Raw genomic sequence first — 288,358 nt, forward strand, 5'->3', positions numbered from 1 at the left:
CCTATCTAGCTAGAGATGGAGGGCAGGTGGAATGACCTGTTTATCACAGAGAAAGGGAATTAGGAATTTCAGGTGATGGGACAGTTCCCTCTCTGCACAGTACTTCTGGTCTTCCTTGTCCTTCCAAACTGAAATTCTGAAACCTTTTTTTCTTTTGAACACATTTTATTTAATGCATAATGGGGCCAGAGATGCCAGGCAGAGTTTATCCAAGATTTCTTCGGTGTACTTTTTTTTTTTTTTTTTTGCTACTTTTCTGTTTTTAAACCTTTCTTGCTAATTGTAGCTTATTTGGTAAATTTTTGCCTTCTTTCTTTCAGAACTGCATGATCTATCCTTTGTATGCTGTGTATCTATATAACCCTGTTTCTCTCTTTAATTATGTTTTTAGCGTTCAGAGTGATTAACAATGGCAAAGTAAGTAGGAGAGTATTTATTGAATTGTTGCATTTTCTCCTAGATTCAAACTATTTCGTTTTGCTAGCACTATGCTACTATTTTCTATGGCTCTCTCCAAGGCTATATAAGCTACTTGTTTAAAAAATCCTTTTATCCTTGAAGGGTCTCTCATTTATCTATGCTATGCTAAGTCACTTCAGTCGTGTCCGACTCTGTGTGACCCCATAGATGGCAGCCCACCAGGCTCCCCCGTCCTTGGGATTCTCCAGGCAAGAACACTGGAGTGGGTTGCCATTTCCTTCTCCAATGCATGAAAGTGAAAAGTGAAAGTGAAGTTGCTCAGTCGTGTCTGACTCTGAGCGACCCCATGGACTGCAGCCTACCAGGCTCCTCCGTCCATGGGATTTTCCAGGCAAGAGTACTGGAGTTGGGTGCCATTGCCTTCTCCTAACAGGGATCAAATGACTCAACATGTTGTGCGGGACTGTTGTTTCCCACGGTATTAAACTGGTCTCCAGAGACTCATGTAAGCCTGCTCAGTTGCTAAGTCATGTCCAATTCTTTGTGACCCCATGGACTGTCGCCATCTAGCCTCCCCTGTCCATGGGATTCTCCCGGCAAGAATACTGGAGTGGGTTGCCATTTTCTACTCCAGGGATCTTCCTGACCCAGGGATCAAACCTGCATCTCCTGCATTGGCAGGCGGATTCTTTACCACTGAGCAACCTGGAAAGCCCCCTGGGACTCATAATGGTCTCTAAATTGTACTGAGATTTTTATTTGATCCTAATAATCAGCTTCTGTAGGCATACTAAATAGTTTATAGAGCAAGGGCTGAAAATTGAATCCTTTCCTACAAAGACCTGAATAGACACAGTGGGCTTCTTGGAATGCTGATGTTTAACAAATCCAAAAGAACTATGTAATTTATCTAATAAGTGATCAGGTTTCCTATTTGAAGTAAATAAGTTTGATGTTAGCTTATTAGGATCAAAGACAAAAATATCTCAAGTACCTTAAGTTACAAGATATACACCAATACAATTAAATGGTAAAAGCAATTGCTAAATAATTAAAATAATGAAGATGGTCGATTTGAATGAAGTCTGTTGACTGTTATTTACATTCTAGTTTAAATGGACTTAGGAGTTAAAACCTTAGAATCTATCTCTGATGCTTTTGGTAAGTTTTCAAACAATCACTTGAGGGAGGATTTGTCTTTGACTTACATTTCCCCCTACTTTTTAAATCTTAAAGTTTGAGTATGAGGGGAGTTTGTTATGACTTTGTCATAAACTTTGTTGTGAGTCTTTAAAATTCAGGTTGTGTTCCTTTCTCAAGTCATAATATTGAAATGGAAGGTGTCAGTCTGTAGTTTCCAACTTGATGCATTCTCTGTGCATGTTTCTAGTTATAAAAAGTGTTCTGAAAGCCTCAAACTGAATTAACTCGATTGCTTTTATTTTAAAAGTAAGTTTATAGGCCATATAGTACATCTGGAAAGGAAAACGTAGTAGAATCATGAGAGCACACCTTTTAAGAAGTTGTTACAGATGAACTAGATCCTAGTGTCGGTAGAGCTGGCTAAGGCTTTGTGTTTGCTGAATGCTGATATCTACTGCAGCTACTAAATTAAATTCTGATGCAGGAGAGAAGTCAGCCAGACAGGGGCACTGTTGCCTAAAAAGTTAACTGCAGAAAGGGCTACAGCCTTCTTTTACCATGAACTGTTTCACCTTAAGGCTTTTTATTGAAGGCACACTTTAAACAAATAAATTCTTTTCCAAAACTGATCTTGAGTTGCTCCAATTTGTCAGTCTATACAAAAACTTGATGACTAAGCTGTACATTAAGGCCGAGTTAAAGCCAAAAACAATTATTCAGCCTGAACTCAATTATGTGTATAGTTAAACAGTTTTCGAGTGTTTGTCAGATTCTTAGGTGATATGAGTGTGGACCATCACCCAGGAAGGTTAAGTGCCACTTTTTGGATATTAGTTTTAAACAGCTTTACATATTTTGTGATGTTTGTCTTCATGGCTTCCCTAGGTCGCAGATATCAAGAAAGTCAACAACTTCATCAGAGAACAAGACTTATATGCTTTAAAATCTATTAAGATTCCAGTGAAAAACCACGGCATCCTAACAGAGACCCACAAAGAACTTAGACCCCTCCTGAACTCATCCTCAGAGACCAGAGTGACCTTCGAGGAGCAGCCAGACCCAGACAGAGCAGCTGTCAATGCTAGTGCCTCATCTAGCTCACTGACGGATTTCTTTAAGGGCATTGATCAGAATATTGAACATGCAGTTCAGTCAGAAATCTTTTTGAGTGAAAGTTACTCCATAGAGACCTCCAGTCAGCCACTGCTTCCTGCTCCTCCGAAGATACCAACAAATGGTGCAGACTGTGGAATTCAGTGGTGGAATGCTGTTTTTATCATGCTTCTAATTGGAGTTGTTTTACCAGTGTTTTATTTGGTCTATTTTAAAATACAAGCTACTAGTGAGACCCCTAGTATCTTGAATACAACTGCTATCCCTAATGGCTCCATGGCAGGGAATGCAGTTCCAGGGCAAGCCCCCAGATTAGCAATTCCAATGCCAACCATCCCCTCTTCAGACAGCCAGTTCAGTCAGACCACCCACGGGGGGATCTAGCTCTTGTTTCTAAGGAATCAGGCCAGCTATAGCACTTGGGCTTCTGCTAATGTTGGCCATATCTTAGCATGCTGCTTTTTTTTTTTTTTTCTGTGACATATGGACAGATTTCAGAAGTCACCATCACGTTCTCAGTCACATTCATCATGGGGAGTGGACTCATCCAAGCCTGTGGGAGCCAAAACATCAGCATTCTCAGCCTCTTTTACATCCAGAGAAGAGCGACAGGAGAGACGTTTGCACATGGCAAATGCTGCTCCTTGAAGGCATTTAGTGGACTGGACTCGTGTGTCTTCACAATAGCACTGTAGGCCCTCAAGTTGGACATGCTTGGAGGGAGATGAATGGCCTTGGCAGACGGACCTGCGTATGGGAGACCCTGGTGTCAGCTTTGTTTGTCTGTGTGTTGCTTTGTCCCCTGCCTATTGTGGAGGGATGACTGGCTCTGAAAAATGATGTTTTGTATATCTCCCCAGCAAAAACGGTATGCAATAATGAGATGTCACCCTGTTTCAGGGCGTGATACATTAGAGTTGTAACAAGCCCTGCTTCACATTTACACCCAGATAGCTTTTTTATGTCATATCTAGAATTTTGAAAGCCCTAAATCTAAACTGCTGTAGTATTGAGTAAGTAGCAGTTCTGTTCCTCATAATTTTAGAGCTCCTTAATCTGACACACAGGCACATTTTAAGCTCTTCCTGCGCAGCCGGCACTTCCTGGCCGGAACATTTGAAGGCCGTGGCCCAGTTTCACCTGAGGACCTTTTCCATAGTGATTGCTAACTGGATTCCCCAAGTGGGCATCCTTGGAAGGAGCTCTTTCTGATCTGTGTCGAGTGGAGTAGGTAAGGGAGAAACATGAGTGCCTTATCACCCAGGTCCCAACATGTGACATGTGCTCAAAAGAAAAAAAGGTTTCAGAATTTCAGTTTGGAAGGACAAGGAAGACCAGAAGTACTGTGCAGAGAGGGAACTGTCCCATCACCTGAAATTCCTAATTCCCTTTCTCTGTGATGAACAGGTCATTCCACCTGCCCTCCATCTCTAGCTAGATAGGAGTGTCCTTTACTCTAGAACAGGCTTCTGCCAACCACTTCTGGGGGTCAGGAAGAGGTAGGAAGGGTCCCCACCCTTCAGTGAGTGCCTCTGTTCCTCTTAACACAGGGCCAAGGGGCAGGTGGCGCCTTCTCCTGTGGGGTTTCTTACTTTGTGCAGATACCTCTTTGACGTAGTGTTTTTATTTTCTTCAGATATATTCCCAGAAGTGGAATTGCTGGATCATGTTGTAGTTCCATTTTTTAATTTTTGAGGAACGTCTGTTTGTTTTCCATAGTGGCTATACCAATCTGTAATCTCACCAATATCTCTCTTCATTGGAGAAATGTCTATTCAGGTTCTTTGCCATTATAAATTAATTTTTTTTTTTTTTTTTTTTTTTTGCTGTTGAGTTACAAGTTCTTTATACATTTTAGATATTAACCCCTTATCAGATACATGGTTTACAAATATTTTTCTCCCATTCCATAGGTTATCTTTTTATTTTTTTAATGCTTTCTTTTGCTGTGCAGAAGCTTTTTACTTTGATGTAGTCCCATTTATTTATTTTTTTATCTTGTTTGTGCTTTAAGTGTCATATCCAAAAAAAATTGCAAACACTGATGTCATGGAGCTTACTGACTGTTATTTTCTAGTAGTTTTATGGTTTCTAGTCTTTGAGTCAAGTCTTTAATTGATTTCAAGTTAATTTTTGTGAGTGGTGTAAGATAGGCATCTACTTTCATTCTTTGCATGTGAATATTCAATTTCCCCAGCCCTGCTGTCAAAAAGACTGTTTTTTCCTCCATTGATTATTCTTGGCTCCCTTGTGAAATATTGCTTGACTCTATATGAATGGGTTTATTTCTGGGCTCTTGATTCTGTTCCATTGGTGTGTGGTTTTAATGTCATTACCATACTGTTTTGATAACTATTGCTACATAGCTTGTAATCAGAAAATGTGATGCTGCCTACTTTGTACTTCTTTCTCAGGATTGCTTTGGTTCTTCAGAGTCTTTTGTGGCTCTGTATAATTTTTGGTACTGTATAGTTTTTCTCTAATTCTGTGAAAAGTGCCATTGAAATCTTGATAAGAGACCGTTGAATCTATAGATAGCTTTAAATAATGTTAAATCTTCAATCCATGAGCACAGGATAGTTTTTCCTTTATTTGTATCTCCTTCATTTTCTTTCATCTATATCTTGTAGTTTTCAGTGTAGAGATATTTCATGTCTTTGGTTAAATTTATTCATAAGTATTTCATTGTTTTTGATGCTTTTAAGTGGCATCATTTTATTTCTTTTTCAGATAACTCATTGTTAGCATATAGAAACACTATTGTTTCTTTTGTATCCTGGAACTTCACTGAATTTGTTAATTAAATCTAACTTTTTTTTGGTAGAGGCTTTAGGATTTGGAATATGTAATATGTCAACTGCAAATGTTGACATTTTTATTTCTTCTTTTTTACTTCTGGTACTTTTTTTTTTTTTCTTGATTCCACTTCTGATTGCTCTGGGTAGGACTTCCAGAACTATATTGAATAGAAGTTTTGAGAGTGGACACCCTTGTCTTGTTCCTGATCTTATGGGAAAAACTTTCAGCCTTTCACCATTGATCATGATATTAGCTGTGGACTTGTCATATTTATGGTCTTTGTTATGTTGAGATATGTTGTTTCTATACCTAATTTGTTAAGAGTTATTTTTTTTAAATCAGGAACAGATATTTTATTTTGTCAGATTCTTTTTCAGCATCTTTTGAGATGATCATGATTTTTATCCATTTTGTTAATGAGGTGTATCACACTGATTTATTTGCAAATGTTGGAACATCTCTGCATCTGTGGAATAAATCACAGTTAATCATAGTAAATGATCCTTTTAATGTACTATTGAATTTAGAATGCTGATATTTTATTGAGAATTTTTGCATCAGGAATACTGACATATAAGTTTTTTTTCTTATAGTAACTTTTTTAGAATAGATAATGCTGGCCATGTAAAATAAATTTGGGAGTTTTCCCGCTTTGATTTTTGAGAATACTATCAGTAGGATTGGCATTAATTCTCCTTTAACTGTTTGGTAAAATTCACCAGTGAAGCCGTCTGGCTGTGGCCTTTTCTCTGTTGGAAGATTTTTTATTACTAATTCAGTCTCCTCACTTGTAGTTGGTCTGCAGATTTTCTATTTCTTTCTGATTCAGCCTTTATAGGTTGTATGTTTCTAAGAATTTTTCCATTTCTTCTAGATTGTCCAGTTTGTTAGCATATAGTTGTTCATAGTAGCTCCATGGAGTCTTTGTAAATCTTTGAATCAGTTGTAATGTATTTTTTCATTTGTAATTTTTTTGATTTGGGTCCTTTCTTTTTTCCTTGGTTAGTCTAGCCAAAGATTTGTCTAATTTTGTTTATCTTTTCGAAGATCCAGTTTTTAGTTTCTTATCTTTTTAGTCTCTATTTCATTTTATCTCCTCTAATCTTTCTTTCCTTTCTTCAACTAACTTTGAACTTAATTTATTCTTCTTTCTGTAGTTCTTTGAGGTGTAAAGTTAGGTGGTTTATTTGAATTATTTCTTAATGTAGGTGTCTATTGCTGTGTGTTTTCCTCTTAGATCTGCTTTCTCTGCAACACATACATTTTGATACATTGTGTTTTCATTTTGGTTTGTGTCAAGAAACTTATCTGTCTCTCTTTAAAAAGATCATATACCATGATCAAGTCAGATTTGTTCCAGGAATGCAATAATTCTTCCATATATGCAAATCAATCAATGTGATACACCATGTTAACAAATTTAAAGCTAACCATATGATAATCTCAATAGATGCAGAAAAAGCTTTTGACACAATTCAACCCCATTTATGATTAAAAAAACTCCTCAAAAAATGGGTACAGAAGGAACCTACCTTAACATAATAAAGGTCATATACAACAAACACAGCAAACCTTATTCTAAATAGTGAAAACCTGAAAGCATTCCCTCTGAAATCAGGAACAAGACAAGGGTGCCCACTCTCACCATTATTACTCAACATAATTTTGGAAATCCTAACTATGGCAGTCTGAGAAGAAAAAGAATAAATGGAATCCAGATTGGAAAGAAAGAAGTAAAACTCTCACTATTTGCAGATGACAGATTCAAATAGATGACTGTTTACAGATACTGTACATAGAAAACCCTAAAGATACTGTCAGAAAATTATAGAGCTAATCGGTGAATTTAGTAGCATTGCAGGATACAAAATCAATACACAGAAATCACTTGCATTCCTATACACTAAAAATGAAAAATCAGAGAAATTAAGGAATCAATCCTACTTACTATTGCAACAAAAAGAATAGAATATCTAGGGATAAACTTATCTAAGGAGACATGTAAAGATGCTGTAAAGAACAATATCGCATAGGAACCTGGAATGTTAGGTCCATCAATCAAGGTAAATTGGAAGTGGTCAAACAGGAGATGGCAAACGTGAAAATGGACATTTTAGGAATCAGTGAATTAAAATGGACTGGAATGGGCAAATTAACTCAGTTGACCATTATATCTACTACTGTGGGCAAGAATCCCTTTGAAGAAATGGGGTAGCCCTCATAGTCAAAAAGAGTCTGAAATGCAGTTCTTGTTTGCAGTCTCAAAAACGACAGGATGATCTCTGTTCATTTCCAAGGCAAACCATTCAATATCATAGTAATCCAAGTCTATGCCCAAGCAGTAATGCTGAAGAGCAAGTTGAACAGTTTTATGAAGACATGCAAAACCTAGGACTAACACCCTAAAACGATGTCCTTTTCATCATAGGGGACTGGAATGCAAAAGTAGGAAGTCAAGAGATACTGGAGTAACAGGCAAATTTGGCCTTGGAATACAAAATGAAGCAGGGCAAAGAGTTTTGCCAAGCGAATGCACTGGTCATAGTAAACACCCTCTTCCAACAACACCAGAGACGACTCTACACATGGACATCACCAGATGGTCAATACTGAAATCAGATTGATTATATTCTTCACAGCCAAAGATGGAGAAGCTCTGTACAGTCAGCAAAAACAAGACCAGGAGCTGACTGTGTCTCAGATCATGAACTCCTTATTGCCAAATTCAGACTTAAATTGAAGAAGTAGGGAAAACCACTAGTCCATTCAGGTATGACCTATATCAATCCCTTATGGTTATACAGTGGAAGTGACAAATAGATAAGGGATTAGATCTGATAGAGCACCTGAAGAACTATGGACAGAGGTTCGTGACATTGTACAGGAGGCAGGGATCAAGACCATCCTCAAGAAGAACTGCAAAAAGGCAAAATGGTTATCTGAGGAGGCCTTACAAATAGCTGAGAAAAGAAGAGAAGTGAAAGGCAAAGGAGAAAAGGAAAGATATACCCATTTGAATGCAGAGTTCCAAAGAATAGCAAGGAGAAATCAGAAAGCCTTCCTCAGTGATCAATGCAAGGAAATAGAGGGAAACAATAGAATGGGAAAGACTAGAGATCTTTTCAAGAAAATTAGAGATACCAAGGGAATATTTCATGCAAAGATGGGCACAATAAAGGACAGAAATGGTATGGACCTAACAGAAGCAGAAGATATTAAGAAGAGGTGGCAAGAATACAAAGAAGAACTATACAAAAAAGATCTTCATGACCCAGATAATCACGATGGTGTGATCAGTCACCTAGAGCCAGACACCCTGGAGTCTGAAGTCAAGTGGACCTTAGGAAACACCACCACAAACAAAGCTAGTGGAGGTGATGGAATTCCAGTTGAGCTATTTCAAACCCTAAAAGATGATGCTGTTAAAGTGCTGCACTCAATATGCCAGCATATCTGGAAAACTCAGCAGTGGCCACAGGACCAGAAAAGGTCAGTTTTCATTCCAATCCCAAAGAATGTTCAAACTACCACACAGTTGCACTCATCTCATATGCTAGCAAAGTAATGCGCAAAATTCTCCAAGTCAGTCTTCAACAGTATGTAAACTGTGAACTTCCAGATGTTCAAGCTGGATTTAGAATAGGCAGAGAAACCAGAAATAAAATTGCCAACATCTGTTGGGTCATTGAAACAGCAAGAGCATTCCAGAAAAATATCTATTTCTGCTTTATTAACTACGCCAAAGCCTTTGACTGTGTAGATCACAACAAACTGGAAAATTCTGTAAGAGATGGTAACCAGATCACCTGACCTGCCTCCTGAGAAACCTATATGTGGGTTAGGAAGCAACAGTTAGAACTGGGCATAGAACAACAGACTGGTTCCAAATCGGGAAAGGAGTACATCAAGGCTGTATATTGTCACCCTGCTTATTTAACTTATGCAAAATGCTGGGCTGGATGAAGCACAAGCTGGAATCAAGATTGCCAGGAGAAATATCAACCTCAGATACACAGATGACACCACCCTTATGGCAGAAAGTGAAGAAGAACTAAAGAGTCTCGAGGATAGTGAAAGAGGAGAGTGAAAAAGTTGGCTTAAAACTCAACATTCAGAAAACTAAGATGGCATCTTGTCCCATCACTTCATGGCAAATAGATGGGGAAACAATGTAAACAGTGACAGACTTTATTTGGGGGGGCTCCAAAATCACTGCAGATGGTGACTGCAGCCATGAAATTAAAAGATGTCTGCTCTTTGGAAGAAAAGCTATGACCAACCTAGACAGCATGTTAAAAAACAGAGACGTTACTTTGCTGACCAAAGTCCATCTAGTCAAAGCTATGGTTTTACCAGTAGTCATGTATGAATGTGAGAGTTGGACTATAAAGAAAGCTGAGCACCAAAGAATTGATGCTTTTGAACTGTGGTGTTGGAGAAGACTCTTGAGAGTCCCTTGGACCTCAAGGAGATCAAACCAGTCAATCCTAAAGGAAATCAGTCCTGAATAGTCATTGGAAGGACTGATGCTGAAGCTGAAACTCCAATAGTTTGGCCACCTGATTTGAAGAACTGACTCATTAGAAAAGACTCTGATGCTGGGAAAGACTGAAAGCAGGAGGAGAAGCAGATGACAGAGGATGAGATGGTTGGATGGCATCACTGATTCGATGGACATGAGTTTAGCTTGGGAGTTGGTGATGGACAGGGAGGCCTGGCGTGCTGCAGTCCATGGGGTCACTAATGAACTGAAGGAGACAAAAAGAGCTGTGTACAGAAAACTATAAGACACTGATGAAAGAAATCAAAGATGACATAAATAGATATTACATGACTCTGGGTTGTAAGAATCAATATTGTGAAAATGAGTATACTACCACATGCAGTCTATAGATTTAATGCAGTCCCTATCACTTTTCACTTTCATGCATTGGAGAAGGAAATGGCAACCCATTCCAGTGTTCTTGCCTGGAGAATCCCAGGGACAGGGGAGCCTGGTAGGCTGCCATCTATGGGGTCACACAGAGTCGGACATGACTGAAGCAACTTAGCAGCAGCAGCAGCATCACATTAAATGGCATTTTTCAAAGAACTAGAACAAAAAATTTCACAATTCATATGGAAACACAAAAGACCCCAAATAGCCAAAGCAATCTTGAGAAAGAAGAATGGAGCTGGAGGAATCAACTTACCTGGTTTCAGACTATACTACAAAGCTCCAGTAATCAAGACAGTATGGTACTGGCACAAAAGCAGAAATACAGATGAATGGAACAATACAGAAAGCCTAGTGATAACCCCATCTATGGGCAGCTTATCTTTGACAAAGAAGGCAAGAATATATAATGGGGAAAAGATCTCTTCAATAAATGTCTCTTCAATAAATGTTGCTGAGAGAACTGTGTAAAAGAATGATATTAGAACACTTCCTAACACTATACACAAAGATGAAATAAAAATGGATTAAATACCTAATTATAAGGTCACAAGTCGTAGAATTCTTAGAAGAAAACATAGGCAGAACACGGTATGACATAATCATAGAAAGATCCTCTATGACCCACCTCCTAGAATAATGGAAATAAAAACAAAAAAAGTAGGATCTAGTTAAACTTATCTTTTGCAAAGCAAAGGAAACTATAAACAAGGTGAAAAGACATCACTCAAAATAGGAGAAAATAATAGCAAATGAAACAACTGACAAAAGTTCAATTTCCAAAATATACAAAGAACTCATACAATCCAATACCAGAAAAACAACCCAATCAAAAAATGGGGAAAAGACCTAAAAAGACATTTCTGCAAAGAAGACATTAAGATGGCTAATAAAAACATAAAAAGATGCTCAACATCACTCATTATTAGAGAAATGGAAATCAAAACTACAATGAGATACCGCCTCACACTGGTCAGAATGACCGTCATCAAAAGACCCACAAACAACAAGTGCTGGAGAGAGTGTGGAGAGAAAGAAATCTTTCACTTCTTGTGGGAATGTGAATTGATACAGCCACTATGGAAGACAGTATGGAGATTCCTTTAAAAACTAAGAATAAAACTACCATATGACCCAGCATTACCAGTTCTAGGGATATACCCTGAGGAAACCAAAACTGAAAAAGATACAGGTACCCCAATGTTCATTGCAGCACTGTTTATAATACCTAGGACATGGAAGCAACCTAGATATTCATTGACAGATTAATGGATAAAGAACCTGTGGTACATATATACAATGGAATATTACTCAGCCATAAAAAGGAACACATTTGAGTCAGTGCTAATGAGGTGGATGAACCTAGAGCCTATTATACAGAGTGAAGTAAGTTAGAAAGAAACATATATTAACACACACACATACACATATATATGGAATCTAGAAAGATGGTATAGATGAACCTATTTGCAGAGCAGCAGTGGAGATGCAGACATAGGGAACAGAAATTTATGGACATGGGTGGGGAGGGAGGAAGGAGAGGGTGAGATAAATGGAGAGAGTAGCATGAAAGAATATACACTACCTTATGTAAAATAGCCAATGGAGGTTTGTAGTATGAGTAAGAGTTGGACTGTGAAGAAAGCTGAGCGCTGAGGAATTGATGCTTTTGAACTGTGGTGTTGAAGAAGACTCTTGAGAGTCCCTTGGACTGCAAGGAGATCCAACCAGTCCATTCTAAAGGAGATCAGTCCTGGGTGTTCATTGGAAGGACTGATGCTGAAGCTGAAATTCCAATATTTTGGCCACCTCATGCAAAGAGTTGACTCATTGGAAAAGACCCTGATGCTGGGAGGGATTGGGGGCAGGAGGAGAAGGGGACGACAGAGGATGAGATGGCTGGATGGCATCACCGACTCGATGGACATGAGTTTGAGTGAACTCTGGGAGTTGGTGATGGACAGGGAGACTTGGCGTGTTGCAATTCATGGGTTCGCAAAGAGTCGGACACGACTGAGCGACTAAACTGAACTGAACTGAATAATTTCATAAATTATTTTCAGACTGTCTTGTACACCTATTTTTCCTTGCTTCTTATCCTGCTTTCTGTCTTTTGTATGTGTGTGTGTTTTGATGTCTTTTGGTATCATTTGCTTTGACTTATGTATCATGTTCTTTTGTGACTGTGTGTGTGTGTGTGTGTGCGTGCGTGCGTGCGCATGCTCAGTTACTCAGTCATGTCTGACTCTTTGCAACCCCCTGGACTGCAACCCACCAGGCTCCTCTGTCCATGGAATTTTCCAGGCAAGAATACTAGAATGGGTTGCCAGTTCCTACTCCGGGGGCTCTTCCTGACCCAGGGATCGATCCTGCATCTTTGGTGTCTTCTGGATGGGCAGGTGTGTTCCTTCCACTGCACCATCTGGGAAGCACCTTTTGTGTGACTACTATAGATTTTTCCCTCGTGATTTTCATGAGGCTTGCATGAAATATCTTAAAATTATAACACTTTTAAACTGATATGGTTTTTGAAATTTACTCTTTTACTTCTGCCTCTGACATTTTAGGTTATTGATGTTAAAGTTACTTTTTCATATTATGTAAACCAATAGTGGATTATTGTAATATGGTTATTTCTACATTTATTTTTTCACTTTTAAACTAGAGGTGTAAGTGAATTACATGTATATTATAGAATCTAATTTTGACTATATATTTACTATTACCAGTGAGTTTTATGCTACTTTCCTGTTTTTATGGTGATAATTTGTGTCCTTTTATTTCCACTCAGAGAACTCCTTTAGCATTTCTTGTAAGATAAGTCTGCTGCTGCTGCTGCTAAGTCACTTCAGTCATGTCTGACTCTGTGCGACCTCATAGACAGCAGTCCACCAGGCTCCCCTGTCCCTGGGATTCTCCAGGCAAGAACACTGGAGTGGGTTGCCATTTCCTTTTCCAATGCATGGAAGTGAAAAGTGAAAATAAAGTCGCTCAGTCATGTCTGACTCTTCACAACCCCCTGGACTGCAGCCTACCAGGCTTCTCTGCCCATGGGATTTTCCAGGCAAGAGTACTGGAGTGGGTTGCCATTTCCTTCTCCGAAGATAAGTCTAGTGGTCATGAACTCCCTCAGCTTTTGTTTGGGAGAGTCTTGTCTCTCCTTTATTTCTGGAGAACAGCTTAGCTGGGTATAGAATTCTTGGCTGAAAGGTTTTTCTTTTGCTATTCTGACTGTATCATTCCTGGCCTGACAAGTTTTTATTGAGAAATTCACTTATGGGGGTGTCCTTGTCTGTAAATTCTCTCTTTTCTCTTGATAATTTCAAATTTCTTTCTTTGCTTTTAACTTTTGTCATTTAATTACATGTCTTGATGTAACCATATTTGAGTTCTTGGGATCCTTTGGGCCCATTGATCTGGATGTCCATTTCTCTCTTGAAATTTCTGACACTTTTAGTCATGTTTATTTAAATATACTTTCTGTACCTTTCTCTTCTTCTCCTGGAATTCCCAGCTGATGGGAATTCCAGGTATAGATACACGCACACTCTCACACACACACATACACACTGGTTGTGTCTCATAAGTCCTATAGACTTTCTTCCCCCTTCTTCACTCTTTTTTGTTTGTTTTTGCTTCTCTGATAGATAATTTCAAATGTCTTGTCTCCTAGATCATTTATTCTTTCCTCTGCATAGTTGAGCTTGCTTTTGAAGCTCTCTTGAATTCTTCAATTCAGTCATTGTATTTTTCAACTCCAGTATTTCTATTTAAGTTCGGGTTTTTGGTTTCTTTTTCTTTGTGGAACTTCTTGTATTGTTCATGCATTGTTTTTTCTAATTTTGTTTATTTGTCTGTCTTTGTGTTCTTCTGATTTACTAACCTTCCTTAAGAGAATTATTCTGAATATATTGACAGTGCATAAATCTTTATTTCTTTAGGGTCAGTTATTGAGCTTGAGCTTTATTAGTTTCCTTTGGTGGTGTCACCTTTACCTGGTTTGTGTGTGTGTGTGTGTGTGTGTGTGTGTGTGTGTGAACTTAAATTCCTTACCTGGGTGTCTGAACATTTGAATAACTGGTCTTCTATTCCATACTTTATATGTATCATTTGGCAGAGATAGTTCTCCATCAGTCAGCTCAGTTTGGGTTTCTGGGCTTGTCTGCCCCTAACATTTTGGGGCAGGTAAGGCTTACTATTAAGGTCTATTTTGGGATAAGGACACTGCCTGGTGGGGCATGTGGAGCTTCTGGCTGAGAACAGTTGGGTTGCAATGGTACCTTGGTTCCCTGCAAGACTATAAAATAGGCTTCATGGTTGCCTAAATTCTCTAGTCAGGCTTACTAGACAGTTGATAGAGGGGCCTATGAATTAGCTTACTTATTTGGAGAGTAGCTCCAAATAACCTTGCAGGTGTTCCTGGCCAGGCTTTCTGCAGGAAGGGGCCAGGAGCTGTACTCAGCAGTGGATGGGGCTATGAAGTAGCTCCATGACTGGGTAGAGCTGGGGAGCTCTCCAGACCCAAAAAGGCTTTTGTTTGTGATCTCTCCCGGTTGAACCAGTTTAAAATGGTGCCACTGGCTTTGCTCTGGCTACTTTTACTCTCTGCTCAAACAATTGGGCTATGCAGCCTCCAGGAGTTCTTTCCAGCCTTTCTGGACAGGTGGGACGGCAGCTACCCTGAGTATTGGACTGGGCTGTGACTCACCAGGCTCCAGTGATGACAAGGCTCTTCTTTTAAGGATCTGAATCGGGCAGACCTGACCATGCTGATGGTTAGCCTGTGCCATTTTCCAGGCTCTTTAGACGAGCAAAGTTGCTGGTTGGGACTATTACTTGAGCACTGCAGGTGGCAGCTTGGTCTGCCAAGATCTGAGTGCTGGTTGTAGCAGGACTTTCCCCACTTCTCTGTCACAATCAGATTCCAAGAGGTCAAGCCCTGCAGAATTCCCACAACCCCCATGGGACGAGAATGGCGTAGGGGCTCCCAAAGGGAAACCCACAATGCTGATGGGACTGGATGTCCACCCTTGGCTCTTTTTTCCCGCTAGAGGAGCAATAGGCTCAGAGAAGACATCTTGGCTTCATACTGTGCCTGTCTGTGGGCCAGTCGTGCAGACAGCATGTAGCTATTCCTCTTACCCTTCTAATGCAGTCTGTCTTGGTCTCTACAGAGCTTCAGTCTCACCCCTCTGTTCTTGAATTCTCTCAGTAGGTGTCTCATCCATGAATTATTAGTTGTTCTTCTTGTGAGGGTGAAGTGAAGTCAGGAATGACTTATGCTGCCCTCTTAGTGATATCAGGTCTTTAACACTTTTCATCAAGTCTAAGTTCTTAGTTGGGTTGCCCATCACAGTTTTTTTTTTATTATGGTAAAATATATATAACATAAAGTTTACCATTTTAACTGTTTTAAGTGTGCAATTCCATGCTATTAAGTACACTCATAGTGTTGTGCAATCATCACCACAACTCTGATTTTCCTAAACAGAAACTCCATTAAAGAAAACTCCTTCTCCCCTTTCCTTAGCCCCTGGTTGACTTTCCATATCTATAAATTTGACTACTGTAGTAGTACCCAATTCCATGTAAGTGAAGTCATACAATATTTGCCTTTTTGTGTCTGGCTCACTTAGCATATTGCTTGCAAATTTCATGTTTTAGCATGTGGAGTAATATTCCATTGTATGTATGCACCACATTTTTTTTATCCATTCATTCACCACTTGGCTTGCTTCCATGAACATAGTTTTAAAGGGATCCTTTTAAGTAAATTTGCAATGTTTCTTATGCTGTTGATCAGAAGAAAGTCATAAACCTTACATTTGATTATTATTTTTGGTAGAAAAAATTTATAATTTCCAACAAATGTTGTCTTTTTCTTCTCTTCCTTTTTACTAAAACAAACTTCCTCACTGATTCATAAAATCTAACTGTTAATACATGCCTAGCTCTGTTGGGGATACAGCTGTGGGTAGTGTCCCTCCCCTGGTAAAGTTTATCTTCCCAATAGACAGTAAACAAGCACAGTCATTTCAGGTATGAAAAGTGCTGTGCAGGTGCCATAAAGGAATGTGCTGGGGCATACCTGTATGGGGACAAAGTCACTTTTGATCTGAACTGCATCCATGTGCAGGATCCTGAAAAGTGAAGTTGCTCAGTCGTGTCCTACTCTTTGCAACCTACAGATTGTAGCCCACCAAGCTCTTTCTGTCCATGGGATTCTCCAGGCAAGAATACTGGAGTGGGTTGCCATTTGCAGGCAGATGCTGTAACCTCTGTGCCACCAGGGAAGCCCCAGGATCCTGAAAGATCCCACCAAATAGTCCTTACTCACTTTATTTGCACTCTGAAGCCTTTGGGAGAAAAAATGTGTTTAAAGTTTCAATGGACAGGGATACACACACACACACACACACACACACACACACACACACACACGGAATACTTAGGAGGCATAAGAGGGGAAAGCCAGTCAGATATACATAGTCCATATTTACCTCAAGAAAGAGAAAAAAGGAAGAAAACCCTCAGTGTTACTGTTTAAAATGTAGCCTGGCACAGAGGAGCTTTGTCCAGACTTCCAACTGTGGACTTCCTATTTAAGCCTGGTCTCTCTAGGTGGTTTGGTGGCCGGAGTATCATCTGGTCCAGAGAACAAATAATCAGCACTGGAGACAGTTGTTGTGGTTTTTGGTTTCTTTTGACTTTATTTATCTAGCTGCATCAGGTCTTATTTGAGCACACAGGATCCTCGTTGGATCATGTGGGATCTGTCATTGGGGCACACGGAATCTCTAGTGCTGATGCCTGGGCTTAGTTGCTCCATGGCATGCATGCATGCATGCAGTTGTGTCTGACTCTTTGACCCCATGGACTGTAGCCTGCCAGGCTCCTCTGTCCGTGGGATTCTTCAGGCAAGAATATTGGAGTGGGTAGCCATTACCTTTTCCAGGGGATCTTCCTGACCCAGGAATCGAACCTGGGTCTCCTGTATTGCAGGTAGATTCTTTACCATCTGAGCCATGGGAGCCTAATTCTCTGATCATGGATCTAACACACATCCCCTGCATTGCCAGGTGGATTCTTAACTGCTGGACCACGAGGGAAGTCCCTGGAGACAGTTTTTAAGAGAACAGGTAAAGCGGCAGATTTCTGGATAAGCTTAGTTTTTGGAGTTGGATGGTGTTAGAATTTCAGTTTCCCTGTCACTTGGCTGCTGTTAAAATGCTGTCATTTCAGGGCAGCGTTTGCAACCCTGCCAACATGAAGCTTCTATCAGAGGGTTTGCTACTTACTTGTAGCTATTGTTCAGGAGCAGTGCTGGCCTGTTCCTTCTGGGTTTTTCTCCAGCTACAACTCATGCTTTGATACCAGTTTTCTAATGAGCAAAGAGTAGCTGCCACTTCTTTCTCCAGGCTTTTTTTACCCCCATGATTACTTGGAAGTGTTCTTCTGATGCAAGCCAGGAGCTCCTTCATTATGGACATCTTTGACTAAATAGTTGAAACTGTGTGTAAGATGGAGTTTAAAAATGTTCACTGTCCCTGTCAGGAGCATGAAGGATATTGATTCCTGTGGTCTGGCAGGTTCACCAACACCCCCATGTCTGGTGCCCTAGAGGGAATGTCAGAGAAGGCAGTGGAATGGACTAATTTATCTATTTAAGTGACACACAGAGCACTACCTCTGTGCAAGGTCCTGGCTGGGGTGACTCACAGAGGTGAGGGAGGTGTGGCCTGGGAGTTATCACCTGGGAACAGTCAAGGCTCTGTGCAAGGCCTGGACTGCAGTGGGAGGGAGAGGTGGCAGGAGACGTCTAAACCCACTGAACTGAGAGAATAGCCACTCGGGTTGACAGGGGAAGGAGACTGAGCCCACTGTAGGAAGTACCCAAGCAGATGTGAAGATTTCGTTTTGGGAAAATACTAAGATGCAGCCCTAAGAGTGAAAACAATCATTAATCCATTACACTCATCAGATGCCAGATAATGCTCTAGGAGCTTTATACACACTCATTTCATCCTCACAATGTCCTTGTGAGGTTGGCACTTACTATTCCTATTTTACAGATGGAAAAACTAAGCCAAGAGTACATAGCTAGTAAATGGGGGTGCCAGGAGTCCAGCCCAGGCTGACGGGCTTAGGAGCTGCTGCTCTTAATCGCTTTACTCAGGACCTTGCTGCTCTGCTACCTGGGTGCCTGTCCACTGTGGGGCTGGGGAAGGGCACTGACCACATGACCAGGGCTCACAGACCATGGTGGGCACTTGAACCTTAACTGCCCTTGGATTGTGGCTTCACAAAGTGGGGTTTGGGGAGAGGGCAGCAGAGAGTGAAGAATTAAGAAAATTTACTGGTTCACATGGGGCACTGGCCATGCAGTGACAAGAAAAGTCAGGTCTACTGCCTGAACCGTAGGAGAAATGTAGACTCTGCATTTTACCTCCCTGTTTTCTTGGTAGTGTCCCTGAGCAAATGAGCCAGACTCCTTGGCTGAGAAAGAAACCTCATTTGTGTCAGTAAAGTAGTTTCCCTTAGCCATTTCCCTGCCAAGACCCAACGCCTGGTGACAGGACTCCTCCAAGCTTATTTCCAGAGAGGATGTCTGGCTGTCTTCCTCAAGCTGAGCAGGGACACAAGGGACAGAATCCATTTTTGTCCATTCTCCAGGAACTGAGTACAGACTCTTTGCCTTCCTACGCAGCCAATTAGGCCCCATGGCCCCAGGAAGGACTGGCATGGTGGCCACGTGCAGCTCCAACCTGTGACCTCTGCCCTCTCCCATCTGTACTCAAAGCTGTGCAGGGGCCTTGAGGGATTGCCACAGCAGTGCTTTTTCACACACTCAGGGAGACTTTCTCAGATCTTCAGAAAACACTATTATTTTTAAAGCCCATTCACTGCCCCTGAATAAGGAACACATGCTGTCATATCCATTGGTTCATTCATAAATCTTCCAAAGCATGAGTTATATGTCAGATCACCAGATATATGTGATAACAAGATATGATTTCTGCCTCTAAGGTATGTGTAAATCTAATGGGAAAGATAAAACCTGTGTAAAAGTGGTGATATGTCAGAGCATGCTTGGGTCCAGGAGAGGGAAAAGGGTTTGATGACACTCAGTTGGTAAAGTAAGAAAGATTTTCTAGAGAAGTTGGTATTTCCTTAGTTGGCACCTGAAGGGTGGGTGGAATTTTGTAAGATGATAATGGATGGCTCTCCCAATGTTCTAGTGATGGACAAAGACCTAGAGGCTGGAAACCAAGAAGATCATGTGAACAGGGAACTGTGAGCGGCCTAGTGGTCTGGAGTGAAGGAAGTGTGAATGAAATTGTGGAAAATGCTGCAATAATAGTTTGGGGCCAGCTTATAGACAACCTTGAATTCTATACATAAATGATTTGGACATTATTTGATGGACATTGGCAAGGTATGGAAAGTCTTTGAACAGTAGAGAATGTTGGTGAGCACTGACTTTAAGAATAGTAATCCCACAGTTTTGGAGGGGAGAAACCTTAAAAAGGTGATGTAGGTCAGTATTGGCAATTTGTGGGTGTTTTTTGGGTTTTTGTTTTTGCAGGTGGTAACTGGAGATACTTTATTTTTCTTTTACTTGTTAAAAATTGAGGTATAGGGACTTCCCTGGTGGTACAGTGGATAAGAATCCACCTGTCAATGCAGGGAACACAGGTTTGATCCCTGGTCCAGGAAGCTTCTAAGCCCCTGCACCACAACTGTTGAGCCCACTCTCTTCTACAAGCCACAGCCACTGGGCCTGAGCACCCTATAGAGCCCGTGAGCTGCAAATACTGAAGCCTGTGCACCTCGAACCCGTGCTCCGCAACAAGAGAAGACACTGCGACTAGAGACAGCAGTCCTTGTTCTCCGCAACTAGAGAAAGCCTGCGCAGCAACGAAGACCCAGCGCAATCAGAAATAAAATAAACAAATGAACTTTTAAAAATAAATTTTAAAAATTGAGATACAGCTGATATACAATATTATATATGTTTCAAGTGGCCAATATCATGATTTACACTTTTTAAAAGTTATACTGCATTCATAGTTATTTTAAATGATTGGCTATATTCCCTGTGTTGTCTGAGAAATCTTTGTAGCTTATTTATTTTATGCATAGTAGTTTGTGCCTCTTAATTCTCTACCCCTATTATGCCTCTCCCCATTTCTGTCTCCACATTGGTAACTGCTAGTTTGTTCTGTGAATCTGTTTCTGTTTTGTTATATGCATTCTTTTTCTTTTTTTTTTTTATAGATTCCACATGTAAGTGATGACATGTAGTGTTTGTCTTTTCCTATCTGACTTATTTCACAAGCATAATACCCTCCAGGTCCATCCATGTTGTTACAAATGGCAAAATTTCATTCTTTTTTATGGCCAAGTTGTGTGTATATACACACACACACACACACACACACACACACATATATATACACACACATATATATACATATATATACACATATATATATCACATTTTTATACATGTCCATCAGTTGATGGACACTTCCATATCTTGGCAATTGTAGACAATGCTGCTATGAACATTGGTGTGCATGTATCTTTTCCAATTAGTGTTTCTTTTTTTTTTTTTTTTCCAGATACCCAAGTAGTGGAATTTCTGAGTCATATTGTAGTTTTATTTTGAGACACCTCCATAATGTTTTCCTCAATGGCTGCACCAGTTTACTTCATACCAACACTGTACTAAAGTTCTCTTTTCTTCACATCCTCACCAGTTGTTCTTTTTGATAATAGCCATTCTAACAGATGTGAGGGGAAAACTGTGGTTTTTAATTTGTATTTTTCTTTTTTTCCCCCAAGACTTATTTTATGTTTTTTAAATTTTTTTAATTGGAGGAAAGTTGCTTTACAATGATGCGTTGGTTTCTGCCATACAACAATGCAAATCAGTCATAATTATACATATATCAGCTCCCTCCTGAGTCTCCCTCCCCTCCCTTATCCCACCTTACCCCTCTAGGTCATTACAGAATGCCAGGCTGGGCTCCCTGTGTTATATATAGACTTCTAACTAGTTATCTATTTTATACATGTATATATGTCAATGCTACTTTCTCTGTTCATCCCACTCTTACCTTTCCTCACCGTGTCCACAAGTCCATTCTCTATATCTGTGTCTCCATTCCTTCCCTGCAAATAGGTTCATCAATACCGTATTTCTAGATTCCATATACACGCATTAATATACTGTATTTGTTTTTCTCTTTCTGACGTCACTCTGTATAAAAGGCTCTAGGCTCACCTGCATTTTTCTCATGATTCACAGTGTTGCTCATCGTTTCATAGGCTTATTTGCTATCTGTGTGTCCTCTTTGGAAAAGAGGTTTTCAAGTCTATTCAAATCTTCTCTCATTTTTTAAATTGGGTTATTAGCATTCTTGATGCCAAGTTGTATGAGCTGTTTATATATTTTGGATATTAATCCCTTACTGGTCATATAATTTGCAAATATTTTCTCCCATTCAGTAGTTTTTTTCATTTTGTTGCTAGTTTCCTTTGCTGTGCAAAATTTTAATTAGGTCCCACTTGGTTATTTTTGCTTTTATTTGTTTTAGAGACAGATTTGAAAAAAAATATTGCTGTGATTTATGTCAGAATGTTTGGCCTGTTTTCTTCTAGCAGTTTATGATTTCCAGTCTTACATTTAAGCCTTTAATCCATTTTGAATTTATTTTTGTATATGGTATTAAGACATGTTCCAATTTCATTCTTTCACATGTAGCTGTGAGTTTTCCTGTACCACTTATTGAAGAGACTGTCTTTTCTCCATTATACATTCCTGCCTCCTTTGTCATAGCTTAATTGACCCTAAGTGTGTGGATTTGTTTCTGGTCTCTTGGTTTTGTTCCACTGATCAACATGTCTGCTTTTGTGCCAGTATCATACTGTTTTGATACTGTAGCTGAAATCAGGGGTGAGTGATTCATCCAGCTCTGTTCTTTCTCAAGATTATTTTGGCTATCCCAGGACCTTTTGTGTTTCCATACAAATTTTAAAATTATTTATTCTAGTTCTGTGAAAAATGCCTTTGGTATTTTGATAGAGATTACATTGAATCTGTATATTTCTTGGATAATATGGTCATTTTAGCAATAATAATTCTTCCAGTCCATGAACATTGTATATATTTCCATTTGTTTGTGTTTTCTTCAGTTTCTTTCATCAGTGTCTTATAGTTTTCCAAATATAGGTCGTTTACCTTCTTAGGTAGGTTTCAGTTCAGTTCAGTTGCTCAGTCGTGTCTGACTCCTTGCGACCCCATGAATTGCAGCACGCCGAGCCTCCCTGTCCATCACCATCTCCCAGAGTTCACTCAGACTCATGTCCATTGAGTCAGTGATGCCATCCTGCCATCTCATCCTCTGTCGTCCCCTTCTCCTCCTGCCCCCAATCCCTCCCAGTATCAGAGTCTTTTCCAATGAGTCAACTCTTCTCATGAGGTGGCCAAAGTACTGGAGTTTCAGCTTTAGCATCATTCCTTCCAAAGAACACCCAGGGCTGATCTCCTTTAGAATGGACTGGTTGGATCTCCTTGCAGTCCAAGGGACTCTCAAGAATCTTCTCCAACACCACAGTTCAAAAGCATCAATTCTTTGGCGCTCAGCTTTCTTCACAGTCCAACTCTCACATCCATACATGACCACGGGAAAAACCATAGCCTTGACTAGATGGACCTTTGTTGGCAAAGTAATGTCTCTGCTTTTGAATATGCTGTCTAGGTTGGTCATAACTTTCCTTCCAAGGAGTAAGTGTCTTTTAATTTTATGGCTGCAGTCACCATCTGCAGTGATTTTGGAGCCCCAAAAATAAAGTCTGACACTGTTTCCCCATCTATTTCTCATGAAGTGATGGGACCAGATGCCATGATCTTCGTTTTCTGAATGTTGAGCTTTAAGCCAACTTTTTCACTCTCCTCTTTTACTTTTATCAAGAGGATTTTTAGTTCCTCTTCACTTTCTGCCATAAGGGTGGTGTCATCTGCATATCTGAGGTTATTGATATTTCTCCCGGAAATCTTGATTCCAGCTTGTGCTTCTTCCAGCCCAGCGTTTCTCATGATGTACTCTGCATAGAAGTTAAATAAGCAGGGTGACAATATGCAGCCTTGTCGTACTCCTTTTCCTATTTGGAACCAGTCTGTTGTTCCATGTCCAGTTCTAACTGTTGCTTCCTGACCTGCATACAGGTTTCTCAAGAGGCAGGTCAGGTGGTCTGATATTCCCATCTCTTTCAGAATTTTCCACAGTTTATTGTGATCCACACAGTGAAAGGCTTTGGCATAGTCAATGAAGCAGAAATAGATGTTTTTCTGGAACTCTCTTGCTTTTTCCACGATTGATGTGATTGTAAATGGGATTGTTTCCTTAATTTCTCTTTCTGATATTCATTGCTAGTGTATAGAAATGCAACACATTTCTGTATATTAATCTTGCAGCTTGCAGCTTTGCCAAATGCATTGATGAGCTCTAGTGTTTCTCTGGTGGCATCTTTAGGATTTTCTATGTAGAATATCACGTTGTTTGCAACTAGTGATGGTTTCACGTCTTCCTTTCCAGTTTGGATTCCTTTTATTTCCTTTTCTTATCTGATGGCTGTGGCTAGACCTTCCAATTCTATATTGAATAAAAATGGCAAAAATGAGCCTCCTTGGCTTCTGATTTTAGAGGAAATGCTTTCAGCTTTTCACCATTGAGTATGATGTTAGCTGTGGGCTTGGCATATATGTGATCATTTTAAGTTGCTGATCTCTTAATTTAAAGTGCATTTTAACAACCCTGCATTTGTAATCTCCTCACTTCAGTTTACTATGTTTGATATCATGTTTACATCTAATTGTTTTGTGTATTCCTTAACTGATTATCGTGGGTATAGATAATTTTACTACTTTTGCCTTTCATTTCATTCCTCTTATGTGTCTACTTCTAGACTTCCTGGGTTTGAGTGTGGTATCTCACTTGAATCATTGGAAAGGAAGGACAGCCCATGTGCTAGTAGTCCGGGCTATGGCAGTGTTTTCTATATTCCTTTTTGCTGCTTTGAGATAACTGTTCCACCCTGTTCTCTAAATCCTATTGCTACGTCTAAATATATGTTACCAGTACATGCATTATCTATAGATCTTCAGGTCTATCACTCTCATCCACTGAAGACCTTTAGCACCTGCTCTTATTCTTGGTATCCAAGTAGATCAGTGACTCTCCATCTTTTTCAGGTCATACCACATATAGAAAATATATACAGAATCTTGAAGGAAACAGGAGTGGATTTGATTTTGTATGAGCTGTAGTGTTACAGATATCCAGAGGAGGTAGGAAGTTAAAGTTTGTTCCTTCTGTCCGATTTTTTACATGGGTGATCAAAAGGCATGCTTTTATGCCAGTAGGAAAGATCTAGAAGAGGAGAAATTAATGCTACCAGAGAGGGGATAGTTGCAGGAGTCAAGACCTTAAGAAGCAGAGAGGTGATGAGCTCCAGTATAAATACAACATGGAAAGTTTGACCTAAAATAAGAGCAGAGACCTCTATAGCTCCTGGAGGGAAGGCAGAGCCTTTCAGGTGGAGAAAGATGCCTGGATTTTATGGTGGGACTACTAGGTGTATGTCATTTGATTACATCTGTTTTATCAGTGGAAAATATAAGAGAGAATGATCATCTGAGAAGAAGAAGTGGTCTTAGAGGTTGGACAAGAGATGAGAAAGTAAAATAGTGATGACCAAAAGTGAAGAAGTCTACATTCTAGAGAACTGTAGTCACATTTCTGGGCAGTGTTAAGAGTCTTTTAAAATTTGTGGTCATCAGATCAGATCAGATCAGTCACTCAGTCGTGTCTGACTCTTTGTGACCCCATGAATCACAGCACGCCAGGCCTCCCTGTCCATCACCAACTCCCGGAGTTCACTCAGACTCATGTCCATCGAGTCAGTGATGCCATCCAGCCATCTCATCCTCTGTCGTCCCCTTCTCCTCCTGCCCCCAATCCCTCCCAGTATCAGAGTCTTTTCCAATGAGTCAACTCTTCTCATGAGGTGGCCAAAGTACTGGAGTTTCAGCTTTAGCATCATTCCTTCCAAAGAAATCCCAGGGCTGATCTCCTTTAGAATGGACTGGCTGGATGTCCTTGCAGTCCAAGGGACTCTCAAGAGTCTTCTCCAACACCACAGTTCAAAAGCATCAATTCTTCGGTGCTCAGCCCTCTTCGCAGTCCAACTCTCACATCCATACAACACCACTGGAAAAACCATAGCCTTGACTAGACGAACCTTTGTTGGCAAAGTAATGTCTCTGCTTTTGAATATGCTATCTAGCTTAGTCATAACTTTCCTTCCAAGGAGTAAGTGTCTTTTAATTTCATGGCTGCAGTCACCATCTGTAGTGATTTTGGAGCCCAGAAAAATAAAGTCTGACACTGTTTCCACTGTTTCCCCATCTATTTCCCATGAAGTGGTGGGACTGGATGCCATGATCTTCGTTTTCTGAATGATGAGCTTTAAGCCAACTTTTTCACTCTCCACTTTCACTTTCATCAAGAGGCTTTTGAGTTCCTCTTCACTTTCTGCCATAAGGGTGGTGTCATCTGCATATCTGAGGTTATTGATATTTCTCCCGGAAATCTTGATTCCAGCTTCTGTTTCTTCCAGTCCAGCGTTTCTCATGATATACTCTGCATAGAAGTTAAATAAAAAGGTTGACAATATACAGCCTTGAGGTACTACTTTTCCTATTTGGAACCAGTCTGTTGTTCCATGTCCAGTTCTAACTGTTGCTTCCTGACCTGCATGCAAATTTCTCAAGAGGCTGGTCAGGTGGTCTAACCATCTCTTTCAGAATTTTCCACAGTTTATTGTGATCCACACAGTCCAAGGCTTTGGCATAGTCAACAAAGCAGAAATAGATGCTTTTCTGGAACTCTCTTGCTTTTTCTATGATCCAGCGGATGTTGGCAATTTGATCTCTGGTTCCTCTGCCTTTTCTAAAACCAGCTTGAACATCAGGAAGTTCACGGTTCACATATTGCTGAAGCCTGGCTTGGAGAATTTTGAGCATTACTTTACTAGTGTGTGAGATGAATGCAATTGTACGGTAGTTTGAGCATTCTTTGGCATTGCCTCTCTTTGGGATTGGAATGAAAACTGACCTTTTCTAGTCCTGTCGCCACTGCTGAGTTTTCCAAATTTGCTGGCATATTGAGTGCAGCACTTTCACAGCATCATCTTTCAGGATTTGGAATAGCTCAGCTGGAATTCCATCACCTCCACTAGCTTTGTTCGTAGTTCTAAGGCCCACTTGACTTCACATTCCAGGATGTCTGGCTCTAGGTGAATGATCACACCACCGTGATTATCTGGGTCATGAAGATCTTTTTTGTACAGTTCTTCTGTGTATTCTTGCCATCTCTTCTTAATATCTTCTGCTTCTGTTAGGTCCATACCATTTCTGTCCTTTATCGAGCCCATCTTTGCATGAAATGTTCCTTTGGTATCTCTGATTTTCTTGAAGCGATCCCTAGTCTTTCCCATTCTGTTGTTTTCCTCTATTTCTTTGCAGTGATCGCCAAAAAAGGCTTTCTTATCTCTTCTTGCTATTCTTTGGAACTCTGCATTCAGATGTTTATATCTTTCCTTTTCTCCTTTGCTTTTTTTTTTTTTAATTTTATTTTATTTTTAAACTTTACATAATTGTCTTAGTTTTGCCAAATATCAAAATGAATCCGCCACAGGTATACATGTGTTCCCCATCCTGAACCTTCCTACCCTCCTCCCTCCTCCCTCCCCATATCATCCCTCTGGGTCGTCCCAGTGCACCAGCCCCAAGCATCCAGTATCGTGTATCGAACCTGGACTGGCAACTCGTTTCTTACATGATATTTTACATGTTTCAATGTCATTCTCTCAAATCTTCCCACCCTCTCCCTCTCCCACAGAGTCCATAAGACTGTTCTATACATCAGTGTCTCTTTTGCTGTCTTGTAACAAAAATAAACTCAAAATGGATTAAAGATCTAAACGTAAGACCAGAAACTATAAAACTCCTAGAGGAGAACATAGGCAAAACACTCTCTGACATATATCACAGCAGGATCCTCTATGACCCACCTCCCAGAATATTGGAAATAAAATAAAAAATAAACAAATGGGACCTAATTAACCTTAAAAGCTTCTGCACATCAAAGGAAACTATTAGCAAGGTGAAAAGACAGCCTTCAGAATGGGAGAAAATAATAGCAAATGAAGCAACGGACAAACAACTAATCTCAAAAATATACAAGCAACTCCTACAGCTCAACTCCAGAAAAATAAACGACCCAATCAAAAAATGGGCCAAAGAACTAAATAGACATTTCTCCAAAGAAGACATAAAGATGGCTAACAAACACATGAAAAGATGCTCAACATCACTCATTATCAGAGAAATGCAAATCAAAACCACTATGAGGTACCATTTCACACCAGTCAGAATGGCTGCGATCCAAAAGTCTACAAATAATAAATGCTGGAGAGGGTGTGGAGAAAAGGGAGCCCTCTTACACTGTTGGTGGGAATGCAAACTAGTACAGCCACTATGGAGAACAGTGTGGAGATTCCTTAAAAAACTGGAAATAGAACTGCCTTATGATCCAGCAATCCCACTGCTGGGCATACACACTGAGGAAACCAGAAGGGAAAGAGACACGTGTACCCCAATGTTCATCGCAGCACTGTTTATAATAGCCAGGACATGGAAGCAACCTAGATGTCCATCAGCAGATGAATGGATAAGAAAGCTGTGGTACATATACACAATGGAGTATTACTCAGCCATTAAAAAGAATACATTTGAATGAGTTCTAATGAGGTGGATGAAACTGGAGCCTATTATACAGAGTGAAGTAAGCCAGAAGGAAAAACATAAATACAGTATACTAACGCATATATATGGAATTTAGAAAGATGGTAACAATAACCTGGTCTCCTTTGCTTTTTGATTCTCTTCTTTTCACAGCTATTTGTAAGGCCTCCCCAAACAGCCATTTTGCTTTTTTGCATTTCTTTCCTATGGGAATGGTCTTGATCCCTGTCTCCTGTACAATGTCACGAACCTCATTCCATAGTTCATCAGGCACTCTATCTATCAGATCTAGGTCCTTAAATCTATTTCTCATTTCCACTGTATAATCATAAGGGATTTGATTTAGGTCATACCTGAATGGTCTAGTGGTTTTCCCTACTTTCTTCAATTTAAGTCTGAATTTGGCAATAAAGAGTTCATGGTCTGAGCCACAGTCAGCTCCTGCTCTTGTTTTTGCTGACTGTATAGAGCTTCTCCATCTTTGGCTGCAAAGAATATAATCAATCTGATTTCGGTGTTGACCATCTGGTGATGTCCATGTATAGTGTTAGTTCTTTAATATATTTTGGTTATTAACCCCTTATTAGATATATGGTTTGCAAATATTTTCTCCTATTCTGTAGGCTGTCTTTTCATTTTGTTGATTGCTTCATTTTCTCTGCAGAAACTCTTTAGTTTGATATTGTCCAAATTGTTTAATTTTTATTTTGCTTGTGCTTTTGGTGTCATATCCAAAATATCCTTGCTATGACCAATGTCAAGGAATTTTACCCTGTGTTTTCTTCTAGTTTTATGGTTTCTGGTCTTATATTTAAGTCTTTAATCCATTTTGAGTTATTTTTTGTGACTGGTGTAAGACAGGGTTCTGCTTTTATTCTTTTACATATGAATATTCAGTTTTTTCAGCACCATTGACTGGAAAGAGACTATAAAATTTTCTCAGCACCATTTAAAGGAAAGAAACTATCATTTCCCTATTGAGCATTCTTCACTCCGTTGTCAATATTGGTTGACTATATATCCAAGGGTTATATTTGGGGTCTTGCTTCTGTTCCATTGACTTGTGTGTCTATTTTATTTTGTCTGCACAGGGTGGGTTGCAGGATCTTAGTTCCATGACCAGGGATTGAACTATTGCCACCACAGTGAAAGTACCAAGCCCTAGCCCTGGACCACCAGGGAATTCCCTGTATGTCTATTTTAATATTAATACAACATTTTGATTACTGTAGCTTTGTAGCATTGTTTGAAATCAGAAAGTATGATACGTCTTTCTTTGTTCTTCTTTCTAATAGTTTTGGCCATTTAGAGTCTTTTATGGCTCCATACATATTTAAGGATTTTTCTTCTATTTTTCTGAAAAATGTCTTTGGAATTTTGATATGGGTTGCAGTGAATCCACAGATGGCTTTGGAGATGATGGACATTTTAACAATATTAATTTTTCCAATCCATGAATACTAGTTATCATTTTGCTTGTGTCATCTTCAGTTTCTTACATCACATTTGTAGTTTTCAGGTAAAATAAATTTTACCTCTTTACCTATATGTATCCCTAAGTATTTTATTCTTTTATTTGGTATTATGAATAGGATTGTTTTGTTTCTTTTTCAGATGTTTCATTGTTAGTGTATAGAAACACAACTATTTTCTGTATGTTGATTTTGTGTCCTGCAACTTTACTGAATTTATTAATTAGTTCTAGCAATTTTAGAATTATGTCTTTAGGATTTCATATATAGATATAAGATCATATCATCTGGAAGCAAAGTCAGTCTTACTTCTTACTTTCTTATTTGGAGGTGTCTGTTTTTTTCTTGCCTAATTTCTGTGGCTGATATTTCCAGTATTATGAATTGCAGTGGTGAGTGTGCACCTTTGTCATGCTCCTGGTATAGGGTAGAAGGTTTCAGCCTTTCAGCAGTTGAACATAACATTTGCTATAGAGTTGTCATGTATGACATACATTGAGGTAATTCCTTCTATACCTCCTTTCTTGAGCATTTTTATCATGAAAGGATATATTCTGTCAAATGCTTTTTCTACATATGTTGAATTGATCATATGATTTTTCTTTCATTCTATTAAAGTGGTGTAGCATGTTGACTGATTTGCATAGGTTGAACCACCTTGTGTCCAAGGATAAATCTCTCTTGATCATGGTAAATTATCTTTTCACTCAGCTAAATTTAGTTTGCTAATATGTTTTTGAAACTCTTTGCATCTATCTTCATTAGGGATAATGGCCTGTAGTTCTCTTTTCTTGAAGTATCCTTTTTTGCTTTGGTATCAGGGTAATGGTACCTTGTAAATGAGTTTGGGTATATCCCCTCCTCTTCAACTTTTTTTTGGCAATAGTTTGAGAAGGATTTTCATTAATTCTTCTTTAGATGGTGGAATTCATCAGCAAAACCATATGGGTTTTCTGTGTTGGGAAGTTTTTGATTACTGATTCAATATTCTTACTCAATATTGGCCTGCTTAAATTTTTCTATATCTTCAGTAAGGTAGATTCTGTGTTCCTCAGAATTTTCATTTTTTTCCCTAGGGTATACAGTTTGTTGGCGTGTAGTCATTGCTCATGATCCTTTGTATTTCTATCATTTGTAATATTTTTTAATTTCATTTTCTGATTCAGTCTAGCTGAAGGTTTCTCAATCTTATTTTCTTTTTAAAAAACCCAGTTCTTGGTTTCACTGATTTTTTTCCCTATTATTTTTCTGGTCTCTATTTCATTTATTTCTGCTCTGATCTTTTTATTTCCTTCTTTTTACTAAATCTAGGCTTTGTATGTTCTTTTTTCCCTAGTCCCTTGAGTTGCAAAGTGAAGTTGTTTGCTTGAGTTTTTTCTTTGTTAAAATAGGCAGACATTTATCACTACAAACTTCTCTCTTAAGACTGCTTTTGTGGCATCTCATAGGTTATGATATGTTGTTCTTCCATTTTCATTGGGTTTCAAGCTAACTCTTAATTTCCCTATTTCTTTTCTGACCCATTGATTATTCAGGAACATGTTGTCTAGTCTCCATATATTTGGGGTTTTTCCAGCTTCCCTCCTGCTATTGATTTCTGGTTTCATACCACTGTGGTTAGAAAAGATACTTAGTATGAGTTCATTCTTAAATAAGCTAAGACTTTTTGTGATCTCACACTTTAGCTTCCTGATCTATAACAGTTTAGTCTGATGGCATATAAAAGTTTTATCCATCTATTCCTCCCCCCCCCTTTTAGGTTTTTGATACCATTTACATATTTTATTGTGTGTTCATTAACAAATTGTTGCTACTTAAGCTATGCTTCATACTTTTGCCATTTAGTCTTTATCTAGAGTTAACTAGTTTGCACATCACCATATTACTGTATTTGAAATCTTATTATATCCTTTACCAGTGTGTTCTATATTTTCAAATGTTTTCAGTCTGTTAACTAGTGTTTTTTTCTTTTTTAAGCTTGAAGAATTCCTCTCAGCATTTCTTATAATATAGGTTCAGTGGTAATGAGTCCCCTCAGATTTTATTAGGGAAAGACTTTATTTCACCTCTATTTCTGAAGGACTTTACTGGGTAAGGTAGTCTTAGATGGCAGTTTCTCTTAGCACTTTAAATATATCATGTCATTTTATCCTTGCCTAGTATCTGGTGAGAAATCTGCTAATAGCTTTATGGAGTCTCCCTTGTATAAGAGAATTTTTTCTCTTGCCATCAATCTTATCACTGTGTTTTGGAAAATAATGTTTTGGATTGGTGACCTGTTAGCTTTATGAACTTGAATGTCCAATTCTCAGGTCGGGAAATTCTGAGCCATTATTTCCTTAAATAAGCTTCTACACCTTTCCCCCTCTCTACTCATTCTGGGACTCCAGTAATATGTACTTTATTTCTTTTGATTATGTATTAACTCCTGTAGGCTTTCTTTGTTCTTTTCATTATTTTTTCTTCTTGCTTTTTGAACTGCACAATTTTAATCAATGTCTTCTTGCCCACTGATTCTTCCCTCTATTTGTTCAAATATGCTGTTGAAGGTCTTTGTTGAAGACTTCAGTTCAGTCATTGTATTCTTTGGCTTCAAAAAAAAATTTTTTTTAATGTTTTCTGTCTTCATCGAGCTTCTCATTTTGTTCTTATATTATTTTCCTTGTAGTATCAAATTGTTTATCTGTGTTCTTTTATTGTCCTCTGAGCCTGTAGAGCAATTATTTTTAATTATTTGTTGGGAAATTCCTGAATCTCCATTTGTTTGGTCTGGATATGAGGCTTACTGTATTCCTTTGGTGGAGACATGCTTTCCTGGCTCTTTGTGATCCCTGTAGACTTCTGTAGGCATCTGAGAATTTGAAGAGGCAGTCACCTCCACCAAATGTTATGGGGACTGATTCTGGTAAGAGAAGCCTGTCACCTGTGGAAAGGGGAACACCAGATTGTGTGGTGACCCCTGGTCTAGTGGCACAGGCTACATGGTAGCACTGGATCCAATGGAGATGTGATGTCTGTCTCAAACCAGTCAGATCTGCAGTACTGACAACTGTATTCCTAGGTGAGCACTCAGGGGTCTGAAATAGCTGCAGGAGATATGGGCCTTCTAAGCTGTGCCTCCTGGATCAAGTAGCTAGGGATTAGGGCAGACAGTAGTGGTGGCTGGAGCCAGTGGTGTGTCCATACTGTGCTGCAGGGGCCATGGCTGGTGCTTATGTAGAGGCAGAGGTTATTTTCAGGCACACTTGAAGTGATGGGGGTCAAGCCTGGCAGTAAGACGTGGGTCAGTGGTATTTGTGAAGGACCTGGGTGTCCTGTGGCTTCACACTCTCCCCCCAGGTATGCATTCTGCAGTGGAGGATAGTGACGGGGTTATGCCCTGGGGCATGCAGATCCTCAGCTGGAGGAACTAGCTACACAGGAGCCTGGTGGTGCTGGCCAGCAACAGAAGACACGGTCTCATCTGGACTCAGAAACAGCTGCTGGGGGCCCTGGACACTGGTGCCCTCTCCTATATCTGTTTTCTCTCCTCCTGGCTAGGCACACTGCAGTGAAGACCAGGGGTGGGGCTCAGGCTGGAGACATGTAGGGGCACTGTTGGAGGGGCTAGTTACAGGTAGGTGTAGTGGTACTGGCCAGGGACAGAAGGCAGGGTCTGATCCAGGCCTGCAAGCAGCTGCAGGTGCCCTGGATGTCCATGTGCTACACTCTCCCTGGGGCGTGTGTGCACTATAGTGAGGGCTGGTGATGGGAGTTGAGCTGTTGGCATGCTGGGGCAAAGCTGGAAGGGGGTCTTGATAGGTAGGCATCTTGTTGCTGCCAGTAAGGGAAGGCAGGGCCTGATCCTTGCCCCAAAGTAGCCTCTGGGGATTTTGGCTGTCAGGATGTCTATCTGTGGCTGTACCCCCTCATCTCTCTGTTTATGTGCTACAGTGGAGGCCAGTGACCAGCGTTAGGCTTGTGGCCAGTGTCAGGCTTGTATATACATGTGGGCATTTGGAGGGTCTAGTCCCTCGCACAGAGCCAGTGGTGAGGGTCAGGTGAGGGCACAGAGGCTTGTGTCTTACATTCATGGAGCTCCTGAAGCCAGAGTTTGCTCCAGGTGTAGTTCCCAGGTTCTGGTGGAGGTGAGGAGGGACTCAGGTGTCTGACCCCTTTGTGCAGCCACGGGGACCTTGGTGCACTACCAGATGCAGGTCCAGGCTCTGACGGAAGGCAGGAGAGGGAGGGGAGGTTGGGGAAGCAGGGACTGGAGCAAAGTGCAGCTGGCTGGTGTTCAGAATGTAAATGGTGTGGCTGGCAAATAGAGCAGCTGGCTGGTGACTTCAGTGGTAGAAGCTGCTGAGTTTTCCTGTAGGGCAAGTCTCCCACTCAGGGGACTCTTCATAGCTAGGAAGTGCCTTCTTGCCGCTGAATATTGTCTTGGATGATGGGATAATGCAGAGGCAAAATGTAGTATTTGTCTTCTCTTCTTGTTCAGTCATTCTCAGTGTTTCATTTTTTGTTCCATGGTGTTGCTAAAATTTCGAGAGATCTGGAGTGGTTTTTGTCAATAGCTGCCTAATCATTGATCTTTGTTTGGGGTCTGGGAAGCTGGTATGTCCTACATAGCCATTTTCCCCCCAGAATCTATTTTATTATCTTGCCCAATTGCTCTGGCTAGGACTGCAAGTACGTTGACCAAGAGTGGAGAGTGGGTGTCCTTGTCTTGTTCCTGATCTTGAAAAGCTTTCAACCTTTCACTGTTGCATGACTATGGGTTGGATGGTTGTGGGTTTGTCATGTTGAGGTTTGCCCTTTCTATACTCACTTCATTGAGCATTTTTATCATGAAAGGATGTTTTGTCAAATCCTTTTTCTGCATCTATTGAAATGATATGATTTTCATCTTTTATTTATTAATGTGATTTATCACATGGTTTTATTTGTATATGTTGAGCCACCCTTATATCCTAGGGATAAACCTCACTTGATCATAGTATCTTATCCTTTTAATGTGTTTTGCTAATATTTTGCTGAGAATTTTTGCATTTCTGTTCAGGGATACTGGCTTGTAATTTTCCTTACATTGTCCTTATTTGGCTTTGGTATCAGTAAGTCCTGGCCTCATTAAATGAGTTTGGCAGTGTTCCCTCCCATTCAATTTTTTGGGAATAGTTTGAGGACTGGCAATTCTTTAACCAGTAGGATTCACCAGCAAAACAACTGACCCTGGGCTTTTTTTGTGTTGGGAGGTTTTTGATTACTGATTTAATCTGTTATTGGTTTAGTCAGATTTTCTGTTTCTTCCAGATTCAGTCCTGGTAGGTTGTACGTTTCTAGGAATTTATCCATTTCTTCTATATTGTTCAATTTGCTGGTATGTTAAGTGTTCACAGAAAGTCTTATGATCCTATATATTTCTGTATTATCAGTTGTAATATCACCTTTTTCATTTCTCATTGCATTCTCTTCTATTCTTAATTAATCCAGCTAAAAGTTTGCCAATTTTTTAATCAGCTTTGTTTTGAATCTTTTACATTTTTTTCTATGATCTTTTTTTTTTTTTTAATGATCTCTATTTCATTTCCCCTCTGATCTGTTGTTCCCTTCTCTCTGCTTACCTTGGCTTAGTTAGTTCTTTTCTAAGTTCCTTGAGATGTAGTTAGGTTTTTTTATCTGGGATCTTTCTTTTTTGTTTATATATGCATTTCTGGGCTTCCCTCATAGCTTAGTTGGTAAAGAATCCACTACAATGCAGGAGACCTGAGTTCGATCCCTAGGTTGGGAATTATCCCCTGGAGAAGGGAATAGCTATCCACTCTAGTATTCTGGCCTGGAGAATTCCATGGACTATATAGTCCATGGGGTCACAAAGAGTCAGACATGACTGAGCGACTTTCACTTCACTTTATATATGCATTTATCACTATAAATTTCTCTTTATGAATCACTTTTGTGGCATCCCATTAGTTTTGGTATGTTTTGTCTCCATCTGCATGTTTCAAGATATTTCTTGATTTCTCTTTTTTGACCCATTAGTTGTTCAGGAGTGTGTAGTTTATATTCTGTTTATACCAGATACACTGGAATGATTAAACCAGAAGCTAGAGATTAGTTATCAGTAGAGGGCTGGCAGAATTCAGGGAAGGGGTGGGGTAGCAGGGGTGAGAAAAGAGTGACAATACTCGAGTATCTTTTGATAGTTCTGATTCTTACAACATATTGAAGGCAATGGGAACCTATTCCAATACTCTTGCCTGGAAAATCCCATGGATGGAGGAGCCTGGTAGGCTGCAGTCCATGGGGTCGCTAAGAGTCAGACACAACTGAGCGACTTCACTTTCACTTTTCATTTTCATGCACTGGAGAAGGAAATGGCAACCCACTCCAGTACTCTTGCCTGGAGAATCCCAGGGATGGAGGAGCCTGGTAGGCTGCTGTCTATGGGGTTGCACAGAGCCTGACATGACTGAAGTGACTTAGCTGCAGCAATGCTTCAGATACCATTCATTCATCTCCCCTCCAATAAAAAACAACCAGCATGAGACAGAGTGCATGTATGCTCAGTTGTCTAACTCTGCAAACCCATGCAAAACCTGCCAGACTCTTCTTTCCATGGGATTATCCTGGCAAGAATACTGGAATGGGTTGCCATTCCCTCCTCCAGGGGATGTACCTGAACCAGGGATTGAACCTGCATCTCCAGCATTGGCAAGTGGATTCTTTACCACTGAGCTAGCCACCTGGGAAGCCCATGAGGGGAGGGTACCTGAAGTAAAAACATCAACAGATGGTCCTAACTATATATTATATTGAATAACAACATGGAAGGTGGTTGGGAACTAAAACTACGGAAAACACTGCCCTCAACGGATAAATGTAAGGCCAGATGGAAAAGGAACTATACAAACGCTCTAATCTGGTCAATAAATGTTTCTCACTTAGGTGTGGACTGGCAATTTTTTTTGGCTTCGAGTCATGCAGGATCTTAGTTCCTAGACCAGGGATCAAACCTGTGCTCCCTGCAGTGGAAACACAGAGTCCTAACACTGGACCAACTAAGTCCCTGGACTGGCAGTTCTAAAACTAATGTGTACACTAAAATTGACGAAGTAAGTAAAAAAGATTGCAGATAGTAAAGTCAGGTTCTTACCTGAGGAGAAAGAATTTACAAATAAGGAAAAGAGAGGCTAAAAGGAATCCTGTGAAGTTGAACTGAAATCTAAAAGTATTACTATAAAACTCATGTTTTTCCACATACATGTTTAGATAACTAGCTGCAAAATATGGATTTGTCTGTTTTCAAGAGCATACATGAGTGCTCAGTCGTGTCCACCTCTGTGCAACCCCATGGACTGTAGCCTGTGAGGCTCCTCTGTCCATGGGATTATCCTGGCAAGAATACTGGACTGGGTTGCCATTTCCTCTTCCAGGGGATCTTCCCCACCCAGGGATGCAACCCACAACTCCTGCATTCACAGGCAGATTATTTACCACTGAGCCACCTGGGAAGCCAGTGAGTGAACATACCTACATTTATCTCCTAGCTTTGGCTGCAGAGAGGGCCAAAGAGCAGTGATACTCTAGTATCAATGAGCAAATAAAGTGCACTTACCTTGGTTTCTATATGGCATTCTCCAATACATGGATCTAGGAATCTTAGAGAGGTGGTTGTTCCAGTACCTGGAATGAGTATCAGTGTTTAACATCTTGCCAGAAAGTAAAGAAATGCTTAAAAAGTGGGAAGGAGCTTTTCCAAGAAACATCGGCATCTACCTGAAGGAGCTCTTAATGACCAAAGCTGGAATAACTTCAGAAACAGAATGATAGTACTAGATTATAACCCAAAGGAAAAAAAAAAAATCATGAATCCATTATAATAAAATAAATTAGTGGGGAGAGGGACAGCTCTTCCTTACAGAAGTCCAATTAATAAATGTAGAAGAAATCAGGCAAATACTTCAGAAATAATTATTGTAACCAAGCAGCTAAAATTATTAGGTATGTTTGAGAAATCTATATAGTTTCAAAGTATCTCCCCAAGATACTTATCAACAAGGAAAAGATAGTAACTCTACAGTGGAGAAACCCAAAAGAAACCACTTAACCAAGTGGTCATGGTCAACATCACCTTGCAAACATACAACATCATGAAATGCATGATGCATTACGGACACACCTCTGTGGTATTCCTGCCAAAATGCATGCTCATTATAATCATAAGAAAACATCAGACAAATCCACATCAAGGGAATACTATTCAGGATAATTGATCAGTATTCTTCAAAAGCACCTTGTCTTTTTAAAGACAAGAAAAGACTGGGGAACTATTACAGAGACATAACAACTAAATACAATGTGGGATCCTGGGTTGGATCCTAGATTAGAAATAGTGGATAAAGTGGTGAAATTCAAATAAGGTGTTCAGTTACTAGTGTTATATCGGTATTAAGTTCTTGCTTCTGATAATGGTACTGTGCTGTGCTTAGTCGCTCAGTGGTGTCCGACTCTTCGAGACAGTGGTACTGCTGCTGCTGCTGCTAAGTTGCTTCAGTCGTGTCCAACTCTGTGCAGCCCACCAGGCTCCCCCGTCCCTGGGATTCTCCAGGCAAGAACACTGGAGTGGGTTGCCATTTCCTTCTCCAATGCATGAAAGTGAAAAGTGAAAGTGAAGTCGCTCAGTCGTGTCCGACTCTTCGCAACCCCATGGACTGCAGCCTACCAGGCTCCTCCATCCATGGGATTTTCTAGGCAAGAGTACTGGAGTGGGGTGCCATTGCCTTCTCTGAGTGGTACTACGGTTATGTAAATATTAACATTAGGGAAAGCTGAGAAAGGGACATATGAACCTACTATTTTTTCAACTTTTCTGTAAGTTAAAAATTAGTTCAAAACTAAAGTCTAAGAAGAAAGGTAGGAGAGGATAATATGGTGAAACCAGTTAGTGTAACTGACTTTTTTCTTTCCCTAGCTACGTTTGGACACTTTGGTATTCACAGAGCAGCCTGCCTGTGGAGTCTAGGACACGTTCTCAAAGCTGGTTCCTCTGGAAGCAGACACTGAAGTGGAGGTGGGAATTCACCCTGGCAATGTGCAGTCCTGGGCTGGGACCCAGCTCTCACACTGTCTGGGGGCACATGTCCACTCAGCCCCTGCCAGCCCCTCCCTGGAGTGCTTCAGGTACCCGTTTGGAACCTTCCAACCCTTGTGTCAGCTGGCAGGAATACAGCTGTCTCCTCAGTTCTACAACCAAGTGGTACTTTGACTCCTTGTGAGAGACTGGACAGGCAGATGGGAGGTGGCAGGAGCCATCCTGCTGGCAGAATGCCATCACTGTAAAACCATTTTCTTGGCTGGTACCAGTCAGACACAGAATCAACTTAAAAACAAGACAGAGCCTAGAGGAAGACAGGATGCATGGGAGCTAACTAGGAAGTCACAGTGAATTGATTTCAAGTAGCTGCAGCTGTGATTATTTTTAGCCACAGGCTTCAACCAGCTTTCAAAACCGGCTAATCAGAGTTTCACAGTAGCTAGCAAGTAAAGCCAGCACAAAAATTTAGCTTTTAATTTAATTGACAGCAAGAATCTGCTTAGCTGGGAGATGGCTCGGAAGGCAAATCAGAGGAAAAAAACTTTTCACCGCAAGTTTAAGATAATTTTTCACATCTGCCACTTTTGAAAATAAAGACTTATTTAGTAAATCTGTTTCTGCCACCCCAGCTCAGTATTATGTATGCATTTTGGGTAAAACAAATCATTTCGCCACCTAAACTTGAAAGAAAAATAAACTGATGACAGTTAAGTTCTAACAGATGCCCCACATCCACCCCTGCACTCTAGTAGCGTATCCTGCAGGAAGCTGTTATCACAGCCTGAATGGGTTTAATGTATCCACACCAACAGGCACAGAATAGCCAGGCTGGCCGATGCTGGGACCAGATTGCTGGCTGCTTCCTGAAGGGTCCAGGGCCGCCCAGGAGGAGAGGCCTCAGGAGCCAATACAGGGGGGTGGGTGGGGCGCTGTAACAATTTCCTCGACCACATCTCAAAGGAAGTAAAAGGGACCTGCAGGCGGAAGAGGTTTGGGAAAGGGAAGGGAAGGGAAAAGAGGGCGACTGGTGGCAAACATGACAGAGTCTGGAGTACACAGGAAAAGCCAGTCCGTCTTTACTGTAGTGAGTGCAGGATACAAATAGTTTACAACAACCTCTAACATTTTCTTAACCATTTGATAAAAAGTTCACTATAATATTTATTGTATAATGAAGGAAAAAAACAACACATTCAGGGAAAAATTGAGATTAACTTATTTTTTCTTAAAAGGTTCATCTCAAGGATGGCAACAAAGTCCAGCTTGTGCCGCCAAACGGTTTTACATGTTCAAACCGTGTACAGCTTCTTGTGTGAACTGTTGACTACAAACATTTACCAAATACATAAATCTCTTTTAAAAAAGCCATTTTAAATATAGCAAAGCAGTGTCTTCTTGCACAGCAAAGTGAAGAAAGTTTCTACAGAGAAATAAAAGTTTTACATTTGTAAAATCTTTTTCACATTCTAATCATCTAGCTTCTTATGATCCGATGCCAGGAGTTTTCTGGTTCCTTATTTACTATGTATTTCTTGTGCGCATGATGGTTAATACAGAAAATATGTTAATGCTTTATTAGCTGTCCTTACAGTAAAAGGAAATGGTAAAACATATATTGTTCTTTTAGAACAAACCCCTGATTTAGTCTCTTAACACAATGGACATAATTAGGGCTCAAAAGATGGAGTTTTGATTGGGACCATCTGTAGACATACAATGGTGACTTTCCCTTTCAATGTAGTACCAGGTAGACTGCTGAAGGAAGTACAGCTGCTGGAAACCGTACTTGAACCAGTGCAATTTACTCTAGCTTTTTTTGTTTTTGTCTTTTAGTAATAAAATACTTCATCTGCAGGGATAAAATTTCTTGCGATGGTGTCATACAAAACACAGGAGTCCAAAAAGGGTAAGAAAAGTAGGTTCTAAAGTAACGTGGTTCGTGTCTTCCCCACTCTGAGCTGGTTCCCACCAGGAGATGCGTGTGTGTAATGTGTTCGTACATGGGGCGAGAGTGCCTCTGTCAAGTCCATATGCTCTAAGTCACACTGGGCATATGAGAAAAGGGTTAACAGTCAAATACTCAGTTCCTGAAAATGGAATACATTGTTACTTGGTCAGTGTAATTGAAATACAAACTCCGAGCCTTGGTAATATTATTTTAGAAAACAGTAGTTGTACTGATTATAAACCTGCATAGAAAGAAAGACTATTGAGATACAGTCAGAAAAGCCATCTCGTAAGGCACACAAGAAAATAGACAGTAAATGTGAATGTGTTAACTCCTATCCCATGTACAGCAGAAGTTCATGAACATGCATAAATAACAACCAAAGAAGCACTGAACACTTCAAAGCTATAAATGGTTTACAAAGTGGTAAGGATTATCTTGGAAATTCAGTGTTGGGAAACTGCGTTGTTTCAATTAGGTGTGATCTCATGAAGAAATGTGCCTGTAAGTTGTTCAGTAAAATAAGTATATTTAAAACAAAACAAAACAAATCCATTCTGAACAAAAACCAAATGTCTAAACCGATGAGAGGGGAGAGTGTATCACCCTCCCTTTTTTGGCCTCTATCAAAATTTACTACCCAAAATGTCATTAAAAACAGAATTCCACTTTGCAGCTGTGAATGCCACAAGTTTATCCTGTACCTAACTACCTATGTGTCAGCCAGGAAATCTGGCTGATGATTTGTCACAAACAGCATATGAGGAAAATGTCACAAGGAACGCAATTTAGGGGGAAAAGGCAAAAACGTAAGTAAAAATTGTAGGTAGCTGCTTAATATTAAGTTTAAAATATAAAATAGCAGTAATTTTCAACCCTTATTTTGAGTTTCTCAAGAAAACGAGTATTTAAAAATCGACGATGAAAGATATACAGGACTTTGAATTTTGTCATGGCACAAGCCCAGGGAACTGCCGAACTTGCTGTCACCACTTAGCTGTCTTCCTGAGAGAGTAAGGCCTTGGTCAGCATCTCAGTTGAGGGCATCAGGATGGCAAGAGTCATGCCAAGGATCTGCACCATGAGAGGACTTCTCCCCACACTGAAGTGTCATTCAATGCACAGAGTGTCCAGAATGATAGTTATCTTGTAACCAGCTGCATCCATCTATTTTAGAGGGTCAAGAAACAAAGATCCCTTCCCCCACAAATATTCTTCCCTAATCATTTACCACTTATAAAACCTTTGTGCTCATCTACTATTTTGCCATTTTCTCTAATATTAATTAAATTAGGTCAGTTTTTCTACTATATTTTTTTTCCTCACAAAAGGCAAGTTTTAAATAATGCCTTATAAAATCTGTTACAACACATTTTACATTTATGCAGGATGAACTTAACATCAATTTTTTTTGCCACTTTGCTATTTATATACACATATAAAATATATAATAATGCTTAACCCATACGGCACAAAGATTACAATGTAACATCACACATTCACCACCAGTGAGGGGAGAAACCCCTTTATACAATCCTCTGAAAAGACTGGGCCAATAATTAAAATCCAAAGTACAGTATATTTAACAAAATAGTAAATATTAAACAGTGAATACTCTACTTAATAAGGATCTCGCCTTTTCCCCCTAAATTGGCGGCAATCCACAAAAATATACTTTTTAATCTGGTGACCATACAATACATAGGTACTTACATCAAAGGTGATAATATATTTAAGATGCTATATACACAAAGAGTTTGGCTCAACTTTTAATTTACATATAGAATAATAAGTGTTCATGGCTTTTTTTTTCCAAGGTTCTGCTTGCAAGATATTTTTGTTTGTTTTTTTCCCCCTCTCAAAATAAAAACTAAAAAGTTAAAACAAGATAAAGCTATTCTCTAAAAAAAAAAAAAAGTTACAACATACAGCTTTGGCTTATATAAATAATTCATAGCAGAATGTGTTCAAAAGTAGTGAATATAATTTTATATATAGTCATCAATTTATAAGGGTGTTTTCTTTTATATAAAATATACATGAGCTAAAATCAGTTTCTTTAATTTTATGATATGAATGTAAAAAGAAACTTCTGACATATTCCAATTATAACTTAATATATTAATTTACTGTTAATGCTCTATATCTCTAGGCTAATATTTTCTGAATATCTCATGCGTGTTTTCTATTCTCTCTCTTTTTTATTAGCTAAAGATCACTTCTTTGACCCAAATACATTTTTGCACGTGCAAAACAGTTATGTGTGGGGCTTTTTTGTTATGTTTTTTAATATCAACAGCCCTTTCCCATGCACCTCTTTGCAATAGAGACCCATGCCAGGTTGGGTAATTAATATAAATGACATTTTATGTACAGTATTGCTTTCTTGGTTCCTGCTTTTCTACTGCTCTGTTCTACAAAGCATTTTTCTTAAGTAACTACAGTCACCGCACAGTTAAATAAAACAAGTAGGGGCCCTCTAGGTTTCTGCAAGCTAGTGTGGGAGAATTATATATAGGGTACATGTTTCTCTGCAAAAACTGGTTATCTTATGAAACAAGTAGTCCAAGGAAGTGCCAGACTAGACTCTGCCTACAGGGTGCTGTTTGCCGTGGTACGCACACCTGCAGATCTACAAGAGTTAGCAGGTAAGTGCCTGATTCTGTGTACGCAACACACACCCACACATACACACACTCACACCCACATACATATATATGTAAAGGGATATATATGTATGTATGTACATATAAATATATTTAACTCATGTCCTTATTTACCAGTTTAGATATGTAGAGCAGTTCACTGCAGTAACACAAAGTACAAACACCTGCCTGGAAGCCTTAGGTCACCCACGCATCCATCCGCATCCGCTTTACGGAAGGGCTTTCTCTGTCCTCAGAGTTTGGGGGCCGGCCGAGCACAACAGGAGAGTGGAAGTCGCCCCGCGGATCCTCCCGGTCACTGCCGTCGTAGGAGCTGCTGGAGCTGCTCAGACTGTCCACAGGGGAGCGGCCCACTTCCTGCCGGGGCTGCGGCTGTGGGGCCTGTGGCGGCGGTGGTGGCGGCTGTGGCTGCTGCTGCTGCTGGAAGCCTGATGGGGTCATTCGATCCCGGGGAGGTGAAATTGGTTCTGACTTAATGTTGATGTTTTGGTTGGTATTAATGGATAAATTTGAACCCTGAGATAACTGCCCTCCAGCACTGAAGGAAAAAAACAAAGATCTGTTAGACAGCTGGTTTGTGACTGCATCTGCACGAATGGGATACTACAGATACCACCTGACTGACAGAGAGCCCAGGGTCTGAAACACTGCCATAACTCCCCAAGACTAGTTTTGGTGTTTCCTGCAGTGCTTCACACAGAAAAAATAACATATCCCTGGTAAAAACAGAAATGATTAGTCAAGATTTCTAGTGGCTGGTTCTGTTACCTTAATCTTGGTACTTCTGTGGCTGAAGTTTCCAAAACAGTGTCAGTGACTGACGCGCGGGGACCAAAGTGGCAGAGGGACAGTGGCACCCTGACCCCAACTCCCTCTCCGCTCTGCTCTGCCTCTGTGATGGCACCCGCCACCTACGCTCACAGCAGCTCTCAGAAGGCAGCCACGTCACCCCACTCTCCAGACGAGTCTCAGAAAGGCTAAAAGAGTGGCTCAGAGGAGGACACAGTAAAGTGTGCACACGCCTCTTCCTCAGCCTGAGCACCAAGCCTTTTCTGCCTGCCTTTGCATGGCTATTTTTAGTATGCTCATTTAGGATGCTCTGCACACGCCCGAGGGCCAAACACCTGTGTAAGCAAAGAGATTTCCCTCAGATACCCTGGCCATTTCTCTATGACATAGTTCCCAAGTTGATGACCAACAACAGTGTGTACTGTGGAGCTACCAGGATGCAGGGAGCCTCTCTGGGGACTTTTAGGCCAAGAGGCTGGGAGGCTGGGTGTCCCTCGTGTCCTGAGCAGGAGCGACACAGCTAACCTGTTACGCTGTCCCCTCTTCTGGACTGTTCTCCTCCAGCTTCTCCTTGGGCTGACTATTCTAGTTTTACCAAAACACCATTCCTTCTCTTCCTGCTAGTGATGCCTGTCCTACCTGAGCACCACTGTAATCCCTTTTCACACAGTCTGTAAGGAACATTCTCTTGCGAACCCTTCCTGGAGAGGTACAATGTGTGCAGTGGACTGGGGTCAACCACATGAATCCCCCGTAGCCTGACCCATACGTAAGAAACCCAGCCCCTACCACCCTTCCCTACGATCTAGGGATAAAGCAACGGGCACAGCTCATTTTCTTATTCTGTCTGTTGATGTTAACCAAAGCAAGGAAAGAGAAGGGTGGCAGGTAGGCCTGAATACCTTCAGGTTACCTTTCTTCTAACAGTGGAATGAGACACAGGTTGGGAAGCGTAGGTAGAGGTTTGGTGAAAACATCTAGTCAGTTACTCACACGAGAGAGTTGAGGGCTGCTTGTCCTAAATGGTGCTGCTGCCAGGCAGACACCTGTCCCAGAGACAGCATTCCTGGCGAGTTGAAGCCCTGCAGTGCTGACAGGTCTGCACTAGTCAGCGAGTAGTCTAAAAAAGAAGGAAATGTTGCTTGTGTGTGTAATAAAAGGACCATACAACACCTGCTTTTCAAATAGTTGTGCCCATAATTTTCTTAGTCTGAAAGAAGCCAGGTACTTCATAGCATCAAAAAACTCCCTTTGTGCTTAGTCGCTCAGTCGTGTCCAACGAGCCCCCGAGGCTCCTCTGTCCATGGGGACTCTCCAGCAAGAATACTGGAGTGGGTTGCAATGTCCTCCCCTCCAGGGGATCTTCCCAACCCAGGAATAGAACCCAGGTCTCCTACATTGCAGGCGGATTCTCTACTGACTGAGCCACCAGGGAAGCCAAAAACAAGCTTATGGTCTACAACTGACAAAAAATTTTCTTTCGGGAGGTTTCTAGGACCTAGCTATATTCAGTTGTCTGGGATTATTTCAGTAAAAAAGGTTTCAATTTTGTACTAAATATTTATAGCTTAATTTTTCACAAAAAGTTGAGATACTTATTCCAGGATTGTAAACAGAAATAATAAAAATGCTGTCACTAAAAGATGTTCCTATACAATTGCTATTTAAAATATATATGCCCACCACTACCCTCATGAACAAAAGAGAAAACACTCCAGTTCATCCTGACTACAACTAGTTCAGCATGTCTCATATTTTTGAAGTACAGGGGAAAACAGAAAAGATTCAGGACCCCTTTTCATGGGCTGTCAAGCTTAGTGACATAGACAGTATATTCACTATCATACAATTAACTAATTGCATTTTTTCGAAGTACAGGAACTGTCAAAGATCCCTGATTGCATGCAAAATCAAAGTTCATGAAAAACTTTGTATTATAAGACATAAATGCTTCAGTCATAATCATTTTGGCCAAGACATAGCATGTTAGTTATCACTCACATATAGAGTTATTTCAGTTCAACATTAACATTTGTTTTTTTCCATTTAGTTCTAAAGAGAGGTGGCAAAAGCTCTTCTACTTTTAACTTCTTTTTCATGTCTTGAGAGAAGTATTTAAAGAAATTAGTCTCCCTGGTGAATTAGCATTTTAAAAAAGAACCTGAGTTTAAACAGCATAGCTGTGCTTGGGATCTTTTTTCAGTCACTGCTCTCTAACATTGCCTTGCCCTCCCCACAGAAGCTGGGTCGGGGGGGTCCATCACACTGCGCCTTCCACAGTGCCTCCAAGTCCTTCCAACTACCCACTTGACATGTCTACTTGTCATGATGTTTCTCCAGACACATCAAGTCTGACATGATCCCACTGGACTCATCATTTCCTCCAAACCTGCCTCTCTCTAGTAAATGGCACCAACTCTCCTATAACTGTTCATGCCAAATCTGTGGGTGTTACCCTTGATACTTACTTCCACCACCAACAATCAAGTCTAGTCAATTCTAGCCACTGTCTCTCAAGCCTGCCCACATCTCACCGTCTCTATTGCCACCAGCCTAGTTCACACCTTTAGCACTCATTAGTTGGACTATCATAGTAGCCTCTTGTGTGGTCGCGCCATGAGTGCTGTAGTTAAGTGATCATACAAAACAAATATAGTCATGATACCGCTCTGCTTAAAACCTTTTTATGGCTTCCCAATGTCTCAAGATCATGTCCAAAAGTCCTCAGCAAGGCTTATGCATCCCAACCTCCCTCTGTGGTTTCAGCCATGCTCCTGCTGCCTCTGCACACAGTGCTCCCCGTTCCTCGGGCACTCTCCCTACTCTGCCTGGCTGAGGCAGGTCGAAGCCTCTTCAGGTCAAAGCTTCAGTATGGCCCTTAACAGGATGGTGATAAATTACTCCTAGAGCTATTTGTCTTGTGTCTTTCTCCTCTGATAGACCCTACGTTCCATTGTTAACTGTGCGCTCCTGTATATTGCCAGTGCCTGGCACAGTGCTTGTCACACAGAACACACTCAATCAATGTGTGCTGAATGGATCCATGAATAAGGTAAGAAGCTGGGAGTGATCTTACAGATGGGCATGAGGAAGTGTCTATATGGTTCCTCCACACAGAATTACTGTACTTTTTGAAATGTTGCTCATTTATTTATCCCTGTACTGACTGACTGGCACGTGTTTGATTCTTAACTATGTACAGAAAGGTAGTTGATATACTAATGAAAGACAAAATATAGATGCATGTTTTAAAAAGATAAATACATTAAAGATAATGTGGTAACATTAAACAGAACAGGTGCTCTGAGAGAGAAGTAAGTAGTTACAGGAGTGAGACTGATAAGGGATGGTTTCAAGAGAATGTGACTCCATTTTTGTGTTTTGGTAATTCCTTCTGGACTTTGGAAAAAATATTCTTTAAAGCCAATGGCATTTCTAAAAACAAATATAGTGGGGTATCTAAGTTTTCTATTGGAAAAACCTGTCATGAAATGCTCAGTAAACTGTAATGTAATGGTGACACCCAGCTCAAGAACCATCTCCTCGGCCAAAGCTCCTCTGAACATTCTAGCTCACAAATTTTCTACTTTCCTCACCTTTTCAAGATCAGAGTATAAACTGGTAACCTCAACAACTCAGGACTTCCCCTCCATAGGTTACCAACTTGGGTATGTCTCCTTTTCCAGAATAAACCTGGGAGAAAATGTATGTCCCTAGACTAGTGTTGCTCATATAGCTGGTGACCAGGACAATGAAACAGAATTTCTATGAACGTATAATCCCTGGCTTTACTCTAGATTTAGTTGATGGATTTGGACATTTTTTTTTTTTATATTGATTGTTGGAAAAGGTAGTAGACATTTCCTAAGAAGCTTTCTTTTCAACAAAACCATTTAAAGTCATTTTTGTTTTAAAAGAACTACTTGGAATTAAAGCAGCAATCAAATATATTAATGGCTCTGCACCCCTCAGGGAGCTCCACAGAGCAGGGTGAAAGACTGTGCTACAGCATTTACCCTGAAGTCTGAAATTAGATGATCTTTATTAATCTATCAGAATCACAAAAATGCCCTGCCCTGTGGTCTCTGAAAAACTGGCAAGGTATTTTTAACTCTTTCTCTCGCTCCTCCTCCTTTTGAAGCATCAGGTGTTTGGCTCAGCTAGTGAGAAAGGGAAGCTCCCCCATGTGTCCTCTGCCAATCCCTAAATGGCACATCTAGAGAAACCTTCATACATCGGGCTCTCCACACAGCACTCCTCCAATCACTGCAGTATTTTTAAACTTATCTAATATACTCCCTAAATAGGGTATTTGTGGATGAAAAGTCTAAATACCATGAATGAGTGAAAAGCTCACCTCAGAGGTGAGGAGTGACTGGCTTTGAAGAGAAATAAGAAAGCTCCTGGTCTTGCTCCCGAGGCACAAACAGTAGAAACCAAACGGGCTATCACAGGGAAGAAAATGTGACCTGCTGACACAGCCACCTAGATCTACCTCCCTGAGTTCCGAGGTCCCAAGGGATGCTGTCTTTCCCAAGGTAGGTTGACACAGCATACAGAAAAACATCTTATTTTAAAAGCTTGGAAGAGTGAGATGCTATGTAACAAGAACTACATAGAAAACACCAAGTGTTTTGCTCCGTTTGCTGTGCGTCATAATTTGATAAGAGCTAGTTGTTTCTCAGGGGTAAGCAGAAGTTCATGCTGGGGAATCTTTCTATAATCAATGTGTGTTGTATAATTTTTTCAAGACTAGCATGTGTTTCATTAACATATCCAACTGTGAATCTAAGAAACTTGAAATAATTTCAATAAATATATTTTTTAAAAAATCACAAAAGTACACACTGAAACAAAACAAATAAAAAAACCCCACAAAAGGCAACAGGGCAGGCTCACCTGTGTTGTAGGCGGTCGGCATTGCTGAGTACACCAGGCCCTGCGGAGGCAGGCTTGGAGTTGTCACAGACACCACTGGGGTAGCTAGGGGTTGAGTGGCTTGAGAACTGCTTATCCTTTGGGTATTCTGTGAGAGAGTAGAAAAAAGTGTTATTCTATGAGTATTTATATTTAAGCTTAATATTTAAAATAGAACATTCAATTTAAAAGTGACATTTTTCACAGTTTTATGATGTGAACATCATTCCCTGAAGCAAGTGATTATGTGAAAACTTTAAAAATACTAATGAGAATAACTATTTAATTTTAAGGGATGTATTTTACATTAATCATTCATTTTCTCCTAGTGCCTTTTTCAGAGAGTTTATTGATGTCAGAGATACATCCTTAAAATAGAAAACTTGCATTAGGGCTGATAACACTTATATGTTAACATAAATGAGGATTTGATGCCCCTTATAAAGACTGCCAGGCTACCCTACCTAAGTAAGATATGTGTAGATTTTAAATACCTGAGGATAGCAAGGTTATCTGTGTATATATAGATTATAAGTCCATGAGAGTCCAAAAGAGTTCAAAACTACTTCTATTTGCTGGATTTACTAAACTGCAGCTTGTATTCATATTTCCTTCCCTGAGATCCTGCAGTTAATACACACACAAATATGTATATGTGTATGTATTTAGATATAAATTTTTATTAAGATTTTTCTAAAGAGCAGTTTTAGGTTCACAGAAAAATTGATGAAAAGGTACAGAGATTTACCATATACTCCCTGACACTATACATGCAGAGCCTCTCCCATCATCCAACATTGACCTGTTTTTTAATGGCAGACTCAGCCATGTATCCCTTCTTCAGACGCTTATGAATGGAGAAGCTTTGAGTATAGAACTTTTAAATAAAATATAATACTTCTCATAGGGCTGCAGATGACCAATGGTAAATGCTTGCTGACCAACAGCATCTACATAGCATCCTATCTACAGTGGGAGTGAAACAAAATGAACTAAAGAATAATCAAGTCAGTTTAAGACAGTCACCATTCTCTAAGGGTATGGGTATGAAAGAGCAGTTTCTCACAACGCGCTGCCTCAAGCGAACACGTTCTAAAACTGAGAATCAGTGAAAGAGAGACTCCAAGTTTCATGTGGCTAGAACACAAGAAGGCTAAAGCATAACTCCAGGGTTTTTTCCTAAATGAAGAAATTACAGCCTGGTAACTGACATTTAGGGGGCCTAAGCCATATCAAAGTATAACTCAGTGCCCTTGAGATTACAGAGAGTCAGGATGTCATTCAGTTTTCTCTATCACTATTTCAAATGGTAATCAGATTGAAGACCTTTGGTTAGATCTAGATATTTCATATCTCATTTTATTTTTTTTTAGTTTGTATTTTCTATCCAATCTTAAGTTAGAGGATATTAGAAAGACCACTCAGGCTATACTGGCCTGATTCTTGTCCCAGATTCACTAATTCCTGAGCACTGGAAAAATCCTTCACCCTCTCCAAATCTCTTTGGTTGTAAAGCAGAGAAGATGGTGATCGCTGCACTGCTGCTTTGCAGTACTACTGTGAGAATCTAGTAAGGCAACAGTAAGAAGTGCTTTGATAAATTAAGTACTTCGGAAATGTAAGATATATCCTTAAATTGTTCTAAGATACTCTCTGGCCCAAGATTTCTACATAACGGGCTTTTTTTTGTTTGTTTTTTTTTTTTGAAGGTAAATATCCACAGCTATTCCCTTGGAGCTGTCAGAAAGGAGAGTTGTTCTAGAATTGCAAAACTTCTAAAGGCATCTCTATAGCCTGGCTCTAAATGGGCCTTTAGTGTAGGTTCCAGGGCACTCACTTTGGGTCAGACCCACTCATGATTCTATTCTAGAGCTCAAGCCAATTTGAACAACTTTCTAGATTCTAACAGATTGTGTCTCTGGTTGTGATTTGGTTCTGACACACAGAGCTCTGCATTTTAATTAAGTTTTAGAATTTGAATTAACTTAAGTTTTAGAGAATATCAATGACTATTTACAGTTTCTGGTTAAATGTTTGTTTCTTAATCAAAAGTATTTTTATGTGCTAGATTTTAGTCTTCAAATACTTAGAAATTTACCTTTGAGATTTTGTAATTGAGGGTATACTTTAAGGAATGTAAAAGTCAACATATAACAACTAGGTATACATTTTTGTCTCAGCATCAAGTTAAAAATTTTAGTGCATTTTTGAGACAGAGATCTACTTTGAGAGAACAGAGATCTGTTCTCACAAATTTTGTCACTGAAACTTCAAGAGTCAAATACTAGGTGAAAAACACAGTATGACATGGTCTAGCCTGGCTCTATCCATGCCCTACCTTTACCTCCACGGAAGTCTCCTAATGTGACCTCAAGATGGGGTGGTGGTGGTGGTGTGTGTGTCTGTAAAACAGTGACACTCCAATACATTGGTTCTACCCATCAAGGCTCATAATCTCAACGGCACTGATTTCCACAGCCACTAGAGGGCAACATACTGCTAGATAATTCATAAATTCACAAGGAAGCATTCATGATTAACTTCTTAAGGGTATAAATAGTGAGATTTAATCTAAGACACATTATTTAATCTTAAACTATCATTTGCTAATCATTATTGTATCAGTAAGTAAAGTATTTGCCTAAAAGATACTTAAAATCTGCACATGATATAATCCAACACCACAAGAATTCCATGGCCAAGAGATTTCCATGGATTGTATAGTCCTTGGGGTCCCAAAGAGTCAGACACGACTTTCACTTTCATCACTTTCGGTGTATTTTAGTTATCCAATGTGAAACCACATCCAAAACTGTGAGAGTGATCACAAAGTTAAAGAAGAATCTTTAATTTTAAGGACAGAGCACAACCTTATTTGAAAAGAAACAAATTGCGCAAAACACACCAGCATGCAAATATATGTAATAATAAAATGTAAAACGAACAGATGCCTTTCCCCCATGCTTTCATGCAATCTAAACCCCTGCCCATGCTAAAAACTAAACATTTTCAAGTCTTTAGTTCCCTTAAAGTCACCTAATTAGCAGCTGACTTCGAAATCAGAAGATCAGTTCTGTGAGATTTGAGTTTTAGTTCCCAAAGAAAGAGCAACTGAAAGTTATTTTTAGTCAAATTTATTTTCTAGAAGAAAAGCCAATAGAAATCATTTGTTTTTGAAAAAAAGTAACAGCTACTATTAAGGACAGAATATCTTCTGATAGAAAAAAAGGAAGTTTGTGTATGTTCAATTAAAGACATTCGTTTTAATAAACAGGGAACCCCCTTGTGGTTCAGATTGTCTCATGCAGGATGAAATAATTCTAACTCTGTGAAAAAGGTGACCTCACCAAAAATGATGTAATCTTTTTGAAAGAAAGAGAAACAACACAAGACAGTGTGTTACAATCTGAGGAACTGTGAGGGTGAAGTCATTTTCTAAAAATATATTAATAATTTGGGGAACTATGTAAGGTATTTTATATCTTTCCTTAAAAAATTCTTTAACATGTCTTGTGATCACGGGCAGCTATTGTTTATAAAGGCTCTATTCCAAAGTTTCCAGAACAAATAAAACAGGTCAAGATATATAATTGTGAGTAGAAAAACCACATTCTGCAGTACCAGTGCTTGGTTCAGTTATTCAGAATGTTTGGACAGTATTTAACAGCAAGGAAAAAAAAAAAAATCTGTGTAACAAAGGGAACATTACTCAGATAAAAACATTGAAAAGAATTAGTACTTTCCATATCTTTTTCAATTCCATTCAAGTAGAAACCCACACTCACCAACTCCAATTCCTCTTCCTCCGACTGCACTCAGCACATAAGAGGAATAAGAGAGTTACTAAGACTGTTGGTACTTGAATATAAAATACTTCTTTAGAAAAACATGTTATCTGAACACTATGAGTTGTCTGGAAATCTAAAGAGATGATTATATAGGCAGTGAGTACAAATATACATTATTTATTGTCTCTGTACCTGTAGCTGACTTCAAAAGACAGGAAAGATTCTTTTAAGTTCTCTAGGGCCAGGATTTAAAGATCCTCCTACCCCAGTTTGTTCTGTTCTTATGCCATGCTGTGATAACATATAAAAGGACTTCCTAATCGTGAAACTAGTTTCTGTTTGGAATCTGGAGAACGCTAACACTATTTTTTTGTTTTTGTTTGTTCAGACACTAAGTTGTGCCCAACTCTTTGTGACCCCATGAACTGCAGCACGTCAGCCTTCCCTGTCCTTCACCATCTCCTGGAATTTGCCCAATACTTACATCTAAATCTCCCATCCCTACCCTACCTGGTTACACATGTACATTTATCTTAATTAAATTCTGTGGTGGGCAGAATTTATTTTGTCTTCTTTTTTCCCACAGTAACTAACACAGTATTATGAAACAATAAGAACTCAAATATTTGTTAATAAGTATAACAGTTTTACAAATTTATATATTTATCATTTGCAAATATAATTTTCAAATGAGTATAATAATTTCAATGGAGAAAAGCCACATAAAGAAAATGGGAGGAGAAACGAATTGATAAATCATACAGAAAAGAGATGAATGAAACATATTGCTCCTTTTCTTTATACACATATAAAAATATTAATATACTAGAATAATCCAACTAGTTTTTAAAAATTATTTTACTTGAGTAAGTCAAGCTTCTCTGTCAATCTGCGAAAGGTATCTTTATAAGCATCAGTGATCCATGAAGTCCCAATCTGAAAGCAGGTTTATCTGCAGACAACAGTGTGAAAGAGGAGTGAGGCTCATCACTGACTCTGAAAAATAACTACCTGGCCTATAAACTGCTGTTTCAAACGTGGCAAAATCCTCTTCAACTGTTTTGTTATACATATCTTCACCCATCTCCAACTGTTAAGACACAACAAAATACTATAGGTGTGTGTGTATTCATTTTTCACTTTAACCTACAGGGATAACAGTGTAAATACTGATAGTTTCTGGGGCAGATTTTAGAATTCCACAGAGATGCTTCATGAACTCTTAAAAAAGACCAAGATAACTGACAAGTTGCTAAATGTCAAACTTGTAGTTTGTCCATCAGTTTTGCAGTTTATTACAATTCTTATAAACATACTTCTATGCCTTAAATGAAACGTCCTATAGTTTTTATTTCTGAAGGATAGTGGCAGTATTCCACATCCAGTTCCTGAAAGACGAACCAAATGACTAGGATTCTCCGCTATAAACATCACTATTTTTCTTTTTATAATCAACAATTATTTGGGGAGTGATATTCTGAGATTTTTTAAATATCTTGTTTCTCCTTAAATTTTTGCTAACTTTAGTACTCATCCATTGACCTTGCCTTCAAGGTCTGCACTGTTTTATTATAATGGTGATTTGCCATTTCGCTCATTCTTTCTACAGGCATTGATTAGAAGTCTTCTCTAACGAAGAGCTGTCCCTTCTACATTTATTCAATCACTAAGTAACAGTCTCATTATTTTTTAATTCTTTGTGTTATAATGCAATAATATTATTTTTTTTTCTTTAAACCTTTCTTTTTTGAGCAGTTCAGGAAAACTGAGGGGCATACAGATTTTCCATAAACTCACATATACATAGCTTTCCCCATTACCAAAGTGGTACATTTGTTACCATTATCACCCAACATCCCTAGTTTACATTTAGGGTTCATTCTTGGTGTTGCATAATTCTATGGGTTTGTTCAAATGTATCAATAATTATAATATCAGAGTGTTTCACTGCACTAAAATGCTCCATGCTTTGCCTATTCATCCCTCCCTTTCTCCAACTCCTGATCTTTTTACTAAAAAAAAGAAAAGTTTTGCCTTTTCCAGAATGTCATATATAGTTGGAATCATGCAGTATGAAGCCTTTTCAGATTAGCTTCTTTAACTTAGTAATCTGTATTTAATTTTCCTCCATTTCTTTTTATGGCTCAATCACTTATTTCTTTTAGCACTGAAAAGTACTCCATTGTCTGGATGTACCAGTTTATCCAGTTACCCACTGAAGGACATCTTGGTTGCTTTCAAGTTTTGACAATTATGAATAAAACTGCTATAAACATCCATGTGCAAGTTTTTATGCAGGTAAATACCAAGGAGTGTGATTGCTGGATCATATGGTAAAAGTATGCTTAGTTTTGTAAGTGGAGAAGGAAATGGCAACCTACTCCAATATTCTTGCCTAAAGAATCCCGTGGACAGAGGAGCCTGGTGGGCTGCTGCAGAGTCAGTCATGACTGAAGCGACTTAGCATGCATGCATGCATTGGAGAAGGAAGTAGCAACCGATTCCAGTATTCTTGCCTGGAGAATCCCAGGTACGGAGGAGCCTGGTGGGCTACCGTCTGTGGGGTCGCACAGGGCTGGACACAACTGAAGCGATTTAGCAGCAGCAGTTTTGTAAGACGTCACCTGTCTTCCAAAGTGGCTTACCATTTGGCATTCCCACCAGCAATTTGTGACAGTTCCTATTGTTCCACAAACTCACCAGCATTTAGTGTTCTCAGTGTTCCAGATTTTGGCCATTCTAACATGCATGTAGGAGTATATCGTTGTTTATTTTGTGGATCATGCCTATAGTGTTATATCCAAAAATGCATCACCATACCCAAGGTCATTTAGGTTTTCTCATTTATTATTGTCTAAGAATATTAGAGTTTTGCATTTAAAAATTTTGGTCTGCAATCCATTTTGAGTTAATTTTTGTGAAGAGTCTGAAACCGAGTAGGGCCCTGTGGGGCTCCCAGGCACAGAGGCCTTTCTGTCCCCCATTTCTTGTAAGCAAGACTTTCTACATGCATTGATTACAATTCCTAAGGAAGAGCTGTCCCTTCTCCATTTATTTATTCAGTCACTAAGTAACAGTCTATTTTTTATTCTTTGTGTTATAATCCAATAATATTATTGTTTATTTTGTTGTTTAAATTATTCTAGATCTGGCCATTGGGAGCTCCTCTGAAAGGTTGGTTCCTCTGACTTGACATGTATTTCCTTATCTGCTGGCCCCTCTGGATCAATGTGTATTTTCCTGGCCCTAGCTCTACAATGATCACTTCTGCAAGGAGGCTTGATTCCTGTCACTGGAGAATGGTGTTTAGAAACTAGGACCTGAGGGCTAGGTGTGCTCGGTTTCCAGGTGTCACTCATTTAAGACTCAGCAGTCAGAGCGAGGAAATATCAGATGTATTCGAATTCATGTGTACACACATCTATACTTTTGTATCTATCTGTATATATGTTTAAAAAAATACATTTATACTGAAACCTCCAACTATAAATCCAGAAAAATAGGGTTCATTATAACCTTCCCATTCACCTTGCTTAACTGAAACTTTCTCAAAAAACCTGGCTTTATCTACAATGTATAGTATTCACTTATTTAAGGGTGTGTGTGTCTGTGTGTGTTTAACAAATTTACCATCTTGAGCAATAGTTTCCAAAGTTATTTAGACCAGTTCATCCCCTTCCATACCATATCACTCATTTTTAATAATTATTCATGTATTTCATCTTGGGTTCCCCTGGAATCCTGGTTGATTTTTTTAACTGCATATAGTTAAAAAAAAAAATCACTCTGTATTGTATAGTTTTGTAGGTTTTATCAAAAGCATAGATTCATGTATCCAACAATACAGTATCACATCCCCTCAAACATTCCCTATACTACTCCTTTTGTAGTCAACTTCTCTCCCTACCCCTGGGAACTACTTATCTGTTCTCCATTTTCCAGTCTGAAATATAAATGTAATCATATCTTTTGGATTTGGCTTCTTTCAATTAGCAAAATTCATTTAAGTTCATTTATACTGTCATGAATTAAATTCATCCTTTTTTTTTTTTTTTAAATTGCTGAGCAATATTCCTTTCTGCAGATGTACCAGAGTGTGTATATGCATTCAGCTGCTGGAAGGTTATTTCTGTTGTTTTCTTTGGGGGAAATTAGTGAAAAATACAGTTTCTGTGTAAGCATGGTTTTCAATTCACTTGAGTAAATTCTCTAGAAGCAAGACTGTTCAGTTGTATGACAAATACATATTTAACTTTATAAGAAGTTGCCAAACTGCTTTCTGAAGCGGCCCTACTATTTTGCATTCTAAGTAGGAATACATGAGAATTCCTTTTGCTCTGCATCCTTGCCAGAACTTGGCACTTATAGTTTTTTTGGTTTTGTTTTTGTAATTTTAGCCACTCTTAACAGGTATGCAGTTGTATCATTCTGGATACAAGTCTTCTACTAGATCGCTGATTTTGTAAATATTCTCTCCTAATCTGTAGACTGATTTTTTATTCTCTGAACAGGGCCTTTTCATGGAGTGAATCTTAAACTTTGATAAATAGCTATATATCCATTTTTTATGGACTATGCTTTTGGTGTAATTCTCTAATGTTTTCTTCTGAAGTGTCACAGTTTTGTGTTTTACATTTGGATCTATAATACATTTTGAGTTAACTTTTGTACAAGGTATGAATTACACTTTGAGGTTCTGTTTTTGCATACTGACACTAAACTGCTGCAGCACCATTAGTTGTACTGACTGTCCTTACTCCACTGAACCGCCTTACTACCTTTGTAAAAAACCAACTGAATATATTTTCTGGGCTCTCTTTGACCTATGGTGCTCATCTTTTTGCCAGTACCACACAGTCTTTTAAAAAATATTTATTTATTTGGCTATGCCAGGTCTTAGTTGCAGCATATGGGATCTAGTTCCCTGACCAGGAATTGAACCCAGGCTCCCTGCATTGGAAACATAGAGTCTTAGCCACCAGACCACCAGAGAAGTCCCCCACACATTCACTACTGTAGCTTTACACTATGTCTTGAAACCAGGAAGTGTTAGTTTATCTTGTTCTCTTCAAAACTGTACCGGCTATTGTAGTTCCTTTGCCTTTCCACACGTACTTTAGAATCTGCTTGCTGATACCTACAAAAATCTGTGCTGTGATGTAAACCAGGGTTGTGTTTAATCTTCCAACCAATTTAGGAAGGAATAACATCTTGACATAGGTTTCCCTGGTGGCTCAGTGGTAAGGAATCTGCCTTCAATGCAGAAGATGTGGGTTTGATCCTTTTAGGTTGGGAAAATCCCCTGGATAGGAAATGGCTACCAACCTCAGTATTCTTGCCTAGAAAATTACATGGACAGAGGAGCCTGGCTGGCGATAGTCCATGGGGTCACAAAAGAGCTGGACACAACTTAGCAACTGAAAACAACGTATTTGGCTCTTTGGTTTCTTTCAACAATCTTTCATAGTTTTAGCATGAAAATCATATGGTTAGATTTGTAGGTATTTTTTGAGTAATGTTTAAATGATATTTTAAAATTTCATACTCCAACATGAAACTTCCACTTGAAGATTTTTTGGTAGGTTCTTTATGCTTTTCTACATATTATATCTTCTATGAATAATGTTTAATTTCTTCCTTCCAAGTATGTATGCTATGCATTTAATTTTTTTGCCTTACTGCCTCATCTAGGACTTCCAGTATAATGTTGAATATGAGTGATGAGAATAAAACATCACTGTCTAGTTTCGAATATTATTTTACTACAAGACTGAAGTTTCCCCTTATTAAGTGTATTAGTTGCAGAATTTCTGAAAACAGTCTTCATTAGGTTAAAAAAATTCCTTTCTTCTCCTAGTTTGGTGAAACTTATTTTTATTATGAATAAAAGTGGAATTCTTTTAACATGGTAAATTATAGTGATAAACTTAGAATCAGCCTTTGGTCTGACTCTTTTTCTCTACTGTCTGTTTTAAGTTTCATTAATTTCTGCTCATATTTTCCTTTTCTTCTGGTTCCTTTCAGTTGTTTGCTCTTTTTTCTCTCCTAAAGTAAAAGCTTACTGATTTGGGACCTTCCTCTTTTCTAATATAAATGCCATCAATTTCCCCTCTCAAAACTCCTCCTAGTTGGTCTCCAAAATTCTGATATGCTATAGATTTCAAAATTTCATGTTCTTTAATATCTATATGTGGCGGTTTTCCTGTTGTCTTTCTGTTATTGATTTTATTATGGTCAAGACTGTAATCCATATGATTTCTATTCTTTGAAATTTGCTGAGGTTTTATGACACTGGATACCCTGCTGCATGTTGCAAGTGCACTAAAGAAGAAATTGATGTTCTCCTATGCAAAGTGAAGGGTTCTATAAATGTCTCTTACATCAGGCTGGTTAAATATTTCTCAGTCACCCAGATCCTTAACTGAATTTTCTGCCTACTTGTTGTATCAACTACTGAGAGAAGAGTGTTGAATATTCCAACTATAATTATGGATTTTTCTCTTCTACTTTTTAGTTGTATCATCTTTGTTTTCTGTATTTTGAATGTTTACTGTTAGTTGCATACACATTAAAGATATTTCTTGGAATATGTAATATTCTTCTTTCAGTTCAGTTCAGTCCAGTCGCTCAGGCATGTCCAACTCTTTGTGACCCCAGACTGCAGCACGCCAGGCTTCCCTGTCCATCACAAACTCCCGGAGCTTGCTCAAACTCATATCCATCAAGTCGGTGATGCCATCCAACCATCTCAACTTCTGTCATCTTCTTCTCCTCCTGCCTTCAGTTTTTCCCAGCATCAAGGTCTTTTCCAATGAGTCAGTTCTTTGCATCAGATGGCCAAAGTACAAAGGAGTTTCAGCTTCAGCATTAGTCCTTCCAATGAATAATTCAGGACTGATTTCCTTTAGGATTGACTGGTTTGATCTCTTTGCAGTCCAATATGAGTCCAAGGGACTCTCAAAGTCTTCTCCAACACCACAGTTTAAAAGCATCAATTCTTTGGTGCTCAGCTTTCTTTATGGCCCAACTTGCACATCAATACATGACTACTGAAAAAACCATAGCTTTGGTAGACAGACCTTTGTTGGCAAACATTTGTCAGCAAATATTCTTTATCCTTTTTTATTTATTTTTTAACTTTACAATATTGTATTGGTTTTGTCATATATCAAAATTCTTTATCCTTGATAATATTTATTGTGAAGTCTACATTGTTTGAACTTAATATGGCTGTACTAGCTTTCTTTTGGCTAATGTTTGCATAGTATATTTTCCTCCATCTTTTTACCTATGTCTTTATATTTAAAGTGGAGCCCTTATAGACATTGCATAGTACGACCTTTTTATTTTTTTTAAAAAACCAATCTGACATTTTGTCTTTTAACTGATGTTTATTACCATGTTTATTTGTATAGTTGTATTAAAATCTACAATCTTGCTAGCTATATTTCATTTGTTCCATCTGTTCTTTATTTTTTGCCCTTTCTCCCATTTCTTGGGATATTGGAGCATATTTTGTATTTCCATTTTATCTCTATTGCCTTATCATTTATACCTCTTTTTATTTCCTACAGTTTTACTTGGGTTTACAATATCTGCTTTCAGTTAATTTGAGTTAAACTTCAAATGTATACCTCATCATGTGTAAAGACCTATAAAAGTATATTTCTAATTCTCTGCTCTGTCATCATGTTAGGTTGGTACAAAAGTAATTGTGGTTTCGCACTGTTGAACTTTGCTGTTTGATATTGGAATACATTCTTAAATAAATGTGGTTATGTCATACATCATTTTAATGTACAATTCTCACTTTATTTTTTTGCTAATGACTTACTTTGTGTGTATGTTAATCGCAGTCGTGTTTGACTCTTTGTGACCTCTTGGAGCCTGCCAGGCTCCTCTGTCCATGGAATTCTCCAGGCAAGAATACTGGAGTGGGTTGCCATTTCCTCCTCCATAATAACTTACTACTTGCTGTTTATATTTATTTTAGACTAGAGAAATGATGTTAGACAAAAAGCAAATTCGAGCAATTTTCTTATTCAAGTTTAAAATGGATTGTAAAGCAGCAGAGACAACTTGCAGTATCAACAACACATCTGGCCCAGGAACTGTTAACAAACGTACAGGGCAGTGGTAGTTGAACAAGTTTTGCAAAGGAGAGAAAGCCTTGAAGATGAGGAGCACACTGGCCAGCCATCAGAAACTGACAATGACCAAGGAGAGGATCATCAAAGCTGAACCTCTTACAACTACAGCAGAAGTTGCCAAAGAATTGAACACTGACCATTCTACAGTCGGTTGGCATTTAAAGCAAACTGGAAAGGTGTAAAAGCTCGATAAGTGGGTGCCACAGGAGCTGACTGAAAAATAAAACTGTCGTTTTGAAGTGTCATCTTCTTTTATTCTATGCAAAAATGATGAATCATTGCTTGATGGGATTGTGATGTATGACAAAAAGTGGATTTTATATGACAACCAGCAATGACCAGTTCAGTGGTTAGACTGAGAAGAAGCTCCAAAGCACTTCCCAAAGCCAAACTTGTACCAAAAAAAGATCACAGTCACTGTTTGGTGGTTTGCTGCCTGTCTTATCCACTATGGTTTTCTGAATCCTGATGAAACCATTACATGTGAGAAGTATGTTCAGCAAATCAATGAGATGCATCAAAAACTGCAATGCCTACAGCTGAAATTGGTCAACAGAATGGGCCCAATTCTTTTCCATGACAACATCTGACCACACATTGCACAATTAATACTTCAAAAGTTGAATGAATAGGGCTACAAAGTTTTGCCTCATCCACCATATTCACCTGACCTCTTGCCAACCAACTACCACTTCTTCAAGCATCCTGACAACTTCTTGCAGAGAAAATGCTTCCACAACCAGCAGGAGGCAGAAAATGCTTTCTAAGAGTTCTCTGAATTCCAAAGCATGGGTTTTTATGCTATAGGAATAAATAAACTTATTTCTTGTTGGGAAAAATGTGTTGATTATAATGATTCCTCCTTTGATTAATAAAGGTATGTTTGAGCCTAGTTATAATGATATAAAATTCATGATCCAAAACCACAATTACTTTTTCACCAACTTAATATATTTTATTTCTACATGTGCTGTAAACACAAAAGTCACTGCCACTACTTTTGCTTTAGAGAGTCAACTATCTTTTGAAGCAAGTAAGAAGAGGGAAAACAGCCAGATCTTGGTTTCTAATAACATTCTCCAAAAACAGGCCAAGGTTCCTCAGAGAAATGCCTGATTGTAGAACTGGAGCAGAAAATACACAAGATGATCCTGAAGCATTCCAAAGTAACCAGAAAATAAAACAGTAACTCCTCTACCTTTACCCCCGCTAAAAAAACCCCAAAACAACAAGGGTATATAAAAGGGGACAGGAACCAAGTGAATAGTCCTCAATAGCTAAAGCTGGAACAATTTGAGCAACAGAATAAACCAGCACTGGTAAAATCATATATTAACAAAATTTAGTACTACTACAACCCAAAGTATAAAATCAATGTACATGAGTTCATATTAATATAAATAAATGATTAAATGAGAGAGAACAATAAGTGACCTGTGCAGAAGAACTCCAAATAATGTATAACCTGTCCTAAAAGAGGTGGAATATAACCTCCATTCCTTATATGTGGGCCTCACACAGTAAGTTCCTTCCAAAGTGGGCAGTATGGGAAGGGGTAGCAAGTGAAATACTACACCAGCAAGGTTATCAAAGTGATCAACAGTCATGGAAATAGTATGTACCCTTGATATAATGTGATGAAGAGGGCACATTAGTTCCATGACCTTCCTCCCTCAAATGTGTAACACCAGCCTAACCATGAGGAAAACATCAGAAACACTCCAACTGAGGAACATTCTACAGCATATCTGACCAGTACTCCTCAGAATTGTCAAGGTCACTAAAGTAAGTAAAGTCTCAGATAAATTTCAAAGACAAGAAGAGCCTAAAAAGACATGACTACTATGTCTACTACTACTAGACATACTACTATTCAATATGGTATCCTGGATTAGATTCCAGAACAGAAAAAGACATAAGGTTAAAAACTAAGAGTATGTGAATACTCTTAGTTTAAAACAATGTATAAATGGACTTTATAACAATTTATCAACATTGACTCATTAGTTGTAATATTAATCTGTTAGTAACAGGAGAAACTGAGTGTGAAGCATATGGGAACTTTCTGTACTATCTTTGCAATCTTTATATAAATTTAAAACTGTTCTAAAATTGAAATTTATAAAATGGAAGACAAAATTAACTTTATTTTTAATCTTCATTTATTCCATTTCCATTCTTTTATTTTTATTTATTGTACAGACCCAAAAATTTTCTGGTAGCATATTCCTTCTTCCAGAGGACATCCTTTAATATTTTTTGTAGAGTATGTATGTCTCTTGGCAATAAATTCCCACATTTTTGTTGAGAAAGTTTTTATTTCTTTTTCATATCTTGAAAGATATTTTTGCTGGGTACAGAATTCTAGGTTGAGAGGAGGTATTGCTTTGTTTTTTGTTTTCTTTTGACTCTTCTCTTTACATTTCAGTTTGGGTAATTCTGTGGATGGATTTTTATAACACTGTACAGGAGGCAGTGACTAAAACCATCCCCAAGAAAAAGAAATAAAACAAAGCAAAATGGTTGTCTGAAGAGGCCTTACATATAGCTGAGGAAAGAAGAGAAGCGAAAGGCAAAGGAGAAAAGGAAAGATACACCCATCTAAATGCAGAGTTCCAAAGAATAGCAAGGAGAGATAAGAAAGCCTTAAGTGAACAATGCAAAGAAATAGAGGAAAACAACAGAATGGGAAAGACTAGAGATCTCTTCAAGAAAACTAAAAGATACCAAGGAATACTTCATGCAAGATGGGTACATTAAAGGACAGAAACAGTACGGCCCTAACAGAAGCAGAAGAGATTAAAAAGAGGTGGCAAGAATACACAGAAGAACTGTACAAAAAGAAGATTCACGGCTTCAACAGTACATGAATCGAGAAAACCCTCAGATGTACAAACTGGATTTAGAAAAGGCAGAGGAACCAGAGATCAAACTGCCAACATCCGTTGGATCATAGAGAAAGCAAAGGAATTCCAGAAAAACATCTACTTCTGCTTCCTTGACTACGCTAAAGCCTTTGACTCTGTGGATCAAAACAAACTAGAAAATTCTTAAAGAGATGCAAATGCCCCACCACCTTATCTGCCTCCTGAGAAATCTGTATGCAGGTCAGGAAGCAACAGTTAGAACTGGACATGGTACAACAGACTGGTTCCAAATTGGGAAAGGAGTACGTCAAGGCTGTATATTGTCACCCTGCTTATTTAATTTACACACAGAGTACATCATGTGAAATGACAGGCTGGATGAAGCTCAAGTTGGAATCAAGATTGCTGGGAGAAAATAAATATCCTCAGATATGTAGATGATACAACCCTAATGGCAGAAGTGAAGAGGAACTAAACAGCTTCTCAATGAAGGTGAAAGAGGAGAGTGAAAAAGTTGGCTTAAAACTCAACATTCAAAAAATGAAGATCATGGCATCCAGTCCCATCACTTCATAGCAAATAGATGGGGGAAAATGCAAACAGCGACAGATTTTATTTTCTTGGTCTCCAAAATCACTGTGGACAGTGACTGCAGCCATGAAATTAAAACATGCTTATTCCTTGAAGAAAAGCCATGACAAACCTAGACAGCATATTAAAAAGCAGAGATATCACTTTGCTGACAAAGGTTCGTCTAGTCAAAGCTATGGTTTTTCCAGTAGTCATGCGTGGGGGTGAGAGTTGGACCATAAAGAAGGCTGAGCACCAAGGAATTGATGCTTTTGACCTGTGCTGCTAGAATAGACTCTTGAGAGTCCCCTGGACAGCAAACAGATCAAACCAGTCAATCCTAAAGGAAATGAACCCTGAATATTCACTGGAAGGACTGATGCTGAAGCTCCAATACTTTGGCCACCTGATGCGAAGACCCAACTCATTAGAAAAAACCCTGATGGTGGGAAAGATTGAGGGCAGGAAGAAAAGTGGGAGACAGAGGATGAGATGGCTGGATGGCATCACCAGCTCAATGGACATGAGTTTGTGCAAATTCCATGAGATGGTGAAGGACAGGAAACCCTGGTGTGCTGCAGTCCATGGGGTGGAAAAGAGTCAGACATGACTGAGAACAGCAACAACTTCTGTTTATATTTCAGTTTGGGTGATTTTTACTTACAGTAGACCTACAGGTCTTCCTCCTGCCAGGCCTTTAGTGCAGAGTCTGAGTTAATTTAATTAAGAACTAGGCTGAGTTTGTGTTTCGTTGCTGGTATTGTTACCCTCAATATAGTTACCACAGGCCTCAAATGCCTCTGGAGGCAGTGGGAGACTGGTTTGCTAGAGGTTTTTTTGCTTGTTTTTTCCCCAAAGAAAACTGCTACATTCTCAGTTTTAAGCCTTCTCCTTTGTGTTATGCATCAGGCTGCAGCCTTCTCAGAAATTCTGCCATGATATGGCACTGTTCCTTCTTCTTCACCACAGGCTGAGAGAGTTTCCCTTTCCCATTGCCCCAGTACAGTGGGAATTCACCAGTCCCCTAAGGGTGACCATTTGTGTTGTTCATCTCTTCATACATTAAGACTCCTACTCCATAGGAGTGAAATAGAAGTACCCAGAGAAAACTTTTTGCCCATACTGTAATGGTGGCTCTTCCCCTATCCCAGCTGTATACCACAAAGGAGATTTTTTTCAGAACATTCCCAATTTTTTCTGCAAGAGAGAATAAGACTTGCCCTGTATCGCTATCCCAGAGGTTTTACAGAGCTCTGCCAGTGAACACTTGGTCTCCAGAAATTCACCAATCACCCTAGCTTAATTTATTATCTGTGTCTTGCCCAGATAAGTTCGTGCTCCAATGTTCTCTCCCTGCAGTATCTGTCCCTCCCCAGAGTCTGGGCCAGCTGAGTGCCCTGAAATCTCAATACTACAACGTGTTCAAGAAAAACTATGAACTTGCTTATCCAACATTTTTTAGTGTAAGGCTGGGAACAAATTTTCAGTTTTCTATATCTCTGAATGAAAAAGCACTTTGCTTTTTGACTTAATGAGTTTCAGTTTTGGCTCTCTTTTGTACTATGTTGGACCAGTACTGACCTTTCCCTTGGTCTCCTTATCTTACCTAGCGAAGATCACAGTTGGAGCTTCAAATGATACAATGCACATAAAGAAGTCTGGGAATCCATAAAGTATTATACAGTGTAGAATAATTATCTAAACCTTGGTAGCACTGCTTTTACTTAAAAATCTATCAAATGGCAAGTTCAGCAGCTGCATAGTAGAAAGACCACCTGGTACATCACATTGATTATTTGAAGTCAGACAGATAAAACTTGCATATATAACTTTTTCTGTAGAAAGCTAAGGTGATAAACATTCTCCCCTTCTTCACAGACCCAGGATACAAAAGCAAACGAGGCTGGAACATTGTTAAAGAATAGAGTGGGAAGACCTATATTCTTTATAGAATTAAATGGGAAGGTTATTTGAGAAGGAGTAAACAAAAAAACTTATTAGCAGAAGTTTTTACACATTCTTTCCTATTCTATAATAGTTCTCTTTGTATGTAGAACTTTCTAATAGAGTTTTTATTACAGAAAAGAATATGCTAAAGATACTGAAACTACGCAAAAGCACAGAGAAGTACTTAAGTCAAGTTTAATTTATCAAATTGAGGATGAGATCTCTAAGTAAAGATTTCAGTCCAGTAAATGAAAATTAACATAATAACTTCTCCATATTTAGCTTTAATTTAAAAACCATTAAGTAGGTTTATCTCCGTTTTTTTCATAATCTGTTTCTGTATATTTAAAATAGACTTGTCTCTTCAAATGCTAATTTCCAATAGAAATACTCATTAGGAAAAGGTCTAGATCCCATGGAAGTATAGAAAATTCCAAAGGAAAACATATACTCTGTATAAAATCCATGTTTTAAAGAATGAAAGGTTTTAACGTACCAGTGGAGGCATCATGCCCTTGCTGGAAGGGGGGATGACAACTCGAAGATCTGGTTTTCGACTGTTCATTCCAAGACTGCCACCACCTGGAGGAGGGGGAGACTTCGTAGGCATAACTTTGCCTAAACTATTTGCACCAGTAGTTCCGATCAAATTTGGAGAAGCTCTTGAGTTTACAAATCCATTCCCTGGAAAAAAGAGAATTCATTCTTTACATGAAACGAGTCATTAAAATACTTTGGTACAAATGTATTTTCCTCAGCCCCAGGTTTCAAGTGAATCTTATAATACTACTCATAACCATCTTATCTTGGAATAAGCAAAAAAAAAAAAAAAAAGTCAACCTAGTCTGAAATACATTAAGACTTAACACCACTTGTTTCCAGCCTTACTACTTGGACCTGCTCAGAGAAACTTGAAACACAAGATGTTCCTAAAAGGGTCTCTCTGACTGAGGGACCAAGATGATGGGAGATATAAGAAGATGCCTGAGACCAACCTGTTCATTCATTCTCACAAGAAAACAAGGGCATTCCTACTAAGTTCAGAGCATCTCCTTAACTGAAGCTTATTTAGCACTCAGCTCTAAAGCCTTATTTTCACCAAGTAGTTCTTCTTTACAGCTCTACCTAGTGCTGTTCTATTTCTTTAGCTGCCACTCAGGTCTTCATTAAGTATTTGTGATTACTATAAATTTAATCATCTAATTCCTACTTTTTAGCTTTCCTTAAGAATTAGAAAAATAGAGGAAAACAACAGGATGGGAAAGACTAGAGATCTCTTCAAGAAAATCAGAGATCAAGGGAACATTTCATGCAAAGATTGGCTCGATAAAGGACAGAAACAGTATGGACCTAACAGAAGCAGAAGATATTAAGAAGAGGTGGCAAGAATACACAGAACTGTACACAAAAGATCTTCATGACCCAAATAACCATGACAGTGTGATCACTTACCTAGAGCCAGACATCCTGGAATGTGAAGTCAAGCGGGCCTTAGGAAGCATCACTATGAACAAAGCTAGCAGTGGTGATGGAATTCCAGTTGAGCTATTTCAAATACTAAAATATGATGCTGTTAAAGTCCGACACTCAATATGCCAGCAAATTTGGAAAACTCAGCAGTGGCCACAGGACTGGAAGAGGTCAGTTTTCATTCCAATCCCAAAGAAAGGCAATGCCCAAGAATGTTCAAACTACTGCACAATTGCACTCCTCTCACATGCTAGCAAAGTAATGCTCAAAATTCTCCAAGTAGACTTCAACAGTACATTAACTGTGAACTTCGAGATGTTTAACCTGGATTTAGAAAGGGCAGAGGAACCAGAGATCAAATTGACAACATCTGCTGGATAAATGAAAAAGCAAGAGAGTTCCAGAAAAACATTTCCTTCTGCTTTACTGACTATGCAAAAGCCTTTGACTGTGTGGATCATGACAAACTGTGGAAAATTCTTTAAGAGATGGGAATGCCACATCACCTTACCTGCCTCCTGAGAAATCTGTACGCAGATTAAGAAGCAACAGTTAGAACTGGACATGGAATAACAGACTGGTTCCAAATCAGGAAAGGAGTACAACAAAGCTATATATTGTCACACTGCTTATTTAACTTATATGCCAAGTATATCATGCGAAATGCCAGGCTGGATGAATTCAGCACAAGCTGAAGTCAAGATTTCTGGGAGAAATATCAACAACCTCAGATACGTATATGACAGCACCCTTATGGTAAAAGTGAAGAAGAATTAAAGAGCCTCTTGATGAAAGTGAAAGAGGAGAGTGAAAAAGCTGGCTTAAAACTCAACATTCAGAAAACTAAGATCATGGCATCTGGTCCCATCACTTCATGGTAAACAGATGGGGAAACAATGGAAACAGTGAGAGACTTCAAAATCACTGCAGATGGTTACTGCAGCCATGAAATTAAGACACTTGCTCCTTGGAAGAAAAGCTATGACCAAACTAGACAGCATATTAAAAAGCAGAGACGTTATTTTGCCTACAAAGGTCCATCTAGTCAAAGCTATGGTTTTTCTATTAGTCATGTATGGATGAATGTGAGAGTTGGACCATTAAGGAAGCTAAGCACTAAAGAATTGACACTTTTGAACTGTGGGGTTGGAGAAGACCCTTGAGAGTCCCTTGGACTGAAAGGAGATCAATCCTAAAGGAAATCAGTCCTGAATATTTATTGGAAGGACAGATGCTGAAGTTGAAACTCCAATACTTTGGCCACCTGATGTGAAGAACTGACTCATTGGAAAAGACCCTGATGCTGGGAAAAACTGAAGGCAGGAAGAGAAGGGGACGACAGAGGATAAGATGGTTGGATGGCATCAATGACTTGATGGACATGAGTTTGAGCAAGCTCTGGGAGTTGGTGATGGACAGGGAACTTTGGCGTGCTGCAGTCCATGGGGTCACAAAGAGTCGGACACAGCTGACTGACTGAACTGAACTGCTAAGCAAGTCAACTGGATATAAAATGTTCATCAAATAATAATTTTATGCAAAAGCAGGAAGGTTTAATAGAAACCAACAGAATGGAAGACTGACATTAATAAGTACAGATTAAAAATATTTCTCTTAAAAACAAACATGAATGTGTGTTCTTAATTTCTCTGATAATATATAGAAGATTCTTATTTACTTGATTTGCACTCAAACCTGAAGGATAAAGCAGTATTTCCTCTCAAATACATTATAAAATGATGCAAAGGTATAATTTAGAAAAATGCATTATCAAGAAATATTAACTTTTTCCCTGAGGAATCTATGATGTTTTTCAGTTAGATATGGTACCAGAGCAACCCATGAGAATTAAATTACAAGAACGAAAGGGGACCTAAAAGCACAGTATTTCTGAGTGTGAAGTCGGAGTCTATAGCGGATGATTACAAGATGATGTAAAAAGCATTTGGTAACTTGCCAGACTGAAACAGATGTACCATTTGTTATTTTGTGGAGTATAGTGATATACTACCTAACGTATGCCACCTTACTTCCAATTCATTTTTTATGACCAAAAAGAAGATATTGTTGGGACAGACTTTTGAAGTATATACTTTTAAGTATATAACTCATCTTGTCACAGCTTAAAAATTTAGGAATAAAGTACTGACTCTAAATGAATAAACCCAATATAATGTGACTTTTATTAAAATGTGTTTTCAGGCTTTATGATAGCTTATGCCTTGATACCACTGTGACAAAAATGCTTAGCACTGAATACTATACCTCTAGAAAGTTGACAAAGTTAATCTTAATTATGGTCCTATAGCTCTAAAGCAAGTCATTCAATTATATCAATCTGGCTCCTATTTCAGAATAGCTTATCAGCTCAAATACTGCACTGAAGTGGCTAGAAAGCACTCCCATGTTCTTAATTCTACTCTTCTAGGGCTTATTACTATGAATCTATCTGAGAAGTTGAACTGACATGGAAAGGATTTTGAAAATCTCAAAGGATTCTGAAAAATTCATCCAAAGCAAGGTTAATAATTAACTCTGTCATAGTTGACAAGTTTTTCATAAAATTAAACTTTCAGCAGATTACTCAATAAAAAAGTAAATAAATGAAAATATATTTACATCTATAAAATTATGTCATTTGTATAAAGAAATTAAGTTTCTAAAATTTAAAAAGACCATGGGTTTTAAAATCACTGATGACTTATTTACTTGATTCAATGAAAATTCCTATATGATGAAGAACATGGATTCTGTCCATTAAACACTTAGGATCTAAAACAGAAAATCATGAGATTCAGGTTCTTCTGTATTTCCTCTAAACCTCTTCTGAGTGCACAGTCCCTGAAAGGCTACATTCTCCTTCTCTTTTAGAGACTTCATGCATCCCCATGGGTTCAACTTCTGCCTCAAAATGACTCTTAAATCTGTATTTCTGCTTTGTGTCTCCTAATTTCCAGGCTACACACAACCATGTGGTGGGAAGTTTCCCCCAGATATGCTGCTGTCATTTCAAACTCAACCTGTTTTAAATGACTGTTCTACTGTTTCCTCCATCCTGCCCATCCTCACTTTCATAGAGCTATCAAGCTTTGCTAGTCTTTCTTTATAATCCCTTTCTCCTTACCTATCTCTTCTTTTTAAGTGTCACTGACTCTGTTGTAATGCAAATCCTTATTACCTTCACTCAACCCTATCAATTCCAAGATCTCACTGAGCTCATTCTACTCCTGTATATTTTTTTCTCTTTCTCTACATGTTTTAGAAAAGTGAAATTGCTGGATTTTGGTGATTTTACTTTGATTGATCTTTGAACATAGGCCCAAAGTTAAAGAGTTCCCCAAATCATCTGAATTACAGCATTACCTGAGTATTAAATGAAAATTCTCTCTAGAGAAATTTACTTAGTAAACCATACTCAATAAGCAGATTGCCTCCATGATAAATGTATACAATTTATAATACGTGCAAAACCAGCAGGTTTTATTTGGACAACAACATATATAATATACTCACAAAATCATTTTATAAGAAAAAAAACAAATGAATGCTCTAATTTACTATAATAATTTTATGACTGAAGAGGTACCATATTGTCAAGGCTGCATTTTGTCACCCTGCTTATTTAACTTATATGCAGAGTACATCATGTGAAATGCCACCAGATGGAAGACTCACAAGCTGGAATCAAGATTGCTGGGAGAAATATCAACAACCTCAGATAGGCAGATACCACTTTAAAGGCACAAACTGAAGAGGAACTAAAGAGCCTAGTGAAAAAGTTGGCTTAAAACTCAACATTCAAAAAACTAAGATGGCATCCAGTCCCATCACTTCATGGCAAATAGATATGACAAGATTTTATTTTCTTGGGCTCCAAAATCACTGTGGATGGTAACTGCAGTCATGAAATTAAAAGACACTTGTTTCTTTGAAGAAAAGCTATGATAAACCTAGACAACAGCATATTGAAACGCAGAGACATCACTTTGCTGACAAAGGTCCACACAGTTAAAGCTATGGTTTTTCCAGTAGTCATGTACAGGTGGACCATAAAGAAGGCTGAGTGCCAAGGAATTGATGCTTTTGAATTGTGGTGTTGGAGAAGACTCTTGCGAGTCTGCCCTTGGACTGCAAGGAGATCAAACCAGTCAATCCTAAAGGAAATCAACACTGAACATTGACTGGAAGGACTGGCGGTGATACTGAAACTCCAATACTTTGGTACCTGATGCAAAGAGCTGACTCATTGGAAAGATCCTGATGCTAGGAAAGACTGAGGACAATAGGAGAAGAGGAAACAGATGATGAGATGGTTGGATGGCATCACTGACTCAATGGACATGACTTTTGGCAAACTCTGGTAGATAGTGAAAGACAAGGAAGGGTGGTGTGCTGCAGTTCATGGGGTTGCAAAGAGTTGGACAGGACTCAGCGACTCAACAAGAACAACAAAGTTCAAAAACTAGAAAAAAGGAGGGAAAACACATTCCCACTATTCTAACTATTATAATCATTTTAGGTTTCTTCTCCTTTCCATGTATATATTTTTGGCATAGTTTTAAATCACAACTAAAACGGAATTAAGTTGAAAATTTTAATTTACTTAATTTTCATATGTTGAATATGTTTATATTTTCTTGTTATTCCCTACTAGAAATAAAGTTGCAAGGAACCTTTGCATAATCTGATTTATTTCTTTAGGATAGATTCTTAGAAATGTAATAACTTACACATTTCTTACACATCTTAGAGGAAAACAGGTGTTTTTATGACTACTGAAATATATTGTCAATAACTTTCCAAAATGACTGCTACTAATTTGCAATACTACAAACACATAACAGATCATCAGCTTTACCCATCTTCATCAGCTTTTCATGTCACAATAAAAAGTGGCAATAGTTGGCAATTACTAGGTGGGGATTTTTTGTTTCATTTTTATTTGAATTTATGATTATTATCAACAATGAACATTCTTTTCAATTTTAAAAATACTAGTTGGGTTTCTTTTCTGCATTGCACATTTAAGTACATTAAATGTTTATCCATTTATCAAATATTAGATGTGGCTTGTACTTTATCTTCTTCTCTTTTACATTTTTATTGGACTTTAGTTGCTTTACAATGTGTTAGTTTCTACTGTAGAGCAAAATGAATCAGCTATACATATAATTCCCTCCTTTTTAGATTTCCTTCCCCTTCAGGTCACCACGGAACATTAAGTACAGTTCCTGTGCTGTAGAGTATGTTCTCATTAGTGTTCCATTTTATAAACAGTATCAACAGCGTATATGTGTTAATCCCAAGTCAAACCTCTTCTCCCTTGGCATCCACATATTTGTTCTCTATGCCTGTGTCTCTATTTCCTATTTCCTTTTTCTCTTAAGAATGAAAAAAATCTATTCTCTCACATAAGATGGCTTGGGGCTGCAGGCTCAGTGCCTTCAGAGCTCAACATGGAGGGGCCACAGTCTTTACAGCTTTCCACTTTGCCGACCTTGGCTGTTGTTGGCTTGTCTTTATTCTGACTCACTTCATGATTTTAAGATTAACCTGCCTATCAGCTGCCACATGCAGACAGTAACGCCCAGTCTCAAAAGGCCGCCAAATCTTTGAGTGTGAATGTGTGAACTGTTTTTCTCTCTAAATTTCAGAATTAACAGTATAACTATTATACAATACAATTAATAGTATATAATACAATACAATTAATAGTATACTACTATACAATTACATTCTCTTATAGTTTTAAGTATCTCAACATACGTGATTATAATTATTTTTAACAGCAAAGTATATTTCTAAAACTTTTAATACATATACAGAAAATTTTATGAAACAAAAACTTAGAGGAGCAAGGATTTATCATATGAACCATGAAACCATTAGCAGACCAAGAAAGAGAACATTGTTAGAACCCCAAAGAATACTGCTAGTTTGATTACTGCTACAGTTCCTTCATATTCACTGAAGTATAGCGTTACTTCATGTAAAGATACTATCATATACTCATCTACTCTACTGTGGACAGAAATCTGGATTCTTTCTAGATGCTGGCTGTAATGAATAATGACATGCATATTCTTTTACATATCTCTTGGTGCTCATGATGCAAATATGCACTTCTCTAGTATTTAAGGATGAGTGAAAATGCTGGGTCATGGAATAAACATATTTGCCTTAGTAGATAATGTCAAAATGATCACACCAATTAGCACTACCATCATCAGTGTATAAGAGTTTGGGCTTTTCCATACTCTTGTTAACACTTGGTATTATCTAGTTTGCTTTAGCTGCTTTGGTAGGTACCCAATGCTATCCTGTGGTTTTAATTTTGCATTTCCTTGATTACTGAATCACAAGCTTCTTTTCACATGTTTATTAGACACTTGGATAGTTTTTTTCTTTTTTGAAATGTCTGTTTTCATGCACATTTTTAAAACTAAATTTTCCTTTTCTTTATAATTTGTAAGTATTCTTCATAAAAAGTTCTGTTTTATATGTACGCCACATATATTCTCTGACTCTATATTGCCTTTTCATTCTCTTTATGGTATCTTGATGAACAAAGGTTCCAAATTTTAACACAGGCAAGCTGATCAATCTTTTCTTTACGGTTAGGCTTTCTCTGGTTTCCTATTTAGCAAGTCTCTCCTTATCCTGAGTTTTGTTGTTCAGTCGCTAAGTGATATCCCACTCTTAGTGACCCCATGGACTGCAGCACGCCAGGCTTTCCTGTCCTTCACTATCTCCTCGACCTCGAGTTTGCTCAAACTCATGTCCATTGAGTCCGTGATGCCATCCGACCATCTCATTCCTCTGCCACCTGCTTCTCCTCTTGCCCTCAATCTTTTCCTGCATCAGGGTCTTTTTCAATGAATTGGCTCTTCACCATCAGATGGCCAAAGTATCAGAGCTTCAGCTTCAGCATCAGTCCTTTCAATGAATATTTAGAGTTTATTCAACACTTAAAAAGTTCAAGGATGCTTCTGCTTTCAATAGGACATGGGCCTGAAGCCTTCCAGCTTTTAGAAACAGACAGAAGACTCCAAAAAAGTTAAAATAAGATTAAGGCAAATGGGGGGTTCACCTGAAAATGTATTATGCATTTGAAAATGACAGGATCAGTAAAACTGATGGCAGTTTAAAGATAAAGTGAAACTACCTGGAACTGGTCTATCAAAGTCTCTAAATGTGGACGAATACAATAAGTTATCGTATTTAAGTATAAAACATTTGGTTAAAACAAGTAGAATGTACAATCTCTGCTTACAGTATAGAATATTCTTTTCAATGTTTACATTCTTTTTGTATAAAAACAAAAAATGTCATTTTGTGTGCAAAGAACCAAATGTGACCACATGCTGAGCCACACACACAAGTATACAAATTTCAGAGAATTTAATCATATGGAGTTAAGTACTCTGGTAATAAAACAGTTGAGCTAGAAAACGATACCCGAAGATAACTACAAAACACCATGCATTTGGAATTAGGAAATTGACTTCTAAATAACTATAGATCAAAAAAGAAGTTATAATGGAAATCAGAAAATAGAAATTAGAATATATTTTGAATTGAACATTGATACAAATATAACATTTCAATAACTTCTGCTCTTATCTTTATAACTTACTTCTAATTTTCTTTAACTTGTTTATTCCTACAGAGATACAGGCTTATTTAGCTCAGGGTTTTCCAGCCTTCTGTTTTAAAAGACAGATTTCTCTTAAAGCACAACTTTACCTGCATCCCACATGGGTTTTATAAGCCTTCTGGAATCTGTGGCTCGATGTGTTTGTCAGGTTTGGAAAACTCTCAGTGATTATCTGTTCAAATACTGCTTCTGGCCAATTTTCTCTCTTTTTGCCTACTGAGACTCCAATTTTAACTATGTTATAACTTCTCGCTGTACCCTGTAGGTCTTAATCTTCTTTTGAATTATCCATCCTTTAATCTCAAAAATTCTGAATACTGTTCCTGTCTTATCTTTTAATTCACCAATTCTCCCTTTTGCTTTGACTAAATCTCTTACAAAACCCACTTAATAAGTTTTAAACACTATTATATTTTTAGTTATAAATGTTCATTTTTAAAGATGCCAGTTCTCTGGACAAAATTCTTAATCTTTTTATTTCTTTTACACAATAAACACTGCTACGTTAAAGTCAAAGTTTGTGCCTAATAATCCCAAACCCTGGAGTTTCTAAGAAGTTGGTTCTATTGTCCATTTTTAATGCAGGCTTTCATTTATCTTGTATTGCTCCTAACTGTGCTTTTAGTTAGTAATTTGCTTGTATGTCAAGCAGAAATAATAAGGTCTGGGAGGGTGTTTTATTCTTTTTATTATTATTCTACAGGTACCCAAAATGACATAATGATCTCAGTTCGTTTCCAAGGCAAACCACTCAATATCACAGTAATCCAAGTCTGTGCTCCAATCACTAATGTGGAAGATGAAGTTGAACAATTCTATAAAGACCCACAAGACCTCCTAGAATTAACAACAAACACAACAAAAATGTCCTTTTCTTCATAGGGGACCTCGATACCTGGAGGAACAGGCAAATTTGGCCTTGGAGTACAAAATGAAGCCGAGCAAAACCTAACAGAATTTTGCCGAGAGAACACACTGGTCATAACAAACACCCTCTTCCAAAACACAAGAGATGACTCTACACATGGACATTACCAGATGGTCAATATAAAAATCAGATTGATTATATTCTTTACAGAAGATGGAGAAGCTCTAGACAGTCAGCAAAAAACAAAACCTGGAGCTGACTCTGGCTCAGATCATCAGCTCCTTATTGGAAAATTCAGGCTCAAGCTGAAGAAAGTAGGAAAAACAACTAGTCCACTCAGGTATGACTTAAATCAAATCGTTATACAGTGGAGGTGATGAACAGATTCAAGGGACTAGATTTGGTACACAGAGTGCCTGAAGAACTATTGACAGAGGTTTGTAACACTGTACAGGAGGTCATGACCAAAACCATCCCCAAGAAAAAGAAATACAAGATGGCAAAGTGGTTGTCTGGGAGCTAAGAAAAGAAGAGAAAGAAAAGAAGAGCAGCAAAAGACAATGGAGAAAGGGAAAGATATACCCAACTGAATGCAGAGTTCCAGAGAATAGCAAGAAGAGATAAGAAAGTCTTCTTAAGTGAACAATGCAAAGAAATAGAGGAAAACAGTAGAATTGTCTAAAAGACTAGATCTCTTTTAAGAAAATCAGAGATACCAAGGAATATTTCATGCAAGATAGGCACAATAAAGGACAAAAACGACAAGGACCTAACAGAAGGGATTAACAAGAGGTAGCAAAAGTACACAGAATGATACAAAAAAGCTCTTAATGACTAAGGTAACCACAATGACATGATCACTCACCTAGAGCCGGACATCCTGGAGTGTGAAGTCAAGTGGGCCTTAAGAAGGATTACTACAAACAAAGCTGGTGGAGGTGATGGAATTCCAGCTGAGTTATTTCAAACCCTAAAAGACGATGCTGTTAAAGTGCTGCACTCAGTATGCCAGCAAATGTGGAAAACTCAGCAGTTCCACAGGACTGAAAAACGTCAGCTTTCATTCCAATCCCAAAGAAAGGCAAAGAATGCTCAAATTACCGTATAATTGCACTCATTTCAAATGCCAGCGAGATTATGCTCAAAATTCAAGCTAGGCTTCAACAGTACATGAACAGAGAACTTCTAGATGTGTAAGCTGAGTTTAGAAAAAGTAGAGGAACCAGAGATCAAATTGCTAACATCCTCTGGATCATAGAAAAAGCAAGGAAACTCCAAACAAAAAAATCTACTTCTGCTTCATTGACTACACAAAAGACTTTGACTGTGTAGATGACAACAGTGATATTCCTGAAGAGATGGGAATACCAGACCACCTGACCTGCCTCTGGAGGAATCTGTATGCAGGTCAAGAAGCAACAGTTAGAACTGGACATGGAACAACAGACTGGTTCCAAATAGGAAAAGAAGTATGTCAAGGCTGTATTGGAGAAGGCAATGGCAAGCCACTCCAGTACTCTTGCCTAGAAAATCCCATGGATGGAGGCGCCTAGTAGATGGCAGCCCACCAGGCTGCCCTGTCCCTGGGATTCTCCAGACAAGAACACTGGAGTGGGTTGCCATTTCCTTCTCCAAGGCATGAAAGTGAAAAGTGAAAGTGAAGTCGCTCAGTCATGTCCGACTCTTCACGACCGCATGGAGTGTAGCCTACCAGGCTCCTCCGTCCATGGGATTTGCCAGGCAAGAGCACTGGAGTGGGTTGCCATTGCCTTCTCTGAGTTTAAACTATTTTTCCAAACTACTAAACGAAAACGGCATCATTGCTGAAATAGGCTAAAATACATTTTCTGACTCTTCTTCACAAAAACTAACAATACTTCTACAATACCTATGAGAGACCATTTATTGGGGTGGGGGGTGATTTACAGCAAGAAATATGTATGCTATAAGTACTGCACAAAAATAATAACTTCCATTTGGTATCTGAATTAAGTGATGCAATGTGTCTACTTAGTTGAATATGAATTCTAAGGTGGTACATATTAAAAAGCAGTTACAACAAAAACATCATTTAGGATATAAAGCAAACAAGTAGAAAAAGTAGAAATACACCTAGCACAGGTAAAATAGGTATATAATGTACGAACCAGCGAGGAATCAAGACATTCAATCTTGATGTGTCATAAGACTGAGGTTATACTGTATTATTGTGTAGTAACAAATGGACTTTCAAGTAACTCACTAAGCAGTTAAAATATCTTAATACTTAAATTTTAAATTAAAAAAAAATTCATGTTCACTAATCATGATCATTAACATGATTAATTAACACTATTAGCACTAAACATATTAAAACAGTTGCCTATGACTGGGGACTGGGGGTGGGGGAGGAGAAAGGGAACAGGAGTGGAATAGAAGTATAAAGGGGTAAGTGAATAGCATACTGAGAGATGCTGAGATGATGTGCCATGATTTGAACAGTGTGACTAATGTGACCCTCCAAACCTGAGGGTCTAGAAACAAGCGGAGGAAGCTTACAAAAGAAACATGAATGTAAAAAAGAAATAAAAGTAACAGGATTAGATAATATGTAAAAGGTCAAATTAAGATGATGACAAAATCTGAGTCTGAACTCATCAAATGGAACACAGAAAACTGAGCAGCAAAGTCTAGATTTATAGTTGCGCGGCAGATAAGAAAGAAAAGAGAAAAAGCTTTAGGGAAGTATGGACAGTACAAAAACCAAAAATAAAGCAAGAAAAGAATTAAAAGACTTGTTTGGTAGGAAGGAGAACAATGTTTATCCAGCCAGAAGGATGAGAGGAAAAAACAAAGGCAAAGGGAAAACACATTAGAAATCTTCAAATAGTTATGAAATAAAAGTAATTTGGGAATTAAAACTGAGAACTAGTCAAAATTAATATTAAACAAAATAGAAATTATTGATTCTAGCCTTAAGCAGGCTGGAAAGTAGAGAGGAGAGAAAGATGCATAGTGTTGGGAGACTAAAAGCATATAGGAAAATGCAACATAAAAAGAGTATGCTGCTGCTAAGTCACTTCAGTCGTGTCCGACTCTGTGCGACCCCAGAGACGGCAGCCCACCAGGCTCCCCCGTCCCTGGGATTCTCCAGGCAAGAACACTGGAGTGGGTTGCCATTTCCTTCTCCAATGCAGGAAAAGTGAAAAGTGAAAGTGAAGTCACTCAGTCCTGTCGGACTCTTAGCGACCCCATGGACTGCAGCCTACCAGGCTCCTCCGTCCACGGGATTTGCCAGGCAAGAGTACTGGAGTGGGGTGCCATTGCCTTCTCCAATAAAAAGAGTATATGGGCATATAAGCAACTAAAATAGAGTTGAAAAGAAATAAACTATAAATATTAGGAAATACAGTTACAAGGATAGCAGTCCTAATGTATAATTGGTAAGACCTTTATGAATTTCTCCACATTTAATTATCTGTTAAAAAAGATCATACAACAGGTCCTATCTGAGTCCATTAAAACAGAGATTAATACAGAGGCAGAAACAATTAGGCATTTATTCCTACTTTAGGTCACTATATGTTTTTTAACTCTCATTAAATACTGTTTTTCTTTCTTTCTAATCATTTTAAATTAAGTTATTCAATCATCAAAATTTTCTTAAGGCAGATAAGTAGAAGCTGCTCAGTCATGTCCGACTCTTTGCGACCCCATGGACTATACAGTCCATGGAATTCTCCAGGCCAGAATACTGGAGTGGGTAGCCTTTCTGTTCTCTAGGGGATCTTCCCGACCCAGGGATGGAACCTGGGTCTCCCACATTGCAGGCGGATTCTTTACCAGCTGAGTCACAAGGGAAGCAGCTCCTCACATTTTTGGTATAAGTGGGTTGAACATATGTAATAGGGAATTTTTCTATAAGTGATCTGTTTTCAGATGTCTCTTTGATCACGCAATAGCAATCCCACTGCTGGGCATACACACTGAGGAAACCAGAAGGGAAAGAGACACGTGTACCCTAATGTTCATTGCAGCACTACTTATAATAGCCAGGACATGGAAGCAACCTAGATGCCCATCAGCAGATGAATGGATAAGAAAGCTGTGGTACATATACACAATGGAGTATTACTCAGCCATTAAAAAGAATACATTTGAATCAGTTCGAATGAGATGGATGAAACTGGAACCTATTATAGAGTGAAGTAAGCCAGAAAGAAAAACACCAATACAGTATACTAACGCATATATATGGAATTTAGAAAGATGCTAACAATAACCCTGTGTACGAGACAGCAAAAGAGACACTGATGTATAGATCAGTCTTATGGACTCTGTGGGAGAGGGAGAGGGTGGGGAGATTTGGGAGAATGGCATTGAAACATGTATAATATCATGTATGAAACGAGTCGCCAGTCCAGGTTCGATGCACGATGCTGGATGCTTGGGGCTGGTGCACTGGGACGACCCAGAGGGAGGGTATGGGGAGGGAGGAGGGAGGAGGGTTCAGGATAGGGAACACAGGTATACCTGTGGCGGATTCATTTCAATATTTGGCAAAACTAATACAATATTGTAAAGTTTAAAAATAAAATAAAATTTAAAAAAAATAAAATAAAAAGTATACATTCATAATACTCTATTATTCTTATAGTCAAAGTAAGAGCATATATGGCTGTTAAGAGTAATCAATAAGGTAGTTAAAAAAATAAAATAAAATAAAAACAGAAGGGAATTCCTTCCCTTGCTTTCAGATAAAAATGAAGGTAACTGGGATTATCATACATGAAGAGACCAATACAACTAAATCTGATGGTAACCAAAAATAATACAGTTATTCCTGTGACTCTATGACATATATGCCATGTTTCTGTAATGTTAAGATCATAATCTATCTTTACCAGGATTTCACAGCTGGGCAGACACATTTACGAAATTTTTAAACTGAGAGTAATCTTGGGAGGGGTTCCAAAGCAAAAGAGCCAATCTGGCAGCAACCACGACAAAACGTCAATGCTCCACATGTGACCATCAAAACTGATCCCGTGGAGACAGACCCACTATTAGGGGTCTATCTATTAGGCCCACTATTTCTTCCTATGGCAATCTCCCTGAAAACATTTCATATAATTGTAAAATACAGCAGTCTGCTAACAGTCTGACTTTGGTAGGGACAGATGACACGGAAAGCTTCTCTTTAAGAAATTGTCTTAATGTAAAAATTGTATTAAGGCAATTTAGTCTTTAGAAAAGAACAATGTCTGCTATGAAGGAGGCATTCAATAAATATTTATTGAATGAATAAGTGAATGTAAGGCCAAGGTATGAGGAATAACACAGGGGTATCAAAAACTCTTAGTGAAAGCAATAACTAAACAAATCATAAAGTGACATGGTCTACTCTAGTCATTTATCCCCATATTTTCCTCTCTACTTGGTAGAAACCCTTGTTTGAGGGACAGTATTCCTTTTCTCTCAGATAAGACAGATGCCAACAAAGTGAGGCAGAAGGAATTCACTCACCCACTGGGCTGCTTCCAGCTCCATTTGGCACTGTGAGGTCTGAAGTGCTCAACATCCCACCTAACAACATTACAGAGAGAGGAGAGAGGGCAAGGAGTGAATGTGAATTGATTCTCCTTATCTGAATGAGAATGAATTGACCAGAGGTAACCCTCACTTCATTCCTAAAAAACATGAAAATAAAAACTAGTCCAGTCTGAACTAGGCATTACGATGTAGTCAAACATATAGGCACTCATCTATCAAGCTCTGGACATGTCTGCCGTCTTGTGACTCAATACCAAATAAGTACATGTTGACAAGAATTAGGGGCAGTGCTAATGGAGTGCCATAAAATCTAGGAATAATGGGACAGGAGATAATTGCATTATACACAGAGATGCAGTAAATGCACCTCAAATTTCTGAGTTAATGAACAAATCAGGCTGAGGGGGATGCAGAGAATGCTCTAATTCTAAGTGACTCTACCTCTCCATTTATTTTTTAACACAACTGGCTCACAATCAATTTTTAATCTTTATGATATCCTAAATAAATTTTCTGCCTGTCTAGGTATAGCATCCCCATGATATGGAAAGCTTATTTTCCAAAATAGGAAGGTTCTCTATTTGTTCCACAATACCTGTACAATGCTAGAGCCACAGACTTTCAAAAAAAAAAAACACTTTAAAATGGGGGCAATTATGTAGTAGTGACTCTTGCTCATCAAAGCAAGAACATTATGAGTAGCAGAATAAGAAACTGTTCATATTAGCAATTAATTTTTTCATTCTTTTAGTTAAAGAATCAGAAGAATAAGTATCAGTACATACCTGCACTGCCAGTACTGGGTGGTCTCTGAGGAGCTCCAGGGGATACATTTCTATGTAATGTGGCTTGAGGTGGAGAGAGCATGCTTGTATCTGCTAATGCTGAGCTGGCTGCCAAAGATGGGGACACAAGTGAACTCCCTGGGTTAGTGTAAGACAAAGCACTGGGGCTGGTCACAGGGACTGTGACAGACATTGAGAAATTCTGAGGTGGCAAACCGGGCTGTAAATAAAGAACAAGGAAGAGAAAACTGTTAGTTTCATTTTCATCTAATTAAATTTAATAACTTATGCACTTTAATTTGGTAAGGTAACACTAGTTACTAAAAGCAGAAGATGGAGGTAAGTTCTTAAAATAAATTTGCAGGTTTAAGTTACTTTCTTTACAATTATATGAGAATATTTACCATGAACATTTTCAATTTCAATTTTTATACAGTAATACATATATGCTAGTATAATATGTACATTATATATTTCAAATATTCATAGAGATGAACATGAAAGGCCAGAACCTGATATTAAAGATGTGCTGTCCAACTTAAAACATTATAAATACATCACTGTTACCAAGAAAGCATAAATTAGCACTTATATACATGCAAATAAGTTTAGTAACATGACACTTCAGTTGGGAGATTCCAAATATAACAAAAGAGAGAAAGGATGTACACGTATCATAAACTTCATACATCAAATCTGCCCTTGTCTGATTTAATTCACTACACTTCTTAATGGACAAAACTGGAAAAAAAAAAAAAAAGCCAAATTTTTCTATGTATATAAAACACAATGTAACGAGTGTAATAAAAATGCAAAAAAAAAACTTAAGCAAAATTAACTACTGACAAGTTATCTTTAAATGTATAAAGATTAAATTACAAAGTTATGTTATTTTATTTCCCTCCAAAATATACCATGGTCCCTTAAAAACACTATTTTCTATTTTCCTCTTTCATTTCCTCCATAGGCCACTTATACTTGTTAACCATGATAAATATAACAATCCTCTTTATAATCTGAGAGAAAATAAAAACTTTCCTCTCCTTACATTTTAAAACAGTGATTTCCCAATTAAGGTAATACTGCTAATTCAAAGTTGAAAGAGTATAAATAATTAAGTACTTTATTCAATAGTTTATTTCAAGGAGAAAATTATAACTCATTAAAAGATATAAAACAACAGATATATGATAAAAATTTTTTAAAGGTAAAGCAATTTTATTTATACAAAGTTTTTGCAGGTTAATGTTATCTGCAAGGTCACCAACATCCATATGAGGTCAAAACGAATTTTGCTGTATTTTTTCTGTTGTTATGTTTATTAAGAAGGGTATTACCACAAAAATATCTCCTTAAATCTGTTGTCCATGGGCTTCTTCTTATAGCATCAGACTATTTTGAAGAAATAATCCATAATACATACATTAGGGCATAGTTTTAAGAGAATTAACTCTGGTAGTGAAATAAATAGCAGTGGCACCAATTTATTCATGAAGACTACAACACATATATAGTGTTAGAAAAATTAGATCAAGAATAATGTCTTAAGCAACTCTTGCCAATGGAGCTTCAGTGAGAACTCTTTGAACTATCAAAAGAGCACTTTTTTAGCATTAGATGTGTGAGCATGGAAAATTTTTTAAGTAACTTTGTTTTGCAACCAGTTTAAGAACACTGTTTCCTTAAGTTAAAATCAAGTCAAGGTGCTCTTCCTTAACACTGACAGGGCAAGAAAAGAATAGGAATTTGGAGGTACTCTCGCCAAGTTGTTTTGGGACACTTACAAAGAGTCAAAAAGTAAGCTACTATTATAGCAACTATATAAAATAATTAAAAATAATTTTGAAGCACCAAATTATATAATAAAATCTAGCCATATTTTATAGTCTCAAAATCTAAAGTCTATGTAATATTTTAAAAGTCATGAGAGGTAGAGGGAAGTCTCAAATGCATCCTTATATTTAAAATCATGGGAATTTAAAGCTGGAAGGGACCTTAAAAAATTATGTGAGCCAATTCATTCACTTTACAGATGAGGAAATTGGAATCTAGGATGTTTAGATGCCCTATTCAAAAGTAAGGAGATAGTAGTAGAGCCCAGATTAGGATGTTTTCTCTTCACTTCTACATTTAAGACACTGAAGATGTACTACTGTTAAGATTTCTGCAATTTTATCTTGAGGTTCTATAAATTCAAAACAAATTAATACCTCCCCCCTCCCTCCTTCTACTTACTGCTGTCATCACCCACTGTGAAACAAACAACAAGAGGTGTGGTCAGTCTCTTCATGCACAAGATAAAAGCACAAACCATACTTTAGTACTCACTGCGATTTTATGATTCCGCATCATATTATCAAATTCCTCATTAATTTTTTTATATTTTTCTTCTGTATGTGGAGTTAGCACATAGGAAGTATCAGGGTCTGGGCTGTCGCACCCTCTGTGTTCCTTCTTGTTCAGAGCCTAAATAATGAAGTTAACAAAAAGGATCAACAAATAAAAAGTAGAGGTAAAGTAAAAGTACTTACAGGGCCTCGTTTGAAAATAAAATCACTATCTTCATTTAGTTTGCTGAATCTGTCCTCCGAGAGTGGACTGTGCTCAAAGTAATCGTCAGCATCAGGACTCTCACAACCATTAAGGCCTTTTTTTCTTAAAGTCTGAAATACAATTGGAAAATTCACACACAAATGATACTAACTTGCCATGAGTCTTTTTTGTAAAAATTAAGTAAGAGAGCACAGACTGAATGAACTGAGTAATACAAGAGCCACTGAAATGGTTTTAAATGATCACAAGTGTACTGTAATTCTTCAAATAAGGTAATCCTTATACATAAGCAAAATTATGTTCCCATTGTACATTAAGAGAAAAGGAGTATTTCCATATTTGGATTCTTCCTTTCCCAACTTCCTAAAGAATATGAAATTACTCACTGCTCTGATAGTTACAATCTAAATCTGATTACAGCCTGATCAACTTGTCTAACAGGATCAACGAGTATGAGATCCCAAAATATATCAAGATGATACTTTGAGAAGTTATTGCAGCATTTTTATGAAATGAACATTTCAGCAACTTCATCTACTGACATTCCTTTTTGCCTGAGAGTTTATCCCTTTCACCAGAAATAATACGCACGCTATCCCAGTAATTTCATCCCTAATTTGTTCTTAAATGCTATAATTTTCCTGCCAATGCAGGAGATGTAAGAGATGTGGGTTCAATCCCTGGGTTAGGAAGACTCCCCTGGATGAGGAAATAGCAACACACTCCAGTATTCTCAGGGCTTCCCTTATAGCTCCGTTGGTAAAGAATCTGCCTGCAATGCGGGAGACCTGGATTCGCTCCCTGGGTTGGGAAGATCCCCTGGAGAAGGGAAAGGCTACCCACTTCAGTACTCTGGCCTGGAGAATTCCATGGACTATATAGTCCATGGGGTCGCAGAGTCAAAGAGGACTGAGCGACTTCACTTTCAAGTATTCTTCCCTGGAGGATCCATGGACAGAGGAACCTGGAGTTCTAGAGTCCATGTGGTCACAAAGAGTTGGACACAACTGAAGCAACTTAGCATGCACGCACACGGATTTTCCTACGTAATTCTCAAGTATAAAAACTCAAATACTTATTTATGTATGACAGCAATGACTCTTTCCTACATAGAATGTACATATTACTGACTTCACAAATCTTTAAATTTTGTGATTAAAAACTAATTCAGCAAGATTTTTCCCACCCTCTGCCAGCTGTTTCTATAGAGCTCCTTCATGGATTAATTTAATCCACTGAATTGACTTTCTGGAGAATTTTCTTGAATGTCCTGGACGTTACTGATTATTTTTCTGTTTTCTTACTTTAGGATAAAAATAAAGTTGTTTTTTTTTTTCATATTGCATTTTTCTAATTAAAATCACCACAAAATGACTTGTTTAGTTAAAAGAGTAGGGCTTAATATTCTATACAGTATTACTTCCAGAATGTTTAAATTAAAAAAAAAAAAAAATCCTCATGGGTCTTATTATAGAGTAGAATTTTTTTTAAAGTAGATTTTTAAGCTCAACAACTTGGATAGCTTTTAGATTTGCTGATTTTCAAGCCAACCATAGAGAAATTTTCAGATGTTAAAATTTTCCAAGTAGGCATACCAACTTAGCCTAAGAAATGTTTGAACAATAGACTAACACTAGATGAATGCATTTGTACTGCAAATGATTATGTTAACTTAAGGTATATTTTAAATTAATTCATAATAATGGATCTTGGTATCCTTTCAAATATGATTTATAATAACTATGAATACTATTTTAATTCTTCTTTTCTTGAAAGTAGTAAAATATAAACACACAATACATTAAGATATGAGAATTTTTTAAAAATTTATCTGGTCTATTTTAAAATTTCACTTTATTCAATTTGATGCTTACAGAATTAGAAGTAATCATTGGGACATCTATGTTAGCTGCTCAAATTTCTTGGCATGCACTGGGAATCCCGCCCATAATGCCTCAAACTTCTACCACAACACATCACTAAATATGAGCAGACAGCATCAGTTCAGTTCAGTCACTCAGTCGTGTCCGACTCTTTGCGACCCCATGAATCGCAGCACACAAGGCCTCCCTGTCCATCACCAACTCCTGGAGTTCACTCAGACTCACGTCCATCGAGTCAGTGATGCCATACAGCCATCTCATCCTCTGTCGTCCCCTTCTCCTCCTGCCCCCAATCCTTCCCAGCATCAGACTCTTTTCCAATGAGTCAACTCTCTGCATGAGGTGGCCAAAGGACTGGAGTTTCAGCTTTAGCATCAGTCCTTCCAATGAACACCCAGGACTGATCTCCTTTAGAATGGACTGGTTGGATCTCCTTGCAGTCCAAGGGACTCTCAAGAGTTTTCTCCAACACCACAGTTCAAAAGCATCAATTCTTTGGTGCTCAGCTTTCTTCACAGTCCAACTATCACATCCATACATGACCACTGGAAAAACCATAGCCTTGACTAGAAGGACCTTTGTTAGCAAAGTAATGTCTCTGCTTTTGAATATGCTATCTAGGTTGGAAATAGCTATCTAGGTTGGAATGCTATCTAGGTTGGAAACACATACTCCTTCCTTCCAAGGAGTATGTGTCTTTTAATTTCATGGCTGCAATCACCATCTGCAGTGATTTTGGAGCCCCAAAAAATAAAGTCTGACACTGTTCCTACTGTTTCCCCATCTATGTGCCATGAAGCGATGGGACCAGATGCCATGACCTTCGTTTTCTGAATGTTGGGCTTTAAGCCAACTTTTTCACTCTCCTCTTTCACTTTCATCAAGAGGCTTTCTACTTCCTCTTCACTTTCTGCCATAAGGGTGGTGTCATCTGCATATCTGAGGTTATTGATATTTCTCCTGGCAATCTTGATTCCAGCTTGTGCTTCTTCCAGCCCAGTGTTTTTCATGATGTACTCTGCATAGAAGTTAAAGAAGCAGGGTGACAATATACAGCCTTGACGTATTCCTTTTCCTATTTGGAACCAGTCTGTTGTTCCATGTCCAGTTCTGTTGCTTCCTGACCTGCATACAGGTTTCTCAAAAGGCAGGTCAGGTGGTCTGGTATTCCCATCTCTTTCAGAATTTTCCACAGTTTATTGTGATCCACACAGTCAAAGGCTTTGGCATAGTCAATGAAGCAGAAATAGATGTTTTTCTGGAACTCTCTTGCTTTTTGTATGATCCAGCGGATGTTGGCAATTTGGTCTCTGGTTCCTCTGCCTTTTCTAAAACCAGCTTTGTACATCAGGAAGTTCATGGTTCACGTATTGCTGAAGCCTGGCTTGGAGAATTTTGAGCATTGCTTTACTAGAGTGTGAGGCAGCATACACCACACCTATTTCTCCAAAATTGGCCTCAAGGCTCTAAGTAATATATGTGGGTCTAAGTAATCATTGAACTTTTATGTATACTTGGTCATAAAAAGTCCTATTGTTTATAACTAAAAGGTGAAGATAAATTCTGCCCCATTCATGGTAGCAAGTTCTGCCTGCCAAAGCTCCGCAACTTGCTATCAGCAATGAAGATGTTAACACTCAGAATACTGGAACACAATCAACTCTTATAACCAACACAGCTATAGAAACAGAACAAATACAGTAGATGCCTATATACAGATTTTATCACAAAGTTGATTTATTCTACCCTGAAATCTCCAGATATTTTCCCCTCATATTCCTATACCTTAAGGCTAGGTAATTCACAGTCTTGCTCTTCTACTAACAACAATCACCTGAGTGTGTCTCTCTGAACATTTTCAAATTACAGAAGAAAAAGAATATGGTCTTTGTTTAATAATCACACACTTTTATCCTAGAAGAATAGGGTTAACCCTACTTGTACTAATGAGGAAGAAAAGCGTTCTGGTATCTCCAGTTCTGCAAGCCTTCACTTTAGATGGGGTTCCTGTCATGGTGAGAGAATTCAAGAGGTTGTATCAGCTCTACAGATAAGCTCATGTACCTCTGCTGGATATCCAACTTGGGTTTTATCACTAGAACATGAAGAGTTGTTTTGAGGATCCAACTACCATAAAAAGACTTTTTCTGTCTTCTTTATCAATACCCCATAGCATAATATTAAGAGTTTCTCCTGTGTCACTGGTACTAACAAGTGGAATGCTGGTATCTATTAACAAGGCCAGGCGAGGCATCTAAGAAACAGGCTAGCTTCAGCTTTCTTAAATGCTGCAAGCCAGCCGCAATAAAAACACTTGGAAAACACAACCTGAAAGGTCACCATTAAGGGGGCAGTCTGCTTTTAAGTGTGAACATTCAAGAATATTAGCACTGTGTACTCTCTATAGTTATTACTGATGATAATAATGTTCCACATTCTTAAGTAAGCAAGATTTTAAAGTGTTTTATTCTTGTACATGTGATGGACATTTTTTGAGGCCATTATGGCAAAACTTAAGGGGAAGACTCTATTGTGCCAGAATAATTTGATATTTCAGGGGCATACATCACTTAACTTAATGTATCCTATTTGCTTTTCTTAAATGACTGTATTCTGAAATATAGATTATGAATTGCTAAAGGGATCAATGGGTGATGAAAAATTAAATTATTAATCAATTTAAGCTGTCTTGATACAATCTGTTCTGTGTCTTTATATCAGTGTTCCAAATATATCTAAAGGGTCTAACTAGAAACATTATTTACATGAAATTGTAAAATTAGTGTACCTACAAATTTTATCAGTCCATTTCTACAGAAGACATTTTATTTTTGGAGTGTCAGTTAAACACCTTTACAAAAACAAACTTTCTACTTGTCACAACAAAGTTAAATTCTATTATGATTTTAATAGCTTTTCTTTTTGTGATGTTGGGGAATTTTACGTAGATTTAAAATAATACCCTTAGATAACATTTACCTTCAATACTCGTTACATAAAGACAGATTGTAAAAATTTCTTAAATGGATGAAAAATAACTGCTAAGTGTCCTTAATTTAAAGCAATGCATTCATTAGGACACATCCTTCCAGGTTATCTGATTCACTGTGGTTTGTGCCGGTCTTCAAGCTCTTTTACAACTCTGCAGAAACAAGTTTATTTGTAGAAAGCTGAGACTAATACAAATAATTACTGTTTATAGACATACAAATAGATTCTGTCTGCAGGAGGTCTCAACTGATCTCTTTTCTCACTGAAGAAGAGGTCAGTTTTGCATCTATGAAGAAAATTCATTTTGCCTTCTTGATGAGTTAGAGTGTTATTCACTCAGTCACATTCAACTCTGCGACCCCATGGACTCTGGTGGAGGAGCCCGCCAGACTCCTCTCTCCCCTGGCATTCTCCAGGCAAGAATACTGGAGTGGGTAGCCATTCCCTTCTCCAGGGATCTTCCCAGCCCAGGGACTGAATCTGGGTCCCCTGCATTGCAGGCAGATTCTTCACTGTCTGAACCACCTGAAAAGCTTCTAGATGGGCTTATGCACTTGTCTTTGGCTTTACCTTTAACCAGTTGCAACATTTTTTGTGCTCCCTCAGAAATCAGTAAGTTAAACTCTTGACATGTTCATTATATAGCTGAGAGTCATGATTTTACCTTTTGCTGGAGAAAAAAAAAAAAAACCTGTTTAACAGTTTTAAGAGTGAAATCACCCTTGACTCATGATTCACAGCAGATCCAAATGCAGGGGAAAGAGTCTGTTCTTTTTAGAACTTAGTACTGGACTGAGTATTGATTTTTAAAAGAAAAAACAATGTGCTGTTAAAATTTTTGAAAATATTTGATTATCTAATTAATGACCTGTATTAATTATGGTATCAACTAAGATAATTATGATCAGAGAAGGATTATCAGATTTCAGTTATCTTATTCAAGAAATTAAGAATAATCCTTAATTTTTGTGACAATTCATAAATGAAATTATTATTCATACAACAGTATTAAGAGCATAATCATCTAAAAGATAATTATGCAAACCACAGACTCTCTCGAAACAGGGTTCCTTCTCCATCTGAAGCTTATGAGGGCCAAAGTAAAATTCAAGCTATTGGGGAAAGAGTAGGTAGTGTTTTGCCTATAAGCATTTCCAGGGAGAAGGAATCCCTATAATGTATCTAAACTTTCCACACAGGATATGCCCAAATTAAACTTACAAGTAAGAGGATGTTTTCTTCTCAGTTTTGGTATTAATTAAATCAGTTTTGTTGAAATGAAGAGTAACTTGAAGCTCACTTTATAGTTGGGTGAGAGTAATGATTTTGTACCTTCTTCCAAATCTATTCTGAAACTTTGAAGAACTATACACCCAAGTGGCGAATGCACATTTTCATTTGGATATTTGGCTAATATCACTATTTCAATTTAATCAAGATGGAATTTATTACCTTTTATCAAGTATCAATACATCTCCTCTTTGGACTTAGCTATTTCTAGTCAACACAGCAAGCAATCTTGCTGTTCACTTTGCTCTCTCCCCACATTAACGTGGAATTCCAAATTTTGTAGATACATTATTCCATTTCTACTGCCACCATACTCATGCAGGCCTGTGCTGCTTTATACCTGGCCTCTTATTATACCTCCCTTTACTTCTTTGTCCCATAAATTGTTACAGACTCAGTTCTCTTCCATATCACTTTGTCTGTCACCCTTGTTTTAAACATTTGATGGCTCTCGGTGATCTAAAAGCAGTACTCTCTCAACTTTTTAGATTATCCCACCCCACCTGTAAACATATTTCATGCACAACCCCCAATATATGCATACATTGAAAAAATTATAAGCATGAATGACTGTCAATCTTTTAAAACAGTAACAAACATATCTTGGGATAAAATATAATTTCTATTATTTTCTCCCTGAACCCCAGTAGTTTTATACATCTTACATCCCTCCTGAAATAACAAATGTGGAGTACAAAATCAAAATTCCTTATCCTAACTGCGAGTTACCTAAAAGCCTTTTTTTCCTTTCCCATTTTTATGCTCCCTGAAACTTCTGACCCAGCCAGAGTAGTCAAAATTATTGTCCTCCTTACAGTCATAAAAATCCCTCACTGATGTCACCCCACTTGCTTGAAACCCTATCTTCTCTCTTATCTGTATGACTATCTTATAAGCTCACTGTGGCCTAGTTTAAACTGCATTTTTCCATGAAACCTTCTTTCCCCACTGCTTCATATACTGAAATTGTAAGAGCACTTACTCTTTAGAGCATTCATGTAACATATGCAACATTGTATTTACTTATCTTCTGCATATTTTCTGTATTCTTCAACTAATGTATGAACTTTCAAAGACTGAAGTCTAGACTGCTTTACATTTTCAGAGTCTAGACAAACAAGGTGTCACACACACATGAAATATGTGTTTATTAATACCTGCACAATAAAAAAAACTACATAGCAAAGAAGAGACCAGGATGATGTGATGTTACTTCAGATGTTTTCTAAAACATAAAGTTATGAATTTGCTATATTTTAGCAATAATATAAGGCAATTCACAGACATTAATTTGTACTAGGTTGATCCACAGAAATTATTGACAGCTGACTGCATTTGAATCACAAAAATACAATTTTATAACTATAATTTCATATGCAAGTTCAACTAATAACAATCTAGACTCTGAAAGCTTCTGGGATACTCTCCAGTGGGCTTTTGGATAGGAAAGATTAGAACTGGTAGTGCAAGAAGACCTCTCATTTTAAGTGTACATTTAGCTATAATCAACTAACAGCCAAAAGTTCTTATTTTGGATCTATGTTGAATAAAGAACACTGAAGAATAAACTAAGAGGTCTAAAAATAAAAAGTCATACTTTTCTTAAATAAGAGAAACTCCATGTCATCTATAGAGGATCAACCCTGTTAAAAAAATTATGTTAGCACTGAGACAAAGGTCCATAGTTCACTAAATCTTTTATACTACTGAGAAAGCATCAGCAAGACAGTATCATAACTTAAGTTTCTTTAAAATTTGGGAATTATGTTCTGGTTACAAAAATGGCTAATTGTGTAAGAACCTAGAACATCAATTAGTTTCACATGAAGACCATCAGTTGTGCCTTCAGGAGAGTCTTTTTGCACACTAGCCATGGTGGCAGAGATGAGGGACTATGGAAACTTTGAGACAGAGTTCCTCTTCAGGCCTTAAAGAAGCCAGGTATTCCTTTCAGACTTGGGTGCCATCTGCCTATATTTTTCCAATAAATTCTTCTTTAGTTAGAGTCACTTCAAATGAATTCCTATTCTTTATAATCAAAGAACCTTAATGAAAAAACCTGTCACAATTCTTTGAGTCATTAGTTAATAGTCTCCTTACCTAAGTCATCTAAGTCTCCTAAGCAAGTCTGGCTAATGCCTCCACAACTGAGACCAGAAAAGATCCCAAGCTTGGAAAAACTTACTCAAATAATGGTATATACACCAACAAAGATCTTTAAAGTCACATGTTCTATTGTTCTACTTATAAAGTATTCACAACCTTGATCTTTCAAGTTCAAAGAAACACTTTTAGAATTCTGGGTATATAAAACACTGTTTGGCTGGCCCTGAACATTTGCTTGTCACTTTCTGGTTTACATTACTAAATCTGTTGGTGAAACTGAATACAGCAAGAATAAGGGAAGAATAAAAAGGAGATAGAAACCAGGAAAAAGAAACCCGAGGAGGCAAGAACAATGCTGTTTTAGACTTTTTTCTGGATATCTCAGGTTTTTTTTTTAAAACAGAAACATATTTCAAAAAGAATTATAAATTAGGCAGAGGCAGCTAACTTTAAATAGATTTCCTTTTGCTTATATTTTTTCATCAGCAAAAAATAACATTTAAACTTTCAGATATAATAAAAATAACATTTATTCTCCATGGAAATCATATACACGATGCAGATATATATAAAATATATATGCCCTAATACATATATACACACTGTAACCTTTGGTGTTTGTTCACAGAATGAAGAAATCTAGGACTCAGGATATTGTTCATTGTAAATATACTTAAATAAACATTTGAATCATGTGGAGTCTGAAACAAAAACTGATAAAAATCCCAGAGGACTGGTATTTTCTGGAATTTTTAGATGATAATGAATTTTGGATTCAGGAGTCTGTACTGCCTGTTTAACAGAGCCCTTGTCAGATAAGACTGTATTTTTAACTACCGTCAACCAAGAATTAAAAATATTCTTTGACACACTCAATTTCATAATGATAACTGTCAAATTCCATTCCAAAGTAGTAATAATCATAGCACCTAGAAGTGAAACTAGGGAATTAAAAGTACTCAAAAGGTATATACACAGAGTTTTAAAATGTACGATGAGCTCATCAATTATACCAATCCACAATATTATCACCCACCTTAAATCACATTTCAGTGAAACAACTAAGCAACTCCATAAACACTGGCTGAAGGGATAATTTGTCACCTCTAGCATAAAGAATATATGAGTGCTTAAAATTATGGAATGATGTCTTAAATCCCAAGGAACTTAAACTAGATTTTAGAACTGTTTTTAAATGTGAAAAGTTCTCCTTTTTTCCATTTTTAATAATTGTTTCCAATTCTGAAAGATACTTATTCTTCCTAGACACTTTGAAAACAAAAACGTTTTTTAAAAACTGGACATAATACATAAAAGGGCTTCCATCGTAGCTCAGTCGGTAAAAGAATCTGCCTACAGTGCAGGAGACCTGGGTTTGATTCCTGGGTCAGGAAGATCCCCTGCAGAAGGGAATGGCAACCCACTCCAGTATTCTTGCCTGGAGAATCCCATGGACAGAAGAGGCTGGCAGGCTATAGAACATGGAATCACCAAGAGTTGGACACGACTTAGTGAATAAACCACTACCAATAGAAGGTGCATCAAAATTTATATAAAATTCAACAATTACAAAGTGAACAACAGTAATTCTAATCAGGTCAAAAAATACACTAGAACCAGAACCGTGTGTATCTCCTTCAATCACATAACCCTCCCCTCTCTCCTCCATAGTAATACCATCCTAAGTCTGTGGTGTCGACTTCCTGTACTTTTATCTTCCTGTACTTTTACTTCAACCTATTAGCTATTATGAAAATGGAGCTATGCACATTTTTGAAGACATAGTTTACTGTTTATCTGCACACACTTCTCCAGGGTATATTCTTAAGAGCAGAATTGTTAATTCATAAAATGATATCATCACACTAGATAATGCTGAACAATTTTTTAAAGTAGTTGTATCAACGTATTCTACCTGCAATGAAGATTTAACTTGCTTTCCCTTCATTACCAAGAAAATGAAACACATTTCAAAATTACTGGCCATTTGCATTTTCTCTTTTGTGAGGTGCCAAGTGTTCCAGGACTTTGCCAATTTTCTATTGAGTTGTCTTTTTCTTATCGCTTTACAGTCATTCTTTTACTTGTAATCAACATAAGTTCTTTGTCACTTTTATGTACTGTTGAAAAAAAATCCTTTCCTATTCTGTGACATGTTTAACACTTGCCTCTGGATGAAAACAGGTTCTTAATAAAATCAAATTTATTCATTTTTCCTTTACAATTATCCTTTATGGTAGTAACATTTATGTCTTGTACAAGAATTCCTTCCCTACCTAAAAATCATGAAGATATTCTCCTACATTATATCCCAGAAGTGTTACAATTTTGCCTTTCACATTTAGGTTGATAATATTTCAGGATATCAATTTTGTATAAGATACAAGGTAGGTTCAATCTCACAGTTCCCCCGTATATATGTATCCAATTATCCCAGCATCACTGCTTAAAGAGTTGGTTCTTTCCCCCTTTGACGTGCAATACCACATTATGTGCATGGTTCTTTTTTTGAGCTATTACTTCACTCATATATTTAGTATTTGTCCCAATGCCACATTACTATAGCTATAACATTAGTCTCAATATATTGTAATACAAAGCTTCTCATCTTGCTATTCTTCAGAGTATCTTCTTATCCCCTTGAATTTCCCTATATATTTAAGGATCAGTTTTTGAATTCTTGAAAAAATTAATTCCTTGGGATCTTGACTGGCATTTCCTTGACTCTATATGGATTATTTATGTAGCATGGACATATTAAAACTTTCAGTCCATAATAATAGGATACTCTGCTAAGTCAACCCTGATTCCTGGGATAAATCCAACTTATAATGCGTGAATTAGAACATAGCCTAAATCCCCAATTTAATCCTACTTCCCTATTCAAACCAAGTGGAATAGCATCATATAAATCTCAACATAGCTAAAAATCTATCATAATTAACAGATGAGGTAACAGTCTATTTCTATAAACTTTTATCTGTTTCCAGCTTATCATTCTTACAATTATTTGACCACTTAGACTTTTAAATACCTTTAACAGCTGTCCAATGACCACAGGACAAATGTCAAATGTCACAGCCTGGAATACAAGACATTCCATCAACTATACCCAATTTGTTTTCCAATCTGTTTTTCCTTTATTACTCCTCTACACAAACTCTCTATTCAACAGAAATTCTGTGTATGATGTGAAACAGATATTGATTTTTTTCTATGTGCATACCCCAAATCATTCAGTAGCTAATATATCCAAGAAATGCTAGTTATAATACTAATTATATCTGAATTGTTATTAAGAAAAATATCAAATGATAGTATTTGAGAATTGTAATAACACATCTCACAAAACAGCTAAATATCTACCTAAACTCTTAACTTTCTACTGTCCTGTGGAACGTAACTGGTAGGTTTCACTCTTCAAAGTAACAGAGCAATTTTTAAAAACTTAATGAGCTATACAAATGTGGAAAACAGCACTAACAATATTCTACTTAATACTATGAGATAATTCTGTATGAACACTGGTGGCATACAGAAGCAAGCAAAAATTTTAAATTCCTATACAAATACTAGTTGATATTTCCAAGTTTTGTTCGTAGAACATAAATATTTTTGAAGTTAAGACAGATTCTAGAAATAAGTCAAGTCCAGAAATTGCCACAAAATAACTAACCAGTTATATGCAAAGAAAATTTGTACAGAAGCAAAATCTTTCAGAAAAAGATTCTCTGTTAAAGTATAAGAGGTAACTTCCAATATGAATAATCAAGCATTCATACATTCAAGAAGACTCAAGCATATAGCTTATTTACCAAAATTATTCACTAACATTTTCAAAACAGTATTAAAAGTTTACTTTCTGGTACTTTAGTGCTAATGAACTAAAATAAGAACTACTAGAAATATTATTTGAATAAATAAATATAATCACATACCAGTTTGCTAGAACAGCCTTAGGATACATAAGGATTAAAGCATACATTAAAGGTATGAATCAATCCCTCAAACAAAAACCTAGATAATTATAATGTATGTGCATACTATCATTCAAAACTGTTTATATAAGCAGTTTACACTACCACTGGAATTGTTTATAGGTACAACACTGATTGCACAATTGTAAATTAAAAAGTACAGTTATGACTATCTATTCCAAGAAAATATCTCGTTTTCTTCAGACTCTATAGATTCCAAAACTGAGTTCCTCTCAGGACTGAGCTACAAAAATAACTTCAAAATATTAGGTTGGTGCAAACGTAATTGTGGTTTGAAGTGTGAATTTCAAATCATTATAACTAGCCTCAAATACACCTTTATTAATCAAAATAGGTACCATTATAATCAACACATTTTTGCCAATGAGAAGTAAGTTTGCTTATTCCTGTAACATAAAAATCTGTGCTTTGGGATTCAAGGAACTCTTGGAAAGCAACTTCTGCCTCCTGCTGGTTGTGAAAGTGTTTTCCCTACAAAAAGTTGTTGAGATGCTTGAAGAAGTGGTAGTCAGTTGGCAAGAAGTCAGGTGAATATGGTGGATGAGGTAAAACTTCATAGTCCTATTCATTCAACTTCTGAAGTGTTGGTTGTGCGATGTGTGACGAGCGCTGTTGAGGAGAATTGGGCCCATTCTGTTAACCAATGCCAGCTGCAGGTGTTGCAGTTTTCTATGGATCCCGCTGATTTGCTGAGCATACTTCTCAGATGTAATGGTTTTGCTGGGATTCAGAAAGGTGTAGTGGATCAGATGCACGCAGACCACCAAATAGTGACCATGACCTTTTCTGGTGCAACTTTGGCTTTGGGAAGTGTTTTGGAGCTTCTTCTCAGTCCAACCACTGAACTAGTCATCACTGGTTGTCTTTTAAAATACACTTTCCATTGCACCTCACAGTCCGATTGAGAAATGGTTCACTGTTGCTGCACAGAATAAGATGACATTTCAAAACGACCATTTTTAAAATTTTCAGTCAGCTCATGAGGTACCCACTTATTGAGCTTTTTCGCCTTTCCAATTTGTTTCAAATGCCAAACGACAGTAAAATGGTCGACACTGAGTTCTTAGGTAACTTCTCCTATGATCATCTCAAGTGGTCATTGGCAACTTTCAATGGCTGGCCACTATGCTCCTCATCTTCAAAGCTACTGTCTCTTTTGCAAAACTTCTTGAACCACCACTGCACTGTATGTTCGTTAGCAGTTCCTGGGTCAAATGCATTGTTGATGTTGTGAATGGTCTCCACTGCTTTATGACCCATTTTGAACTCAAATAAGAAAATTCCTTGAATTTGCTTTTTTTCTAACATCATTTCCCTAATCTAAAATACACAGGAAATAAGAAATCATTAGTAAAAAAAAAAAAAAGAGTAAGAAATGTGTATTAAAATGATATATAACAAAACCAAATTTAAGAATGTATTCCAATATCAAAGGCAAATTTCAACACGACAAAACCACAATTACTTGTGCACCAATAAATATAATATATAGTTATCCTCTTAATTTTAAATGAATGGCCAGTTTTTTTTTTAACTGAATGTCTGTATTAGCTATCTTTATATAAAATAACTGAAATATCACTTAAGACTATAGATATATGCCGACTGAGCTATCCTCATTCTATTACTCTTTACATCTTTGATGAATATTTAAATAAATAGGTCGCCGATGCCATCTCTCCTTCGAATACCCTGGATCAGCCGGGGCTGGACCCCGGCAGATATATCTTGCTTTTCAGGCATACCCATATCATTGTTGAATATGGTAAGCACTCTACATCTTTTGCTCTAAATAGGCTTCTAGCTTTAATAGTGATATAATGTTTATATGCTGAATGGTTAATATTTGGTGGTAAACATCAGTATCTTAGAATTCTAAGTGCCTTGAATCCATACTGACATGTATCCAACAAAGGGACTTCTGAGGTAAGATAAGAATATAGCCACACATAATCCTATTAGGGAAACAGAGAAATATGTCCAGTTATCACCATATTCCTAGTGTCCAGTACAATGTCTCATATACAGTATGATAAACATCAGTTGATAAATTAAAAAATGAAGAAATAATGCATTACATCCAATACTTGTACCCTTTTCTCTTCACTTCTCTTCAACCCCTTTCAAAAAAATTATAAGGCAATTCTAAAAATTTACAGCTTGGGAAGTGCAAGACTCAGTAAAACTCAGGTAGCTTTATTAGGCTCTTTCAACAGGTACCCAGATCTTCAGAAGGGAGTCAAGGGTATTATACATCTGTTTGGGATCTGGTTTACTTCTCACGTTTTAGCTGTCTCCACTCTTCACACTACACTACAGCTATTCTTAGCTGATTTTTAACTGTGTAAAATAAGCATGCTATGCTTCATTTCCTACTTTTCACATAAGCTGTCCCACCCAGCCTACCTTTCTTCTGATTCTAACCCCCTTTCTCTCTCCAACCCTACCCTTTAAAGGACTCAGGTGATGGTGTCACCTCTAGAGGGAGTTTTTTCTGACCACTCTTCTCCCAGTTCTCTGTACCTTCCTTCCCTCCTCGGTCAGAAATTCGGTCAATGTATCGAAGAACTTCCCGAGAAAACAGAACAATTTATCTCATCATAAGCACTGAAACACTCAACCCATGACACACAGGGATATAAAAAGGATACAAAGATATTTATCAATAATCACAAGAAATACATTACAGAAATGTGATTTGTATTATGAAGTGATATATATGTATATATATATCACAACCCTTTCCACCCATGACATGAACTCCTGTTTATTTTTCAGTAACATCAATCTCTAATGGAGAAAAACCTGACTTCAAGAAAATAAAATCACACGCAGAGATGCACAATTCCTTATAAAAAGCACATAAATGAAAACCAATAATTGTATGATAAATAATAATATTCAAATACATAGCAAAATGAAAATAGTAAAACCAAAACTGCAGGAGCTACGGTGACTGCTGCGTGAGGTGATGGCGCAGGACATGTGGGTGGAAGAGGAGGGCCGTGAGGATTGGGGGCCTCACCCTGTGCATCACCGTCCTGCTGCTTCAGGCTCTGTTAGAATAAAAGAGCAGGGCAGGGGGCTGGAGGTGGAGGAAAGCTTTGTCTTGTCTTCAGATGTTTCATTATTTTTTCCCTTTCCCTGCCGCTCCACTGCAGCCCTGTAAAACATTAGGCAAGCCTCTTAAACACTCCCTGTCTGTTCCATTCCTCATCTGTAATATGGGGAGAAAAAACTGATGGGCTCAAAGAGACTTTTTGAGGATGTAATAATACTGTCAGAAATCCTAAACATAATCGCACCTCCAGTTCTGTAGCTAGGTAATCTCAGGAGAAAAAGTCATCTATCTTTTTTGCTCAACTGAGGAACTGGAGTCCATCTCCCCACACATCCCCACCAGATCCCCTAAATACATTCAAAGAAGCACTTGATAATCATATAGAATTAAATCAAAATGTCACCCATTAAAAACAGTTTGCAATTCACACCAATATCAGCATACTATCTTGAACTACTCTTTAGAAGGTCTTAAAAATTATGACTTATGCTTGCTCACGACTGAAATTATTTCAGAGAAGTCTTAGGGATAAAAATATTTTAAAAGCTGGATAACCACTGCCGAGAGACTGCATGTTAACTTGAAGTTTTAGTCTCACTGCACTTAGGACAAGTTGATTCAAGTTAATACCAGGATGCTCAGGTCTCATTTCAAAAGTTTCTATTGCAATAGGTCTGAGTTGGAACCTCAAAACTTTTTAACAAGTTCTCTGGTAATCTTGATGCTTCTGGTCAAGGCATCACACTTTAAGAACCACTGATTTTAAATAGCATGAATCACTGGTATGATTACTTTTGCTACTAGCTGTTTATATTTAATAATTCATAAACGCATCTTATATTGATGCCCTATCCTCCTTTCTATATTATTTGCAAATTCTGTTGTAATTTTAAAGCAGGGAAGAACTATTAAGACTCAAAAAGTAGATTTTCTCTTCCTTCAGAATGCAAATTATCATCATTTTACTTAATTCATCACTGTGCCTCAATTTCCTCAACTGTGAAATGGGGACAATTAGAGGGATTCAATAAAATAATTTTGTCATTGTTGTTAAGTCACTAAGTTGTGTCTGACTCTTTGTGACCCCATGGACTGCAGTGTTCCAGCTCCTTTGTCCTCCACTATTTCCCAGAGTTTGCTCAAATTTATGTCCCTTGAGTTGGTGATGCTATCTAACCATCTCATCAATAAGATAATAATATCAATAAAAGCCCTTGGAAGAGTACCAGGTCATAATGAGTACATTGAGAAATGCAATTACCTCACTAATTTTCTGTTCATTATTGAGGAAAACTTACTCATGTTTGTCATATGTTAATACATTACTGGTATATGTATAAAATCTTATCTGTTTATGGTGAAATGTTGCAGAGCTCCGATGGATCTGGTAAACTGGGGAACAAAGGGAGGAGTTAATGTTAAAGACCCAGGTTCTAATCCCACTTTTCCCATTAAACTGCTACACAACTCTAGGCAAGTCATTTAACTCTGGTCTCAATTTCTGCTTCTGAAAAAGCTTACCTTGGATATGAAGATCAAATAATATATAATGCAAGTGAAAAGAAATTTTTTAAATACTATAGTATTCTGTGATGAATAAAGTACCTCTATTTGGGAACAGTTCACAAGATATTAATAAGAAAGACAAATGGTCATGGCTTCTGTATTTACATGCTTAAATGGCAGCATAATGATCTGAATCACCACATTAACTATTTACTGAATGTTCAATGCCACCAAGTCATTATTTTAAATATATTACATGGAGAAATACCTAATATTTCAAATATTATTGCAAATACTGCAAAGTGAAAGCTATGTCATTACAAAGTAATCTTGGGCATTTATTGTGTAGCAGCTGCTACTTCACTTCATTCCTTTAGCATAATTTTTATTTTGATGCAGAACCATTCTATGGTCTAGGCTTTTATTGAGTTTAAATTCAATTTATACACACATGTGAATGAATAATGGCAACTAATTACCCTGGTGATTTTCATTTCTAGTTTCTAATACTCTAGGATATATCTAATATTCTTATAAAATTGCATAATAAAGTTCACAAATTTTTAAATCAATATCCTGAAAAGAAGATTTAGGGGTCATAACATTTCCTTTGTACCTTCGGTTAAATTACTATCTTTGATAGGACCAAACAAAATCTGCCATCTTTTTTTGTGTACTTAAATAAAAAGATATAATGTATATCTTTGATGTTTTTTAATCAACTATACGTAATAAAGTAGTAAAACTCATTTTTTAATAAAGAATGTACCACATCATAGGTGATATATATATCCAACACTGCAAACCTTAATTTAAAAATACCTAAATGCAACTTAAAATACATAAATGCTGTTGATTTTTAATAAGCTATAAAGAAAAAAATTCTTATCAACTATGATTAAAATGTTAAAACTGATTAAAATTTTAAGAGACTAGTTTTAAAATGTAATTAATATGAAATAAGAAAAGCAAAGATACAAACACCATTCTGTATATGTGTTCTTAATACCTGTGGTTAAAACCTGGAAGGTAGATGAATGTATCATGTCCTCCTATGTTTATCATCACAATATTCAAATACCAACTACTTCTACTTTATTGTATTTATTCTACAGCACTCCCAGAAAACATATTAGATTTAATTTCATGTGTGTCCTTATTTCGTAGACTATGTAGATGTGCTCAACAGTACAGGGCACGCATCCCTCTCTTCTACACAGTACATGCCAAAAGGGCCTGTGTGTTAGATCCAATAGAATAGAAATGCATCCACACAAGACTCCATTTTAACATATTCCAGATTCTGTCAAAGAATATTTTAGTAATATGGGGGAAAGTAAAATCCTGCTAGTTTTAAAAACTATCATATGCAACAGGAAATGGGTGACTTCAGAGGCCATATGAAAGTTGTTCATGAAGTTTTCAGTTAGTCTCACTGTTGTTTATACTACATAAGGAAACAGTCTAAAGTAGATCACTTGAAGCTGTTCATGACTCTATTTACTGCTGATGTACTCAGCCACATGAGATAGCCAAAGAGTCCAAAACCAACTTGTCATAAGTTTAATATAAAATCTTCAGTTGGTAAAAGTATATTTCAGTGGTTTACAGAACTATAGGTAGGAAAAAAAACAGTATTGTGGCTTGATTTTGAAATCTAAAAATCACTTTGTGGAGTCCCTGGCACACAGGAGTCCCTCAAAAATGTTTGTTAAATAAACAAACACAAGTCTAAATGTTTGCTTCCAATTACTATAACTGTTTGAAACAAAACTATATGTAAAAGGAAAATATACTTAAAATGATACTCTAAAAATATACTTAAGATATTCATAAAGCACTTAGAAAGTGGCCCATAGGAAGCTGTGTATAAGTATTTGTCATTACTCTTATCCTATTAACTTAGTCTGGTTCACAACAATCTTGGTAGCTCCATTAGTATAAAGCCATCACTACAACCAATAAAAAGAACTCAAGTATGTTTGCACTACTAGTGAGGATGTAGTTGTGTTATCACCTTTACATGTGGAAGAAAGACTGTCTTACAATGGTAATCATCCAGTTTTATGAAGATTAACTCAGTAAGACACTGACATACAAGAAAGGTGCCTTAAGTTTTATAATTTTATCCTATCGCAACAAATTAAATCCCTTATAATTCAATGCATCTTTTATTCATATGTGTCTTATATTTATACAATTCAGAGCTTCAAAAAGAGCTACTGGTAAAATCCATGTTTGCTTATGTCTAAGAAATTCAATTAAAAAATAAATCATCAAAATGCCAATTGATAATTGAGCTGCAAATATTTTCTTTCATACTGAAGCAAACTAACATAGGAGGAGTGCTAAAAAATGATTGGGATTTACTCTCTTACACTCATTGCTGACCACAACAGAGATGAAGACTCAGGTAATTTGAAAATTCTGTGAGGATTAAATCACCCTATATTCTTCATATTCTCTAAGAAAGTAAGCTTTAGGCTGTGTGAAGTACCCTCAACTTCCAGGACCCAAGAACAAAAACTGCTGGAATGAAAGAGCAGAGTAGTTAGGGTCAAGGAGGTGGCTGCCTTCCATAACGAAACTAGTCTGAATACCTATTTGTTTATTAAGGTCAACTCTTTTTCTTTGACTTAAGGTAGTGGAACTTTTGGTAAGACAGAGACTTTTTTAAAATAAGATGTCATTTTAAACTAAACACCAGGGATACCTTCTGTTTCAAAGAAATCCAGTTACAAAGTCTCTTATGAAGTTTACTCAAATCAAGATCCCCTAATTTATAAAATTACGATTCAAAATGCATTCTGATATGTAATGAGGAAAGAGTCTACTAGTTTATATTGCACATAAGTAATAAGATTTACCATAAAAGCTAAATGATATAAAATAATTTACAACTGATAAAAACATAACTGTGCTAAGGAGTTTAGTTAAAGATGTAACCATGTAGTTTAAGTGATCAGCAAAAGCAAGATCAAAAGCTTCACAGACCCTGAAGGGAGTGAGACACAAATAAAGCAGTGGGCACAGCAAGCAACAGACTAACTGTAACTGTAATCAGACTATTACTTTCCATTTTAAGCAATTGATTATTTAAAAAATAAGGATTTTTCTCATAAAAGTAGCAGATTTTTTTTGGCAGTTAGAATCAATTACTGTCCAAAAGGAATGGTTAAGGCAGAAAAACATGGGAGATATTTTAAATGCATTTTCAGAACTATAACAATGTGTTGAGACAAATAAATTAGATCCCTACACAATAAAGTATCTTAATTTCAATTTCTGAAATAAAACCTAAATTGAGACTACATTTCTTCTCTTATGGTTATTTTTGCTTCATTTCCCATGATTTCAGTATTTTAACCAAGGAAATCTCTAATGTATTGAAATAGTTTTCTAATATTACAAAATTAAAGACGTCTTTTTAAGCAGTGGGGGAAAAAACCTGTTTTGAACAAAAATAAAACAAAACTTCTAAGTATAAACAAAAAAAATAAAAGTAAATACGAAACTAGTATAAAATGCTATAGACATACACACAGAAAGTTATCTTTTATAAGAAGATTTTTATAACAGGAAAGAATTAAAGGGAAAAGCATATTGATTCTCCTTTTTAAGGTTTTGTCCTAAAATACTTTCTGAATGGACTAAAATGATTCTAAACAACTCTTTTTCTTTATTTTCACTAAATAGGTTGGTAGAACTATGAGATATCGAAGGAAAAGAAATTAAAAAAAAAAAAAGGGACCATCCTCCTCCCACAACTAAAGGACTATAAACAAAACAGAATAAATTCTTCCATTTCATTAGTGTTTAAAATTGTGGGTAGTCACTGAGGTAATGAAATAATTAAGACATAAAAAAAACTAAAACTTCATACTGTCCAAAGTGATACAGTTTCTTACAAGATTAATTCTAAAACTCATATAAAAAGTAATCACAGATGAAATGTTACATTATATTGATGCACATACTGTATCAGCCTTGTTTATTTTTTCTTGGTGATTAAGATATGCTTATAAATGGGTCATCACATAGTAATAATTAGATCCTTTTAAGAAACAATTCAGAGAAAAAATATGTTTTTATGTATGTTTTGGCTATAAAAAGCAATCTAATTTAATTACTATCTGCAATTCAGGCATCACTAGATGTATTTGTTACCTCAACAATATCCGAGTTGGTTCTGCTTTCGTGAGGTTCATTATATTCCGTATACTTGAGAAGAACCTTGTCCATATCAGTGCTGGCATACTGAAACAGTTTGTTAGAGCTGTTGAAAATGATGAGTGCTATTTCACAGTCACAGAGCACACTAAGTTCATAGGCTTTCTTCATTAATCCAAACTTTCTCTTTGTAAAAGTGACCTAGAAAATTTAAAAAAGTATATTTTTATTAAAAGTTATTAGTAGTACTGGAATATAGGCTACCTGAAGATGAGTTCTCTTTTAATAATGAGTCTGATTTCAAAGGTGAAAAAACTTCCTAGCTTCATACTCCACATGAGTCTCCTTTCCCAGCATGCCAAAGGACTACAATTCTACATATATTTTGTACCCCCAAGGGCTTGACAGAGTAGTCTCCTGAGGAGGCTTCCTTTATCCTTGGCTGCGACTCTGGGCAAATAACCAGAGAAGGAAACAGCTAACTAGTGGCCTCTTACCATCCAGCTTCAGAAGGCATTAGAAGGTCCAAGTCCTGCCTCAAGTAATCCATCGTGTGTGTGTGCTTAGTTGCTCATGTCTAACTGTTAGTGACCCCATGGACTGTAGCCTGCCAGGCACCTCTGTCTAGGGATTTTTTAGGCAAGAATACTGGAGTGGCTCCATTCCCTTTCTCCAGAGGATCTTCCCAATCCAGGAACTGAATCCGCATCTCCTGTATCTCCTGCACTGCACTGGATTATTTACCCGCTGAGCCATCAGGGAATCCATCAATCCCTAAACAACAAAATACGTCCACTCACTAATCTAAATTATCCTTCCTCTCCTTTCCAATCCCTTCTATTTCACCCATGAAAATTCACAGTCTAGATCAGCAAATTCCTCAATGTCCTCAAAGTCTCCTTTGAATATTTCTCTAACTGAAACCTGTCACCCGAAGCCCTCTCAAATAGAGACTACTTTGTTTCTTTTCAAATACATCTCCTGTACTCAAGGGTCTAGAAGATATGTCCTTTTTTGCTTCCCATTCTCTCCTCAATTTTCCTTTCTTCTCTAAAAACCCCCAATGTTTTGAAGCTCAAGCTATTTGCAATGAGGGAGACCTGGGTTTAATCCCTGGGTTGGGAAGATTCCCGGAAAAGGGAGAGGCTACCCACTCCAGTATTCTGGCCTAGAGAATTTCATGGACCGTATAGCCCATGGGGTCGCAAAAGTCGGACATGACTGACTCATTTTCACTTTTCAAACTCTCCTTGTGGGGACCTCGAAATCATTTGTCCCCATGCACTGATACGTGTCATATAAGTATCTCTTTCTGAGTGAGTGAGTGAAAGTCTCTCAGTGGTGTCCAACTCTTTGCCCATTTATTCCTTTATCTTTACATAGTGAAAGTGAAAGTGAAGTCGCTCATAGCCCACCAAGCTCCTCCGTCCATGAATCTCCAGGCAAGAATACTGGGGTGGGCTGCCATTTCCTTCTCCATTATCTTTATCTTTATATAAGTGGCTGACAATTACTGGGAACATAAATGTGCATGCACACTAACATCCACATCCCCCTTGTTTTTCTAAACTGATGACCATACATCTTAACTAACACTTAAGGTTGCCTGACATTATAACTTAGCTTATTTATCCTATCATCCCATTCTGATAGATAAGGATAAGAGGCTTGTGGAAGCTTCCTGATGGGAGGTACTGGCTACTGTGCAAACTGGATCTTGCTCTGATGGGCGGGGCCATGTTCAGTAAATCTTTAATCCAATTTTCTGCTGATGGGTGGGGCTGTGTTCCCTCCCTGTAGTTTGGCCTCAGGCCAAACTATGGTAGGGATAATGGCATAATGGCCACCTCCGTCAAAAGGACTTATGCCAGCATGTCACTGGCAACCAGGACTGTTATATAGAGTGCACTTGACCCCGCAGCAGATAGAATGAAAACCACAATCACAGAAAACTAACCAAACTGATCACATGGATCACAGTCTTGTCTAACTCAATGAAAGTATGAGCCATGCAGTATAGGGCCACCCAAGACGCATGGGTAAGAGTGAAGAGCTCTGACAAAAAGTGGTCCACTGGAGAAGGGGATGGCAAACCACTACAACATTCTTGCCTTGAGAACCCCAAGAACAGTATGAAAAGGCAAAAGGATATGACACTAAAAGATGAACTCCACACATTGACAAAGTGACCAAAATGCTACTGGAGAAGAGCAGAGAAATAGTTCCAGAAGGAATAAAGAGTCTGACTCAAAGTGGAGACAACACCCAGTTGTGGATGTGTCTGGTGGTAAAAGCAAAGTCCAATGTTGTAAAGCACATTGCATAGGAACCTGGAATATTAGGTCCACAAATCAAGGTAAATTGGAAGTGGTCAAACAGGAGATGGTAAAAGTGAATATCAACATTTTAGGAATCAGTGAACTTCATGGACCAGAATGGGTGAATTTAATTCAGATGATCATTATATCTACTACTGTAGGCAAGAATCCCTTAGAAGAAATGGAATAGCCATCATAGTCAACAAAAGAGTCAAAATGCAGTACTTGGATGCGATCTCAGAAACGACAGAATGATCTGTGTTTTCAAGGCAAACCATTCAATATCACAGCAATCCAAGTGTATGCCCCAACCACTAATACTGAAGAAGCTGAAGTTGAACGTTTCTATGATGATCTACAAGACCTTCTAGAACTAACACCCAAAAAAGATGTCCTTTTCATTTTAGGGGACTGGAATGCAAACGTAGAAAGTCAAGAGAAACCTGGAGTAACAGGCAAATTTGGGGTTGCAGTACAAAACGAAGCAGGGCAAGGCTAACAATTTATCAAGAGAACGCACTGGTCATAGTGAACACCCTCATCCAACAACACAAGAGAAGACTCTACACATGGACATCACCAGATGGTCAATACAGAAATCAGACTGATTATATTCTTTGCAGCCAAAGATGGAGAAGCTCTATACCGTTAGCAAAAACAAGACTGGGAGCTGACGGGGGCTCAGATCATGAACTCCTTATTCCCGACAATCTTGATTCCGACTTGTGCTTCATCCAGCCCAGCACTGTGCATGATATACTCTACATATGGAGAAATATCAATAACCTCAGATATGCAGATGACAGCTCCCTTACAGAAAGCAAACAGGAACAAAAGAGCCTCTTGATGAAAGTGAAAGAGGAGAGTGAAAAAGTTGGCTTAAAACTCAACATTCAGAAAACTAAGATCATGGCATCCAGTTCCATTACTTCATGGCAAATAGATGGGAAAATAATGGAAACAGTGGCAGTCTTTATTTTCTTAGGCTCCAAAATTACTGCAGATGGTGACTGCAGCCATGAAATTAAAAGATGCATGCTCCTTGGAAGAAAAGCTATGACCAACCTAGACAGCATATTAAAAAACAGAGAAATTACTTTACCAACAAAGGTCCATCTAGTCAAAGCTATGGTTTTTCCAGTGGTCATGTATGGATGTGAGAGTTGGACCATAAGGAAAGCTGAGTGCTGAAGAATTGATGCCTTTGAACTATGGTGCTGGAGAAGACTCTTGCGAGTCTCTTGGACTGTAAGGAGATCCAATCAGTCCATCCTAAAGGAAATCAGTCCCAAGTGTTCATTGGAAGGACTGATGCTGAAGCTGAAACTACAATACTTTGGCCACCTGATGCGAAAATCTGACTCATTAGAAAAGACCCTGATGCTGGGAAAGAGTGAGGGCAGGAGGAGAAGGGGCAACAGAGGATGAGATAATTGGATGGCATCACCCACTCAATGGACATGACTTTGAGCAAGTTCTGGGAGATGGTGAAGGACAAGGAAGCCTGGTGTGTTGCAGACCATGGAGTCAGGAAGAGTGGGACAAGACTGAGCGACTGAATGACAACAAAGCCCATTCTCCAGGTAGAGATACTTCCTATCTTCTCTCCCTCAAATCCACTCTCCACTGATAAGTGGAGTGAAGTCACTCAGTCATATCCGACTCTTTGCAACCCCATGGACTGTAGCCCACCAGGCTCCTCCATCCATGGGATTCTCTAGGCAAGAGTACTGGAGTGGGGTGCCATTGCATTCTCCAGGGGATCTTCCCGACCCAGGGATCGAACCCGGGTCTCCCACATTGTAGGCAGATGCTTTACTATCTGAGCCACCCTGCTTCAAACCACTGGGAAAACAGAAGCAAGCAGCAACTGTCTCACTTTCTATCACCAAATCTATCTGTCCAACCGTTTTGTCTGTACGTTTCCACACTCTTCCTTCTCTGCTGGTATTACCGACATCTGTTTTTAGTCTTTTCCAGATGCTGCCCTCTCCTCCTTCATCATGGTTTCCTTCCTCTCTGTCAGATCAAAGGCCATAAACTTATGCTCAAGCATCTTCTTTGACTTCATGCTGCCTTTCCAGTCACCACCCCTTCTTCTTGCCCTTCTTTATGCTCTACTTCACAGTAAAAATATTTGAAAGAAATGTCTATAGTTACTGCCTCTAATTTCTCACCACCTATTCTCTCCCCATCCTACTGCAATCAGACTTCCAGTCCTCATATTCTGTCTGCTAAGACTTGCCAATATCATCACACTGACCTTCAATTTATGTGATTGAAGTAAATGATCACTTTTTTTTCTTATCTTACCATATAGCTCATTTGACAAAGTTGGCCATGTTCTCAATCTTCAAACATTATCTTCTCAAATTGTTTATGGCACCACACTGTCCTAGTTTTCCTTACTTGAATGACTTCTTCCTCTCAGCCTTTAGAGCTATACCGTCTTCCTCTGCTCAACCTTTATACATTGAAGTGCCTGTGAGCTTTAGATCAAGGATCCCTTCTCTTTACCCTCACAGTCCTTCCAGGTAATTGCATCCAGCTATCCAGCTTCATAATTTTAAAAGTAACAAATATGCTCTTTCTACAGTCTCCTCCAGTTCAGCAAATGGCACTGTCATCCATTCAAACAAAAGCAAATATCTAAGAGTTATCCTTCATCTCTCCAATCACAATAATCTACTCTATCTAGTCCTTCAGTAAATTGTGTTAGCTCCACCTCTAAAACATATCCCAAATCAATCCACTTCTATCTACACCACTATACCACCCTAGGTTAAGTAACATGGTATCTCATGTGAATTATTTATAGAATCACCTTATTAGATTTCCTGCTTCACCTATTGCACCCTACAGTTTATTGGCCACATACCTGACAGACTGATATATTTGAATCGTAAATCAAAATGTATAGATAGGAGTTTATAGAGTTTTTCACTGCACTGAAAGTAATAGTCAAACTCATTAAGGAAACAAAATAAACAATCTGGCTTCAAAATGAAATATCATCTCTCTCTCACACACAAACATTATGCTGCACTGGTGTGTACAGTGTGTGGGTTTTTCTTAACCACCAGCTACTACTCCCTGTCTTAGGAACTTGGCTATTTCCCCTCTCTGTGGAACACTCTTCACATCACATCTTTCTATTTCCTTCTCTTTGCTTTAAAAAAAAAAGAAAAATCTCTTATCATTATTTAATCTTTTTAAAAAGTCCTTAAAATACAAATACACAAATATATGACTTTAACCCATGTTTTCAACTTGGTATTTTTCATCTCACATTTTTGTACAAGATCATATAATCATATATACATTTAGATGTATACATATAAAGGATCTTGTCAGCATTTTATGAATCTGCTGCTGCTGCTAAGTCGCTTCAGTCATGTCCGACTCTGCGACCCCATAGACTGCAGCCCACCAGGCTCCCCTGTCCCTGGGATTCTCCAGGCAAGAACACTGGAGTGGGTTGCCATTTCCTTCTACAATGCAGGAAAGTGAAAAGTGAAAGTGAAGTCGCTCAGTTGTGTCCGACTCTTAGCGACCCCATGGACTGCAGCCTACCAGGCTCCTCTGTCCGTGGGATTTTCCAGGCAAGAGTACTGGAGTGGGGTGCCATCGCCTTCTCCTTATGCAACTGGGACTCTTATCAATACTCTTTGACATTGTTTTGAACTGTGGTGTTGGAGAAGACTCTTGAGAGTCCCTTGGACGGCAAGGAGATCCAACCAGTCCATCCTAAAAGAAATCAGTCCTGAGTATTTATTTGAAGGACTAATGCTGAAGCTGAAGCTCCAATACTTTGGCCACCTGATGTGAAGAACTGACTCCTTAGAAAAGACCCTGATGCTGGGAAAGACTGAAGGCAGGAGGAGAAGGGGATGACAGAGGATGAGATGGTTGGATGGTATCACTGACTCGATGGAGATAAGTCTGAGCAAGCTCCGGGAATTGGTGATAGACAGGGAAGCCCAGCGTGCTGCAGTCCACGGGGTTGCAAAGAATCAGACACAACTGAGTGACTGAACTGAACTGATCCAATACTTTTTGTTTTCCTCATCAAGCCACACCTCATGAATGTGTAAGTCAAATAGTATTGTTCTTAGGTACTCTTCTCAATAATTTCATAATTTTTTCATATAAATGTTACTACTCTTACAACGTGCAAAATAAAAATCTTATTTTTCTGCACACCACAACTGTAGCTCCCACTCACTGCAACTACAGAAAGCCCATGCTCAGAAATAAAGACCCAGCACAGAACAGCAACAACAAAAAAGCCAACAACACAATTTTTAGGTTTACTACCTGGTAATCAGTATATGTTTTTAATATTCTCCTTTATTGAATTTACTATTGTTTCTCTGTTTGGGTAGGTAATTCTTAACCAATTTGGTGAATGCTCTAGATATACTTGTATACACTATTTTCTCAGTGTAGTGTTCAATATATCACTTAGTGTCAATTTTATTCATTATGCCAGTTAGATCTGGTTTACCATCAATTATTTTTTGTCCATTTGATCTATTTCATACTAAGACTAATGTGTTTAAGTTATTTCTAATTATTAGTTTCCACTTATGTTGCTCTTTTAGTTTTTGCTTGGTAAAAGGTGGTATTTAGTCTATCAATATTCCTAATTCTTACATCTTCAGGATGAATTACAGCCTTCAGCATTGAAAAGTATCTTTCTTTGTCCCATTTAACGCTTTCTGTCTTCAACCCTACATTGTTTAATATCAGGATTATATCTGTTTTCTCATTGCTTTCATTTGTCTGGTATACCTTTTCTCATCTCTTTCTTTCTGATATTTGGGGTGGATGAAACTTGAGCCTATTATACAGAGTGAAGTAAGCCAGAAAGAAAAACACCAATACAGTGTAATAATGCATATATATGGAATTTAGAAAGATGGTAACAATAACCCTGTATGCGAGACAGTAAAAGAGACACAGATGTATAGAACAGTCTTTTGGACTCTGTAGGAGAAGTCGAGTGTGGGATGGTTTGGGAGAATGGCATTGAAACATATATATTATCATATGCGAAACGAATCACCAGTCCAGGTTCAATGCAGGATACAGGATGCCCGGGGCTGGTGTGCTGGGACGACCCAGAGGGATGCGATGGGGAGAGGTGGGAGGGGGGTTCAGGATGGGGAACACATGTACACCCATGGCGGATTCATGTCAATGTATGGCAAAACCAGTACAATATTGTAAAGTAATGTTGGGTAGTTAAGAATAGAGAAAAGGATTTCAAAATGGCAGTAGCTAAAAGACAAGGATGGGAAAAGGCCGCGAAAATAGAATAAAGGAAGGACCGAGGACCTGAGTGAAGACCTCAGGTAGAACAAACAGCACTCCTGGCTAAGCCCAATTTGCATAGGGCAGGTCCAAGGGAGGAAAAAACATATAAAAGGAGGAGCCAAAGTGCTCTCTCTCTCTCTCTGCTCCATGTGCATGCGCGCGCACTCTCTCTCTCCCCTCCACGTGTGTGTGCTCTTTCTCCCTACCTCCGACAACCCCGCCTCCCACGCACTGGCACGCTCCTCCACTCTTTTTGCGTCTTTGTGTTGGCATGCCCTGACGCTTCCAGGATGGATTCTCCTGCTATCTTCTAAATAAAATAGAGCTGTAACACTGATTTGTCTAAGAACTATAACATGGTTTGTCCAAGACCCGAGAGCTGTGACATGCCGACAGCTTTAATGTCCGTCGCTCCAAATCTTTGTTGCGGCCGAGACAGAACGTAGGAGCATACACTTGCCCGACAGTAATTAGCCTCCAATTAAAATAAATAAATTTATATTTTTAAAAGGGGGATACCAATAAAAAAAAAAGTTAAAACATTTTAAAATCAATTTAAATAAAGAATATTTATCAAAAAAAAAAAAAAGATTCCATTGTGTCTCCTTCTGCCTATATTTGGACCTTGTGAACTAAATGGAAATGTTTTTCCTTTAAATAAACAGGCTCATTCACATTTATTGATATGATTGATAATAGAGATTTCATTGATATTTTAGTACTTTAATATTAATATTTATATGTATTATGTATATTTCCTGTTATTTTTCTCTAAATGATGTGTTTTGTTTGCTTCTCTGAGTAAAATTTAATGAAGATTAGCATTTTTGTTCTACTGGTTATCTTTGTAGTTACAACTTTTGTAAATGCCCTTAGTCTCTGTTTTCATGTTTCATGCCCTCACTATTTGGTGTGTCAAATCTTAGTGATTTTTTTTAACTCCCACCTACTGAGTAAATAATTACCAGTACGTTTGTTCTACTTTCCTGATTCCCTTTTCTTTCTTACCATGTCTCAGCTGCATTATTTGTTTTTTTCAAACCAAAGTAATATATAATAAATAATATATAATACATTATTGTTCCACCCTTGCCCCCATTGTCGCTTTAGGCTTATATCTATAGTTAAGTATATTAAATATTGGTCAAGGATCTTTTTCCTTATTTCCTCAGGCATCTCTCAGCTGTATGGAGCTTATCTTCTACTAGACTGCATAAAATACCTCTTGAGTACAGAATTACCTGAGCTCTAGTAGGTTTAACTTGAAACATCTTTGTATTTGAATACAGCTTAACTGCAAATGAAATCCTACCTTCAGATATTTTCCCCTGCATTTATTGAAAATGCTGCTCTGTTGTCTTCCTTTGTATCTTGATTTTGCAAAATTTGATGTCAGTTTAATTCTCTGTACTTACAAATTGGCTTTTGTTTTATACCAGAAGCTCTGATGATTTTTTTCTTTATCTTAAAATCTATGGAGATGTAGAGAAGAGAATGGATATGTAGGGAAGGGAGGGATGGATGGGGAGAATAGCACTGACATATATACACTACCATCTGTAAAACAGGTAAGTAGTTGGAAGTTGCTGTATAGAAGAGGGCGCACAGCTTGGTGCTTTGTGATGACCCAGAGGGGTGGGATGGGGCAGGGTTGGGAGGGAGTTTCAAGAGGGAGTGGATCTATGTAAACATATAGCTAATTCACTTTGTTATACAAGGGATATTAACACAACATTTGAAAGCAATTAGACTCCAATAAAAAAAAAAAGAGAAAAAAAGAAAGGAAAGGAAATGTAAACAAACTAGAAGAAAACAAAATTGTCTTTATTCATAGATAACATGATCGTCCATGTGAAAAATCGCTACAAACAAATTAATTCCTAGAACTAAATAAAAGAAAGCTAATGAATCTTTCGTAATCAGATCCAGTTTTACAAAGATAAAGTCAGTAGCAGAATGAAAAATAAAGTTCATTCAACTACCAAAAAAACACCCTATTATAATACTTTCAGTAGGACATGTATCAAAGTTGACCTCCGCAGGTCAACCTAATCCTTGCTGCTACTGCTAAGTCAATTCAGTCGTGTCTGACTCTGTGCAACCCCACAGACGGCCACCCACCAGGCTCCCCCATCCCTGGGATTTTCCAGGCAAGAACACTGGAGTGGGTTGCCATTTCCTTCTCCAATGTATGAAACTGAAAAGTGAAAGTGAAGTCACTCAGTCGTATCCGAATCTTAGCGACCCCATGGACTGCAGCCTACCAGGCTCCTCCATCCATGGGATTTTCCAGGCAAGAGTACTGAAGTGGGGTGCCATTGCCTTCTCTGACCTAATCCTTGGAATCTTATTTATGAAAACTTTATATATCAGTTCTATGGTTTCATTTTTTTTCTTTTATACGTAAGTTGGATCTTCTTTGTCTCTCTTTCAACCATTTTCTCTCAAACCCTTTGGCATTACTTATTTTCATTCATTTAGCTGTTCCTGCCTGCCTTCAATTAATATTAAAGATTCATTTGAGTATATATTCCTTGGCCACTTTGTAATTTAGCCTTTGTTTTAATATTATTTTACCTTTTTTTCTTTCTTTCAATTGACTTAATCAGCTTAATCACTTTGTTTCACCCATGCTTTCTTATAAAAATCCATTTCCATTCTTAGTATTCAAAATTCTGAATCTTGATTTTTGTCTGTAACATTCCTAAATACTTGTTTAAGGAAATTCATTTCAGCGTGGATAGTCAGCATTTTTTTTCCCCCACTGCCTCATTGTATGGGGAACAATCTTGTCACATGAACAGCTGTAAATATCATTTTGTTTTCTTTGTAACAGTTTATATAGGAGATGAAAGTAAAAGATGAGAGTGAAAAAGCTGGTTTAAAACTCAACATTCAGAAAACAGATCACGGCATCTGGTCCCATCACTTCACAGCAAATAGATGGGGAACCACTGGAAACAGTGAGAGACTTTATTTTGGGGGGCTCCAAAATCACTGCAGATGATGACTGCAGCCATGAAATTAGAAGACGCTTGCTCTTTGGAAAAAAAGCTATGACCAACCTAGACCGCATATTAAAAAGCAGATACATGACTTTACCAACAAAGGTCCACCTAGTCAAAGCTATGGTTTTTCCAATAGTCATGTATGGATGTGAGAACTGGACTATAAAGAAGGCTGAGTGCTGAAGAAATGATGCTTTTGAACTGTGGTGTTGGAGAAGACTCTTGAGAGTCCTTTGGACTGCAAGGAGATCCAACCAGTCCATTCTGAAGCAGATCAGTCCTGAATATTCATTGGAAGGACTGATGCTGAAACTCCAATACTTTGGCCACCTGATCCGAAGAACTGACTCACTGGAAAAGACCCTGATGCTGGGAAAGATTGAAGGTGGGAGGAGAAGGGGATGACAGAGGATGAGATAGTTGGATGGCATCACCAACTAGTTGGACATGAATTTGAGAAGGCTCCAGGAGTTGGTGATGGACAGGGAAGCCTGGCGTGCTGCAGTCTAAGGGGTCACAAAGAGTTGGACACGACTCAGCGACTGAAATGAACTGAACTGATATAGAAGAAGATTGCCTGCATCATTGAATTTCTACAGAAAGAATTAGCACTGGTTAATGGGCAGCGATTGAAAATATTCTTAGTTCAAGAGCACCTCTCCTTTTAAAGAAGTTAAGTATGGTCTCTTTAATGAAAGGCTTTTGGGGGGAGTACTGGCAGTGGGGAAAAGAGTTTTGTGTCCTTTAGTTAAAATACCTTTGCATATTCTTTTGTCTTGAAGGATGTGTGTGTGTGTGTGTGTGTGTATCTTCTTTTCATTTCCATTTACCTAACATTTTTAAAAAGTACCTCTGCCTTCCTTCTTGCCCTCTTTTTCCTGAAATGGCTGCTTTTTCAAGACTATAGACTTGCTTGGGCATATACTTTTAGTCCTTTCTTTACCTGTGGTCAATTCAGATCTACAAGGCATATTTTCCATAATTTTTTAACTTAGTTAGAATTCCTCTTTTTGGTAGTGATTTCAAATCAGTCTTAAGACAGCTACAAGGTCTCCTCTTCTCTTTTCCCAATACATTTACCTGATGTATGCTTTAGTTCAGTTCAGTCGCTCAGTCGTCTCCGACTCTTAGCGACCCCGTGAACAGTAGCATGTCAGGCCTCTCTGTCCATCACCAACTCCCAGAGTTCACCCAAATCCATGTCCATCAAGTCGATGATGCCATCCAGCCATCTCATCCTCTGGTGTCCCCTTCTCCTCCTGCCCTCAATTTTCCCCAGCATCAGGGTCTTTTCTAATGAGTCAGATCTTCACATCAGGTGGCCAAAGTTTGGAGTCTCAGCTTCAACATCAGTCCTTCTAATGAACACCCAGGACTGATCTCCTTTACGATAGACTGGATGGATCTCCTTGGAGTCCAAGGGACTCTCAAGAGTCTTCTACAACACCACAGTTCAAAAGCATCAATTCTTCAGTGCTCAGCTTTCTTTATAGTCCAACTCTCACATCCATACATGACACCACTGGAAAAACCATAGCCTTTACTGGACAGACCTTTGTTGACAAAGTAATGTCTCTGCTATTTAATATTCTGTCTAGGTTGGTCATAACTTTCTGTCCAAGGAGTAGGCGTCTTTTAATTTCATGGCTGCAATCACCGTCTGCAGCGATTTTGAAGCACAGAAAAATAAAGTTTGACACTGTTTCCCCATCTATCTGCCATGAAGTGATGGGACCAGATGCCATGATCTTAATTTTCTGAATGCTGACCTTTAAGTCAACTTTTTCACTGTCCTCTTTCACTTTCATCAAGAGGCTCTTTATTGTTCTTCCCTTTCTGCCATAAGGGTGGTGTCATCTGCATATCTGAGGTTATTGATATTTCTCCTGGCAATCTTGATTCCAGCTTGTGCTTCCTCCAGCCCAGATTTCTCATGATGTACTCTGCATATAAATTAAATAAGCAGGATGACAATATACAGCCTTGATGTACTCCTTTTCATATTTGGAACCAGTCTGTTCCATGTCCAGTTCTAACTGCTGCTTCTTGACCTACATACAGGTTTCTCAAGGGCAGGTCAGGTGGTCTGGTATTCACATCTCTTTCAGAATTTTCCACAGTTTATTGTGATCCACACAGTCAAAGGCTTTGGCATAGTCAATGAAGCAAAAGATGATTTTCTGGAACTCTTTTGCCTTTTCCATGATCCAGAGGATATTGGCAATTTGATCTCCGGTTCCTCTGCCCTTTCTAAAACCAGCTTGAACATCTGGAAGTTCACGGTTCACGTATTGCTGAAGCCTGGCTTGGAGAATTTTGAGCATTACTAGCATGTGAGATGAGTGCAGTTGTGTGGTAGTTTGAGCATTCTTTGGCATTGCCTTTCTTCAGGATTGGAATCAAAGCTGACCTTTTCCAGTCCTGTGGCCACTGCTGAGTTTTCCAAATTTGCTGGCATATTGAGTGAGTGCAGCACTTTCACAGCGTCATCTTTCAGGATTTGAAAGAGCTCAACTGGGATTCCATCACCTCCACTAGCTTTGTTCGTAGTGATACTTCCTAAGACTCACTTGACTTCACATTCCAGGACGTTTGGCTCTAGGTAAACGATCACACCATCATGATTATCTGGGTCGTGAAGATCTTTTTTGTACAGTTCTTCTGTGTATTCTTGCCACCTCTTCTTAATATCTTCTGTTTCTGTTAGGTCCATACCATTTCTGTCCTTTTTGTACCCATCTTTGCATGAAATATCTAACTCAATGAAACTAAGCCATGTGGTGTGGGGTCACCCAAGATGGCTGGGTCATGGTTGAGAGGTCTGACAGAATGTGGTCCACTGGAGAAAGGAATGGCAAACCACTTTTCTTGTCTTGAGAACCCCATGAACAGTATGAAAAGGTAAAAAGATAGGACACTGAAAGATGAACTCCCCAGGTTGGTAGGTGCCCAATATGCTACTGGAGATCAGTGGAGAAATAACTCCAGAAAGAATGAAGGGATGGAGCCAAAGCAAAAACAAGACCCAGTTGTGGATGGGACTGATGACAGAAGCAAGGTTTGATGCTGTAAAGAGCAATATTGCATAGGAACCTGGAATGTTACATCCATGAATCAAAGCAAATTGGAAGTGGTCAAACAGGAGATGACAAGAGTGAACATTGACATTCTAGGAATCAGTGAACTTAGATGGAATGGAATGGGTGAATTTAACTCAGATGACCATTTTATCTACTACTGTGGGCAGAAATCCCTTACAAGAAATGGACTAGCCATCATAGTCAACAAAAGAGTCAAAATGCAGTACTTGGATGCAATCTCAAAAACGACAGAATGATCTCTGTTCGTTTCCAAGGCAAGCCATTCAATATCACAGTAACCCAAGTCTATGCTCCAACCAGTAACTATGAAGAAGCAGAAGCTGAACAGTTCTATGAAGACCTATACGACCTTCTAGAACTAACATCCCCCAAAGATGTCCTTTTCATTATAGCAGACTGCAGTGCAAAAGTAGAAAGTAAAGAAACACCTAGAATAACAGGCAAATTTGGCCTTGGAATATGGAATGAAGCAGGGCAAAGGCTAATAGTGTTTGCCAAGAGAACGCACTGGTCATAGCAAACACCCTCTTCCAACAACACAAGAGAAGACTCTACACATGGACATCACCAGATGGTCAACACCGAAATCAGACTGATTGTATTCTTTGCAGCCAAAGATGGAGAAGCTCTATACAGTCAGCAAAAACAAGACCGGGAGCTAACTGTGGCTCAGATCATGAACTCCTTATTGCCAAATTCAGACTGAAATTGAAGAAAGTGGAGAAAACCACTAGACCATTTGGGTATGACCTAAATCAAATCCCTTATGATTATACAGTGGAAGTGAGAGACAGATTTAAGGGACTAGATCTGATAGACAGAGTGCCTGATGAACTATGGTTGAAGGTTTGTGACACTGTACAGGAGACAGGAATCAAGACTATCCCCAAGAAAAAGAAATGCAAAAAAGCAAAATGGCTGTCTGAGGAGGCCTTACAAATAGCTGTGAAAAGAAGGAAAGCGAAAAGCAAAGGAGAAAAGGAAAGATATATCCATGTAATGTAGACTTCCAAAGAATAGCAAGGAGAGTTAAGAAAGCCTTCCTCAGCAATCAATGCAAAGAAAGAGAGGAAAGCAATAGAATGGGAAAGACTAAAGATGTATGCTTGGGTCACCACAAAGACTTGCAATAGATGTCAAGAAACAGCACACAGTGACTTGGAAATAATTTTCTACCTGGAGGTAATGTGAATTTAGACATTCTTTGCCTTCTAGTTGTGCAAAGGTTGTAGGTTTTATGTTCCTGTTTTTCTACATTTATTTTTGGAGAAATTATGTTGGAAGAGTCAGCATTTATTCAGCCACATTACTCTGATTTCCAAGAATTCCACCTATAAATCTGAATCTTTATTTTGCAACAGGTTTATACATTTTTCTACTTGAGACGTACTTAGCATTTTGTTTTAAATGTTATAAAATTTAAATGTAAGAAATCAATATTAATAAAGCCATTTCAGTATTAGTCAAAATAAACTAATTTTATTTTTACATTTTAATTTTATTCCAGTATTACAGTCACTGTAAAGAAAAAGAACAGGACTAAAGGCTAGCCTACAAAATTCAGTGCCACTATAAACTGAGGTAGATTTTATTTTAATCTAAACCAGCTTTCCTGATTTTGTGTCAAATCTAGAGTAATACAATTCTTTGAATTCAAGAAGGTTAGATTATACCATCTCCAAAAGATCTTTTATATTTTAAATCCCAAGGACCTGAAAAAATTTTACACCATATACATTTAGACATATCTTTATTTCATTGTTGAATTTAAAAGTCCAGGAGAGACTGCAAGTGTTTGTTCTAGCACTTCCAACTCCAGTGGAAGTTGCCACTCAAGTAATAAAACAGAACAAAATGAAAATTAACAACTCTTCTTAGATTCCTCAGGGAGCTGAGGTCCCAGGGCAACTTCTGCCCCACCTGCCAAACTGGAAACAGACAGACAGATACTGTGAACCATAAATCACCAGAGCCATAAACAGAAACCACCACAAGAATCAGTACAAGGGTAGGAAAATCTGAACTCTAATTAGTGAATTGCTGGAGGCTAATTTTGGACAAGTATAAAGATTAACAACTCTAGGGAGACCCAGTTTTGGAGGGCACACCTACACTTACATGAGTTTTACCCATAGGACCTCTATCAGATTCTCATAGTAAATCAAAATAATCAACTAAGATGATATAAAACAGTCCAAATATATATACAAAGCATGATAAAGAGTAAGGTCCAAGAAAACTGGGGAGTCAAGATATATTATTAGAATAGATTTTAAAAAATCCAGCCATATACTATTTACAGAAATATACCTAAAGTATAAAGATATAGATAGGTTGAATGTAAATGTAGAGAACTAGACCTATCAAGAAAATATTAGCCAAAAGAGAGATGTAGTAGCTATTGTAATGTGAGACAGTAGATTTAAGTAGTTTAAAACAGCATGCCTTACCGAGGAAAGAAAAAGTCAGTACGTATTTTAAAAATTCACCAAGAACATGTAACAATTCTAAATACGTATGAGCCTAATGAAATATTCCCCAATATCTAAAACAGTATGTGTTAAACTAGTAAAATATATACAGAAAATGACAAATCCATTATTGTGGTAAGTGTAATTATTGACAGGTCTCACTGAGCCAAAACCAAATATGTAAATAAAATACAAATAATACAGATAATGAGAACACAAAATAAGACTGAACTAATAGACATGTAGAATCCTGTATGTAACAATTAAAAGAATACACATTTATCTAAAGTTCAATTGGAACATTTACAAGCTGATTATGATTTAGAAAATGAAGCAAGCCTTAAATCACTTTAAAGTGTTCATAATCTACTGGTAAAGGCAAAATAAACTACTGAGAAACACTGAAATAAGTCCTGTCATAAAAGAGTTTACAAAGTGTTTTGGTAAAGACTGAAATATACTATCTGAAACAGATTAAGTACACACAGAATTAATATCTGGAATATATGAAGAACTTCTAAGAAAAAAATCAACAACCCAGCAAAACCACAAAACCACAAACAGGTAATATTTTACCTTCATTAGGCCAAAAAACATGCAAAATAAAATGAAAAAACGTAAAGTGAGAAAGAAAGGAAGAAGAAAGGTAAAGTGTACAGGAAGAAGAAATTTTCATAAATTACTACAGTATATCTGGTACAACCACTTGGCGGAGCAACTTGAAAAGCTCACAGTAAAATTATGATGGATATATTCAACCCAGCAACTCCTCTAGAATCACAGAGACATGCCCACAGATGTAGCCTGGGCATCATTTCTAACATAACATGCAGCAAAATTTCTAAAAAATTGGAAACAACCTAAATGTTCTCTGATAGAAGTATTGAGAAATGAATTGAGGCACATTCATTCCTACAAACTACTTGTACTACATGAATGAGTAACACAGACAAATGTCTGAAATACTACACTGAGTGAAACAGCAAGTGCAGATGAGAATGCTATTATGTAAGATTCTTAAATTGTGCTGAAATAATAATAGTATGCTTAAATAATAAAGAAAATAGAAATTAAATCCATTATGCAAGGTTCCTTTGGGGAAGGAAAGAAGAATGAGACTTGCAAAAATTAAAAAGGAAGTACATTTCTAATTTTCTTCTTTTACAAGGAAAGGTATCTGCAGCAAATATGTCAGAATCGACCTACACTGCTTCTGGAAAAGTAACAGTGTTTGAGGTATTGTTCTCTGTATTCTGCCTTAAAATAATTTTTCAACTCATTTTTTTTTTTTAAAGTATAAGAGGATGTCTGCCTCTAAATGGAGTGACTGGTGGAAGAACAAAGAACCCACTGAGATCAACTATAAAAAACAGTGAAATACACCAAATACCTGTTCTAAGACATCAGAAAGCTGCTGAAGCAAGAAGGACTGAAGATGCCAAAACTCTAGAGGGATGACAGACTTCACTTCCAGTTAGAAGCTCCTGGTGAAACTGTGTTTGTCCTTCTTGTCCTTCTAATACTTCTTTTAAAAAAGTAAACTTCATATTAAAATATAATATAAATGAAAACCCACAAACCCGAAGTGTGTGGCTCACTGAATTTTTTTTGGGAAAAAAAAAAAGAACATGGCCTTATATTTAGCATAACCCAGAAACCCTCTTTGTCCTGTCTCCCAGTCATTATTACCTTGTCTCAAGTAAGGTCAGAAACCCAGCCTCTAGCACCACAGATTAACTATGCCTATTGTTGAATTTTTTTATGAATAGCTTGTGTGTTTTTTTGTGCTTTCCTGGGATGATTTTTGCAATAAAACGGACAGGGCCAACAGAGTATCCATCTGAAAAGTGGCAAATTTTGACCCCTACACCTCAAACCACATAAAAACCAAGTTCCAAACAAAGAATAGATCTAAAACCCAAAAGCCTATTTACAAGAGAAAAATGTGTATATATATACATATATACACACACAGACTGTGTTCTTTCCACACAATGGAATATTATACATCAACGAAAATTTACTAAGTATCTCCATGCAACAATAACAGTGAAGAATTTCACAAACATAATGCTGCACAAAGAACGCATGCTGTTCCAATGATATGAAGTATGATATTTATCTTATGAGCTCAAAAACTCTAGTAACTCAAAACTCTATTTGCTATTACTGCTTGATCTGTGGAAGAAAAGCAGTAACAAACCTAGACACTATTAAAAAGCAGAGACATTACTTTGCCTACAAAGTTCCATATAGTCAAAGTCATGGTTTTTCCAGCAGTCACATAAGGATGTGACTACTGTATGTAGAACAGAATCAAAGGGCAAAAAGATATACTGAAAAATGAACTCCCTGGGTCAATAGGTGTCCAATATGCTACTGCAGAAGAGGGGAGAAATAACTCCAGAAAGAATGAAGAGACTAAGCCAAAGCAAAAACAATGCCCAGCTGTGGATGTGACTGGTGATGGAGGTAAAGTCTGATGCTGTTAAGAACAATACTGCATAGGAACCTGGAATGTTAGGTCCACAAATCAAGATAAATTGGAAATGGTGAAACAGGAGATGGTAAGAGTGACCATCGACATTTTAGGAATCAGTGAACTAAAATGGACCAGAAAGGGTGAATTTAACTCAGATGACCATTTTATCTACTACTGTGGACAAGAATCCCTTAGAAGAAATAGAGTAGCCTTAATAGTCAACAAAAGAGTCCAAAATGCAGTACTTGGGTGCAATCTCAAAAACAACAGAATGATCTCTGTTCATTTCCAGGACAGGGAAGCCTAGTGTACTGCAGTCCATGGGGCTTCAAAGAGTTGTACACAAATAAGCAACTGAACTGAAACCTACACAATGGATGGTACCAGTAGAACTGCAGTGATTTTACTTTGCTATGTTGCTTATCTGTGTTTCTATAATTAACAAAACGATTTCTATAATAATAATAAAAAAGTTACTTTAAAGCATATGATGGAAAGTCAGAAATTTTGGTAACTAAATTTTTTAACGTAGTCTAGAAATAAAAATATTTAGACTTAATTAAATTAAAACACCATTCTATTCTACGCCTTTTTTAAAAAATTTACATCTATTAAAATAGATAAGTTAAAATTTTCATTTACCTGTCGGTTCCTTTCATCCATTATGCGTGTGATTTGTATTTTCTTCCGCCCCATTTTCAGTCACCTTTCCTTCCTTGTAGTCCAAATATTTAAATCAAAAATTAATTTTCTTTAATACCCTAATGCATGGTACACTGCTTCTATTACTTCAGCTTCTAGTTGGAGGGCTACAGCCAAAATTTTCTGTAAGATCTGAAAGAAAACACAAATTAGAAAATTTACATTCTGTAGCACATCGTGCAAATGTTATACAAATTTTAAACCTGCCTTTGACTATATTATTAGTTGAAATTTTTCACTACATAAAATCAGTAAACAAGTTGAAACCTTGTTAATTTTACCACTAAAATATCTCCTGAACTTTTTCATGCCCCTAATTCTGGCTAAAACAATGTAATTATAACAATTATAACCTTTAAGTTTTTCCTTAATGCATATAATAACAGCAAATATTCTTAATGGCTTTTGATGGCTCCCATGTCAAAGGATGAACTCATAAATCTACATGTGTAGTCCCAATCTGCTTTTACAAATTCTTCCTGCAAACTGCCCTAGCTACTAACAAAATTACTATTTGTCAATCCACAAAGACATTATATGCTTTCATAATAATACATACCTAAATGAAACTATTCCTTTAGCCATTTAATTAACTCTTCCTCATCAATCAAGATTCAGTTCAAATGTCATCACTCTGGATGAATAAAAGGCCAATAGCCCTTCGTAGAATAAACCACAGCATCTTATTTTGTGCGTAAGTTCCAAAATCATTTACCTCTCAGACTGTGAATCTTTCAAGAATAACGATTTTTTTCCCCCATTTATCTCTACAGTAGAATGACTGGCAATGATATAATTTGTTATGCTCTGAACGATAGTTTCATCAAAAACACAATGCTATTAAAACTTAAGTAATAAAATATTTACAGAGGGATGGGAGACAAATCTTAAAACACAGTAATGTTTTTAAGTAATGTTTTAAACAAAACTTAAAACAAGTAAGTAATGTTTTAAACAAAACTTAAAACACAGTAAAGATTCAGGGGAATCTTTTGAAGTATTTTTTAACACTGTACATGTAACTCTACAGAACTTTAACTGTACCGTGCAAATCCAGGGTTTGATTAAATTTGGCTTTTGCTCAAAAGCGGTGAGCTTTCAATTTTTATTATTATCTCAGCATTTCTTCCATTTCTTCCTTTATTCATCCTGTTATTTCATTTATACATGTATTAATTGATAATCTATTAATAACTAATAACCTATGCAAAACAGGCACTTTGAAATACTGAACGAGGTACCTATGATAAAATAGTCAAGGAAAAAAGGCAAAATTTCTAACCTCACAGTTCAGAGTCTAGTAGGGGCAGACATTAGTCAAACCATCATAAAAATGGGTACGTATAAAAACTCATTTATCTGACCTAAATTCATGGTCAGGGCAGGCTTCACTGAGAACTGCTTCATACTCAAACCTGAGTATGCAGGTGTTTATACCGGACAGAGAATAGTATGTGCAAAAACTCTGTGCCAAGAAAGAGCAAGAAATATGAGAGGAACTGAAGGATGGCTAGTAACTTGTATGAATCAATCAAACAAGTAGCTGTGCTGTAGAATGTCTGCTTCTTTACAGACTATAATATAAACCATAGAAGTTGGCTTATTCCAAATCATGTTCCCTAACAGATGACAGGGCACCCAATTCCCATTATGAAAACTTGCACTGTAGCAAGCAAGACAAATATTCACACATTTCACCACTGAGATAATACGTTAAATTCTATAAGGTATATGCACTGTATTATCTTGTATGATCTGTAAAATTCTAAACATATCTGAGCATTTTGCTTTTGACAATGGTAGAGTAGGTTGCTTTAAACCAGTATGTCCCTGAGTATCACTAGAAAAGCAGAGCAAAAAGTAACCTGTTTAAAACCGAAGAACTTTCAAGACAGTGAGAATTTGCACAGAAATTCTTCTGAGACCTAGATGAAACAGGTGGGACCAGACTTAAGACTCACTGATTCTTAAAACATCAGCTGAGAGTCTGAGAAGCTAAGCAGAGCTTTCAACAGTTCTTTGCATAGGGGTACAAAAATTCAATTCAGGGTCTAGTCAGGAGGAATAGCTTCAGTAAACACATCGGGAAGCTGGAGAGAATCCAGAGGACTATACCCTATTGTATAAAGGTAAACCAGAAAGAGGCCATGCAAGGAAAGAATCGCTTCAAATCATTTCAATCTGACCATATTAAGGTAATGTAGGCTAAACCCAGAATCATTAGCCTAGCTGCATACCAACAAAATCTTTCCAAAAGGTTCTGGCAAAAGTAAATCTTATCAGCAAAAAGACCCCAAATTTAAGTTATCTTACCATTTTTCACATAAAAGTCTGCAGAAAAAAACCCAATGAAGATCTGACTGAAAACCAAGATTTTAAAATAGCACTAGAAATAGACCCATAGTAGATCCAGATAATGGTGCTAGCAGAAAACAGTTTTAATGCACTATTGACCAGAGTCACATTAACACATCTTTTGTTACCTGGAAGTTATTGATCGGAGATGTTTCAATATTCATATATAACAAATCATCAACCACAGGAGTTAGTTTCTGCAAAAATCCGGCAGCATCATGTCATAAAATAAGCTACTTTAATGTGTTAAAAGGAGTTTGTTTGTTTTTTAAGAATTTTAAACAATGCTGCTGCTGCTAAGTCACTTCAGTCGTGTCCGACTGTGTGTGACCCCATAGACGGCAGCCCACCAGGCTCCTCCGTCCCTGGGATTCTCCAAGCAAGGACACTGGAGTGGGTTGCCATTTTCTTCTCCAATGCATGAAAGTGAAAAGTGAAAGTGATGTTGCTCAGTCATGTCCGACTCTTAGCAACCCCATGGACTGCAGCCTACCAGGCTCCTCCGTCCATGGGATTTTCCAGGCAAGAGTACTGGAGTGGGGTGCCATTGCCTTCTCCGAAACAATGCTAAAAACATGGAAAACAAAAAATTGAAAAATACAATTTTAAAAACAGAAATTAAGAAACTGATGGATGACTTTAACATTAGGTTAGATACAACTGGAGAATGATCCAGAAGACAGAAAAGAAAAACATACTTACCCTGAGGCCCAAAAAGACACAAAAATGGGAAATACATGAAAAAATATGACACATGAAGAAAAGGTCCAAAATACACATAACTAGAATCCAGAAAGAAGGTAACCACACAGGAGGGAGAAAAAAATACTTAAGGGCCTGATAGTTTAAAACTTAAAAACACAAAGGAAAACTGAACAATAACATCAAGCCAGATTCAAGATCTAAACTCCCAAGCATAACAAATACACAGAAAACCACACTTAGGCAAATCAAAGTAAAGGGGGAAGGTGGAGGAATGGACAGAAAAAAAAGAGACAGAAACAGCCGCAACAGATCTAAAAAGCAGCCAGAATAAATTAAAGAATATTACCTCTAAGAGTAACAGTAAGATATAGCTGGCTTTGAATAAATAATGGAAGCCAGAGGAAAACAAAATGATGTCCTCAAAGTGCTGGAAACAGGGGAAATGTCAAAACAGAATCCTATATGTGAAAAAATACCCTTCAGAAATGAAGACAAAATAGAGACATTTTTAGTCAAACAGAATCAGAGAATCTATCACCAGGAAGCACTAAAGAGACTTCTTCACGTAGAAGGAGAAGAGGGCTTCCAGATGCAGCTTGGATATACACCAAGAAATGAAATACATTGAACAGGGTAAATCTGTAACTCTAAATGAATACTGACTAAACAGAATAATGACAATATTTTGTCGAATTTAAAATATTACAATGCACAACAATAACAGTACATAATTTCTGGAGGGGTAATATTAATAAGCTAAAGCGTTCTAAAACCTTTCAATGACTAGGAAATGGAAAAAGTTCTCATTTACTTCAAATTTCAGTACATGAAAGATGTATGTGGTAATCTCTGGGATAACCACAGGGAGGTCAATTAGAGTATATATAGTTGTTCCTCGGTATTTATTCCAGGAACCTCAGTTCAGTTCAGTCGCTCAGTCATGTCCAACTCTTTACGACCCCATGAATCGCAGCACACAAGGCCTCCCTGTCTATCACCAACTCCTGGAGTTCACTCAAACTCCTGTCCATAGAGTCGGTGATGCCATCCAGCCATCTCATCCTCTGTCATCCCCTTCTCCTCCTGCCCCCAATCCCTCCCAGCATCAGGGTCTTTTCCAATGAGTCAACCCTTTGCATGAGGTGGCCAAACAAAGGAGTTTCAGCTTTACCATCAGTCCTTCCAATGAACACCCAGGACTGATCTCCTTTAGAATGGACTGGTTGGATCTCCTTGCAGTCCAAGGGACTCTCAAGAGTCTTCTCCAACACCACAGTTCAAAAGCATCAATTCTTCGGTGCTCAGCTTTCTTCACAGTCCAACTCTCGCATCCATACATGACCACTGGAAAAACCATAGCCTTGACTAGACGGACCTTTGTTGGCAAAGTAATGTCTCTGCTTTTGAATATGCTGTCTAGGTTAGTCATAACTTTCCTTCCAAGGAGTAAGTGTCTTTTAATTTCATGGCTGCAATCACCATCTGCAGTGATTTTGGAGCCCCCCAAAATAAAGTCTGACACTGTTTCCACTGTTTCCCCATCTATTTCCCATGAAGTGATGGGACCAGATGCCACGATCTTAGTTTTCTGAATGTTGAGCTTTAAGCCAACTTTTTCACTCTCCTCTTTCACTTTCATCATGAGGCTTTTTAGTTCCTTTTCACTTTCTGCCATAAGGGTGGTGTCATCTGCGTATCTGAGGTTATTGATATTTCTCCCAGTAATCTTGATTCCAGCTTGTACTTCTTCCAGCCCCGCGTTTCTCATGATGTACTCTGCATAGAAGTTAAATAAGCAGGGTGACAATATACCACCTTGACGTATTCCTTTTCCTATTTGGAACCAGTCTGTTGTTCCATGGCCAGTTCTAACTGTTGCTTCCTGACCTGCATATAGGTTTCTCAAGAGGCAGGTCAGGTGGTCTGGTATTTCCATCTCTTTCAGAATTTTCCACAGTTTATTGTGATCCACACAGTCAAAGGCTTTGGCATAGTCAATAAAGCAGAAATAGATGTTTTTCTGGAACTCTCTTGCTTTTTTGATGATCCAGTGGATGTTGGCAATTTGGTCTCTGGTTCCTCTGCCTTTTCTAAAATCAGCTTGAACATCTGGAAGTTCATGGTTCACGTATTGCTGAAGCCTGGCTTGGAGAATTTTGAGCATTACTTTACTAGTTTGGGAGATGAGTGCAATTGTGTGGTAGTTTGAGCATTCTTCGGCATTGTCTTTCTTTGGGACTGGAATGACAACTGACCTTTTCCAGTCCTGTGGCCACTGCTGAGTTTTCCAAATTTGCTGGCATATTGTGTGCAGCACTTTCAAAGCATCATCTTTCAGGATTTGAAATAGCTCAACTGAAATTCCATCACCTCCACTAGCTTTGTTCATAGTGATGCTTTCTAAGGCCGACTTGACTTCACACTCCAGGATGTTTGGCTCTAGGTGAGTGATCCACACCATCATGATTATCTGGATCGTGAAGACCTTTTTTACAGTTCTTCTGTTTATTCTTGCCGCCTCGTCTTAATATCTTCTGCTTCTGTTAGGTCCATATCATTTCTGTCCTTTATCGAGCCCATCTTTGCATGAAATGTTCCCTTGGTATCTCTAATATTCTTGAAGAGATCTCTAGTCTCTCCCATTCTGTTGTTTTCCTCTATTTCTTTGCATTGATCGCTGAGGAAGGCTTTCTTATCTCTCCTTCCTATTCTTTGGAACTCTGCATTCAGATGCTTTTATCATTCCTTTCTCCTTTGTTTTTTTTTTTTGTTTTTTAGCAATATTTTTATTTTTTATTTTTTTTAATTTACATTTTATTTTATTTTTAAACTCTCCTTTGCTTTTTCTTCTCTTCTTTTCACAGCTATTTGTAAGGCCTCCCCAGACAGCCATTTTGCTTGTTTGCATTTCTTTTCCATGGGGATGGTCTTTGTCCCTGTCTCCTGTATAATGTTGAGAACCTCAGTCCATAGTTCATCAGGCACTCTATCTATCAGATCTAGGCCCTTAAATCTATTTCTCACTTCCACTGTATAATCATAAGGGATTTGATTTAGGTCATACCTGAATGGTCTAGTGGTTTTCCCTACTTTCTTCAATTTCAGTCTGAATTTGGCAATAAGGAGTTGATGGTCTGAGCCACAGTCAGCTCCCGGTCTTGGTTTTTGCTGACTGTATAGAGCTTCTCCATCTTTGGCTGCAAAGAATATAATCAGTCTGATTTCAGTGTTGACCATCTGGTGATGTCCATGTGTAGAGTCTTCTCTTGTGTTGCTGGAAGAGGGTGTTTGTTATGACCAGTGCATTCTTTTGGCAAACTCTATTAGTCTTTGCCCTGCTTCATTCCGTATTCCAAGGCCAAATTTGCCTGTTACCCCAGGTGCTTCTTGGCTTCCTACTTTTGCATTCCAGTCCCCTACAATGAAAAGGACATCTTTTATGGGTGTTAGTTCTAAAAGGTCTTGTAGGTCTTCATAGAACCGTTCAATTTCAGCTTCTTCAGCGTTACTGGTTGGGGCATAGGCTTGGATTACCGTGATACTGAATGGTTTGCCTTGGAAACAAACAGAGGTCAGTCTGTCGTTTTTGAGACTGCATCCAAGTACTGCATTTTGGACTCTTTTGTCAACCATGATGGCTACTCCATTTCTTCTAAGGGATTTCTGCCCAGAGTAGTAGATATAATGGTTATCTGAGTTAAATTCACCCATTCCAGTCTATTTTATTTGAGGTTGCTAAAGTCTCTTATCCTGGGTTTGATCCCTGGGTAGGGAAGATCCCCTGGAGAAGGAAATGGCAACCCACTCCAGTATTCTTGCCTGGAAAATCCCATGGACTGAGGAGCCTGGTAGGGTACAGTCCATGGGATTGCAAAGAGTCTGACAGGACTGAGTGACTTCAATGGCATAGCATATGCATAAAAACCACACATCCTCTCATATACTTTAAGTCATTCTTATTTTACTTATAATACCTATTAAATGTAAATGCTATTAGTTTCTGGCATGGGGTAAATTCAAGTTTTGCTCTGAGGATTTTTCTGGAATTTTTTCTGGGATATCTTCAATCCATAGTTGATTGGATCCACAGGTACAAAGTCTGTGGATATGAAGGGCTAACTGTATAGCTAACAAAGCTATTAATAACAGAGGGGGGGAAAGGATCAATAAATAATCCAGATTAGATTTTTTTAAAACCTAAATATAAAGTGATTATAGAGAATACATCTAAAATATGGGATTATGGAAAGAATAAGCATAAATAAAGATATATTTTGTAAGACACAAACCACAAGAAAGGTTGTGGGGCTATACTCTATCACAGAAAACTTTAATGCATGAGGAAGATATATATAGATACATGGGTATAAATATAGTGGAATACTTCATTATAATAATTGTTCAATTTACCAGGAAGGCACCACAATTCCAAATTTGAATGTACCTAATAACACCAGAAGTCAGGTATCTTTTCCTGAAGAGCAGATATTCTTTGCAAAATCCTAATCAGAAGCTTGTTTTTTCCTACTTTTAACATGAAAAATCATATAACGTATCAACTAAAACTCCCCAATCACTTCTCATTTAAACTTTAACTACATCTTTTGGGCTTCCCTAGTAGCTCAGATGGTAAAGCATATGCCTGCAATGCAGGAGACCTGGGTTCGATCCCAAGGTCAGGCAGATCCCCTAGTGAAGGAAATGGCAACCCACTCTAGTATTCTTGCCTGGAGAATCCCATGCACAGAAGAGCCTGGTGGGCTACAATCCATGGGGTCACATAAAGTTGGACACGAGTGAGTGCCTAACACACACAAATATATAAAATATCCATTTATCATAGTAAATTATCATGGTTATGATGTAAAATGCACATTATATGACATCACATGCAGTAAGTTTGCTTTCCTTCTACACAATTTAACATTTTCTCAACACGTTTGGTGCATTATACAAATCTATGCAAAATCAAGGGCCAAATATGCAAGGCAACTAGAAATTTATTCAAGATAAACACACACAGCAGATAACAGCTCAAAGACTCACCATCCTGAGCCTGACTTAATTCTGCCATACTATCTTTCTTACTGCCAGCAACATTAGAGATGCACAATCCTTTTGTTTTGTTGTTGTTCAGCTGCTAAGTCGTGTCTGACTCTGTGACCCCATGGACCGCAACACACCAGGCTTCCCTATCCTTCACTATCTCCCAGAGTTGGCTCAAATTCATGTCCACTGAGTTGGTGATGCTATCCAACCATCTCATCTCTGTCATCCCCTTCTCCTTTTGGAGACACTCAGCAGATGCTTCAAAATGTCTACAAGTGCTTCTAATATTTTAGAAATTTCATTTGGAGGGTAATTTGTGTCCTTCCTCATAGACTAATTTGTTAAAATATTGCATTAAATTTTATAGATGTAAAAACCATTTTTTCCTAAATAAACTAATAAACAAGGATATGTTATATAAAGCCAACATGAATAGAACTACGTGAAGTCCACAATTCTAACAAGTGCATTTTAACACAGCTTTCTCAGTAATTTAAGGAACAAACATACCAAAACAAGAACAAGCAGACCAGAAGACACAGGAAAAAATTTGCACTTTATAATGAACAACCTGACATATAGAAACTATACCTAACAAATGCAGAAAATAACATTCTTGGTAAATGCATAAAAAGCATTTACCAAAAGTGACCACAAACTGGAGCAAAACTAGGTGTTAACAAATTTCAAAGGACAGGCATGTCTGTAATCTCAGACAAATTAAGCCATGAATTGATAACAATATAAGAAAATCCTTATATATATGAACATTAAATAATAAAACTCTAAACAGCCCATGAGTAAAAGGAGAAATCATAGGGAGAGCTAAAACAAATTTTTAATGGAATGTTTTTAAAATACTTCCTATCAAAATGTATAGGACATAGCTGAAACTGTTCTTAAGAAGAAAATTTTTAGCTTTAAAATATATATTCAGTAGAAAGGCCAAAAACTACTGTTCTAAGTAACCATCTGAAAGAGGTACAAAAAAAAAAAAAAAACTGAACTCCAAAACAGAATAAATGATAAAGTAAAGGTAAGAGCTGGATCATCAAAAAAAGCAAGAGAGTTCCAGAAAAACATCTATTTCTGCTTTATTGACTATGCCAAAGCCTTTGACTGTGTGGAAAATTCTGAAAGAGCTGGAAATACCAGACCACCTGACCTGCCTCTTGAGAAACCTATATGCAGGTCAGGAAGCAACAGTTAGAACTGGACATAGAACAACAGACTGGTTCCAAATAGGAAAAGGAGTACGTCAAGGCTGTACACTGTCACCCTGCTTCTTTAACTTCTATGCAGAGTACATCATGAGAAACGCTGGGCTGGAAGAAGTACAAGCTGGAATCAAGATTGCTGGGAGAAATACCAATAACCTCAGATACGCAGATGACACCACCCTTATGGCAGAAAGTAAAGAGGAACTAAAGAGCCTCTTGAAAGTGAAAGAGGAGAGTGAAAAAGTTGGCTTAAAGCTCAACATTCAGAAAACTAAGATCGTGGCATCTGGTTCCATCACTTCATGGGAAATAGATGGGGAAACAGTGGAAACAGTGTCAGACTTTATTTGGGGATGGGGGGGGGGCGCTCCAAAATCACTGCAGATGGTGATTGCAGCCATGAAATTAAAAGACACTTACTCCTTGGAAGGAAAGTTATGACTAACCTAGACAGCATATTCAAAAGCAGAGACATTCCTTTGCCAACAAAGGTCCGTCTAGTTAAGGCTATGGTTTTTCCAGTGGTCATGTATGGATGCGAGAGTTGGACTGTGAAGAAAGCTGAGTGCCGAAGAATTGATGCTTTTGAACTGTGGTGTTGGAGAAGACTCCTGAGAGTCCCTTGGACAGCAAGGAGATCCAACCAGTCCATTCTAAAGGAGATCAGTCCTGGGTGTTCATTGGAAGGACTGATGCTGAAGCTGAAACTCCAATACTTTGACCACCTCGTGCAAAGAGTTGACTCATTAGAAAAGACCCTGATGCTGGGAGGGATTGGGGGCAGGAGGAGAAGGGGATGACAGAGACTGAGATGGCTGGATGGCATCACTGACTCGATGGACGTGAGTTTGAGTGAACTCAGGGAGTTGGTGATTGACAGGGAGGCCTGACGTGCTGCAATTCATGGGGTCGCAATGAGTCGGACATGACTGAGCGACTGAACTGAACTGAACTGAAAGGTAAGAGCAAAAAGTAACGAAACAGAAAATAAACATACAACAGAGAGCGACAAAGCGAAAAGTTAGTTATTTAAAAAACTGGTATTAATTGATAAACTTCTGAAAAGAGTAATAGAGGAATAAAGTAAGCAATACAAAACCTATCTGGTCCCAAAAGTGTTACATAAAGAAACTAGACTGTCCTATAACATACACTTATCACATGAAAATTCATACAAACAATAAAAAATGTGACAGTACAGTAAATTATGTATTAGCATGAAATTAAATTAGCATGTATAACTCTAACCACTACCTGCTGTTATGTCCAGCTCACACACTCGAATAACCTAATTCCAACAATCTTTTGATCCCAGTAGGTCCTACAATTTATTAAGCTTGTCACATTTTACTGTCCCTCATCCACTTTATGTGGATATAGCTCCTTACCCAGTTTAATTTTCATACATTCTTACTCCTTTGGCTCAGGCTATCCCTCCTATGCCCATATTTCCTGGGGAAAAACTCACCCCTGGCAAGGACAGCTTACTCCCATGTAGCTGAATATGGCTGAAAAACAAACAACCATGCTAATTATAATTACTCTGACTAAACTCATGAAGATCATGAACCTCAAACCTTAAATATTCCCTTCATACTGCCTAGCAATCTTCTATCTCCCAATTTCCTAGCTGATTATTTAATACCATATTATATGTCCTCACATCTACAACACTCATCCTTAACCTTCACACAGGTGATGACTTTGCTACCTACTCTATTGACAGGAACAACAACAAAAAGCGCAATCAGAACAGAAACTCTTCAAATCCCTGCTATCACAACTATCAACCCACCAGAATCTATCTCATATACTCTGCCTTCCTTCTTTTTAAAATCTTGGCTCAAACAATTCTTCTTTTCTTTCCTTCAACGTCAATTTTTTCTTCTATACTGAAGAGTTCCCAGTGGCAAAAAAATAAAAGATGCTATTATTTCACTTACCTAAAACAAAACACAGAAAACAAACAAAACATTTTGGTCTTGAGAAACATTTAAAATACATTAAATGATAAATTAATGTTTGCTGATTGTCAGAAGTTCCAATTCTGTAAAGATGTCAATTCTCCCCAAATTAAGACTCCACGCAATCCCAGTCAAAACACCAGCAGGTTTTCTTTTACCATACGCAGAAACTGACAATATTAATCTAAAATTCACTTGGAAATACAAAGTTATAAGAATAGTGAAGGCTACCTTGAAGGATAAAGCTTAAAGACTCACATATCATCATTTACCACAGTGGTCCCCAACCCCCGGGTCACAGACTGCTACTAGTCTGTGGCCTGTTAAGAACTGGGCCGCACAACAGGAGGTGAGTGGAGAGGAAGCCAGTGAAGCTTCATCTGTATTCACGGCCACTCTTCACTGCTCGCATTACCACCTGAGCTCTACCTCCTGTCAGATCGGAAGCAGCATTAGCTTCTCATAGGAGAGCAAACCCTACTGTGAACTGTGCATACAAGGGACTTAGGCTGTGCACTCCTTATGAGAATCTAAAGCCTGATGATCTGAGGTGGAGCTGAGGCACTGCGGAGGGACTGCAAACGCAGATTATTAGCAGAGAGGTTTGACTGCAGAGTCATAATAAATCAACTTCTTGCAGATTCATATCAAAACCCAATCAGTGAGTGGCAAGTGACAGTCAAGCTGCACCTGGTGGCAGGCTATATAGTGGCAAGTGAGTTGATGTACTTCCTTGTACAGCTGCATCTGGGGCCAGGCTTTAAGGCAGAATCCAATATTATTTTACTCTGTGCATGGCCTGCCCATTATTTTATCTACCTCTTCCATCTGCATCTCTTTCCTGCACTGCACACTTGTCTCAGTCATAGTTTTGGTAAGCCCACTAGCTAATCCTAGCCAAAATGAGTAAAAAAGAAAAAAATCACTGGAAGGCCTCTTTGCAAAGGGGGAAAGATCTAGTGATGAGACAGCAGAAGATTCTAAGACTGTTAACAAAATGAAAACTGCATTTAAAAGGAAATACCAAGAGTCCTATTTAAATTACGGTTTCATTGCAACAGGTGATTCACATTCTCCAAGCCTGCTTTGCATAGTATGTGGCAACTGGCTACACAACAAAGCCATGAAACATTCCAAACTGCTCTGCCTCCTGGAGACCAAGCACCCTGCATTAAGACAAGTCTTTAGAATTTTTCAAAAAAAAAACTGTGAACACAAAGAACAGGAACAATCATTGAAGGCCACCACTTCTTCAAATGTGTCTGCACTAAGAGCATCATTCTTAATGGTTTATCTCATTGCTAAAGCTAAGAAGCCCCTTACTAATGGTGAAGAGTTGATCGTGCCTGCTGATGAGGACATTCATTGTGAATTTTCAGCAGAGGCTGCAGTTTAAAAAGGTAAAACGTGTTCTTTTTTTTTTTGACTAGCACCAAAACTAGACAAACTGATGAAACAGCAAAGAATACTGAGGCACAGTTGTCAGGGATGGTTAATGAGTCACGTGGTACTCAACTGAGGTTGACAAGTCTACTAGTGTTGACAGCAAGACAATAATGCTTGTTTTCATGCAATACATTTTTCAGGAGGATATGCAAGAGGATATATTATGTGCACTTTTGTTGCCAACCAACACCACAGATGCAAGTCTTCAAATGACTACATATCAGGGAAACAAAACTGGCCATTTTTTGTCAGTATTTATATGGATGGAGCAGCTGCCATGAATGGACGGCTTTATGGTTTCACTAGTCAGGTCAAAGAGGTTGCTTTCAAATGTGAGTCTACACACTATGTCATCCATAGAGAAATGCTGGCTAGCCAAAAAATGCCACCTGAACTTAACAGTGTTTTGTAGGATGTGATTAAAATTATCAACCACATTAAAGTACATGGCCTTAACTCACCTCTGTTCACGTAACTGTGTGAGGAGATGAATACAGAGCACATATGTCTTCTCTTATACTCAGATAGCTTTCTAAAGGTAGATTACTGGCTAGAGTTCTCGAGTTACAAGAGCTGCTCTAGAGATTTCTTTTGGAAAAATAGTCACCACTAGCAACACATTTCAGTGACACAGAATGGGTCGCAAACCTTGCTTACTCGTGTGACATATTAAACCTGCTCAGTGAACTCAATCTGTCACTTCAGGGGAGAAAGACGACTGTTCAAGTCAGCAGAAAAAATGGCTGTGTTCAAAGTCAAACTGGAATTATGGGTCAATGAGTGAACATTGGGGTTTCTGACATATTTCAAATATTAGCAGAGATTTTGAAAGAGACTGAGTCAGGGTCTTCTTTCTGCCAGCTGGTGCATGATCACCTGTGTCAGCTTTCAAAAGAGTCAGCATTACTTCCCAACCACAAAAGACCTCTGAACTGGGAAGGAACGGATCCAAGACCCATTTGTGAATAAGCCAGGTGAATCGACTTTGTGCTAGAAGAGCATCAACTGCTTGATGCTGCAAATAACAGCGGCCTTTAAAGTATGTTTGAGACAACTTCAGATCGCCATACATTCAGGATTAAAGTCAAGGCAGCATATCCTGAGATTGCCACAAAAGTACTGAAAAGCCTGCTTTCATTTCCAACATCCTCTCTTTGTAAAGCGGGGTTTTCTGCAGTGACAGCTATCAAAATGAGATTATAGAAACTGAATATACCATCACCCCAAGAAGGGACTGTCTAGTTGCAAGAAACCAAGCTCAGGGCTCCCACTGCTTCTGCATTATGATGATCTATATAATTACTTCATTACATGTTATAATGTAATAATGAAATAAAGTACACAGTAAATGCAATGAAACGGAATAATCCCCAAACCAACTCCCACCCCCTGGTCTGTGGAAAAACTGTCTTCCACAAAACCAGTCTGTGGTGTCAAGAAGGTCAGGGACCACTGATTCACCAGGCTTATTATAAAGCTAAAGTAATTAAGGCAGTGTGCCCCCAAATTGGTCTGAAAAGAAAACTCAAGGCTAATAGAAGAAAAGAAATTGTAAACATCAGAACAGAGAAAGTGAATAGAAAAAGAAGAGTAAAAAAAAACTCAACAAAACCAAAAATTGGTTTTGAAAAAAGGTTACAAAAAGGGACAAACCTTTAGCTAGATGGGTTTTGAAAGAAGACTCAATAAAATATCAGAAATGAAAGTGGAGACAATATTACCAGAAATAAATATGACAGTAGCAGACTACTGTAACAAAAGTATACCAACAAATGGAATAAACCAGATAAAATCCACAAATTCCTAGAAACACAAAACCTAAATAGAAGAAAGAAAGAAAAGCTGAATAGACCTACAACTAGTAAGAAGGCCAAATAAGTAATCAAAAATCTCCTAATAAAGAAAAGTACTCAACCTGATGGCTTCACTGGTGGGCTCTACCAAAGATTTAAAGAAGAACCAACACCAATCCTTCTCAGACTCTTCCTGAAAACTGAAGAGGAAGAAACATTTCCTAAGGTCAGCTCTGCCTGATAATAAACCAAAGACACTATAAGGAAAGTATAGATCCATATCCCTATGAACACTGATGCAAAAACCCTGAACAAAATGCCAGGAAACTAAATTCAGCAGCATAGTAAAAGGATTGAACACCAAGATGAAGTGGGATCTATTGCTTGAATTCAAGAATAGTTCAACATACTACAATTAATCAATGTGATATGCCACATTAAAAAAATTAAGGAGAAAAATCACATAATCATCTCAATTGATGCAGAAAAAGGATTTGACAAAACACACTATCATTTTATGATAAAAAAAAAATCCTACTAGGAATAGAAAGAAACTACCTCAACATAATAAAAATATATAAGAGAAAGCTCCAACAGCTTACACCATACTCAATGGTGTAGGGCTGAAAGTTTTTCCTCTAAGTTCAGGAAGAGGACAAGGATAACGAATTTTGCTACTTCTATTCAATAATGTAGTAGAAGTTCCAGCCAGAGCAAAACATCAAGAAAAACAAATAAAAAGCATCCAAACTGGAAAGAAAAAAGCCTAATTATCTGTTTGAAGATGACATGATCATATATGTAGAGTTCCCAAAAGATTACACAAAAAACCTTGCTCAATAAATTCATCAAAAAAGTACAATACGAATCAAGACACAAAAATCAGCTGCATTTCTATACACTAACACTAAACAGTTTGAAATAAAAATCATTCCATGCACAATAGCATCAAAAAGAATAAAATATTCAGGAATAAACTTAGTCAAGGAAGTACACACTGAAAACTAAAAAAGACTGATAAAACAAAGAAAACAGACACAACAAAAAAAAATCCCACATTCACAGATTGAAAGACTTAATTTTGTTAACATACCAATAATACCCAAAGTGATCTACAAATTCAACGCAACCCCTATCAAAACCCCAATGATTTTTTTTGCAGAAATAGGAAAAACATTCCAAAAATTCATATGTAATATCAAGAAACAGCCAAAACAATATTGAAAAGGAAGAAATTGGAAGTCATACTGGCTAACATCAAATTTTCCACAAAGCTACAATAATCAAGACTATAGTACTGGCATAAGGACATACAGACCAAAGGAACAGAACAAAAAGCTCATAAATAAATCCATGCATGCATGGTCAAATGTCAAAAGGTGTCAGTGGATGCTATCAACAGAATAAAAACAGCAACCCACAGAATGGGAGGAAATAATTTTATATTACATATCTGATATGAGATTAATATCTAGAATACATAAAGAATCCTTAAAACTCCACACAAAAAAAGAGCCCATTTTAAAAACAGGCAAAGGACTTGAGTAGACAGTTCTTTAAAAAAGATACACAAAAGGCCAATAAGCACATGAAAAGATGTTCAACATCACTGATCTTTTGGCAAATGCATATCATGAGATAACACTTCGCACCCATTTGGATAGCTATTTTATCACACAAACAAAAAATAAAAAACAGAGGACCAGTGTTAAGGTAGATGTGGAAAAATTGGAACCCTTATGCATTGTTTTGGGGAATCTGAAATGGTACAGTTGCTGTGAAAAACTGTATGGCTCTTACTAAAAAATGTAATATAGAATCACTACTGATCCAACAATCCTACTTTGAGGTATACACACAACAGAATTGAAAGCAAGGACTTGAATAACATATCTGCACACCAATGTTCTCAGGAGCATTATTCACAATAGTCAAAAGATAGAAACAACCGAAATGTCTACTGGAAGATGAACAAAGCAGCTTAATGTGGTGTCTGTATACACACACACACACACACACACACACACACCGGAATCCTTTTCAGCCTTAAAAAAGGAAATCCTATCACATACTATAACAAGGATGAACCTTGAAAATATTACGCTAAGTGAAATAAGCCAGCTGCAGACAGACAAATACTGTTTAATTCCACTTATATGATATTCCCAGAGTAGTCAAATTCAGAGACAGAAGGGATAAGGAACAGAAGAACGAATGAGGTGTTAGTGTTTAATAGATACAGTGTCAGTACCGGATGATGAAAGGGTTCTGGAGATGGACTGTGGTGATCACTGCTTAGCAATGCCACTGGACTGAAAACTTATGAATAGTTAAAATGGTAAATACTGTGTTACGTTCACTCTTGCCATCTCCTGTTTGACCACTTCCAATTTAACTTGAGCCACAAATCTAACATTACAGGTTCCTATGCAATACTGTTCTTTACAGCTCTGGAATTTACTTTCACCATCAGTCACATCCACAACTGGGCACTGTTTTTGCTTTGGCTCAGCCTCTTCATTCCTTTAGGAGCTACTTCTCCAGTACCATATTGGACCCCTACCGACAGGGGGGGTTCATCATTCAATATAGTCGTATCTTTTTGGCTTTTTATACTGCTCATGGGGTTCTCAAGGCAAGAATGCTGAAGTGGTTGCCATTCCATCCTCCAGTACACCACATTTGGTCAGAACTCTTTGCCATGACCTGACCATCTTCGGTTGACCCTACACGGTATGGCTCATATTTCATTGAGTTACACAAAGCTGTGATCCATGTAATCAATTTGGTTAGTTTTCTGTGATTGTGGTTTTCATTTTGTCTGCCCTCTGATGGATGAGGGTAAGAGGCTTGTGGAAACTTCTTGATGGGAGGGACTGGCTGTGGGGGAAACTGGGACTTGCTCTGCTGGGCAGGGCCATGCTCAGTAAATCTTTAATCCAATTTTCTGCTGATGGGTGGAGCTGTGCTACCTCCCTGTAAAAGTAATGGTGACCTCCTCCAAAAGGATTTACACCAACCTAAGTCATTTTTGTTAAAATCAGAACTACATTCTTAAAAAGATTCCCCATAGGTAACTTCGAATATAATCTTTAAAAACTGTGAATCATTGTACTATACACATGAAAATTATATAATACTTTAAATCAAATAAACCTCAGTAACAATTTTTTTAAAGATTTTTTAAAAAATTCCCAGCATGGGCTCTGCCGTCCTAATTTAAGAGATATCACGGACTCTGGCACTCAGATTCAGACCAATTCATACTAACACTGATTAAACATGTTCAGTCTTTTAAAATCAATTTACTATTTTAAAGAAATTTGTTGCTTAAGTAAATAAATATTTTAAGAGTGTGGACTTGAAACAGAAGGTAATCTTTACTTTCTAAACCTGGCCTTTCTTGATACCAACTTTTGACTTCATCATAACATCCCATTTTGGTGATTCTGGTAAATCAATTATTTATTAATTTTTTCCAGAAGTTACTAAAATAAACTTTGTAATAAAAGTAACTATGTACAATCAACAACTGAATGTTTTTAATAAATAAACAGGTATCTATCAAGAGAAAATCTCTAATGACTCATTTCTTTGTTAAAAGAAGGGAATGTAAAAATTCAATTTTGGATATAATAAACTTGAGACATTCATGTATCATATATTGAAAATGTCAAAAAGGAAGCTAGATATAAGACCCAGACCTTAGAGCAAAAAATACACTTTGGGGAGTCATGTGGGAAACAATGTGCTCACCTAAGGATAAAATGTAAAGTGAACAGGGAGAGTGAAAGCCCCAAGGAAGATTTATTATTATTGTTGCAAATGAATAGTCCAAAATGATCCTCAAGACATAAGGCTTTAAACAAGTTGGCCAATATTAAAAAAAAATTTTCAAAAAGAAATCAGATTTTCAGCCTCGCTTGAAAAAACCATTCTACTTTTAAGAATTTATTCTAAGGAAATAGTAAGACAAAGACAAAAAATATATACATATATGGATGTTCATCCCAATGCAACCAAAGTAGTGAAAATGTGGAGGGAAGATATATGCAAGCATATAGGAATGACCTGTTTATATAATAAAATACCACAGCCATTAAAAAGGTTGAACATTTTACAGCAAATGTCCACAATATATTGTTGTGGGCAGAAAATATATAATTCTAGTATCATTTTTTAAATTCTGTAGGTATAGTATAAAAGAGGTACTGCATACTCATGTTAAGGAAACTAATAAATAACCTGTTGACATTTTTTAAAGATTATTTTCATTTTTTATAAAATAAACATTATTGTGATAAAGAAAAAAATTACAACAAAAACTAATGGCTGCTTTTAAAATTAAAAGAAAATTAAAAGTCTGAAAGATAGCAAGCATGAACTTTAAACATTACTGAAATGTTCCTTCTACATGAGCATCTTGTGCAATTTCCAGTTGTTCTTTGTTCATAACTTGCTTGGAATTTTGAGGCCTTATTTGACTGAGAAGGTCTATTACAAGTGAAGTGAGAAAACGCGGGCCCTAGACCCAAACAATGTCACTAAACTAGCTATGCAACCTTTGGTACATGACAATTTCTAAGTAAAAGTAACTTTTTATAACCAAAAATTGAAATTATATATGCTATATGTACCACACAAGGCTAGAATACTGTATTTGCAAATATTTGAGGGAAATGACTTATTATTACTTCTGACAAATATATCTCTAAGCATGGTATAACATGTTATACATAATATTTATGATTAGAAATGAGTAACTTACTGTGTCTGCTATTTCACATATTTACGTCCCCTGAAACGTATTTATACTTTTACTGCATATACAGCAGAAATCAAGAGAAAAAATTAGATGAAAAACAGTATTAATAATTTTCAATAACTGAATGTCAAATTGGTATCTAAGGTTATACCTTATAAAAAGCAAATAAACATGAAATATATACTAGTAACATGTTACAATATATAGTAATATAGTGCCTAATATTATATAGGGTGTATACACACACACATATACATTTATGTATATATAGCTTGAAATTTTCTCCTTAGGTTCAGTAGTAGATACTCTCACTTGATTTCTTACTTTTTCTATAAATATATTATCAATGAACAGATGCCTGAGAGTGGTGCACATGCAGAGGTGGGGCCAAAACCAAAGCTAAGTCCCAAAGACCGCAAGACTAATGAAAACGAAAGGAAATCTCTCCATGCAGCTACACAAGCTGCAAATTAAATCCTTGTGATCCTGCTTGCTATATCCTGCCTCTGTGAAACACCTGAATAGACGAGTGTTCCCACAACTCAGACCAGTCTAACTTTGGTGGCAGTAAACTTGGGAGCAAGTACATGTGGGAGTTAAACAAGATCACAGTGAGCACCCACAGCAGGTCCAGAGACCTACATAGAGTTATTGGATGGCCTCCAGTGTACTGTGGTTCACTGCTGGAGCAAATACACTGATAGCAGAGGCCCCAGGAAAAAGATTCTAATTGCTATTATTTATTATTGTTCAGCTGTTGTTTTTATTATTTCTTCTAGTATATTTTTTCTTTTATATTTTTAATTTTTTCTCATTTTGTGCTTTCCTTTTCTCTTTTTTTATTCTCTCTGCTGTTTTCTTCACTTTTAGCTTACTTCTGTTTCTGTGTTATTTTTTATTCTTTATTTTTGTTAGGTTAGTATATATTGACTAGTCTCATTTTTAAGTTATTTTGTTTGTTAGGGGCTTTTTATTTTTTGTCTGTTTCCTTGTTTCTGTTTTTTTTTTTTTTTTCCATCATTTCTGTTGGGTTTGGTCTGTTTGTTTTCTTTTTTAGTGTTGTTCTTATTTGTTTCTGTTTGCTTTGTTATCAGTCTTGGGTTTTCCTTGTCTGTGTTCTTTTCCTTCATTTTCTTTTTTCTCTGGCTGTGCTGCACGGCTTGTGGGTTCTTAATTCCCAAGTCAGGGGTTGGGCCTGGACCTCCAGAGTGGGAGCACCACCAAGTCCAGGATAGTGGACTGCCAGAGAATTCCCAGGTACATAAAATATTAATCAGCATGAGCTCTCCCATAGGTATCCATCTCGACTCCAAGACATGTCTCCACCTAACTGCCTAGAGGTGACAGTGCCTGACACCTCATGCCAAACAACCAGCAAGACAGGAACAAAGCCCCATCCATTAGCAGGAAGGCTGCTTCAAGTGGTACTAAACCCAGAGACACCCCAAAACACACACCCCAAAACTTGACACAGCTCTGTTCATCAGAGGGGAAAGACACAGCTCCATCCACCAGTCCCTTTCACAAGGAAGCCTCCACAAGCCCCTGGACAAACCTCACTGACCAGGGAGCAAAACAACAGAAGCAGGAGGAACTATGGCCCTGAAGCCCCTGTGAAAAGGACAGACCACAAGTTAGACAAAATGAGACAACAGAGAAGGAGGTTGCAGACAAAGGAGCAAGGTAAAAACACACAAAATCAAATAAATTAAGAGAAGTTAGGCAATCTACCCAAAAAAGAATTAAGTGTAAAGAGAGTAAAGATGATCAAAGATCTCAATAGCAGAATGAAGGCATGGATAGAAAAGATACAAGAAATCTTTAACAAGGACTTAGAAGAAGTAGAGAACAACCAACCAATGATGAACAACAAAATAAATGACGTGAAAAACACTGGAAGGAACCAATAGCAGAATAAACGAAGCAGAAGAACAGATAAGGGAGCTGAAAGACAGAATGGCAGCGATAACTGCCATGGAGCAGAGTAAAGAATGAAGAGAAATGAGGATATTCTCACAGACCTCTGGGACAACATTAAATGCACCAACATTAAAGAGAAAGAGAAACAGCCTGAGAAAATATTTGAAGAGACTATAGTCGAAAACTTCCCTAATATGGGAAAGGAAAATGTCACCTAAATCTAGGAAGCTCAGAGTCCCATACAGGATAAACCCAAGGAGAAACACACCAAGACACCTATTAATCAAACTAACAAGAACAACATACAAAGAAAAAAAAACTGAAAGCAGCAACAGAAAAGCAATAAATAACATACAAGGGAATTCCCATAAGGTTATTAGCTGATTTTTCAGTGGAAACTCTGCAGGCCATAAGGGAGTGGAAGGATACATTTAAACTGATGAAAATGAAAGAGCTACCACCAATATTATTCTATCCAGCAAGGATCTCATTCAAGTTCAGTGAAGAAATCAAAACCTTTACAGACAAGAAAAAGCTAAAAGAACTCATTACCACCAAACCAGATTTACAACAAATGTAAAAGGAACTACTCTAAAAAAGAAACACAAAGCTAGAAAAAGACCTACCAAAACAAACCCAAAACATTTAGAAAATGGTAATAAGAACACACATATTGATACTTACCTTAAATGTAATGCAGTAATTGCTTCAACCAAAAGATACAGACTGGCTGAATGGATACAAAAACAAGACCTTATATACATGCCATCTACAAGAGACCCACTTCAGACCTAGGGACACATACAAACTGAAAGTGAGGGGATGGAAACAGATTATGCAAATGGTAATAAAAAAAAGACTAAAGTAGCAATATTCATATTAGACAAAATAGACTTTAAATAAAGAGTATTACAAGAGACACGTAAGGACAGTATATAATGATCAAGGGATAAATTCACGAAGACATACTGTAAATATTTATGCATCCAACACAAGAGCCACCTCAATACAACAGACAAATGCTAACAGCTATAAAAGGTGAAACTGACTGTAACACAAAAATTGTGGGGGACGTTAACACTCCACTTACACCAAAGGACAGATCATACAGACAGAAAATTAATAAGGAAATACAAGCCCTAACTGACAATTATTCCACACACTTAACTGACACTTATGATAGAATATTGCATTTCAAAGCAGCAAAATACATTTTCTTCTCAAGTGCATATGGAACATTCTCCATGACAGATCACATCTTGGGTCATAAATCAAGCCGTGGAAAATTTAAGAAATGGAATAATATCAAGCATCTTTTCTGAAAACAACACTATGAGATCAGAAATCAGTTACATGAAAAAAAAAAAAACTGCCAAAAAAAAAACAAACCACCAAACACATGGAGACTAGACAACATGCTACTAAATAACCAAGAGATCAATGAAGAAATCAAAGAGGAAATAAAAAAAAAAAATCTAGAAACAAATGACAATGAAAACACAATGACCTAAAACCTGTAGAAAGCCACAGAAGCACTTCTAAGAGAGAAGTTTAAAGCAATAAAATCCTACCTCAGGAAACAAGAAAAATCTCAAATGAACATTGTATCTTATACCCAAGGCAACTAGAGAGAGAAAAACAAAAGCCAAAGTTAGTAGAAGAAAAGAAATCATAAAATCAGAACAGAAATACATGAAATAGAAATGAAGGAAACAATAGTTGGTGTTTTGAGAGGATAAACAAAATTGATAAGCCCTTAGCCAGCCTCAACAAGAAAAAAAAGGGAGAGGACCCAAATCAATAAAGTTAGAAACAAAAAAGAAGTTACAACTGACACTGCAGAAATACAAATGTTCTACTACAAGCAACTATATGCTGATAAAATGGACAACCTGGAAGAAATGTACAAATTCTTAGAAAAACAAAATCTTCAAGACTGAACCTGAAAGAAATAGAAAATATAAACAGCACAGTCACAGGTAATAAAATTGAAACTACGATTTAAAATCTTCCAACAAACAGAAGTCCAGGACCAGGTGGCTTCATGGCTGAATTCTATCAATTTACAGAAGAGCTAAGACCTATCTTTCTCAAATCCTTCTAAAAAAAAAAAAAATTACAGAGGGAGCAACACTCCAAGCTCATTCTATGAGGCCACCATCCTCTAATACCAAAATCAGAATTACAGGTCAGTATCACTGGTAAACAAAGACAAAAAATCCTCAACAAAATACTAGCAAACTGAATCCAACACCACCTTAAAAGGATTATACACCATGATCAAGTGGTATTTATCCCAGGGATGCAAAGATTCTTTAATATATACAAATCAACCAATGTAAGACACCCTATTAAAAAACTGAAGAATAAAAACCATATGATCATCTCAACAGATGCAGAAAAAGCTTTTGACAAAATTCAATATCCATTTACGATTAAAAAAAAAACAAAACTCTCCAGAAAGTGGGCACAAAGGGAACATATCTCAGCATAATAAAAACCACAGAGTCGGGCATAACTTAACAACTGAACAACAATGTGACAAACCCAAAGCAAACACTATTCTCAATGGTGAAAAACAGAAAGTGTCTTCTCTTTGAAAGGAAAAAAACAAGAGTGCCCACTCACCACTATTCTTTAACATAGTTTTGGAAGTCCTAGCCACAGCAATCAAAGAAAAAGAAATAAAAGGAATCCCTGTTAGAAAAGAAGTAAAACTGTCACTGTCTGTAGATGACATGGTACGATACAATGAAAATCCTAAAAAAAAAAATCCTAAAGATGCCACCAGAAACTATTAGAGCCAACCAATGAATTCAGTAAAGTTGAAGGATACAAAATTCAATACATGAAATCTCTTGCATTACTATATACTAACAACTAAAGATCAGAAAAAAAAATTCAGGAAACAATCTCATCTACCACTGCTGCTGCTGCTGCTAAGTTGCTTCAGTCATGTCCGACTCTGTGCGATCCCACAGACAGCAGCCCACCAGGCTCCCCCATCCCTGGGATTCTCCAGGCAAGAGTACTGGAGTGGGTTGCCATTTCCTTCTCCAATGCAGGAAAGTGAAAAGTGAAAGTGAAGTTGCCCAGTCATGCCTGACTCTTAGCAACCCCACAGACTGTAGCCTACCAGGCTCCTCCGTCCATGGGATTTTCCAGGCAAAAGTACTGGAGTGAGGTGCCATTGCCTTCTCCACATTTACCACTACAACCAAAATAATAAATTACATAGGAACAAACCTACCTAAGGAGTCAAAAGACCTGTACAGAAAACTATAAGATACTGATGAAAGAAATCAAAGATGACACAAACAGTTGGAGAAATATACCATATTCATAATGGGAAGAATCAATATTGTGAAAATGACTATACTATCCAAAGCAATCTCCAGATTCAGTGCAATTCCTATCAAATTACCAATGGCATTTTTTTAAAAACCAGAACAAAAAATTTTATAGTTTGTATCAAAACACAAAAGATTCCAAACAGTCAAAGCAATCCTGAGAAATAAAAACAGAGCTGGAGGAATCAGGCTCCACAACTTCAGATTATACTACAAAGCTACAGAAATCAAGACAGTGTGGTACTGACACACGCGCGCGCGTGCACACACACACACAGATGCAAATCAATGGAATAGGACAGAAAGCCCAGAGATGAACCAACACACCTACGATCACCTAATCTATGACAAAGAGACAAGAATCTATAGTGGACAAGATACAGTCTCTTCAATAAGTGGTGCTGCAAAAACTGGACAGCTACATGTAGAAGAATGAAATTAGAGCATTCCCTAACAACATATACAAAAATAAAACTCAAAATGGATTAAAGGCCTAAAGGGAACTCAGACACTATAAAACTCTTGGAAGAAAATACAGGCAGGACACTCTTTGACATAAAATGCAGCAAGATCTTTTTTGAGCAATCTCCTGGAGCAATGAATATAAAAACAAAAATAAATGGGACCTAATTAAACCTAAAAGCTTTTGTAAGGCAAAGGAAACCATCAACAAGACAAAAGAGACAACCCTCAGAATGGGAGAAAATATTTCCAAGTGAAACAACAGACAAAAGATTAATCCCCCAAAATATACAAACAGTTCATGCAGCTCAATATCAAGAAACAAACAAACCAATCAAAAAATGGACAGAAGACCTAAACAGACATTTCTCCAAAGAAGATACAGCAGATGGCCAATGAACACATGAAACGATGCTTAACGTAACAAATTATTAGAGAAATGAAAATCAAAACTAGAATGAGGTATGACCTCACACCAGTCAGAATGGCCCCCATTAAAAACATCTACAAATAATAAATGCTGAAGAAGGTATAGAGAGAAGGGAACCCACTTACACTGTTGGTGGAATGTAAATTGATACAGCCACTATAGAGAACAGTATGAAAGTTCCTCAAAAAACTAAAATAAAACTACCATATGACCCAAAAATCCCATTCCTGGGCATATATTTAGAGAAACCATAATTTAAAATGATACATGCGCCCCAATGTTCACTGCAGGACTATTTACAATAGACATGACATGGAAGCAACCTAAATGTCCATCAGCAGATGAATGGATAAAGATGCAGTACATATATACACAATGGAATATTATCAGTCATTAAAACAATAAAATAATCATGGATGAACCTAGAGACTGTCATACAGAGTAAAGTTAGACAGAAAAAGAGAAAAAATTATCATATATTAACTCATATAAGTTGAATCTGGAAAAATGGTACAGATGATCTCATATGCAAAGCAGAAATAGGCACAGACATACAGAACAAATGTATTGATACCAAGGGGAAGGGTGAGGGGGATATGGGATGAACTAAGAGATTAGGAATGACATATACACTACTATGTATAAAACGGGCCTCTCTTGTGGCTCAGCTGGTAAAGAATCCGCCTGCAATGCGGGAGACCTGGGTTCAATCCCTGGGTTGGGAAGATCCCCTGGAGAAGGAAAAGGCTACCCACTCCAGTACTCTGGCCTGGAGAATTCAATGGACTGTATAATCCATGGAGTCACAAAGAGTCAGATACAACGGAGTGACTTTCACTTTCACATATAAAATAGATAACTACTAAGAACCTCCTCTACAGCCCAGGGAACTCTATTCAGTGCTCTCTGGTGACACAAATAGGAAGGAAATCCAAAAGGGAGGAAATGTATGTGTATGTACTGATGATTCCCTTTGCTGTACAGCAGAAACTGATACAGTGCTGTAAAGTGACTGTATTCTAATAAAAATAAATAATAAAAAATAAAATATATCCAAAAGTTGTCTTCCTCAAGGCGTCAGAAGCCCCTGGCACAGAAGCACTGCCTACCATACACACAAAGCAGTTTTAAACTGTCCCACTTAAACTCTGTGTGTGCATGTGTGTGCTCAGTCATGTCCAACTCTTTGCATCCCCATGAACTGTAGTGGACTGTAGTCAGCCAGGCTCCCGTCTATGGAATTTTCCAAGAATACTGAAGTGGGCTGTCATTTCCTACTCCAAGGGATCTTCCCAAGCCAGGGATCAAACCCACATCTCTTACGTCTCCTGCACTGGCAGGCAGATTTTTTACCACTGACTCCACCTGGGAAGACCAACTCACATATAGTATTATCAGCCACCCCCCAACCCCAAATCACTGGAAGAGCTCCATAGGTTCTTTTTTACATAGAATAAGGAGATATCGTCAAGTACTATGTTCAAAAATTATTTGGATCAGTTGCTTCCCCTATTCTGAGTGATGGTAGCTATTCACCTACTATATACACAAATGAGTTCACTTCTATGCACATTCAGTTCTAGGATTTTTCCCCCCGTATCCTTTTAATTTTTTAATATGCAGAATATTAACAAATTTATACACATCAAAAATATACTGAAACCTAGAATCAAAGCAACTGTCCACTTATCCCTATCTCTTTCCCCTTCCCTCCTCTTACAGGTAACCAATTTCAACATTTACTAGTTTACCTTTTCTGTGTTTCTTCTCTATAAAACTAAGATAATATAGATACGTTATACAGACATGGTATTTTCTTTCAAACATGGAAGTAATTCTATGTGCCTCCTCTTTTGCAACTTTACTTTTCTCACTTATTGTATCTTCTTTTTCACTTATTGTATCAATTCATAGAGATCATCTTCATTTTCCTCACTAAATATCATTGTAACATATACTATTTATTAACATAATATGATGAAAGCAGGCTTAATACCAAAAGCTTGACAAATAAAATCAACATAATAAAACTTACAAGTATTGAATTTTAAAGGAGAAAAAAAGAACAGACATGTTAATCCTATTCATTTTATGGACAAGAGAAACTAATGTTTAGAAGTAACAGTCTCAAAGTTACAAAGTTCAGAGTAACATATCATAGAACCAGCAAATATTGAGTATTAGGCACTAGGCTAAATACTAAGAAACCAAATATGAATGTTTAAAATAAAAACTAAAAAAACTTTCTGTCTTTAAGAGAGCCATGGGAATAAATGTCAATATAGTGCTACGTTCCAAAACATGCTGCTGCTGCTGCTGCATCGCTTTAGTGTGTCCGACTCTGTGCGACCCCATAGACTGCAGCCCACCAGGCTCCCCCGTCCCTGGGATTCTCCAGGCAAGAATACTGGAGTGGGTTGCCATTTCCTTCTCCAATGCATGGAAGTGAAAAGTGAAAGTGAAGTCGCTCAGTCGTGTCCGACTCTTCGAGACCCCATGGATTGCAGCCCACCAGGCTTCTTGGTCCATGGGATTTTCTAGGCAAAAGTACTGGAGTGGGGTGCCATTGCCTTCTCCGAAACAAACATAAATATATAAAATTTACAAACACAGTAAAAGGGAGAAAATAGAAGCGGGGAAAGTGGAAGCAGTGACAGATTTATTTACTTGGGTTCCAAAATCACTGCAGTTGGTCACTGCAGCCCCGAAATTAAAAGACACTTGTTCCTTGAAAGAAAAGCTATGACAAACCTAGACAGTGTACTGAAAATCAGAGACATCACTTTTCCAACAAAAATCTGTATTGTCAATGTTATGGTTTTTCCAGGAGTCCTGTACAGATGTGAAAGCTGGACCATAAAGAAGGCTGAGCACCAAAGAATTGATGCTTTTGAATTGTGGTGCTTTTGAAGATTTACCAGAAGGACCAACGCTGAAGCTGAAGCTCCATTATCTTGACCACCTAGTGCCAAGAGTCGACTCACTGGAAAAGACCTGATGATGGGAAAGATTGCAGCCAAAAGGAGAAGGGGGCAGGAGAGAATGAGGTGGTTGGATAGCATCACTGACTCAGTGAACATGAACTTAGCAAACTCTGTAAGCTAGTGGAGAACAGAAGAGCCTGGTGTGCTACAGTTTATGGGGTCGCAAAGAGTTGGACACGAATTAGCGACTGAACAATGACAACAAGAGGAGGGAGCAACTATTTCATTTAATTGGTTTGTTTGATTTCAAGTTTATTAACATATTTACTGGGATAGAGAGTACATGGTATGAAAGACAATATGAAACTTTAACAAAACTATATATAAGGAGATGAAATGGTTGTGCCACAGGTAGGATAATGAAAAAAGACAAACTGGAGATGTAAGCAGGAGATATGAACTTTATCCTAAACCTAATGTGAAACCACTGATATTTCTACCTGGCTTTGTGTGACCTTGGAAATATCACCTGACTTCTCTATGCAAAACTATAAACTATGGATAATAATAACATATGTATGTATCATATGGACATTCTAAAGAATAAATGCAATTTGCATAAAATTCTTCTTAGAGATGGGAATACCAGACCACCTGATCTGCCTCTTGAGAAATTTGTATGCAGGTCAGGAAGCAACAGTTAGAACTGGACATGGAACAACAGACTGGTTCCAAATAGGAAAAGGAGTTCATCAAGGCTGTATATTGTCACCCTGTTTATTTAACTTATATGTAGAGTACATCATGAGAAACGCTGGACTGGAAGAAACACAAGCTGGAATCAAGATTGCCGGGATTGTCAGATATGCAGATGACACCACCCTTATGGCAGAAAGTGAAGAGGAACTAAAAAACCTCTTGATGAAAGTGAAAGTGGAAGTGAAAAAGTTGGCTTAAAGCTCAACATTCAGAAAATGAAGATCATGGCATTTGGTCCCATCACTTCATGGGAAATAGACGGGGAAACAGGGGAAACAGTGTCCGACTTTATTTTTCTGGGCTCCAAAATCACTACAGATGGTGACTGCAGCCATGAAATTAAAAGACACTTACTCCTTGGAAGGAAAGTTATGACCAACCTAAATAGCATATTCAAAAGCAGAGACATTACTTTGCCAACAAAGGTCCGTCTAGTCAAGGCTATGGTTTTTCCAGTGGTCATGTATGGATGTGCGAGTTGGACCGTGAAGAAGGCTGAGTGCCGAAGAATTGATGCTTTTGAACTGTGGTGTTGGAGAAGACTCTTGAGAGTCCCTTGGACTGCAAGGAGATCCAACCAGTCCATTCTAAAGGAGATCAGCCCTGGGATTTCTTTGGAAGGAAAGATGCTAAAGCTGAAACTCCAGTACTTTGGCCACCTCATACGACGAGTTGACTCATTGGAAAAGACTCTGATGCTGGGAGGGATTGGGGGCAAGAGGAGAAGGGGATGACAGAGGATGAGATGGCTGGATGGCATCACTGACTCGATGGAGGTGAGTCTGAGTTGAACTCCGGGAGTTGGTGATGGACAGGGAGGCCTGGCGTGCTGCGATTCATGGGGTTGCAAAGAGTCGGACACGACTGACTGACTGATCTGATTTGATCCGATCTGAATGTTAGCCAGGACTTCAGCTCTAACATTCCACAATTCTAATTAATATTTACATACTTCTAAAATGAAACATACAAAATCATTTGAAGATTATAATCTCTGCTGAACAAAGACTGATTTTACCTTTGTGAATACTATGCAGACAACATAAACCATCAGTGTATAAATTTCAAGGACATCCAAAAAATTTTTAAAGATGTCACTGAAAGTGAAGTGAAAGTGTTAGTCACTCAGTCGTGTCCAACTCTTTGTGACCCTGTGGACTGCAGCCCGCCAGGCACCTCAGTCCATGGAATTCTCCAGGCAAGAATACTGGAGTAGCCATTCCCTTCTCCATGGGATCTTCCTCATCTAGGAATCGAAACCTGACCTAGGGATCGAACCTAGGGATTGAACCCTGCATTGTAGGAAGATTCTTTAACTGTCTGAGTCACCAGAAAGCCCTAAAGATGTCACTATGGGAGTGGGAAAAACTATTTCTCCAAACTGACTTCCCTGGTCCGATAAGACACTATTTTCTACTGTGTTTTTGTAATTTTAGGAAAACCAGAAAATGCTGCAAACAAACAAAAAAATGCTACATCAATTTACCCAAATCCTCTCAAATGAAATGTGAAAGCGCATGACTCTCAGCTGTCACTCTTACAGTAATCATGGCAAATCTTTTGAAACTGAAGGGAGGGATCTGTCTGGCCTATCCACATACTAAGGACATAGTAACAATTCCACAGGTGCCCAGCAGTACCATTACTCTGTCATTCCAAAAGTTTGTGTTGGTTAATTTTAAAAAATTAATTATATATACATATTTTGTAGCTAAATGTGCGATAAAAAAATCAACTGAAAGTCAAGAGCCAGGCAACAATCATTACTGTTTTCCAGTGACATCTCAACAAGAGTATGAGGGAAACTTTCCCATCTTTGACTGGATTCTCAGAAAATCACTCATAACAATTCTTATTACCATGCATCTACATTAAACACTTTTCCCTAAGCCTTATTATTACTTAATAATGATTAATGCTCAATAGTTAGAGAGAGACATGAATTCCAATATTTTCCTATTACATAAGTAAACTGTGTCCAGAAGCAAAAAGAAGTCTCCTCAGTCCCGAAGTTGGTCAGGAAAAGAAGTGAGACCAAGAAAGGCATCCTAGCACAGTGTTTTACATGACAGTTATGCAAGGCAAGGATCGCATTTTCAACATTATTATTAGAAGGAAGGACACTTCCAGGAAGGTAAAAACTTTGCATTATTTTCAAGATAATTAGATTTCCAGATATCAAGACATACAAGACCATAAGGAAAGTAATACTTTGAACTCAGTGAAATTTGCCCAGTTTAACTGATAAGGTATTTATTGATAACAATTAGAAACAACATATTTTTAGAACAGCCAAGGGTAAGAAAAAATCTTCAAGTGTTTCAATGTTCAGTTAAAAAATAATAAAGGTAGAAAAAGCACAGACACAAAAAGAGACTTGAACATTCTCACATGAATATTCTAGCTCTATGTAGCATTCTAGCTTAGCATCGTTTTCTTCTACAGACAGAACAGAGAACAAAAATCTTTAACCTGCTACACTTTACTTCATTTTACTCTGGCCATTACAAATAGAAGGAAGACTCCTAACAGAGTCCAGCCTTTCACTCCTAAAGGAACTCAAGACAATAACTGATTATTTTTAGGGCAGAAAAGATTTTATGTAATTAACAACAAATAATGCATCCCCAAAATTTTGACATATTTTCATTACATTTCTATCATCCCAAGATATGATTCATTCAATTTCAATTAATTTCAGTGTATACGTCCAAAGAACTAACATACAGCCAAAACCCCTAAAACATATATTTTAAGAAAATATACACATTAATTACCTAATTGATATTAACATTTTTTGCAACACTCTAAACTTTATAAAAGAAACGACTTTATCTATTAAAAAAAAAACAACACTCACTTCAGCTAAGGATGTTAAGGCTTCCCTGGTGGCTCAGTGGTAAAGAATCTGCCTTGCAGGAGAAGCAGGTTCAATCCCTGGATCAGGAAGATCCCATGTAAGGGGGCATAGCAACCCACTCCAGTATTCTTGCCTATAGAATCCCATGGACATAGGAGCCTGTTGGCTATAGTCCATAGGGTCTCAAAGAGTTGGACACAACTGAAGCGACTGAGAACAAGGACATTAAAAACATTAGAGGCTCCTATCCTAACAAAAGCATAATTTTACTGAACCTATCAAGAAGCTGAGGTTGCAAGACAACCATGTAAATTATAAAGGATGACAAGCCTCTCTGAGGAGACAGGACACAAGAACTAATTCACCTTTGGCAGAACATGGGAGAAATACACTGCTACAAAAGCTGGTAGGAAAAAAATCAAATGACACTAATGTTTCCTTAAACAGTGATTACGAAGTGCAGTACTTGGGTAAAATCTTGAAAACAACACAATACTCTCAGTTTGTTTCCAAAGCAAATCATTCGATATCACAGTAATCCAAGTCTATGACCAAACACTAATGCTGAAGAAGCTGAAGTTGAACAGCTATATGAAGACCTACAAGACCTTCCAGAAGTTAACACCAAAAAAAGATGTCCTTTTCATACTAAGGCACAGGAAAGTAAAAGTAGGAAGTCAAGAGACACGTGAAGTAAAAGGGAAGTTTGGCCTTGGAGTACCAAGTTAAGCAGGGCAAAGGCTAGCAGAGTTTTGCCAAGAGAACGCACTGATCATAACACCCTCTTCCAACAACACAAGAGACAACTCTACACATGGACATCACCAGAAGGTCAACACCAAAATCAGATCGACTATATTCTTTGCAGCTGAAGATGAAGAAGTTCTATACAGTCAGCAAAAATAAGACCAGGAGCTGACTGTGGCTCAGATCACAAACTCCTTATGGAAAAATTCAGACTCTGAGTTGAAGAAAGTAGGGGAAACCGCTAGGCCATTTAGGTATGACTTAAATCAAATCCCTTACGATTATACAGTGGAAGTGACAAATAAATTCAAGGGATTAGATCTGATAGAGTGCCTGAAGAACTATGGACAGACGTTTGTAACTTTATATAGGAGGCAATGATCAAAACCATCCACAAGAAAAAGAAATGCAAAAAGGCAAAATGGTTGTCTGAGGAGGCCTTAAAAGTAGCTGAGAAAAGAAGAGAAGCAAAAAGCAAAGGAGAAAAGGAAAGAAATACCTATCTGAATGCAAAGAAGCAAAGAACAGCGAGAGGACGTACAAAATCCTTCCTAAGTGAACAATGCAAAGAAATAGAGGAAAACAGAACAGGAAAGACTATTTCTCTTTAAGAAAATTAGAAATATCAAGGAAACATTTCATGCAAAGGCAGGCACAATAAAGGACAGAAATCACATGGACTTAACAGAAGCAGAAAATATTAAGAAGAAGTGGCAAGAATACCAGAAGAACTGTACAAAAAAAGATCTTAATGACCCAGATAACCACAATGATGTGATCACTCACCTACAGCCAGACATACAGGTATGAAGTCAAGTGGGCCTTAGGAAGCAGTACCAATAACAAAGCTAGTGGAGGTGATGGCATTACAGCTGAACTATTTCAAATCCTAAAATATGCTGTTAAAGTGCTGCACTCAATGTGTCAGCAACTGTGAAAACTCAGCAGTGATCACAAGACTGGAAAAGGTTAGTGTTCTTTCTTTGGGATCAAAGAAAGGTAATGCCAAAAATGTTCAAACTACTGGACAACTGCACTCATTTCTCATGCTACTATGGCTATGCTCAGTATTTTTCAAGCTAGGCTTAAGCAATATGTGAACCAAGAAGTTCCAGATGTACAAACTGGGTTTAGAAAAGGCAGAGGAACCAGAGGTCAAATTTTGCCAAAATTTTTGGATCAAGGAGAAATCAAGGGAATTCCATAAAAACATCTATTCTGCTTCACTGACTGTGTTAAAGCTTTTGCCTGTGTGGATCACAACAAATTTAAAATTCTTAAAGACGTGGAATACCAGAGGTGGAATACTAGACCACCTTACCTGCCTCCTACGAAACCTGTATGCAGGTCAAGAAACAACAGTTAGAACATGATAGGGAACAATGGACTGGTTCAAAATTGCGAAAGTAGTATGACAAGGCTGTATATTGTCATTCTGCTTATTAACTTATATGCACAGTCCATCATGCAAAATGCCAGGCTGGATTAATCACAAGCTGGAATGAAGACTGCTGGGAGAAATATCAACCTTAGATATGCAGATGATGCCACTCCAATGGCAGCAAGTGAAGAGGAACTAAAGAGCCTCTTGATGAGTGTGAAACAGGAGAGTGAAAAAGCTGTCTTAAAAATTCAACACTCAAAAAGCTTAAGATCATGGCATCTGGCCCCATCACTTCATGGCAAATGGAGAAAAAGTGGGAACAGTGACAGATTTTATTTTGACTAAAAATAACTGTGGGCAGTGACTGCAGCCATTAAATTAGAAGACACTTGCTCCTTGGAAGGAAAGCTATGACAAACCTAGACAGTGTGTTAAAAAGCAAAGACGTCACTTTGTTGACAGAGGCCCATGTAGTCAAAGGTAGGGTTTTTCCAACAGTCAGGTATGGATGTGAGAGTTGAACCACACAGATGTGAGAGTGGGACCATAAAGAAGGCGGAGAGCAGATGAATTAATGCTTTCACACTGGTGCTGGAGAAGACTCTTAAGAGTCCCTTGGCCTATAAGACCAAACCAGTCAATGCTAATAGAAATCAACCCTGAATAGTCTCTGGAAGGACTGATGCTGAAACTCCAATACTTTGGCCACCTGATGAGAAGAGCCAACTCTTTGGAAAAGACTTTAAGATGGGAAAGATTGAAGGCAAAAGGAGAAGGGGGCTGCAGTGCGTGAGATGGCTAGATACCATCACTGACTCAATGGACACGAATAAGAGAAAGTTCCAGAAGATGATGAAGGACAGGGAAGCCTGGTATGCTTCAGTACCTGGGGCCGCAAAGAGTCGGACATAACTTATCAACTAAACAACACAACACAGCAGTCTTTACAAGAAATGCTGTGTGAGTTGAGCACACAATGAAACACTGCTAACCAACAGCAGTATTGGGTGACAGGAGGCAAAATTCAAAGATGAGCAATCAATTCCTATAACTGATTCTCATGTCTGGTTCATTTAGTCACCATTGGTTCCTGTCTCACTGTAGTAGATAACTTTTTAACGACGAATCACTTGTAGCTCAGGCAGGATTTTATTAAGCAGGCAGCATTCATAAGGACAAATTAGTTACAGCTTTGTTACAACTCAAGCAGGAAGCAGGCGGTTCACTTCCCAGAGGCAAAGGCAGATCCATCCAGGCGGGAGTCCCATCCCATCTGGCATCCCTTTGTATACTTAGTCTCCTCCCCTTGAAGCCTAATTGGTTCAGCCCTATGCAAATACGATAACTGTTCTGTCCCTGGGGTCTATTTACATCCTACACAAATAGGGGACCTGTACCAGTGTCCACCTGATTGGTTAAACGCAGGACCAATCAGAGAAAGGGGGTGTGTTTGGGGCATATTTTTTTGATGAAGACTCCCACTCTGTTCCTTAACCTCCTCTTTCATTGACTTTTGTGCTGTTGTTAATTTTTACCCTCAGCCTGATTCTGCCATCTTGGACTCATTTTTCTATTCTACCTGACAATAATCATATGCAAATTAAAAGGTGATTAACAAATGACTGTAACAAAGATAAAGCGGCAAAATGGAACAGTAAACTTGTAGACTTAGATAGTCAGTTCAGTCGCTTAGTCATGTCCGACTCTTTGCGACACCATGGACTGCAGCACGCCAGGATTCCCTGTCCATCACCAATTCCCACAGATTACTCAAATTCATGTCCATCGAGTTGGTGATACCATCCAACCATTTTATCCTCAGTCATCCCCTTCTCCTCCTGCCTTCAAACTTTCCCAGCATCTGGCTCTTTTCAAATCAGTTCTTCACATCAAGCGGCCAAAGTACTGAGGTTTCAGCTTCAGCATCAGTCCTTCTAATGAATATTCAGGACTGATCTCCTTTAGGATGGACTGGTTGGAGCTCCTTGCAGTCCAAGGGACTCTCAAGAGTCTCCTCCAACACCACAGTTCAAAAGCATCAGTTCTTCGGTGCTCAGCTTTCTTTATAGTCCAACTCTCACATCCATACATGACTACTGGAAAAACCATAGCTTTGACTAGACGGACCTTTGTTGGCAAAATAATGTCTCTGCTTTTGAATACTGTATAGGTTGGAATAGTTTTTCATCCAAGGAGCAGGTGTCTTTTAATTTCATGGCTGCAGTCACCACCTGCAGTGATTTTGGAGCCCCCCCCAAAATAAAGTCTCTCACTGTTTCCATTGTTTCCCCATTTATTTGCCATGAAGTGATGGGAATAGATGCCATGATCTTAGTTTTCTGAATGCTTAGTTTTAAGCTAACTTTTTCACTCTCCTCTTTCACTGTCATCAAGAGGCTCTTTAGTTCTTCACTTTCTGCCATACGGATGGTGTCATCTGCATATCTGAGGTAACTGATTTCTCCTGGCAATCTTGATTCCAGTCTGTGCTTCCTCCAGCCTGGCATTTCACATGATGTACTCTGCATAAGTTAACAAGCAGAGTGACAACATACAGCCTTGACGTACTCCTTTTCCTATTTGGAACCAGTCTGTTGTTCCATGTCCAGTTCTAACTGTTGCTTCTTGACCTGCATACAGATTTCTCAGGAGGCAGGTCAGGTGGTCTGGTATTCCCATCTCTTTAAAAATTTTCCACAGTTTGTTGTGATCCACAAGCCAAAGGCTTTGGCATAGTCAATAAAGCAGATGTTATTCTGGAACTCTTGCTTTTCCATGATCCAACAGATGTTGGCAATTTGACCTCTGCTTCCTCTGCCTTTCCTAAAACCCCAAAAGCTACCAAAGTACCCTGCCCAAAATAGATGTTCAATAAACAGTTGCTTAGTTAATGAATGGAGGCAATAAATCAAAGTACTAGAAAGATTTCAGGCCTCAGGCTGTGAAAATTCTCTAAAGTCAATCTTTTGAAAGAAGTCAGTTGTTTTTCACTGAACTACAGGTCACTAACATTTATCCAGTATCTACATGTACCAATAGCTGTGTCAAAAATTAATGTGTGCTATCTCATTTAGTAGTCACAATAACCTTGTAAGGTAGTTAGCATTTGCTCCATTTCCAGGGTGAAGCAACTGAGGACAAAACAGCTAGTCATCATCCAAAGTTACACCAAGGGGGCAAAGTTAAAGTCTGGGCTATAATGCCATGTGCAGTACAACAATAAAGCATCATGGGTTGGGGGGAGTGGGGGTAAATTCAGAGACTTGGATCAACTAATATACACAGCTATGTATAAAAGAGACAAATAAGAACCTACTATATAGCACAGGGAGGGAAACAACAGTATAATAGCATCAGTAGGACAATTTAAGTGAAGAAAGGCTATCAGTTAAAAATGTCAGGGGGACATGTTTGGATGGGAATGATCCATCACTAAATAAACTGAACTGCAAAATCTTCAAGGTGTGATGCAACTCCAATTTCATCAGTCTAGCATTAAGATAATTTCTTCTAAATTGTGTGTGGTTGTACAAGAGAAACCACAAGACTGCACTATGTGCTTCCTTTCTATGTCCACTGAACTATCTCCTTAGTTTCAGCATCAGAGGGCAAACTGGACATGGAACAACAGACTGGTTCCAAATAGGAAAAGGAATTCATCAAGGCTGTATATTGTCACCCTGTTTATTTAACTTATATGCAGAGTACATCATGAGAAATGCTGGACTGGAAGAAGCACAAGCTGGAATCAAGATTGCCAGGAGAAATATCAATAACCTCAGATGTGCAGATGACACCACCCTTATGGCAGAAAGTGAAGAGGAACTCAAAAGCCTCTTGATGAAAGTTAAAGTGTAGAGTGAAAAAGTTGGCTTAAAGCTCAACATTCAGAAAACGAAGATCATGGCATCCGGTCCCACCACTTCATGGGAAATAGATGGGGAAACAGTGTCAGACTTTATTTTTCTGGGCTCCAAAATCACTACAGATGGTGGCTGCAGCCATGAAATTAAAAGACGCTTACTCCTTGGTAGGAAAGTTATGACCAACCTAAATAGCATATTCAAAAGCAGAGACATTACTTTGCCAACAAAGGTTCGTCTAGTCAAGGCTACGGTTTTTCCTGTGGTCATGTATGGATGTGAGAGTTGGACTGTGAAGAAGGCTGAGTGCCGAAGAATTGATGCTTTTGAACTGTGGTGTTGGAGAAGACCTTTGAGAGTCCCTTGGACTGTAAGGAGATCCAACCAGTCCATTCTGAAGGAGATCAGCCCTGGGATTTCTTTGGAAGGAATGATGCTAAAGCTGAAACTTCAGTACTTTGGCCACCTCATACGAAGAGTTGACTCATTGGAAAAGACTCTGATGCTGGGAGGGATTGGGGGCAGGAGGAGAAGGGGACGACAGAGGATGAGATGGCTGGATGGCATCACTGACTTGATGGACGTGAATGTGAGTGAACTCTGGGAGTTGGTGAGGGACAGGGAGGCCTGGCATGCTGCGATTCATGGGGTCACAAAGAGTCGGACACGACTGAGCGACTGATCTGATCTGATCTGATAACGGGCTGCCAAAATACAAAGGCCATGAGCAGTTATCAGTTAACTGAGTGAGTTCTGACCTCCTACAAGGTCTCCATCTCCCAACCCCTCTTATTCTGCAGTGATGACGCCCTTCCTATATCTGCCAAGGATATAGTTTCAAGCATTTGCAGATGAACCTGAGCTTCTGCCTACTTCCCATTACTAATCCTGCCTCAATGTAGCCAAAATTAAAAAAAAAAAAATCAATAAATCAATATTCCTCCCAATCCCTGTTCTTGGAGGATCAGAGGAATCACAATTTCTGGATTACCAATGGCTAGCTCAGGTGAAAGAGGGTGGCCGGGGGGTTGGGGGTGAGGAGGGTATACTTCAGGCTGAGGTTCTCTCAGTTACTACAGCTGTTTACTGTTTATGCACCAAACAATAATAACTATATATTTCAATAATTAAATCAATAAAACTCCTCAATTTAATGCAGTGACTCTCAACTTAAATGGATATTAAATTCAACTGAGGAGCTAAAACATCTATTTTGCATGCATGAACTTACCCTGGCCCCAAAAATCTATCAAATCATAATTGAGACTAATGTCTAAGCAAGAGTAATTTTTAAAGGTTCCACATACTGTTATGCACCTATTATGATGCACATCCCTAGCTCAGAGCAACTGCTTTATTATGTTACAGCACTAAATTTCTTTTTCATTCAAACACTGGTTGGCTATGTGTGACAGTTAAGTGACAAAATCATATAAATCAATAAAGATCTAATTGTATCATAGGTACACATATTTATATTCATTTCCACAAAGAAATACCTTCTCTCCCATTTTCTTGAATTACAGGGCTGTCTTAGTCTTTTTCCCATATTTGATAAAGAAAGACAAGAAGAATTTTGTAATCCTTATATGTCTTCTATGAGGAGAAACAGCTTAAAGATACCAAGAAGCAGGGAGAACATACATTCTGGTGTACCTGGGACATGCAACTTTATTTTTATTGTATGGGAGTAATTATTAAGTGAGACCCCTCACTCTCAAAATCCTGGTTTGAAGATAAATTACATCAGAAGTAGGCCAATGTTTTCATTTCTATATGCCTTTTAACCAAGCTGCAATTCATATATGCCATTAAAATCATCTTTTTAAAAGTATACAATTGAGAGTATACAATTTTGCTCTTTTTTTTTAAACAGTATTCAAAGTTGTGCAACCATCCTTACTATCTAATTCCAGAACATTTTTATCATCCTAAAAAGGAGTCCAATGCCCATTAGCTATTATTCTCCATTCTTTCCTCTCCCCAACTCCTGAAAATTACTTATCTACTTTCTGACTCTATGAATTTACCTCTTTGAGGTAAGTCATAAAACAGAGTCAGACAATAGGCAGCCCTTTGTGTCTGGCTTCTTTCAGTTTTCAAGGCTCATTTGTGTTAAGTATTATCAACACCTCATTCCTTTTTTGGCTGAATAATATTGTATTCTATGGATACCACATTTTATTCATTCAACAGTGATGAACATTTGGGTTATTTCCACTGCTATGAACAGTGGTGCCCAGATTTTTGTGTGTGAATGTTTTCAATTTTCTTGGGTGTATGTCTAGGAGGAAGATAGCTGGGTCATATACTAACTTTATGTTTAACTTTCTGAGGAACTGCCAGGCTGTTCTCCAATGGGTATGAACCATTTTGCCTTCCTACTCTTGGGGATTTTCCTGACCCAGGCATCGCACCCATTTCTTGCGTCTCCTACACTGGCACACAGAATCTTTACAAGGCAAGGGTTCCAATTTCTACACATCCTCATCAACACTTGCTATTGTCTTATTTTTGTGACAACTATCCTAATGGATGTAAAGTGGTATCTCAATGTAGTTTTCACTTGTGTTTCTCTAATGACCAATGATACAAAGCAGCGGTCCCCAATCTTTTTGGCACCAGGAACAGGTCTCGTGGAACGCTATTTTTCCACAGACTGCAGTGGGAGTGGGGGTAGGTGGGATAGATGGTTCAGGCGGTAATATGACGGGGAGCAGCAGATGAAGCTTCACTCGTTAGCCCATCATTCATTTCCTGCTGTGCAGCCCAGATCTTAACAGGCCACAGACCACTATCTGCCCAAGGCCCAGGGGTTGGGGATCACTGATAGAGTGTATCTTTTAGTGAACCTATTGGTCATTTGTATATCTTCTTTGAAGAAACATGTATTTCAAATCCTTTCATAAATTGGGTTATTTGCCTTTTTATTGTTAACTTGTAAGAGTTCTTCATATATTTTGGATACTAGACGCCTATCCGGGGCTTCCCAAGTGGCACAGTGTAAAGATTCTGTGTGCCAACGTAGGAGACGCAAGAAACGGGTGTGACGCCTGGGTCAGGAAAATCCCCAAGAGTAGAAAATGGCAACTCACTCCAGTATTCTTGCCTTGGCAATCCCATGAGCAGAGGAGTGGGTGGGTGGGCTACAGTCCATGGGGTCATCAGAAGTCAGATGCCACTAAGTGACTGAAGACAGAACAGCATATAAAGCAAGGAGCCAACTCTGTTCATTTACACATGGATATCTAGGTGTCCTAGCATTGTTTTATGAAAAAGTCTACAAACAACAAATGCTGGAGAGGGTGTGGAGAAAAGGGAATCCTCTTACATTGTTGGCGGGAATGTAAACTGATATAAGCACTAAAGAAGACAGTACAGAGATTCCTTAAAAAACTAGGAATAAAACCACCATCAGTTCAGTCGCTCAGTCGTGTCTCACTCTGCGACCCCATGGACTGCAGCATGCCAGGCTTCCCTGTCCATATGACCCAGCAATCCCACCACTATGCATATACCCTGAGGAAACCGAAACTGAAAAAGACATATGTACCCCAATGTTCACTGTAGCATTATTTACAATAGCTAGAATATGAAAGCAACCTAAATGTACATCGAATGAATAAAGAAGCTGTGGTACATACACACAATGGTACATACACACTCAGCCATAAAAAGGAATGCATTTGGTCAATTCTAATGAGGTGGATGAACCCAGAGCCTATTATACAGAGTGAAGTAAGTCAGAAAGAGAAAAACAAATATTGTATATTAACACATATATATGGAATCTAGAAAGATGATACTGATGAAATTATTTGTAGGGCAGTAATGGAGACACAGACAGAAAACAGACTGATGAACACTGGCGGGGGGGCGGGCGTGGTGGAGAGAGGATGGAAGGTAAGAGGAGAGTAACATGGAAACATACATTACCATAAGCAAAATAAAGAGTCAATGGGAATTTGCTGTATGACTCGGGGAACTCAAACGGGGACTCTGTACCAACCTACAGGGGTGTGGATGGGGAGGGAGGTGGAAGGGAGGTTCAAGAAGGAGGGGACACATGTATATCTATGGCTGATTAATGTTGATGTTTGGCAGAAACCAACACAATACTGTAAAGCGATTATCTATTACATCTTTTAAAAAGGCTATCGTTTCCCCAGTGAATAGTCTTGGCACCCTTGTCAAAAATCAATTCACCATAAATGAATGGTTTTACTACTAGACTCTCAATTCTACTCCACTATTCTATATGTATATCCCTACATGAGTAGCAAGCACAATGTCTTGATTACTATAGCTTTGTAGTAAGTTCTAAGATCAGGTAATGGGAATCCTCCAACTTTTATTATTTTTAAAGATCATTCTTTGGTTATTCAAGGTATCCTGAATTTCCATGTGAATTTTAAGATCAGCTTGTCAACGTCTCCAAAAATAGCCAGCTAAGATTCTGACATGGATTGCACTGAATCTGTTTGGGGAGTACTGCAATTTTACTAAGTTTTCCAATTCATAAATATGGTATGCCTTTCCATTTACTGAGGTTGACTTTACATTTTTTCGACAATGTTCTCTAGTTTTCAGAGTAGAGGAAATGCACTTCTTTGTTAAATTTATTCCTAAGTATTCTATTCTTTTGATACTATTATAAATAAAACTGTTTCCTTAATTTCATTTATGGATTTCACTATCATTCTACATGATTTGTGACTTCAAAAATACAGAATAACATTTTAAAAAGTAATTAGAAGCTTACTGCATTTATTTTTTATTGAAGGTAGTTGATTTACAATACTGTTAGTTGCAGGTATACAGAAAAGTGGTTCAGTTATATACACACACACACATAATAAACATAATTTTCATATTATTTTCCATTATAGGTTAAGATACTGAATGTAGTTTCCTGTGCTATAAAGTAAATCCTTATTGCCTACCTACAGAGGATGAGATGGTTGGATGGCATCACCGACTAGATGGGCATGAGTTTGACTAGGCTCCAGGAGTTGGCAATGGACAGGGAAGCTTGGCATGCTGCAGTCCATGGGGTCGCAAAGAGTCTGACATGACCGAAGCAACTTAGCAGCAGTAGCAGCAGCAAGTAGTATCTGTTAATCTCAGATTCCTAATTTACCTCTCCTCATCCCTTTTCCCTCTTGTAACTATAAGACTGTTTTCTATGTATGTGAGTCTGTTTCTGTTTTGTAAATGATTCATTTGTATTATTTTTTAGATTCCACATATAAGTGATAACATATGATATTTGTCTTTGTCTGACATACCTCGCTTTGCATATTCTCTACTACTTTGCATGATAGCTATACATACTACACACTACACACACACACTCTCTCTCTCTCTCTCTCTCCCATCTTCCTCATCTATTCTTTATCCAATGGACACTTAAGTTGTTTCCATGTCTTGGCTATTGTGAATGGTGCTGCTATAAACACTGGGGTGCATGTGTCTATCTTTCTGAATTAAGAGTTTTCGTCTTTTCCAGATACAAACTCAGGGTAAGACTGCTGAATCATATGGCATTAATAATTCCATTTTTGGTTTTTAAGAACCTCCGGGGAACCTCCATACTGTTTTTCATAGTGGCAACACCAATTTACATTGCAACCAACAGTGTAGAAGGTTCCCTATTCTCCACAGTCTCTCCAGCATTTATTATCTGTAGACTTTTTGATGATGGCCATTCTGACCAGCATGAGGTGATACGTTACTGTAGTTTTGATTTGCACTTCTCTAATAACTAGCAAAATTGAGCATCTTTGCATGTTCCTACTGACCATCTGTGTATCTCCTTTGGTGAAACAACTACTTAGTTCTTCCACCCATTTTCTGATTAGACTATTCTCTTACACTGAATTTTATGAACTGCTTGCATATTTTGGAAATTAAGTCCCTGCCGGTCATTTGCAAACATCTTCCCCATTCCATAGGTTGTTTTTTTGTTTTGATGATGGTTTCCTTTGCTGTGCAAAAACTTTTAAGTTTGATTAGCTCCCATTTGCTTATTTTTGCTATTATTTCTTTTACCTTGGAAGACTGATATAAGAAAATATTGCTATGACTTATGTCAGAGACTGTTTTACGTATGTCCTATTCTAGGAGTTCTGTAGTGATATGTCTTATTTCTAAAGCATTTTGGGTTTATTTTTGTGCACAGTGTGAGGGTGTGTTCTAACTTCACATGCAGCTGCCCAGCTCTCCCAACACCACTGATTAAAGGGACCATTTTTTTCTCCAAACATTCTTGCTTTCTCTAAGACTGACTGAAGGTGCATGGGCTTATTCCTGGGCCCTCTATTCTGTTCCATTGATCTATTATGTCTATTTTTTTGTGCCAATACCATAGTATTTTGATTACTGTAGCTTTGTGGTAGTCTCTAAAGTCTGGGAGGGTTTTGTCTCCAGCTTTCTTCTTTTGTCTCAAGACTGTTTTGGTAGTTCAGGGTCTTCTATGGTTTCATACGAATTTTAGTATTTGATGTATTTCTGTGAAAAAAAAACGTCATGGGTATTTTTATAGGGATTGCAATAAATCACTAGATTACTTTGAGGTATGGCCATTTTAATAGTATTCACTCTTCCAATCCAAGAGTATAGGATATATTTCTATTTCTCTGAATCACCTTCAATTTCCTGTATCAATCTCTTATAGTTTTAGCATACAGGTCTTTCACCTCTTCAGTTAGATTTACTCCTAGGTATTACTTTGATGTGATTCTAAATGGGATTTTTTTTTTAGCTTTCTTTTTCTGATATTTCATTGTTACTCTAAAGAAATGCAACAGATTTCTGTACATTAATCTTATATCCTGCTACCTTGCTGATTTCACATATTAATTTTTGTGTAGCGTCTTTAGGGTTTTTGGCAGATGGTGACTGCAGTCATGAAATTAAAAAATGCTTGATGATTGGAAGAAAAGCTATGACAAACCTAGACAGCATATTAGAAAGAAGAGACATTACTTTTCCAACAAAGATCCATCTAGTCAAAACTATGATTTTTCCAGTAGTCATGTATGGATATGAGAGTTGGACCATAAAGAAAGGCTGAACACCGAAAGATTGATGCTTCTGAACTGTGGTGTTGGAGAAGACTCTTGAGAGTCCCTTGGCCTGCAAGGAGATCCAACCAGTCAATCCTAAAGGAAATCAATCCTGAATATTCATTGGAAGGATTGATGCTGAAGCTGAAGCTCTACTTTGGCAACCTGATGTGAAGAGCTGACTCATTAGAAAAGACCCTGAAGCTGAGAAAGACTGAAGGCAGGAGGATGACAGAGGATGTTGGATGGCATCACCAACTTGATGGACATGAGTTTTAGCAAGCTCTGGGAGATGGTTAAGGACAGAGAAGCCTGGCATACTGCAGTCTACTAGGTCACGAAGCGTCAGACACAACTGAGCCACTGATCAACAATAATACAGAGTATTATTTACAGAGTATTATGTTATCTACAAATAATGTAGTATTTTTTACAGAGTACTATGTTATAATGTAGTATTATAACATAATATTATATAACATTATATTACAACATATTATAATGTATATGTTATAATATAGTATTATTTACAGAGTATTATGTTATCCACAAATAATGACAATTTTACCCCTTCCCTTCCAATGTGCGTACCTTTTCTTTTTCTTGTCTGACTCCTGTCGCTAGGACTTCCAATACTATGTTGAAAAGAAGTATAAGAGTGGGAACCCTTGGCTTGCTCATAAACTAGCAGAAAGGCTTTCAGCTTTTCACCAAGAGTATTATGTTGGCTATGAACTTGTCATAAATGGCTTTTATTATGTACAGATATGTTCCCACTATACCCACTTTGGTGTGAGTTTTTATCACGAATGGATGTTGAGTTTTTTCTGCACTTATTGAGATGATCATGTGGATTTTGTCTTTTCTTTTCTTAATGTAGAGTGTCACACTGATTGATTTGTGTATGTGAACAATCCTTGTTCACATACCCTGGGATAAATCCAATCTGTTTGTAGTGTATTTTTACGTGTTGCTGGATTTGGGTTGCTAATATTTTGTTCAGAATTTTTGTATCTATATTCATCAAAGATACTGGCCTTTCTTTTTTGGTTGTGTTTTTGTCCAGTTTTGGTATCAGGGTGATGGTGGCATCATAGGATGACTTTGGGAGTGTTCCCTCCTATTTAATCTTTTGGAAGACTTTAAGAAAGATTAGTATAAGTTCTTTGTATGTTTAGTAGAATTTCCCAGTGAAGCCATCTGGCCTGAACTTTTGTTTGCAAGGAATTTTTTTTAAATTACAGATTCTATTTCAGATCTAGTGTTTGGTCTATTCAAATTATCTACTTCTTTTTGATTAAGTTTTAGTAGGCTATATGCTTCTAGAACTTGTTCATTTTTTCTAGACTGTACAATTTGCTGGTATACAATTGTTCATAATATTATCTTATAGTTTTTTGTATTTCTGTAGTATCAGTTGTTATTTTTCTTCTTTCATATCTTATTTCTTTGGGTTTTCTCTCTTATCTTTTTGGTGAGCCTAGCCAGAGGCCTGTCGAATTTGTATATCCTTTCACAAAACCAGCTCTTGGTTTTATTGATCTTTTCTATTACTTGTTGATCTCTATTTTATTTGTTTCCACTCATATTAATTTCCTTCCTTCTTCTGACTTTGGGTTTTGTTTCTTCTTTTTCTAATTCTTTTAGGTGATAGGTTGGATTATTCATTGAGATTTTTCTTGTTTCTTGAGGAAAGTCTATATCACTATGAACTATATCACTATGTCTCATCAAACTACTTCTGAGCACCCCTTGGATTTTGTAAGACTCTATTTTCATTGTCATTTGTCTCAAGGTATTAACTGATTTCTTTGATCTCATTGCTGACCCACTGGTTTTTTAGTAGCATGTTACTTTTTTATTGTATTTAAACATGAATGCCATAGGTCCTTTAATTTATATCTACTACAAAAAGAAAAGGGTTTTCCAATCCCTGGGTTGATATCCCCTGGAAAAGGGCATGGCAACCCACTCCAGTATTCTTGATTGGAGAATCCCATAAACAGAGGAGCCTGGTAGGCTACAGTGCATAGGGTCACAAAGAGTCAGATACAACTGAAGCAACTTACTACAGGATCACAGCACACAAGGTGAAAAAAACTGATCTAAACAAGCAAGAGACTCTAGTAGTCATCCACTTTAATAAAAAATATTCAAAAAAATCAAGCAGTGCCAGTTTTCATCCCAGTTTTCAGTGGGCAATGCAACCCCCTTATGCATATGTACACATTTCACACACAGGCACAAATGATGTCTTGCATTTCCTTATAAACTATATAAACAAAATAACCACTCATTTTCATAGTCACAGGAACCTGAGGGAGACTATTTTACTGTAAGTTTCAATGCAATTAGAGATTCCCTGCTCCTACAGAATTATCTTTCAGTTAATTTTAATATAAGAACATTTCTTTTTACTCTAAAATAGAATGTTTTAATTATTGTTTACAAACAATTAAATCCAGGCAGAAATTCAAATTCTAAATTAAGACTATCACTTAACTATTCTTTTATGGAAAATGAGCAAAGCATTCCATTTCATCCAAAATTGCACATACTGAATCCTAATTACACATTTTAAAAATACAAAGATATGCTGTGAACATAGCAATGGCTACTAGTCAGTATTTAATGACATGATTCAACAAGGAAAACAAATTTTACTTTGAATATAAAGGTTATACACTTATAGCTATTATTTGAAAATGCAGTTTTGCTATATAACTTATGTAAAGGCAAAACATGCCCTACAAACACTTACACTTAATTTTATGAAGCTCTGACTTATACTGTTATAAATTTTAGGTAAAATTCAAAAACATTAACATATGATTCAAGAAATAAGATCAATAATGGTACAAAGTACAGAAAGCATTGAGAAAATAATCCCATACTAACTACAAAAGGGATTGCCTAACAAACTTGTGGATATAGATATTCTGGCCTAAGAAAATATTTATAATGCTATAACCGTATCATAAGAAAGGCAAGAAATCATACAGTCTCAAGGCAACATGAATAAAGGTGGAGGCTGTACCCTGCACATGGACATATGGCCGAGAGAAGGAAAGTGGAGACTGAATCCAGTTTGTTCTCCACTCTCTAAACCCTGAACCCTGGCAGAGAGCATCATCCATTTAAAACTGGGAAAAGAAGCTTTTTTTCTAACTCTGCAAGGGCTAGCTGTGGCCTGGCTATACCACATCCAAACGACTACCTTTTAGAAAAGTTAAGACAACTGAGATACTAATTACTGTGTCCTTTCTAAAATCATAACACCAAAATACCACTTCTCATTATGAATTTATTTTTAATGTTTCAGGTTAAATCATTAATATGGCAAAACATAAATAGGTTGAGGAGAGAGGAAAAATCATCTAAAACTCATAATTAAAATATAATCATGAGAAATAAAAAAACACACTGGATACATTAAGAACAGAGTATACATTGAAAAAAAAATCAATGAACCTGGAAACATGACATTAACTATTCAAATAATGAAAGGGGGCGGGGAGTCAACAGCCAAAAGACACAATCTCAACTGTTTAACTGAAATTCCCTCCCTCCAAAATATTGCCTAGGATTAGTGGATACTGGGAAGACATAGTGGCCAATGTTTCTAAATTGGGTTACCAAAAAACACTCAAAAACACTAAAACATCATTTTCTCAAAGAAAACCATATAAAGGCATATAATTGATAAAAAAATTATAATCAAATGACATCATAATCACAATCACTGAAAAAAGCTGTAAGGCTGAAGAGCAATCAAACAAAATAGAAAGTTTACATATGAGGCAACAAAAAATAACAGCAGACTTTCTGTCAGGAACTATACAACTTATTTTAGAAATGACTTCACAACATATTACCAGAGATAAAGAGGGCTATTTCAAGTCAGAAGGCTCAATTCATCAAAAATATATTTAAAAATGCATGTACCTATTAATAGAGCTATTAATACATGTACCTATTAATTAATAGCTATTAATATTAATTAATATTAAATTAACAGAGCTATTATTAATAGAGCTAATAATTATTATTAATTAATTAATATTAATTAATAGAGCTATTAATTAATACGTGTACCTATTAATTAATACATGAAAAAGTGAAGGGAGAAAAAGACAAATTCACAATTAAAGTTGAAGATTTCCAAACACTTCTCTCAGCAATTACTGCAACAAATGGAAAATCAGAAGGGACAAATCTTGAAGAACACTACCAATCTGACTAATATTTTTAGAAAGCTTCACTTGACAACACAGAATACACATTCTTATTAAGCATACACAAAACATTTGTTTACAGACAACATTCTGCACTCTATAATAAACACAGGAAGTATGATATTGAACCACAACAGAATTAAATTAAAAACCTATTAGAGAAAAACATCTAGAAAATTAAGAACTATTTCAAAATTATATAGGTCCAAGAAAAAAAATCACAAAGGAGCTTAAGAATTCTTTGAACTCGTGAACAAACACATGTAAAGATACTCTGTATGATGCAGACAGAGAAAAAATTTTAAATATTAAGTGCTCCTTTAGAAAACAGTGGTCTCAAATAATAGAAAGAGAGGATATCACTATAGATCCTTCAAACATTAAAAGAATTAAGAAATATGAAACTTCATGCCAATAAATTAGACAACCTATGTAAAAACAAATTCCTTAAAAGACACATAAACTAAAGCTTTTCAAAAAAGAATTAATATATATCTGAATAGGCCAATATCAATTTATTCAATCAAATAAATTGAATTCACAGTTTAAAATCTTCCCACAAAGAAACTGCAAGGCCAGAGATCTACTTTGGTGAATTCTACCAAACACTGGGGTAGTAGCAAGTATACACCAGTATAATTGCTATGAGAACCTCATGAACTGTATAAATGGACAAAAAGATATGACACCGAAAGATGAGTCCCCCAGATCTGAAGGTGTCCAATATGCTACTGGGGAAGAGTGGAGAGCTACTAATAGAGACAGAAAGAACGATGCAGCTGGGAAAAGCGGAAACAATGCTCAGTAGTGGATGTCTGGTGATCAAAGTAAAAGCCAATGCTGCAAAGAACATTATTGATAGGAACCTGGAATGTTAGGTCCATGAATCAAAGCAAATTGGAGGTGGTTAAGCAGGAGATGGTAAGATTAAACATCAATATCTTAGGAATCAGTGAACTAAAATGGACGGGAAAGGGTGAATTTAATTCAGATGACCATAATCATCTACTACTGTGGGCAAGAATCCCATAGAAGAAATGGAATAGCCCTCATAATCAACAAGAGAGCCCAAAATGCAGCCTCAAAAATGAGAGAATGATCTCAGTTGTTTCCAAGGCAAGCCATTCAACATGACGGTAATTCAAGTCTTAAAGGAGATGGGAATACTAACCATCTTACCTGTCTCCTGAGAAACCTGTATGTGGGTCAGGAAGTAACAATGGAAAAACTGCCTGGGTCAAGATTGAGAAAGCAGTAAGACAGGGTTGTCTGCTGTCACCTTATTTGTTTAATCTATATGCTGAGCACAGCATGAGAAATGTCAGGCTGAATGAGTTACAACCTGGAATCAAGATAGGCAGGAGAAACACCAGCAAACTCAGATATGCAGATGATACCACTCTAATGGCTGAAATCAAAGAGGAACTAAAGAGCTTCTTAATGAGGGTGAAGGAGGAGAGTGAAAGAGCCGGCTTAAAACTAAATATTAAAAAAACTAAGATCATGACATCTATCCCCATTACTTCATGGCAAACAGAAGGGGAAAAGGAGTAGTGACAGATTTCCTCTTCCTGGGCTTTAAAATCACTGCAGATGGTGACTGCAGCCATGAGATCAGAAGACATCTGCTTCTTAGCAGGAAAGCTATGACAAACCTAGACAGTATGTTGAAAAGCAGAGACATCACTCTGCTGACAAGGGTGCGTATAGTCAAGACTATGGTCTTCCCAAGTGGTCACATATGGTTGTGAGAGCTGGACTGTATAAAGAAGGCAGAGTAACAAAGAACTGATGCCTTCGAACCATGGTGCTGGAGAAGACTTTCAGAGTCCCTTGGACAGCAAGGAGATCAAACCAGTCAATCCTGAGGGAGATCAGCTCTGAGTACTTGTTGAAGGGACTAATGCTGAAGCTAGAAGTCCAGTATTTTGGTCATCTGATGCCAAGAGCTGACTCACTGGAAAAGTCCCTGATGCTGGGAAAGACTGAGGGCAGAAGGAGAAAAGGGCATCAGAGGATGAGATAGCTGGATGGCATCACCAAAGCAAGGGACACGAACTTGGGCAAACTTCAGGAGATGGTGAGGGACAGAGAGGCCTGGCACATTGCAGTCCATGGGGTCGCAAAGAGTTGGATATGAGTGGTGACTGAATACTACCACCAAACACTTAAAGAACAACAACTATATAAAAACTTTTTGAGAAAAAAATCTTTTAACTCATTCTATTATCCTGATATAAAAACCAAACAAAGACATTATTTTAAAAAAACTACATACCAATCTTGAGAAAGAAAAACAGAGCTAGAAGGATCAACCTTTCTGACTTTAGACTATACTACAAACCTATAGTCATCAAGACAGTATGGTACTGGCTCAAAAACAGAAATAAAGACCAAAAGAACAAGACAGAAAGCCTAGAGATAAACCCACACACCTAGTGGCACCTTATCTTTGAAAGAGGAGGCAAGAATACACAATGGAGAAGACAGCCTCTTCAATTACTGATGCTGGTAAAACTGCACAGCTACACATAATAAGAATGAAATTAGAACACTTCCTAATGTCATACACAAAAATAAACTCAAAATGGATTAAAGACCTAAATGTAAGTCAGACACTGTGACACTCTTAAAGGAAACCATAGGCAGAACACTCTTTTACATAAATTACAGCAAGATCCTCTTTGATCCAGCTCCTAGAGTAAAGGAAAAAAATAAATAAATAAACAAATAAGACCTAATTAAACTTAAAAGCTTTTGCACAGCAAACGAAACTATAAACAAGATGAAAAGACAACCCTCAGACTGGGAGAAAATAATCACAAATGAGGCAATGAATAAAGGATTAATCTCCAAAATACACAAGCAGTTCACACAGCTCAACTTCAGAAAAAATAAACAACTCAATCAAAAAATGGGCAGAAAACCTAAGCAGACATTTCTCCAAAAAAGACATAGAGATGGCCAACAAACACATGAAAAGATGCTCAACATCACTCATCATTAGAGAAACACAAATTAAAACTATAATAAAGTATCGCCTCACAGTGGTCAGAATGACCATCATCATAAAACATACAAACAATAAATGCTGGAGAGGATGTGGAGAAGAGGGAACCCTCTGGCACTGCTGGTGGGAATGTAAATTGATACAGCCACTGTGGAGAACAATATGGAGATTCTTTTAAAAGCTAGGAATAAATCTACCATATGACCCAGACCCTACTATTAGGCATACACCGTAAGTAAACCGTAATTCAAAAAGACGTAAGTACCCCAGTGTTCACTGCAGCACTATTTACAATAACCAGGACATGGAAGCAACCTAGATGTCCATCAACAGATGAATGGATAAAGAAGTTGTGGTACATATACAGAAAATAGAATATTGCTCACCCATAAAAAGGAACAAAACTGAGTCAGCTGTAACGAGGTGCATAAACCTAGAGTCTGTCATACAGAATGAATTACTGCATATACATGGAATCTAGAAAAATAGTACTGATGAACCTATTTGCAGGGCAGCAATAGAGATGCAGATATAAACACACTTATGGACATAGTAAGGGAAGAAGGTGGGACGAATTAAGAGAGTAGCACTGACATATACACACTACCATGTGTAAAACAATTAAGCTAGTGGGAAGCTGCTGTGTAATACAGGGAGCTCAGCTTGATACTCTGTGACAACCTAGATGGGTGGGATGTGAGGAGTGGGAGAGGGGCTCAAGAGAGGGGATACATGTATTCAGTTCAGTCGCTCTTTTGTGTCCGACTCTTTGAGATCCCATGGAGTGCAGCATGCCAGGCCTCCCTGTCCATCACCAACTCCCAGAGTTCACTCAAACTCATGTCCATTGAGTCGGTGATGCCATCCAACCATCTCATCCTCTGTCATCCCCTTCTCCTCCAGCTTTCAATCTTTCTGAGCATCAGGGTCTTTCCCAAGGAGTCCGATTTTCGTATCAGGTGGCCAAAGTACTGGAGTTTCAGCTTCAGCGTCAGTCCTTCCAATGAATACTCAGGACTGATCTCTTTTAGGATGGCTGGATTGCCTTGCAGTCCAAGGGACTCCCAAGAGTCTTCTCGTCCTTTGAACTCTGAACACTATAGTTCAAAAGCATCAGTTCTTCAGTCCTCACCTTTCTTTATAGTCCAACTCTCACATCCATACATGACTACTGGCAAAATCATAGCCTTGACTAGATGGACCTTTGTTGGCAAAGTAATGTCTCTGCTTTTTAATATGCTGTCTAGGTTGGTCATAACTTTTCTTCCAAGGAGCAAGGGTCTTTTAATTTCATGGCTGCAGTCATCATCTGCAGTGACTTTGGAGCCCAAAAAAAATAAAGTCTGATGCTATTTGCAGTCTTTCCCCATCTATTTGCCACGAAGTGATGGGACTGGATGCCATGAACTTCATTTTTTAAATGCTGTTTTAAGCCAACCTTTTCATTCTCTTCTTTCACTTTCACCAGATGCTCTTTAGTTCCTCTTCACTTTCTGCCACAAGGGTGCTGTTATCTGCATATCTGAGGTTATTAATATTTCACTGGGCAATCTTGATTCCAGCTTGTGCTTCTTCCAGCCCAGCATTTCTCATGATATACTCTGCATATAAGCTAAATAAGCAGGGTGACAATATACAGCCTTGACGTACTCCTTTTCCTATTTGGAACCAGTCTGTTGTTCCATGGCCAGTTCTAATTGTTGCTTCCTGACCTGCATACAGATTTCTCAAGAGGCAGATCAGGTGGTCTGGTATTCCCATCTCTTTCAGAATTTTCTACAGTTTATTGTGATCTACAGAGTCATATTTACAGCTGATTCATGCTGCTATACAACAGAAACCAACACATTATAAAGCAAATACCCTACAATTAAAAATTTTTTTAGAAAACTACAAACCCATGTATGCCATGAACATATATGAAAGCATCTCTCATTAACACAAATCTGTACTTAACGGAAAAAGACCTAAGATCAGGAGTAAGGCAACAATGTCAGCTCATCACTTCTATTTAACATTGCACTGAGACTACTAGGCAGTGCAATAAAGCAACAAAAGAAATAAAAGGTATAAAAATTTTCAAAGGTAGAAGTAAAATAGTCTATTTACAGACAAGATGAGGGTCTGCCCAGAACATCTGAAAGAATCCACAAAACTGCCACCACAACTAGTGAGTTTAGCAGAATCATAAATTACAAGGTTTTATGCCAAAATCTATTATATTGCTATATACTAAAAACAAACAGTTGGAACTAATATTACATAACCATTTACAATAACATAAAAATGGTAAACAGAGACCAACAAAATATATGTAATATCTTTACAGTGAAAACTATAAATACTGCTGAGAAACTAAAGACAAATGGGGAGAGATACCAAGTTCATGCATCAGAAGACTCAACATCCTTAAGAGGTTAATTCGCTCCCAATTACCCTCCATGATAAAAGCATTAATAATCAAAATCTTGTTAAGGCTTCTCTGCAGAAAATGACAAGGTAATTCTAAAATACATAGAAATGGAAAGGACTTAGGCTAGAAAACAACCTTGAAAAAAAGAGCAAAGGTGGAGGGTTTACACTACCTGATTTTAAGATAAGACTTACATAAAGCTGTGATAATCAGGACAGTAATGTCATAAAGATAGATACATAGATCAATAGATATAATAGGGTTCTGAAATAGGCCCACATATAATGTCAACTGATTTTCAACAAAGTTGCCAAGGTAGTTCAGTAGGGAAAAATACAACCTTTTCAATAATGTTTCTTGAACAATTTGACTTTTATAGGCAAAGAAATAAATCTTATCTCTTATGTAATACCATACATTAAAATTAACTCAAATGACATAAAAGACTTAGAATGTAAGAGCCTAAAGCAGTTTCAAGACTTGAAGAAAAAGAAAAAAGGTAGGGAAAATATCGCCCAATATCTGTGCTAATTCCTCCAATTTCTACTTCAAATTAGGGCAGAATCATTAGGGAAAACAAATCTGAGGTTCTTAAGTCGACATTTGAAACTACTCAAAAGGAAAGAGCATTTCCCTCTAAGTACTCAGTAACTCCAAGCCAAGTAGTTCTTAATTCAATCACAACTCTCAAAACCACTCAAAGCCTGCTATAAAGAATAATCTTTAGAATTGAGTAAAAGAAGTTATCATAGACGATTCCCTGAAGCAAATACAACACCTAAAGCTATGCTCATAGCCACCACAGAGGTGCAGGGAAGATACAGAAATATAGGGAAATTACAGGGGAAATTCTCTAGAATGGAAATGGCTAAATTCCTGCAGTGCTTTAATTCAATTCACTCAGTGTTGAGCTATTAGTGAACAAAATATATACATACGAGTTGAGAAAAGAAAAAAATCAAACATTGAAAGATTTACAAAAAACTAAACAAGATTTATATTTCAAAATGTGAATTAAACTTCATTTTCCCCATTCTTCCTGTGTATATACAAGTTTTCAACTAAAAGATACTTTTCAATTAAAATATAATACCTTTTCCCCTAGCTCCCTAACCTGAAAAATATCATAAAATGGGTTGTTCTGCATTCAAGATTTAACAAGAAAAATGTATGGCCATAGGAAACTTGATATTGGAATAAAGTATTATAAGAAAAAACTCATTTTGTAAGTTCATAAAAGTTCTTCCTACCACTGAAGGAAAAATTTAAACCTTACATTAAGTAGCAGAACTATTCTTAAAATGAAAAGAATAACAACAGAAAATATTTTAAGTACCTTTCACAAGATTTACTGACATAACCATCAGGCTTGATCAATTATATCTAATAGAATGTCAATGTGAACATATTACAACACACCAAAAACCATCCCCTAATGTCAAACAGGATATGGCAAGAGTCAATGTCAACATTCTAGGAATCAGTGAACTGAAATGGACTGGAATGGGTGAATTTAACTGAGGTGACCATTATATCTACTACTGTGGGCAGGAATCCCTCAGAAGAAATGGAGTAGCCATCATGGTCAACAAAAGAGTACGAAATGCAGTACTTGGATGCAATCTCAAAAATGACAGACTGATCTCTGTTTGTTTCCAAGGCAAACCATTCACTATCACAGTAATCCAAGTCTATACCCCAACCAGTAACGCTGAAGAAGCTGAAGTCGAACGGTTCTATGAAGACCTACAAGACCTTTTAGAACTAACACCCAAAACAGATGTCCTTTTCATTATAGGGGACGGGAATGCAAAAGTAGGAAGTCAAGAAACACCTGGAGTAACAGGCAAATTTGGCCTTGGAATACGGAATGAAGCAGGGCAAAGACTAATAGAGTTTTGCCAAGAGAATGCACTGGTCATAACAAACACCCTCTTCCAAGAACACAAGAGAAGACTCTACACATGGACATCACCAGATGGTCAACACTGAAATCAGATTGATTATATTCTTTGCAGCCAAAGATGGAGAAGCTCTATACAGTCAACAAAAACAAGACCAGGAGCCGACTGTGGCTCAGATCATGAACTCCTTATTGCCAAATTCAGACTGAAATTGAAGAAAGCAGGGAAAACCACCATTCAGGTATGACCTAAATCAAATCCCTTATGATTATACAGTGGAAGTGAGAAATAGATTTAAGGGACTAGATCTGATAGAGTGCCTGATGAACTATGGACGGATGTTCATGTTCATGACATTGTACAGGACACAGGGATAAAGACCATCCCCATGGAAAAGAAATGCAAAAAAGCAAAATGGCTATCTGAGGAGGCCTTAGAAATAGCTGTGAAAGAAGAGAAGCAAAAAGCAAAGTAGACAAGGAACGATATAAGCATCTGAATGCAGAGTTCCAAAGAATAGCAAGAAGAGATAAGAAAGCCTTCCTCAGCAATCAATGCAAAGAAATAGAGGAAAACAACAGAATGGAAAAGACTAGAGATCTCTTCAAGAAAATTAGATATACCAAGGGAACATTTCATGCAAAGATGGGCTCCATAAAGGACAGAAGCAGAAGATATTAAGAAGAGGTGGCAGGAATACACAGAAGAACTGTACAAAAACGATCTTCACAACCAAGATAATCACAATGGTGTGATCACTCACCTGGAGCCAGACAACCTGGAATGTGAAGTCAAGTGGGCCTTAGAAAGCATCACTACGAACAAAGCTAGTGGAGGTGATGGAATTCCAGTTGAGCTATTCCAAATCCTGAAAGATGATGCTGTGAAAGTGCTGCACTCAATATGCCAGCAAATTTGGAAAACTCAGCAGTGGCCACATGACTGGAAAAGGTCAGATTTCATTCCAATCCCAAAGAAAGGCAATGCCAAAGAATGCTCAAACTACCACACAATTGCACTCATCTCACACCCTGGTAAAGTAATGCTCAAAATTCTCCAAGCCAGTCTTCAGTAATATGTGAACCGTGAACTTCCAGTTGTTCAAGCTGGTTTTCGAAAAGGCAGAGGAACCAGAGATCAAATTGCCAACATCCGCTGGATCATCGAAAAAGCAAGAGAGTTCCAAAAAAACATCTATTTCTGCTTTATTGACTATGCCAAAGCCTTTAACTGTGTGGATCACAATAAACTGTGGAAAATTCTGAAAGAGATGGGAATACCAGACCACCTGACCTGCCTCTTGAGAAACCTATATGCAGGTCAGGAAGCAACAGTTAGAACTGGACATGGAACAACAGACTGGTTCCAAATAGGAAAAGGAGTACGTCAAGGCTGCATATTGTCACCCTGCTTATTTAACTTCTATGCAGAGTACATCATGAGATATGCTGGGCTCGAAGAAGCACAAGCTAGAATCAAGATTACTGGGAGAAATATCAATAACCTCAGATATGCAGATGATACCACCCTTATGGCAGAAAGTGAAGAGGAACTCAAAAGCCTCTTGATGAAAGTGAAAGAGGAGAGTGAAAAAGTTGGCTTAAAGCTCAACATTCAGAAAACGAAGATCATGGCATCCAGTCCCATCACTTCATGTGAAATAGATGGGGAAACAGTGGAAACAGTGTCCGACTTTGTTTTTTGGGGCTCCAAAATCACTGCAGTTGGTGACTGCAGCCATGAAATTAAAAGACCCTTGCTCCTTGGAAGAAAAGTTATGACCAACCTAGAAAGCATATTAAAAAGCAGAGACATTACTTTGTCAACAGAAGTCCGTCTAGTCAAGGCTATGGTTTTTCCTGTGGTCATGTATGGATGTGAGAGTTGGACTGTGAAGAAAGCTGAGTGCCAAAGAATTGATGCTTTTGAACTGTGGTGTTGGAAAAAACTCTTGAGAGTCCCTTGGACTGCAAGGAGATCCAACCAGTCCATTCTAAAGGAGATCAGCCCTGGGATTTCTTTGGAAGGAATGATGCTAAAGCTGAAACTCCAGTACTTTGGCCACCTCATGCGAAGAGGTGACTCACTGGAAAAGACCCCGATGCTAGGAGGGATTGGGAGCAGGAGGATAAGGGGATGACAGAGGATGAGATGGCTGGATGGCATGGCTGACTCGATGGATTTGAGTCTGAGTGAACTCCGAGAGTTGGTGAGGGACCGGGAGGCCTGGCGTGCTGGGATTCGGTTGCAAAGAGTAGGACACGACTGAGCGACTGAACTGAATGTTTTGTGAAATTACATATTTTACAATATTCTAATATCACTATAACTCACTTCTCTTCCATTTTGAACAGAAAACAGAATTCAGGTGATGTTTCACTTATGAAAGCTTTTTGAAAACTACATATCTTAGGCCAACGTAAGTTTTTAAATCAAAATAGCCTACTCCAGAACTCTGCAAATATGGACTTATGAGTTAAGGCAAAAAAACAAGTCACAAAAAAAGCTCACATGTTAAAAAGTGTTCTTAAATTTGCTTAAATTTTTCCTTCAATCCTTCTACCTTTCAAGAAATATGGCTAGACCTGTCCACTTTGTCTTTCATTTGAAAATCCCTCTATTCTACCAACTTATTGTCTCAGTTAATATGGACTATAGATTTTCTTTATCTTCAATATGTGTAATTGTCATGGAAGATGAAAGTGGAAAAGATGTAAAAGTTTGGAATTATCTCAGCAGTGTCACTATTCAAGAAACTGTCACCATACAATATTACATATATTGTGTGTATGTGAATGTCAGACTGGATTTTACAAATTTCCTTAATTAATCTACATTAATCCCCAACATAAACTCCAAAATGACTGTTATTCAAGCTCAAGAGACAGTCAATTTTTTTCAAAAACATTCCCATTGTGTTTATTTACTTCATAACATAGAAAAATGAAAAGAATGTCTTACTAGAAGTGATGTATCAGCAAAAAGTGCACTTAGATGTGATCCTTTCAGAAAACTCTTCTTTATTCCTTTTTCACAAAATCCAATTCCTTAATAAAGAAAAAAATATTAAGTTGGTTATTATTCTTAACTCTAAAACAAAATTAAATATAATTTCATTACTACAAATTTCAACACTGAACACTACCCCTGGCAGATAGTTCTACAAATACTTACTGAATACAAAAATAATTTTAAAAATTTTAATTTTTAACTGGAGGACAATTGCTTTACAGTGTTTTTGTTTTCTGCCATACAACAATGTGAATCAGTGGTAATTATACACATGTTCCCTCCTCTGGAGCCTCCCTCCCCGCCGTCCCAACTGTGAGATCATCACAGAGCACCAGGCTGAGCTGCGTTATGCAGTGACTTCGCGCAGCCATCTGTTTCACATGCAGCAGTACGTATGTTTCAACGCTACTTTCTCAATCCCTCCCCCTCTCTCCCCACTACTGTGTCCACAAGTCTGTTCTCATATGTGTGTCTATCCCTGCCCAGCAAACAGGTTCATCAGCACCATGGAAAATACATCTTTACAACTCAGTTGTTTTATCTGGCTAATAGAAACATAATGTTAGCGAACTGGGCATTTCTAATGTCATTAATCCAATTTTTCAAGTTTTCTTTAATGTTTAGTAATAAATGGCACCCCACTCCAGTACTCTTGCCTGGAAAATCCCATGGACGGAGGAGCCTGGTAGGCTGTAGTCCACGGGGTCCCTAGGAGTTGGACACGACTGACCGACTTCACTTTCACGCATTGGAGAAGGAAATGGCAACCCACTCCAGTATTCTCGCCTGGAGAATCCCAGGGATGGAGGAGCCTGGTGGGCTGCCGTCTATGGGGTCGCACAGAGTCGGACACGACTGAAGCGACTTAGCAGCAGCATACTACCCATGCCAAGATCCACAAATTGGTGTCCCAGGTCCCATTTTCCTATCCTCTGTATCCCAAGATATACTTTATACTTACATGGTACACAGAGCCTACTGAACTTACATTCTCATAAAATAGTTGAAAATGTTCACTGTATTACGTTCTAATTTAGGAAAAAAAACTGTCAAAGGGTCAGTGACTTATACTGCCAAAAAATGTGTATGTAGTCAATGCAATTGCATATACTTAAGAGTTTTCATTCTTTTAAAGGGAACAATGAAAATGAACATAAAATGCCAAAAACAAGTATGAAACTGAAGTGTTCCTTTATTAATGTGAATAATAGACGTTATTCAGTTTCATACTTGTTTTTGGCATTTTATGTTCATTTTCATTGTTCCCTTTAAAAGAATGAAAACTCTTATGCTACGGAGAAGGCAATGGCACCCCACTCCAGTACTCTTCCCTGGAAAATCCCATGGACGGAGAAGCCTGGTAGGTTGCAGTCCATGCGGTCGCTGAGGGTCGGACATGACTGAGCGACTTCACTTTCACTTTTCACTTTCATGCATTGAAGAAGGAAATGGCAACCCACTCCAGTGTTCTTGCCTGGAGAATCCCAGGGACGAGGGAGCCTGGTGGGCTGCCGTCTGTGGGGTCGCACAGAGTCTGACACGACTGAAGCGACTTAGCAGCAGTGAATGCTAACCAATGGTGTAGTGCATAAAGAATGATTCAGTCTTGTTACACTTTTGCTTGGAAACAGAAGACCGGGGCCTCCGGCATTGCAGGTGGCTTCTTTACTGACTGAGCTATGAGGGAAGCTCCAATAGCAAGACACTTAGGTACAAAGAGAAAGATGTAAGCCTCTCCTCACCCTGGTTGGCCAGGATCAATTATAATGTTAATCTATTCAATTAGTGCAAAAAGTAACTGCAATTTTGCATTGTTAAAATTTGCTGTTTGATATTATAATACATTTTTAAATAAATGTGGGTAAAGTTATACATCATTTTAATATGCATTTCTCTCTTTTTTTTTTTTTTGCTAATGACTTATTACTTGTGTTGTTGTTCAGTCACTCAGTCACGTCCAACTCTTTCCAACCCCATGGACCACAACACACCAGGCCTCCCTGTGCTTCACCCTCTGAGCCTGCCCAAACTCATGTCCCTTGAGCCGGTGATGCCATGCAACCATCTGGTACTCCGTTATCCCCTTCTCCTCCTGCCTTCAATCTTTCCCAGCATCAGGGTCTTTTCCAATGAGTTGGCTCTTCACATCAGGTGACCAATGTATTGGAGTTTCAGCTTCACCATCAGTCCTTCTAATGAACATTCAGGATTGATTTCCTTTAGGATTGACTCATTTGATCTCCTCGCAATCCAAGGGACTTTCCTTTCAAGAAGCAATCATCTAATTTCATGGCTGCAGTCATGGTCCACAGTGATTTTGGAGCCCTAGAAAATAAAAAGCCTATCACTGTTTCCACTGTTTCTCTATCTATTTGCCATGAAGTATCGGGACCGGATGCCATGATCTTAGTTTTCTGAATGTTGAATTTTAAGCCAGTTTTTTTCACTCCCCAGTTTCACACTCATCAAGAGGCTCTTTAGTTCCTCTTCACTTTCTGCCATAAGGGTGGTGTCATCTGCATATCTGAGGTTATTGGTATTTCTCCTGGCAATCTTGATTCCAGCTTGCGCGTCATCCAATCCAGCGTTTTGCATGATGTACTCTGCATATAAGTTAAATAAGCAGGGGACAGTATGCAGCCCTGACATACTCCTTTCCCAATGTGGAACCAGTCCATTGTTCTGTGTTGTGTCTTGACCTGCATATAGGTTTTCACAGGAAGCAGGTAAGGTGGTCTGACAGTCCCATCTCTTGAAGAATTTCCCACAGTTTGTTGTGATCCACAGTGTCATAGGCTTTAGCGTAGTCAATGTAGCAGAAGTAGATGTTTATGTCAATGAAGTCGATGTTTATGTCAATGTTTATTTATGTCAAAGTAGATGGTAAGTCAATGAAGCAGAACTAGAAAATTCACTAAGCATGGCCCTGCCCACCAGAGCAAGACTCAGTTTTACCCACAGCCAGACCCTCCCATCAGGAAGCTTCCACAAGCCTCTTATCCTCATCCATCAGAGAGCAGACAGAATGGAAACTACCATCACTGAAAACTAACCAAACTGATCACGTGGATCGCAGCCTTGTCTAACTCAATGAACCTATGAGCCGTACTGTGTATGGCCACTCAATACAGTCGGGTCATGGTGGAGAGTTCTAACAAAACATCCACTGGAGAAGGGAATGGCAAACCACTTCAGCATTCTTGCCTTGAGAACCCCATGAACAGTATGAAAGGGCAAAAGATATAACTTGCTGTGTATTTTATATTTATTTTAGACTAGGGAAATGATGTTAGATCAAAAGCAAATTCAACTGATTTATTTATTCGCGTTCAAAATGGCTCGTAAAACAACAGAGACAACTCGCAATGTTAACAATGCATTTGGCCCAGGAACTGCTAATGAATGTACAGTGCAGTCGTGGTTCAAGAAGTTTTGCTAAGAAGACAAAGGCCTTGAAGATGAGGAGGGCAGTGGCCAGCCATCGGAAGTTGACAGTGACCAACTTAAAGGATCATCAAAGCTGATCCTCTTACAACTAAAAGAGAAGTTGCCAAAGAATTCAACGTTGACCATTCTATGGTCATTCAGCATTTGAAGCAAACTGGAAAGGTGAAAAAGCTCGATCAGTGGGTGCCTCCTGAGCCGACCAAAAATCAAAAAAGAACATCGCTTTGAAGTGTCATCTTCTCTTATTCTACACAACAACCATGAGCCATTTCTAGAGTGGATGGTGACACGCAACGAAAGACAACAATCGGCGACAACTAGCTCAATGGATGGACCAAGAAGAAGCTCCAAAGCACTTTCTAAAGCCAGACGTGCACCCAAAAAACGTCATGTCACTGTTTGGTGGTTTGCTGCCCATCTGATCTACTACTGCTTTCCGAATCCTGGTGAAACCATTACATGTGAGAAGTATGCTCAACAAATCAATGAGATGCACAGAAAATTGCAATGCCTGCAGCCAGCACTGTCAAAATAATGGGCCCAATTCTTCTCCACGACAACAGCCAACTGCTCGTCACACAATCCACGCTTCAAAAGTTGAACGAATCTTGTTACAAAGTTTTGCCTCATCCACCACGTTCACTTGACCGCTTGCGACCAACTACCACTTTTTCAAGCATCTCAACAACTTTTTGGAGGGAAAATACTTCAACAACCAGCAGGACGCAGAAAAGAGTTCCAACAGTTTCCAAAAGTTGGTCTGATGCATAGATTTTTATGCTGCAGGAGTAAACAACTTATTTCTCACTGGCAAAAATGTGTTGATTATAATGTTCCTATCTCGATTAATAAAAATGCGTTTGAGCCTGGTGATAATGATTTAAAATTCAAGGTCCGAAACCGCCAATTACTTTTGTACCAACCTAATAGCAATTTAGAATTGCATGACTCAGTAATTATGGCAATCCCCAAGTAAATCTGCTTCATCAAATGAAAATGGTAATTTCTCCACACAAACACCAGTATCTTGAATCTTAGTAGTATTAATTATTGTGGTACTGCAGTTTTGTTTCTAACTGAAATGTACACCCCTTTTAGAGGCAGGGGGAAAGCCACAATATGCCAAATATTCATTTTATATAAACAAATTAAGTATTAAAAAATTGAACTTTAAAACACACACATACAACTAAGCCTTTTGTTTTTTGTGAGGTTAAAAGGAGCTAGAAACCTGATTTCTGCTTTCAATCTAATTGTACTGAAATGTAGAACTCAGAAAAAGGTCCTCAAATACAGTTACAGTACTAATTTCTAAAATCTAATAATTCAAAACAAAACTATTTTTCATGTTTCTCAGCCTAAACAAAACTATTTTAAATGTACTTTGACACTAGATTTGTGTCAGTGTCACAGAAGGAATTAAAAGTTTAGCAATCTGACCCTTGGTAAATAACTCATTAAATACAAATTTGATGATTACACACATGGCACCTATTCTTATATCAAAAATATTAATTCCTCAATTCTATAAGTTAACTATTATTGGCAAGTTTATTTTATATACAGTTCTAAAATAGTTGCTAAAAGGCAATATTCTAAAAAGCAAGTTCTTATAGTTTATAACAATCTATAATGAAATATACCCTCACCCTCAAAAAATAAAACCAAAACTAAAATGTTAGTGGTTCAGTCAGTTATCATTAAGTTTCACATACTGAATATCCAAAATCCCATTACTCTGTCCAGGCAACAGCTAGACAGCTGGTACCTCTAACAGCCAGCTCTCCCAAACCTGGTCCCCACCAATTTCCTAGCACCCTCTACTTCTATTCCCTTCTCCATCAACAGTTAACACTGTTGTTAACCTTGACTACAAGCTATCCTAGTCCAGGACAACAATGGCTTGTTAAGTTTCATTCAAGTTTTGACCTCTGACTGGAAACAGCTTTCCCCCTTGTCTCTTAGGTAGACCAAATGTCCAGTTCAAGGACATCTTCTGTGAAGGCATCTTCACGTTTCCTTTACCATTACCATCACTTAGAGGGGGGCAAACTAAGTACAGTTTTATAGGTATGAGTCTATTATACTACATGCTTATTTAACAGAAGGAACTTTTTTGTACTTTATTCATTTCTGTATCCCCAATATCTAGTCAAAATCACTACAGATGGTGACCGCAGCCATGAAATTAAAAGACGGTTACTCTTTGGAAGGAAAGTTATGACCAACCTAGATACATATTGAAAAGCAAAGACATTACTTTGCCAACAAAGGTCTGTCTAGTCAAGGCTATGGTTTTTCCTGTGGTCATGTATGGATGTGAGAGTTGGACTGTGAAGAAAGCTAAGCGCTGAAGAATTGATGCTTTTGAACTGTGGTGTTGGAGAAGACTCTTGAGAGTCCCTTGGACTGCAAGGAGATCCAACCAGTCCATTCTAAAGGAGATCAGCCCTGGGTGTTCTTTGGAAGGAATGATGCTACAGCTGAAACTTCAATACTCTGGCCACCTCTTGAGAAGAGTTGACTCACTGGAAAAGACCCTGATGCTGGGAGGGATTGGGGGCAGGAGGAGAAGGGGACGACAGAGGATGAGATGGCTGGATGGCATCACTGACTTGATGGACATGAGTTTGAGTGAACTCTGGGAGTTGGTGATGGACAGGGAGGCCTGGCGTGCTGTGATTCATGGGGTCGCAAAGAGTTGGACATGACTGAGCGACTGAACTGAACTGAATATCTAGTCAATATCTGGCACACAATTCAGCATGTATTCAGAAAACATTTACCAAGCATCCAATATATTCCCGACACTTTTCTAGGTGCTAGGAATAAATTTCTATATCTACTCCTGACTTAAGGGAACTTACATTCTAGTGGAAGTGACGTGCAACACATAGTGAATACAGGATATATAATGTACACAGCAGGTTAGTATAAAGTCCTTAATGAGAAAAAAAAAGCAGAAAAGAAGTACTATCAAAGGGAGGGGATTAAAATTTGAGAAAAGATATCCAGGAAAGGCCTAACATAACAATGATACTAATAATAACTAAACGGCAGCAATAACATTTGAGTATTTACCATATACTAATCAGTATCCTAACTGCTTTACACATATAAAGTGATGTAAAGCTAACCATAACCTCATTATTAGCCTCAGGAGGAAACAAATACTAAGCAGCAACTAGCCAAAGTCATACAGCTAAATCAATAAAGCAGTAAAGCCAGGGTTAGAACCCAGGAATGCTTTTAACAGCTATGTATAACCACAGTTCAGTTAATACTTGTGCTGAATAAATTCAGTAAATGAAATAAATGAATGTGTAATACAGCAATAGACTCAAAACACAGCAAAGTATATCAGTCTCAGAGGGCTAATACATTTGAGCAGCTTCAGAAATACAATGCATATATCAATACCCATGAAGACATCCTGACAAATAACAGGTCAGTGCTTGACACAAACAAAAAATGATAAGCACTGATCATTTCTCTACAACCTTAAAAAAACATTTTAAGTTTTTATATTACAATTACCATAACTAAAAATTACACAAACAGTACCACAAAAATCACATGGAGATCATTAAAAAAAAAAAAAAAAACTTTTAAAAGGGGTACCCTAAAATAAGTCCTTTAAATGTATTATCATTTCAGTGATAATTAAATGTTGAAATTCATATTTTATACTGTAGCACAAGTTATTGTCATCTTCCAGTTTTCTGTATCAACAAAAAGGGTTAAACGAAATGACCAAGGTTCAAAACCTTTCTTCAAATGTCCCAAATTTGCTTTATCAAGCAAACAGACAAAATCCAGTACAACTGTTGTTACTGAAGACCCGAATGACCTAAATTAAGTGATCTGTTCCCTACCTCGTATCTCTTGCCATATTAGCTTGTTATTTAAGTGTGTAATCAGTGAATGTAAACAAACTAGAAAGCAAAGTGAAACCAAAGTGCCGTTAACACGACACTGGCATTCCTAGTTTCAAATCTTGAGGGCCTAAGAAGTATCTCCTCAAATCTTGATTAAAATTATTGATAAAATTATGAAGGAAATTACTATCTTTATGTTTGGAAATTATCAAAATTTCTGCATATTTTGAGCATAAAATTTGAGCATAACACACTGTCAAAGAAAAGAGTTGTCTATGTAAAAACAGTTCGAAAAGTCAATCCAGATTAAGACAAAAATAAAACAGGCAAAAAACACCCCAAAACATAAAGTAACTGTCTATAAACACAATACAAGGTGTTTATTGGCTGAGATATGAATTTCAAATACATTTCAAAAGTTACCAGAGGTTACATAAGATTTGGAAATGTTCAAGTTTCAACCAGAAGGGAGAAGGATCTCACTGAAACCTGGGGCAATCAGTGGAAACCAAAGCAGAATGACCCTCTTAGTAGTAGTGCTAACCTGCTTTTCCATAAGAAATTGAATACACCACCAAAACAAATTAAAACCTGTTGAGAAGAAACCAACAAAATCCACACAACAGCATGATGAATGTCCAAGAGTCAATCGAAACTTACTAAACATAAGAAAATGGAAAAATGTGTTAACATATTAAGGGGAAAAATTTTGAGAAAAGAAAACAGACCCAGAAACAAGAAAAAGATGATATTCTCAAAGATATAAATGTTAAAATGCTGCAAGTATATTAAAGGATTTAATGAAAAATAGAAAAAAGATAATTACTTTGAAAAGAATCAAATGAATCTCTGAAGATGAAAAATACAGTATTCAAATAAAAAAAAAAAACTGGATATACTTGGCAACAGATTCAACAGTGCAGGGAAAAAAGATCCCTAAATTGAAGATGTGAAAATAGAAAGCAAAAAAAGAAATGAAGAACAGAGCATCAAGTACCTGCAAGAATATCAAAGGCAGTCTAAAAGTGGTGTAACTGTAGTCCCAGAAGGATAGGGAGTCAGAAAAAAATATCTGAAGAAATAAAGGCAGAAGAATTTCCAAATTTGAGAAAAACGAAACCTATATATTCAAGAAACTCACTGAACAAAAAACAAGCACAAATAAACCATACCAAAGCACATAATAATCGAACTGCTAAAATCCAGTAATATAAAAAAAAAAAATCTTAAAAGCAACGAAAGTAAGGGAAAACTTGTTTTAACAAGTTTAAACAAAGGAATAACGCCTTTAAAGTGCTAGGGGTAAAAATCTGTTAATTAAAATCAACATAAAGCAAAAATACCCTTCACAGATGACGGACAAATAAAGACACTTTCAGATATACAAAAGCTCAGAACCTGTCACAAGTAGGCCTGCTCTACAAGGAACACTGAAATAAGTTCTTCAGGAAGAACAGCAGAACTGTACAATTAAGTGAACATAAACTTATGGACTTAGTTAATAATAATGCATCAATATCAACTGTAACAAAGGTATCACAACAATGCAACATGTTAATACTAGGAAAAGGAGACAGATAAAGAATGAGAGAGAGACAAGTATTAATATATGAGAACTCTGTATTTCCTGTTCAATTTTTCTATAAATCTGCTCTAAGAAACAGCAGATAAAAACTTATTTCTACACAAAGGAAGACCAACAGAAATGATGTATGAGTTTATTTTCGTTTAATTTTTAAAAAGATACAAGTTTGTAAAGCAAAAGTAGCAATAATATATAAAAATAATAACATGCAGCATAAAACAGATGATGAAAATAGCACAAAAATGAAGGGGAGAAATTTTATTTCCAAATTGGAAACCAAAGTGTCCATCAAAGGCGAATGAAAAAAATTGTGATATAAACATATAAAGGAACACTAGGCAACAGTAAACTGGAACAAAATACTGATAGACATAAACATGGATTAACTGCAAAAACATTTTGGTGAGGGAAAAAATCCAGACACAGAATACGTATTGTATGATTCGATTCAGGAATACATTTGCAAAATTTTGAGAAACCATCAAATACATACGAAGGTCAAGCATTATGAAAACATATATACAACACAGAAAAGCTATACAACACAGAAAAGCTATACACCATATGTAGTTAAGACCAAGAACAATCAGCATTATCTTTTGAGTCTTAGTTTTCTCATCTATAAAACATGACAGTAGTAGTTCATATACTTCATAAATTTAGTTAGAGAATTAAATAAGCATATATACTTTGCATATTGCCTGGCACACAGTACAAGCTCAATAAGTGCTAGCTTTGTAAAGAAATAACCCAGAAAAGGAGGCAAATGGAACAGATGGAGAATGCCACTGGAAGTCAACTAGTCAGCAATATTCCTATTAAAAAATGATCACTTTGTTGAAGAAATCAGAAGTCAAAAAATGTATACATGAGTGTGTGTGTGCTGAGTGTCCAACTCTTTTTGACCCTATGGAACTGTAGTCTGTCAGGCTTCTTTGTCCATGGAATTTTCCAGGCAAGAAGACTGGGGTGAAAGACAGAAATTCAGATCAATGGAACAAAACAGAAAGCCTAGAGATAAGGTGCACCTATGGACACCTTATCTGTGACAAAGGATCAAAAAGACAATCTCTTTAACAAGTGGTGCTGCAAAAACTTGTCAACCACCTGTAAAAGAATGAAACTAGAACATTTTCTAACACCATACACAAAACTAAACTCAAAATGGATTAAAGATAAGTATAAGACCAGAAACTACAAAACTTGTAGAGGAAAATATAAATCACATAAATCACAAAAACATAAGCATACACACAGAGGAAACCACAAAAACATAAATCACACAAACGTAAAAGACATAAATTACAGCAAGATCCTCTATGACCCATTCCCCAGAGTAATGGAAATATAAGCAAAAATAAACAAATAGGACCTAATTAAGCTTTTGCACAACAAAGAAACTATAAGCAAGGTGAAAAGGCAGCCTTCAGAGTGGGAGAAAATAATAGCAAATGAAGCAACTGACAAAGAATTAATCTCCAAAATATACAAGCAGCTCATGCAGCTCAATACCAGAAAAACTAACAACCCAATCAAAAAGTGGGCCAAAGAATTAAATAGACATTTCTCCAAAGAAGACATACAGATGGCTAACAAACACATGAAAAGACGCTCAACATCACTCAGTATCAGAGAAATGCAAATCAAAACCACAGTGCGGTGCCAGCTCACACCAGTCAGAATGGCCATCATCAAAAAGTCTACAAACAACAAATTCTGGAGAAGGTATGGAGAAAAGGGAACACTCTTACACTGCTGGTGGGAATGCAAACTTTTTAAGTGTAGAGATTTCTTAAAAAACTGGAAATAGAATTGCCATAGGACTCAGCAATCCCACTGCTGGGCATACACTCCAAGGAAAGCAGAACTGAAAGAGACACATGTACCCCAATGTTCACTGCAGCACTGTTTACAATAGCTAGGACATGGAAGCAACCTAGATAGATGTCCATTGGCAGATGAATGGATAAGGAAGTTGTGGTACATATCAGCGATAAAAAAAAAACACATTTGAGTCAGTTCTAATGAGGTGGAGAAAACTAGAGCCTATTAGAGTGAAGTAAGTTAGGAAAGAGAAATACCAGTATAGTATATTAATGCATATATATGGAATTCAGAAAGACGGTAATGATGATCCTATACACAAGGCAGCAAGAGAGACACATGTGTAAAGAACAGATGTTTGGACTATGTGGGAGAAGGGGAGGGTGGGATGATTTGAGAGAACAGCATTGAAACATGTATATTACCGTATGTAAAACAGATGACCAGTGCAAGTTCAATGCATGAAGCGGGGCACTCAAAGCTGGTGCTCTGGGACAACCCAGAAGGATAGGGTGGGGAGGGAGGTGGGAAGGGGGTTAAGGATGGGGGGACACATGTATACCTGTGGGTGATTCATGTCGATGTATGGCAAAAACCACCACAATATTGTAAAGTAATTATGCTCCAATTAAAATAAATAAATTAAAAAAAAAAAAAAAACCTGGGGTAAAAAAAAAAATACTGGAGTGGGTTACCATACCCTCCTCCAGGTGACCTTCCCGACCCAGGGATCGAAACCTTCTCTCTTATGCCTCCTGCATTAGCAGGTGGGTTCTTTACCACTAGCGCCACTTGGGAAACCCAAACACTGTACACAGCAAAAGCCAAATGAGACGTCTTGGAATATATTTGGAATCATTTAATATAACGCTAGAATTGAAAAAAAAATACTACTAAGGCCTTAAAAGGATAGATTTATAAACACATAAAAAGATACTAAGCCACAAGAAACAGTACCTTTTTGTTAATTTCACAGAAGCAAGCACTGAAGGAAGAAAGTGATTTCAAGCACACAGGAAACTAGGGACTTTCCAAATACAGGAGGTAAGAAAGATGACACAAATGAGAGCAAGTGTGAACAAAAACAGCAAAGCAGGGTGTACAATGGATGGATGGGCAGAACACAATTATGCATCACCTTGAAAACAGGAAAGCATTTCAACCTAATACTACAAAAAATACAAAAATAAGACAAAAGCAAGACTAATCCTGCCGAGTGGAATAATGCACAATTCCAGCATCAGTATAATGTTAAAAAGCTGGGTTCTTATACAATGCCCACTAAAACACAATCTGTTACATTCTTAGCCAGCAAATGGAGAAGGCATCATTTGCGTTAAAATGTGATAGTATACTGATGCCAAGAAATGCCCATCTTTCTCCATGCCCTTCCACTTCCATCTGCTTCCCCCAAAGTACCCATTTACTCCAAAACATCTCTTCACACAGCCTCTGTTTAAAAATCAAAATAAAAAAGGAAACAGCTTCAAGATATAATTCACATGCCATAGAATTCATACATTTCAAGTTATATACACCTGAATGTTTTTTATATTCACAAGAATGTGCAACCATCACCAGTAATTCTAGAACATTTTCATCACCCTTAAAAGACACTTGTATCTCTCAGCAGTCACTCTTCACTCCCTATTCCCACCCCACACCCCAAGCCCTGCAGTGAGGCATCAACTTTTTGTCTCTCTAGAATTGCCTATTCTGAACATTTCATATAAATTGAACCATATTATGGTCTTCCATGACTAGCTTATTTCACTTAACAGTGTTTTCAAGATCCATTCGTTACAGCATGCATCAGTACTCAAACCCACCACCTTTTATTTATTCATTCATCAGTTGACAGACATCTGAGTTGTTTCCACTTTCTACCTATTATAAATAATGCTGCTATGAGCAATGGTATATGAGTTTTGTGTGGATATATGTGTTCATTTCCACTGTTATACAGTATCTTTGCATTTTATTTTCTATAATCTTGCTTCATTATGGTATCTAACATCTTCCCCATAATGATATACATAGCTGAAGTTAAGCCACAAATGACTAAGCATTTTACATAAATTACTAGTTCCCATTTTATTCTCCAAATAATTTATCACCCTCAAATCTATAATCAGCAACCATACAGCATTCATATTAATATTTAATATTAACATTTATTACATGTTCTGATACTGCTATATTTCACCAAGTGGAGGATGTTACATCTCAAATGCTGAAGCTCCATCTGTTCTATGCTTCAACCCAACCTTAAGGGCTAACACTCCTAGTATTGCTTGTCAGGCATATAGTTACTGGAATTTATCATTTTTTACAGTCCTCAACCACTCGAACCCCAATAACAAAAAGTATATTTTGTCCACAAAAAAAGTTTAAAAATCAACACACTTTCAAATTTCACACTAGGCACTTAACATGATGAATGGCCAAATATACATCACTTTGGTTAAACAGTCTGGTAAGCTGCCGAAGTGCATCAAACAGATGTCCATATTAATAAGGATGTTCACCAGAATCTAGAAAAAATTTGAACACTTTATTTCCTACAGTTTGAATGGGAATATGCCTCAGAGGTCTTTTTAGGAAGACAAGCTCTAAAACTTAAGAAATGAAATGGAATCCAGGCATAAAATCCAGACTACCAGTCTAATCCACATCAAAAGAGGATTCGATCTATTTAAAACTAATAGTAACAACAAAAATACCTGCACTAATGGAAAAGAAAAAACACAAACCACCCTAAAGTTATTCTCAAAGATGAATACTATAACTTGGGATTTTCATTGCAAATAATTTGATATTGCTAAAGGGCCGCTTTGAGCCTTAAAATAGAGAGGTGGGTGCCTTTAGATTATCCCGATAGTATTACCTCTGCTTGCATTCTGGTGTAACTTTTCTAAGTGGCACAGAATTAGGAAGATTTACAGCTACTGCCCTAAGAACTGTACAGCATCTACTACTTCTAACACTGACAACATATCCTAGGAGAGCTGTGGCAATTATAAACCACTGTAACAGTTTACTTCCCTGCTAAGCAGATCCATGGAAGTGAATGTGTCAAAATTTCATCTACTGTATCTCCTAGCAGAAAAAAATGCTCAGAATTACTGATCCAGACCAGCAGCGGAAGTTCAGTCCAAAACCTCAGTTCAGCCCAAATCCTAGGGTAAAATCTAGGGTCATTTTAAAGACAGAAATTTAATAGATCACTATATATTCACTAAAAATCAACATGAAAATGCAAGAATAAGACACAAGCATAAAACCTTCAATGCAGTGTGTATACATTTACTGCCTTTATTATAACATCAAACATGGTAGGTACAAAATGACAGATCCAAACTTTAATGGAGGATTTCAAAAGAAAAGCCTCCTAATTGGAAGGAATCAGTTCTTTATGGAGAACACAGCATTTGGCCTGACATGGAAAGACAATCAAGAAGTGAGATACAGAGAAGAGGGAGAAAAGAATATCTATCTTTATACATGTCTTCTACTTGAAAAGCATATATTCCCATGAATTTATCTCAAATAATCAAAGAATGAGGCTAGAACTGTCCTTTTTAAACAAAGTGTTGTTAAGCATTATTCTTTAAAGAACCAAGCTTTATTAGACATATTATCTTCCCTATCTTGTTATATAGGTATATTAATATTAAAGAAGGCCCTGGTCCATTCCAAGTTTAAAAGACTTTTCAACAGCTCTTACTTAGCTGAAGAACCAAGCTGAACCTGCTCAACATCCAAGGTGCTCTGCAATCTGGTCTCATGCTCTCTTCCTTGTTTACTGTCTTCTACTTCTGAGCCAAAAAACAAAATGATCTCTGTTTCCAAGGCAAACCATTCAATATTACAGTAATCCAAGTCTATGCCCCAACCAGTAATGCTGAAGAAGCTGCAGTTGAACAGTTCTATGAAGATCTGTAGACCTTCTAGAAGTAACAACAAAAAAAGATGTCCTTTTCATCATAGGGGACTGGAATGCAAAAGTAGGAAGTCAAGAGATATCTGGAGTAGCAGGCAAAACTGGGATTGGAGTACAGAATGAAGCAGAGCAAAGGCTAACTGAGTTTTGCCAAAAGAACGCACTGGTCATATCAAACACCCTCTTCCAACAACACAAGAGACGACCCTACACATGGACATCACCAGACAGTCAATACTGAAATCAGACTGGTTATATTCTTTGCAGCCAAAGATGGAGAAGCTCTATAAAGTCAGCAAAAACAAGACAGGGAGATGACTGTGGCTCAGATCACGAACTCATTACGGCCAAATTCAGACTTAAATTGAAGAAAATAGGGAAAACCACTAGACCATTCAGGTATGACATAAATCAAATTCCTTATGACTGTACAGTGAAAGTGTATAATGAAATACAATGAAAGTGAAAGTGAAATATATATTCAAGGGATTAGATCTGACAGAGTGCCTGAAGACCTACGGATGGAGGTTCGTGACACTGTAGAGGAGGCAGTGATCAAGACCATCCCCCAAAAAAAGAAATGCAAAAAGGCAAAATGGTTGTCTGAGGAGGCCTTATAAATAGCTGAGAAAAGAAGAGAAGCGAAAGGAAAAGGAGAAAAGAAAAGATATATCCATCTGAATGCAGAATTCCAAAGAATAGCAAGGAGAGATAAGAAAGCCTTCCTCAATGATGAGTGCAAAGAAATAGAGGAAAACAATAGAATGGGAAAGACTAGAGATCTTTTTAAGAAAATTAGAGATACCAAGGGAACATTTCATACAAAGATGGGCACAATAACGGAAAGAAATGGTATGCACCTAACAGAAGCAGAAGATATTAAGAAGAGGTGGCAAGAGTACACAGAATGCAAAAGCGAAAGTCGCTCAGTCGTGCCCAACTCTTTGCAACCCCATAGACTATACAATTCTCCAGGCCAGAATACTGGAGTGGGTAGCTTTTCCCTTCTCTAGGGGATCCTCCCAACCCAGGGACTGAACCCAGGTCTCCCACATTGCAGGCAGATTCTTCATCAGCTGAGCCACAAGGGAATAGTACACAGAAGAACTATACAAAAAAGATCTTCATGACCCGGATAACCACAATGGTGTGATCACTCACCTAGAGCCAGGCATCCTGGAATGTGAAGTGAAGTGGACCTTAGGAAGCATCATTACGAACAAAACTAGTGGAGGTGATGAAATTCCAGTTGAGCTATTTTAAATTTTAAAAGATGATGCTGGGAAAGTGCTGCACTCAATTTATCAGCAAATTTGGAAAACTCAGCAGTGGCCACAGGACTGGAAAAGGTCAGTTTTCATTCCAATCCCAAAGAAAGGCAATGCCAAAGAATGTTCAAACTACTGCACAACTGCACTCATCTCACATGCTAGGAAAGTAATGCTCAAAATTCTCCAAGCCAGGCTTCAACAGTACATGAACTGTGAACTTCTAGATGTTCAAGTTGGATTTAGAAAAGGCAGAGGAAGAGATCAAATTGCCAACATCCATTGGATCATCGAAAAAGAGAGTTCCAAAAAAACACCTACTTCTGTTTTATTGACTATATCAAAGCCTTTGACTTGTAGATGACAACAAACTGTGAAAAAAAAGATGGAAATACCAAGACCACCTGACCTGCCTCCTGAGAAATCTATATGTAGGTCAAGAAGCAACAGTTAGAACCAAACATGGAACAACAGACTGGTCCTAAATTTGGAAAGGAGTACGTCAAGGCTGTATATTGTCACCTTGCTTATTTGACTTATATGCAGAGTACATCATGAGAAAAGCTGGGCTGGATGGAAGGACAAGCTGGAATCAAGATTGCCGGGAGAAATATCAATAACCTCAGATATGATGACAGCACCCTTATGGCAGAAAGCAAAGAAAGAACTAAAGAGCCTCTTGATGAAAGTGAAAGAACAGAATGAAAAGTTTGGCTTAAAACAACATTCAAAAAACAAAGTTCTTGGTATCCGGTCCCATCACTTCATGGCAAAAAATGGGGAAACACTAGAAACAGCAACAGACTTTATTTTGGGGGGCTCCAAAATCACTGCAGATGGTGAGTGCAGCCATGAAATTAAAGACCCTTGCTCCCTGGAAAAAAAGTTATGGCCAACCTAGACAGCATATTAAAAAGCAGAGACACCATTTTGCCAACAAAGGTCCATCTAGTCAAAGCTATGGTTTTTCCAGTAGTCAGGTATAGATGTGAGAGCTGGACTACAAAGAAGGCTGAGCACCAAAGAATTGATGCTTTTGAACTGTGGTGTTGGAGAAGACTCTTGAGAGTCCCTTGGACTGCAAGGAGATCCAACCAGTCAATCCTAAAGGAAATCAGTGCTGAATATTCACTGGAAGGGCTGATGCTGAAGCTGAAACTCCACTACTTTGGCCACCTGATATGAAGAACTGACTCACTGCATAAGACCCTGATGCTGGGAAAGATTGAGGGCAGGAGGAGAAGGAGATGACAGAGGATGAGATGGTTGGATGGCATCACTGACATGATAGACAGGAGTAGTGAGCAAGCTCCAGGAGTTGGTGATGGACAGGGAAGCCTGGTGTGCTGCAGTCCACGGGCTCACAAAGAGTTGGACAGGAATGAGCAACTGAACTGAACTTCTGAGCCAAACTGGGTTCAATACATATGGAATATCTTTTGTGGAATATATTTTCTACATTTCTGACAATAAAGCTTGACATCCAGTTCAAACATCAATTCTCTCATGAAGCATCCCCTGGTCACTTCTAAACTCTTCCTTCCCTGAACTCCCTAATCTATACACTGTGTCTACGATTTACACATCACATGGTAATTAATGTAGCACAGTAATAAATGGGGTTGTACCCTTTCTACACAATCACCAACTAGAAGCAAAGAGCTATATCTTATACGTGCTTATGTTTCTGCATCAACGATACAGAAACAATAGTTAAAGTAGTGACAATGGAAAATGAAAAAAATACAAAAGGAAGCCTCAAGGGAACAGAGCCACGGACACTGCTTCCGGGCTACCATATTTACCAGGAAGAAAAGGCATAGGGCAAGGAAAATAAACTGTATAAAATGCCTGTAAAGTCATTATTTATGACTTATGGAAGCTATGAAAAAAGAAATGAAAGCTCATATATGAGGTACAAAAGACAGACAGCTGGGCATAAGTACTGTCTTTAAACACCATGAAAAAGGCCGGAAGAAAATTCCAAAAACACATCATTAATAATAAAAGGTTTTGATTTATATTATGAAAGATTTCTGATTTTAAGGTCAACACACCTTTTAATTCTGGCCTAGATTTTTAAAAATAAATGCATGATGACTAGTAGAACATGTCAATTTCCCTCCAACAGCATAAAACACTGATCAAAAACTTGTTAATTCTATGGAAAGAAATGTTTAAATGTAATAAATATTTTAAGCAACTAAATTCTAGAAACCAAACATAAATAACTTCCAACTTCAGGTTAAACTTCTCATGTTAAAAAGACAGACATATAAAGTATATAAGATAGAGAACCAATTAACTTTAGCTACAATAAACATAGTGCTAACCTATTAAACACAATAAAAGTGTACAACTAAGAAATAACACAATACCTACAGTTTATTGTAATCAAAGAACAACAGTTCAAATCATAAAACTGAGAAGGCTGAAAAGGAGTAGAAAAACAATGAGAAGAGATACAAGTAGTTTAACTTTCAAAGAAGTCAACATCTATCAGATCAATTTCCAAGTTTAGAAATTATCTTTTTCAAAAAGGTATTATATTATACTGTCATTAGAATAAAGAAGTACTAAGTCTTAGGTTGAATATAGGCCTATAACTCATTCATATTATAATAAAACCAAGGTGTTTCTAATATACATTATAGAAATAAATCTTTGAATTAATAACTTGACAGAAAAAAGTACTTAAGACTCCTGTAATAACCTAGAACCTGCATTTGTATGCCAGCAGAATGAAGTAAGAATATTTAAACTAGCTTAGTTTTCCTACAAGTCTTTACTTCCTAAAGTCTCCAGCTCAGCAATGGAAGTTGATTTACTCATTTCTTTTCATAACTAAGAGCTTGGTAGCACCAATAGCGTAGGTAATAGATTCCTGCTCTCCCTCCCCCAAAAGTAGCCACTTTAGTGAGGATGCTGGTGGAAGCATTATCTAAGTAACTAAAAATATTCCCCCTATTCTCTGGTGGCTCAGATGGTAAAGAATTCACCTGCAATGTGGGAGACTGGGTTCAATCCCTGGGTTGGGAAGATCCCCTAGAGGAAGGCATGGCAACCCACTCCAGTATTCTTGCCTGGAGAATACCCATGGACAGAGGAGCCTAGTGGGCTGCAGACCACGGGGTGGCAAAGAGTTGGACACAACTGAGCGACTAAGCACAACACAAACCATGTGAAAAAAATGAGGAAAAGGAAATTCTACTCAAAGCCAAGCTTTCAGCCCAGCCTGAAGACCAAAAACAACAACAAAACAACCATGATTAGAAACAGAAAAACTACCAAATTTCAATGCTTGACCTCTAAGACTGTCACTCCACTCCCACAAAACCACAAGGCTTGGTGCCAGCAAACAGGCCTTAGGGTCACTTGCAAAGATCACCAAAAATATTAAACCCACTCTAAATCTGGGAAAATACTGGAGAAATGGGCAGATCAGACCACAGAAATATAGGCAAGGAAGTTCACACTTCTGGTGATTTAAACGAATAGGTATCATTCAAAGTGCGATCCACCATGTAAAGTGGTACAACCTTGAAGCACAATGCCCTAGGAGAAGACAGAAAAAAAGGAAGTGTGTCCTTTGGCAACTGGATGGTTCCTTCGAAAAAGAAAAAGGGGAAATTTTAAGGCCTTGCTAGACCAAAAAGAATCATAGAATTGTAAGTCTCATAATCCATCTCTTCAACCATTAAAACAGACAAATAAAAACTACTGAAGTAACAGGACTATTCTATACTGACAGAAGAGGGCACCATTAAACTAGGAATACCATAAAAAAACCCACTACCATAAAAATGAACAAAAGAAAAGTGCAATCCAGAAAATCAGGGAACAGAATTTGACATATCATGTGAGGGAAAAACCCTACCAAAAACAACCTCAAAGCAGAAAAAAAATCTTTAAGTCAGTATTCCAAACAGAATTAAATATTTTCTATTAATATAGTATCCCTAGTAATTAAGAACTATTATTATATTAATAATTGGGTTAATATATTCAAACAAGCATTTGAGGATATGAAAACCACTTTGACTCAGACAGCAACTGAAAAACTAAAAACAAAAACAAGAAAGTTAAAAGTAACTGAATTAAAAAAATTAGAAAACAAATTACAGAAATGAAGAATAAATTTGCAAGGTACCCAAGGGAGAATTGACTCAAATGAAAATTATCTACCACAGTCCATAATATAACAGCATCTGTTACAAGCCACATCCATCCACATCTAATGTTTCATCTGATTTCAGGTAACTATCTACGACTTCATAATAATTCACAAGCCACAACCCTTCCAAAATTCATCTACATTAGCAAACTTCATGTCTTTCCCATACTAAAAAGGCATATTTACTCTTTATGATTACCTAAACCATTTAATACAATTAAAACTGTATTTAACCACAGTTAAAACCATGGCTGCTATTAAATAGGTTTATTAGGTTCTTGTGTGTGTGTCTTCAGTTGCTTTAGTATGTCTGACTCTTTGCAATCCCAAGGACTGTAGCCTGCCAGGCTCCTCTGTCCACGGGATTTTCCAGGCAAGAATACTAGAGCGGGTTGCCATTTCCTCCTTCAAGGGACCTTCACAAACCAGGGATTGAACCCACACCTCCTGCACTGCAGGCAGATTCTTTACCACTGAGCCAGAGGGGAAGCCTTTTTGAGTACGTTCTCCTAGATCCATTGATGTCAAAAACCCCATGATCTTTACTACACAACTCTGCACAGCACAGTGATTTTTAGGAACACACATGCTACATTTTAGTGGAACCAACTGTAGATGTGAATGTATGGGTTAGTATACATATATTTCTTAGCTCTGCTGAGAAGGCATAGAAATAATGATACCTCAGGGGCAATTAGCACACCTAGCTATCCAGATCTTGGTTTCTAAATGCCATCCTCCAATAAAAGGAGCCAAGGCTCTTCAGAAAAGAAGGTGATTCCAGGACTGGGAAAGATAAAATACAAGATGAGCCTGGAGCAATTAAACAGCCTCCTGCTTTGTTAAGAAAGATATGTTTATTTGTTGTGGGCTTTTTTCTTTTTTTGATTGTTTAACTTAAGAAAATCTTAACTGCAACCACAAAATTAAAAGACGCTTGCTCCTTGGAAGAAAAGCTATGACAAACCTAGACAGTGTACTAAAAAGCAGAGACATCACTTTGCCAACAGAAGTTCATATAGTCAAAGCTATGGTCTTTGCAGTAGCCATGTACGGATGTGAGAGCTGAACCATAAAGAAGGCTGTGTGCCAAAGAACTGATGCTGGAGAAGGCTCTTGAGAGTCCCTTGGACACCAAGGAGACCAAACCAGTCAATTCTAAAAGAAATCAACCCTGAATATTCATTGGAAGGACTGATGAGGAAGCTGAAAGCTCCAATACTTTGGCCACCTGATGCAAAGAGTCGACTCACTGGGAAAGACCCCGATGCTAGGAAAGACTGAGGGCAGGAGAAGAAGAGGGAGACAGAAGATGAGATGGCTGGATGGCATCACTGACTCAATGGACATGCTGCTGCTGCTGCTGCTAAATCGCTTCTGTAATGTCCAACTCTGCAACCCCACTGATGGCAGCCCACCAGGCTACGCCTTCCCTGGGATTCTCCAGGCAAGAACACTGGAGTGGGTTGCCTTTCCTTCTCCAATGCATTGAAAGTGAAGTCGCTCAGTCGTGTCCGACTCTTCACGACCCCATGGACTGCAGCCTACCAGGCTCCTCTGTCCATGGGATTTTCCAGGCAAGAGACTGGAGTGGGGTGCCATTGCCGTCTCCGCAATGGACATGAGTTTGAGCAAACTCAGGGAGATGGTGAAGGACAGAAAAGCCTGGCGTGCTGCAATCCATGGGGTCAAAAAGAGTTGGACACAATAACTGATAAACATCAACAATTGAGAACATAGTATCCGAAAGATTTCACTTTTATTTTCCAAGGGCAAACACTGAGAATCTTGAGATAATCAAAACAGAGTTACTCTGCCTTAGGGCACATACTTAGGCTTTTTTAAATAGACAATTCCTCCTCTTTCCCTGCCCATTACATATCTTCATTTCCACTTCTCTTCAAATACCCATTCCATGGCCAACTCCTTAGACACTGTCATTAACAGGAACTGTTCCACTTCTAAATTATTCATCCCACTCTCTGACTATACCCTCTTAATCCACCTAAGCACTCTATCACAAGTAAATTCATCATCTTCCTCCAGAGCCTAATCCTCCCTTGTGCTTCCTATTTCAGTAAACTCATTCATTCTGTCAACTGCCCAAGCCATAAAACTAATCATCACCCTAAACTCTTACTCTTTCACCTTCCACAAGCCCCTACTATGTATCTTCTCAAATCCAACTATTTATTCAATCCTCATTCCACTACCATAGTCCAGGCCACCTTAGCCCTTTTAACTAGTTTTTTGTAATATCCTCAATTACTCTCCTTACCTACCAACTTTAACTCTCTCCAAAGAAGCTGACACAGAGCAATCAATATTACCTTTTAATTTCCTGCCAGGCTTAAGATGCTAAGATTTTCCCTAAAATACAATACAAATTCGCTTAGTCGTGTCCGATTCTTTGCGACCCCATGGACTGTAGACTACCAGGCTCCTCAGTCCATGGGATTTTCCAGGCAAGAATACTGGAGTGGGTTGCCATTTCCCTCTCCAGGGGATCTTTCCGACCCAGTGATCGAACATAGGTCTCCCGCATTGTAGGCAGACTCTTTACCATCTGAGCTACCAGGAAAGCCCCACAAATTCCTTAACATAGCTTAAAGGGCTCTTCAAATCTGGTCCCTACTTATCTCTCCAGTGTCATCTCTCTGGCACTGCTTGATTCATCCATAGGTACTCTTTTGAGTTTCTCCAAGCTCCCTAAGCGTATTTCTTGTCTTTATTACAGGTCTGGTAAACTCTACCCATTCTCTTCACAAAGCTAAGTCCTATTCACCCTTTAGACTTCAACCTAAGTTGAAGAAGTCACTGGGATAAATTTTCCTCAGTTTAGTTGCTCAGTCATGTCTAATGCTTTGTGACACCATGGACTGCAGCATCCCAGGCCTCCCTGGCCATCACCAACTCCTGGAGCTTGCTCAAACTCATATCCATCCAGTCTATGATGCCATCCAGCCATCTTATCCTCTGTCGTCCCCTTTTCCTCCTGCCCTCAATCTTTCCCAGCATCGGGGTCTTTTCAAATGAGTCAGCTCTTTGCATCAGGTGGCCAAAGTACTGGCGCTTCAGCTTCAGCATCAGTCCTTCCAGTGAATATTCAGGGCTGACTTCCTTTAGGATGGACTGGTTGGATCTCCCTGAAACTGGGTAAACTGTGCCTTCCATGTGCTCCTGCAGCACTCCACACATCAAGCACACAGCAAAGTGTTCATTCTTATTCCATCACGTAGCCCTGTGGACTGAATAAGATAATGAAAACCAAACTATGAAATAAATTACCAAAGTAACACAATGCTTACAAAGAATTAGAACCCAATGACCTCTGACTCAGGAACACAATATTCTTTCCACTATACTTTGCAGCACTTAATTCTACTTTCATAAACAAGTCAATGTTAATTAGATATAAAGCATATAACCTAGAGTTAAAAAGGATCTAGATATCATCTCATTTTATGATTCAAGTGAAGCCCAGAAAAGGCTAAAGAACACTACAAAACAGCAATGCCAGGATTAGTCACTTTGATGTTCTTTAATTACATACTTTAGTCTCAGGAATAAGGTTTTTAAAATTTTAAAGCTGAAAAACTTTTTACTTCAAGGTTAGCAGAATTATTAAAAACAAAACAAATGAATCATCAATTCACTTAAAAGTTTCCATAAAACTTTTAACAAAACACAAGATTATTTGACTATGGTATAACACTAATAAAAATAATACTGAGTCATTATTATATTTATAATATAAACAACACATGGGTACCAATCATGCTCAAGGCACTGTGAAATATATTCACTGAACAAACAAAAATACAAAACAGAATTCCTATTTCCACAAAGTTTAAAATAAGTTTTGGAAAATGAGACCCAACCGTTACAAAATTAAACAGAAAAATTACAGGACAAATTAGTCCCTTAAATGGTTAACAGTTTCAAAAGAAGTGATTCTGTTGCAAGGTGTTTCAGGAATATAAAGAAAAATCACAATCTACTGCCTGAGCAATCTGCATAAACTCAAAATTTCTTAACTTGGTCAGCTGAAAGGGCTCAAAACAATGATATTCCAGTGTCAACAAGCTTACCTGCTGTCCAGTTCTTGATTTCTAAATACTCTGACCCAATGAAAGAAACCAGGATTCCTTGAAGAAATGGCTGATTCTAGGACAGCAGCAGAAAAAGCAGACAATGAACCTGGAATATCTTTTGTCTCAAAAGGAATGAAGTGCTCCAAAAATGATAGGAATGTGTCAAAACAATCAAAGAGTTAACTTGAAGGAGCTCCCACTGACCAAATCTGAGTTAATTTGGAACATCAAAGTGAATACTGACAAGTAATGAGAGAATAATCTACTTAATTAAAAAAAAAAAGAATCTCTGAATTTATATTGATATTAAACAAACAAATGAGAAGGAAAAGCTCTAATTTACAACTTACTAGAAGGCCAAGTAACAAATGTAGAAGAAACAGTAAAAAAACGCCACTTTGGAACCACTGTACAATAACTGATTCAGGCAAAAATCACTAATGAATGTTAAAACCATTATGTGAACATTTTAGGGAAAACAAAAACACAGCCTCAAAGCGGCTCCCCAAAGATTATTCAATAATAACAAGGAGGAAAATGAAAACTTTTATATGGAGAAAAAATTGGTAGGCAAACCTTAACCAGTGATACAAGTAAACATCAACAACAAGGGATCAGACAGACATGATATTGCCTCCTGATAGTGAAGCACTGAAGTAAAGACGCATCAAAGTTTATGTGGTATTCCTATCAAAATCGCAGAACCTGAATCTACCAATGAAGAAGCAACACAACAAACCCAAAGTAATGGACATCCTACAAAACAAAAGACTGTACTCCTCAAAACTAACGATTTCATGGGGGAAAAGGTTCAAGGACTGTCTCAGGTTAAAGGATATATGACAACTAAAATAAAATAAAAAAGGAGTTGAAAAAAAAAACTATTAAAGAATCTTACTGGCACTACTGAAGAGACTCCAACATGAACTGTATAATAAACTACTGTATCAATATTAAATTTCTTGAATCCATCATACTGTGGTTATGTAAGAACATCTCTTTGTTCTTAGGCAATATTGCTGAAGCATTTAGGGGTAAAGGATCACGATGTATGAGACCTACTCTCAAATGGCTCAACAATAACAATAATTATGACAGGAAAAGGAGGGTAGAATAGGAAAAAGAAGATCTAGAGAGTGGATTTCTGCTATTGCATCGTAATACATGGTATGCTGGATGTTTAATATGAGGCTTCCTTGTCAGCAATGTACATTAATGCAGCATTTCTATCCCTTGTATGCATCTGTGATGTTCTGCCTCAAAAGATACGCCTCTGACTTTAACTGAATACACTTGAATCTTTGGTATCCTCTATAAGATGTAATGAAGGAGCTTCAAATTATAGATAAAATAATTCCAGTTTCCAGACTTTGAAATCACTCTGCAAATACAGAGAACCATAGGCAAATATACTAAATATTAACAACTGATGAATCTAGGTGACAAGTATATGAGCTCACTGTATTAGTCTTATAACTTACATTTAAAGTTTTCCCAAAACAAAACATTAAAACAACAACAACCTTCTGCCAACACCAAAACATTACTTTGGGTAAACTGAGTCATTTCTGAAAAATAAAATCTTTTGACTCCCAGATTCTTTTCTCCCTTTTCTTCATGATCCACGTCACCTTAACACTATTAAAAGTTTTCATCACCAAAATAAACATTTTGACAAAGTAGTCCCCAACATGCAAATAAGTTACATTTCAAAATCTCATTTGTAAGTCAGATGTTTAGAATGTAGAATGATCTTCACCATTACAAACAGTGGTTAAGTTCCTAATGCTGGGAACAAAAACTCTCACAAGATGGAATCTCAGGAAATGCTCAACAATCTGGGATTCTAACCTTAACCCAGAATGCATGTCAATATGTACAAAAAATGCACAAACCAGTATTTTATAATCTGGAAAGCACTTTTACCATTTTTAAAGTCTCATTTGGAAAACTTGGTTTGGGTTGGTCATCTTAGTTGTTCAGACAACTTTCACTCAATTCAACATTTACTGAGCATTCACTATGTGGCAAGACAGACAGGTGTGTACTGAACATACTAAAAGACCAAGGCAGTATCTCTGACATAGGAACTCAGCCTAGCAGAAGAGAGTGACGTCAACTACAATACTTTAAATGTTCAATGAAAGTGAAAGAGGAGAGTGAAAAAGTTGGCTTAAAACTCAACATTCAGAAAACTAAGATCATGGTATCTGGTCCCATCATTTCATGGCAAATAGATGGGGAAACAGTGACAGACTTTATTTTTCTGAGCTCCAAAATCACTGCAGATGGTGACCACAGCTATGAAATTAAATTAAAAGACACTTACTCCTTGGAAGAAAAGTTATGACGAACCTACACAGCATATTAAAAACCAGAGACATTACTTTGCCAACAAAAGTCTGTCTAGTCAAGGCTATGGTTTTTCCAGTAGTCACGTATGGATGTGAGAGTTGGACTATAAAGAAAGCTGAGCGCCGAAAAATTGATGCTTTTGAACTGTGATGTTGGAGAAGACTCTTGAGAGTCCCTTGGACGGCAAGGAGATCCAACCAGTCCATCCTAAAGGAAATCAGTCCTGAATATTCATTGGAAGGACTGACGCTGAAACTCCAATACTTTGGCCACCTGAGGTGAAGAACTGACTCACTGGAAAAGACCGTGATGCTGGGAAAGACTGAAGGCAGGAAGAGAAGGGGACAACAGAGGATGAGATGGTTGGATGGTATCACCGACTCAATGAATATGAGTTTGAGTAAACTCCAGGAGTGGCGATGGACAGGGAGGCCTGGCATGCTGCAGTCCGTGGGGCGCAGAGTTGGACATGACTGAGCAACTGAACTGAACTGAAATGTTCAATAACGCATTTTACTCTACAAATATTGTTTGCATTGAGAAAAAGGGAGGTAAAATTTGTCTAAAAAGATTAAAATCAGTATCAAATTAACATTTGGGGTATAACTTAAAGGATAAATATTTCAGTAGGTATATGAACAACGGAGCATTCCAATCCCTGGCAAAAACATGAACAAGCTACAGAAATACGACATTCAGATAACAGAGATAAACACCATACTTACGCAATAACCAAAGAAGATACCTACAAATATACTAAGTATTCTTAACGGAAATAAACAAAATGTGGGAGAGAGTAACTACTGGACTGCAACATTAAACAGGATGGTCTGAGTGAAGAAGTGAGATTTGGGCCAAGTTCCAAAGAGTTTGGCCAGGTCAGCCTTATGAAAAGCATCTCAAGCAGGTGGTACAAAAAGTGCACAAGACCCTAAAATGGAAGTAAAGAGTTTAAAAAACTCTGAGAGGTGCAAGTGGCTGGCCTCCAATGAAGGAAAAGACGATGAGAATAAGAAAGATCAGAATGGGAAGTTTAAGGAAAAATGACAAGATTGAGGCTCTTAAAATGGTCCCTAGGGTTGCAGTGTGAATAAAGAACTTATGAGGAACAGGAAAAGAAACAAGACGTCCAGTTAGGAGGCTACTGCAGTAATTCATGTAAGAGATCATGATGCCGTGAAATAAAGAGGCAGCAATGAAGGGCTTCCCTGGTGGCTCAGCTGGTAAAGAATTCACCTGCAATGTGGGAGACCTGGGTTCAACTCCTGGGTTGGGAAGACCCCCTGGAGAAGGGAACACCTATGTACTCCAGTATTCTGGCCTGGAGAATTCCACAGACTGCATAGTCCATGGGGTTGCAAAGAGTCGGACACAACTGAGTGACTTTCACTTCACAATGAAGGCTAAGAGCAGTGGATTAGCACAAGATAAACTCTGAAGGTACAACAGAATGTGTGGATGGACTGGATCTGAGAGAAAAGAAAGGAATCCAAAATGTTATCTTAGGTTTCTGGCTTGAGTACTGCCACTTACTAAGACGGGGAAGGCCAGCAGAGACATCAGGGTATGAACATAAGAGGGAGGAATAAGCTTGGGAGAGAGGAATAAATAGCTACATTTTAGTCATGTAGCTAACATTATGTTTGAAATCCCAACTAGATTTCCAAGTGGGTATCAAAATCAGGAAAATTCTGGGCCAGAAAAGTAAAAGTGGGAGACATCAGCATGAAAATAATAGCCTTTTCAGGGAAGAGCAAACAGCTGGCCTTAACTGGGTCATAGAAACTGAAGGGTTGTTGCTGACAATGAGCCTGAAAAGATAGGATAGAATATATTATGAAGTGAACCATGATTAATAATGGCAACAGCAGTAGTAGTAATGATAGTAACAGTAAGAAAAAAAAAAAAAAAACTACATTTTTAGGTTCCAAGCACTGTGCTAAAAGCTTGATAATATACATCTCATTCAATCCTCTCAACAACTCTGCAAAGTAGATAATATTATAATCACTGTTTTATACACTGAGCTTCAAGAAGATTGAGAACTTGCCAAAGAACAAAAAGTGCTAGAGTGGGTATTCTAAAACTTAGGCAGTCAGATTTTAGAGATCAACCTCTTATCTCTTACATTACTACCTCTTTACTGATTTTATATGTCTTTGAAGTTTTTCTTAAAAGAAGTATAACATTTAGATCTGAATTTTAGAAATATAATTCTAAAAAAAAAAAAAAGAAATACAATTCTAGTCTTTATGTAAAAGATAAATTGGTAGGGGTGGGGATAAAAAATAAGACAAGTAAATACAGTATTAGTCAATGCAAAAGACCTTGTTTTAATAAGCCAACAGTTATTAGTTATCTTACTAGGTTACATGAAGAGTATCCTTTTGTTCCAAGGGTGACAAATCATACCTCAAAGTAATCCAAGTCAACCTCCACAACGATGCTGCTGGCAACAAAAATGAGCTGCTGAAAAAGGTCCAGCTCATGCAGTATAAATTTACCACCCACTACCAAAACATTTCTCAAAACATGTAACAATGTAACTTTATTGATTGCTGAATTTAAGTTCATAAATTAAAGTTTCTGTATTTGTATAAGGAGAAAAATAAAATTAGTACTGACTCAAGACAACCATAAAAAGATGTGCCTTGGTTGATAGTTATTAGAAATCAGATCAGCTAGTATGTTTTTGCACCCTTGTTAACAATTCCTCTAGCTTTCAGCATCATCAATCATTAAACTGATGAAGTAGTAAATTATCTGCTGTCCTACACCATTGTTCAAATATCTGAGAGTCCACCTCATAAACCGGCTAATTTTTTTTATGATTTCGAGTGATTAACAAGATGATTCAATGTTAAATAAAATACTAAGTTCAGTAAGTATCAATTCCAATAGTAATTATTAAAATCAGCAAATGGCAAACATCTATATAATGTAGTATTTATTAATTATGTGTTAACACATATCCTGTGCCATGCATGAGACTTATCAACAAATGGGCTTATACTCTCAATTATAATAAACTGGAGTCATCCATTTATCATAGAGTACACAGATAAAGCATACAAAAATAATTTAGTTCCACCAAACAAATAAAATGAAGAATAAAAAATTATAATTACCCCACTAGAGAAAAGCTATTTTTTACATATATATACACCAGGCTTCCCTAGTGGCTCAGTCAGTAATGAATCTTCCTGCAAGGCAGGAGACCCAGGTTCAATCCCTGGGTAGGAAAGATCCCCTGGAGAAGCAAATGGCAACCCACTCCAGTATTCTTGCCTGGAAAATCCCACGGACAGAGGAGCCTGGCGGGCTACATATAGCCCATAGGATGCAAGAGTCAGATGTGACTTAGTGACTAAACCAGGTATGTTATAAAAATATTTTTTATAATTTCAAATTTTAAATACCATATTTTAAAGATGACTCTCACAGATATCACTAAGAGATATGTTTCATTGAAAGTTAGGAAATTTACTCACATTTGACTTTGATTTTTTTAATATGCAGAGAGATCATGGAAGTTAGAATCCAACAATGATTGCAGATAAGCCAACTAAACATTTAATGTATAATTATGACAATGAATTTAAGATGTTGGGATATTTTATCCCAAACAAATATATGAGCATTCTCCTGTATTCATGCATTATATGAACTCCCTTTTGGTAACAAACACAAAGGTACATGTAAGAGGCAGATCACCTATACAATCTTCATAGGAAGGAAGGGATGAAGGGAGATGAGGCAATATACATTTTGTACACATTTTGTACATTAAGCCTCAAGCAACCCCTAGGACCTATTCATTTAACAATTCTATGGGGCAGGTGGTATAATTCCTTCCCATTTTACAGAAGATGTCTCATATCTTTGTCAGTGGTAGAGCTGGGATCAGAACCAAGATCTGACAACAAAGTCAAGCAGCCTTCCTTTACTTGCAAATCAGCACAATGTGTTAAAGTGTTTTTTGCAGAAAGTTATCCAACTAGAATATAGACTTTATTTTCCATATTTATAGTTGTCTTATTACTACACATTGAAAGACCACTCCTCACTTTAGTAAGAATATTCTGAAATTTTCTTTCTAATCTAGAAAAAAAGGCAATGCTAAACATGTTCAATCCACAAAACATTATTTTTCATTGCTCCATCACTAATAAAAGAAAAATTTCAGCTAGACTTTGTAATATTAATATCTTCCAAGTGTATAACTTTCAAAGCAAAAAGATACACGCACGGTCTGATTACAAGACAGAATATATAAAATTTAAAATGCCCACAGAAAATCGAGGACCAACATCATTGTATGTTACAACAAATCCCTCTTGCTAGACTTTATAAAAGCAGCAAAAGGAGAGGAAAAAAGATGGCTTTCCAAAACCTGACTGATAAGCATGCTATTTCCCAGTAACAAATTTATGGTTTCTCTCTCCTAGATCAGAAAACACATCTACTAAAAAAACTCTTTATTGAAATATTTCAAAATCATATTCTAATAAATATTTTCATAATTACTTAACTACTCTCAGAATACACTTCAATATTTCTCTCCTGATAACCAATGAGCAATGACACTGCTGCTTGAATATTAATAAAGTTAAACTGCACTGCATCCTAAAAGTAAAATGCAAAGCAATAATGCAACTGCCCTGAAAAATAAAGCCTTACCATTCAAAATAACTCATCTTGAAAAGATTATTTCCAGTTCCATTTACCAAAGCAAAGGTCTTTGTCACAAGTACTCCCATTAAGGAAGCATTAAAAACTCTTAACAATATAGATCATTCTCAAGCTTTAATTTAACAGTGATATTACAATTATTACCTCTAAACCCCAAAAAGCTACTTTCCTTCTACTGAACACCCTCCACCACTCAATCACTCATTACTCTAAACAATTAGTGGGGAGGAAAAAAAAAACTTAATGGGAAGTAATTTAAGGAGTTAAACATAATTTTATCATCTTTTCTCCAAGATGAATAAAACCATAGTTATATATATATAACAATAGGGTGAATTAAATGAAATAATTGTGTTTAGAGAGATCACTACCACCTCACAATGGCTTTAGTAAATAAACTTTCATTGGAAGCACTCTTTCAACAGATTTATTAAAGACTGTGTCTACAAAGTACTTAAATCACTAGTTTTAATTCTTCGGTATTTTCACTGCAACACCATTACCACAACTTTTTACACTTTACTACACTGCTCACTGAGAATTAAAAATGATTTCAGAATCAGTTAGTGCATCATCATACAGAACTAGACACATAACATGTGTTCATTGTTTGATATAAAGTCTAACTAAATTTGTCATCCACTTTAGTGAAGACACTTTTGACTTTTTTCCTAAAACAAAAGCTGCCATTCACAAGAAAAGACATGAGTAAAGATTTGTAACTTCAAAAATAAACCAAACCAAAAAATGCACATACAAAAGTCATAATAAACAAGTTATTTTATCATTTCTTAAATTCATACTAAAATAAATGCCATTTCTGTGTTTGCAGGAAAAAAATCTTTAAGCTATTTTGTTTACCTTTGCCACAGACTGTACAAGTACTGCCAAGGTAACACAGATTTTAAAACTGACAACTGGAGTACTTGGCAGTTGCCAAAACAACACAGCTGGATTCTTAAAGGAAAAGTGCTCTTGTGTAATGTACACCTAATTACAGCTTTAGAGAACCTTCTCTCCACTTACTAAAAAAAAAATACACATGGAAAACATACTGCACTAAAACTTGACAATTTTCGGACAATATTTTTCTTAAAAATACACGTAACTCTTAACACACCACAGCAGGCCTTTTTAAAAGCACACTTATTAGAATCACAATCTCACTGTAAACTAAAATGCAGGTTAATACTGTGCTATGACTCTTCAATCCACACATGGATCCCTATCGGATCCTGACAGGATGCGCGCTACTTATCTCAGGAATCAGTCATCAGGTCTGAGGACATTTTTACAGTGACACTTTAGGGGGGCGGGGGGGAAAGAACACAACAACTTGTTTTTTCTGATTCAGAAACGCTCACATTTCCAAACTTGTTTACACTATCTCACCTACTAAGGGATCCTCATGGATCAAAGACAGACAATCGAACTGAAGGACAAAGTTTCCATCACAGAAAACCTTCCCTGCGAGCCGGGATCTACTTTGGATGGACGTCCGGGGGGCAGCGAGCGGTTCCCTATGCTGACCCTTGTCCCCCGCGACGTCTCCCTGCACCGTCGGGAGTCCGCACCCGCAGGTGCCCCCAGCCCAGGCCACCTTCTGGCCCCAAGTACCGAACCGGCCAGTGACAAACACACACACACACACCCCAACACACACAGAGAGTTCCGCTCCGTTAGACCAACCTTCTTCCAAAACAGAAGTGAGGGAACTTCTTCCAACAAGAGCGCAAAACGCCCCCTGCAGCAGGGGTCAGTCGCTTCGGGAAGACCCCTGCCTCGCACGGCAAGATTAAGAAAAGGGCCCTCGGGCGTTTCCTCACAGAGAGCCTCCGGACCCCCAGGGAACTCCCTCAACTTTCAAGGAGGCGACGTCCGCCACCGCCCCCCAGCCCCAGACGCGACGTGCGCCCCGGGAGACTCCGAGCGCCCAGCCCGCGCCGCCGCGCCTCCCTCAGCCGGCCCGCGACGCCCCTCAGCCCGCGGGCCCGCCCTCGGGGCACCCCGCCCCCACCTCCACAGGAGGCGCCGACCCCGACGCGACCACTGCTGCCGCCTCCCCGCACCCCACCCGGCCCGCCGCAGCGCGCCTCCGCCCCGGCCTCTGCCAGCGGGACGCGGCGCCGCGCCGCCGTCCCGGGGGCCCCGCGGCCGCCCCTCCCGAGCGGCGCCGCCCCCCGCCCCGGCGCCCCCCAGCCCTCACCCAGTCCTCTCGCCAAGACGCAGCCCCTCGGGCCCCACCGACCCCACCGACCGAGCCCTGTCGCCCGCGGCCCTCACCCGGTCTCCGGCGAATGCGGGCGGGCGCGTACACGCCGCAGCCAGGGCCCGCCACCCGCGCTCCGCGCCGCCCGGAGCCGCCTCCTTCAGCCCCGGACTCGCCGGGACATCCGCGCACGGATCCCCACACCGGGGCTATTTTTAGGAGACAGGCCCCGGCCAGACCGGAACTCGTTCCGTCGGCGCGCGTGCGCACTGCCCCCACAGCCCTCTGTGTTCCTCCGCCAGGCTCGCCTCTCCCTGCTTTCCCCTTGCTCCCTCTCTAGCGTCTCCCTTCAGGTTCCCTCTCAGGGCTGAGTTATCTTCTTGGTGGGGCCCAGAGCACTTGGAGTGGGAAAGACAAAGGTTACGGGCCGGGAGAACCACACCGTGTGAGGACGAGCACTGCCCCACAAAGGCGCGCGGGGCGGACTATGTTTTTTCGGGTGGGTGAGGAGACGAATCACCCAGCACAGGAAGGAGATGACGGCGGTTTGGCGCCGGGGCTGCGCGCCGGAGCCCGCTTCCCTCAGAAGGACCGTGTTCTCCTGGAAGGGATATTGGTCACTTGATGAGGGCTCGGGCGCCTCCCAGGGCGGGGCGGCCCGGCGGCGTCGCGCCCCGCAGCCCCCGCCTCCCCCGCGGCGGCCTCCCAGAGCAGCCGCCGAGGCCCGGCCGGGAGCGGCTCCAGTGACTAGGCGCGTGGCGGGTCGCCTAGCGCGGCCGCTCGCGCCGGACAGCCCGGGGCGCCAGGGGGCGGGGCTCCCGGGGGCGGGGCCGGCGTCGGGGCGCGCGCCCGGCGTGGCCGCGAGTCCGGTGCCAGGCGGCGTCGCTCGGGAGGGACCGGACCTCGCCCGCCGGGCTTCTGGAGCCGCCACCCCGCGGGGCGCACTCGGCGACCCCCGACCTCCGTTCGCCGCGCCCACGGCCTCGGTGCGGCCGGGACCGCACCTGTGTCCTTGCCGGGGCTGCCCCCAGGCCACCCGCCCTGAGCGAGCGCGGTGGAACCCAGGCCCCTGGCACTCCGAGGCAGGTCGGACCCCGGCCCCCCCAGACCGCGGGACTTGAAGCTGCGTGGAAGGTGGGCGACGCCTTTCGGGGTGGTCAGCCAGGCTCCCTGCGTCCCAAGAGAGACTCAACCTACTAGTCTTTACTACTAGTAATAGTTGCTAGTAGGCGCAGCTGGTATACCTTGAGCCTTGAACTGTGTCAATAGTTTGCATTTGATAGCTCGTCATCCTTACAACATCCCTATGAAGTAGATTCAGTTTCTGTTCCCATTTTACATAGGAGGAAAAGGAAGCTCGAGTGCTGAAGTGACCTTCTGAGGTTACAGCTGAAGAGGAGGGCACTGGGCACTTGAACTCCTGACCACCCTGCGTATTGCCTTTTCTGAGAGAGGTGCGAAGGAGATGTGTTTGGGGAGCTGTTAGTTTTTGTCGAGGGAGGTCATTAGGAAGTGAGCCGTTGTGGTCTGCATCGTGAAGGCTGCTCGCCTGGCGTTTCTACAGTCACGCTGCCTATCTGCACCTATGCAATGGACACAGAGCCAAATAATTATATTCGTTTAAAGATGAAAAATTCATTCCCAAGGCACTTGAAAAACAAAGTGGTTGGGGTGAGTGAGCAGATTCGCAGAGGCTATGGGTAGAGGAACTGAAGTTTCAAAGGAAGCTGGAGACTAGCAGGCTTCCTCCCTCAAGGACAAGGCAACCTACTGGGGAGAACCCAACACAAAAGTGACATACAAACACCAGACACTGGCAGATAAACCTGGAGTTCTGCTTAGAGCCCCACGATGTGTTCAGAGGAATCAGCAGCAGGAAGGTTTAAAAAAAAAAAAAAAAGCTAGAATTTGGTGTGACCCTGCAAACCATGTGGAAATGCACACTTTTTAACCTGCCAGAAGCTGCAGAGCCAGCTGGATTTGGCTTCTCTGCTCCAAGAAAACAGAAGAGTTGAACAGTTTTCCTTCAGAAAAAGGTGCGTTGGAGGGCCCACGAGCAATGGCTTCCCTCATTCACCTACTCTTCATCCTGGAAGGAGAAAAGGGACAATGAGAACAAATTTTTCTGAAAGAGTTTTTCATACTCTCATTGTTCCTTCCCATCTACCACCCTTGGCAGAAGCTGACCGTCTTGGAGGTACAGAAGACTCAGTTCAGACTGCCTACCTCCTACCCATTTAGTGCTATTGGTCATTCCAGAAAGTCAGATAGAGAACTTGGCTTTGAGTCTAGCCAAAGCAGAAATGAAGAGTGTTTGTGTTGCATAAGAGCACCTCTTTCCCCAACTGCCCCCTCACCACTTGCAAATCAAAGCCCTGGTCTAAAAATTGAAGGAAGGAGGGGGAAAAGTTTAAGAATTCTAGAGCACAGCTATTGTAAAATCCATTAGCAAACCATAATCACTTATTTGTAACTAAAGTAACCAATCTTAGGAGATTATCACAGCCTTTATGGTCTCAGAAGCATGTCTGAAGTCCAGTGTCTCCAACAATTTGCTGCACTCAGCTGGGCATAGACACCATGTGCCTGTGGCTTCAAAGGAACTTCGAAAGAGCAGCATCTCTTAGTCCTCCAACTTTTTCTGTCCTCCTAAAAGCACTTAGGTGTCCAATTGTGTCTCAACTGAAGGGACTCCACATTGTACTAGGCAGTGTGATAGGTGAGAAGGAGCAGCCCTTCCTTTAAAGAGGCTGGCAGGCCATGGGGGAGGTACACCTTAAAACACAAGCCAACTTGATAACCACCGAGAGATGGGTTTCCAAGGAGACTGGAAGAGCACGGAAGATGAATATCTAAGAGGGGAAGAGAATTAAGGAGGTCTTCTTAGAGGAGGCAACCCCACAGTGAATCGAAAAGCCTCCAAGAAGGATGAAAAGGGGTCCTCTCACTATGTCATGATCTGAAGAATAAAGCCCAAGCTCTCCAGGAGGCAGAGATCTCAGACCACTGGTCAGCCTTACCCTTAGCCTTTTCTGCCACATACCTCACCATCCCCATTCAGAAATATGAATCACACACCAGGCTATTTCCTGTGTCTCCAGAATAAACCCCTTTTCATCCATCAGGTCTCCATTAGGCATCATTTTCTCTAACAACTCTTCTCTAATACAGTGCCTAGTTGAAGTATAAATATTTCTGTACGTATGTCTGTTTCCTTCCTTCTGGTGAGTAAGCCCCTTGAAGACAAGAAATGTGATTTATTCCTTAATTGACCTGCTGTATCTAGCACAGTGCCTGACATGTAGTAGACAGTCAAATGTTTGTTAAATATTTATGAGCAGCCTATAGGCAAGGGAACTGCTGTGTGCAAGGACCCCATGAGTTTGGCTCAAGAGAGAAATCACAGCTAGAGCAGTGTGCCTGGAGCCTGGAGTCTGATCAAGCTTTGAGGAGTGGTGGGAGACAAACCTGGAAGAGCAGTCAGGAGTGAGACAGGGCAGAGCCTTAGCCCATCAAGTCAGGCCATTTGGATTTCTTTCTGAAAGCAAAGGGAAACCCTGACAGATTTCAAGCAGGTGAATAGCAAGATCTATTTGGCATTTTAGAAGGTTTGCTGAGGGCAGTAGTGGGGTTGGATGGGAGGGACCAAGACTGGAGGCAGGACAACCAGTTAGGAGGCCCTGGCGGTTTAGCCAATGCTGTCAGAACCTCTGTCCTTCCAACCCCAGATATCTCCGCAGACTGTCCCCAAACATGCTAATGGCTTCCTGTTTCTCTGTTGAGGCTCTAGCCCCAGGAGAGGGCTTGCTTGGATCAATAGATATACACACCAGCTTCTCTGTACCTTGTAAAGACAATTCTGAGGCATGTACCTCAAAGTTTCTCTCAGGGGTCCCAGTGGATTGGGCCCCAGTTGTTCTCAATAGTGATCCACTCATTAGCACACTTTTTGATGTCTCCCCTCATTTCCCACATCTGATTTTCCAGCTCCCCCACAGCCCTTCCCAGCATCACCTCCCAAATAAACCACATGCACCAAAATTCTTGGTTTGGGATCTGCTTTTCAGAAGACCCATTGAAGACAAATCGCAGATGAGATAAGAAAGAAAGAGGACCTGTCTGAAGACAGTTGCCTGATGGTAAGGAGACGGCAGAAGCAAAACATGGAGCTAGAAGGAGAATTGACTGCTTGTTGACCATTGAATCTGGGATCAGGGAAAGCAGGGGAGACTCAGCTGCCTCCAGGTTTCTGGCTTAGGCTCCTGAGTGGGTAACTGCAGCATCGTTTAAGTGGAAGACACTCGAGGAAGGTGAGGTTGAGGGGGCTGGATGACGGGAGTATGATGAGTTCCAGTCTCCTTATGTTGAATTGACATGCCTGTGGGACAAATTATCCTTAGCCTTGTGGGGCTGGAAAAAGATTCAGCTAGATGAGATTGGACAGTATAGGGAGGGCTTCCTGGAGGAGGAGAAATTTAAGCAGAGTTTTGAAACTGAGGTATATGGGCTGGAGGAAAAAAGAAACAACTGTGGATCAGAAGAATAACAATGACAGGAATGGATAGTAAAAACAAAACAAAAAAGATTTATAGGGAGGAAAAAGCAAATTTATTTGAAACAGGGAAAATACAAAGAGCCCCCAAAGGATTTCAACTTGTGAGCTACTTGAAGATAGGGGCCATGCCATATTCAATCTTGTGTCCCCCACTCTTACACAAAGTTGATATTTATTAATTATTGTGTGAACCAGGAAAAGTGTCTTAATAAATATTTTTCATGATGTCTTGAAGGTTTTAAATGTTTCAAATTAGTAAATTTAACTTTGTGTAAGGATTTGTGTCTTGTTAAGATATATGACATTTAAGAGAAACATCTTGCTTGTAAAGTTCTACTAGTAAATTTTACTTATAAATCTGACATAAGCTCTAATGACTTGTAAATATTTCAAAAAATCAAAATGCCACATTTTAAATTAAGCCTAAAGCTAAAGACATAATCCAGTTTGTACTGAAGTGTACACCTCAAGTTCTTTAGTGTTAAAATCTTGAACGTATGTGTGAAAGAGACCTTTTGTGCATTCCTCTTCTATTGCAAGTTCTGTGCTAAACATCCAGATCTAAATGCCATTTTCCAATAAAAGGAACCAGGGATCCTTAGAGAAGTGGCTGATTTCAGGAGAAAAGGCAAAAAAAAAAAAAAAAAAACCAAAAAACTAGATAAACCTATGGTGCCAGAAAGCCAGAAAGTTCTTTAAAAAAAAAAACAACCATAGGGCAGGTTAAAGTGACATAGGAGCCAATCTGAAAGAGCTGCCAATGGCCAAAGCTGGACCAATTGGAGCAGCAGTGTAACTAATGCTGGTATTAGAGTGTAACCTATAGAATAAAATGAGACCATACTGATATGAATACATAACTGACTGAGTAAATAAACAGGAGAGAAAGTATAGATTTTACTTATAGAAGAATTCCCATTTAAAAAAATGTAGAAAGAATGAGAATGAAAACCACCGTTAGGCAAACACCACAATTAATAACTGTCTGTAGGGAAGAATGTTCAGTGGGTGCAAAAAATAGTGGGGGAAAGAATTATGAGAACATGACATTTATATATTCTCAAAGTAGTTCCCTGCAAGATATTTGCTAATTATGGAGAGAAAAATAGTAACGTTATGATAGGGAAACCCAGAAGACACCACCTAAGCTGAGTGAACAAAATCCTCATCACCAGCAACAAAGTCCATTCACATTATGCACCCTGTCTGCGTGAGGCGATGAGAAGGGCATGCCCTTCTTTCATATTCCTGCCCAAAATGTCTGATCTGAATCTAATAGAGAACCTCGGATAAATACATATCTAGGCACATTCTACCAGACGGCTGACGAACGTTCATCGAAAGTGTCCAGAGGAACTGTCACAGATTTCAGATCAAGGAGGCTTGACAACTCAATGCAAAATGGGATCCTGGATTGGACCCTGGTTCAGAAAAGGGACGTCAGTGAGAAAATTGGTGAAATTCTAGTAAAATCTGTAGTTTAGCTAATAGTGTTATGTCAGGGTTAATTTCCTGGTTTTGATAATTATAGTATCCTTATGTAAGATTACATTCAAGGAAGCTGGGTGAATTCTTTGTACTATGTCACTTGTGGTAAGTCTGAAAGTATTTCAAGATAAAAAAACTTTTAAGTGACAAAATATTTTAGTATTCTATAGTTTAATTCAACTCTGCAACAATAAGCCTCATGTGGAGTTTAACTTAAAGCATTGTTACAATGGTAAGTTCAACTTCAAATTGAGCAATATTAGAACTATTGGGAAATATTTTTAAGTATGAATGTTTTGAGGTGGCCAACGTTCTAAATGGGGAAGAAAAAACAGAATATGATACACAACACTAGGGTCCATGACTGCCATGTCTATGGCTATTTCTAAACACCAGATAGTGATGCACACGTATAACTTCTAATGTTACCTGTTACATCTTTTGCAAGCATTAAAAAAGTTTTCACTTTTCTTATTTGAATATATCATGGGCTTTTATTCTTGAATACCTTATGATGAAAAGGATGAATTCAGGTTCTCAAAGAAGAGGATAAAAGACGTTTCCTTTACTCAGTTTATAATCTTACATGTCAAAGTCTACATGAAGATTAAGTAAACTTCAAAAATAGAGAAATCGAATCTTTGACAGCTGGATGTTTTATACAATTGAACTTCAAATAAGTCTTTCAATTTCTATGATATGTTGTCATTTTTGTTGTATTTTATTTTTTTCCCTCTGCACAGAGTTTATTCTGACTTTGTGATCCTCTCCACAACCAACAATACATTCACACGTCAATTATAGTAACTCCCAACCTTAAGTTTATTTTCTTTTCATTTTTTTGTATTCCATTCAAAGAGGGGCTGCATTTCACATATTCTCCCAACATCCTACTCACATCTACCCCTTGAATATGCGATTATGATCTCTCTCCTTTTATTGTCACAAATATGTCTTCTAAAAGCTGGAACTGTCCTAGTTCCCCCTCAACAATTTCTTTCCAGATGCATCGCAGGCATTACCAGGCTCTATTTGTCTAATTAGGATCTCCATTTAGACCTATTCTGGGCCTGTGTCTCTAGGATCTCATAAAGAGAGAGAGGGTCAGTGTTCTCTGTGATGGCTGTGTTACATAAATCATTCCCAAATTGCTACTTATGATCTAGCAAAGATTTTTATCTGTTAGGATTGTATGATGTTAAAAGCTGAAGCAAATCTAGGAGTCACCAAAACAAGTAAGACTACAAATTTTTTAGTCCAATGGCCTTTGTACAAATCACACCTCTCCATTTCCCAGGTATATAAATTTGGGAGAGCTGCTCAACTTCTCCAAACCTCTATCTTCCTACCTATAAGATGATAGGAATCCTTCCTCAAGATTGTTTTGAGGACAAAGTAATCTATGTGCATAAATAGTAGCTACAGGTTTGGCTGTTCATTGACTGATTTCACAAACATACTGAGCCCTTACTGTGTGTCAGACACTGTTCTAAGCATGGGGAATACAGAGAAAATCAATGTTCTTAGGAAGTTTGTAGTCATGGATATACACAGACAATAAAAAATATATGTAAACAAGATGTCAGATAGCGATATGGGCTATAATGAAAGAAAAACACAAGATCGTAAGAGAGCCGTCTAGAGGAGACATTAGCTGGGGCTTCCAAGCAGGCTTCTCTGAGGCAGTGACATTTAAACTGGGTGACAAAGTAGTGTCTCGGGCAAAGGGAAGGACAATGTCCTGAGGTGGGACTGAGCTTATTTTGTTCAAAGAACAGAAAGAAGGCAAGTATGGCTGAAGCAAGGTTGGGGAACCCAGGATGGTTGTAGGCTATTGGAGGGTTGTTGTGGCATTGTTATCTAAGTGGGAAAACAATGAAAAAGCAATAGATTAAATTACCAGCATGTTAGTAAACATTCCTCACTTTCCATTCAGAAGGGGCAAAAAAAAGTGTCGGTTAGCACTTTTTTAGCTGCAAATGACAGGAACTCAGGTCAAACAAACTTAAACCAAAATTAAAGGGAGAATTGACTGACTTGTTTGAAAATTCAGGGCCATTTCTAATTCCAGCGTTGCTGATTGGAAGCTAAAACACTCACTCACACACTCTCTTTCCCTCTCCTTTTGTCTCTGCTCCCCCATATATTTTGTTCTGTGCCCTCCAATTCTTATGTTGAAACATAACCCCCAGTGTTCAGTATGAGGGGGTGGGGCCTTTGGGAGATGATTAGGTCATGAGGGCAGAGGCCTCACGATGGGGTTAGCACCCTCATAACAGAGACCCAGAGAGCTCCCTTTCTCCTGCCACGAGAGGACAAAGCAAGAAGGCCATCTGTGAACCAGGAAGCAGGCTCTCACAGCACACCTAACCTGCCAGCACCTTGACCCTGGACTTCCCAGTCTCTAGAACTGTGAGAAATAAATTTCTGTTGTTTATAAGGCATCCAGTCTATGGCATTCTGTTATAGCAGCCCAACCAAATGAAGACTTTGAGAAAGAGCGTTCTTTAAATTTCTATTTATCAAAGTCCCAGAGTTAAGACTGGCCTGGCTAAATGTCTCTTTGTGAACCAGTCACTGTGACCAGGTGACAGAATGCTCTGACGGGTCACATCTGAGTCACTATCTGCCACTGGAATATCCTGGAAGGGGAATTGAATGCATCAAAACCTCAGGAGCTCATGAGAGCAGGGACAGTAGTTCTCCCCAAGTTGAGGTGCTTTCATCAAAAGAAAGGGCCTGTGTGCCAGACAGACAAAAAGAAAATAGACATTTTTACCAAACTAACCTTGGGTCCACTTGCTCAGATGCCGTAAAGCCGGTGACACCGGGTTTATAACACTGTGACACGTACTGACACTGGGATGTGGTGAAGGAAAGCGCAGCATGTATTGCAGATGCTAAGCAAGCTGTCCAGGCAGCTAGTGCTCACGGGCTTGAACTCCCCAAAGGCTTTCAGGGAAAGGTTTCTAAAGACAGGGTGAGGGACGGGGGTTGTGGGAGTGGGATCAGCTCATGGACATTCACCTGATTGGTTGGTGGTGAGGCAGTCTGGAGTCAGCATCATCAACCTTATGGTTTCAACTGGTCTCAGGTCTCTCTGCTTATGGGCAGCATGCAGTTAACTTCTTCTACCTGGTGGGGGTTTCTGTATCTGCTGCTGCTGCTAAGTCACTTCAGTCGTGTCCGACTCTGTGCGACCCCATAGATGGCAGCCCACCAAGCTCCCCATCCCTGGGATTCTCCAGGCAAGAACACTGGAGTGGGTTGCCATTTCCTTCTTCAATGCATGAAAGTAAAAAGTGAAAGTGAAGTCGCTCAGTTGTGTCTGACTCTTAGCGACCCCATGGACTGCAGCCTACCAGTATCTGCAAACGAGCCCAAAAGATATGGCTCAGAATAGTGTCTGTAGTCGTTGAGGAGGAAATAAATGTCCCCGACTCTGATCTAATGGCTAAACTATCGTAATTTTGTTTTGCTTGATATTCATACATTTTTTTCACTTCTCCGATTAAATTTATTCTTTGACTCAAGTCTTTCTACAGACAAAAAAGGCAGGTGGAGGACCTGGGAGGGGGTCTGTTCTGGGAAGGCCCCATAGCGTCTTGCTCAGTTACAGATATCGCAACCAACTGAGTAGCAAGGGTTGATTGCTTGTATTTAGACAATGAGTGGAGAAAGTTGGTTCCTACCCTCAAAGCTAACCCTGGGCTCCTAATGGAAAAGAGACACAGAAGGAAAATTATCAGTAAGAAACCTAACCGATTGTATTATAGAGCCTGAACTTCCACATTCTGCCTTGACATCTGACCCTCACAGGGCTGCAGAGTCCTACCCATGAGTTCCTTGTTCTCACCAGACATCCACGGCCCCTACCCAGCCCCTGTCAGCCAGGTCAGCCCGACCCCACCCAGTTCTAAACCTCATAGGTTTCATTTCATTCATTCAGCCCACACAATTATTCAAACAAGGAAACCACATTGTCCTACAGGAACCAGTGGGCATCTCACCCTCCTGTTACTACGGAGTACTTCTCCCACTGCTCTTGCTGGTTCCCTCTGCTCCTGAGAGCAAGCCCAGAGTGGCGCTGTGTGGAGTCCAGTCTCTTCCTCCCTCAGGCTGTGAGCTAATATGAATCATAAACTACTGCCAGTCTCATCTGTCCACGGCTGGGTGTCACGTGTTTGGCCATCTTGTGTTTTTTAGGCAATCCCTCCTACTCCAAGCGGGTGAATAGGAGGTGATCAGGTCACAGACTTCAATAGCTTTTCTAAGAGTAGTCAGAGCCATTTGCACTTGTCAGTAAATTTGAGCTCTCTGGACTCCAATGAACCCTGAAAGCTTCTGCTGGTGGGTCCTGGGGACCTCCACACACACACAGGCAGACTTCTTCATACTGCGGCTCTCTCGCCTGGTTCCCACATGATCTTCTTTCATACGAGGTCTGGCCAGCAGGCGTGGTATCTTACTCATCAGAGCCTTTGCCAGAGTCTAGCTGAGGACCTGACACATAGTAGGCTTCCGATAACTGGTCCCTGGGTGAAAGAATGGATCTTTGTCTTCAATCAGGCAATGGCAAAGTGTGGAACATTCTGGTCTGATGCAACCACTTGAAAACTTGGTTTAAGTTAGAGCCAAAGTGACCAACCCAGAAAATCTGAGAATGGAAAATCTATTTTATCCTGGGCTGTACAGAAGAAGGAAATACTGGAGGTCAGAAGCCATGGTTTTCAATGTTCACATTAGCAAAGTATCACAATGCCTTTTTTTTTTTAATGAAGCTTCATTTTTATATTATTTTCAATGAAGTCCCTGTTTTTGTCAAAAATTTCAACCTCTGCTGGGTAATTGCACAACCCTTGGCTTTCCTTGGCACGACTGACGTTTTTTGGTACACGCTGTAGGCAAGATTTTTATGAGGCCTGATTCTTGTCTTAACTTTATTTGATCATGTATATCTGTAATTCAGCACGTAGATTAAAGCAGACAGACAGCACCTCTCAGCACCACAGAAAGATGATAACAAAATATTTATCATATATGTATCTACAGGAATGCAAAACACCTTTCCAGAAATCATGCTTCAGCATGTTGTGTGAGCTAAGCACACGGTTTCAAGGGGTTGGGTCCTCTCCTTGAGAATCACTTGCAATTTCCAAGGGCTTGGATAAATTAGATTCAGCCTGCAAAAAAAAAAAAAAAAAACCTGAAGAGCTTCATCAAAATTCTTCACCAGAATTCTCTGTCCTGGTCTTTGGATCTATAAAAGGGTGCATTTTTGAGCAATTTCTCTTCAGAACACCTGTTCTAGAACTGAACACAGTGGCAGAGCTGAGGTTAAAGAAAGACTTTTTTCACCTTTTGGATTAAAAAAGATGAAAAGATTTGTTAACACACTGAGTTGGCAAGGGTGTATAGAAACTGGCACCCTTGTACCTTTGTAGTGGGAGTGAAAATTGGTACAGTCTCTTTGGAAGGCAATTTGGTTAGTATTTATCACAATTTTACATACACATACCTTTGGCTCAGCAATTTCACATCTAAGAATTTACCCCACAGACATACTTTATATATATATCCACACACAGATATACTTTATATATATTTTTTTTTTGCAGAATTGTTTACTGCAGCAAAATAATTTTTTTTTAAATATATCTATCAAAGTGTTGTTGTTGTTCAGTCACTCAGCTGTGTCTGACTCTTTCTGATCCCATGGACTGCAGCATGCCAGGTTTCCCTGTCTATCAGCATCTCCTGGAGTTTGCTGAAACTCACGTCCATTGAGTCAGATATGCCATCCAATCATCTCATCCTCTGACATCCCCTTCTCCTCCTGCCCTCAGTCTTTCCCAGCATCAGGGTCTTTTCAAATGAGTCAGTTCTTTGCATCAGGTGACCAAAGTATTGGAGCTTCAGCTTCAGCATCAGTCCCTCCAATGAATATTCAGGGTTAATTTCCTTTAGGGTTGACTGGTTTGATCTCCTTACAGTCCAAGGGAGTCTCAAAAGTCTTCTCCAACACCACAGTTCAAAAGCATCAATTCTTTGGTGCTCAGCCTTGTTTATGGTCCAACTCTGATATCCATATATGACTACTGGAAAGACGATAGCTTTGACTATATGGATCTTTGTTGGCAAAGTATTGTCTCTGCTTTTTAATGTTCTGTCTAGGTTTGTCTAGGTTTCTTCCAAGGAGTAAGCGTCTTTTAATTTCATGGCTGCAATCACTGCCCATAGTGATTTTGGAGCCCAAGTCTGTCACTGTTTCCATTGTTTCCGCATCTATTTGGATGAAGTGATGGGACCAGATGCCATGATCTTCGTTTTCTGAATGTTGAGTTTTAAGCCAGCTTTTTCACTCTCCTCTTTCACTTTCATCAAGAGGCTCTTTGGTTTCTCTTTCCTTTCTGCCATAAGGATGATGTAATCTGCATATCTTAGGCTATTGATATTTCTTCCAGCAATCTTGATTCCAGTTTGTGCTTCACCAAGCCCAGCATTTCACATGATGTACTCTGCTTATAAGTTAAACAAACAGGGTAACAATATACAGCCTGGACATACTCCTTTCCCAATTTTGAAACTGTCTGTTGTTCCATGTCTGGTTCTAACTGTTGCTTCTTGACCTGCATACAGGTTTCTCAAGGTGAGATGGGTAAACAATTTATGGTACAACCATACAAGAAAATATTATTCAGCCATCATATATTCAGTTCAGTTCAGTATGCATGCATGCTAAGTCACTTCAGTCACATCCAACTCTTCATGACCCTTTTGGACTGTAGCCTTGTCCATGAGATTCTCCAGGCAAGAATGCTAGAGTGGGCTGCTATTTCCTTCTCCAGGGGATCTTCCAGACCCAGTGATCAAACTTGCATCTTTGCATTGGCACGTGGGTTCTTTACCACTAACACCACCTGAGAATCATATATATATATATATGTATATACACGTATACATACATACAGGTAGCCTGTGTGTGTGCTTGTGTCTGGGTGTGCGTCTGTATGTGTGTGTGTCCCAAGGCCAGCGGTTTTCAACAGGAATAACACTGATAATATCTGGAGACAATTGGATAGGGCAACTAGTGGGTAGAGACCAGAGAGGCTACTAAACATCCTGCAGTTCACAGAACAGCTCCTTCTCTCCAATGACTATAATTATCTAGCACAAAATGTCAGTAGTGCTGAAGATGAGAAACCCTTCTCCTAGACAATCTGAAGTTTCCTTAGGTAATAATAGTGGCTACCTCTGAGAAGAGAAACTAGAAGACTGGATGTAAACTTTTGTCCCATTGGAAATATGTACTACATCTAATGTACTCAGTATGAAGCAATTTGAAAATGTTCATTCTCATGCTCTCTCGGGCAGGGCACCAGAAAGCAACAGGCCCTGATGGGAACCTTTTCTCTGCCTCTTTTGCTTCAGATCTTGTCTTTGCTCTGAGCAAATGACAGACACCCTGAGTGAGCTCGAGGCTGAGAAAAAGTGCTTTGTATTCACAAGTTCCTGGGCCATTTCTGGTCACCCAGGGATAGCAATATCGCTGAAGTGTTGACTCTGAAAGTAAAGTGTAACTTTCCTTTTTGCTTGCCTCTGCTCATGTGGACTTGAGAACTGGATGGTGTAGAAAGGCAAATGCTATTTGCCTTCCCCATATGTATCAGTAAAATAAGTCAACTCAGGGATCTGCTTCTTTAATGGCCTTAAGGTGCCATTTTTATATTTCAAATCGTAAATTATCTCTTAAAATGTTTTAACCATCATTTTGAATTTGGCATATAAAAGTTTACTCATAAAAGTTTGCCAAAGTAGGATGTTCATAACGCATTGTTTATTAAGTCTGAATCTGAAAATAAGAGAAGTGTCTGGGAGAAAATTGTTATATAAACTACATCAAAGTCATTCTATAGAATATTCTGCTGTTAAAGACTAAAGAAGAGCCACATATATTGATATGGTACGATCTTGAAGATACATCACTGAAAAAAAGCAAGTTAGAGAATAGTGTATATAATAGGCTTCATTCTGTATAAATTATAAAAAAAAGAATATGTTTAAAATTCTGTATTGGCATATGCATATTTTGCTTTCTGGAAAGAAAATATGACACTCTTAACAGTGACTTCTTTGGTGAAAGGGACAGAGGGCAGGGGAGTAGAGAGAGTCACGGGCTCTTGGCATTTCATACTCTTAGATGCTGTTTAAATGTTCTAACCATGCACCTGTGCATGCAACATTTAAATAATTTTTTTCAACAGAGGTTATCAAGATGGCAAGAGCATGGACCATTTAAAATCTTTTAGTATTCCTATTTGCTTATAAAAATACACACAACATACAAATATTATAAAAGAAAATTTAGAAAATATAAAAATTTAAAAGAGGGAAGGGATGATCAAATTAAATAGATAATTTAAACTGTTCTTTAAAATTACATAGAGCCAAGCAATGTACAGTAAAATGAGATATGAGTGATACCATTGAACAAATTTGAATAAAACATCTTGTTGTTTTCATTACTATTACCCCTTGGTCTATTAGTATTTTTGAGTGTCTACTACTGTGGGCAGGAATCCCTTAGAAGAAATGGAGTAGCCATCATGGTCAACAAGAGTCCGAAATGCAGTACTTGGATGCAATATCAAAAACGACAGACTGATCTCTGTTCCTTTCCAAGGCAAACCACTCAATATCACAGTAATCCAAGTCTATGCCCCAACCAGTAACGCTGAAGAAGCTGAAGTTGAACGGTTCTATGAAGACCTACAAGACCTTTTAGAACTAATACCAAAAAAAGATGTCCTTTTCCTTATAGGGGACTGGAATGCAAAAGTAGGAAGTCAAGAAACACCTGGAGTAACAGGCAAAATTGGCCTTAGAATACAGAATGAAGCAGGGCAAAGGCTAATAGAGTTTTGCCAAAAGAATGCACTGGTCATAGCAAACACCCTCTCCCAACAATACAAGAGAAGGCTCTACACATGAACTCTATACATGGTAAACACTGAAATCAGATTGATTATATTCTTTGCAGCCAAAGATGGAGAAGCTCTACACAGTCAGCAAAAACAAGACCGGGAGCTGACTGTGGCTCAGATTATGAACTCCTTATTGCCAAATTCAGACTGAAATTGAAGAAAGTAGGGAAAACCACTAGACCATTCAGGTATGACCTAAATCAAATCCCTTATGATTATACAGTGGAAGTGAGAAATAGATTTAAGGGACTAGATCTGATAGATAGAGTGCCTGATGAACTATGGACTGAGGTTCCTGACATTGTAAGGGAGACAGGGATCAAGACCATCCCCATGGAAAAGAAATGCAAACAAGCAAAATGGCTGTCTGGAGAGGCCTTACAAGTAGCTGTGAAAAGAAGAGAAGCGAAAAGCAAAGGAGAAAAGGAAAGATATAAGCATCTGAATGCAGAGTTCCAAAGAATAGCAGGGAGAGATAAAAAAGCCTTCCTCAGCGATCAATGCAAAGAAATAGAGGAAAACAACAGAATGGGAAAGACTAGAGATCTCTTCAAGAAAATTAGATATACCAAGGGAACATTTCATGCAAAGATGAGCTCGATAAAAGACAGAAATGGTATGGACCTAACAGAAGCAGACGATATTAAGAAGAGGTGGCAAGAATACACAGAAGAACTGTACAAAAAAGATCTTCATGACCCAGATAATCACGATGGTGTGATCACTCACCTAGAACCAGACATCCTGGAATGCGAAGTCAAGTGGGCCTTAGAAAGAATCACTACGAACAAAGCTAGTGGAGGTGATAGAATTCCAGTTGAGCTATTTCAAATCCTGAAAGATGATGCTGTGAAAGTGCTGCACTCAATATGCCAGCAAATTTGGAAAACTCAGCAGTGGCCACAGCACTGGAAAAGGTCAGTTTTTATTCCAATCCCAAAGAAAGGCAATGCCAAAGAATGCTCAAACTACTGCACAATTGCACTCATCTCACACCTAGTAAAGTAATGCTCAAAATTCCCCAAGCTAGGCTTCAGCAATACATGAACCGTGAACTTCCAGTATTTCAAGCTGGTTTTACAAAAGGCAGAGGAACCCAGAGATCAAATTGCCAACATCCATTGGATCATCACAAAAGCAAGAGAGTTCCAGAAAAACATCTATTTCTGCTTTATTGAGTATGCCAAAACCTTTAACTGTGTGGATCACAATAAACTGTGGAAAATTCTGAAAGAGATTGGAATACCAGACCACCTGACCTGCCTCTTGAGAAACCTGTATGTAGGTCAGGAAGCAACAGTTAGAACTGGACATGGAACAACAGACTGGTTCCAAATAGGAAAAGGAGTACGTCAAGGCGGTATATTGTCACTCTGCTTATTTAACTTCTATGCAGAGTACATCATGAGAAACACTGGGCTGGAAGAAGCACAAGCTGGAATCAAGATTGCTGGGAGAAATATCAATCACCTCAGATATGCAGATGACACCACCCTTATGGCAGAAAGTGAAGAGGAACTCAAAAGCCTCTTGATGAAAGTGAAAAAGGAGAGTGAAAAAGTTGGCTTAAAGTTCAACATTCAGAAAATGAAGATCATGGCATCTGGTCCCATCACTTCATGGGAAATAGACGGGGAAACAGGGAAAACAGTGTCAGACTTCATTTTGGGGGGCTCCAAAATCACTGCAGATGGTGACTGCAGCCATGAAATTAAAAGACGTTTACTCCTTGGAAGGAAAGTTATGACCAACCTAGATAGCATATTGAAAAGCAGAGACATTACTTTGCCAACAAACGTCTGTCTAGTCAAGGCTATGGTTTTTCCAGTGGTCATGTATGGATGAGCAAGTTGGACTGTGAAGAAAGCTGAGCGCCGAAGAATTGATGGTTTTGAACTGTGATGTTGGAAAAGACTCTTGAGAGTCCCTTGGACTGCAAGGAGATCCAACCAGTCCATTCTGAAGGAGATCAGTCGTGGGTGTTCTTTGGAAGGACTGATGCTAAAGCTGAAACTCCAGTACTTTGGCCACCTCATGCAAAGAGTTGACTCATTGGAAAAGACTCTGATGCTGGGAGGGATTGGGGGCAGGAAGAGAAGGGGTTGAGAGAGGATTAGATGGCTGGATGTCATCACTGACTCGATGGACGTGGGTCTGGGTGAACTCCGGGAGTTGGTGATGGACAGGGAGGCCTGGCTTGCTGCAATCCATGGGGTTGCAAAGACTCGGACACGACTGAGTGACTGAACTGAACTGAGTCTAAACAAGAAGCTTTGTAGTTAAGTCTATGAAGGAGGTAAAGATGGTTCAGATGTGGACACAGACATATACCCCATGAGTTACCTGCCAGTGAAAGTGATAAATTTATACTGCACCATGTCTGCCCGGGAGCTAGCCAGGGTTAGGGACTCATTCAGCTCCCAAGTAAGAATCAGGCCCACCGACTGGGCCAATCAGGTTTGAGGACCAATGGCAAGGTCTCCCTCAGATGGACTGGGACCTGAGATCGCCATCATTTTACTGAGTCCTTGACAACAGAATTGACAACAGAGGCTGATTTGAAATAAAACGCTCATGATTAAAATGCATTCAAGCAGGCACACATTTCCCAAACTATGAAATCCAATGTATAAATATAATCATTTGTTTAAATCCTTCTGATAGCAGATAATGTAAATTTTAACCAAATAGGAGCAAAACAGGTTATTTCTTACATTGAATCACATCCATTTCAGGAGTCCCCCTCTCTCCCTCTTTGACATTGACCATATACTGGAGTGGAGAAGGAGATACTCATTCTTGGCCATTCTCTGTAACCAGCTGGCATCCCTCAAGGACCTGAAGTCCACTCTGGTTGGTGTCTTCTGAGATGGGGAGTCTTTGCAACCCCATGGATTGCAGCAAGCCAGGCCTCCCAGGCGTGAGGTTCCTCCAGGTGACCTATTGGTCATAAAATGCATGTAAAACCCTTATAGGACCAAGATCCATGACTCAGATCATCGAGATTTCATTCTTGTTCTATGGTTCTCCATACTGGCTGCACACTGGAATCAACTGAGAAGTTTTAAAAAATGACTGGGCTCCTCCTTTCTTCCCTTTCCCTTCTCTCTGCACACAAAGTGTTAGTCACTCAGTTGTGTCCAACTCTTTGCGACCACCTACCTGGACTGCCCACCAGGCTCCTCTTGTCCATGGGATTTCCCAGGCAAGAATACTGGAAGGGGTTGCCATTCCCTTCTCCAGGGGATCTTCCTGACCCAGCAATCGAACCCAGATCTTCTGCATTGCAGGCAGATTCTTTACCATCTGAGCTACCAGGGAAGTCCCAGTCACCTTTCCTCCCAGATCTGATTTTCATTGGTCTGGGGAGCAGCCCAGACGTTGAAGATTCTAGTAGTCTTTAGGTGATTTGAATGTGCAGCTTTGGTTGAGAACCACTGCCTAGCTCCTCCAGGAAATTTCTTCAGTTCATTGAGGTTTCAGTTGGAAATGGGGCCCTCTGATCCATTAGTTCCCATCCCATCTTCCTCCTTTGACATGACGTATTATTGCACTAGTTAGAGCTGGCACACTTTTAGTTACAAATATACCCCAATGTGTAATGGTTCAACGTATGAGGAACTTTCTTTCTCAGGTAACAGTCCAGGTGGGCAGGGTAAGCTGTGCATGTGTGTGGTGGGTAGATGTCCTGCTTTCTACAGGTCTCAGGCACAAGTGCTATGATTCTGCCATCTGCAACAGTAGATTCCAAGGTCCCTCTAGAGGTCACCGAAACAGTCAGCTGAATGAGGACAAGAGCATGGAAAAACACAGAAGGAAGGTTTTGATGGGCAGGCTAAGAAGTGGCCTTCAGATCTTCTCTTCTCATTGCATTGGCAGGAATTAGTCATATAGTCACATCTAACTTCAGGGGAATCTGGGAAACGTAGCCCAACCATGTTCCCAAGAAGAAGCAGAAAATGGATCTTGAACCACTGTAGTCTCTACTGCATCACTACAGCTGCTTCTGGCAAATAGCTTCAACTCTCTAGCCCTTCTCTGCATTTTTCACAATTAGCTGGCAACACCCTAACTTATGATTAAATCATCACCTGCCTTAAAAAAAAAAAAATTTATATTCCCACAAACTGTACATGAATGTTTATAATTGCTTTATTTATATATTTACTTTGGGCCATGCCACTAGGCTTGCAGGAGCCTAGTTCCTTGACCAGGGACTGAACGTGCACTCTCAGCAGTGAAAGTGCAGAGCCCTAACCACTGGACTATCAGGGAATTCCCATCACCTGACTTTTTGCTCACTGCACCTAACAGATGGGGAAAAGGTGGAAATAGTGACAGATTTCCTCTTCTTGGGCTTTAAAATCACTGCAGATGGTGACTGCAGCCATGAAATTAGAAGATGACTGTTTCTTGGCAGGAAAGCTATGACAAACCTAGCTGCTGCTGCTAAGTCACTTCAGTCGTGTCCAACTCTGTGTGACCCCATAGACGGCAGCCCACCAGGCTGCGCCGTCCCTGGGATTCTCCAGGCAAGAACACTGGAGTGGGTTGCCATTTCCTTCTCCAATGCGTGAAAGTGAAGTCGCTCAGTTGTGTCTGACTCTTAGTGACCCCATGGACTGCAGCCTACCAGGCTCCTCCATCCATGGGATTTTCCAGGCAAGAGTACTGAAGTGGGGTGCCATCGCCTTCTCCGTGACAAACCTAGACAGCATATTAAAAAGCAGAGACATCATTTTGCTGGCAAAGGTCTGTCTAGTCAAAGCTATAGTTTTTCCAGTAGTCTTGTACAGATGTGAGATTTGGACCATAAAGAAGGCAGAGTGCCAAAGAATTGGTGCTTTTGAACTGTGGTGCTGGAGAAAACTCTTGAGAGTCCCTTGCAAGGAGATCAAACCAGTCAATCCTAAAGGAAATCAGTGCTGAATAGTCATTGGAAGGACTGCTGCTGAAGCTGAAGCTCCAATACTTTGGCCACCTGATTGAAGAGCTGACTCTTTGGAAAAGACCCTGATGCTGGGAAAGATTGAAGGCAGAAGAGGGCAACAGAGGAAAACATGCTTGGATGGCATCACCGATTCAGTGGACATGAACTTGAGCAAACTCCAGGAGATGGTGAAGTACAAGGAGGTGTGATGTGCTGCAGTCCATGGGGTTGCAAAGAGTCAGACACGACCTAGTGACTGAAAAACAAGAACAACACCTAAACAGATGACCATGGCTAGACACAACCTGATATTTAGTTCATGATTTTAAACCTCAAGTAGGTACCCAACACTTGTAGCAATCTGACTACATTTCTTTCATAAGCTTGTTCTCTTCAACCTCTTCCCAGACTTAGCATGTTGAAAATTGGACTTGATTGACCCCTCAACCCAAACCTGATCCAGGCTTCCCCATCTTGGGAAACATGGCTATCCAGCAAGTGGCTCAACCCAGATAAGTGGCCATCCTCCTGACTCCTCCCCTCCCCCACTACAACCCATTATCAAATCTCATCAGCTTGCCTCTAAAACATCCTAATTCTATCCTCCTCCACCTCTCCAGGCCAAGCAACCATTATCCCTCATCTGCAAAATCGTCTACCAGCCCTTGCCTCTCTTACGCCCTATTCCTCTAGACAGCCATGGGGCATTCCTCAAACCTGAGCGCTATCGTGTCACTCACCTGCCCAGCCCCCTAAAGTGGCTTTCATTGCACCTTGTAAAAACTCAGTCTGGCTACCAGTGCTTACGTGGCACCCATTGCGTAATTGCCCCTTCTCCAACTCCATCCAACATCACTATTCCCCCTCTCCTCGAACCTCCATGTCTCTTCCCTTCTGCAAAATCTTCACACTTGCCATTCTCTTTGACTAGAATGCTTTCCTCCTATCTGTTTAAATCTGGCTCCTAAATATCCTTTAGGTCTCAAATTAAGCCCCAGTGGACCAGACTAACCCAACCACCCTTCTGAGCAGGTCCCATTATCCTCTAGCATTTCACTGTTTCCCTCACAGCACTCATTACTATCTGTAATTAGTTGTGTGTGTATACTCTTTTATTGTTCCAACGTTTAAGATTCTTAGTGACTGGAGGGTTGGGCTATGTCTGCCTTGTTACTGTCTATTGTGGATATCTGATGTATTCTATTTACACTGGTTGAATGCAGTATAGATCAATGAATGTAGTGCGATAGATCAATGCTTCTTAACACTTATTGATTTATTATTACTGTTATTTAAGAACCTGATGAAAGCTTTAGGCCTTTCCCCCTGAAAAAAGGTGCATTGCATTAAGTTTTGGGTAATTTCTGGGCCTCCAGAAGCCTATTCACTCAGAAATTTGATTAATAACTCTAGAACTAACCGGCACTTTTAGCTCTAAGATTCTTATCTTATAGTAACACATTTTATTGTATCAACTATTCTGTTAACCTATAAAAGTACCAATAAAGGAAACAGTAAAACCTTAATAAGAAGGCATCCAGGAAAGGTAAGTTTTTATGGGATGGTGAGAAGCAGCAGGAAATTCCAGGCATATAGAATCCCAGGGGTAGCTAAGAACCAGGATGGACCAACCCCCTTCCCTACCCCAGGCAGCCTGATAGATGATGCAGCTGCAAAGGTGGGGGGAGGGAGAGCCCACTTGCCAGGTTGTGAATGTGGGTTTTCTAAAGGGCCCTGGAGAGATGTTGGGGCACCCGTATTTCATCTTGGCAGCTGAGACTGATGGGGGGTGGTGTGCTCACTCAGTTGTGTCTGACTCTTTGTGACCCTTGGACTATAGCCCATCAGACTCCACTGTCCACGGAATTTTCCAGGCAGAAATGCTGTAGTGGGTTGCCATTTCCTCCTCCAGGGGGTCTTCCCAATCCAGGGACTGAACCTGCATCTCCTGTATTGCAGGTGGATTCTTGATAGAACAAACTCATCAGGGGACTCTTCCCAAGGTGAATGGGGAGGGCTCTGACAGTATGTCTTTCCTCGCCTGAATTCCTTCAGCATGTCCACATTCTGGCATGCTCGAGGCACCTGTTCCCATTGTTTCTCTCCTCCTGGACAGCAGGGTCCATGTCATCCCTACAGCAAGCACTGCAGGGCCTGCCCACAGAAATGCTTGTCTAGGGGTGGATAATAAAATCTTTATGTAATGATAATATAATGAATAATTTAATTCCATAATGAATGGATGTTGTCCTGTGGTCAGAGCACTCACAAGCTCCAGGGGAGACTCTAGAGGGGCTGGGGGCAGGGGTGGCATCCAAGGGCCCCCCTCCAGGGAGGTGGGACTCATCATAGAGGAAGCTTTAAGACTGGGACAGCTCATCATGTCTTAATGTAAGGTGACATGTGACAGTCGAGTCCTCAGCCCAACAAGTGCTAGGACACCTGTCAGCATAGCTGCTACAAATTCCTGGGCAGGTCACAAGAAGAGCCCAGGGTCAGCCATCTGAAGGGTATGAGGGGCGTGGGCAACCACAGGGCCCTCACCTGCAGGTCACAGCTGTCCCCGGTCTCGGGCAGGCAGGCCAGGAGCCCCCCGTCACTGCTGCGTCCAGAAGCTGATACTTTGATTCAGCTGTTGGACATTCTGTGAAGCGTGTGTTGTGGGCCACTGTGGTCGATGACGCTAGTGCTTAAAATTCTGAGACCAGCTTAGATGGGCTGTGGTGCAGTCACTATTTACACAGAAAGGCAGCTTCTGTGCAAAGTAGAAGCTGTCCTGCACCTACATGTCCCTGAATCTCACTAAATCTTCCATCAACGGACATCACCTTGTTTCAAGAGTTCCTCTTCTTTGTTTATTAAAGACATTTTGAGAGAGGTCATTATCAGGACTGTATGTTATTTCAGCTTTCAATTAATAGTTTAAATATTAAATTGGGACTCTGTAAATAAATGCATTTAGAGTAAAAGTAGGGATGGCATATATTAACCCTAAGTGTATACTAATCCTAAGAGAGTAAAACCCTCTGGGATTTGAAGGAAAGGGGAGGAAAGAGTCATTGAAGGGAGGGATACTTAGCTGCTTCTTTTACTTTTATTTATTTATTTTTTCTGGTTTTTTTTTTCTTTCTTTTTTAAAAATTTATTTATTTTAGTTGGAGGCTAATTACTTTACAATATTGTAGTGGTTTTTGCCATACATTGACATGAATCGCCATGGGTGTACACGTGTTCCCCATCCTGAACACCCCTCCCACCTCCCTCTTCATCCCATCCCTCTGGGTCATCCCAGTGTACCAGCCCTGAGCACCCTGTCTCATGCATCGAACCTGGACTGGTGATCTGTTTCACATATGATATTATACATGTTTCAGTGCTAGTCTCTCAAATCATCCCACCCTCGTCTTATCCCACAGAGTCCAAAAGACTATTCTATACATCTGTGTCTCTTTTGCTGTCTCACATATAGGGTTATCATTACCATCTTTCTAAATTCCATATATTCTTCTTTTACTTTAAAAAAAAAAAACACACAAAGATCTGAGGCAAATACAGCCAAATATTAACATCTGTTAAATCTAGGTGGTGGAGGCTCTGTGGATGTGTATAATATCATTTTCGGCACTTCTTGTACCTTCAAAATGTTTATAATCAAAATAAATGTTTTTTTTTAATGATGGGATGTAGAAAGGACATAGACTTTATGAAACTTAGGTATGTATTGGGATTTCTTAAAGTTCTACATGTGATTATTTTGTTTGGAGATGAGAGAAGGGACATAAATATCACGTTTGCATATGGAAAGCATAATAGTAATTATAGCAAATACAAACATATGAACTTAGTATGTGCCAGGCACAGTTCTAAACATGTTGTTCATTAACTCACTTAGACACTAGCACAAACCTCCATCTGGGGTTGTGATCATTTGACACAACAATGGTTTTATTACTGTGGTTTCCAACTTGGACTCACTAAGTGAAAATAAGCAGGCAAGCATCAAGCCAGTGAAGATCAGACTTCTGTTTCTCGGTGCATGGGCTTCAAGAGTAAGTAAGCCAGGAAGAAACAAACTTCCATCTCTGATGTAGCACCCTGGTGGGAGATGAACCTATGGAAAACCAACCACACTTCTAGAAGAGACAAGTGACCAGACACTGTAAAGGGACAGACATCTTGGGATGGCTGTCTCCCAGTCATGCTCCATTCCCTTAAAGATAACCATTGAATGTATATATGGATTATATATATGCCCTTTGATTATTTTGCCTGCTTGTGACACTTATGTAAACAGATGCACTTGGAATGCATTCTTGTGTCTTGCTTGTTTTACTAAACATTTATTTATGGGATTCATTTCCGTAACTGTGTATACCAGTAGTTCATTCATTTTCGTTGCAGCAGAGTTTTTCATTGTAAGAATATGCTGTAATTTATCTACTCATGAAATTACTGATGGACCTGTATGGAGTTTTCAGCTGAGGCTCTATGACTTGTGCTGTGTGCTGAATACTCTTGTATATGTCTTTTGGTATAAATTCATATGCATTTCTGTTGAGTAGATCCTTAAATGCTCAACTTTTGTAGACACTTCAGTTGGGTTTCCACCGTGGTTGGACCAATTTGCACTCTCTCCAGTGGTGTTCAAGTTGCCCTGCAATATCATTAAAGCTAAAATTTGCCTGCATTTTAAAGACTTGTTTTATGTGGATATTTTTAAAGTCTTTACTCAATTTGTTACAACGTTGATCCTGTTTTATGTTTTGTTTTATTGGCCAAGAGGCATGTGGGATTTTCGCTCCCTGACCAGGGACGGAACCTGCATCCCTTACACTGGAAAGTAAAGCTTTAACCACTGGACTGCCAGTGAAGTACTGTGTCTTTTTTTTTTTTTTAATGAATACCTAATATACATGCTCACACTTAGCATTTTTCCAGGAAAGAGAGATTTGGTGGGGCTACAGTTTCCTTCTATGTTGTTTTTCTCTTTTCAAAAAGTTTCATGTTTATCCACATATACTTTCTATTCTAGGTGAATTTATCCTAGAAAATTCTTTCTATTCTACTCTTATTTATCAAGCTCCATAAAAATGTTACTAATTGCTACATTAAAGTTATGCACATTTAAAAATTTTGATAGATACTGCTAAATTGCCCCCCAAAAGCCTGAGTAATATATAGTCCTACCAACAATGGAAAAGAGTAGCCATTTCCCCTCACTTTCTCCAATCCTAGATATTAACAAATTATAAAATTTTACCCCAAAGGATATTTTATTGTATTTAAATTTGCAGGGTTTTTATTTTTTTGAGGCAGATTGAATAATTTTTACATGTTTATTGGCCATTTTTATTTCCTCTTCTGTGATTTGCCTGTTCATATTCTAAACTAGTGTGTCTCTTGTTTGTTTTTTTAAAACTTCCATGTATCAGAGTATTTTTCTTTTTTAGATTTGCACTTTGCAATATGAGTCACACTGGCCATATTTGTCTATTTAAATTGAAAATAATTTAATTAAGTAAAATTAAGGCTTCGGTTCCTTAAACTGGTCACATCTGAAGCGGGCATAGCTGCATGTGGCCTGTGGCTGTCCCTTTGGGCAACACAGAATGTGAACATTTCCCTCATCGCAGGACATTCTATAACAGTGCTGGTCTAGGTAATAACCCTTTTTCTGTATTGGTGTGGAAATATTTTCCCTTAGCCCATCCTTCTCTTTTTGACTTTTTAATGCTTTCTTTTGTGGTACAGAAAGAATATATTTTTACATGGCCAAATTATTAATCATTTTTATATGGATCTTGTTTAAGAAAATCTTAAAAGTTATAAACATTTCTACTTATTTTTTCTAATTATTTATGAGATTTGTGTTGCTCTTTAATCTATTTAAAATTATTTTATAGTGCAAAACAGGAGCTCAATTAAATTTTTCACAATGGATTGCCAGTCTTTCTAGAAACATATACTGTGCTTGAAAGAAGAAAAACCAGAAATATCAGTGAACAGTACTGATAACAACCACATACCTTTGATCAAGGTAATGAAAATTTCCTTCTGTTTTAGTTTGCTAAGCAGTTTTGGCAAGAATAAACATTAAATTTTGTCAGCTGCTTTTTCTGTACTTCTCAAGAGGATCTTTGCTTTTTCTCCCTCATTAGGACAAATTCTACCCTTCAGTTGGGAAAAATGTACTATTTTTAATTCATTAGTGGACTTGATGTGCTAATATTTTATTTAGAATTTTTGTATATATTCAGAAAAAAAGACTGGCTTTTTTCTTGTTGATACACAGTATTCCATTGTATGAGCGTATTATACTTTGTTTAGTCCACTCACTATTAATGGACATTAGCATTTCCCAATATTGTTCTAATTATCAACAATGCTTCAATGCTGCTGCAACCGTGTATCTGTGTCATTTTCACCTGGATAAGAATATCTAAAAAATAAATTCCCAAACATGAGACTGACAGCTCAAACAGTAAGTCTGTAGATATTGCCAAATTGACCTCCATCAAGGTTTTTACCAATTTACACTCAGACTGGAAATGTTTGAGTGGCTGTTTTCCCGACAGTGTCCTTGAACTGGAACTCCATCTCCTTGACTCAGCAAGGCTGCCTGGGTCTGCCTGTGTCTTTCCGCCATACCAGTGGTCCAGAAATCGTCTTCAGGCAGAGAATGGGGCAATGCTCACCTTATTTATTTCCCTTCTATGAGGGATCACAGTCCCGTGCTCCCTGTTGTTCAGTGTCTAAAACCAGCTGTTTACAGTATTTTGCTGTTTTCTAGTTGTTTGTAGTGGGAGATCAAATCTGTTCTTGCTACTCCATCATGGATCAGAAGCAAAAGTCCTGCTTTTATTTTTAGTTTTCAACTTTTCTCTATAAAGCATAGAGTTGGGTTTGGCTTTATAAGTCAATCTGAAAATCTCTTAAATGGGTGACTTAAGCTGCTTTACATTGATTGACATGCCAGACATGTTTGGCCTCAGTTCTGTCTTTATTTTATGTTATGCTTATTTTTTATATTCAAGTCATTCCTATTCTTTTTTTTCTTTATTTTTGGGTAAGGTTCTTCATCAATTTAGGCAGCCTTATATTTTTAGTTATTCTTTACCAATTCAGAAATTCATCTCTCACTTTTTTTCCACTTGCTTCTATAAAGAAAATGGTAATGAACTTTTATTTATTGTATATAGATATAGATCTTAGGATAACTGCTATTATTATATTTATTTTACAGATGATGAAATAAAGCTCAAAGAGCTTCAGTTCCCAAGATTACAAACCAGGAAGGTGCAGAAACAGAATCTGAATCTAAGACCACCTGATTTTGAAGTCCACATTCATTTTATTCTATTCTATACAATATTAACTATATTATATACCAAATCACACTACTCTATAGCATCACACTACTCTATACTATGCACCTGCCTTACTTTCTGGGGGTGAATTTGCAATTCTGAAAAATATGCATACTATAAAGTTTCATGTTGTTGTTTAATCGCTGACTAGTGCCTGACTCTTTGCAACTCCATGGACTGTAGCCCACCAAGCTGCTCTGTCCATGGGATTTCATAGGCAAGAATACTGGAGTGGGTTGCCAGTGCCTTCTCCAAGGGCTCCTCTTGACCCAGCATTGAACCTGAGTCTCCTGCGTTGGCAGGCAAGTTCTTTAAGAGTGAGCCACCAGGGAAGCTTCATAAAGTTTCCTGCTGCTAAGTCGCTTCAGTCATGTCTGACTCTGTGCGACCCCATAGACGGCAGCCCACCAGACTCCCCCGTCCCCCGGATTCTCCAGGCAAGAACACTGGAGTGGGTTGCCATTTCCTTCTCCAATGCATGAAAGTGAAAAGTCAAAGTGAAGTCGCTCAGTCCTGTCCAACTCTTGGCTACCCCATGGGCTAAAGTTTCCTAAGTGTTATTAAATAACCATTACTGAGTTTAAAGACAGGTACATTAGTTCAGTTGTTAAGTTGTTGGTTATAACTGTTTTTATTTCCAAATGATAACCAAAAATAATTTTTGCATGGGAAAGAGGGGTATTTTTCCCCTCATATTTTAAACTTTCCTACAAGGAATGGATTTAAAGAAGTTAGGTAGTTCCTTAACTCAAATCTAAGTCAGGGGCAAATTTCCTACTTAGTAATTAAAGAACTCATATGTATTTCCTCAAGGGACAGAGAGGCCAGAGCCCTTTCAGGTCATGCCTGAAGATGAGCACAGACAGATTAATATGGACACAGGGAGGTCATGAGGCAGCCGGATATTGAGACAAAAATCCAGGGTTCCTGTCCTGAGTCTGTGGCTCATGAGCTGGGGAGCCTTGGGCAAATAAATCACTTACCCTCTTGGGATTTCAGTTTTCTCATTTTTAGAAAGAGTGTGTTGGACTACATATCTTATGTAAGATCTCCTTTAGGGCAAAAATGATAAAATTTTATATCCTTAAAAATGGGGACTGTGTGAGTTACACTGTTATAGTTAAAAAACACACACACAGCTTATAAAAGCACTATATACACTAGATATCTAAAGGAAATGCCAACATATTAAAAAAATCAAATGTATATCTCTGGGTGGTAGAATTTCCCTCTGAATGTTTTTCTGCCTCTTTCAATTTCTGTACAATGAATATGTATTATTCGTGTAATCTGAAAAAATGTATTTTTTTAACACATTGGAAACTGCAAGAGAACCAAAAATAGAATAAAACAACCCAAATTTTAATGTAACCAGGATACCAGACAGAAGGCCCAACATCCCACACATTATGAAACGTTTTAAGATGTCAGGGGGTCAGGATCTCATCTGACAGATGGACTCACCAGTAACCCAGTCCCTCTCAGCAGTATCCGGAGACAGTGTTTCTATAATGACTCACAAGGACTGTGCCAGCCAGCCCCAGAGCATGGCCTTTTCCATTTCCAGCTCCAGAGTTGTGACGGCCTGACACTGTGGTTCTCATGGAATTCTGAAACAAGCCTGGCTTCATCATAATGACTGCCTATTCAAGGCAGAAATGGGAAGGAGGATATGACTAATGACATTTGGAGGCATTATGGGAACAAAACCAAAAATTACAGTGACTCTCTGGTTGGGACATGCTGGATAGGAACAGAACTGTGTATTCACAAGTCTAGGAGTTTGTGGCCTGGCCAGAGGACTAGAGGCAAAAATAAACAGCAGACCTGCCTAATTTGTCATCTATGAGAGATGAAGACTTGAGATTCAGGATGAAAGGTGGGAAGAAGCCATTTGACAGGTGGGCTTCCTAGCACTAGGGCAAACTTCCTTGGTCTGGGAACTGTAAAGAAAGGAAGACCTGTTTTGGCATGAAAGACAGTCTCGGTTTTCTGGTAAGCACCACATTCCCCCCTGCCTCAGATCTATCCCCACGGGACATCACCATGATAATGGTAGATTTAAATAAAATCATTGCCATTTTGTAAGCTCAGCCCATTGTGTAAAATCCACTTCTTCCAGGCCCTCTGGTTTCCATTGATTAAAACAAGGGTTCTTATCCTAGAATTGTAGATCCTAAGGGTCTACAAATAGAATTCAGGGGTCCTTCAACTTAGGAGAGAGAGAGAGAGAAACCATTGCTTGTTCATTTCTCTAGCCTCAGACTGAAATTTAGTATTTCCTTCCAAATGCGTGTTGGCAACAAACCACAGTTATATTAATGATGCCTTGACATTACTCCCAAAAGAGAGTATGGAAACATTCAAATCACATTGCAATTGTTGCACATGTCTCAGAATATTGTTTATGTTCATTACTGCTTGAAAATTACAGAACTTGGACCCGCCTCTAGAACTTGTTAGCTAATGCATTAATTAAGAAGTACATCTATTACTACAGTGCACAAATCAGTTAGAAAAATGTGTTAATAACTATAAACACTATAACTGTTTACTTTGGAGCCCTATATTTTACTTTGTATATTTGCAAACATTATTCTGAGAAACAGCCATAGGTTTCACAAGATGGCCAGAGGGTTCACAGTATAAAAGCAGTTCAATATTTCTCCAATAAATGATACGCACTTTTTTTTTCACCCACATTCAATATGAATGTCAATTCAAGATACTGGCCAGTGGCAATAAAAATGGTGACTCTTGAGAGATGGATGGAATTTGCAGAGCAGAGCATTATTAGAGAAGAAAGAGTTACAAGGAGAAAGGACTCTAGAGATCTGCAGGAGATGCCCTCAAATACTCATCTCAGGACAGATCAGCATGTTGGTGAGAGAAGACAACCCACGACTGAGCAAAGAATCCCCCACAAGAATCTGAGGGAACAATTCCTGGAGCTCACACTGAGCGGGGGCCTAATAAGATATTGGGTATTAGTTAGCCTCGATAGTGGAGGGAAATTAGCCCTAAACAAAACATTGCAAAACACTACTCTGGTTCCTCCTATCAAAGCTTAAAAATAAGATCATAAAGAGTCAAACTAGTCCCAAGTAACTTACCTGAATTTCAGAACAAAGCTCAAGAATATTAATAGGAATAGAAATACAAAAGTGCCTAGCATCTAACAAGGTAAAATTTACAACACCTGTATCGAACTTAAAAAAGCACCTGGCATGCAAAAGAGCAGGAAAATATGAACCATAATGAGAAAAAAGTCAATAGAAACTGACCCAAAAATGACATGAATGTTATAAATAGCCAGCAAAGACAGTTATTGTAACTGTTTTCATGAATTCAAGAAGATGTATGAAGATTATATATGTATTAACTTTGGTAAAAAAGTAATTACACTTTTGGATTGTGAATTTTAAACCACTATGACTAGGCTCCAGAGAAGGCAATGGCAACCCACTCCAGTACTCTTGCTTGGAATATCCCATGGATGGAGGAGCCTGGTGGGCTGCAGTCCATTGGGTTGTGAAGAGTCTGACATGACTGAGCGACTTCACTTTCACTTTTCACTTTCATGCGTTGGAGAAGGAAATGGCAACCCACTCCAGTGTTCTTGCCTGGAGAATCCCAGGGACAGTGGAGCCTGGTGGGCTGCCGTCTATGGGATCGCACAGAGTTGGACACGAATGAAGTGACTTAGCAGCAGCAGCATAACTAGGCTCAAACACATCTTTATTAACTAAAATTGGAGCCATTACAATCAACACATTTTTGCCAAAGAGAAATCAGTTTGTTTCCTGTAGCGTAAAATTCTGTGCATTGGGATTTGATGACTCTTGGAAAGTATTTTCTGTCTCTTGCTGGTTGTGGACGCATTTTCTCTGCAAAAAGTTGTTGAGATGCTTGAAGAAGTGGTAGTCAGTTGGCAAGAGGTCAGGTGAATGTGGCAGATGAGGCAAAACTTTGTAGCCCCATTCATTCAACTTTTGAAGCACTGATTGTGTGATGTTTGTGGAGAAGAATTAGGCCCATTATGTTGACCAATGCGGCTGCAGATGGTGCATTTTCTGTGCATCTCATCGATTTGCTGAGCATACTTCTCAGATGTAGTGGTTTTACCAGGATTCCAAAAGCTGTAGTGAATCAGATCAGCAGCAGACCACAAAACAGTGACCGTGACCTATTCTGCTGCAAGTTTGGCTTTGGGAAGTGCCTTAGAGCTTCTTTTCAGTCCAACTACTGAGCTAATCATCTCTGGTTGTCATATAAAATCCACTTTCCATTGCACATCACAATCTGATCAAGAAATTGTTTGTTATTGCTGCATAGAATAAAAGAAGACAACACTTCAAACGATTATTCTTTTGATTTTCAGTCAACTCAAGAGGCACCTACTTATTGGGCTTTTTCACCTTTCCAGTTTGCTTCAAACACCAAATGACTGTAGAATGGTCAATGGTGAGTTCTTCAGCAACTTCTCCTGTAGTTCTAAGAGGATCAGTTTTGATGATCCTCTCAATTGGTCATTGTCAACTTCCTATGGCTGGCCACTGTGTGCCTCATCTTCAAGGCTCTTGTTTTCTGTTCAACACTTTTTGAACCACCACTGCACTGTGTATTTGGTTTGTAAGCAATTCTTGGACCAAAATGCATTGGTGATGTTGCAAGTTATCTCTGCTGCTTTACACTCATTTTGAACTCAAATAAGAAAACTGCTGGAATTAGATTTTTGCCTAACATCATTTCTGTAGTCCAAAATATGTCATTATGAAAAAAAATAAAGCGAGAAATGTGCATTAAAATGATGTATAACATAACTACACTTATTTAAGAATGTATTCCAACATCAAACAGCAAAGTTCAACAAATGCAAAGCCACAATTATTTTTGCACCAACCTAGTATAATCTACATACACAACATAAGTATTTGTTGTTCAGTCGCTAAGTCGTGTCTGACTCTTTGCGACCCCATGGATTGCAGCAGGCCAGACTTCCCTGTCCTTCGCTATCTCCCAGAGTTTGCTCAAACTCTATTGAGTCAGTGATGCCATTGAACTATTTCATCCTCTGTCACCCCTTCTCCTCTTGCCCTCAATCTTTCCCAGCATCAGGTCTTCTCCAATGAGTTGGCTGTTTGTATCAGACGGCCAAAGTATTGGAGCTTCTGCTTCAGCATCAGTCCTTCCAGTTGATTCAGGGTTGATTTCTTTCAGGATTGACTGGTTTGATCTCCTTGCTGTCTAAGGGACTCTCAAGAGTCTTCTCCAACACCACAGTTCAAAAGCATCAATTCTTTGGCACTCAGCCTTCTTTATGGTCCAACTCTCACATCCATACAGGACTACTGGAAAAACCATAGCTTTGACCATATGGACTTTTGCTGGCAAAGTGATGTCTCTGCTTTTAAATACACTGTCTAGGTTTATCATAACTTTTTTTCCCAAGTAGCAAATGTCTTTTAATTTCACGGCTATAGTCACCGTTCACAGTGATTTTGGAGTCCAAGAAAAGAAAATCTGTCATTGTTTTTATTTTTTCCCCATCTATTTGCCATGAAGTGATGGGACCAGATGCCATGATCTTAGTTTTCTGAATGCTGAGTTTTAAGCCAGCTGTTTCACTCTCCTCTTTCACTTTCATCAAGAAGCATTTTGGTTCCTCTTTGCTTTCTGCCATTAGAGTGGTATCATCTGCATATCTGAGGTTGTTGATATCTCTCCTGGGAGTCTTGATTCCAGTTTGTAATTCATCCAGCCCAGAATTTTGCATTATACTCTGCATATAAGTTAAATAAAGCAGGGAGACAATATATAGCCTTGACATACTTCTTTCCTGATTTGAATCAGTCTTTTATTTCAACATCCTCGTGTCAGTAGTTGTTCAGCAGCTAGTTGCAATTTTGGTGTTCTCACTGGAGAAGATGAATGCATGTTCTTCCAATCCACCATCTTAAGACTTAATGCAGCATAAGTATACATGCATACATACATATATATATATATATTAAACTACCCTGTATCTACTTACAATGTTTAAATGTATATCAGAATTCAAAAGATGAAAACTACCATGTCTGAGAAGAAAAAATACACAAGATAGTATTAATACCAAAGAAGATAGGATTGATTTGATGCTGTAGAACAAAAGCTCAGTGAGCATGAAGACAAAGAAACAGGAACTACCCAAAATGAAACACCAAGGGAAAAAAAGACTAACCAACAGTAACAGAGCATCTGTGAGCTATGGGGCAGCTTTAAGTGGCCTAATATATGTGTAAATGGAATCTCCATAGGAGAGGGCAGAAAAAATATGTGAAGAAATAATGGCCCCCAACAAATTACTAAAAACTTTAAACCCACACTCTAAATTTAAAAAGCTCAATGAAACTCAAGCTTCAGATTTCTCAAGAAACTTGGAGAAAACAAAGGTACATTGTAATCAAATTTTTTAAAGCCAGTGATAAAGAAAAAAATCTTAAAACCAAGAAAAAAGACATAATCTTCTGAGGAATAAAGGTGAAGAACATAGCACATTTCTTATCTGAAACAATGCAAATGAGACAATAGTGGATGAATATCTTCAAAGCACACCCCCCAACACACACACACACACACACACACACCCTAAGCACCCAGGTGGCACTACTGGTTATTATACAAAGTATTTAGGGAAAAAATAATATCATATTTTAAAACTGTCCCAGAAAATTGAAAAGGAGGAATATTTTCAACTCATGCTATGAGGTCAGCATTATACCCTGATACCAAAATCAGACAAAGATATTACAAGAAAAGAAACTACAGATTCAAATGCCTCATGCACATAGATATGAAAATCTTGACAAAATTTTAGCAAATCAAAGTAATTCCTCTGAAGAGCCTAAACTTTTTAAAATAGCTGCATATTATCTGTTTATTGAATCTTCTCTAATGCCAGCCTGGAGTGAGGGACTACATATGTATTTATATAGTCTCTAAACCTCATCAAAACTCTTGAAAGTAAATATTGTTAAACACATTGTATGGATGAGGAAAATGAAACTCAGAGAAGTTACATCCTCAAGATCACATAACTGTTAAGTGGATTTGAATACCAGGTTTCTGGGTTACTTCTCTGCTTGCTGAAGAATGTAAAACATTTTCATTAAGGAATTCTAACTGTAACTTTAGTCTGAATTGTTCCCCCAAAATGAACACAAAAGGTAAGATAATTTATTCTCAGTTGACCTGTATCACAAGAAAAGTTAAAGAAAGTTCTTCATGAAAAAAGAAAGTGACACCAGATAGAAATATGCATCTACACAAATTAAGAGCAGTGGAGAAGTGGTAAGAGCTTCCCCAGTGGCTCAGCAGGAAAGAATCCATCTGCAATGCAGGAGACACTGCAAGAGACGCAGGTTCGATCCCTGGGTCAGGAAGATCCCCTGGAGGAGGGCATGGCAACACACTCCAGTATTCTTGCCTGGAGAATCCCATGGACAGAGGAGCCTGAATGGCTACAGTACATAGTGTTACAGAGTCAGACATGACTGAAGCAACTTAGCAGGCACTGATGTGTGTGGAAGTGGTAAATAAGTGAGCAAACAGAAAAGTCTTTGCACTGCAGACTGGCCATGCATCTATTTGTCCCCTGCAGAAGGTTGGATGGGTTCACGACTACCTGTGGTAGATTGCGGGGTGCCACTGGGGGGTTATTAGAGCAAACTTTAGATTCTGAGGGCTTATCTCAAAGTCTGAAAAGGTGAGTACTTCAGTTGTAGACAAATAGAAAGCTAACAATCATTCACACTGGGAGAGCTACTGTGTGTGCCTGCTTCCCCCAAGAACGCTTCAGTTTACAGTGCCAGCAGGAAGTCATGGGAGTGTCTGTAGCCATCTGTTGCTGTGTGGAGCAATACGAGTGGGTTGTAAGGACAGGGTGAGGTAGCTGCACTGTGTCTGACCCTGCGGTAAGTGACTCATATGCCTCCATCTGTCTACGCTTCACGCACTGTTCTTCCCATTTTACAGATGAAGAAACTCAAAGATAAAACACTACTGAAAAAAGCAAAATACAGAACAATGTACACAGTATACGATGTTTCATGTCAAAGAAGGGCGAATAAGAAAATATACATGCACGCATTCACACATATACATATGTGCTTATTTCCACAAATAGAAACATAGAAGCTAATGAAAATGGCACCAGGATGGTGGCAGGATGGGAAGATGGGAGAGTGGGGAGACAGCAGTGTGGTAAAGAGACTGTAGCTGGCACAATGTCCTTCTCCTTTTTAATAGCTTTGAATTTTGATCTATGTAAATGTTTCATATGTTCCAAATACAATATTTAATTGAAAAGAAATGAAAAAAGAATTAAACATTAAAACTGAACACAAGCTAATGAACACTATCAAATTGATAACATATTTATGCAAAGAAAATAATTATTTCAAGTTCAATTCTCTGCATTCTTGGAGGTGAGCTTATAATTTGGAAAGCAACAAAACAGTGTCATAATAATAAGCAGAGAGGAACTGCTGAACAGAAGTCCTGTTTCTGTTCTATCTGTTCCTTGAGGACAAAGAGCTTCCTCTACAACTTTCAGTTTCCTGTGTAAATTAAAAAGCTGGAACTGAACAATTAAAAGAAATACGAGCTATCAGTTTGATGACCTTTCCGTAAATAGGGAAAAATATAATAACAGGGTGCCAATGAATATGTTGAAAGGATAGTTCAATTAATTTAAAGAGCTAATTGGCATGGTTTAGAGGAAGCTATAGTAATCTAGCTGCTGCTGTGCTTAGTAAACAAGAAGTTGAGCAATTTAATTTTTTGCGGAAAGTAGAGGATTCTCAGAGAAATCAGTGAAAGATGAGGGACCTCCTTTCATTGCTGAATATTTGTATTATGTGGATCAAAATCTGGTGTAAAAATATCTGAGGGGCATGATGGTGCTAGATCGGTGGATAAAAGTATGAAAAGCAATTGAGAAAAGAAAAAAAAAAAAAAGACTACATAAATACATACGTAGTCCCTCACTCCAGTGTCTAGATTTGCTAGACACTTGGCAAATCTCTGTAATATTTGGTGAATGAAGTCAAAGAGGGTTGTGCTATGTATTAAATAATGACTGTCAAGCAGGCACTCTTCATCATGGATATTGTTCAATTAAATGATACAGAGTTTACTTAGGGTTAACTCGAAATAGCTACCAGTTTCTGAATTATGGTTTTGGTTTTTGCTATTCTCAGACATGAATATCTTAGTTTCTAGAATTTTGAATCAAGCTAATTATCATAGCAAAAAGAAATATTTCTTATTTTTAAACTCTTTTAAAATATTTGACTATTTGGAGTAAAATAAAAATAATGTACCATGGGACATACATAGAAGTACCATAGCCCAAAGTCTTTTTTTTTTTTTTAATTTTATTTTTAAACTTTACAATATTGTATTAGTTTTGCCAAATATCAAAATGAATCCACCACAGGTATACCTGTGTTCCCCATCCTGAACCCTCCTCCCTCCCCCCTCCCCATACCCTCCCTCTGGGTCGTCCCAGTGCACCAGCCCCAAGCATCCAGCATCGTGCATCGAACCTGGACTGGCGACTCGTTTCATACATGATATTATACATGTTTCAATGCCATTCTCCCAAATCTCCCCACCCTCTCCCTCCCAGAGTCCATAAGACTGATCTATACATCAGTGCCTCTTTTGCCGTCTTGTACATAGGGTTATTACCATCTTTCTAAATTCCATATATATGCGTTAGTATAGTGTATTGGTGTTTTTCTTTCTGGCTTACTTCACTCTGTATAATAGGTTCCAGTTTCATCCATCTCATTAGAACTGATTCAAATGTATTCTTTTTCATGGCTGAGTAATACTCCATTGTGTATATGTACCACAGCTTTCTTATCCATTCATCTGCTGATGGACATCCAGGTTGCTTCCATGTCCTGGCTATTATAAACAGTGCTGCGATAAACATTGGGGTACACGTGTCTCTTTCCCTTCTGGTTTCCTCAGTGTGTATGCCCAGCAGTGGGATTGCTGGATCATAAGGCAATTCTATGTCCAGTTTTTTAAGGAATCTCCACACTGTTCTCCATAGTGGCTGTACTAGTTTGCATTCCCACCAACAGTGTAAGAGATTCCCCTTTTCTCCACACCCTCTCCAGCATTTATTGCTTGTAGACTTATGGATCGCAGCCATTCTGACTGGTGTGAAATGGTACCTCATAGTGGTTTTGATTTGCATTTCTCTGATAATGAGTGATGTTGAGCATCTTTTCATGTGTTTGTTAGCCATCTGCCTGTCTTCTTTGGAGAAATGTCTATTTAGTTCTTTGGCCCATTTTTTGATTGGGTCATTTATTTTTCTGGAATTGAGCTGTAGGAGTTGCTTGTATATTTTTGAGATTAGTTGTTTGTCCGTTGCTTCATTTGCTATTATTTTCTCCCATTCTGAAGGCTGTCTTTTCACCTTGCTAATAGTTTCCTTTGTTGTGCAGAAGCTTTTAAGTTTAATTAGGTCCCATTTGTTTATTTTTGCTTTTATTTCCAATATTCTGGGAGGTGGGTCATAGAGGATCCTGCTGTGATGTATGTCGGAGAGAGTTTTGCCTATGTTCTCCTCTAGGAGTTTTATAGTTTCTGGTCTTGCATTGAGATCTTTAATCCATTTGAGTTTATTTTTGTGTATGGTGTTAGGAAGTGTTCTAGTTTCATTCTTTTACAAGTGGTTGACCAGTTTTCCCAGCACCACTTGTTAAAGAGATTGTCTTTAATCCATTGTATATTCTTGCCTCCTTTGTCAAAGATAAGGTGTCCATATGTGTGTGGATTTATCTCTGGGCTTTCTATTTTATTCCATTGATCTATATTTCTGTCTTTGTGCCAGTACCATACTGTCTTGATAACTGTGGCTTTGTAATAGAGCCTGAAGTCAGGTAGGTTGATTCCTCCAGTTCCATTCTTCTTTCTCAAGATAGCTTTGGCTATTCGAGGTTTTTTGTATTTCCATACAAATTGTGAAATTATTTGTTCTAGCTCTGTGAAGAATACCATTGGTAGCTTGATAGGGATTGCATTGAATCTATAAATTGCTTTGGGTAGTATACTCATTTTCACTATATTGATTCTTCCAATCCATGAACATGGTATATTTCTCCATCTATTAGTGTCCTCTTTGATTTCTTTCACCAGTGTTTTATAGTTTTCTATATATAAGTCTTTAGTTTCTTTAGGTAGATATATTCCTAAGTATTTTATTCTTTCTGTTGCAATGGTGAATGGAATTGTTTCCTTAATTTCTCTTTCAGTTTTCTCATTATTAGTGTATAGGAATGCAAGGGATTTCTCTGTGTTGATTTTATATCCTGCAACTTAACTATAATCATTGATTAGTTCTAGTAATTTTCTGGCAGAGTCTTTAGGGTTTTCTCTGTAGACGATCATGTCATCTGCAAACAGTGAGAGTTTTACTTCTTCTTTTCCAATTTGGATTCCTTTTATTTCTTTTTCTGCTCTGATTGCTGTGGCCAAAACTTCCAAATGGTGAAAGTGGGCACCCTTGTCTTGTTCCTGACTTTAGAGGAAATGCTTTCAATTTTTCACCATTGAGGATAATGTTTGCTGTGGGTTTGTCATATTTAGCTTTTATTATGTTGAGGTATGTTCCTTCTATTCCTGCTTTCTGGAGAGTCCTTATCATAAATGGATGTTGAATTTTGTCAAAGGCTTTCTCTGCATCTATTGAGATAATCATATGGTTTTTATTTTTCAATTTGTTAATGTGGTGTATAACATTGATTGATTTGCAGATATTGAAGAATCCTTGCATCCCTGGGATAAAGCCCACTTGGTCATGGTGTATGATCTTTTTAATGTGTTGTTGGATTCTGATTGCTAGAATCTTGTTAAGGATTTTTGCATCTATGTTCATCAGTGATATTGGCCTGTAGTTTTCTTTTTTTGTGGGATCTTTGTCAGGTTTTGGTATTAGGGTGATGGTGGCCTCATAGAATGAGGTTGGAAGTTTACCTTCCTTTGCAATTTTCTGGAAGAGTTTGAGCAGGATAGGTGTTAGCTCTTCTCTAAATTTTTGGTAGAATTCAGCTGTGAAGCCGTCTGGACCTGGGCTTTTGTTTGCTGGAAGATTTTTTATTACAGTTTCAATTTCTGTGCTTGTGATGGGTCTGTTAAGATTTTCTATTTATTCCTGGTCGAGTTTTGGAAAGTTGTACTTTTCTAAGAATTTGTCCATTTCTTCCACGTTGTCCATTTTATTGGCATATAATTGTTGATAGTAGTCTCTTATGATCCTTTGTATTTCTATGTTATCTGTTGTGATCTCTACGTTTTCATTTCTAATTTTACTGATTTGATTTTTCTCCCTTTGTTTCTTGATGAGTCTGGCTAATGGTTTATCAATTTTATTTATCCTTTCAAAGAACCAGCTTTTGGCTTTGTTGATTTTTGCTATGGTCTCTTTTGTTTCCTTTGCATTTATTTCTGCCCTAAGCACAAAGTCTTAAGGGTGGAAATGGAACTATACTATTTTAAGATTACTGTACTATGGAAGTTATATAATATTATTTGAAATAAGATTAAATAATTGAATAAATATGATATATATGCAAATTAATTATTATAATATATTAAATTACTGCATGATAATAAATATGTGCTAAATTATTATATTAAATTATAATAAATATATAAATAATATTATATATATTAAACCATCAAGTCAAAGGATGTGAGTTTGACCAAATTCCAGGAGACAGTGAAGGACAGGGAAGCCTGGCATTCTGCAGTCCAGGGGATTGCAGAGAGTTGGACACAACTGAATGACTGAACAACAAAATGCATAATCTTATCTCAAATACAATTTCACATACATACAGTTGATTCTTTTATGAGTTTGAACTCAGCAGGTCCACTTATACAAAAATTTCTTTCAGTAAATACATACTATAGCAGTACACAATCAGAGGATGGTTGAATCCATGGATGTGGAACAGCTTGTAGGGAGGGCTGACTGTAAAGATACATGTGAATTTTCAACCACACAGAAGGTTGGTGCCCTAATGTTCCTGTTGATCAAGGGTCAGCTGTATTTATGTATGTGCTATAAACTGTAACTGCTGAAAAAATAAAACCAAGCGGTATAGTTGATAAGCTGATAGTGGAGATATTACAGGATCATAAAAACACTCAATCCAAAAGAAAGCAGAAAAGAGGAGAAAAAAAGGAAATACCAAATGGAACTAATAGTAAAGACATAACAGTGAAAGGGAAAGTCGCTCAGTCATGTCTGACTCTTTGCAACCCCGTGGATTATACAGTCCATGGAATTCTCCAGGCCAGAATACTGGAGTGGGTAGCCTTTCCCTTCTCCAGGGATCTTCCCAACCCAGGGATCGAGCCCAGGTCTCCCACATTGCAGACGGATTCCTTACCAGCTGAGCCACAAAGACATAGCAAGATAGATTTAAATCAATCATATCAATAATTACACTAAATATGAATGATGTAAACACTTCTGTGAAAAGCCAGAGACTGTCAAATTAGATAAAAAGCAAGATCCAAATATATACAGTCTACAAGAAAGTCTTTTAAAATATGAAGTCAAATATATGCTAAAAATGAAATGATGGGAAACAATACACCATGTGTGCAGAAAAGAGTTAATATAAAAGGCCCTAAGACTGCTGTCCTTGTCATTCTCAACATACATAGACTGAAAATACCACTCAAATAAAAAGTCCTTCTCTGCATATACAGATTGAAAAAAAAGGCTCAAATAAAATCTTTTCAAAAGATACAGAAAAACCATTTGTTACAAATTCAACATCTATTTATGATTTAAAAAAACAACTTCTCAGTGAACTAGGATTAGAAGGCAAACGTGTTAACCAGATAAAGGATACCTACAAAAGCCCTACAGCTAATACATTTAGTAGTGAAAGGATGGATTCTTACACTTAAAATCAGTGTGTTGGGGGGCCTGTTTGTAACTGGTGTATTAAATTAAGAGCATGCAAACTATGACCTGCTGAATGAGGAGGCACATGCCACCCAGAGTGTTGGCAAGTGGCTCCTTCAGCATCTAAGCTTCTGCTTTAGAGAAGTGAAAATCCTGGGGTAGTTCTGATTAAAGGTATAGTTTCAATATATTAACAGAAGAAGTAAAGTCACAAAATGTATTTTAGAACCCAGAAATGGGGTAGGAGTGTGCAATGAACCAGGCAAAGGGCAGTCCCCCATACCGGGTCATGATCCAACAGGGGAGAGAGAGCATGTAGAAAGCAGTTGTCACTTACAAGGTGATTGGGGTAGAGGTCACTAAAATTCCAAGGGCTCAACAAGAAGTAGTTATTTTAAAAGGTGCCCCAGGAAAAGCAAAATGGGAACTTGTGGTAGGAATCTTAATCTTGACTCTGGGTGTGAGCAAGATTATCATACTGTAAAATGCATAGGCAGCAGCTCAACATAGCTGTTTTGTGATCGCAGTCAGAAGCAAGGTAAAGATAACTACTCTCATCACTTCCTTTCAAAATCTATTGATGATCCCGGTCAATGCAATAAAACAAGAGAAAAAAAAAAAAAAACAAGTTACATAGATTTGAACAGTGTTGAAGGATGGAGGGAAGTGCTCACTGAACTGAGAAAGTATACTGAAACCCCAAAACAAAGCAGGCAACTCCATATAGTCAATAGATCAGTTTGCAATAAGGTTTTTTACTCACAGGGTTAGGAATTGGGATTGGCTGAACAGTGATCTCGGAGAAGGCAATGGCACTCCACTCCAGTACTCTTGCCTGGAAAATCCCATGGACAGAGGAGCCTGGTGGGCTGCTGTCTCTGGGGTCGAACAGAGTCAGACACGACTGAAGCGACTTAGCAGCAGCAGCAGAACAGTGATCTAGAAGCATTTGCAGCTGCACTCTGCACCACCAAGGGGCCATTGGGACACTTTTATTGTTAACCTAGGGTATAGGGGTAGGTGCTTGAACACAGGGCATGCATTTCTAAGTTAAGATTTATGAATGAATAACTAGATTTGTGGGTGCTGGGAATACGTCAGCTAAGGCTTTCATCATTGTTTGGGGACCAACAGAGCATAGAGGCCACCCGATCTTAAAGGTTACTAAACAATATCTATTAATTACAAAGCCCTTGATGACAGAGAAGTCCTGGGTAGGGTGATTTGGAGGACAGAAGAAACTGGAAGCCCGAAGATAGCACTGACATCACTGACGCTTTGGACATGAGTTTGAATAAGCTCCGGGAATTGGTGATGGACAGGGAATCCTGGCGTGCTGCAGTCCGTGGGGTCACAAAGAGTCAGACACAACTGAGCGACTGAACTGAAGATAGCATTAGTTATGCTAACAGTCATAGAAGCAGAAAAAGTAAACTTTCTTGGTTAATGGAAGACAGACCTACATACAAGAAAATCTGAACGGATCTAAAAAAATGGCAAATTTGGCAAGGTTCAGTTTAGTTCAGTTCAGTCGTGTCCGACTTTGTGAGACCCCATGAATCGCAGCACGCCAGGCCTCCCTGTCCATCACCAACTCCCGGAATTCACTCAAACTCACGTCCATCGAGTCAGTGATGCCATCCAGCCATCTCATCCTCTGTCATCCCCTTTTCCTCCTGCTCCCAATCCCTCCCAGCATCAGAATCTTTTCCAATGAGTCAACTCTTTGCATGAGGTGGCCAAAGTACTGGAGTTTCAGCTTTAGCATCATTCCTTCCAAAGAAATCCCAGGGCTGATCTCCTTTAGAATGGACTGGTTGGATCTCCTTGCAGTCCAAGGGACTCTCAAGAGTCTTCTCCAACACCACAGTTCAAAACCATCAATTCTTCGGCGCTCAGCTTTCTTCACAGTCCAACTCGCACATCCATACATGACCACTGGAAAAACCATAGCCTTGACTAGACGGACCTTTGTTGGCAAAGGAATGTCTCTGCTTTTCAATATGCTATCTAGATTGGTCATAACTTTCCTTCCAAAGAGTAAGCATCTTTTAATTTCATGGCTACAGTCACCATCTGCAGTGATTTTGGAGCCCAAAAAAATTAAGTCTGACACTGTTTCACTGTTTCCCCATCTATTTCCCATGAAGTGATGGGACCGGATGCCATGATCTTCGTTTTCTGAATGTTGAGCTTTAAGCCAACTTTTTCACTCTCCCCTTTCCGTTTTATCAAGAGGCTTTTTAGTTCCTTTTCACTTTCTGCCATAAGGGTGGTGTCATCTGCATATCTGAGGTTATTGATATTTCTCTGGGCAATCTTGATTCCAGCTTGTGCTTCTTCCAGCCCAGCATTTCTCATTAGGTACTCTGCATATAAGTTAAATAAGCAGGGTGACAATATACAACCTTGACATCCTCCTTTTCCTATTTGGAACCAGTCTGTTGTTCCATGTCCAGTTCTAACTGTTGCTTCCTGACCTACATATAAGCTTCTCAAGAGGCCGGTCAGGTGGTCTGGTATTCCCATCTCTTTCAGAATTTTCCACAGTTTATTGTGATCCACACAGTCAAAGGCTTTGGCATAGTCAATAAAGCAGAAATAGATGTTTTTCTGGAACTCTCTTGCTTTTTCGATGATCCAGCAGATGTTGGCAATTTGATCTCTCATTCCTCTGCCTTTTCTAAAACCAGCTTAAACATCTGGAAGTAATTACATTTATATTTTATAAGTTGGTAGTTAAAATTATAGTACCAATTATAATACATTAGAAATACATATTATATATGAAACATTGGAAATAGAAATATATTTACAAAATATGTGTGAGAGCTATACCCTGAAGACTTTAAATCTCTGCTAAAAGAAATTTTAAAAAGTGTGAATAAATGAAGAGATATACCATGTTCATGGATAGGAACATTGTTACAATGTTAACAATTTACAAATTATTCAGATTCAATGCAGTACCAATTGAAATTCCAGTAAGCTTTTTTCTGGGCATGGGAAGGGAGATGGTGTACAGGCTGATAAGATAATTTATATGGAATTTATATAAAATTTATATGGAAATTCAAAGGACTTACAATAGCCAAAACAAATTTGAGGAAGAACAAAGTTTGAGGTTTCATGCCATCTGAACTGAAAACTCAGTGTGTGTATGTATATACACATTTTCTCTCTGTTCCATTGAGATATATACACACACACACACACACACATATATATACATATATATGATATGATATGTTATAAGGAGTTTAGGTTTGTTTGACAAACAAGTATATGGGTAATTGAATTTCAGCAAAGGTGCCACATAATTTAATAAGGAAAGGCTTGACTTTTCAATAAACACCGTGGGGACAACTGGACATTCATATACAAAAAACAAACCTAGACTCCTTACAACATGTTGTGTAAAAAAATTACTTATAAATGTATCACAGACCTAAATATAAGAGCTAAATCTACAGAATTTCTTCAGAAGGAAACATAAGCATCTTTGTGCCAATAGGTTAGGCAGATTTATTAAATAAGACATAAACATAAAACATAAGTGAAAAAAATGATAAGCTGAACTTCAGCAAAGTACAAATCTTTTGCTTTTCAAAGATATTGTTCAGAACCTGTCGGCCAGTGCAGGAGACATCAGAGACATGAGTTCAATCCCTGGGTTGGGAAGATCCCCTGGAGAAGGGTATGGCAACCCACTACAGTATTTTTGCTAGAGAATCCCATGGACAGAGGATCCTGGTGGGTTAAGTCTGTAGGGTAGCAAAGAGTCAGACATGACTAAAGCGACTTAGCATGCATGCAAAAAAAAATTTGTGAAAAATGTAATAAAGGACGTGTATCCAAACTATGTAAACAACACTGACAGCTAACTGAATGGTGAGTTGAATAATTCAGTTAAAAATGATTTTAAGTGTTCAAAATATTTGAAAAGATAGATCGTGGGAAAATATAAAAATTGTAAATAAGTCCATAAGTAGGTACTCAATATTATGTCATTATGTGAATACGAATTAAAGCCACAATGAGATTCTATTCCATACCCACTAGGATGTCTAAAATGAAAAGACTTGACAATATCAAGTTGGAGCAATAGGAATTCTCATACACTGCTTGCAGGAGTGCAACAGGGAATAAATACTGTGGAAAACAAATAGTTTGGTAGCTTTTAAAAATTGATAACACACATTTGCCATACAAGTACACAAACCTAACAATGCTAGATATTTAAACAACATAAATGAAAATATATTATTATGCAAAGATGTGTACTGAAATGTTCATAGAATTTTAATTTTATTCATATTGTATAAGAACCTGGAATGTTAGGTTCATGAATCAAGGTAAATTAGAAGTGGTCAAACAGGAGATGGCAAGAGTGAACATTGACATTTTAGAAATCAGTGAACCCAAATGGACCGAAACAGGCACATTTAATTCAGATGACCATTACATCTACTACTAAGGGCAAGAATCCCTTGGAAGAAATGGAGTAGCCCCCATAGTCAACAAAAGAGTCTGAAATGCAGTACTGGGATGCAATCTCAAAAATGACAGAAGGATCTCTGTTTGTTTCCAAGGCAAACCATTCAGTATCACAGTAATCCAAGTCTATGCCCCAACCAGTAATGCTGAAGAAGCTGAAGCTGAACAGTTCTATGAAGGCCTATAAGACCTTCTAGAACTAAAACCCCAAAAAGATGTCCTTTTCATCATAGGGGACTGGAATGCAAAAGTAGGAAGACAAGAGATACCTGGAGTAACAGGCAAATTTGGCCTTGGAGTACAAAATGAAGCAGGGCAAAGGCTAACATAGTTTTGCCAAGAGAATGCACTGGCCACAGCAAAAACCCTCTTCCAACAACACAGGAGAAGACTCTACACACAGACATCACCAGATGGTCAATACTGAAATTCGACTGATTATATTATTTGCAGCCAAAGATGGAGAAGCTCTATACAGTCAGCAAAAACAAGACCAGGAGCTGACTGTGGCTCAGATCTGTGGCTCAGATCAGAACTTATTATTGCCAAATTCAGACTTCGATTGAAGAAAGTAGGGAAAACCACTAGACCATTCAGGTATGACCTAAATCAAATCCCTTACGATTATGCAGTGGAAGTGACAAATAGATTCAAGGGAGTGGATCTGACAGACACAGTGCCTGAAGAACTGTGGATGGAGGTTTGTGACACTGTACAGGAGGTAGTGATCAAGACCATCCCCAAGAAAAAGAAATGCAAAAAGGCAAAATGGTTGTCTGAGGAGGCCTTACAAGTAGTTGAGAAAAGAAGAGAAGCAAAAGGCAAAGGAAAAAAGGAAAGATATACTCAGTTGAATGCAGAGTTCCAAAGAATAGCAAGGAGAGATAAGAAAGGCTTCCTCAGTGATCAATGAAAAGAAATAGAGGAAAACAATAGAATAGGAAAGACTAGATCTCTTCAAGAAAATCAGAGACACCAAGGGAACATTTCATGCAAAGATGGGCACAATAAAGCACAGAAATGGTATGGACCTAACAGAAGCAGAAGATATTAAGAGGTGGCAAGAATACACAGAAGAACTATACAAAAAAGTACTTCATGACTCAGATAACCACGATGGTGTGATCAGTCACCTAGAGCCAGCATTCTGAAATGCAAAGTCAAGTGGGCCTTAGGAGTGAAATGGTACCTCATAGTGGTCTTGATTTGCATTTCTCTGATAATGAGTGATGTTAAGCAATAAATGCTGGAGAGGGTGTGGAGAAAAGGGAACCCTCTTACACTGTTGGTGGGAATGCAAACTAGTACAGCCACTATGGAGAACAGTGTGGAGATTCCTTAAAAAACTGGACATAGAACTGCCTTATGACCCAGCAATCCCACTGCTGGGCATACACACTGAGGAAACCAGAAGGGAAAGAGACACGTGTACCCCAATGTTCATCGCAGCACTGTTTATAATAGCCAGGACATGGAAGCAACCTAGATGTCCATCAGCAGATGAATGGATAAGAAAGCTGTGGTACATATACACAATGGAGTATTACTCAGCCATTAAAAAGAATACATTTGAATCAGTTCTAATGAGGTGGATGAAACTGGAGCCTCTTATACAGAGTGAAGTAAGCCAGAAGGAAAAACACCAATACAGTATACTAACACATATATATGGAATTTAGAAAGATGGTAACAATAACCCTGTGTATGAGACAGCAAAAGAGACACTGATGTATAGAACAGTCTTATGGACTCTATGGGAGAGGGAGAGGGTGGGAAGATTTGGGAGAATGGCATTGAAACATGTAAAATATCATGTATGAAACGAGATGCCAGTCCAGGTTCGATGCATGATACTGGATACTTGGGGCTAGTGCACTGGGACGACCCAGAGGGATGGTATGGGGAGGGAGGAGGGAAGAGGGTTCAGGATGGGGAACACATGTATACCTGTGATGGATTCATTTTGATATTTGGCAAAACTAATACAATTATGTAAAGTTTAAAAATAAAATAAAATTTTAAAAAAAACTGCAAAAAAGTGGGCCTTAGGAAGCATCATGACCAACAAAGCTAGTGGAGGTGGTGAAATTCCAGATGAGCTCTTTCAAATCCCAAAAGATGATACTGTTAAAGTGCTGCACTCAATATGCCAGCAAATTTGGAAAACTCAGCGGTGGCCACAGGACTGGAAAAGGTCAGTTTTCATTCCAATCCCAAAGAAAGGCAATGCCAAAGAATGTTCAAACTACTGCAAAATTACAGTCATCTCATACGCTAGTAAAGTAATGCTCAAAATTCTCCAAGCCAGGCTTCAATAATACGTGAACTACGAAATTCCAGATATTCAAGCTGAATTTAGAAAAGGCAGAGGAATCAGAGATCAAATTGTCAACATCTGTTGAATCATCAAAAAAGCAAGAAAGTTCCAGAAAAACAACTATTTCTGCTTTATTGACTATGCCAAAGCCTTTGACTGTGTGGATCACAATAAACTGTGGAAAATTCTGAAAGAGATGGGAATACCAGACCACCTGACCTGCCTTATGAGAAACCTGTATGCAGATCAGGAAGCAACAGTTAGAACTGGACATGGAACAACAGACTGGTTCCAAATTGGGAGAGGAGTAGGTCAAGGCTGTATATTGTCACCTTTTTATTTAACTTATATGCAGAGTACATCATGCGAAATGCCAGGCTAGGTGAAGCACAAGCTGGAATCAAGCTTGCTGGGAGAAATACCAACAACCTCTGATACACAAATGACACCACCCTTATGAGAGAAAGCGAAGAACTGAAGAGCCTGTTGATGAAAGTGAAAGAGGAGAGTAAAAATGTTGGCTTAAAACTCAACATTCAAAAAACTAAGATCATGGCATCTGGTCCCATCCCTTCATGGAAAATAGATGGGGAAACTATGGAAACAGTGAGAGAGTTTATTTTGGGGGGCTCCAAAATCACTGCATATGGTGACTGCAGCCATGAAATTAAAAGATGCTTGCTCCTTGGAAGAAAACCTATGACCAACATAGACAGCATATTAATAAGCAGAGACATTACTTTGCCAACCAAGGACCATCTTAGTCAAAGGTATCGTTTTTCCAGTAGGTATGTATGGATGTGAGAGCTGGACTATAAAGAAAGCTGAGCACCAAAGAATTGATGCTTTTGAACTGTGGTATTGGAAAAGACTCTTGAGAGTCCCTTGGACTGCAAGGAGATTCAACCAGTCCATCCTAAAGGAAATCAGTCCTGAATATTCATTGGAAGGACTGAAGCTGAAGCTGAAACTCCAATACTTTGGCCACCTGATGTGAAGAATTGACTCATTGGTAAAGACCTTGATGCTGGGAAAGATTGAATGCAGGAGGAGAAGGGGATGACAGAGGATGAGACGGTTGGATGGCATCACCAATTCGATGGCATGAGTTTGAGCAAGCTCTGGGAGTCGATGATAGACAGGGAAGCTTGGCATGCTGCAGTCCATGGGGTTGCAAAGAGTTGGAGATGACTGAGCAACTGAACTGAACTGAACTGAATTTTATTTATAACAGCTCCTAAAGTGGAAACAGCCCAAACATCCATAAGCTGATGAACGAACAGACAAATCCAGGTATATTGTTCAGCAGACTGTGACTCAGCATCAGAATGTAACAAGCTACTAATATCTAGAACAAAGGGTTAATTTCAAAAGCATTATGACTAAGTAAAATAAGCCAGGACTTGTAGGATTCTACTCATAGACAATTCTGGAAAATGTACATCTATCACTACAGTCTAGTGATACTGTCCTACAGAAAGCAGATCAGAGGTTTCTTGGGGTTGTGGGTGGAATGAGAAGAATTAGCTGCCAAGTGATATAAGCAAAATTCTTGGTGATGATAGAAATGTTGTACATCAAGATGGTGATGGTGGTTAATTTGACAAAGCTCATCAAACTGTATACTTAAAATTGTTGCATTTTATTGTGTGTAAATTATACTTCAATAAGGAAAGAAAAGTGGTATTTAATTTGTTTCAGCTCATGGTACTGCTGCACTTTAATCCCCTTGTCCGGTGCCTAGCTGGCAATATAATTATGGTTGCACAGCTTCCCTTCTCCCACCAGCTGCCCCAAGGTTTTCCTCAGGGGAAGCACACTTCTCCTCTATCAGTCTTCTTCAAGAATGGACCCTTCCGGGCTTGAGTCAATTAGCATCTTATATTCCTCTGACCACTGTGATTGGCTCCAGGATAGGCACATGGTCTGATCTGGACAAATGAAAGTCAGGAGGTATTTCCTGGGGGATTCTGGGAAAGAGCTTCATTCTTCTCCTCTGGGAATAGACTCTTCCTCTAGTTGGTAGATGTGAGGGTATGTGTGGGGGTATGAGTTCTGGAATTTGCTAAAACCATTGCTACTACTGTGGAAGCTGGCCTGGGAGGAAACCAAATGCAGAAGAGGGCAAGGCAGAAACTCCTTAAAAAATTGTATTGGTTTCATAGGGCTGTCATAGCAAGACCCCAGAAACTGGGTAACTTAAACTACGAAATTTGTCTCCCAGTTCTGGAGGCTAGAAGTCTGAGATCCAAGTGTCAGCAGGTTGGTTGCTTCTGAGGGCTGTGAGGAGACTGTCCAGGCCTCTCCCCCAGCTTCTGGTGGTCGGCAGCCGTCTTTGGAGCTCCTTGGCTTGTAGATATACTTCCTGTGTGCGTGTCTGTCTCTGTGTCCAATTGTCCCCTTCTTACAAGGACACAGGTCATACTGGATTACAGCCTACTCCAACCACCTCAATTTAACTTGGTTACCTCTGTAGGGACACTATTTCCAAATAAGGTCACATGATGAGGACCTGGGCCAGGACTCCAACATAGCTTTTTGAGGGAGAGACACAATTCAGCTCATAACAAAAATGGAGCCATTTGTCTGAGAATGTGGTGAGTCAGTTAGTCACACAGTACCTGAAGACTGCCCTACCACTGACTTCTACATTGTTGGAGCCATTAAATACTATTAAATACCATTTTTACTTTAGAATGTTTGGGTTGAATTTTTTTTGTTTGCATCTGAAAAACTAATTTTTCTAGACAGGCAACTAGGGAAACATTTCAGGACTTTTTTTAAACAATGGAAAGACGATATCAGACTATAATTACGGTTCTCAAAGAGCTGTTCCCAGATGGGACATCAGCATCTCCTGGGAACTTAGTAGAGGTGCAGATTCTCAGGCCTCAGCTCAGACCTATGGAATCAGAAACCCTAGGTGTGAAACCCTGTGTGTTTTCACAAACCAGGCAGGTGATTTGAGGCCCAGTCAAGTTTGTGAGCTGTAAAATAGACTGTGGTTTGATAGGCAAAAGCTAGAAATACTTTTTTATTCATGGCACAACCACAAAGGACATCATTTGCAGGGCAAATGAGCTGAGGCAGGAAACCATTCCAGTGCCCACTCCTTTTCTCCTCTTCTCCTCCGTGAGTGTACTTGTTTGTTTGTTTTTGATTGTGGTAAAATATTACAAAACATAAAATTTACTATTTTAATCCATTTTAAGTATACAATTTAGTGGCATTAAGTGCATTTATAATGTCATACAATCATCACCACCATCCATCTCCAGAAAATTTTCAACATCCCAAACTGAAATTCTGCATCCATTATACCCTAATTCCCCATTTCCTCATCTCCCCAGCCCCTGGTAACCTCTATTATACTTTCTGTCTCTGTGAATTTGTCTATTCCAGATACCTCATACCAGTGCAGTTGTACAATATTTTGTTCTTTTGTGCTTGGATTATTTCACTTAGCTTTCAAGTCTGATCTTTTGTTTTTATAAATGCCCAAATCAAATATCCTTTGCCAGCTTCAGCCTATAGTTCTCAAGTTTAATCTGGTAGCATGGTCATCACTTTCCTTATCTAATACATTGACTAAATACACTTTTTCATAATATGTGCCACCCCTCTGTTTGAAGATATTTCATTTGACCTTCTTATTTAAACATTTAAGGATAAAGAACAAGTTTTCAGGGGGTTGGGCATCCATAAGACTAGCTAAGCATGGGTTTAGGAAACAATTTCTGTTCTTAGTATTCTCTAAATAGTTTACTTTCCCCTAAGAATCTAACTTTCTAATACATTGAGCCTGTAGATTGTAATTAAAATTGGGAATTTACTCTTAAAAGCGGAGAAGGCAATGGCAACCCACTCCAGTACTCTTGCCTGGAAAATCCCATGGGCAGAAGAGCCTGGTCGGCTGCAGTCCATGGGGTTGTGAAAAGTCGGACACGACTGAACGACTTCACTTTCACTTTTCACTTTCCTGCATTGGAGAAGGCAATGGCAACCCACTCCAGTGTTCTTGCCTGAAGAATCGCAGGGACGGGGGAGCCTGGTGGGCTGCCATCCATGGGGTCGCACAGAGTCAGATACGACTGAAGCGACTTAGCAGCAGCAGCGGTACTCTTAAAAGAGGCAACTTCTTCCAGTTTTCACCATGGAATGTCCATGACGTGAGGTGACCAACACTGTACCTCCACAGCAATCGCCTTCACCTGACAGCAGTTCTAGACCTCTGCAGAGTGCCATCCTAATATCTCAATTTCAAAAGACAGATGATTTTGTAGAAGATGCTACTACGTACAACTAAAATAGGTTCCCACTTGTAAATTTCAAAATAAAATTCACTTTCTTAGTACTATCCAGTTAACACACTTATTTTTTACTTTTTATTATGAAAAAATTTTAAACATTGACAAATGAAAGCCTCATGTATGCATCATCCAGTGTTATCTGTTATCCACATCTTGACAAGGATGTTCAATTTAATCCCCCCACCAACACACATATACACACACTTGTATTTTTTTTTTTTTTGGAGTATTTAAAATAAAATGCTAGATATTATCTAATTTCACCAGTATATTCTTAAGTATGAATCTTTCACCAGTAAGAACTACTGCTTACATATCCATAATACCATTTTCATTCCTAACAAAATTACTCTTCTGTTTTTTAAGACCCAGTCCATAATCAAATGTCTCTAGTTGTTTCAAATATGGTTTCTTACAGTTGCTTTTTTGAATCAGGAGCCAAGAAAAGTCCACAGATTCAATCTGGTTATGTCTCTCTGTGAAGTTCCTTCTCTCGTTTTACACCACGTGTTGAAACAATTAAATTGTTTGAGGAGTATACTTTTCCAGATTCTGTATTTGACTATTTCTTTGTGGTATTGTTTAACTTATTTCTCTACCCCATGTACCTCCTGTAAACTGGGATTAAATCCTAGAAGATTGATAGGTTTGCATTATTTTCATTTTTTAATTTCAGAAGAATATATAATAGATGGGGTTCTGTACTCTCTATTGCCTCAAATCAAAGACTGAACACAGTGTTTGACTGTCACATTTTCAGTGATGTTAAGGTTACTTAGGATATGTAGTTTTTTCTGCCTGATTCATCTTTTATAAAGTTTCCCATCAATATTTCTGCTAGTGACATCAGCAACTATTGACAGTCAGTGCAGGGTACATCAAGAACTTCAAGAATATTTAATTCCTCTGAGTCCAAATATTATTTCTAGAAATGAATAATAAAGAATAATAATATATGTAACAGAACGTTAGGAGCAAAGATGTTTGTTGCAGCATTATTTAAGAAGAAAGAAAAAAAAAACAGAAAAAAGGATGGAAATAAAGGAAGAAAGAAAGGGAAAAAGAAAAAGAAGCAATCTGACAATACAGAAAACTGAAACATGGTTACTTAAATAACTGTAAACTGCACAATGGAATAAAATTAAACTGTGAGTGCTTTTCTGATTTGTTATTGTTTCTCACAATTACCAATTTTTCAAAATAAATAAATGCATTACTTTCTTCATTTTTAAAAAGTTATAACAAAGAGTTCTTAGCCAGATGGCATGGTACAGCAGATGTCTGGTTATTTGAGAGTAAAAGAGAAGTGGAAAAAAATTATTTCTAAGATCATTTCTTCCCTGATGGCTCAGATGGTAAAGCGTCTGCCTACAATGCAGGAGACCCGGGTTTGATCACTGGGTCAGGAAGATCCTCTGGAGAAGGAAATGACAACCCACTCCAGTACTCTTGCTTGGAAAATCCCATGGACGGAGGGGCGTTGTAGGCTATAGTTCATGGGGTTGCAAACAGTCGGACATGACTGAATGACTTCACATCACATCAAGATCATTTCTGGATCTAAAATTCTATGGTTCTCAGTTCCCTCTAATGAGTTACAACTCAGTAAAGGCAGAGCAGCTTCTGTCCTTTTGCAGACCAGCATCACTGAATCTTGATGACATTGCACTCTTTGCCTTAGGACTAACCACTCTGCTTCTCTCCTACCCAAATCTCTATCTTGGATAAAGATCCAGTCAATTGCTTCATCATTTCATCAGGTACTCCTTCTCCTACAGTTTTTATGGACTCTAGGTTGTTGTCTTTTGGGGGATCCTGGGATAGTATTAAAATCTTGGGGGGGACATTTTCTAAATTGACTGAAAACATTAAAAAATAAAAGACTGCAGAATTATGATATGAATAATTTAACACATAGAATTATCTGGATGAGACATCTTGAGTCTCCTTTCTAGATTTATTTTAAAATACTAAAAGGTAAAAACATGACGTCAACATATGCTGTTCCTTCTGTTAGGAATGTTCATTTCCCCTCCCCCCAGCTAGCTTCATTTTATTCCTCAAAATTAAGATGAACCATCACCACCTCAGGAATTCTTTCTGTGTGTCTCAGATTAGATTTGGTGCAAGTCTATGTTTCTATAGATCCTGCCTGGTTCCTTCTTGTATGCAAGGAGGCAGCTGTACACTTATAGTGAGATAATGTCTATCTGCCCCTTTGGAATGTATGTTCCATGGGGGCTGGGACTATGTCAGGTGGTCACCTAAGAGTCTCCACTTTCTTATTTTGTGTTTGATACATACTAAAAGTTCAATACATATGTGTTGAATGAATGCAAGCATTGTTTCATCAAAACCAATGGGTTGACTTCAACTAAAGTTTTTACTAGTAAGACTGAATTGAACTCAACACAACACCATATGGCTTGACTCAATTAAGAGGTCATTATAATACTTTTCTTCACACGTGTGCGAGTTCCAGATCCATATCCATTGACCACACCACAAGTACATCACCAGTGTTCCGTTTCCTCCAAGTTCATCTCTTCTACAAAAGTTCTCCTCTTTATTGAATGGCCTCAGCTTTGACATTTCATTCTGAACTATATCTAGCTGTGCTTGCTCTAAGTATCCTGAAGTTGTCTGAAGCTTTTGTCTTCTAGTTGGACTTCCCTGAGGGCTCAAAGTATAAAGAATCTGCCTGCAATGCAAGATACATAGGAGATGTGGGTTTGATTCCTGGCTGAGGAAGATCCCCTGTAGGAGGAAATAGCAGCCTACTCCAATATCCTTGCCTGAAAAATCTCATGGACAGAGGAGCCTGACAGGCTACAGTCCATGGGGTTGCAAAGAGATGGACATGACTGAGTAAGCACACTGACCCTCTCTTAGTCAATAGTTCCTTGAACCAGAGAATATTTTTTTTCAAGTAACACAATAAATAGACAGTGAAGGAATCTTGGTTGACTGGCATTAAGTTATCCTTCATACTTAAGTATCTGTAAAGTAAAACATAACTTGACCATTTGATGATTGCCTCAAAACTAACGAATCCATTTTCTCTAAGGTGGCTATATCTAACCTTTGGAGATTGCAATCAACTTGAGAATGAGGAAAGCTACAGAATTCATGGAAAAATGCTCATTAGCAAACTGCAGGTTTAGTAGACTTGGACTGAGATGTATATTAAGTAGAATACATAGAACATAGTGTGAAAATACACTTCTTTAATTCAGACCCATAACGAATGTGATGTGTGATCATTTTGTAAGTTCATAGTCCTGAGATGCTATATAGAAACTGTGTTCTCTAGATGGCAATTACTTAAATAATTTGGGAGATTAGAGGTGGAGAAAGAAATTAACACTAAGTAACTTTCCAGAGTGAAGTGAAGTGAAGTGAAGTGAAGTCGCTCAGTCGTGTCTGATTCTTTGTGACCCCATGGACTGTAGCCTACAAAACGCTCCTCCATCCATGGGATTTTCCAGGCAAGAGTACTGGAGTGGGTTGCCATATCCTTCTCCAGGGGATCTTCCCGACCCAGGGATTGAACTCAGGTCTCCCGCATTGTAGGCAGATGCTTTACCATCTGAGCCAAATGTCAGGTTGGAAGAAGTACAAGCTGGAATCAACACTGCCGGGAGAAATATCAGTAACCTTAGATATGCAGATGACACCACCCTTATGGCAGAAAGTGAAGAGGAACTAAAGAGCCTCTTGATAAAAGTGAAAGAGGAGAGTAAAACAGCTGGCTTAAAATTCAACATTCAAAAAACTAAGATCATGGCATCTGGTCCCATCACTTCATGGCAAATAGATGGGGAAACAATGGAAACATTGAAAGAGTTTATTTTGGGGGGCTCCAAAATTACTGCAGGTGGTGACTGCAGCCATGAAATTAAAAGACGCTTGCTTCTTGGAAGAAAAGCTATGACCAAACTAGACAGCATATTAAAAAGCAGAGACATTAAACTGTTGACAAAGGTCTGTCTAGTCAAAGCTATGGTTTTTCCAGTAGCCATAAATGGATGGGAGAGTTGGACTATAAAGAAGGCTGAGCACCAAAAAATTGATGCCTTTGAACTGTGGTGTTGGAGAAGACTCTTGAGAGTCCCTTGGACTGCAAGGAGATCAAACCCAGTCCATCCTTAAGGAGATCGGTCCTGAATATTCATTGGAGGAACTGGTGCTGAGGTGGAAGCTCCAATACTTTGACCACCTGATGCAAAGAGCCGACTCAATCGAAAAGACCTCGATGCTGGGAAATACTGAAGGCAGGAGAAGGGGATGACAGAGGACAAGATGATTGGAAAGTATCACCGACTCAATAGACATGAGTTTGAGCAAACTCCAGGAGACGGTGAAGGACAGAGAAGCCTGGTGTGCTGCAGTCCATGGGGTTGCAAAGAGTCGGACACGACTGAGCAGCTAAACAACAACCTACCACATCAGCGACTTCATTGTGCAGGGCCCTGTGTATACATGATCACGTTTCTTGACACCCAAACCCTGGAGACAGCTGTTACTGCTCCATTTTACAGCCAAGGAAACTGAGGTTCAGAGGGTTAATCAACTAGCTTGAGATAATACAATTACTAAGGAGTGGAGCCAGGATTTAAACCCAGGACTGAAGAGTACATATGGCCCAGAACTCTTTCCTATAGCATATGCTTTTCAAACTCCAGCCAGACTTTGTGTAAGTACAGCTTCCAAACTTCACTCTGCATTGATATGTAGAAATTTTACTCACAAATCTGTAATGCACCTTTTTCTTTTAGGCACCCATACTTTGAGTGCACAAAGTATTAAAAGTGTGCCTGGGCACATGTAAAGGAGTATTTCGGCAATAAGAATAAGAAAGTAAGATCTTAGAATAAAAATATGAAAGGGCTTATTTCTTTTGCCATTCATCTTAGACAAAGCAGTAAAATTTCATTAAAGTTCGAATATGTAACTATTACCATTATTAGAAAAAAGAATTTAATAGCAGAGTTCTAATCTCTATCAGACTCAATCCCGTCTGAGTCTGTCTGCACGTGTGCTCAGTCATGTCCGACCCTTTGTGACCCCATGGACTGCAGCCCACGAGGCTCCTCTGTCCAAGGAATTTTCCAGGCAAGAATACTGGAGTGGGTAGCAATTTCCTCCTGCAGGGGATTTTCCTGACTGAGGGATTGAACCTATTTCTCCTGCATTGGCAGGCAGATTCTTTACTACTGAGCCACCTGGGAAGCCCTATTAGAATCAATGCTTTCCTTTAAATCAAAGATTTTGTTTTTTTATGATCCTGCAATGAAAGTCATAGATTACCTACCTGAATACATTATTTCAAAATAATTTATATGCTTTAACTATGAAGCAGAGAATATTTATGTTAAAATAATATGCATTTCAATATGTAGATACTCAGACATGTCTAGACTAGAAAACATAATGAACTAATCAGTTTTTTGCACCAATATGTAGAATCACACTTACAGATACAGTCTAATCCTAGAGTGTTATTTTGAGGGTCCAAACACCACAAACTGTGTTGCTAATGAGGATGTGATTTTCTGAAAAGGTGAACAATTCTCGGTGGAGTTTCAAGCAAAATGCAACAGTCTTTTCTAAATTTATGTGATAGCTGCATTCCTGGAAAATTTAGTGCATCTTAAAATATGCAAATATTACTTTCTGTTTATATGTAAAACAGAGTATTAGAAATGCAGATAATTGCAGACAGCTTCCCTGGTGCCTCGGTGGTTAAGAATCAGCCTGCCAAGGAGGAGACCTGGGTTTGATTCCCTGGGTCAGAAAGTTGACCTGGAGAAGGAAATGGCAACCCAATCCAGTATTCTTGCCTGGGAAACCCCATGGACAGAGGGGCCCGGTGGGCTACAGTCCATGGGGTCACAAGAGAGGGGGACATGACTTGGCAACTAAACAGTAACATTTCTTGGCCCCCACTGTATCAGTGCTTGATAGGATATCCTAAAATTGTGAGAGATCTGGGACAATTGTTTGCCTTACAGGGTTGCCCTACAGACACTGTCTAGGCATTCTTGGCCCCTGTCCTCTAAATGCCAGGTCAATTGTTATGGTGACCACAAACTTTCTCCCTTCCCCTGACCATGTTTCCAAAATTTCCCACGGTGAACAACTGACGTGCCAGGCCCTATACATAATTCCCTATAGATGTCAATAATAATTTATTATTTTTCCCATTCAATAAACAATACATATCCTTTTATCTGTTAGACATTTTGCCATGCTGTGGACGTACAGTTGTGAACAAGTCAATGGTTCCTGACCACAGAGTGAATGATCTCTCAGAGCAGATGGGTGACAAAAACTTAGAAGTGAATGTATAATTACAAACTGTGTCAAGTGCTATGAAGGAAAGAACTGGATACTATGAAACAGAAAGCACTTCAGCTTAAAGAAGAGTATCAGGAAAGTCTCTCTGAGCCATCAATTTAAGCCAGGACCTGAAAGATGTCAAGGAGGCAGTCACGTGAAGTTATTCTTGTTCTTCATGAAGGAAGAAAATGAAGCCTGGAGAAGTAATCAGTCCAAGGTCACACTGCTTCTAAATAGTTGAACATATTTGAACCCGAATTGTCTAGTTCCAAAGGCCATCAGCTTTACAGATCAAAAATGGATAGATGATTTCTCCAAAGTAGATATACAAATGGCCAATAAACATACAAGAAGATGCTACACACAGTTAGTCAATAGGGAAATGCAAGTTAAAATACTAATAAGATACCACTTCACATGAGAATGGCTACAGTAAAAAAACACAATAATAATAAGTCTTAGAAAGGGTATAGAGACATTGGAGTTCTTAAACTTTGCTGACGAGACTGTAAAATAGTTTAGCCATGGTGGAATATAGTCTGGTGATTCCCTGTAAAGTTATGCATAGGATGACATATTCCCCAGCAATTCCACTCCTAGGTATATAACTCTCCAATGGAAAACAGTCACTCAAACAATTCCTTTTTTCATAAATGTCCATGAACACTGTTCACAATGGCCAGAAGGTAGTTAAAAGCCCTCAGATATCCCTCAGCTGATGAGTAGATGAACAAATTGAGGGATATACACACAGTGGGATATTATTCAGCCTTAAAGAGGAATGATGTTTTGAAATATACAACAAAGTGGAAGAATCTTAAAACCAATCTACTGAATGAGGGAAGCCAGACACAAAACAACACATACTGTATGATTCCATTGTACGAAATATCCAGAATGGTTAAGTCCATACCGACAGAGAACAGATTGGTAGAGCAGGAAAGGGGGAAGTGGCTGCACGGTGGGCAAGGGGATTACTTTGGATGGAAATGTCTTGAAACCAGGTCAGGAGGTCCTTGTAAAACATTGTGAGTGATCATAGAAAAAGAAAGAGAGTTCCAGAAAAACATCTACTTCTGCTTTATTGACTGCACCAAAGCTTTTGACTGTGTGCATCACAACAAACTGTGGAAAATTCTTCAAGAGATGGGAATACCACACTACCTTACCTGACTCCTGAGAAATCTGTATGCAGGTCAAGAAGCAATAGTTAGAACCAGACATGGAACAAATTGTGAAAGGAGTGTGTCAAGGCTGTATATTGTCACCCTGTTCATTTAACTTATATGCAGAGTACATCATGTGAAATGCTGGACTGGATGAAGCACAAGCTGGACTCAAGATTGCCAGGAGAAATATCAATAACCTCAGATATGCAGATGACACCACCCTTAAGGCAGAAAGTGAAGAGGAACTAAAAAGGAATGATGAAAGTGAAAGAGGAGAGTGAAAAAGTTGGCTTAAAACTCAACATTCAAAAAACTAAGATCATGGCATCTGGTCCGATCACTTCATGGCAAATAGGTGGGGAAATAATGGAAACAATGACAGACTTTACTTTCTTGGGCTCCAAAATCACCGCAGATGGTGACAGCAGCCATGAAAGTAAAAGACGCTTGCTCCTTGGAAGAAAAGCTATGATAAACCTAGACAGCGTATTAAAAAGCAGAGACATTACTTTGCTGACAAAGGTCCACCCAATCAAAGTTATGGTTTTTCCAGGAGTCATGTATGGATGTGAGAGTTGGACCATAAAGAAAGCTGAACGCCAAAGAATGGATGCTTTTGAACTGTGGTGTTGGAGAAGACTCTTGAGAGTCCCTTGGACTGCAAGAAGATCAAATCAGCCTATCCTAAAGGAAATCAGTGCTGAATAGTCATTGGAAGGACTGATGCTGAAGCTGAAACTCCAATACTTTGTCCACCTGATGTGAAGAACTGACTCACTGGAAAAGACCCTGATTGAAGGCAGGAGAAGGGGATGACACAGGAGGAGATGGTTGGATGGCATCACCTCCTGGATGGACATGAATTTGAGCAAGCTTTGTGAGTTGGTGATGGACAGGGAAACCTGGCATGCTGCAGTCCATGGAGTCACAAAGAGTTGGACATGACTGAGCGACTGAACTGAACTGGAAAATACAGAACAAAATTACATATAGTTCCACTACATATTACAATTATTTTTAAGTATATTAATTAATACTTTTAGTTGGAGTTTCAATATCAAACTCTCAAAAAGTAATAGAATGAGTAGACAGAAAAATAGAAGGATATAGTAGACCTGAAAAACATCATGAACCAATTCAACGTAATTAAGATTTATACAATTCAACATAATTAAGATTTATACAATTTTCACACAGCAGCAGGATACAAATTCTACTCAAGTTCCCATAGACTATAAACCAAGAGACACTATAACATATTCAGGGACATAAAACAAGGTGCAAATTTTTCATGGTCTAAAGGTATTGAAATCACACAGAGTCTGTTCTCTTATCACTGTCAAATTATGTTAGAAATCAGTATCAAAAGATATTTGAAAATAACTCACATATTTTCAAGTGCAAAGTGACATTGACCAGCAGAGATCTTTGACTTAGCCAGTGAAAGCCTCAATAAAGTTAAAAGACAACACAGAGGGTGATTACAGAAAAGAAAGAATTTAAATGAGAAATTAATACCAAAGATACTTTTAAAATGCCATGTTTTTGGAAATTAAATGTCCACTTTTAAATGATGGGTGTATCTAAGAAGCCATAGCAAGGAAAATTAGAAAATATTTGTAACAAAAAAAATGAAAAGAGAATTTATCAGAATTTGTTGCATACAGCTGAAATTGCTCAATGCAACTAAATACAATGTGGAACCTTCAATAAGCTATGAAAGCAAATAATGGACACTCACATAAAATTTTGTGAAATTTGAAAGAAAATCTGTACTTTAGTTAATATTACTGTATCACATGTTGATTTCCTGTTTTTGTTAAAATGAAATAATATTCCTTTATATCCTCAGAAAAGTTAGGAGTTTCAAGCCTCAAATTTTTTCAAAATAACACTAAAATAATAAACTTTATAGACTTTTAGCACTAAAACTAAATGCCAGAATAGATGAAACTATATCAAAATTTTTAGTGAATGTAAATTAGAAATACAGCATTCTATTCCTACTTAGTCACACAAGTGGAACCAAAATGTCACAATTTTTTAGCTAAGCAAAAATTCATGTTTTCTATAATATTATTAGTATATATAATATATATACAAAAGTTTTTCTACTACACTTGATAGAGGCTTGATAAAAAACAACAAAAACAGAGACAGAGTAATTGGAAAACAAAATAATGAAATTGGAGCACTGAATATGAAATGAAAAAAGTGAAATAGACTAGATAAAAGTAAAAGATTACTGTCCAGTTGTTTTTAAACATGGCTGATCATTAGAATCAAATCTGGAGATTTGAAGAAAAAATACCTAGGCATTTATATTTTTCAAAAAATTACAAGATGACTCTACTATGGCTCTGAATTTGAAAAAGTGATTACAGGTTTTTCTATTAAATGGTGCTCATGCTATACTGGAGGAGAATGGGATGAGATGGTTGGATGGCATCGCTGGCTCGATGGACGTGAGTCTGAGCAAGCTCCGGGAGATGGTGAAGGACAGGGAATCTGGCGCGCTGCAGTCACAAGGAGTTGAACACGACTGAGCGACTGAACAGCACCATGTTTGTGCTCAGCTGCTCGGTCGTGTCTGACCCTTGTGACCCCATGGACTGTAGCCCACCAGACTCCTCTGTCCATGGAATTTTCCAGGCAAGAATACTGAGTTGCCATTTCCTACTCCATGGTGGAGAAGGCAATGGCACCCCACTCCAGTACTCTTGCCTGGAAAATCCCATGGACGGAGGAGCCTGGTAGGCTGCAGTCCATGGGGTCGCTAGAGTTGGACACGACTAAGCGACTTCACTTTGACTTTTCACTTTCATGCATTGGAGAGGGAAATGGCAACCCACTCCAGTGTTCTTGCCTGGAGAATCCCAGGGACGGGAGGCCTGGTGGGCTGCCGTCTATGGGTCGCACAGAGTCGGACACGACTGAAGCGACTTAGCAGCAGCCGCAGCAGCAGTCCGTGGTATCTTCCTGACCCAGAGATCTAATCCTCGTCTCATGCGTCTCCTGCATTGGCAGGTAGATTCTTTACCACAGAGCCACAGGCAATGCCTACTAAATGGTAGTTTTAGTGATATCGAATTCTATTATTTTCTGTTGGCCAATCGTGATGCCATGGTATTAAAACAAATAATAATTCCATAATCACAATAGTTTCCCTGATAGCTTAGTTGGTAAAGAATGTGCCTGCAATGTAGGAGACCCCAGTTCTATTCCTGGATCAGGAAGATCCCCTGGAGAAGTGAAAGGCTACCTACTCCAGTATTCTGGCCTAGAGAATTCCATGGACTATATAGTCCATGGGGTCACAAAGAGTCGAACACGACTGAGTGACTTCCACTCACTCAGTCACAATAGTAAAAGATGTTTACCATTTTTCACAGTCAATAGCCAAAGAAAAAATAAAAAGTAATTACAACTGTAAGCCATAATGGAAACATGATTAACCTAACAATAGAGAATAATTACATACAGTTTGGGAAGGTCAAGCAGTGATGTGGTAAGTGGAAGTGCATATATGCACATTTTCATCCACCCAGCCAGTCTGTCTTGGTGCATTTAATCCATTTACATTTAAGGTAATTATCAATATGTAAGCTAATTATCAATTATCAATAATTATCAATTATCAATATGATCCTCCCACCATTTAAAAAAATTATTTTGGGTTTAGATTCTGTAGGTCTTTTTTCTTCTCTTGTGTTTTCTGCCAAGAGAAGTTTCTTCAGCATTTGTTGTAAAGCTGGTTTGGTGGTACTGAAGTCTCTTAACTTTTGCTTGTCTGTAAATCTTTTGATTTCCCCATCAAATCTGAACAAAAGTCTTGCTGGGTAGAGTATTATTGGTTGTAGTTTCTTCCTTTTCCTCATTTTAAATATATCATGCCATTCCCTTCTGGCTTATAGAGTTTCTGGTGAGAAATCAGCTGATAACATTATGGGAGTTCCCTTGTATATTATTTGTCGTTTGTCCCTTGTTGCTTTTAATATTTTATGTTCATCTTTAATTTTGTCAGTTTGATTACTATGTGTCTCAGAGTGTTCCTTCTTGGGATTATCCTATCTAGGACTCTCTGTGCTTCCTGGACTTTTCTGATTATTTCCTTTCCCACGTTAAGGAAGTTTTCATGTCATTTCTTCAAATATTTCTCAAGACATTTCTCTCTCTCTTCTTCTTCTGGGACCCCTATAATGCAAATGTTGGTGCATTTAATTTGTCCCAGAAGTGTCTTTGTGCCTTTTCATACTGTTCCTGGGGTTCTCAAGGCAAGAATGTTAAAGTGGTTTGCCATTCCCTTCTCCAGTAGACCACGTTTTGTCAGAACTCTCTACCATGACCCATCCCATGGCATCTGGTCCCATCACTTCATGGCAAATAGACAGGGAAAAAGTGGAAACAGTGACAGATTTTATTTTCTTGGACTCCAAAATCACTGCTGACAGTGACTGCAGCTATGAAATTTAAAGACTCTTCCTCCTTAGAAGGAAAGCTGTGATAAACCTAGAGAGTGTATTAAAAAGCAGAGACATCATTTTGTTAACAGAGGTTCATATAGTCAAAGTTACGGTTTTTCCAGTAGTAAGGTATGGATGTAAGTTGGACCATAAAGAAGGCTGAGCACTGAAGAATTGATGCTTTCAAACTGTGGTGCTGGAGAAGACTCTAGAGAGTCCCTTGGAGAGCAAGGTGATCAAAATAATCAATCCTAAAGGAAATCTATAATGAATATTCATCAGAAGGACTGATGCTGAAGCTGAAGCTCCAATACTTTGGCTACCTGATGCAAAGAGCCAACTCATTGGAAAAGACCCTGATGCTGGAGAAGACTGCAGGCAGGAGGAGAAGAGGATGACAGAGGATGAGATGGTTGGATGGCATCATAGACTCAATGGACATGAGTTTGAGCAAGCTCCAGGAGAGAGTGAAGGACCGGGAAGCCTAGCATGCTGCAGTCCACAGGGTCACAAAGAGTTGGACATGACTCAGCAACTGAACAATAACAACAGCAGAGGTCTCTTAGGCTGTCTTTGTTTGTTTGTTTGTTTTTTCCATTCTCTTTTCTATATTCTATTTAGTGGCAGTGATTTCCACCATTCTGTCTTCCAGGTCACTTATCTGTTCTTCTGCCCAGTTATTCCACTATTGATTCCTTCTAGGGTATTATTCATCTCTATTTGTTCTTTAGTTCTTCTAGTTCATTGGTAAACAGTTCTTCCATATTCTCCATTCTTTTTCTGAGATCATGGATCCTCTCCACTATCACTATTGTGAATTCTTTTTCTGAAAGTTTGCCTATCTCCACTTCATTTGGCTGTTTTTCTGGGGTTTTATCTTGTCCCTTCAACTGGACATAATCCTCTGCCTTTTCACTTTGATTAACTTTCTGTGATGTGGTTTTCATTCTGGCAGTTGTGGGACTGTAGTTCTTCTTACTTCTGTCTGCCCCACGGTGGATGAGCTTAAGAGGCTTGTGAAAGCTACCTGATGAGAAAGGTTAGCAGTGGGAAAAACTGAGCCTTGCTCTGTGGGTGCTGGTAAAACTTTAATCCAATTGTCTACTGATGGGTGGGGCTATGCTCCCTCTCTGTTAGTTGTTTGGTGTGAGGTGACTGAGCCTTGGAGTCTACAGGCTCTATTCTAGGGTTAAGGATGAGTTCCAAGAGGGCTCATGCCAAGGGGCACCTCCCAGGACTGCTCTAGGTGCCCCCAACCCCACAGCAAGCCATTGCCAACCCTCCAACGTTATCAGGTAGATCTGGTTCAGTCTACTGTGGGGTCACTATTCTTTCCCCTGGGTCATGGTGCACGCAAAATTTTGTTTGTGCCCTCCAAGAATGGAGTCTCTGTTTCTCCCAGTCCTGTGGAAGTGCTGCAATCAAATCCCACTGACTGTCAAAGTCAGATATCCTGGGGACTCCTAATCCCTTTGCTGGATCCCCAGGCTTGGAAGCCTGACATAGAGCTCAGAACCATCACAACAGTGGGAGGACTTCTTTGGCATTATTGTTTTCCAGTTCATGGGTTGCCCACCCAATGGGTATGGGATTTTATTTTACTGTGATTGTACCCCTCCTACCATCTTGTGGTAGCTTCTCCTTTGTCTTTGGACATAAGATATCTTTTTTTGGTGGGGTAGAGATCTCTTCAAGAAAATTAGAGATACCAAGGGTATACCTCATGCAAAGATGGGCTCGATAAGGACAGAACTGGTATGGACCTAACAGAAGCAGAAGATATTAAGAAGAGGTGGCAAGAATACACAGAAGAACTGTACAAAAAAGATCTTCACGACCAAGATAATAATGATGGTGTGATCACTCAACTAGAGCCAGACATCCTGGAATGTGATGTCAAGTGGGCCTTAGAAAGCATCACTACAAACAAAGCTAGTGGAGGTGATGGAATTGCAGTTGAGCTATTCCAAATCCTGAAAGATGATGCTGTGAAAGTTCTGTACTCAGTATGCCAGAAAATTTGGAAAACTCAGCAGTGGCCACAGGACTGGAAAAAGTCAGTTTTCATTCCAATCCCAAAGAAAGGCAATGCCAAAGAATGGTCAAACTACTGCACGATTGTACTCATCTCACATGCTAGTAAAGTAATGCTCAAAATTCTCCAAGCCAGGCTTCAGCAATACGTGAACCGTGAACTTCCAGATGTTCAAGCTGGTTTTAGAAAAGGCACAGGAACCAGAGATCAAATTGCCAACATCTGCTGGATCATTGAAAAAGCAAGAGTTCCAGAAAAACATCTATTTCTGCTTTATGGACTATGCCAAAGCCTTTGACTGTGTGGATCACAATAAACTGTGGAAAATTCTGAAAGAGATGGGAATACCAGACCACCTGACCTGCCTCTTGAGAGATCTGTATTCAGGTCAGGAAGCAACAGTTAGAACTGGCCATGAAACAACAGACTGGTTCCAAATAGGAAAAGGAGTATGTCAAGGCTGTATATTGTCACCATGCTTCTTTAACTTCTATGCAGAGTACATCATGAGAAATGCTGGGCTGGAAGAAGCACAAGCTGGAATCAAGATTGCCGGGAGAAATATCAATAACCTCAGATATGCAGATGACACCACCCTTATGGCAGAAAGTGAAGAGGAACTAAAAAGCCTCTTGATGAAAGTGAAAGAGGAGAGTGAAATGTTGGCTTAAAGCTCAACATTCAGAAAACAAAGATCATGGCACCTGGTCCCATCACTTCACGGGAAGTAGATGGGGAAACAGTGGAAACAGTGTCAGACTTTATTTTTGGGGGCTCCAAAATCACTGCAGATGGTGATTGCAGCCATGAAATTAAAAGACGCTTACTCCTTGGAAGGAAATTTATGACCAACCTAGATAGCATATTCAAAAGCAGAGACATTACTTTGCCAACAAAGGTCCATCTAGTCACAGCTATGTTTTTTCCAGTGGTCATATATGGATGTGAGAGTTGGACTGTGAAGAAAGCTGAGCACCAAAGAATTGATGCTTTTGAATTGTGGTGTTGGAGAAGACTCTTGAGAGTCCCTTGCACTGCAAGGAGATCCAACCAGTCCATTCTAAAGGAGATCAGTCCTGGGTGTTTTTTGGAAGGACTGATGCTAAAGCTGAAACTCCAATACTTTGGCCACCTCATGCAAAGAGTTGACTCATTGGAAAAGACTCTGATACTGGGAGGGATTGGGGGCAGGAGGAGAAGGGGACGACAGAGGATAAGATGGCTGATGGCATCACCGACTCGATGGACATGAGTTTGAATAAACTCTGGGAGTTGGTGGTGGACAGGGAGGCCTGGCGTGCTGTGATTCATGGGGTCGCAAAGAGTTGGACACGACTGAGCGACTGAACTGAACTGAACTGAGCATCCTCCTGTTGATAGTTGTTCAACAGCTAGTTGCAGGAGGAGATGAGCATACGCCCTTCTTCTCAACCATCTTGAACCAATCTTTCATTTTTTTAAAATGGATGAATACTCTTGCCTTTTTTAAGATTTATATCCATCTACTTTGGAAAAGACCTGACTTGTTTATGTATTTTCTTCCAGTGTAAAGTTACATGGTCATGTAGAGAGTATTACTCTACAGAAATATTCTCATGAGAAAACCCATTGAAATAGTAGAGAAACTCCATTTCTCAACCTTGGGACCTTTCTGAGCTTCCTCGACTGGGAGGCAAGGAAGGAGCAGGGACTATAGTGTCAAGGAATCCCATCCACCTGAAGTCCTGGTGGGCAGATGATGCAGGTTGTGGGTACCTCCTGAGGGAGAGATCACTAAGCGGGGGAGGCAGAGAAGGAGAGAGGTGAGGGGTTGCATGGTGGGAAGGGAGCACAGAACAGATTAAGGCCAGCAGTGTGGTGGAGAGGGGAGGCTTGCAGGATTTGGGGGAAACTCTGTGTGTGTATGCTAGGAGAGACCTCAGAGACCACCCTCTAGAAACACCAAGAGGAGAGCTCTACATTATTTGTAAAAACCTCGGGGCTAGATTTTTTCTTGCTCAGAACGTTAACGAACTCAGAGAAATGCAAGTCCTTGATGCTCAGATTCTAAACTGCAGTTCTCAGACACAGAAGGTCCTCATGTAAATTGTCGTTACTGTTCAAGAAGGAAGCTCCTAAAGGTTTTGAAGGAGTTCAAGACTACACCATTGGATGAGGAACCAAGCAGTCTTTCTGTGCCTGAGGCAAGTCCCAACTGCCCCTCCAATTTGCCCCCCTAATTTGCCAAACCATGGGAAAACAAACCTGCAATTAGAGTCATATTTTTAAATAGTCTAGGTTTTATGTGGCACTCTCTCCCCACGTACACAGTCTCGCCAAAATGCTGTTATTTCGACAGAGGAAATACAAAGAGCGGGTTTAAAATGACAAGTCACAGTGTAAGTCAGAAAAAGGAAGTGGGTTCTCTGGGAAGCCTCCAGGCTGGACTCTGTGCAGTTGTCCTAACCTCACAACATTCAGCGCCGGGGACAGCCAGCCGTGGCCTGCCCCTGAAAGGGAAAGATCCCTGCTTCCAATTTTTCTATGCAGATTCATGGTCCCTTATTGGTCATAGATATCTTTACCATCCTGCTTGCTTTTGGTTGAAGCAGATGACGGGGGAGTTTGGTCCCTGACTCCATGCCACTTAAATGTCAGAAATGTTCTCATTGCTTCTGTTGATGAAACGAACCTGACCCATTCTCCACTGAAGCTCATGACATTTTATCTGTTCTAGAAATGACTGAAGACAGGCCCTCTGGGATTCATGAGCCTCTGCTGGGATTTTCACACCAGCCGCCATGTTAACATGAAGCAACAGCTGGGTTGAAGAGAGCTGATAAAAATAGCAACATCACCAATGCGAGCAAGCTGCATGGAAGGAGGGAATGAAGTATTGAATGCAGGGTAGCATGTTACCTTTTGTGAGTCTAGAGCTGTGTTTCTTGGGGTCCCACTTTTTCAGAAACAGCAGATTGAGATCTGTTTCCACCTAAGTGTGGCGGAGGAGGACGTGGAAAGGGGCGGGTTGCCCTCCCTCCTCCTGTTCCCCACTGGTAGGCACCTGGCCCCCCGATCGTTA

At 38.6% G+C, this 288,358-nt stretch overlaps 3 protein-coding genes across 15 annotated transcripts in view; 2 read left to right on the forward strand and 1 right to left on the reverse strand.

Moving 5' to 3' along the window:
• LYSMD4 (LysM domain containing 4) overlaps nucleotides 1-16,246 on the forward strand; it is an 18,082-nt gene extending 1,836 nt beyond the window's left edge. The window contains exon 3 of the mRNA XM_061394238.1: nucleotides 2,449-16,246. Within this exon, the coding sequence (XP_061250222.1) occupies nucleotides 2,449-3,060 (612 nt within the window). The 3' untranslated portion in view covers nucleotides 3,061-16,246. The remainder of the gene's footprint in view (nucleotides 1-2,448) is intronic.
• A 23,640-nt stretch (nucleotides 16,247-39,886) lies between these two features.
• MEF2A (myocyte enhancer factor 2A) lies at nucleotides 39,887-219,015 on the reverse strand. 13 transcript variants are annotated; one of them, XM_061394245.1, is made up of 13 exons: nucleotides 218,928-219,015; nucleotides 185,334-185,419; nucleotides 136,872-137,019; nucleotides 125,688-125,879; nucleotides 106,344-106,547; nucleotides 85,117-85,254; nucleotides 82,789-83,008; nucleotides 81,977-82,036; nucleotides 66,973-67,160; nucleotides 52,940-52,963; nucleotides 49,137-49,263; nucleotides 45,231-45,357; nucleotides 39,887-43,986 (listed from the first exon to the last, which is right to left on the reverse strand). In XM_061394245.1, exons 4-13 carry the CDS (start codon nucleotides 125,739-125,741, stop codon nucleotides 43,626-43,628), a joined length of 1,503 nt encoding a protein of 500 aa, XP_061250229.1. In that variant the 5' UTR covers nucleotides 125,742-125,879; nucleotides 136,872-137,019; nucleotides 185,334-185,419; nucleotides 218,928-219,015; the 3' UTR covers nucleotides 39,887-43,625. The 13 variants fall into 13 exon arrangements, with proteins under 13 accessions (XP_061250229.1, XP_061250228.1, XP_061250226.1 ...); XM_061394244.1 differs by lacking the exon at nucleotides 136,872-137,019 and adding an exon at nucleotides 170,109-170,253; XM_061394242.1 differs by lacking the exon at nucleotides 136,872-137,019.
• LOC133234715 (proline-rich protein 2-like) lies at nucleotides 218,053-219,072 on the forward strand. The gene has a single exon (XM_061395606.1). The coding sequence runs from the start codon at nucleotides 218,053-218,055 to the stop codon at nucleotides 219,070-219,072; it is 1,020 nt and encodes a 339-aa protein (XP_061251590.1).
• Nucleotides 219,073-288,358: the final 69,286 nt, after the last annotated feature.

This window comes from Bos javanicus, chromosome 21 (genome assembly GCF_032452875.1).
Source record: "Bos javanicus breed banteng chromosome 21, ARS-OSU_banteng_1.0, whole genome shotgun sequence".
In the NCBI taxonomy this organism is placed as follows: Eukaryota; Metazoa; Chordata; class Mammalia; order Artiodactyla; family Bovidae; genus Bos; species Bos javanicus.

Excerpts from the sequence above, each read along its gene's own strand:
- MEF2A (XM_061394254.1), bottom strand. The coding sequence starts at position 125,741 with ATGGGGCGGAAGAAAATACAAATCACACGCATAATGGATGAAAGGAAC. Across the intron at positions 106,548-125,687 it reads TGGATGAAAGGAACCGACAG|GTCACTTTTACAAAGAGAAA; the intron begins GTAAATGAAAAT and ends TAAATTTTCTAG. Across the intron at positions 85,452-106,343 it reads CCAACTCGGATATTGTTGAG|ACTTTAAGAAAAAAAGGCCT; the intron begins GTAACAAATACA and ends ATTGTATTTCAG.
- LOC133234715 (XM_061395606.1), top strand. The coding sequence starts at position 218,053 with ATGGATCAAAGACAGACAATCGAACTGAAGGACAAAGTTTCCATCACA.